The sequence below is a fragment of the Lepisma saccharinum genome, chromosome 4 (genome assembly GCF_977018435.1).
Source record: "Lepisma saccharinum chromosome 4, izLepSacc3.1, whole genome shotgun sequence".
In the NCBI taxonomy this organism is placed as follows: domain Eukaryota; kingdom Metazoa; phylum Arthropoda; class Insecta; order Zygentoma; family Lepismatidae; genus Lepisma; species Lepisma saccharinum.
In genome coordinates, this window is record NC_139232.1 from 15,801,683 (window position 1) to 16,090,040 (window position 288,358).

At 39.1% G+C, this 288,358-nt stretch overlaps 1 protein-coding gene across 1 annotated transcript; it reads left to right on the top strand.

Moving 5' to 3' along the window:
- Positions 1-57,700: 57,700 nt before the first annotated feature.
- On the top strand, positions 57,701-172,715 carry LOC145987102 (uncharacterized). The gene is made up of 13 exons (XM_083121577.1): positions 57,701-57,783; positions 61,947-62,084; positions 65,424-65,549; positions 72,876-73,115; positions 77,147-77,275; positions 93,991-94,120; positions 100,417-100,539; positions 102,122-102,277; positions 107,095-107,184; positions 110,390-110,513; positions 134,538-134,756; positions 163,058-163,149; positions 170,475-172,715. The coding sequence occupies exons 1-13, from the start codon at positions 57,731-57,733 to the stop codon at positions 170,649-170,651; spliced, it is 1,797 nt and encodes a 598-aa protein (XP_082977703.1). The 5' UTR covers positions 57,701-57,730; the 3' UTR covers positions 170,652-172,715.
- The last annotated feature ends 115,643 nt before the right edge of the window (positions 172,716-288,358 follow it).

A 288,358-nucleotide genomic window follows, 5' to 3' on the forward strand; every position in this document is an offset into this window, starting at 1 on the left:
ACCATCGGCATTTCCTTTACCGCAGAGTTAGCATAACTATCTCTTCGGGCCTGCCCTCAGCTTGAATGATATTCCGTTCATTACAAATGCGTTTCCTTACGCCTTCGCTCTTTCTTTTGGGCATCAATTATTCAATACGGAAATATCCACATATTCAAAGCTTTTTCTAAAAGGGGACTTGGGACAGCAACAGGGGTTGGCTTACACCAAATGCTACATTATTATATCCAGTCTAGCCACCAAAAGTGGACTAATCTTGAGGAGACGTTCCTCTTTCGTCGATCAATGGGGAAACACTGTTTTTTACTAAAGCCCACTGGCCTTTTTTATAGTCGGGGTAAACATCCGTGGACGTGGACCCCGTAGTGTTGGAAAATTTGACTGCCAACGGTCTTTTGTAAGACAGCTAGCTCCCCCAACTGGCGAGATAAAAAACATGGGAATCTAATATCCAGTAAAGCAAAATCCAATAAGCACATACACTTACATGCAATAATAACATAAAAGTACACTCATGGAAACATATTACTTAACCCTACACCTTGTAGCTGGCCAGCACAGCAATTAATTAATACAATATACAAAAACTAGTAATGGTCAATCCGACCATTGCAACCTAGATCCTGCAATGCTCGCTAGCCCGCATGGCGTTATGTGTGTTGCCTAACTCGACGGCATTGTGAGAAGGCCGTTACAAAGTGTTATTTTTACACTCAAGGCATAAACCTAATATGCAGTGTTTCAAACGTCACTAAATTCTAACTTTGATCGCTGCTAATTCCAAAGCCAAATATACTTACTCTTGAATTTTTACTTTTCTACGTATTCGTATTCTACGTACTCTTATTTACCAATTTGTGCCGAAACCCATAGAAATTAATTAATGGGGAGATTTAGGATAAATATTTGTCCCAAATGTCAATTTCGGGATAGAAAAATAAATTTACCATAGGATCAGAATTGGAAGTTTATGAGTGACGTGGAAAACATTATGGGTTTTGGGAATATCCATTTGATGAGCTAATTAGTCATATTAGGCGATATTGTAACTAATATGAATGTAATTTCGGCTTTTCTTTCATTAAAAAAATTAATAAATAGAAATGTACTTTGCTGAGATCTGCGAATTTATTCCACATTTTTGGTGTTCAGAGTCCTCCTTTGCAGTCGCGGCTCTGACATAGTCACTCCCGTTTACTTCCTTGTTCACGTTTCTGATCTTCATCACAACATACAAAGAACCGACCTCCATGATGACGCCACGAGTCCCGGGTTCGATTCCTGGAATGAGCATGGTTATTCTTTGTGAGTGTCCATTCACCAATTTCATTATATCATCACTCACCCTTATCGTCGCGATTAATCAAAAGTGGAAGAAAAGCGACGCTAAATAACAAAAATCAAATTGAATCATATGCAGTATTAGTTATAGGGCTCGTTTATGTTGGAACTATTTCCCACTCTACTAAGACCTGCCGGACCCTGTGGCCGAGTGGTTAGCACATCGCGCTGCGACGCCAAGGGTCCCGGGTTGGAATCCCGCCCGGGCTTGGTTGTTTGCCAATGTCCAATCATCAATTTCATCATATCATCAAGCATCCCAATCTTCGCAAATTAGCCAAAGGGGCACAAAACTCGAAGTAAAATAAAATAAATCAAATCAAATCTATTTAGACCTTTACCGACAAGAAAATTAGCACCCAGTCTCATTCTCATAATACTCATAATACCAGCTCTTTGAGATCCAGCCCTCATACATAAATATAAGTGGATAAATATACATGTATATTGATGTGTGTGTGAGAGAGAGATAGAACTTTGATCAAAACTAATGGGGACTTTGTTAATTTGTTGCTAAGTAAGAAATTCAAGCTATTTATGTGTTTTATTTAATACAATATTTGTTCTTGTTGAAAGGGTGCCCCGCTATGATGCCAGAGGTCACGGGTTCGAATCGCGGCCTGGGCATGGATGTTTCTAAGTGTCCATTCATCACATCATCACTCATCCTCATCTTCGCGATTAGCCACAAATGGCAGAAAAGCGAAGAAAAATAAACCCAATCAATCAATTATTGAAAAATATATATTTCTAACAAGTGAGGAAATTAGTGGTGTGGGGAGCTTCATATATTGTTGCAGTAAATTCTCAGTAAATAAGATATAATTAAATCAATAATTAAATACATAAGGGAAAAGTAAAGATTCACGAAAGTAACAGCAACAAAACACTGCATGTAGGCACTGGAACTCGCCACCACTTCCCCTCCCTTGTCCCTTTCCCCCTTCCCCCAAAAGTAAGCTTCTGCTCGGCTTTACAGGGTGTTGTGCTTCAAGTCAGTGCATGAGTCATGCTCTTCCACCATAACTTGCAAGGCCAACGCAGGTTCATTCAGCACCTGCCCGAGTTGTCTGCACATGATACATTTGTCGCTTGTCTTTTGCAATTGTGTTTTAGCTACAAAATACGTAAATCCATGAGCCAAGGTAAAAATAAGCTCCCATTTTTCAAGATTTTTTGATTAGGCACATGATTTACTACCCATAACGATTTTTTTTTCAGTCGTTTTAATTTTTTTTCTTCTGCCAATTCCTTGATGCCTGTGCTTTTCTGATACACTAAATACTAAATAACCCGAAATCAACGGCTTGTCCAGATGGAGGGTATATAGGGTTACCAGGCGTACTCTTTTATCAGACATATCTTCTTTTTCGGGTCCTAAAAATAGTCCGTGAGGGTTTTTAAGTAAATGGGGAAATGTCCTCTTTTCTGGGGTATGGACAACTACTTCAACTTATTCGTAACAATGTTTATATTTGTAAATAATAATTATTATTGTTTCCGTGTTCAACTTCAAAGTAATTTAATACAACACTCTCTGTTGCAAGCGCAAAGACAAGGAACTTTGCTTCCAGTATCTACAGCGACACGCGGTGAGCCCAAAGTTTCTAACAAGAATTCAGAAATATTATATATACGTAAGTTATATGTAGTATAGCACTTCTGTGAAATCTAAAAACGTCCTCATTTTTAAAGTTTGTCACCTGGTAACCCTAAGGATATATGCAGTCCAGAACTGATAAATTGGTTAGCACCGATCCTCACAATCCACTCTTATTTGAAGCTTGAGTAATTTCGAAAATATTGCAACATTAAAAAATCATCGATTTTTTACATTCACTTACTTTACTGTCATAGAGAAAGGAGCGGGCCAGTCGAAATATTTCATGTCTTGTTAAAGCACCAAAGCCACGCTAGCTCAGTGTCGGCCTCTGTGAGCAGTGGTTAGCTCAGCGCGCTACGACGTCAGGGGTGCCTTGTTCGAATCCAGGTTAGGATATGGATGTTTGTGTTTGTCGGGGGATACTACCGTATCCGTAGAGGTATTCGTTTAAAGAAAATCGTTAGGGCGTCTGACTACAATGCGAAAGACCCGGGTTCAATCCGAGATTTTCCCCACCTGTTCAAGCGGCTCCGACGTCCACCCAGCGTCGTATAAAGTGGGTACCTGGAAGAAACTATGGGGGGTAAAGGCGGGCAGGGGCGTGGTTCTGATCACATCACCCTCACCTTCGGCCGTGATCAAGAAAGTGTGAGACCCTAACTCTACACCCCCTATACGCCTTCATGGCGTTGTGCAAAGCACAGATGAACACTTTAATTTACTTTACTTTACTTGTTAAAGCACCATTTCACGCTGTAATTTCAGAAAACTTTGAATATTTACGTAGTTTGCTTGTACTTTCCAAAAATATATATTACCGGACAACTTGTTTCCTTTACTTGTCAGTGAACGTATCAGCAATACTAACTATAGTAATACGTAATTTTGTATAAAATCATATGCCTTCATTGCAATGTATCGTTTCACCAAATGTGTGTGTGTTCTTGGAAGTTGCATGTATCAACTCCAACAGCCAATGAAATCTTACGACCATTTCTTCAACCAACCACAAGCGCCATCCGAGTATACGATAAACCACTTGCATGCTAACCTCAGCCACTTGTGGGATATGCTTAACAATGGTAGTGATCTTCGGTTTGTACTTTCGTTGAAAGTAGTTGATTGATTTCACAAAATATGAATTATTTAGTTTACTTTGCTAAATGACAAATTTATAATGAAATTGTTTCTTCTCCATCTCGTTTCCAAAATGCAGAGTTAAATCTGGGAGCTAGAACATTGGCACTCTCAAATCAAACTAATTTTGCGTACAATTGTTCTATCTGAAATTTTGATAATGAATTATAGAATAAATACCTAACCAAAAACAACTTATTTTAGAGAGGCTTCAATTTATCTGCCTTTGCAATGATACAAACTTTCAGCACAATCGTGACAAAGGTCCTTCAATAAATATATCATGTCAAATTTTAAGCCTCCCCCTCCCCTAAAAAGGAAAAATTGGACATAGAACATTTACATTCTCAATGGACGATGTTATAACTAGAGGCCAGCATAGTGTGCCTTTTACCTACCCACTGCCCGCTTGCACGCGATAACAGGTTTACCTGCTCGCCTGCCCACGGCAACGAGTCGACTTGCGTCTCTACCCGGGTTCTTGGTCTTCAAGGCGCTCTGCGCTTACAAGGTACCTGGGCATTCATCAAGACCCGGGCGCCTGCAAAACCTGCTGGAAGGAAACAGCCCTCCGGCAACGTGTCGCTCCAGGTGTTTCATCACCACGTGGACGGCTGCAGCCAGTGTTGCCTACTTACGTAGCTACTAAATCCTACGAAGTCCTAGGAGGAGCTTCTTCTCCGAGGAGAATTTATATACTTAGCGATTTCAGTTCAGCGTAAGCAGTTTTTATCTTATTGCCAGGAAATGCACGCAATATTACAGTTTCATTTATCTAAATGAATGATCGAGCAAACAAAAATCTCCTCACTGAAAACTAATTGTTTTTCATTGCATGGTGCCTTAACCAGGCACGCAGTGGCGCAACCAGAGGGGGCAGGTTGCATTGCTCACAACCTTGGACAGAAATTGTCTAGCGGAGGGGTCAGGGTGGGGGTCAAACATTAAAGTACAAGTCTCATCAAGTTCAATGCCGTAGCAAAGGGGTAGCGGGAGTCGGCCCTGAGCGCCGAACGATCTAAGTGAGAAAAGTTTTAAAACAGAGAATGCTATGGCGGCCCGTGATATTATTTGCTATTAATGTTGGTTTGTTACGAGTTGGATGAATTAATTATGTAATACGTCGCTCCATGTGAAAAGAAAATATTGTACATGGAAATTTTACATGCCATATGTATGTACATTCGGAATGCATTTATCATGCACTTTCTTTCTTTCAAAAATAGTTTGTGTGCTTGTTTTCCATTATTAGCTAACGTGAAATTGACGTGTTGAAAAAAAAAATTTCTAATCCTCTGTTTCAACAAAAATGCGTGAGAACCGATTTCTACCACCTTTTTGCGTGATTTATGAGGATAATAATGTCTTTCATGCTACTTTATTACTATTATTGCGATTGTTGTTACGTTTATCCAAGTACTTGCCCCCCCCCCAAACGAGGGTAACGGCAATGCCCCTGGCTGGCTACGGCGCTGGTGTTCGCAGTAGAACAGTGTGTTGTTTGACTCGCGACTTCAGCGTCGAACGTGACATGTTTCAGTCCTGCCCTATATCACTATATATACGTATATTGGTTATTTACGACATATACTTATGGATCCTGTGCCACGGAAAACCTATTTCAATGTGTGTGTGTGGGGGGGGGGGGTAGCAACATTCGTAAATCTCATTTCATTGGTGATGTGGCTTACGAAGCTTCGAGTTCCCTTTTTTAAGTAGTGCAAATCTATTGCAGTTGGCAACACTGCAGAACGGTGTGGGCCCGGTGCAGTTTCTACTCGAAGCAACTACGTCATGCAGAGGGAGGGGTCTGCAGTTGATGGAAAGAACGAACTGAGACCTACTAGGTATCGTAAGACTGCGGGTACCCGGCGGGTCTAGAATGCCTGCCAGGAACGATCTGGGCAGGTGGCCAGACAAGCTGCTCAAGCGAGGGTGTTGCGCAGGTTGCATGGCATTTCAGGAGCGATGTCTCGCGAACGGGTCTGCTCCAGGTCTTGTGCAGGCCTCTGGTTATAACACTGTAGTATCCGAAAAGCATCTTTGAATGACGTAAACAATAACTTCTTAAACTGCGACGAGATATTGAGTAGAAGGTGACAGTGGTGGCGATTGGGTTCCAAAACTGAGGGGGGAGCAAGGAGCCAAAACTCGGGGAGGGGCGACAGTTTACTTTCGTTTGGTAGATAAGGTTTTGCTTAGTTCTGGGGCAAAAGTGGAAAAAAGTGTGTTGGGAAGGGGGGGCGATTGCCCCCTCTAATCGCCCCCACTGGAAGGTGATGTTAATCAGACCACGTTACAGTATTTCGTTTTCTATCTGTACTCTTCAAAAGCTTTCCTCACAGAATTTTATCTTAGTGAATGGAAGGAGCGTGCTTTGGCATATCTTTACGTTATTAAATTTCTTGGAAGAAGCTTTTTCTTCCTTACAGGATAAGGATAGGGAGCAAGAGAATATTTGATTTTTGTAGAAACTTGTTCGTAATGAAATCTTAAAAATCTTCTCTCTTGAAGAGCAACGCTTGTTTACTTGGAGAGCTAATAGTTGTTCATGGACTCTCAAAGTAATCAACTTGCTTTACGTGATTAAAATATGCGTCATTCAGTTACAGCTCTTTGAATTCTTGTTTACGTAAGGTTTTTTTTATTATTGCAATTCATTTTCATGAAAGTTTGATGGAAAATAATATTCACAAAATCACATTCACTTATTTCACAGCATTCATCATACTGTAGGTAAAATTTAACCATATTATTATTATTATTTGATTCTACATGCATATCAATGATGTTGTTGGATTCTCGTATGATATCTTTGTGTAAAAATTTAGGGTATTAGGGGAAAACTATGAGACTCGATTTGTATACGGTTATCATGACATGAGTTACGACTACGGTTACTTTACACTGAATATATAGTCCATACGTTACGCGAAGAATGAGCAGACATTTACACAATTTTAAAATTGAATTTCAAGTCTTCAACGCTCAACTAGTTTCCATAATATTATACATTTATGAATAACTTACGTTGCAAGAATTAAAATAGCACAATTTAACTACTTAACTTATTTAAGGTATTATTTCACTTTGAATAATCCGATACAAACGCTTTTGCAAATTTTTAACAGAATATATTTTAAATCAATCTTCCTATAACAAAATCGAATAGAAATCAACAACTTTAAAAATATTGACATTGATTAAGCGTTGATAATGTAAATGGCTCCCTGTTAGTTTTATAAATATTTGTACAATATAGTAAATACTGGTTTTTCGTGAATGTAGAAGACAGTCACAGAGTTTTCCTTTTGAATATACCTTCTTCGATGTCTTCTATTCATTATTCATCCTCATTGGTGTGATTAGCCTATAGACGTACAAAAGTGACATAAAATAAGAAAGTGCAAATAGAAACAAAAACGTTTGTAAAATTCGTTACCATTGTATGAAATAAGTTTTTCAAGATGTAGGGGTCAATTTTTTTCCTTCTTTCGGATGACTATTATTATTGAACAGATATGGTTTTCTCTTTAGAAAATGACCTTCCAACAAAAAATTACTCCGTCACTTTCGATTTCCATATAAACGTGCCATACTTTTTTTATTTCTTATTTTACAGTATACAATTGTTAACACTTTACCAACAAATCAGAACTTTCTCGTTTACTTCCTGCACGATGACACAGATGTCATTGATTTACAACTACTTGACGACTACTTTATATGTGCTGTATGTGTACTACTGTATACGAGTTTTAGTTTGCTTCTTACTTCCACTTATACCTGGGACCCTTTGATAACAAGGAAACGACGTTACCACTACTCCACCTAGAGGCGGTGTAATTTGTGAAAATATGCATCAATTTACTTGCAAAAAAAAATTGGTGAAACATTGATTTCTGCATGTTATAGGCCTATACGTATCTTTGCTGGTATGGGAACACAGACATGGTTGTACATAATTAATTGTGTTATATTTAAATTGTAGCGATTGAGTTCAAAACCTTAAGTTTCCCCAATATGATGCCCGCAGTGTGCAACCCTCTAACCCCTCCCTCCCCCTCACAGAAAAGACGAAATGGTACAATACCTCTAGGTATAACTCCTGAAACTTTCAATATGAGCTTTACGTATTTTGTTATTAATCCATTACATGTGCAAGGCTTAATCTGCAAGCATAGATACCTTTAGGGTTGCGCAAGTATAGTATATGTGATTACCAGAACTCGGAAGTTTGGCAAAATACTCTTTTTCCCCCAGAAGCATTTATTGATAAAATTGTTCTTGATATACATTTTTATGCTGTTGCTACGGTTTTAGAAACATTGTCATTTGGCCTACTTTGTATCTTAGTGCCTTTTTTTGTTCTTAATGACTTTTGATATTCCCAATGAAATCTTAGATATTTTTTTAAAATTGTATATAACATATTTTTCTTTCAAATATGATATTTATTAGCACTTATGGTGTTTCCAGAAATAATTACAAAGATGGAAAAAAGGGGTGAAGCTCTTCCAGCATTCATAAAAGTCTTGGTACAGTAGCTGATTAAAGTGCCAGGAGAAGAATGCTGTTGCAGAAAAGTGCAAACATGTAATGAGTGCAAATGAGAAATTGGAAAAATTGAAAACAATTTGTGATATTCTCAAAGGTTGAAATTCTTCTCTTGACGATATGAATCCGGTTTCTATAGCCTGTTTGTTCCATGTATGCTCCAATTACTTCTATCGAACTAGAATGATCATTTTCTGTTATGAAGAGGCATTCTTTCTGTCGAAAACATTTTTTAAAACTAGAAATTATAGATATAATTAACTCGCAATTTTGTGCCTTTTTTTTGCGTATTTGCACATTATAAATGCCTTTCTCCCGCCTATTTTAGCCAAGCTAAATACCTGAACGTCCGGGCTGTAGTGATTAGACCAGACACATCGTGGCCGTAGAACAAAGTGGGTCTCTTTTTGTTGGCCAAAAAAGAATGTATATTTTGTTCTATGAGATTTTATATGGATTAGTAAACAATGTAAAAAGTTAAGTGAACTTTGTTGGGTAATCAGTCCTTTGAAGGTCTCGTGGTGCATATTCCTCATATTTCATTCCGAACCTTCACTTATATCACCAGCTCGGTATTGTTAACAATGTTGCTACCCTGATCATGCGAGTTCAAACTATCAGGGAATATCTCGAAATATCGCAAGATATTTTCGCAAGAAAAATATATAAATGTGCACAAGGTGAGTAAAATTTGAATTGATTTAATCATCTGTCGGCTCAAACACATCTGAAATTTCAGGCAAAATTAGTGTTATTTTAGTAATAACATTTAGATATTGATAGTTGCTTTAGCTGGAAATATACAAGGAGTAAAATCTACAAACATTTGAGCTCGTTTTTGGCACAAAACAGCTGAAATTCAGGCAAAAGTGAGTGTTCTTTAGTAATTACATTCATAAAAGGTTTTTGGTTGTTTTCCACCGAAATACTTTATACGAGGGAGGTTCAAAAAATATTACACCTGGTGCCGCGTTGTGCCAGAATTTCACAATTGGTGTGGCGCATGCGCAGAAAAGAGTCCATATCCGTGGCTAGCTATTAAACCAGTTTCGTTGATGTAGTGCTACTAGTTTCGTCATAGCGACGGATGTCAGATATAAACTTATTCTGAGCTTAAAGAAAGAGGAATAGTACGATTTATGTGAGCGAAACGTCTCACTTGTTCATAGATTCACCGCGAAATAACGACGGTGCAGGGGTCGAAGGATTGGTCGAGATGGTCCAATTGCATGGTTCACTTGATCTGACATCCCTCGATTTTAACTTTTACTTTGGTGTTTTCTTCATTGATCTGGAAATCGGTTATTGAGGCTATCCCGAACTTCGGTGAGGTAGTGAGGTGGTGCGCCATCTTGTTGGATCTGGCCAAAACACACAGCGATCTCGCTTTTGTCCTGTGAAAGCAGCCGTTTTTAATGTAACTGTCGCTGGCGCTTGCGGTGGCAAAATTCCATACTGTTCCACAACGCTAGTCAAAGATGATGTATATCCCTACCAAATGACACCACAACCAGCTCTTTAATTTTACCGAACAATTTCTTATACGCGTAGAAAGTTGAAAAGTTCTCTTTGGACCAGCTTGTATTGTAGTATCATGAATACAACAATAAAAATTTGTTGACCTACAATAATCGGGTGTAATTTATTTTTTGAATCCCCCTCTACTACTGTTGCGGTAGTAATTTTCTCGTCACTCATTTCCAACTTTTTTCATTTCGCTCGCTCGTCGTCCTTTTGTCGCAGTGTATAATTATCATTTAACCTGGCGCTGTTCTCCATAGAATTTTGAACGACCCACGCTTTCAATAAAGAGAAACGAAGCTTTTTATCTAGCAGGTTTCGATCAGCGAAACCAATTTGGGTGCTCAGTACATCTTCTCAAGGAAACTTGCAAACTTTTCTCGTTCGTGATCGGAATCACTAATTAACATTCGAGAAAAGAAAATATTTCTCTACTTAGGCCTTGAGCAAGGCAAGTTGTAGGTACCACTCGGGAGGACGGATTCTAATATGATTTTTTGGTAAGGTTGGGTTGCCTAGAGATGGAAAATAGGTGATAGCATGTCATAACTCTTTGCCTTCTGTGTGTTTTCACTCCATTCCCAGATACCTTGATGTAAATAGAAATTTGTGATAATTTTTAATATTTTGACTTTTACTATTAGAAATGACAATTACAGTAATTCTGATCTAAATAAATAATGATGATGATAATAATTAAGATTATAATATAATTGACAAGATGGATGAGATTTAACACCATTACTAGATTCAATTGGCTATTTGCCCATCATTAATGCCGATATATCTGAATTGAAAACTGAAGTGCACAGCTGTGAGAATGACAGTAGCAGTCCTAGGACAGTGTAAGAGTTCATTGAAGAACGTTTGCAAGTTGTACAAGGCCTCTAAAGTACGATTTCCCTGAATCAATGGCATGGAGAGCCATAGGAGGGATGGAAGCTGGACAGACAGAGAGCTATCAGTAGCTCTTGGAGTGTCTCAAAGTGTCATTTCTCGCCTGTATATTCGGTTGCAAACAACTGGAAATGAGCGACGAATGTAAGGTCAAGTTCGTCCGCGAGCAACAACGGCAAGAGACAACTGGTACCTCTTGTAAATAACCGATTGGAACAGACGACAGAATGCAACGAAACTACAACATGCCATTCTCACAGCAATAAGGCGTAGGTGTCATCTCAAACTGTCTGCAAACGCCTTCTTAAAGATGGCCTCTATGCATATAGACTCATGGAGTGTGTTCCATCACCGTACAGCTTTCGGTCTGTAGAAACTTGGCTGAGGAACATCGCAATTGGGGCTACAACGAATGGGATTGAGCGCTGTACTCCGATGAGTTGCGGTTCATCCTCCAGCCTTACAATAGACGTACCTTATCTGGAGAGAATGGTGTGGGATGGAATCAAAATTGTGGGACGTAAGGACATCCACGTCATCGAAAATTGTAGTTTGACGGCCCTTATATATGAGGACGATAACCTCAGACCTCTTGCCATGTCGTGCACAGATGCAATAGGTGATCATTTCCTTTGCTCGTCCTCACAGCGTTCTGTTAGTGCACAACGTGCCCAAGGACGAGGGAATAGAGAGCATGGAGTGGCCAGCGTGATTACTGGACTTAAATCCCATAGAGAATGTCTGGGATGCACTTGGCAGACGCATTCTAGGCGGGATGTCACCTCCCTCAACTCTCCTAGAGCTGAAATTGCCCAAAGTGAAGAGTTTCGAGGAATCCTCCAAGCTCTTATCGAGCCCATGCCACACAGATGTGCATCGGTGTTGGCCGTTCGATATCACACACCATACTAGGGGTGACTTACTGCTGTGACCCTGTCCGTTTCTGAGCTGTTCTATTGATACACACATTGCTCTATAGTAACGCACCTATGTGAGCATTGGTTCAAGCGACTGTAGGGTCTTTCTGTTACCTGTAATAATCCATACTCTACTGTGTCTGTTCTCTGAATGTTCTTTCAGTTGCATAAACATGGTTTTCGTCTAGTTCTTCCTGTTCCTCTCTTGATTCAAGAAGGGAGTGGATAGTAATGGCAGTTCAATTATCAAACAAGGCTCTATTTGGACGAATTATTGTGACAGCACAGAATCGGAATCTTCAATCTTCAAATGGGCTTTCTCTTAGAACTATTATCATGGTCATTTGAGACATACTTGCAGAAAAATGTTATCCCCCTGAATTCAGCCACGGCGATTGATGGTATGGCTCTTATTCAGAGAGTAAAAGAAGAGGAGTCAAATTTTGGTGAGGTTTATCTGCCTTGTGCATTGCTTTGTGGAAGGAAATAGGAGTCCAAGAATCGATGTCTCTTTGATACGTACAATGAGACGTCTAAAAATTACACCGAAAGAACAAGCACTTGGAAAGAACTCGGGCATCAGTCACAAAGCATCTCATCTTTCCATATTGTCAGAAAGTGAAGGAAATTCCTATAAAACAACTCTAATTGCATTTCTTGTTAACGAATGTAGGAAACCAGAGCATTTTGTAAATCGTTTGAATAAAACACTTCGCCAACTGTGGATATAAATTATGCAAAATCACATTTGAAGCGAGCCCCAAAGTGCTCAATCTCAAATGAAAAAGATATGGTAATTTGTTGGTGAATACTGCAGCTGCTAATGAGAGGCTCAGATGACGCAGATGTGTGTATTACGTGTTTGAGATTCTATGAGAAAATCATTGTTAAATTTTTCTGAAATATAGTACCAAAACTCTAGGTCTTAGATTATGGCGGGTACTTTAGTTACAGGGGGATTGAGCATTATATTGAGGGGGCATCCAATTCCTGTGTATTGCTATTGTCTTAGACTGTTGCGGAACTTCTGGTGTGGAGACTGAGGATTAATTTTTTGGAGGAGGCAATATCTACTCTTCGATATCCACAGTAAGTCTAAAATTAATTGAGTATTAATTTTGAAGGGAGAAAGCTATTGATGAAGTGTTAAATCTTAGATTGTCAAGGGATTTCTGTAGAGGAGAGAGAGTTCAAACATTAAATTTCGGAGATTGTATTTAGCGATATGGGATCCACACGTTTTCGACCCCGAACGTGCCGAAGGAGAAGCTGGAACAGACTAAGAAAGTATTGACATCCTATTAAATGAATATTCTTGAAATCCCGCAAAGAAATGGATGGAAAAATTTTCTTTAGGATGCGTGTTTGGCGCTCTAATGAGGTGATTGTGGAGTTTTCGTACTATAGCTCCATTACAAGACAAGAGATATTCTCGATTATGGTGAACGATTTTAGGAGTGGTCTTGAAAACGTTTGGCTTTTTGCTCAGTCGTAAATGACACATTCTGCTATCAACATGCACCCTTCGCTTGCAGTTCAGGGGGAGAGAGAGAATGTTGGACACCCATTTTTCTATTACCCGGTGGCGACCTTGCCCTTGTTGGGATGCGTTTGCCACCTGTTTTGCTGTCAGCGTAAGTTTGACAAAGCAGAAGATCTTAAGAACTTCCCCTCCACATGGCGACTAGACCAGGCCGATTGGTTCAAGGGTTCATGTCACCCTCCCTGTTGACGCCTTTGGACGGAAAAGACAAAAATAAAATTTCAAGTATGTTATTTGGCCGGATGCGGAATAGTAATTAATTTGTCATTTTTTAGCACTTATGTGATTATTCCAACTATATATATTTTGTATTTATTTAGTTACAAGGAAACCCTTTACTTTAATTCTCTCTCGTATAGACTCATCACTATTCACTCCCATGATTACTCTCGGCCAATTTAAATTAATGAAAATGGCGATGGACCTTTGAATAATGAATATGTTATAGTGACGTATTATTCATGAAATTGGTTGTTTATACATAATCAATGGTTAATTGTAAATATGATGGTCATAGTTCGAATTGTAAATAAATTGAAGTAATTGTAAATTGTTGATTACATCATTAATTGTTATATTAATCTGAAAATAGTCTTATTTTAATACTTTATACGTAATATGTAATGAATAATTCCTTGAAATAATGGACTCTTGTCCTCTGTACGTTTCCATTAGCGCTCAGGCTTTGGTAGATCCTGTTTCTGTCTTGTGACAGATTTACAGTCGAATATTAAACGTGTATTTAGTCTGAAACTCCCGCACCGTGGCCGCGTGGTCTAAGTTGTCATGCTTTGTTGTTCGGCTACGAGACAGACGCGCGCTGGTTCTGGTCTCCTGGGGGAAGCGTAACAACTGTGTATGGGACCAGTGGCCACCCACCATCGTGAGGAAATTGGAGAGCTACGAATGAGTAGCGTAACCCGGGCATGGAACACCCACAACACCGACTTGGGGTTCGTCGTGCTGACCACACGTCACCCGTGACCGGTTGGATGATCTCCCATTTCTGGTGGGAGTGAGATCGGCGGTCGGTAAGTAAGCGCTGCCCGCAAGGTCTGTTGTGCTACCGGGCGGTTATTTATTTACTCTGAAAATTTGGCCTTTAGTCATAATTGTTAAAGGTTCAGTAACCCATAAATACTAATGAGTTCTATTGGGTTGCGTAACAGGACCGCAACATTTCTTCTTGCACAATTAAATTCGATCCAAGTTGCATATTATTTCGTTTCAATACGAAACTTCGAACCTATTTAAACTGACCCGGAAAAAAAATTCCTGGACCGTATTTTAAATTGCTGATTTTCTCTCCTGGTCCGGAATTGAATTTAAAATTCCTGTACTTTTAACCTTTAGACTGCCGAGCGGGTTTTCGAAAGTAACCTCTCTCTGGCCGCCGCCTTTGCGCGCGATTTTTAAATTTTACACTTATTTCAGAAAAAACGTTATATCTCGGAGACTATTTGAGCAATCTACTTCGGGTAACTTTTGTTTTTCAGCTAGAACATGAGGACATTCAACCGTGCAGAAATTAAAACGCCAAAGCTAATAAGAGGGGTTTAGTGGGCCGCGGCCCCCAACTTTCAATGAAAAAAATCATAAAAGTGAGGAGTTTTTTCACATATGTAATGCACCCAGGAACATGAAATGACTTTCATTCGGTTGAGAAAGGACCATTATTTGAAAATAAGGCTAAAGTTTACCTCCCCTTCCAAAAATAGCGGGGAAAGAGGGGCAAACTCCCCATTTGTATGAATTTTTCATTGAAAGTTGGGGCCGCGGCCCACCCAACCCCTCTTATTGGCTTTGGCGTTTTGATTCCTATATGGTTGCATGCCCTGATATTTTATCTGCAAAACAAAAGTTACCCGAAGTAGATTGGTCAAATAGTCTACGAGTTATAACACTTTTTCGGTTTCGCCGAGGCCTTTTGGCGCGAATTTTAAATTCGTACACTTATTTGACAAAAAATGTTATAACTCATTGGCCGAGTAAAGGTTAACAACCCTGCCTTGAATGTAGCAGAGTTCCACAATACGTTAACGTAATACGTATTATGTAAAGAATTTTAAATAACTTGAAAAATGATATAACACTTCCTACCGCGCAGACTCTAGTAGCAAGTATCATGTTTATGTTTGTTGTCCTTTCAGAAGCCACTGGATGTAATCCGAATCATGGTTGCGACGAGCGACAACCAGGACTCCCCTCACAGCCGACAATCCGTGAGCTCCGGCCAGGAGTCGATGGTGCCTGTGAAGGTGGGCTGCTTCCATGTGAACCCGATGTCCTCCACCGGGAAGCGAGCCCAGCTCTTCCACATGATCTTCCTGCCCTTCATTCCCATCGCCGCGCTCATCGTCCAGAACTGTATAACGCTCTCCAATGTCATGACTTACCAGAGAGAAGCCATGGACATCGAAGGACAGGTAAGAAGGTTTCGTTTCTGGTGAATAAAATGGACGCTTCTTCTTGCTTTATTTGTAAGCTCTCCCCCTTTCCTTATCCTCTCTCTGTCTCTCTCTCACTCTCTCTCTCTCTCTCTTAGTCCCTCTCCTTTTCTCTCTCTCTCTGTCCCTCTCCTTTTCTCTCTCTCTCTCTCTGTCCCTCTCCTTTTCTCTCTCCCCCCTCTCTCTCTCTCTCTCTCTGTGTGAGTGTGTGTGTCTCTGTCTCTCTCCTTTTATCTTTCTCCCTCTCTCTCTATCTCTCTCTGTCTGTCCCTTTCCTTTTCTCCCCCTCTCTCTCTCTCTCTCTCTCTCTCTCTCTCTCTCTGTGTGTGTGTATTTGTCTGTCTCCATTTATCTTTCTCCCTCTCGCTCTCTCTCTCTGTCCCTCTCCTTTTCTCTCTCTCTCTCTGTGTCCCTCTACTTTTCTCTGTCTCTCTCTCTCTCTCTCTCTCTCTCTTCTTATATCTATCTCCTCAGTTCCCTGCTTTGGGTGCAACGGGTGACTCTTTCCGAAGACACCAAATTGTCAACCTCCTTTCCACGTAGTACACCCTGTATGCATTTTGTAGGCTAGCGAGGCTCTGGCGTCTGTCAAATATGATCCTATGTGGGACTCGTGTTGTGTCGTCCCTATTTGTTAGTCATTGTCCCTTTATCCATCTCATACTATCAGCATTCATCCTGATAAAGGGTGTTCTGTATAGGATCCCGAATTTGAACCGAGTGCTATTGTTTTGTTTCAAGGTTGGCAGACCTGTTCTTAGCAATGTTCGCATCTGTTGTCATGCCGATTAATGTAGCCTCAATTGTTTTGACTCGTTTGTTGTGGTTTCCTTCCGAAAATCCTCGAATAATCCAGGAGCGTGAAATCCATCCATCCGCTGAGAACGACTGTGTGGTGTGGGTTTTGACAGGTGGAGTGTGATTTCTTCTTATGGGGCGTTGTGAAATCACAGTTGTACGCCAACAAAACACGAACCCTTTTGGAACTGAAGGCGGAAATCATACGGCTGATTGGAGGCATCGGGACAGACATCTGCGAGAGGATTATCAATAATGTTGTGGAGCGTATAAATGCATGCAGATCAGTAGGGGTTGACATATGCCTGACATTGTCTTTCATACGTAAATGTGAGATATTACTGCTTATATACAGCGTAAGTCAAAATGATGTTTCCGATTTTAGTGTCTATTCATTTCATTGTAATGATACGTAAATGACTGAGATTACACACACAGATAGAAAAACTCAATAAGTTTTTCCTGGCGTAATATAAATGTTCTATGTGCGATCCACGTGTTACACGACACACATATAGTCTATAATCAAGTTCCTGCCACACTCTTCCTAGCATATAAACCTTCCTGTTCGAAATGGCACAAAAGACATTCAATTTTGGAGAATCACGTTCATATTGCTAAACAGCATGTGACTTTTCTGTTCCATGCACTGTTGTAACTTTTCACAGAAAGACGCCCTCAATCCCAAGTCTTTCGGTTTCAGAGCTTGCACCAGCTGTAGACGATACGGCTTCATGTCAAGACGTTTCCGCGAGACTCGCCAGACAGTTTTCTGTTGAATACCGAGTTCTAGACTTGCCAGAAGGTGGTTCAACCCCAAATCTTGTTCGGAAATGCCACGGAACAAGCACGACAGACTTATTGGTATGAAAATCGAGAATACAGAACGCTTTCTGCTGTCCAGTGGTAGCCATTTTCCTCACTGTGACTAAACTGCCTCCACAGCGAAACTATGAGTTTGCAATAGGAAGAAAAAACTTTCTGAGATTATATTCGATAAAAAAATTACATATGCAAGAAAAGCTCAATACCTTTCATATAAGAAATGAACGAAATCGGGAACATCATTTTGACTTACTCTGTATATGTGAAATATAACTATTTCCATGATATTTTCCCTATTTTTATTTAATTTTCTAATTCGTCATCCTATACGGAACACCCTATATTATCACCATTCATCTTATTCTTCGCAAATAGCCAAATATGAAATAAAAGTGAAGTAAAGTAAAGTAATAAATCAATCTTGTCCTCGGTCTTCATTTCTCTGATATTCTCCCCTTCCATGCCTCTTTTCCTCTCTATCTTTCTTCATCTACGCATGTATCTGTCTCTCTTTCTGTCCATTTATCCATCTATATCTCTTTCTCCAAACCTCTCTTCTTCTCGCTCTTCCCTATTGCTTTTATATGTGTAACTTAGACCTCTTGTAGATACTGCATCCTGTGGAGACTGTGCAATGTTCCTTGTTTGGTTCTGTTGCATCATGGGAAGTCGTGAATCACATTTTAGAGTCGTTCGTTTATGAGGATCGTGCTTTTCGCATCCTTTCTGTGTTTTTTTTTATAATTTTGAAGAATATCTGCTTGCAGGTAATCCGAATTGTGTTAATACTATATATCTGACAATTGCAGGTGAAAAATCTCAACAGTTTTAGCTCTATAAATATGATAAATACATTAAACGTAAGTTATTACTGATTTTTAGTTTCCTCAGCCAAACAACAACACCAGGAGCAGAATGGGTGGGGCAGAACGGGGTAGGAAAGTAAGAATATGAAAAAGTGAAAGAAAAAACTTTCCACGATCCAAAATAAGGAACAATTGGAAAGAAGTTGATGAAGAAGAAGGCTCTATTAGAAGAGTTAGAGTCAAGTGAAGATGATGATCAATGAGATATGGCATGTCTTTACTGTAGAGATTGTACTCTACGGAAGGCGGGGTGTGGTGTGTTCTGTGCAAGAAGTGGTCACACAATTCGTGTGTTGGTCTGTACAGTGATTACGACGAAGCGGTACTAACTTGTGAATTGTTTGTTTCATGAAATTCAATTTTTACAGGGTACCTCGTGCTACCCCGTTCAAAAAGCAAAGATACAACTTGCACCGTTTGTTACATTTTAAAAAATAATAACATGTAGTTAATATTCATAACGTTTATCAATGTATTGTGGTTATTAAAGGTTTGTATCAGAAACAAGCACGTTTTTATAGTTTAAAATTTACTAGTGTAATATTAGGCGCGTCCAGAAAGTAAGTTTACCTGGGGTCGTGCACAAAAAGGAAACATTATTTCATTCAATGATTTATTGTCACAGATACAGAACTTGTCCAGTTACTTGTCAACATAATTCACGCCGGAATTCAGGCACTTGTCATAGCGTGGGACCAATTTCTGTGTGTACCTGCGTCGTAGAAGTCCGCCGCGTGGGCGCCGAACCACTGTGTGACAGCCGACTGAACCTCTTCGCCGCTGTGAAAATGTTGACCGGACAGGAACTTTTTCAGGTGCAAGACTGTACGATGGATGATCGAACACCTCCCAATCGAACCTATCCAGAAGGGCTGCAGTTTGCCTAGCCATATGCGGCTTCGCATTGTCGTGCAGCAAGATCACCCCGGCACTGAGCTTATCGCGTCGCGTATTCTGAATGGCTTGTCTCAATGTCCCCAGTGTTTCACAGTAACGGTTAGCGTTCACAGTCTCACCTCTGGGCAGAAACTCGATGAGCAGAATGCCTTGTCTGTCCTAGAACACCGCGCATATCACTTTTCGCGCCGACACAGTCTGTTTGAACTTCGTCCTGCATGGAGATCCACTGTGACGCCAATGCATGGACTGCTGCTTGCTTTCTGGGGTGCTGTATGCAACCATGTTTCATCCCCTGTGATGATCCGGTAGAGAAAATCGTCATCATCATGGTAACGCTGCAGAAATGTCAGCGCCGTGCACATGCGTTTTCCTTTGTGTTCGGTTGTCAGTTATTTTGGCACCCGCCGGGCACACAATTTCCAGAACAAGAGTCGTTAGGTGACAATGTCGTGCGACAACGACCGATAAATCTGTGGGAAATGGCTGCTGAGTTCCGTGATCGTGATGCAACGATCCTCCAATATGCGCTTCTTCACCTGCTCCACAAGCTCGTCCATAACGGCCGAATGCCGCCAACTGCGCTCGTTGTCATGCACATTTTGCCGGCCTTCAGTAAATATCCTGCACCAACGACGCACCATCTGCTTGCTCGTGACGTCTGGCCCATACACCTGGCACAGCTAACGATGAATTTTGGTCGGCTGTATGTTTTGTGCATTCAAGAACTAGATCACCGAACAAACCTCGCACGCGGCGGGAGATGGAATAAGAGCCGCCATGTTTCATCGCTGCCGCGACGCTACTGAGGACTTTCGGGAGGCGTTTTCTAGGGTATTCACTAGCCAGAGCATGTGGCTCTCACGCATGCACAAAACCGGTTTCAATACGCATGGCCTGCCACCTGTGGGCGAGTGGGAACTTACTTTCTGGATGCGTCTAATATTTATTTACATTCAAAGTTCAGTATTCGGTGTTCCCTTATATGTCTATCTCCCTCTCTCTCTCTCACCTCTTTCTTTCTCCCACTTTTTTCTATCTGCCCTTCTCTCTCTTCCACCATATTTCTCCTTCTCTCTCTCTATCCCTCTCTCTCTCCTGTGTTCCTACGGCTCTTCCTTCCTGTGTCTATCATTCTCACTCTTTGCTTCACATTCTTTCTCATAAATGTCTCTTCTCTGGGTGTACATAGGCCTACATATTTTATTATGGATATAGAAATATTGTTATTATCGTCATATAAATTACTCGTTATTGCACATTTTAACTACTAAGATCTTAATAGTCAATAATAAGTTTGCTTACTGAATGACGTTTAGTTTGTGTTTACTAAATTTTATCAGCACACAAATAATAATTATATGTTTTTAACTGAATTATATTGAAGTATCTTTTGATTTCCTTTTACCAAATCCATCAAAACTGAGTTTCAAGATTTTATTTATGAATCAATAATTACGGTTTTTCCAGTCGCTAATTGGCTTTACGCTTTCCTTGACGAAATGTTAACTTGAACTTACTTACACTGCCATCTATGGGCGATAGAGACAGTCAAAATATCCTTCATCTTAGCGAACTTTTCTTAAAATACTATTCAAATGCACTAGCGTTTAGATCTATTACAACAGAACTGCGTCAATGCTCCATAGAGTGATGCAATAACTAAATAAACCAAAACCCATGCGCTGTGCACGTGCTCTTATTCACTGTCCCATCACCTGCTGCTGAACAAATGTCCAGAATCAAATTGCGTGATTTGATTGTACCACTTACAAGGTAACATTTCGTTAAAAAAAGTGGTTATTGACATTTTCTTCGAGCCAGAGCTCTGTCATTAGGTTCATCTTTCGCAGCCTATTTCACCGTCAGACAGTGGTGGCGATTTTGTTCCAAAGCTGAGAGACAAGGACAGTTTACTTTCCATTGCTAGATAAGGTTTAGCATAGTGAGAGGGCAAAAGTTGCAAAAAGTGGGGGGCAACCGTCCCCACGCCCCTCTAATTGACGCCACTGCCGTCAGGTAAACCATTGCCATTACACACACACACACATCAGAAAGAAAGTGCAATTAAAAAAGAATATCCTTTAAAAAATGAAAAAGTTGCAAATGTGGGAGAAAGTGTGAACAGAACTCACTTGGTGCCTGTAAAAAAATATATTCTTTTTTGCCCCTTTTTTTATGGACGAAATTAAAATAAAGGACTCAGTGGGTGTGACCACCTTTGCATTAGTTACTTCATCCCTCCCACCAACTCTCCAAAGGGAAGCAAATGAGGAGAAAAATACTCATCCCTTTTCAATCCCCTGTGCCCTTCCCCCTATGCTGTCATGGGATACCGCCCCAGTGGGAAAATTGAAAAGAAAAAAAGAATATATAGGGTAAGAACGGGACAAACGGACACCACCATAAGCACAATTTCAAAATAACTCTGAAACATTTTATTGAAAAATGAAAATAACTGTTGGCAAAGAATGTGTGAATGTTCAGTTAACACATGATAGCACATGGTATGCAAAAAAAAAATAATAACATTTGTCTCAAAACGGTCTGATCAATCTCCTGATGCGGCAGTGTGCGTTTACCTCGCACGTTCGGGGCAGACGGACATTTGATCGGGGCAGATAGACACGTGATCATCACTCTCACAATAACAACACGCAAAATATGGGTCATTTCCGTTTCAACACAATTTACATGGAACCAGAGAGAACACTATAAGCACTTCACCCAATTTTGACCCTGCTCGTACACATCTTTGCATACACACTCTCATCAATTGTGATGCGTTTAAACTTCTTTGATTTTTTTGGTGCACCTTTCAGTTTTTTGTCCTTGAGACAAGCGATGAAGGAAGGATCCGTCAATACATGTGATTGCCCAGTTTTGCGTTTCCTGCTGCAGGTCCCAGAAGTTGACGGCAAAGGGTTTAGCTCCTCAAAACTTCCACGAGATGACATATCCTCTTCTCTTGCTGTAGGCTCTGATGATCGCTCATCTTGAACGTGGACAGTTGCAGGAACAAAGACATGCTCAGGCAGGCGTTGTGGATTAAGGGGATACACGATATTGCACAAGCATTGAACACATTTACAGCATTCCCAACAGTAGCTGCACGATTCCAGGCTTCAGCAAGAATGGCACCAAATACCACTTTCTTGATGCCTTTTCCCGCATTTCTTCGCACGTAACCTCTACAGGAATCATTGTGAAATGTTTATAGTGGGCCAAAGAAAGACACATCCAGAGGCTGAGGCTTGTGTGTGCTGTGTTGTGGTAAGCACAGAAGGTGAACATCGTTGGCTACTGCCTTCTCCAAGGTTGGAGGGTCTGAACAGTGTGATCCATGCCCATCGAGAATTAGAACTATAGGACCAGAGGGTTTCTTATCAATGAAATGGTCTATGAAGTGGGCAAATTGTTCACACTGCATATAACCACTGTCTGAAAGCACTATTTTAGTGCCAGGGGGAATGCCAATTTCATAGTTGTCATTGTACATTTTGTTCTTCATGACCTGTGGCAGATACACTGCAATTACACTCGCTGTTTCCCCTATTTCAAAATTTGTTTGGCTCTCAACATCTCTTTTGCCTCTCTCGGAACAACTCTTTTGGTTTGTACACCAGTTGCAAACCTGTCTCGTCGCAGTTGAATATGTTGGGAGGCTTGTCCCACAGATCGTGTTCGTCCAGTAGCTTTGATAAATTGATGTAAAAAATGTTAATATTTTCCCTGGACAATCCTTTAGCGCGAGCATACGACAGGGCCTCCGCAACACGCCATATGAAGATTATTGTCAAAGGTGTGTGGAATACCATTTGTATATGCATAACGTTATACAACGCAGCGGAGTTCTTTATAGTTCAAACCGTATCCTATTGAATCAAGTTTCAGAAGGTGTTCCACTAATTGTGCCTCCACTGTACTTGAGAATGTGGTGTGTTGCCCAAATTTTGGAATTTGCACATTACTACACACCCGTCTTCTTAAAGTATTCCGTGGTTTTGCAGTAATCCTTGGTCATATCTTCACATATTTCTGAGGTTGGTACTAATGATCTGATGGACCATTTAAATTGATGAACACATGGCTGAAGACTTGAGTAATAAGCAGTGATGATTTCAGGTCAACGATGATGTTATCCATCAAGCTAAATCCACGCTCACATTTCATAGTGGGACATGACGCTACTGGTAACATATTTTTAGGAATGTCCTTTGACTCAAGGATTGTCACGCAGACTTACCATCTAGACGAAAACGCATATATATTCTTCTGATTTTATTTTTACCATGGCTCAGGGTTATTGGTTATTGCTGAGTGAATTTGAGTCTGAACACAACCTGAACCACATTCTGTCTTCAATAGTTTCAATGAACTGGTGAGCATTGGTTATAACGACCTTGTATTCAAGAGTGACATTTTGAAACACACCATTGTTTACAGCATTCAAGGTCAATTGCGGGTTTCATCTTTGAAACATTCGATCACGCGTATGGTTCTTTTTATTAGGTGATCAGCTCTTTCCTCTAGCCTTATCCTCTCACTTTCTATGTTCATACCAGTACACTCACCCAGGTTGCTTAGCGCTAACGTCGTCGCTTTGTAATCAAGGGGTTCCGGGTTCGATATTCGGTGGAGGCCCGTAGTGGTTCGGATACCACTTTAATCTGTAGGTCCAGGCCCAATTAGCCTATCTGTGCATAATGTGGACTTAACAAAAACTCACACCATCCACATTAACTATAACAAAAACTCACACCATCCACATTAACTATATGCTCATCTTTGCCGGCTTTTTTTTCTTACGTTAATTACCTTCATTTCGAACACATACTTCTGATTTGTAAACAATGATTCTTATTTCCTTGTTGCTAAACACGTAGAAACTGAGTTATTAACGAGCAATAGCAAAATAAATTATTATAGACATACTCGTATGTTACACCCCAAAGCAAACTTTCACTTTCCACACAAAGCAGTTTTCCGACGTCCTTTGTAATCAGTAGTCTCTTGCAGTATTACTTTTCTGTATTTTATAAAAAGTGAAAAATGAGAAGAAAAGCAATAAATCTCTTTTTTCGTTCTCTCCATGTTTAAAACTGAAAACAAGAAGCCCATCAACTTTAATGATAGAAGTTCTTATAGTCCGCTGCCATTTCTTGCCTGAAGGAGAAGAAACAGGAACATTATTGGGACTTTCAAATATTCGATACCTAGAAATCTCAAGTCAAACTTCTACATTCGTTATAATACTATACTAAACCTTATCTACCAAGAAAAAGTAAACTGTCCTTGCCCCTCCCCCTCATTTTTGGAACCCAATCGCCGCCACTGCCATAGGGTATACCGCGTATACCTGGATACGGGAATGTGAGAGGGTGTTTGATGGAAGGTAGCGCTTGTGACCTTTATACAATCCAAGCAATCGCCAGAAGTGGCTGGGAGGGCATGGAGCGGCATAAAAATCCTCACTCAATTTGACCAGTTACGCTAACTAAACATGAAATCTTATTTATTTATTTATTTATGCTTTGCACTTCTACAGAAGATTGAACCTCCAATTACAGAAGGCGTACACTGTGTTTGATTAATACAATAGAAATTACATGGAAATATACAAACACATATTCATTCATTCACGTACAATACGTATAACATATAACATACAACATACGTAACGCATGAGATATATATATATATATATATATATATATACTTATCTACATACATTTAGGCAAGTAGGTTTATACATGATTCACAAATATTGCACACTGTAAATGGTAACATTTATTTTAAATAATCTACCTAGGTATATTCTTTCAGAGTTTCTATAGTACTGAATCTATTATTCTTTTATATCTGTCAAATGGAAGTGAAAAATCCACACATTGATTGTTTGCAACAAGGATATTGTAACTGTGACACATTCTATTTATGGTGAGTTTCTATATTTCTGAGTTTTTGAAATTTTAGAAGTTAGAATATTTCTATTACGCAGATTATTTTTTCTTATATTGAATTGTATTTGACCGAGAAAGGAGCTGTTGTCTAAGACACCATTAATTGTTTTATACAAGTACAACTGTTCTAATATTTTCCTCCTATTACTAAGACTCTTAAATCCAAATATGTCAAGCAGATTAATGTAATTCACGTTATTTTGTCGTGGGGACATATCATATTTTTTTGTAAAAGAGATACCTTAGGAACCTTTTCTGAATTCTTTCTATGCTATTTTCGTACGATCTATACATTGGAGACCAAATAACGGATGCATATTCAAGTCTACTTTTTACTATGCTATTATATAGAGTTGTAATACAATGTATTTTATTAAAATCTCTAGAATTCCTTATAACAAAACCTAATGATCTGTAGGCCTTATTTACCATATATGATATGTGTTCTTTGAAGGTCAAAGCAGAATCAATGAAAACACCAAGATCTTTGATTAGTTTTACCTCTGGAAGTAATTTACCACAAATTGAATATGTACACCTCAAATTATTTCTTTTATTCGTTAGTTGCATAAAGTAGCATTTATTTGTATTAAATGTGAGATCATTTAAGCAGCTCCAATCATATAGTTTCTCTATATCTTCTTTGAGATCTATTGTATCGTCTAGACCATTAATCACTTTGTACAATTTAATATCATCAGCATACAGAAGAATCTGTGAGTTCTTAACACAAGTTGGTAGATCGTTTACATACAAAATAAATAAGAGAGGTCCTAGATTAGATCCTTGTGAGACACCGGAGTTTACAGTATATTCACATGATTTTGATTCTTTGTAAGTTACATATTGTCTCCTACCTTGAAGATATGATTTCAATAAATTCAATATATTATTTGTCAAACCAAAGCCTGATAGTTTATGCAGAAGAATATCATGGTTGATTTTATCAAAAGCTTTTGCACAGTCAATATAGATTGTGTGTACAGCAGATCTACAATAGAATGCATTATATACATCTTGCACAAAATTTGTTAAATAGGTTGTAGTAGATCTACCTGGAAAAAACCCATGTTGGCAATCGCTTATGTAGTTTTTGACATGTTTGAATATTCTTGCATATAAAATTTGTTCTAACACTTTAGCAGTTGCACATATTACAGCAATTGGTCTATAATTTTCAATTCTTGTATATTCACCTGATTTAAAGATTGGGCAGACTTTAGTTAATTTCCAAATCTTGGGGAAACATTGTGTCTTCATTATTAAATTATAAATAAAACATAATGGTTTCTGAAGCACTTCGGCGCTAGCCTTAATTACATATGGAGGAATTCCATCTGGTCCACTGGATTTTTTCGGTTTTAATTTTTTACTGCATACCAATATTCCTTGTCAGTGATCTCATAATTAGTGAGTGAACTAGATACCTTTAATTCAACTTCATCGGTAATTTCGTATGTGCTAGGATATGAAGCAAGCTGTCAGCTATACTTTGATTTGTTTGTAAAGTTCTGCTGTCATGTATCATAGTTTGATTTGAATACGCGTTTCTACCCTTCTTATTATGTACATAGTTCCAAAAAGATTTTATATTATTGTTAATGGTTTCCTCGGTTTCTTTAATGTACATACGATATGCTTTATTTATAATTGCCTTTGCCTTTTCGCGAGTTTCTCTATATTTTGTTTTACTATCATCAGCGTATTTCATGCGTTTTCTATGATATTCCTTAAGTTTTAAAGTTTTAATAATTTCACCAGTAAACCACTGAGGGTATTTATATTTTCTGTGGACCTTCTTCTTAGGTACAGTGTTATGAAATACAGAGTTCACATTTTCATAAAAATAGTTTATAGTCTCTTCCACTTCACCCATGCTACTAATGGGAGCCCAGTTTATGTCTCGTAACAGTTCGTATAATGTTAAAAAGTTTGCCCTCTTAAAATCTAATATTTCGACTGGATTTGGTTTCAACACATTTGTTGATATTTTAAAATGCACATTTAATATTAAAGCCGGATGGTGAAAATCTTCCTTGACAAGAGGCATCTCATCCCTATTTACGATGATATTGTTATGTACATTTGTTAGAATTAAATCTAGGGTTCTACTATTGTGATTTTTAATATTGTTAATAGAATGTAAGTTATAAAGATTCAAGAAATTGTCCAAACTTCTGTAAGAAGTTCCACCTGTTTGCAGGTTATAGTTGGAATCTACAATTTTCGGCAGATTAAAATCACCAATTAAAATAATATTGTTTTGCAATTCTTCGTAGTCTTCAAACAGATCATAGAAAGATATATAATCATTCAGAGTTGAAGAAGGGGTGAAGTATACAGCAATTACATAATATATTCTATTATTTAAGTTTACTTTTACACATAAAATATCCCTATTATTGTCTAGAATAATATTATCAGATCTTATATTATGCTTAGTAGCAATTAATACGCCTCCTCCTCTCTTATTTTCTAACCTGTCATGTCGGAACACATTATAGTTATCATCAAACAATTCATTACTATATACACCACTATTTAACCAAGTTTCAGTAATAACAATTATATCGTAACTATTCACAATATTATTTACATAAAACTCTTGTGTTTTTGTATTTAAATCTCTAACATTTTGATAGTAAATGGAAATGTCATTTGGGGAAGCCATTTACAGTCATGCGAATTTAGTAATATATTTCAATTGTCTTTAAAACAAAAACATTCCTGTCGCCTTCTCTTTTTCTTAGTTTAATCGTTCCTGAACTGTCAACCCACAAGAATGCATAATTTTTCTCTCGTTTTATTTTTCTTGCTTGACCATATATGGTCTTACGAGGAGGTGTTAAGCTTTCGTTAATATATACACTGTCATTACCAGAAAATCCTACATGGGTACAATTAAGATTCCTTTTAACCTTTCGTTTTTGTACAATTTTCTCTTTATCTGCCCGCCTTACAAACTTGACAATAATACCTGCTGATTTTTGATAGGGAAGTTTCCTTAACCTATGGCAAGTGTCTATCATTTCATTTTCCACTTGCATATCTAGAGCCCGTCCTACGTTTTTCACAATTTTATAAGGATCTTCATTTGGGTTTTCGGGAATGCCGAAAATTTCCACTGTATTTCTTCTCCCGTATTGCTCAAGTTCATCAAGCTGCAACTGCGTCTCCTGAAGTTGTTTCTTGAGTTGAGTGTTCTCCTCTTGCAGCCGTTCTACCTGACCAAGACATGTGGCGATGGTCTCGGATTGCTTTTTTATTAAATCAACATTTTCATCCAGTTTTTGATGAGCATAATCCAATGATTTGCTTAATTCCCGCTCTGTCTCTTTATTTTGCTTCCTCAGTTCCTCCACTTTCTTTGATAGCGTTTGCAATAGTTTGTATACATCCATCATAGAGGGCTGACTCATTTCACTTGGTTCCGAAACACTTTCAAGAGATATACTACTGCGTCTATCCTTTACACAATTTTTACAGCGCCATACTTGTTTCGTAGAATTTATAAATTCTACATCTGCGTCTTTCAGCTGAACACATTTCGTATGAAACCAATTAACACAGTTGCTACACTGTATTTTTTATAAAAGTTCTTGCCTCGAAACAGGTTTCGAACACACTGCACACGCATTCATGCCGAACGATTGTGCTCCAATCGTGCTGTATAAACGATGTGACTACACTTGTCGTTGAAACTGCTGTTCTTTGTTTACATTGTGTTGAGCGACAAGAAATGATTAAATATATCACTTTACATTACTAGTTTCGATTGATTTATGTATGTATATAATCTACAGTACTTACTGCATTTGTTTTATAACAGGAATATCCAGTATAGACACAAAAACTGAGTAAATTAAACAAATTTGCGGAGCACAAACAAACGTTCGTTACTGCATCTTCTTCTTCTTCTTGGTTGGTTAATTGAATTTATTTAACTTCGTTTTTCTCCACTTTTGGTGAAGCTGAGAATCAATGGTGATAAGATGTACTGATGAAAGTAAAGGGTGTCTCAAAAATATTTTCGGTTTTTAAAACTATTAAAATAAATACTTAATTCTTTTGAATAAAGATAAATTTATTATCAAAAGAAAGCTTAAACATGAAATTTTTATTTGTGGAAAAGAGTATTGGACAAATGATGACCGTTCATGTATTCACATTCAATTATTCTTGAACTTGCTGCACGCAGTCTTAACGATTGGTAGGATCCTCACTAACAGACTGGCGCACACGGTCAACGTTTCTGTTCGATCTTGATGACTTTGGACGTCCCGGCGGTTTACTTGTCATAGTGCTTCCAAACTTTCTCACCCAATATTTAATTAAATTTGCGCTTGGGCTTGGGACGTCTCTCATTTCTGCCAGGTTATAATGATGCCGGTGCAAACGACGCACAACAACATAAGAATTATTATTTTTATAAAACGCACCAACACAAAAAGCACATTGCTGCCCCGTAAAGCGCTCCATGGCAACTAAATATTAACAATGTTGCCAAACGTTTGCGTTCTTTTCTCCGTAATGTGCGAATTGCCCCAGAGGGCGGATTCAAAAACTAAAATATTTCTGAGACACCCTTTACATTCACAAACACACGTGGACAGCACACAACACAAATCCCACAGAGTACAAACGCCAGAGCCTGTTTGGCCAACATTTCAATTACCTGGATGTACTACGTGGAGGGGAGGTTATATTTTTTGGTGTCTTCTGCCTTGCATCCCAAGAAATCTTATAAATGAGAGTTCCTCACCTAAACCATTCACCCAAACTCGATCGATCGGCAGCCGTTATGATACACAACCTGAACTACTTACTTAAATCTCAGGCAGGACTCAATTTCCGGAAAGTCATTAACACAAGCATCTAAGGCATCGATTCTCAACGGTCCCGAGGGGTCGTTTGTGGGTCGCGAAACCCGGCTGGAAAATATATTTACTGTATCTTAAATACCTATTACATTTAAATTACTAAGACTTTTAAATTGAATATTTACTTTTCTAAATGAAGTATGTGTAATTTGTTTAAGCAAGCCTAAAAGAGGGCTTCTTAAAGTACTCGATGTTAGCAAAAATATGATTATAAACTGGGTGCACAGCCCTGCAAGTAATTCTGCCGGCGTCCATGTCCTGTGAAGTGTAATATCATCTCATACCCTTAGGTATGGGGTATCATCATTCATCCTTGATGGTAAAGCACTCTCTGCTCGTGGTGAGCTTGGTGGTAAGGCGCTAGAGGTACTAAATTTACACACTTGAATGGCATCACATGCCACTTGAGTTTTACACCCCTAAAGACTGAATCAGCGTGGCTAATGTAAGGATATACCTGTCTCTGTACTCCAACTAAAGATCTGCTGGGAGAGGTTTTGCTTGTGACTGTACGTAGAGTCTAACTTTCGACTAGCGTTAACACGCTCTCCCTAGAACCTCCTCCTCTCTCTCTTTTCAATCGTAACTTCCTCCTCAATAACTGAATTAGAACTGCCCCGATCTCCCTGCCTTCCAGACATTTATTGCAATTCAATTTAATAAACATAAGCACAGTCAGGCCTGCAGCCTCTTCCTGGATTTCGTCTGTTTACATGTTTATACCGCTGATGACCAGGAAGAGCTTCAATGCTGTCTGACACTGCATTCCTGTGATGTTTCTCAATATTTCCTGATTGGAAAACAATGGTTGAAATGACTGAAAGTTGGAGTTCTTTGTCCATAATAATTAAAAGATACTACGGATCGATGCAATATCCTTCAAGATGGATCCCGGACTGAAAATGGTTGAGAACCACTGATTTAAGGTGGCCATCTTTGGTGATAGTGACAAGAGGGGAATTGCTTAAACCTTCAAGTTCTCCCCAAAATAAGCAAACAGCTATTAATATTGCATGTATGAGCACTGGCGTACGCAAGGGGGAGCTAATGGGGCTACAGCCGCTCCCGAAATTTTGATAAAATCAAGTTTAAAATGCAAATCAGTAGAGATCTAGAAAAGAAGAAAGGCGTAAATGCAAACCTCCTTAAAATAACTCCCGATTACCATTCTTGTCTTAGATTACAAATTCAATAGTGAAAAGCTCCAAATATACGAAATACTTTATATTGTATCCAGCCTCTGTCTAGAACGGATTCCAGACCCTCCAGAAAAAAAATCCTGCGTATTCCAGTTAGTATAGGATAACATTATTCCAAACCCCAAAAGTGAGACAACTTTCGCATAATGCTAAAATTTTACTATAAAACCATTAGATTATTAACAACAATAGTTTTGTTTCATCGTAATGCTAAAATTATATGAGCGATAGTACTCGGATTAAACTATCGTGATAAAAGTAGACTTACTGCAATTAATGTTGTAATTGTAATTGTATTGCGTAATATGTTTTCAGCAACAGTGAATATTTATTCTCCATCCACTGTAAGAATAAAGTCAATATAAACAAATCGACGCGACTTCCAAGAAATAAATCCTTCCTATTTGTTTCTTCCTGTGTTATCTTACTCATACTAGGGGTGACTGAAAAGTTTTGAGCCTAACACAGAATATAGGTAGCTAGGCAAACTAAATTATATTTTTGATAATGTACCAATCTTCATTAGCATCATGTTTCTAGCGATTTTAGTTTTTTGCTGCAGGGTCTTGAAGTGAAAAGGTTCAGTGAATTGTTGAAAATTGAGAAATTGGAGTACCGTGCTACAAAACTTTCACCAGATAAATCTTTTTTCATGTCTGCGTATCAGTGAAGCCTGAGGGGGGGCAGGTCCTGCGAATAGGGGGATGAGGAACAAGTCTGAATCCGCAGTCCTGGATTGTTGCCATGGTAACGCTGAGGTGTGTGCGGGAACATTGTCCTGGTTGAAGAGCTCTCCTCTGGTCAGCGTGCCTGGTCTCGTCTCACGGATTTGCACTCTGAGATCTTTCAGTGGGTCAGAGTAATACTGTCTGGTGATGGTGCGACCGCTTTCAAGCAATCAACACAACACTTTGGGAATCCCAAAAATCGATGCCAGCACCTTCCCGACTGACGGCATGACCTTGGCCTTCTTCGGTTTGAAAGAGTATGCATGCTTCCACTGCGTCGATTGTTCTTTACTTTCCTGCTGATAGTGGTGGACCCAGCATTCATCCATTGTAAAGAATCCAGCAAGAAAATTTTCCACATCTGCTTCAAATAGTTCCAAAATTTCGCTTCACATCTTGTGCCGTGGGCGCTTCTGCTCAGGGGTCAGAAGACGTGGACACAACGAGCAAAAACTTTTGGGAAGCCAGCTCTTTCTTCAAAGTGCAATCGCATCGCTCCTGTGAGATGCCCAATCTGCCTGCTACTTTACGTGTTGGCAATCGGCATTCTTGCTTTATCATGTCCAGAACAAGGCCAATGATTTCTTTGGTGGTGGCATTTGCTGGTCTCCTGTACCTCCGCTCATCTTCAACAGTCCGCCTACCCCGCTTGAACCCAGCGTTTGACTGTGGCACATGATGGGATTCTGATGGTGAGATTACTTTGAGATGAAGGAATTTGATCAACAAGGAGATACTCCAATTTTTCAATTTTCAACAATTCACTGAATGTTTTCACTTCAAGACCTTGCAACAAAATTACTAAAAACGTTAGAAACATGAACATAGGACATGATACTAATGAAGATTGGTATATTATTAAAAATATCATTTGGTTTGACTAGCTACCCATTTTCTGTGTTAGGCTCAAAATTTTTCGGTCATCCCTCGTATATACAGTATATTGGTCGCAATTGAGAATCTCATAATGAAAGGTCAAACACCCTCGCTATAGTAGCTACTCTGGGTGCTTTGGTTTATCATATGCTATATACTCCAGTCCGCAATATTCCTGCGCAGCTCTCATTGAAATAGCCAATTGGACTTCCCACAAACCGCGTGTGTTTGTTTACATCCACTTCATTCTTAAAACGGACAGAGAATAATTGTTCCTGATCGGATAAAATTCTTTGCAAAGTACAGTGGAATTCAAAAATAAGGCATCCATGAGGCCTTACCTCTTACAAAAAAAAACCAACAAAAAACTATATTCAATTGGAAACACTGTATGCAAGACAAGAAAGAGCTGCAAGCACAGCTGTTAAGGTCGACAGCGCTACGCAAGAGAACAATACTAGCCACTAATCCTCAATTAATTTGCATAGCATTTCGTTCCATGGTCATTTTGCCTCAGAAGAAATATTTGTTTTCCATTTTTAACCCGCAAGAAGTCAGGTTCTGAGCTGGCGATTTATTTCCTTCATTAATGAACATTGGATGTTTGTTTTTCGTTTTTTATTATTCTTTTTTTGTTATTGTGGTTATCATTAGCTCTGAAACAAATATAAAAAGAAAAGGAGCAAAGAAGGTCCTTGCTTTCGGCACAAGATGGTAACTTTGCAATTTTTATGATCATTTTCTAACCCTCTTGGTTAATCAACGAAAAGGACGAATGATGGAGTGACCAAATAAATAAACGAACATAATAAGCTCTTAAATATTACCCAAGATTCGAACATAGGTTCTTCGGTTTCATAGAGCAGTATGGAAAAAGCACTCGGTCATGGAGGCCCTCAAAATTGAATTAATAATTGCTACAGAAAACCTGATTTTAGAGTATTTTAACAGTTTAGGCAGATTGATAATTCATGTCAACCAACAACAATTTCACATGTATTGCGTGATATGTGGTTCTGCCCTAACGATTAAACGTGATCTTGTAGTTACACATTTCACTTTTGCAACACATAATCTCGACTCGGCTCGATATGTGCATTCCCTTGTCTCTGTTCTTCATTTTTTTCTATTTAGGATATATTACGTTGCCGCTTTGCCTCTTGGTTAATCCTTGGCGATGAGGATTAATGAGCAACTGATGATATGGATGTGATGGGGCAAACATAGATATACATCCACCCCTTATTCATGGTTCGAACTTAAGACCTCTGCCTTCGAAGCACGTTCATTCCGCCACGGTTGTCTTCTCATCTCTAGTCAACCTTAATTTCAAGAGGTAGAAAATGACGATACTCAATACTCAAGCAAATTTCATAAACAAACACGCAAAACATTTCTATGTCTAAGTAATATGAAAATTAGTAAAAGCCAGTTTTATTCGTACACTTTAACTTTTACAGTAAGACGTTATACGGAATGTGACATATAATATGGTTGTCTGCAAGAATGAAGTCAATAAATAATGCTCGTCATTCATAAATATTTTGTGTGAACTGAACAATGTTGTGATCTTGACACTGAAGTTCGCAGATTCTAATCCCGGGAAAGGATTCTGCATGAAGGGGAAGGGGTGTTCTTTATCAGCATCTCCTCATCAGTTGCATCTAATCATCACTCAACCTCATCGTCGTGACTAGCCAAAAGAACAACAGAAAACCAACGCTAAATAACAAAAATATAAATACAACACAGTGTTCAAAGTCACAATGTTCACATTTTGTATTTTTATTTATTACCTTCTACATTAAGTCACTTTTCTCCTAATTGCTTAATTGCAACCTCGAGGAAGATTTCATCCCGTTATTTAGTACGGTTCAGTAATGCAAATGAGTGAGAAAGGATTACAGCCCTTCCCTGGAAAGTGATGATTATGAGAATATTATGTATTTCATGAATGCATTTAATTGCAATGGAACTGCATTGAATTAATTATTATGACACACACACACGATCATAGAACAACACAAACACGGTTATTGTCACACTGTATTGACCCCCATAAAATGGAAAATAATATCCATCACCATAGACATGTGTTGCATTTAATGATTAGAGAATTCATACATACACTTCTAAATGTTACTAAACGTTACAAGTAAACATCGACCGGCTGAAGTCCGGGGGAACAAAACACTTCCTTGCACGAAACTCACAGTGTCCACAAAATTTAAGACTGAACGGATACTAAACTAATATAAATGTGCATCCACAATATCATTTATCGTTCTCTATTGGAAAATTTTGTGGACGCAGTATTTTTGTACTTTCGTGATTTTGCAGAACATTCTTCTACCTCTCAACGTTAATCGTGACTGCGAGGATAAGTGATGAATGGGTAAAATACATAAGCATGACGGAACAAACACAAAACGCCTACTACTTCGTAATTCGAACCTATGACCCCAAAGACAGCAACACCTGCCAACAAAGTAATTACTGTATTTTATATATGTTCTTATTTGGTTAGCCCTTCACTATTTTTTTAAAATATTTGAATTGGTTTATTTTCCTTCGCTTTGCTGTCACCATTGACTAATCGCGGTGATGAGAATGAAAGATGATATGATGAAATTGACGAAAGGACACTCACAATGAACACCCATGCCAAGGTCGAGATTCGTACCCGGGTCCCGTTGTGTTGTAGCGCGCTGTGCTAACCATTCCGCCAAGGAGGCCGGGATCTTTTTAATGTATACGAGAAATTTGTTCCTTGACATCTGACTATAACAGTTTGTATGCGTCGATTGCACTAAGAGCGGACAGTGCAGAGCATCTCTTAAGAGTCAGTATATACTCTAAGTAGTGATTAAGCACACGGTGACGTTGGAAAATAATTCATATGATGCATTATGTGTGGAATATTGTTTTTCGATCAGGAAGAGAAATAAAAGTGAAGAACGCAGTGACACACTGATTGATTGATTTGATTTACTTTACAACGCTTTTCTGCCACTTTTTGATAATCACAAATATTAGGATTAAAGGTGATGGAATTTGTGAAATCAGAATCACAAACAAATATGGATAGGACAGAGCGCAAGCCCCACTGCTTGAGCCCAGACGCCAGAGCCTCGTTAGTCTGCAAAATACAGTTAAGGGACACAACAACTTAATCATTCGTAGAATTTGCATACCATTATTTTTTCTCTCGGGAAATCGCGAGTGAAACTATTGCGCATTCTGTGACTTTATTTCCTCGTTACTTCTCAGAAATCACAACTAATGAACACGGCATCAACTAGTTTTATCCTTCAAAATTGTTAGGGTTAACCAGAGGCGTGGCGTGCATGTAGCCGTGTTACCGCAGGTAACAGAAAAATGTAAAGAACTAAAAAGGTTGTTTCAATAAAATGACAACATTGTTAAATACGTTAATGAACCTCGTTGCCGTCGAGTAGATATTGCCTGGGACACTTTTTCTGCAGCCGACAGAAGCGAAGAGGGAGGCCGTTCCGCTACCCTGAAGAGGCAACAAGCGAGAAGAGGGTACCAATGCAAGGAAAGAGCGGGGAAGGACTTTATGGGGTTAATTATATACCTGTTAAGGGGCCCTGTTGCCGTTCAGACCCACCGGAGCAGCCAGTGTTGTCACATCGGATTGGCAGAAAAGATCTAAATCCCGCCTAAATAGGAATACAATTTCTGTGAAGCAACTAGAGGTAGACTGCAGATCCAAGGTTGGATTGAACTACAACTCAGACCAGTTAGGTAATAGACGAAAATATAGTTCCTTGGTGTGATTCGTGATTTGGACAAACCTTGCTCCAAAATACTAAGTTGGCAACAGTAGTACGTACAGCTGGGTTTCCCTTCCACGAAGGAGCAGAGTTCTGTCGTCTGCTCAGTGCTCACCACACAAACGTCAAACTGACCCGAGAAAAGTGTGGTTCTTCTTCTTCCCCTTCGCAGCTCATTGCAAAGAAACGGAGACAGATTTAGAATTGAAAAGGGTCTACCACTATTCATTGGATTTTCGTGGTAACTGTCTCATGAGTGGTAGTTCTTTCTAGGAGTGTTTGTAGCTAAATCACTGTGCTGATTGCAAAACAAGAACGAAATGAACAAATATCTAGCTCGAAGAAATGTTTTCTTTACCGAAAGGGGGGGGGGGTGTAATAACGTCTAGCAGGCTTAAATGTCGTACTGATAGCCGGTAACACTTTTTAAAAAGTCACGCCACGCCACAGGGGTTAACAGATACTCCCAAGACAACATCCAAAGAATACTGCCACATACGCAGAATGTAAAACATATTTATTTTCTCTTCTCTTGGTAACGTCGTTGCCTTGTAAATAAGGGGTCCCGAGTTCGATACCCCGTGGAGGCACATTGTGGTTCGGATCTTACTTTAAATTGAATGTCCTGTCCCAATTAGCCTATTTGTGTAAGTGGACTTAAAACTCAAACTAAATAAGAAAAGTCAAGAGTAGAGAAGAAAATCATGCCAGTAATTTTGGATTTTTTTTAGCCTTACTTATTAAGTCATTGCTAACCTGGTTCATTCCCATGACAGCAATTAATCGATGCAATAAAAATACGTGAAGCTTAAGAAGAAAGATGTGTTGGTGCACACACACACACTCATAGACAGAGGAAGAAACACCTAAAATTCTTCCATAAACTACCAAGTTGATGTCTGATGACTCCAAGAGAAAACTTCCAGGAAATAAGTTTAAGAATACAGCCTACCTACACCTCAGGATCGGCGAATCACAGTACAGGTGGCCTTATCTGCAACGATCTTCCTCCCCTTCACTCTCTTATCAAGATACTGGAGTACTGAAGTGTTTCCAACTACCTTTCAATCTAACTAACAGGAGGGAGAGATTTTATTAATGATCCCCAGTAGTATAAAAGTATATAGGATGAGGACACACATAGCGTACAAATGAAGAGGTTATTTGATTAACAGCCCGATTTGGCTACACTTAAAATTATGCCAAAATGCCCATATGCCCCAATTCTTCAAGTGTGATATGCTCTTAATCCCAAGAATTCTGAATCCTAGTGTAGAAATGAAGAACCCTCAATAGACAGATTTGCCTACACTTAAAATTAAGCCAAGTACCCATATGATCTTATTGCTTATAGTGTGTTACTCTGTCAAAATCCCAAGAATCCTGAATTCTAGTGTACAAATGAAGAACCCCCCCTCAGATTGATTTGGCCTTGTGTGCAAAAGCTACATCTGTGAGATTGTTGTCCATAAGCTTGTCAAAAATATGCCCCCCCCTTGATATTATTATAGCTACACTTAAAACTAAGCCAAAAATGCTTATATCCTCATGCTCTAACAATTTATAGATCTAATTCAATATAGGATTACCTTGGACAAAGGCAGTTGCAAATTGAATTGTTACGTGCTTTTTTTCTAATCTTTGATCAGTTTATTGCCCGGGGTAAGCAATTACTTAGCTCAGAAATTCATCAATTTTCCCGATCAAAACTATCTGACAGACTAATGTATTGCTGAGCTAAGCAATTACTACCCCAGGCAATAAATTATGCACGCCTAGGAGCTTTCATCATTATTGCTAGCATGCATGGGATATAATCTACACAGCTAAAAGGGGGCATTATTGTTATTTCTGTGCCCTTTCAGGGAAAATTCCTTTTGCATGATAGCATGTATGGGCTATGCCATTGACTCCAATTCACTGGAAGAGCATAAAACTTCAATTAATATTTCTGTATAATAGAAGGAAATTCTTAGGAAAAGAACATTAGCCTCTTGCATGTTGTCATGTATGCCTGAATCCAATTCAGGTTTTGCCTTGCTCTGATAATATATACACGAGTGAGATATTGAGAATATTTATTGCACAGTTAAAATCCAATTTTGACTGTATTTAGCTGATATATAGCTTATAACTCCTGGGTTCTGATGCTCAGTAGAATGTGGACATAGTCCCATGGCTTATATGCTTTATAATCAAAGGCTTCTGGGTTTAAGGCCTCTCCATGGAGAAGTGCTAGTCTTGCTGCCTTGTAATCAAGAGGCTTCCAGGTCTGAAACCTGGTAAAATGTGTGGGCCTCCCTGATGGCAAAGTGTTGGTATTATTGCCTTGTAATCAAGAGGCTCCGGGTTTGAGCCCTGGTAAGATGTGTGAGATTGAAATACATGTGGCAGAATAATATCCCCACACGTGAGATTTTGAGAATATTCACTGCTAGCTGATATACAGTTGAGGTTTGAAACCTGGTAAAGTGTGTTATACAACAGCATAATAGAGCAAAATTATTCTATATTGGGGATCACCAGAGCCTAGTTTCTGCTGTTGTCTGGGTATAAAAGCACCAGTTCAGCCACTAATTGCTGTTATAATTGTTTTGGCATATTGTCCATAGTTCTGTTTTTTTGGACCAAGAAATTTTATATAAATAAACAATAAAAATGCCAGACTTGAAATATTGCAATCAATGCAATAAAAATATATCTAGTTCTAATTGGGCTAGGCACCGGCATATTTGTGACCCTAAGAAATGCAGAAAGGCTACTAAATTGTGCCCAAGATGCCATAAAATATTAAGCAAGGCATATTACAAAAGGCATAAGTGTACTTGTTATGTACAGTCATCAACATTGCCCTCACAGCCATCTACATCTGGTCTGAAAAGGAAGCATGAAGCACCTGTTAATGCTAGAGCAGCAAAGCAGCCACGCTATGCACCACCTATCCATAGCAGTTTTAATGGCCAACTTAGGGATCACTGTTTTAAATCAGAGCCAAGATGTGACATTAAGAATTTTTTGAACAGTATAAATCCTGATGTGCAGGCAATTCTAAATGCACAAAATGGCTCTTATAAGCTGTCCCTCAAATTGTTTACACAATATAAGAAGCCAAATGGCACAAAATTTACACAGCCCCACATAACAGAAACTGTACCTATATATTCAAATGCAAATTTAGACAAAATAATAAGCAGTTTGATAGAGCAATTGAATATTAAACACTCTGAATTTGCAGCAAAAGAGTCAGGATGGAGCCTATGCGAATCTCCACACAAGCTCTATGTTAGTATTTCTGAATTCAGCCCATTACAAGGATCTACATATCTGCCATTACCTGCCAATATCAAAAACAAAAAAGCCGTGGTTAACATAAAAAATAATGATGAGAAATGTTTTCTGTGGTGTATTTTAGCTGCTTTGTATCCAGTTTTAAGGCATCCTGAGAAAATAACTTATTATAAACAATATGAACACAATTTTGATGATGCTATGGAGGGCTTAGAATATCCAATGTCTGTTCAGAATATTGATAAATTTGAAAAAAAGGCCAGGGATATCAATGGTAAACAATTATCTATTAATGTTTTTATTTGTTCTACTGGCCGTGGCAATTGCTTGATAGCACCTCTCAGAATCAGTACACTTGATGATGATTCTGCTGTTCCGATTGATCTGCTCTTAATTGAAGAGGATGGCACACACCATTACACTCTGATACACAGTCTTGAAGCTTTAGTCAGAAAACAACTAGACAAATCTAATACAATATTCAAGTTGTGTAGAAGATGTTTGACTGTATTTGATGGTAAAAAAAATAATAAATGGGATTAGTGAAGTGAATGCAGAAATTGCTAAAAACAAGTTACTTGAGCATCTGAAATACTGCGGCAACCATAAACCTGTTCATATGGTGATGCCCAACCCAAATGAAAATGCCAAATTCAAAAAATTTGAAGCCTTGTTGGAACACCCAGCATATATAGTCTGTGATTTTGAATCAAACCTCAAACCCCTTGCATTCTGCAGCCCAGGACCTGATGAATCTTCAATTACATCATACCAGCTACATGAACCTTCTAGTTTTTATTATGTTGTTGTACAGGATGGTGTTGTTAGTAAAGAATATTTATACATGGGAGCAGATGCCATCAAAGAATTTGCACATAGAATAGAAAATGAGTGCCATAACATAGCATCTAATGTCTTATTAAAATCAAAACCTATGTTGCCTTTAACAGAGAAACAGATTGTAGATTTCAACAATGCAGAAAAATGCCCGGTATGTGATTCTAAATTTTCAGATACAAATATCAAGGTGAAACACCATTCTCATACAGATGGTAAATTCAAAATGGCCCTGTGTAATAGCTGTAATATTAAGATCCAGAGACCAAAATTTGTGTCTATATTTTGCCATGGTGCTTCTAATTATGATTTCCATCATCTGATCAGGTACGAGGGGTTTGACAAGCAGAATTTAAATATTTTAGCAGAAAATAATGAGAAATATATTGCTATTAGCAAAATAATTAAAGTTAATGGTGTTCCCATTCACTTAAGATTTCTTGATTCCTACAGAATTCTGTCTGCTAGCCTGGCTAGCCTGGCTACAGATTATCTGATGATCAATTCAAAATCACATGTGCTTTGTTTCCAAATCAGGACCTGAAATTAATTAGGCGGAAGGGTTTATATCCATATGACTATGTTACAGGTTTTTCTAAATTTGATGAGTGTTCTCTGCCACCACAACAAGAGTTCTACAGCAAAATCAGAGCATCTGGAATCACTGATGAAGAATATCACCATGCCCAGTTGATGTGGAACAATTTAAAATGCCAGACATTTGGTGATTATCACAAGGCATATTTAAAACTTGATGTGACCCTCTTAGCTGATATACTTCAGGCATTTAGAAAATCTTCTATGGAAAATTATAAGCTGGATCCAATGTATTTCTACAGTGCCCCAGGCCTAGCATGGTCTGCAATGTTTTTGAACACTAAAATGCAATTGGATCTGATCTAGGATCAGGACATGTATCTGTTTATGGAGCAATGTATAAGAGGGGGCATGGTGCAATGCTCTCAGAGATATGCCAGAGCAAATAACAAATATATTCTCAATTATGATCCAGCACAGCCATCAAATTATATACTGTATGTAGATGTCAATAGCCTCTATGGTTATGCTATGGTGGATAAACTGCCATATGCAGGGCTTGAGTGGGTTGAAGATTTCAATATTGAAGATCTTCAGGACTTTGATAGCAGTAACTATGGCCTGTTCTTAGAGGTTGATCTGACAATTCCTGATGATTTACACAACACATTTTCTGATCTGCCCCCAATTCCTGAGGTTGAGTGTTCACCTGGCTCTAAACAGAAGAAGCTCATGATGACTCTCGAGCCAAAACAGGATTATGTCATATATTACAAAAACCTCCAGTTCCTAATGAATCATGGTGTTCAAGTGACCAAAGTTGGCAAAGTTTTGAGGTTCAGGCACTCAAGATGGTTGAAGCCATATATTGATACAAACACAGAGCTTCGAACATCTGCAATGAGTCAATTTGATAAGACTTTGTTTAAATTGATGGTCAATTCAGTGTATGGCAAAACCATAGAAAATGTCAGAAAACATACTGATGTTAAAATAATTACTGACCCCAGCCGGAGCAAAAAATTGATAGCAAAGCCTAATTTCAACTACAGAAGAATTTATGATGAACATATGGCACTTTTTAATATGAAAAAAACAAAAATTAAGTTTGATAAGCCTATTAATGTAGGGGCTGTGATATTGGAATTGGCCAAATTACACATGTTAAAATTGTATTATGATGTGTTGAAGCCTTTTTATAAGAATCGTGTAAAATTGATGTACATGGACACAGATAGTTTTATTCTTGATATTCAAACAGAAGATGTTTATCAAGATATGTCCCAGCCTGCATTGCTTGAATATTTTGATACCAGTGAACATACAAAGATTCAACCCCACAACAAAAAAGTGCCTGGCAAGTTAAAAGATGAGACACTTGGTGATGTTATTGTGGCATTTGCTGGGTTAAGGGCCAAGATGTACAGCTTTGAAACATGTAGTGGTGTTGTTGCAAAAAAGCAAAGGGCATTGGCAGAGTAACTGTTGACAAAGAGCTTGAATTTGAAGATTATGAAGATTGTCTCAAAACCCAGAGTTCAATCAAAACATCAAAATGCAGAATTCAGAGTGTGGATCACTTGTTGACTACAAATGTTGTAAGAAAAGTGGCTCTGGACCCACATGATGATAAGAGATGCATTTTATCATGTGGCATACATACTCTACCATGGGGTCATTGTGGTTTGAAAAGTGGCAATCAATGCCCAATTACAGAGCATGATTTGAAATAAATAAACATGCCTATGAACTTATTTGGGTTCAAAAAACAGGCTATTATGGACCTGCCAACACCACAACCCTCTTCTGATATAATATCTAAACTAAGTGCTTTGTTAATTATTCATCTGAACAGCATACTTACAGATGTTGATGATGAAACAGGTAAAACATTGTACACATTTAACAATAATTTAAATCATTACCAATTACCTGTAGGTGGTCAATTACAATTTATTACAACCCCCGAGGGTAATGTCAAGATTTCAATAGGGATAAATATTTATAGAATTAAGAACTCAAACATGGTTTCTGGCACTGTATATACTGTTTCTGCTGGTGACTGCTTATATATTGAGGTCCCTGGATCCTATGACAAGCTTATACCTTTTTTTATAGAATTAAGAATTAGATATTCAATAATAAATAACCACTAAATCAAAATGCCTAATGATATATTTGGCCATACAAGGCATGAAGATCAGTGATGAGATTCTGATGCTTGATGTCAGAGTCAAAAAATTAAGAAGTGATTTACAAGCTTTACAGACCACACTCAATGCCAGTCTTCAACTAGAAATTACAAATTTACAATCACAATGCATGGACCCTCTTCTTAAAATTGATTCTGAACTCAAATTGCTGCTTCAAAAATGTACTGACTTGGCTACATTAGATAATTTTCAAAGTTTAGAGGAGGCTGTAGCAGCTCTTCAAGCCAAATTTAAGACCCAGGCCACCAACTCTGAGCAAGTGAAACAACAATTGGAAGAGCTGATAAATAATGTCCAGACACAGCTCCAAACAATTGTCAAAAGCATAAAATCACAAGAAGATTTTGATCTAGTGATTTCCACTCTAAAAGAACAGATTCAATCACTGGAGATTCCTAATCTGGGCCCTCTAAACAATGCCATAGCCGAGGTTAAAGAAAAAATTGAGACACTTGAAAATTTTATGAACAACTTGCCATCTTCTGATGCTTTGAGTACAATAACGCGGAGTGTTGCCAACATTAAGCTGCAACTTGAAACATATGAAGATTTTGGAAAAATTCAAAGTACCATAACCCATCTTGAGGGTACAATAGCAGCAGTGCAAAGTGATCTGACAAATGTACAAGAATCTCTAGAATCCCGCCTGCCTGGTATTGCAGACACCCTTGTCAGTGTCCAGCAACAGATCACAAAGCTTGAAAACCTCAACACTGAATCTGAGCTATCTCATTTTCATCACTTGATCGATGATATCCAAACAAAGCTTGAAATTTTACAACAATCAACACCCACTCAGGCAGACATAACCCTGCTTCAAGATGGTATGCAAAATGTGGCTGATGCTTCTGAATTAAATAAAGTGAAATTGGCACTTGAATCTTTGCAAAATACTGTATCAAATCTGCCTACATCACAGGAACTTAAAAATATTAAGAGAGCTGTGAATCGCATATTGAAATCAGAAGATATCAAGAATATCCAGACAGAGATCAAACAACTCACTCAGACAGTGGCCACTCTACCAACCAAACAACATATTAATGAACTGCATGCCCTGTTTGAGGATATCAGAAGACAAGTCCATGATCTTACTGCTCAAAATTCAAAATTGGCAGTTGTTGAAAATTTACAGCAAATTGTAGCCAACATCAAGCAACAGCTAGGGACCATGGAATCCAATCAAGCAAATGCTTTGTCTGTTTTTGCCACCCAGCTACAAGAAGTTGTGCAAAAATACGAAAAAACTTATTGTGGACATAAAGATCAAGCCAGGCCATGATGATGATGTTAGGACTATCAATGAGCACCTTGAATCTGTAAGAAATAGATTGCTTACAGCAGAAAAAGAAATAACTGGCATAATCGAGAATCCTAAACATACAGTAATTCTTGAATTGTACAGCATCCCCAACAAAGAATATGATTCACCATTTACACCAGGTGGCAAAATATATATGCTGTCCCCTGCACAATTTTATTACCAATTTTTTGTTGGGGCACACTTAGACCAATCAAGATCAAATATTGGCTACAACCACAGGCACACCACTACCCTACCTTATCAATAACAAATGCTGTTAACAAAGCAAAAATCACCAGTGTAGAGTTAGAAGATTTTACAGACCCCAATACATTAGAAACATCTTATGCTGAAGATGATGGCTCTCTGGAATTTTACATACAAATAGGAGACAAACTGTATTTAGAAAATCCTGTAGTATCAGCTGCTGAACACCCCATAGTTGCAATATTCTTGTTTACATATTATGTCTAGACAAATTATTGTTGATGAATTACACAGACAAGCCAGACATAATTATAAGAGACTGCCAGTGGTTACAAAAGGCATAGATGATTTATGGTAGTGTGACTTGGTTGAGATGGCAAGTGGACAGCTGAAAAACTTAGACAAGATCAACAAGGGCTTCAAGTATCTACTCACTGTCATAGATACATTTTCAAAATTTGCCTGGGCTGTGCCACTCAAATCCAATACTGGAAAATGTGTTACAGAAGCCTTCAGGACAATCATCAATTAGAGTGGAAGATCACCGCGCTATTTGCAAACAGATAATGGCAAAGAATTCTATAATTCTGTGTTCCAACAATTTATTAAAAGCCAGTCAATACAACATTACTCGAGTTACAGTGATCTCAAGGCCTCTATTGTAGAGAGATTCAACAAAACCCTAAAAAATCATATGTATAAACAATTTACACTTCAAGGTAATTATAAATGGCTTAATATTCTTCCAGAACTCCTACATAAATATAACAACTCGGTCCATTCCACAATCAACATGAAACCCTCTGAGGTAACTTCATCTGATGAGCAAAAATTGATCAGCACTGTTTATTATCCTAGATACCAGCCAACAACAAGAAAAGCCAAATACAAGGTTGGTGATCAAGTAAGAATCAGCAAATATAAGCACTTATTCAAAAGAGGCTTTACCAGAAACTGGAGCACTGAATTATTTACAGTGGTTCAAGTTAAACCTGGGACCCGATACACATATATAATAAAAGATCACCGAGGAGAAATTCTCAAAGGCAGGTTTTATGAAGAAGAACTCAGCAAAACTAAGCAGCCTGACACATATCTCATAGAAAAAATCATCCGCAGAAAAGGCAACAAGATACTTGTCAAATGGCTAGGACTCCCAGAACACAGCTGGATCGAGGCAGACAAAGTGATACTATGAACACCTGGGATGTTATAAAGAGGCTGCCAGAGCCTGAACAGCAGATTAAGAGAAATGGAATGCTGCTGCCTGATAATATTAGATGTCGTATTGTGAGGCCATCGGCTTGTGGTAAAACTACACTAATGATTGATAATTTTTTATTGGCACCCAACTGGTTAGACTGGAAAAACAGGCACTTGTATGTTTTCTCTAAGAGCTTGGAACAATTAAAATATCAGCAGCTGATGAAGCTATATGATGGACTGGATATAGCCACTTTTGAATCAGATGTTAAGCCACTCCATGACTGTCTCGATAATTCTGTTGTTGTGTTTGATGACATTATACTGGATAATCAAAACAAGGTTAGAAATTTCTTTACACAGGGCCGACACAAAAACATTGATTGCTTCTACCTGGCACAGACTTTTTCTAAAATTCCCAAGCAGCTGATCCGAGACAACAGCAATTTTATATGTGTGTTTCATCAAGATCATACCAACCTCAAACACATACATGATGAATATGTAGGTGGGGACTTGAGCTACAATGATTTTTCTAAGTTTTGCAGTAGGTGCTGGAACCAGGACAGTTATGGGTTTGTCACAATTGATATGACAAGGAAACCCAATAGTGGGAAATACAAAAATAAAATCAACAATTTTCTAGACATTGAAACATATATAAATAACCATGAAAAGGCCAATCATTGATGATCTTAAATTAAGAGATTATCTTGTAAAAAGATTTAAGGGATGAAAATCAGAGAACCGAGGAATCTATGAACAACACAAGCAAACAGAACAGCCTATTATTGATGCTATTAGTGATTTAGGTAAAAATATCAAAACTGTTACAGAGCAAAATCAAAATTTGATCACAGAGCTTGTACCTGTAGCTGCAAGGAACATATTAGATTATCCAATCACCCCACTTTCTATTATTCATACACCTAGTCGTGTTGCTCCTCGAAGAATTGAAGCTACTCAGGATCCTATTGAATTGGGTCTTCTTGCTCAAAAATATTTAAGCACACCTAAAGACAAGAAAGATGAGGTCTTTGGCTTATATGCTGACACAGAGCGTGATGGTAGCATCATACATAGAATTGGCAATTTTAGAGTAACATTTATGGGAGATGATATAATTGTATATTCAGAATCTCATCTTGGAGAAAGAGGTGTTTTTGTTAAGTATCCTGGCACACCTGGATTGTGGGAACTGATGACTAGGAAGAGACCTGGCAGCTATACAGATCAAGATTATGAGAATTACAAAGAAATATTAATAAAATCAGATGCTCTATACTAGAACAATGATCACACACAAAAAAGAGTCAAGTCTAGCAGTGGAGCAAAATACAACAACTTAATCAAGCCCATATGGTCTCAGATCAAGACTGGTAGTGGAATCAAACAATACAACACCCTGCCTAAAGAATTTGTGTGAGTTGATGATGTCAGGAAACTTGTAGATAGGTTGCTGGTGATAGCTGGGGAGGAAAATGCTGGCAACCACAATTTTTACAATGAAAAGGTTGGAATTATGGACATGATAAGCACAAAATTGTCTAATTTTATAGTGAATGACACTAAGGGGATTGGATATCTTATAAAAATTATTAATACTCTACCACCTAAATTTTGGAATATCTCTGAGGGTCGGGGGCTGGTTAATGACATCATAAACAAGCTGCCATTTGAACTACACATTCCAGGCTATCAGTATTGTGGTCCAGGCACAAAACTAGATCATAGATTAAACAGAGGTGATCCTGGTGTTAATCCCCTAGATGCTGCTTGTAGAGACCATGACATAGCATACAACACACATTCTGATCTTGACAAGAGACATGTTGCAGACAAAAAATTAGAAGAGGCTGCATTTGGTAGATTTGTAAGCAAAGATGCTTCTTTAAGTGAAAGAATAGCAGCATTGGGGACCACCATAGCTATGAACACCAAACAAAAACTGGGGTGGGGGTTGTGAATATGTATATAATAAACCTAGGATGAAGGCCAAGGGTGTTAATGTATCAGATACCTTACGCAGGTCTTAAATCTCTTAAAACTATGGATAGTCTTTTAACCAAAAAGCAGCGCAAGAAAAAAAGCTCTTGTCTTGCCAAGGGCCATGGTATGAAATTGTTACTTAGTACCCCCCAATTAAAAAAATTACAGCAATCTAGAAAAAAATCACATGTGGGTGGCTTCATATTTACTATCCCGGCCATCTTAGCAGCACTTGGTGCTGTTGGGAGCTTGGCTGGGGGATCAGCTGCTATAGCAAAAACAGTAATAGATGCCAAAAAAATAAGACAGAATTAGATGAATTGAAGCGCCATAATCTGGCCATTGAGAAACAAGGCAAAGGTGTTAAGAGAGCTATGAATAAGTTTAAAAAAAACAAGAGCCGCTTACAAACCAAGATATCGAAGCTTTAATCAAGCCACTGGGCATCAAAAATTTTAGAGGTGTGTACATGTCTGATTCTTTACCAGAACAACCACTCAACAAAGAGTGTGGAATAGTTAATTTGGATAAGTACAAAAATCAGGGCACTCACTGGATCTGTTATCTTAAATATTTAAAAGATGAGGCATTTGTGTTTGATTCATTTGGAGGTGTTCCACCTGAAAATTTAGTAAAATATCTAAAATCAGCTAATCTTTATTACAATAATGCCCGTGTTCAAAATTTCAAAGATGTTAATTGTGGACATCTGTGTTTATCTGTTCTTAGATATCTGTCTCAAATAAATAAACCATCAATTGAAAATTTTCAAAAAGCCCTGTGGTATCTGAAACATCATGGGGGTATTCCATCTCACCAGCCAAAATTCAATATTGAAACTTAGATTACATGATGATATAGTGTATCCCAAAACAATAGCTCTCAGAGCATTTTATGGCATGTACTTGATCCCTAATATTACACAACACAACAACACAATTGCAGTTGGTAATCAAAAAATTGTCATCACTCCAGGGCAATATAATCTATCTACTCTAAATGCTCAGTTACCCAGTTACCCAGAGGCTGTGGATCTGGGTACTATAGGAGAGATGTTTGGCTTTGAGAACAACACAAAACTTGAACCAGCCATCAAACACACTGCTATTAATATACCTAAATTCTTAGCCATAGAGACTCTAAATATTCACTGTAATGTGGCCGAGGGTATGATCACCAAATCAAATGGCATAGGCACTCACAAACAAACTGGCATCATTGCAACATTCAAGCCTAACTCTGAATTTATGGAGCCCATCATCTACACTCCATCACCAACATTATATTTTCCTGTGTGCCATAATAGAATAGATTACATTGAGTTGATGGTCACTAATGAAAAAGAAGAATTAGTTGATTTTGCTTGAGCCACAACAACTGCAATCATAGAGATTAATATTTAAATAAAAATACATACAAAAAAATGGAAAATATTGAGAGTTATGAGCTACAATCATTCCCCCCAAACAGGAGGACATTTGCAAATTTAAATCAACCCAACACAGAGATTGAGGTTGATCTTGATGTAGGGGATGGCTTTATACACCCTCACAGAGCAGATCTATACATCAAATTTGATGTTGTAAAGCTCGATGGTACAGATTATCCGGCAAATTCAAATATAAGATTGGTAGACAATTTTGTGCCACATCTGTTCTCTGAAATTGAGATCAGAAAACATGGTGTTGTTATAAACAGAGTAGATTACCCTGGCATTACCTCTACAGCTTTGGCCACATTAAAATTATCCAAAACCGAGGCTTCTTACTACAAAATAGGTGGATTTGAGTCTGGTGATAAAATAATATCTAAGAGTCACACAGTGCTGTTTCCTATGCGCCTGTTGCCAGGATTCTTCTCAGATTACAAAGATATTATGTGGAAGGGTGGTTTAAGAATTACATTTAGAAGAGATGCCAATGATAATAATGCTTTGATGAGGTACAGTACATTAAACTCTACAGGGGAAGCTCTGCCTAATACCCTACCTGATGAGGGCAAGCGCCTTATTCAGACTATGGAGCTAAGAATGCCAGTTGTTGAATATGAGGCCAGCTATGCTCTTAAATTCAAAGCAGATATCCTAAAAAATCCACAGGTACCTTTACAATTTTATACATATCAATGTGTACAGAAGCCTGCCACTGGTACCTATTATGAATTTGATGCTACAAACTCATTCTCCAGTATACAATATGATATGCCAGATTTTGTGGTGGTACTGTTTCAGACTGGAAGACACAATAATCAAGAAAAAAATTCAAGTAAGTTTGATAGCTGCAACATCAAGAACATATATCTTAAAAATGGCAGAAATGAGGTGTTCCCCAGAGAAAATTATAATTTAGACATGTCAAAGGATGATTTTCTTAAATTATATGAAGCATTTACAGCATACAAAAGGGTCACTACTGGCAATACTGACATGTATTACACACCAGATGAATTCAAAGCACAGAGACCCATGTTTGTCATCAACACTTCAAAAAGAAAACAAGTTGTGGTTAATGACAGGACAAACATTAAAATTATCTGTGAATTCCACGATACACTCCCTGATGACACCATATGTAGTGTTATTCTTATAGGTGAAAAATCATATATTTATGATGTAAGAAATGAGAGAGTCACAGAGCAATTCTAGAAGGCCTCTGCATATTACCGGACCGGAAGTAAATATAAGTGGGTGTGGGTGGGTGAGGGTGGCTTTTATGAGCATTTTTGGCTTAGTTTTAAGTGTAGCTATAATAATATCAAGGGGGCATATTTTTGACAAGCTTATGGACAACAATCTCACGGATGTAGCTTTTGCACACAAGGCCAAATCAATCTGAGGGGGGTTCTTCATTTGTACACTAGAATTCAGGATTCTTGGGATTTTGACAGAGTAACACACTATAAGCAATAAGATCATATGGGTACTTGGCTTAATTTTAAGTGTAGGCAAATCTGTCTATTGAGGGTTCTTCATTTCTACACTAGGATTCAGAATTCTTGGGATTAAGAGCATATCACACTTGAAGAATTGGGGCATATGGGCATCTTGGCATAATTTTAAGTGTAGCCAAATCGGGCTGTTTAATCAAATAACCTCTTCATTTGTACGCTATGTGTGTCCTCATCCTATATACTTTTATACTACTATCCCCAGTGTACGTAAGCAGTGGCGGCGTTTTAAAGGGGGAGCGTGCAGGAATCCACACACACTTTTTGCCACTTTTACCTCGCAATGCTAAACCTTATCTACAAAGGGAAAGTAAACTGTCAATGCCCCCTCCCCCACTTTTGGCACCTTGACCCCCCTTTTGAAAGCCAATCGCCGCCACTGTACGTAACTGACTAGAGCTACATCTTTAACGAAGAATTCTTTCTTCCAAAGACAGTTCGTCTCGTCTACTTAAGACGCGATAGTCAACATAACTACGCATGCCCAAACTGGACGAGTTCAGTGGTAAAGTGAGGCTGAGGGCTGCAAGTGGAACGCACATTGGTGAACGTTTAAATATCGGAATTGAAATTTGAAATGTACCGTTTAAACATAATGGAACAGATATGAAAGTCATATGAGCACTGAAAATTATTTTTTTCGGTATGAAAGAGACCACTGGAAAAATTAATCGTGCTTTGAATTTTTCCAATAAATATGTCACATGCAGAAGTACACACAGCACAGGATGATTATTGAAACGTTCAACCACTACGTGGGCTGCACATATTTGTTAGCAGAAACTATAATTTGAAAAGGATAATACTAATATTACACTCTGTTCCACACGAATGACTTTTGCAATTCGATTTCTCTCTTCGTTGTTCTTTTCCCTTTCAGATCCAGCTGACTGTTCAGATCGGGAAACTCCTAAAAGCTCTACAACACGAAAGAGCGGAAATTGCTTATTATATCTTCACTGACGGGAATAGGTAAGTGTGCTCTTTTTTTCAGTAATCATATAAATCGACTTAACTATTGAATGTATCATGTAAGATACGATACGATGATATGCATACATTCAGAGGCTGACCCCTCCTAGACGTCTAAAAACAGCAATAAATGGATATCATATTAGTGCTTGTTGTTTGTGAATGTTTATAAAAATGTCGCTATATGTCTTAGATGGTAAGTGAGCCGCCAAAGATTTCGTTCCTCGTAAATCTAGTTGAGAATTTTAATTTGGGTGGGAGACAGCTGAAAAATAAAAAGTTACTTGTAAAGTTAACCCTAGTTTACACGTGCCAAGAAACTTACCAGAGGTAGGGGGGGGGAGCTACACATATTCTTTATCACTAAAATTCAAGGAACCATTTTATTATTGAATCACTGATTCTTTTATTGTTTCTGTAGGTACAGTTATATAATTATTAGAATAGTTACAAAAAATACCAGCATTAATAAAAAACAAGAATTAATTATTATATTGCATTTTATCATTAACTAAACATAAAAAAAATATAGGCTATTTTTGTTACATCAATGTATTTCTTGTTTACACAGGTGCAGTTGTATAGTAATTACAATAATTACAAAAATGTCATCATTACTAACCAATTATGCATTGTCACTGCCATGAGCATCATGTCCGAACAAACATCCATGGGAGCGGAGGGGGTGCTGATAGGCCCACCACAATTTTTGCCAACTAATACGTTACGTGAATGACATTATGAACAAAAGTAACACGGAAACACATTTAGGGAACACTGTAATTTATTTTCAATTAAAAAAAATGTTCACAGTTGAAAAAACCGAAATAGAACAAGTGGTGGGGCTTGCAACCTGCTACGGGTAAGCTACGGTTGAAAAGGTGGCAATTCATTATTGTCGAGAGATTATACAGAGTGATGCTACAAACTACAACGAAGAAAAGCAAAAAGTCAGAGTTAACATTGGTCACCAAATTTACGAGAAAATGGCGGACGTACGAATGTATTGTCACCATCTGCCACTGACATGTTTGCTGATATCCATTCTCATCCTGCACTGGATTTACAGGATTATAATAATAATAATAATAATAACATTTGACACGTGCTCCGCTTTAATATGCCATCAGACCTTGAGGTCACAATATTCTCCCTTTTTCTCTTATTTTCCATTAAAAAGAAACTTCCTGGTTTGACGGCCAGCGCTGAAAATATAATGTTACAAATATCGGCTTCTATTTTTCCTGTCGGTATATTAGTGTATGTTGTTGCTTCCTTGTATGCTTGTTCTAGTTCTTGTGCCCAGGATTATGACCTTTAGTAACTTTCCCTTTCTCTTGGAGGAGTGTATTGACGTATTGATCTATTGATCTTTGCTCATTATCCTCATTCGTATTCTAGACATGATACCCATACTAGAAAAACGCCATTATCAACAAAGTAGTCATGTTTGGGAATGCATGGAGTAACCATGGTTTCCATCAGACCACCGTTCGGGGTATGCAACTCGAGCCACCGCACAGGAACTCGCTCTTCACTATTATACGGAACATAGACACATATCGGAAGTCAGCTGTGGTAAGAGGGCCATAATTCATTAATTCAATTTACTAAATAGGTTTTTCGTTGTGCAAAGTTTTACACAATGTTTCCTGTAATGGAAACTTTTCCTTAAAAATTCTTCAGGCGGGAAACGCAGTGGGAAGCAGGTCACCAACCTCGTGTGTGTGTTGGCGGGGGGGGGGGGGGTAGGGGGGTGATTCCACATCAAATCAAGCCGGTGTGGGCCTTTCACATCTCGGATATTCACCATTTTTGGTGAGCTGTTTTGGATCCTATTTTTATGAAACCCCCTACAAGTGTTTGGTTTTGATAGATTGATTGATTGAGTGTTTTAAGTCCACTTTATGCACAGTAAGGCTAATCGGGACTGGACCTACAGTTGAAAGTGGGATCCGAACCACTATGTGCCTCCACCGGGTATAGGACCCGGGATCCCTTGATTACAAGGCGACGACGCTACCACTGCGCTATCGGGGAGGCCGTACAAGTATTTATTATATACAAGTGTGACTCTGTTATTAACTTGGGGTTCGAGAGTCAATGGGATTTAGCAAATGACAAACGAGAGGTTTTATAGTTCATAATTACTATAAAAGGACCCGTCCCGGTCAATAAAGAGAAAGATGAATGAAATGCTCTCTCCACACTTATCATACCTGTCTGCTGTTCTAGATGAATGCTGTCCTAGACGAATCTGCAGGTCGTGTTGATAACTTGTCAGAGTTCGTACTTCGACTCTGACTGACGCTCCTCCGTTATCCCGCGCTGAGTGTATGGAATGAATTTGTAAGTCAACTGAGAGAGCTGTCCTTCCGGACGTCGTATTACTCCTCAAGTCCTCTACCGGTGAGGTGTACTTTCGTCACCTCCCGTATAACCTCAGCACAGAGGTATTGTAAAATGCAGCAACGCATACCTGGGATAACTAGAAGCAGTCGATGGAATCGTCAGCTTAATGAATAGTGTAAAGAGAGCATTAAACGAGCCTCTTCTCTACCTTCACTCATTATACCTCATCAATACAAATATCCCCCCTCCGTTTTCTAGCAATCTTATAGTAGGCTATTCTAATCGTTCTATGGCATCCCAATTCTTCTACGTCTTCTAAAATCACGTTGCTCATTTGTCAAGTTTCTCCTTCATTTTATATGTTAGTTTTTGTTCAGAATTCTCATTAATATTTAGCAGCATAAGGTATGAGATACCTCCTACGTGCTTGACATATTTTTTTTCTGTTTGGTTCCCATTTTAAACTGTAGGTCCAGTGCCAATTAGCCTATTTGATCATGAAGTTCACTTAATGAAATTGGTGTTCTTCGCACATTTTACTTTATTTCCATTTTTGGTGTCATTGTTGCATTTACAACATCGAGGAACACTTTTATCTACCATGCACACAGCTTCAGATATGTGTCTATCAGTTTTATCCTTGACATTTATTAATTTACTAATGATTTCCTTCCTTGATGTAAGATATTTTATTCAGCCATGGAGTCATCCCACGTCTATCGCATGATCAAACACAAAAAAAACTGTTGGTATTTTGTATTGAAACAGTGAGTAGGTCCCATAGACACACTTGACACAGTCCGTTTGCATTAGTTAGCCCCTTCATTATATTAGCTTACAGACACGGTAGCGCCACTGTCGCGTACACCGCATCTAATTGCCTAATTGCTTCTTTTCACTAGGAGGGTGGATGTCCAGAGAGAGAAATGTGAAAACATCCCTACATATAAGAGGGGAGGCTAATAGTTATCCGACTCTAATACCACTCTACCAAAGTGGAAGGAAAACTGAAATCGTGATTCTTCCATGAGTTTGTTAGTATGATAAAAGTATGCACCAGTGAAACAGAAAGTAAAATTCGTGTGGGTATTAATGTGACTGACAAATTTACAATTCCTGATGGGTTAAAACAAGGAGATGCATTATCTCCATTGATCTTTAATTTTGTCTTAGAATATGCTGTTAGGAAGGTAAAAGAAACTAACGAAGGATTAAATTAAATGGTGTGACTAAGTTGTTAGCATATGCAGATGATTAGACTTATTAGGGGATGATATAAATACAATTAAGAATAATGCTAAAATATTTTTCAAAACTGCTAAAGAGATAGGTTTGGAAGTTAACAAAGAGAAAACGAAATATATGCTTACATTCAGAAACCAAGTGTTAGGTAACATTCAAAATCTAATTATTGATAACAACTCGTTTGAACCAGTTTCCAAATTCAAATACTTAGGAGTAATATTAACAAATGAAAATTATATTAAAGAGGAAATAAAAAGTAGGCTTAATTCAGGAAATGCATGTTACTTCTCTCTTCATAAACTTTTGTCTTCTCGTTTAATATCTAAGAAACTAAAAGTTAAAATATACAAAATAGTAACTTTGCCTGTAGTATTATATGGGTGTGAAACTTGGTCCCATACATTGATTGAGGAACATAAATTAAGAGTATTTGAAAATAAGATCCTTAGGAAAATATTTGGACCTAAAAGGGATGAGGAGACAGGTGACTGGAAAAGGTTACATAATTTAGAACTACATAATTTGTATTCATGTCCAGATATTATTAGAATAATTAAATCAAGAAGACTTAGGTGGGCAGGCCATGTGCCACGAATGGGAGAAGAAAGAGGAGTTTACAGGATTCTTGTTTGGAAACCTGATGGTAAGAGACCTGTAGGAAGGCCAAGACGAAGATGAAGGGACAACGTTGAGATTGACCTAAAGGAAAGACGGAAAGAGTATATGGATCTTGCTCCAGATAGGGACAGATGGAAGGCCTGTGTGGCTGCAGCCATGAACCTTTGGGTTTAAGAAGCCTAGAGAGTTAGTTAGTTAGCGTGTTCTAACAGGTTGAATTCATCGGTTTTGTAACTTCCCAGATACGCCCAGGGGTGCATATCCTCCACCTCTTTTCGCCTTCGTGCTAAATTCCGTACGCAAATGATTTTGTAATTTAGTCTTGTAGCATGTACGTACATCGTAATGCACACCAAAACAAGATTCGTGGGTTGAAATCACAGAAGCTCCGCACGACTATAGAAGGACATAAGGAAATTATTCTCACTCCATGCCAACAAAACCCAATTGACTGTATATGAATTGCTGTTACAGTATTTTGTCTCGGAGGAAACTATTAAACTTTTAAGTGTACATCGATGTATTTATATTATTACTTGTAGATATATCAAGAGTAGTAGGACACTCAATTCATGTATTATGTAACATGTCTATGCAGTATTACAACTTCTTCCAGTTTTTACACAAGTTCGATATAACCAGAAATTAATTGTTTCTTATCCTCGAACTTTTTTAAAATTTTTATGTATTTTATGTACTTAACTAATTTTCGTGATAAATCTGGTTAATCTGTTGCTAGACTTATTTCAACAATAAAGTAATGGGATAGAGATTGTAATTTCGTCTAATTAGATGCTAGGTCATGTAATATACATCCATCATTTGACTGTACTTGTTCACATCCTTTATGTTTCAACCTATTCTCAGACAAAATTAACATTTGTTGTCTCTACAAATATTTTACATGGAACTTCTCAATCGTTAGGATCTTACTGTTAAATATTTGAAATTGAAAACAATCTCATTGTAAATTATATTTAGGAAGTTAACTGTGCTAGTGAGGAGAAAAAAGAATGTTCATTTGTTTAAGTTGAAGAGCGAGAAACACTGAAATTTTCTTTCTAAAGCTAGATACAAGAAAAACTAGTTACAGAAAATTCAATTTCGCTGACGCTTGCCAATATACTCCCGCCATTACAGCTTAGGTATTCCGTTAGTGGAACACATGGTGAGAAATCGAAGTTTGCATCTTCACAGAAATCACCCTTGCAGGAATCGATCTACGTCAATGTGCAATGACTCCAAACATGTAAAAGAAACAACGTCACAGTTTCTAGCCAGGTAAGTTGTTTTTCGAAGTGGATTTACTTTACTTCCTTGCTGTTATGCTTACATGACACTTTTCCATTTCTTCATGCCACAATAGTTTTTTAAAACTTTCTTTAATGCTTAAGTTACATGGATGGTCATATTGTTCTCAACCACCTACGGAAAGGTGTAGACGCTTATCTTAACTACAGTGTTCATTTTATGTGTGAAGCAGAATTATTATACTCTATCCAGGGAATCTGCGGAGTAAGGAAGCACATAACGGTAGAGAAAGGGGATAAGAGAGTGGGCGGAGCGAAACAGTACACGCTGCTGCAAATAGCTGGTAGCTGCAGTCGATTTTCCTCCCTCCACGCAATCCCATTCCCCCTCACGTGTTCATTGGTTGAACCGTCTCGAGTCACAACTTGCGCAGAGACTTGTTTTCGTTGGCTTGCTCCAGAGATTCCCGGGACAGAGTATAGAGGGTATGAATGTGAAAAAAGTAAAAGATTCTGGGAATGAACACCGATTTCAACATAGGCTATTGTGTTTCGATCATGTCCCGGTCATCCCATGATCATGTTGCGACTGCGTTGTGTCGTTTTCAATTTTTGCAGAACCTTCAACCTTCTCGCCGTCCCCCCACCCTACCCTCTCCTAGCAACGGCCTCTATCATATCCAAGTGCTTGTTTCCTTATCTTACGTCACTTCTCGAAATACTTGAACAGTGAGAAACTACATGTTGTCGCTCATAAACACCTTCCTGGCCAGAAGGTGACTTTTACTATGTCTCCAGTGCCCCATCACGAATTTCTCATACTACTGATCGAAGACAGTCGGACAGTAACAAGACAGCAACATGGTAGATGATGATGTTGAATTGAATTCATGTTTTAAGTCCATTTTATGCACAGTAAGGCTAATCGGGACTGGACCTACAGTTTAAAGTGAATTCCCAACCACTATGTGTCTCCACGGGGGGTATCGATTGATTACAAGACGAGGACTCTACCACTGCGCCATCGGGGAGGCCCGTGGTAGATGATGAAAACTATAAGCTGTTCTCTGGGTAAATTAATGGAATACACTCACCGGCTATTCCAAATCGCATGGGGACATGATTGCAACCCAATAGCATATGTTGATGGACCTTTATATCATTATTCTTGATCTAACGTGACCATAACTGTTAAGTTTGTTAAGCAAGATTTTATTTAAGGTTTCTAATCACAATTGCCAGAAGAATATGTAAGCTGAAATAATTTGTTCACATTTGTTTTATAGTAAAATTTCTAATTGTTTATTGTTCTCTGACTCCTTTTTAGTGGCTCTCAATGAATTTTTTTAGAATTAATTAAGTCTGGCTGCCATATATTCATTTTCGTTGTTGAGGCAGTTCATCACGATTAACCTCTTTGTCGACTTTACAAAAACTTTACCAAAACAGATGATGACATTTCATACGATGAAACAAAAAAAAGTGTCGTAGCTAGGATTCGAACAAGTTCTGGCTTCGTAGCATGGTACTGTAACCACTCCGCCATGGAGGCTAGCTTCTATGATCCATAATTCAAAAAATATCAAATTTGAGTTTTCTTTGTTTGCATAAGTCTATACTGTGCTCATGTGTCTCCATCTATCATGAGAGCTCTAGCTACACTCGGGGCGAGAATATAATTTGACGCCCGCTGTCAAGAATTCGACGCCTAGACGGCCCACCTCGGCTAAATGCCGAGGTAGATTCTTCTAGTTTACACAAGTATTTAATATTCACGCTCAAGCTTCAATTCTGTAAAGAATCCATAGCAAAAATTATGTGGATTTTCTATTCTCAATTTTCTGTTGTATTTCCAATTTTCTATATGTAGTGATTCTACATTCAGTACAGTTATACGAAAAAGAGAATCGTTATTGTAAATTGTATTTCGAATAGTTAATTAATTAATAAGAAGAAAGTGTTTTATGTTTCGAAAAGTAACTAAACATACTATTAATCACTATCCTGTACCTTTTACGTTATATTATCATGAAGAAATCGTATGCAATAACGGTTTTAGCAAAGGTGATCCAAAAAGACCGCCCCTTTTCAATTGGTGAGCATAACTTTATTTAGGCGAATAATTGCAACCTACAAGGACAGAAGTGTTGCACAGACATGGGAGTTTGATACAAGATATGTCAATCAGGTTGTGAATGTCACATCACATCACGTCTCACTTAAGTTTTGAATATAACATCACTCAGGTGAGCACCACCGTTGTTGGAGCACTCATGAAGCCGAGCCACGAAGCTACGCCGCAATGTATTCTCCAGCATAGCAACCGGAATAGCAGCGACTTCACGGCGGATGTTCGCCTCCAGTTCCTGGATCGTTCCTGGGCGGGTTTCGTAGACCCGGGACTTCAGATTTCCCCACAAGAAAAAGTAAGCTGCCGTCAGATCCGGCGAACGTGCCGGCCAAGCCACGTCGCCATATCGGGAGATGAGGTGGCCGGGAAAAAGGTCGCACAATTTGGCAATGGACACACGGGCTGCGTGTGCCGTTCCACCGTCCTGTTGGAACCATGTGATCAGAGGAAGGCGTTGGAGTGCCGGCACGAGAAAGTCTTGGAGCATGGTCACATAACACTCTGAATTGACAGTACACGTGGCACCAGTGGCATCGCGAAAAAAGTATGGTCCGATGATTCCTGATGTACTGATCCCACACCACACAGTTAACTTGGGACTGTGCAACTCACGCTGATGCAATCGCCGCGGGTTTTCTGTACCCCAGAAACGGCAATTCTGTTTGTTGACCGACTCCGATAGCAAAAAGTGTGCCTCGTCAGACATCAGAATGATGTCGACAATGCGTGCATCTTGTGCCCACATGTCGAGAAACGTGTCACAAAACTGATCACGTGCCACTTTGTCGGCTGCGGTCATTGCTTGCACTACTTGCACCTTATACGCTCGTGTATGTAATTCCAAGTGTAAAATGCGATGTAAACTGCCATACGTCATATGCAATGCTTGCGATCTGCGGCGCACTGATCTTCGTGGACTTCTTTGGATGTCATCCCGCACACGGTTGATGTGTTTCTGTGTCCTTACAGCTCGGGGTCGTCCAGGAGACGACCTGTGTCGTACTGAACCCTCCTCGTGCCATTTCGCTACCCAGCGCCGTATGGTGTGTTTGTCCGGTGCGTCTCTACGCTGGCCTAGTCGGCGGAAAGATCGTTGGGTTGCAACAATGGACTTGCTTTTTATAAACAGCTCTACCACGCGAACACGGTCTTGCACATTCCACTTCTCCATCGCATCTGATTCTCCCACTAATACGCTTCACTGCCACCAGCGCGCGCCGGCCAGTGTTGGCTTTGCAGTAGCCAATTGAAAAGGGGCGGCCTTTTTGGATCACCTTGTATAAACTTGGAATGTTTTAGATGAAAGATATATTGCGAGCGAATGAGAAGCCAAATTTTTAGATTTATTTCTCTGCAAACTGACTAAATATTAATTTGATAGGACACCAATACTTTTTTGGGCACCGTAACATATATTATTTTCCAATTTCTTCTTTCGCTCTTTTGCCTCTACGCCCGGGGCACCGCCCCCCCCCCCACATCGCCCCCTCACCTAGCTACGTTTCCATCCATCATATATCAATGCTTCGAATTATGTTCACAGTTTTCAAAGCAATTGTAAGTTAAAGTATACAATTGTGCCCCAATTCATTTGTTGAGCAATTCTAGAAAAATATCAGCCTTCATGGTTAAAATTTTATATCAGTGATATGTAATATGCTGTACACCGTTTTAAAGGAGAACATTGTTATATTGCACTATGCAATACATGTCTTCCAAAATTCTAAAATTTGGCTGTAACTTTGGTTAAGAAAATTCACATTCATAGATTGCTAGCCTCTTAGCTTCAAATAATTATTTTTTATATAGCTGGCAGATGAAGAAATTTAATTTTGCTATGCAAGAAGTAAGACCACTACTTGTAAATTTCCTGGGCTATATTTGTTCATGTTTTATGAATCATAAAATATATATATATATATATATATAAAAAACTGTGTCAGTCTGTTTCCTCTGGAATTGCTCTATTAACTTAGTATTAGAAATAAGTTTACTGATAGAACTTAAGGTTTATTTAACGACGTGTGCCAGCAAATAATATGAAAATTCTTGTCTTGTTGTAGGACTAGCCTAACGACACGTTTCCACTTAACAGACGAGGCAATAGCTGACCTGAATAGCACAATTAATCTTTCGTCTGATTCCTGGAGGAGCGTCCTGCAGGACGGTTTGAACTTCCTGAACCACCTAAAGCAATTCAGGTCTGAAAGAGATAATTAGCCATGTCGCTGTAATTACACCTAATTAAAAGTTATTGTCGCTTAAGAACACGCATGATATCTTAAGACCCAGTACGGTGTACACTAAGCAACACACTGTAAACATAATTTTACGTTAAGGTTTATCATCGCACAATGATATCTTACATATAGTACATACATGTAATAACTGTATATGTTGAATATCTATGAATTACGCAAAGCAAAGGTAAGTGCAGAGCAAATATTTTGTAAGTTGTTTAAAAAACATCCTGGTCAAACTTTATGGAATAATGTTAATTATTTTTACTTCAAATCAAACGATACTATGTTCATAATGACTTACATAATATACAAACAACAAATCAACGTTATTTCACCTCGTTATCTGAAATCTCCAAGGAATTGGAGGTTGAGGAAAGAAAAGGCAAATGAAATGTGCACTTTCTCCTGGAAAAAAGTTAATTTATGTTTTTCGTCTTTGTATTATTATAATAAAAATGCCTAAGTTTATAAAAGTAACTGGATATAAACATCAAATGAAACACATACTTTCTATAGTGTGTTGCATTATATGTAACGCTCATTACAGGCGCATCGGTTTGATGTGGGGTATCCTGTATTAGCTTATAAAATTTAAAGGTAAAGTAAAGAAGCAGTGTGAACGCCCTTAAAATAAAATAAGACTTGTCTGAATGTCTTGCAATAAAGCAAAAATTGAGCAACCAAGAACAAGTGAAGAAGGAAAGAGGATATGTTATTAATTAATGAATAATTTTAGATAAGTGATTAAATTTGAAGGGTGAAATTTCCATTGCTGTATCAAACGTATTTTTTTCTGAATATTACTGTTCATTCGAGATGATTCAGTTTCGTCTGTCATTAATTTCGATTCATTCTACCAATACTTCCAGCCGTAGATGCAACTGATCATTGACAATGGAACACATTTTCTATGGCCAAGGGTTTGTTGCGGAATGGTTGATCGTCGTAAAAAAGTGCTTCCCTGTGCTTAACACTACGCCATGAAGGCGTATAGGTGGTGTGCGGGTAACGCCCCACACTTTCTTGATCCGGTCGTGAGTGGGGGTGATGTGATCAGCATCACGCCCCTGACTGCCTTTACTCCCCAGGGTTTCCCCCAGGTACCCATGTCATTCGACACTGGGTGGGCGCCGGAGCCGCTTCCAACGTTAGCGTCGTAAATCCACCCAAAAATATTGTGGAACTCCTTTTAATAATTCCTTGTAAGCGTTTTGGAACTTGCCAATGGCAACGAAACTGGCAGGAAGGACATAACGAAACTTCAAGAGTTCTAATAATTATGTACGTTATTGTGCAGAAGACTGTGTCATGGCATGCGCTGAAACTTTCTGCGCATTGTTACATAGGAGCAGCCTCTCGGTAGACTCGCACCAGGACTGTATATGAGAGATACCCCCTGAAATGTTCCAAGAAATAAATTAGTTGCATTTGTCATGTTGCTGGACAACCTCATATAGATATAGTCGCCAATTTCGAGATAACACATCATGATATAATTATTCTTGTAGAAGTAATTACATCATAAATTTTGCAAGAAAGGGGAAATTTAAACCTCTATATTTTCAATATAGTTGCACCACCTTTTCTCCGACACATACACAGACATGCATTTTAAATGTCCATACTTTTTCGTTCTTGCTTTGTGTTGTTTTGTTAGCAATTGTAGACTTTTCAACAAATACAGTTCCAAAATCCATACGCCATTCACGTTCATATTCGTCTTAACACCTGTGTGCACTGCATGCAAAATATATATTATGCACCATGGTCAATGGAACTTTGTAGAAATTTTTTAAAACTACTTCAAAATGAACGAACACTAAATTATTAACTTTGAAGATTGATATACGTAGGAAGAAACTAAATTTTGCTGATGACCATTTGAATTTCAATGTATATATTTCAAGCATTGAGAACAATAAGCAAATAATTTTATTTTGCTTTACAGCGCAAAACGTGATGGAATCATAACAATGGCGTAAGTTTGAATAACGAGTCATGAAATGTGTACTACGTTAATACATTGAAGTATATAGTTTTTTTCGTAGATGCACATACACTCATTTCAGAAAATATTACTTTGTTTTGCAAATTTTGTGATATCGTCGAAATAGGTGTTTTTGGTTTCCCTTGTCCGTGTCCATTACAAGATTATCGTTCGTAGTGTGTATATTTTGTATTGATTTCAGGTTGCATATTTATTTACCGAAACTATTATTCGTAGTGTTTTTATTGCAACTTTTATTTTCACACAAAACAGAAACATGTTCTTACTTTGACAATCCATTTTTGTTAATATACTAAGATCGAAATAGCATTTTGTATAATAGTTACTGTTTCTTGATTTGAGTTATTTTTTATAAGTTCGTGTACGTTACAGATTACTAAGTGCATTGACACTAGAAATAATTTTGGGTTAGAAATCATTATTGCAGGTTAGATAATGCATTGTGTAAATTGAAAAAAGGATTACAAAGCGAACCTGATGGATACTGTTTGATACACTGTGAAAAATGTATATGTCATAAACATATTCACTGCTATTTCTGGTTTGCATTTTGTCTTTATCGTTTTTTTAATATGCGTTTCTTTCGTTTCTTAACCTATTTTATATTTTTTATTATTTATTACAATACCTGTTCACTTTCATTTTTCTTGTTTTGTTATTCACATGATCCATCAAAATTTTGTTGAGCATTAATATTTACAACTGAAATTAGCTGAAATTATAGATCCCTGTTTCAAGACAAGATAATATTTTCCAAATGCTAATCCCATCAAACATTTTGAAAATTAGGGAGAAATCGCAAAGAATAAAAGTTACAAACATTGGAGTGGATATATATTTTTCTCACCCAAAATGATTATCTTTATTTGTTTTTATTTCAACTTTCGAGATATATCTTTACATTATATTAAAGAGAAAAAACAACACAGAACGCAATTAAAAATTGGTTTACGTATTTCTGTCTATAATTTTTGTTGATAAAATATTGAGATCATATATGAGAATTTGCTTACATTTGTTTAAAGTATTCTACATTCAGACTGTACACTATCTCTTACTGATGGACATAATATCCACAATAGCAATTCGAACTTTCGCAAGAACGTTTGTGAACTCCAGTGATTTGTCGCTTCGTGGTTGTGAGGGCACATCATAGTTTGTAACCGAGCAAATACTAAAGTTATATTACGTTAATTGAATGAAATTTTAATACAAATAATGTTAATTATACGGTATTTACAGAACTTTGTTTCATCCTTCCAATGTTAAATATTGGGTGTATTTTTCAGGAGCAATGCAAAGAGGGCTGATGACACAGCTATTGAGGAAATGACGTGGTACAACTTAGCTAACAACTATATTCTAGATCAACTATCGAAGAGAATTCGAGATACCACAACAAGTGGTGTATGGAGGTATGTTAGACGAAACATCATCATATTTGAGGCATATCTAATGGCCTACTGTCGGATTAAAAATTATAGACACTCGAGTTTGGACTCAAATTAAAAATTAACCAGTAGACCTAATTAAAGAAAATTTAGTTTATTTAATTCTGCACTAATCTATGCTAAATTATTTTTTTTGGAGAATATCGTCTATTTTTATCGTCGTGAGAACAAAAAAAAGACGATTTCTTTTAGTTTTGCAAACGATCTCCCTCTTTGAAATTATATAAATTAAAAACGGGTTGTTCAATTGTGATGAAATTTCAGTAGGGTGCAGACAGAAAGGTTATAAACACAATTCTGAATTTATAGATTTTCAATTTTTTTTTAAAAAAAAGCCGTACTTTTGAATTTTTAGAAATAACGTTCTCTTAGTATTCGTTAGTCCTACAAATACAATATTGGTCTTCTTTTGAAGCTCTTTGGATCTGTTTTGAAAATCGATTATAATTGTCAATTCATATTGGGAAACCGAATTTAAACAGATTTTTATTCATCGGAATAAAGATGGACGTTAAACGTGGCAACACTGCAAGCAGTGACTCGCAGTGCCAGCCTGCCGTTTCCACGGTTCAACAGACATCGCTGTGTAACTCTTCTTTACGTAGATCTACTGGTTCATTTTTAATTGCAGTCTAAACTTGAGTATCTATAATTTTTAATCCGGCGATAGTGGGCTAGGGTCCGTGAAAACGTTTTCTTTCTCCGGTGTTGATGTATTTGTGTCTAGGACGCAATTTCAAGTTACTTGGTCGCTTTCTCTAATTGGAAATGTAATTATATATCCAGGAGCACGATTTGAGCCGATTTGCTTACTTATGCATGATAGAGAATTACGTTGTTGGAACATCTCATTAGCACAAACTATATATAATATGTTTATTTGAATAATCCCTTAATGAAAGAGCAACAACACGCACTGGTCCACTCAAATGCAATCACCAATTCCCCCCACTCCTTCAATATTGCATTACGCTGTTAATTATTAACATATGTAATGAGGAAACATGAGCTATGTTGTGTTTACTGGCAGGAAAAAATATATACCTAATTTAATGTAATAAAATACTCAGACGCTGACCAAGGCAAAATTTATTGTATAAAAAATACACTTTAAACGTTACATTTCCACTCTCTAACAGGGTCTTCTTCAGACAAAGATTCACGATAAAACTTTGTCTGAAGAAGACCCTGTTATAAAGACCCTTTGTCACAATGAAACAGAATTTATTGTGAATATTTGTCTGAAGAAGACCCTGTTAGAGGGTGGAAACGTTATGTTTATACTGTATTTTTTATACAATAAATTTTGTCTTGGTCAGCGTTTGAGTGTTTATTAAACATGGAAACAAGGCTTAACCCTTAACTGGTATCATCTCATAATGTAACGTAACTGGTTTCATGGGGTCTGACAGATACCTAATATATTTCATTATGTATAACTTTATTCTCGTTGATTTTATTTACTTTATTTGTTTCATGTCCTTGTTACGTATATTTTGAAGTACTTGTGAGAAAAAACAATTCAAGAGAAACGAGGACAAGAATATCTATATTAATAATTCGAAGACACCTCATATAAAATGCAGCATTTTTAAAAAATATATATAATCCTGTTTATTATATATTTTTTAAGTATTAGTTTTATTAATAACTTTCATAACATACCCAATTTAAAATAAAAATGAAAATTTCGAACGAATATGAATTTATGAACTAATATTTTGGAGATCAAATGCTTTTGTTGTTTGGAGTCCACAGTTTTTCCTATTTGGAAGTAATATTAACATGGGCGTCCGGATGGGGGGGGGGCCTGGCCCCCCTGGAAAATGAAAGTCAACCAAAAATTATGTATTTCACACATATAATTTCATTTTAGCTACAATAATATGTGTTAATTATTGCGTGAACACCATAAATCAAATTTAAGTAATGTTTTTTTTAGGAAACAACACACTTTTGGGGGAAAATGTGACTTGTTTGCTCCCCCTGGAAAAGATAATACCTTCTTTGCCCCTCCCTGGAAAAAATCCTGCGGACGTAAATTCAAGGTCAGATAACAATACAGGCGACAGATTTTCACTGCACGTAGACAACTATGCAACTCAAAGGTACAGGGAGGGAGAAGCAATGCCACGTCAGGGGTGAGAGGGGTCGGTGTGAGAAAAAAAGTGACGTCTCTCAGACGTATGATACCAGTAGAGGATTGCAGTGACGTTCTCGGACACTTTGCTTATTGTTTATTGTTTTGCTTTATTTTACTTCGCTTTTTGTGCCGCTTTTGGCTAATTTGCGAAGATGGGTATGAGTGATGATATGATGAAATTGATGAATGGACACTCACAAATATCCATGCCCAGGCTGGGATTCGAACCCTGGACACTTGGTGTCGTAGTGCGATGTTCTAACCACTCAGCCACGGAAGCCGGCTTGGTCACTTTGCGGTTGATAAGTGTCCATAGTGCTTCGTAAAATACTTAGTTTCCATGTCAACGTACGTAACGTAACAATTACAACTTAATTTTTCTAGAACACAATCAATTCGTAATACTTGGATATTCAATAAAGAAAATTACCGCCCTCGTCTGGCATCTAGCGTGCGTGGCAATTACACATGCACGCCCTGCACACTCTCAGATACTTACACACACGTAAATTTGATGAAGAAGAGTACAAACCTATGATAGTAGTGTGTTCCAAACTTTTTCAGTAATAAATAAGACTGACGAAAATTAAGGAAAATCCACTACCGTATATCTCTTAAGCAAGTGAACAAAAACGAGTATCTGCGTCTGCGCAAGTAGTGACGCGAGACGGCTCCACCAATGAACACGTGAGAGGGAATGGGATTGCGTGGAGGTGGGAAGCGTTCAAGTTGCCAAGGTGTAACTTTCGACGGTGCTTATTATCATTCATTTTGCCACAGTCTTGTTCATCGGATTAATCTCTCTACAGGTTCGGAGCAAGTTGACACGGTCGAGTGAGTGACGTCTCCTGTCAGACTGAGCATGGAAAAACGTAGTGATTTTTTAAATACACTTAAGCTCCATACTACAAGGCGGTTCTGGGAAGAACCTTGTTGTTTTGTTTTCCGAGCAAACAGCACGTCGTACATGTAGTTTCATACGTCCGTATATCGTCAATCAACTATGTACGTACAATCAAAATCTCATTACTCCAACTTTTGTACATAGCTCAAGCTTCTGAGACATTTTTTAAAGATCTCCGTCATTTTCTAGCTTTTCAAGGATAAATTGCAATCGTTCGTCAAGGTGGATGTAGGTTGATTTTCTACGCTTCTGTGGAATACACTCCAAGTCCTGTCTCCTAAAAGCGTGAAAACTAGAAGAGGCATCTGCATTGAGTACACTTACAAGCTGCAAGGCGTGTGGTGTACTCTGGATGTGGTTCAACTTGATATGCCAACCCTCCACTGGGTTGTTTGTTCGGTTCTTTGGCCATTGCAATTCTAAATTTCCGTTAGAATGTTTGGATTATCCAGCCATTATTCTATGAAATAATCGTTGAACTTTCTGATTTTCTGCCCAGATGGGCAGTCCTCCATGACGAGGAGCAACCTTCATCAATACGGCTTCTGGGTACTAATGTTGGTACACTAAGGGCCGGATTAAGGTGGGTGCTATTGATGCTGCAGCATTAGGCCAATTCCTGAAATAGGCCCAGATGAAAACAGGCGGGAATTTTCCGAAAGCTGAACAGTTTTCTCTTGCTATATTAACCTGAAAATAAATCTTAGAATGAAATTTGGAGCCCCAATTTCGGACGCCTAGACACAGCGTTACTTAATATACAGTTACTATTATTCTTTGCGCTGTGACGTAACTATAACGTCGTTGTGTTTATTGTTCACCAAAGATTTCAAGCATCAGGCCAAATTTCGTCTTAATCCGGCCCTGAGTACGCTACATATCCTAACATGACGGCGTACATCTTCATTGTGAAGGTATTCTTCTGCGAGGCCAATATTCTCAAACTTCCGCCAGATGCTCTGGTTGAAATGGTAATTACAGCCAGAAATCTGAGAATCGGGGAAAGTCGCACGTAATTCATTGATTGCTGCAAGTTCAAGTTCAAGATATATATGCCGAGGGCTTTCCTTGTAACACCATTTAAACATCTTTCCTCTGACGATATGATGGAATCGAGGTTACTAGATCCAGACCTTGGTTAATTGGAGAAGCCATTTCTTCTTTGAAGATAGCAGACACTGGTGTAAGGATCTCTTCCCGTGCTCTCTTCTTGCAGTTTTCTAGTCGCTTCCTTATCTCGCAAACTGACACGCCAGTTGCGCACTGGTCATCTCTTTCCACAATTGCCATTTCACCTTCGGTGAAGATGTTTGCCTTTGCTAGTTGCACGCAATCACTGCGGTTATCAGCGTTCGTAGAAGCGTGTACTGCTACGCTCTGCCAACTCGATTTCCCCCTTCTCTGCCGCTATGCGCGACCTTACTCCACAGATTACGTGGATAGAGTATAGAGATCCTCATGGTGGATTCATGCATCGATCTTGATGCGTAGAACACACATATAAATATGTCTTCAGCACATCATGTAACCATCTTGTAAATCCTGCCTCCTAGCGGCCAAATGCTTAATTGCAGTACACTCTCAATTACAAAAGAAAACTTTGAAGTTGGCGTGGTTATAAATGCCATATGTTTCCTGACCTGCTCAGAAAGAAATATCGTATTGAAAATCGACAATCATTTTGAATAACCCTGTATGTGTGAGCAAAGATGACCGATAAGATAGATAATACATATATTTAAACTATAGCTATATTGATTTGATTATTTAGAACACAATAAATGCAACTAAACATATCATTTTGTGGAATAAGTTCGGATTAAAATGTTAATTAATGATAAAATAAATTATTCTTATTAGCAAATTGGTTAATTATATCAATAACCTGTAAACCAAGGAATATGCTAATGTTCTGATTAATTACTGTTATGGTTAGTCATGTTACAAAGTGAATGCAATTCCAACTTGTTTCAAAACTCTGTCGAGTATATAAACTGCTCACAAAAAGTTTTGCATCACCAACAAAAACTGTACTCCTGGGAAGAAAATAAACATACCATTGCTCAATCAGTACAAGAAAGAAGAAAACGTGGAAAACATGGGAATGGCATGAAAAAGAACGTTCACACTAATCCCAAAAAAAAAGAAAAAATGACACACTGCTGAAGTAGCAAAGGGAAACAAATGGCACAACAATGCTATCTGCCTATTTGTTATGTCAGACAGGATGTTTACCACATGGTATGTCCCCCTCGAGCTGCAATGAGGTCTTCAACACGCCGGGGCATGCTCGCAATGAGATGATCAAGGTCATCCTGTGGTAAACGATCCCATTCCTCCTGTGCTGCCAAAAGAAGCTCACGTGGAGAGTCTGGGAGCACAGGACGGTGTGCCATTGCATTCCTCAACATGGCCCAAGCATGCTCGATACAATTCATGTCTGGGCTTCCTGGCGGCCAGGGCATTCTGTTAATTTGGGCCTGCTGCAGAAAATCTTGCACCACCCCTGCACGATGTGGCCGGGCATTATCATTCATGAACACAAGAGTTGGACCAATGTTCCGACGGTACGGTTCCACAGTTGTTTGTAGGATGTCTCTGATGTAACGCGGTCTTGTCAGTGTCCCTTGAATTGCAATTAGGGGCGTTCGGCGGCCGTGCATAATCCCTGCCCAAACCATAATGCCACCTCCTTGGAATGGATGAACAGGTTGCACATGACGAAGTCTCTCCCGCGGTCCTACGCCTCTCCACACTCTCACACGTCTCGAATCAGGCCTCAGGCAAAGCCTACATTCATCTGTAAAGAGTACACACGACCAATCTGCAGGTCCCCAATGCACACGTTCGCGTGCCCACACCAAACGATCACGCTGTTGGTTTGCACTTAGAGGTTGCCGACGCATGGGTCTTCGGCAACGTAAAGTTCTTGCTCGCAGTCTATTGCGATCAGTCTGGGTCGATACACGTACGCCTGAGGCTTGTTGGAGGTCATTTCGCAACTCATTTGCGGTCCTGGTATTGTGCCGCAGGGCTGTGATTCCTAGCAAACGGTCCTGGGCTGGTGTTGTTACCCGTGGTCGACCTGAACGGTGGCGATCTGCTACTGTCCCACTGTCTGTGTACCTTCTCCATGTTCTGCTGACATCGCTCTGTGCGATACACATCGTCGCGGCTACCGCCCGTTGTGACATCCCACTCTGCACGAAGGCGATAACCCTTGCCCGATCGAACTGCGATATTGTACGCCTGGGCATGTCTACCTTCACTACTTGACTCTCTCTACGTAAGTGAGAGATATAACCTTGACCATTACCACCCACAATACTGAGATGTTCGAACACAGAAATATGCTCAGCTGGTCGTGGCTGTCGTCTGAAGAGCGAGTTATGCGGGGTTGAATGGGTATCTTGCACAGCACAGTGTGCTTTCTCACAGCTGGATCAGTGGGACATGTTGTGATTGTTCTTTCTATCATTTCTTGGGTGATGCACAACTTTTTGTGAGCAGTTTATTTTAGGAGCATGATGCTTAGCCATGAATTTTTATAAAATATACTGTTAGCTTGGTACAGGCTTGGTCCAAGTCCAACTTCTTCGTGAAGTCTTTGTTGTAAATTATAAAATGAAGATTAAAACTTATTAGCATAATTTTCAACCGATATTTATGATTATAAAAATACTTTATTTGTTTTGTAATATATACCGATATATTACTTACAGATACATTCTATTAATCTTGAATAAAGCACAAATCAGTGTAATTTTAATATAAAACCTAGTATAAGAGTTACTAATCTATCTTTTTTCTCATTTAATGTTCTAACATATCATTCATGCTTGATATACTCTGTCTTCATTATTTATATTGTTTCTTTCTTTTCATTACTTTCACCAATATACTGAAAACATTGTTCTGGATATCCGAACAAAATATTAATATTGAAAGACCAGAAGCTTCCAAATTATATGTAATATAGCAACAAATAGGAACAACTTGTAACGTAACCATACAATCCTATAAAATGGACACAATGAATGAAAGTGACTAATATGTAATGTAATGTAATCAAATAAAATACAAATTAAGTGCTCAGCACACAAAAATGGGGTGGGTAGGATATACGTCCTGGTTTATTTATAGGTATCAGGACAATAAGTGCATACCTCTGAATGTATGGGGTGGGCTTCTTTAGGGGGTTCCCCCATTTCTTTATGATTATAAAAAATGTTCGTACTTTTAGGTTGCTGATCGCGTACAAGAACATCATCAGAGCGATAGAGAACTTCAGCATCTCAGTGGTGTATGGTCTGTACTACTTCGGCAAGGGGCACCTCAGCGTGAAGAGTTTCGCTGGCTTCGTTCGATACGATTCCCTCGCACATGATTACCTGAACGCCACTCAGCACTTCTCCGAGGCCGTCATGAACGAGTTCCAGCTCTTCAGGGGAAAGTTGCCAGCGTACAACAACATGATGATTTGGTAAGTGCAGTCGGGCTGCAGTTGCAGATGTTATCAAGAGATGCCTACGGCATGCAATGAAACTTAATTCGTAGTTTTCTTTCTTTGGTTATTCTATCGTCACGTTATAGTAGAGGAAATTTTCCTCACAAATTTTACATAATTCGAAATATGATTGTTACCTTCTGAAACGAAAAGCAGGAAACATAAAAAAGTAGTACATCCATGGATGCGTTGTGGGGGTGGGGGGAAGGGTTGCAGCTCTAACTAAAAGAGTACAGGGTCAAGTGCACTGCACCTCATGTCATGCTGCTTACATTTCTCCTGAAATATTACACAATTCTCTTTAGTCCGTTTTCTTCTAGATTTGATTTGATTTGAATTTTTTATTTAACGTCACCTTTCTGTCACTTTTGGCTAATTACAACAATGAATATGAGTGATGATATGAATAAATTCATGAATTGACTCACAAATTACATCCATGCCCAGGTTGGGATTCGATCCCAGGACCCCTGGCGTCCTAGCGTTCAACCACTCCTCCACGAAGGTCTTCTTTTCTCATATGCTTCCTTCTTGATTTCTCTCTTTTTCGTTCCTCCTTTTGCTTATGTTTTTAATTTTACAGATTAATCTTCCTATCTCTCTCGTTCTTATTGTTTTTTTTGTGTGTTTCCTTACTTCCTTACCATAAAACATCCATATATTGTGAAATAACATTAATATATTAATCAATACTGAGAATATATTTATCTCTTGTCGCAGCTGTAGTATCGTTTCATCAATGCATCAAACATGCTAATACCCAGAATTTGGTTATACTAGGTGTATCAAAAAGTTGTGATCATCACCATGAAATAACTACCTGAGAAACTTGATGTTATGTTGTGGTAATTAAGACTTCTCTATGTAGTCACCTTCCGAATTCACACATTTCTCTCAGCGTTTCTGAACCCTCTGTAGGCCTTCATTGTAGAAGTCCGCAGATTGCATGGAAAACCACTGTTCGACCTCGTGAATGACGTCATCTGTCATCAAATCGCCAACCTCGCAGTGGCTTTTTCATTTCTGGAAACATAAAAAATTCACTTGTGAGATCTGGAGAATAGAATGGGTGTGGCAATAATTGAAAGCCACAGTGCTCTGCTTCCACAACAGCGGCAGATGAGTGAGCGGGTGCATTATCAGCGAAGAGATGGGCGTCGTTGAAGAGCATACCACAGCGTTTTTTCCTTCAGAGCATCTTGCAATTTCTTCAGAAGTGAGCAGTAATTTGAGCTGTTAATAGACTGGGCTTTGTCAGGATGGCTCCCCGACAATCCCTGAATACCGACAACACGACCTTACCTGCAGACTTTTGCACCTTGGCCTTTTTGGGAGGGGGGGATATGAGTGCTTCCACTCTTTGCTCATCTCTTTGGTCTCCGGATCATAGAGATAGATCCAACATTCGTCCATAGTTACCAAACCACTAAAAGAATCCTATTCGTCGAGCTGCAACAGAGTTAGCATCTGCCTTGACTGATCGCATTATGTGTGCCTCTTGAGTGGAGTTAGCAGGGTACCCAGCTTGCAGATACCTTATACAATACACGACATATTAACACGGTATTTGTATTATGATGTACATAGACTTTAATGATTATACTGGCAAAAAATCATTCACGTACATTCAATAATTTTACCTAATGATCAGTACTTTTTGATACCCCTCGTACTTTTAGTCATCACTCGGTACCTTCCTTATCATATCATGAACAGGCAGCAAGCAATATCTGATTCTAAGCAATAAATACAAGCTTTACTATAAGAATAAGGTCGCAAGCGTGACCATTTTTAGAACTACAAGTATTCTGTAGCAAACTAACGAGTAATTTAAAAGGCACTAACAGTTTCACAGAAGTAGACAATTCGTCTGGATGTATTGCAGGACATTTTGCAGGACGCTGTGGAAAATAGGACATATTTGTTTTTTTGGAGTGTCATTGCAGACCGCAGGACATGACAATAAAAAAAGGACTGTCCTGTGAAAATCCGAACTTCTGGTCATCCTACCTTAAATGTTCTTACGTTCGATTTCTTAAATTACAAAATGAACTGAAAAAATAAATGAAGGACAGCTAATCGTCACTAAACCGACAAAATAGCATATTTCGTTTTGAAGCTTGCCAAATTCCTTAAATATTAATAAATATTTTATTAATAGCCCTCTGTGAGCCATGAAAAGAGCTGTAATATGAATTTAAGTCAATGCAAAATATTAACTTTGTACTTCAGAAGTATATTTTATGGCACTTCTCTATTGGCATTCAATGTTAATTGGACTTTGTACAGTATCTAGGGTTTCTACTTTCAACTACATTCTGTCTCGGGAATATGTGGAACAAGGCAGTGCATAACGGTAGGGAAGGGAAGAAAGCGAATGGGCGGAGCAAAGCAGTGCGCACTGTTGCGAACGACTGGCACCCGCGTTTTCCCCTCCATACACTCACTTCCCCTTTCAGGTTTTCATTGACCATGCCCTCTCGAGTAACTACTTGGCCAAAGATTTGTTTTCGTCCGCTTTTTCCAGAGATTCCAGGGAGAGAGAGTGTATTTAATGAAGCATTCTACACATCCCCCATCCCTCACCTCCAACTCCGTGTACGCATCCCCCCCAAAGCCGTTCATCGAAATCCCCCCAAAAGAATTGTTCATCACAACCCCTTCCATACACAAATAGTTTGGATATGTAGTTTGGATAAGCACACAGTAATTGATTTTTGTTTGAATGTCGATATATTTTTTCTTTTAAATTAAATTTTCAAAATTCGTAAGGTTTACACAACAAAAACTGACAGTATTTTACAATTATACAGTCAGTCGTAGCACAGGAACACATACAAGCGAAACTCATCGTGCCTGAAATCATCCAACACTGAAACTGAAGTCCGCATGTCGGAAGTTCCGAGCCGACTCGGAACTACCACAATATAAAACACCAACAATATTTACAACTGGCCGAGATGCCAACAATCGAAAGGCACATGACATTCGAAACCTCATTATAGTTGAAATTAAAAGACTAAAGAAAGAAAAAGCACGGCTCACTTTCATGTTTGCTACAGGCAATAATGTTCTGGTGGATGTTAAATCATTAAGTAGATGCTGAACATCCAATAACCATAACTAAAAATAAGGAACAAGTCAATCAATTGTGTTCTTGTGGATGTTAAATCATTAAGTAGATGCTAAACATCCAATAACCATAACTAAAAATAAGGAACAAGTCAATCAATAGTGTTCTTGTGGATGTTAAATCATTAAGTAGATGCTGAACATCCAATAACCATAATTAAAAATAAGGAACAAGTCAATCAATAGTGTTCTTGTGGATGTTAAACCATTAAGTAGATGCTGAACAACCAATAACCATAACTAAAAATAAAGAACAAGTCAATCAATAGTGTTCTTGTGGATGTCAAATCATTAAGTAGATGCTGAACATGTAATAACCATAACTAAAAATAAGTAACAAGTCAGTCAAACGAAACTATCGCCCCATTTTAGTGTGACTGAAAATATTGTAGCTGAACTATAAAATTATGTCCTCCCAAAAAATTCCCATGGCGCGTCATGAATCCCCCCTACCCCCGTGGACAACCCTGATTAACATTGCATGTCAAATACTGTAAGGATAATTGATCTAGCTACTGGGTGGTCATTTAGATTCAATTCCACATAATGCTGTATACTTCTTCCATAATTTTCTTGCTTAAGTGATTCTGGCACTCATCCAACCCACTCTCTGATGAATATCTGCGAATAAAGGCGGTGGGTGAAACATGGTGTTTTTCAAAATGCTTCCATCTAAGGTCGTTCCATTGTTACTTGCACTGAAAGAATAGGACACGCGGCGCCCTGTGAAAGTATTCGCACTCGATCAAAGTCCAAAGTCATATTGAAATTCGTGAAATCTCTAGCTACGGCTCTGACTAAAAAGCAGATTATAAATTTAAATAAGCTATATCTTTACATAGCCCAAAGTTATTCTAAGATTCCATCTTTTTCAGGCGAGATGAGATTTACTCCAATGAGGAAAGAAAACCAGATTTCATAACGGCAGAGGATTACTACACTACGATGTCTATGTACTTGAACGAGCTTCGAAGATACCAGTCCATAATACGAATTTTGATTAGGTAAGGTGAACTTTCGTACATGTTATAATTATTTGTTTTAGGAAACCATACTTAGAAATTGGATTTTCTATTGCTAATTAATGGATTTGACTTCTTGTGCTAGTATAATGAGAATGCACTTATTCATAGATATTTTTCTCGAAATTTTTGTTAGAAGGTCAATGCCAATGATGATACAAATGATGATTGTAAACATACTATTCAAATAGGCATATCTCTCTCTCTCCTTCTCTCTTTAACATATTCTCTCGGTACCCACCCTTCTGTCACCCTCCCTCTCCATCCTTTTCTCTCTCTCTCTCTCCTTTTATCGTTCTCTTTCCTACTTTTGTCTTTCTCTTCCTCACTATCACTCTTTCTCCTTACCCTCTTCCCTTCTCTCTCTCTCTCTCTCTCATTATGTCTCTCTATATTTCTTTCTCCCTCCCCTTCTCTCTTTAGTCTTTTCTCTCTCCTTCCACCTCTCTCTTTAGCCTTCTCCATCTCCTCACTTTCTCGTTGTCATCCCCTCTCTCTATCTCTCTCTCTCTATCTCTTTCTCTCTGGGTGTTCTTTCGCGTTGTTTCTCTCTCTCTTTTTCTCTGTGGGTGTTTTATTTTTACTTTGTTTCTCTCTTTCTCCCTCACACTTTACTTCTGCCTTGGTTTTCGCTTTTCCTCTTCTCTGTCTCTCTCTCTCTCTCTCTCTCTTTCTCTCTCTCTCAAAAGGCCTCCCCGAGGCCTTGGTTTTCGCTTTCCCTCTTCTCTGTCTCTCTCTCTCTCTCTCTCTCTCTCTCTCTCTCTCTCTCAAAGGGCCTCCCCGAGGTCTATGCCCGTTTCGCCTTTTCCCGTTTCACCTTAAAACCGGAAACAATACACAGAGATGACTTACCAATTAATTAAACACCAAGTAGAATCGAATGTAAATATAATAAAGTCCTACTTATCAAATCACTTATACACTTACACTAAACATTTGGTAACTTACACGAAAATGCAAATATAAAACATAAAAACAATCAATTAGAACAAGTTACACATCTCCCAGATGAACACAATAGGACATTGCATCCAAGTAATCCAATCAGGATATCACTACATTAGGCCTATATTATATAAATATAATGCAGGCCTACTTATCAAATCACTTACACTAAGTATTTGTAACTAACACAGTCTGCCTTTCTCTGTAGTATTGTCTTCTCAAATCGCTTGGGGGTCTCCCCGATGGCGCAGTGGTAGCGTTGTAGCGTTGTAATCAAGGGGTCCCGGGTTCGATACCCCGTGGAGGCACATAGTGGTTCGGATCACACTTTAAACTGAAGGTCCAGTCTCAATTAGCCTATCTGTGCATAAAGTAGACTTAAAACACCAACTCAATCAATCCAATCGCTTGTCTAGCTGCTCCACCAATAGAAATGCACAGGTGTGTACGTACAGGTGAAAGAAAGGAAAGATAAATTTATTACACAAAACTTCTCTGCACCACTATACTTATAAAAAAAACAGTTCACAGGTGTGTGCGCACAGATGGATGAATATGTTTAGAAACTAAAATAGCTATCCGTGAATTACTTCCCTCTCTCCAGTATTAAAGCGAGATGGGAATAGCGGAAAGGAGACTTCCATTTCGCCTTAAATTGGCCATTGTAAATCAATCGGTTTTTATGTGCTGATGAGGCATAATGCGTAAGGGAGAAACGCGAAACGGGAAAACACGCTCCCCAATGAAATTGCAGGTAACGTCGTTGCCTAGCAATCAACGGATCCCTAAACCAGGGATCAGTGGTTTGGATCCCACTTTTAACTGTAGATACAGTCCCGATTAGCCTATCTCTGCACAAAGTGGACTTAAAACAACAATTCAGAGAATCAATTCTTTCTCTCAATACGAGTTGTATTCCCATCCCACTCCATTTGTGATCCTCAGAGAAGAATATGATCGATTCACTGATACCCAGTTAAATTGTTTGGTGGGGGTTGTTTTGTGGTCCGCAAGGTTTTTGTTAAAATATGATTTCAGGGTTCACTTGGAATTGACTAATAATAACCGCTCTTAACCTTTAATCCCTTAAGTGTGGAAGTGGAAGGCCTTGTGTTTGCATTGACTAGATTCAACTGCAGGTGGACCCAGACATTGAGAACATAACAATCAAATTAGGTGAAATTATGCTAACTGTAGTGAAAATAAAAACAGCAGAAGAGGAAGAAGACAAGACGAAAAAGAAGAAGCAGAGGAATAGGAAGGAGATGAAAAAGAAGAAGAAGAGGAAGAAGATGAAAATGAAGAAGAAGAGGGCGAGGGAAAGATGAAAGAGAAGAACAGGAATAAGATGAAAGAGAAGAAGAAGATGAAAAAGAAGAAGAGGAGGAGGAGGAGGAAGATGAAAAAGAAGAAGATAAAAAAGAAGAAGAGGAGAAGGAAGAAGATGAAAAGGAAGAAGAAGGATGAGGAGAATATAAGTTAGATATAAGTAAAGTTGTCTGCTCTCGTGTGGTATGGTTCGTGCATAATTGAAAACCGAAATATGGCTCCAAAAAAGATGTTACTGTGATGCGGACATTCAGTTGCACTTGTTTCAAAGACTTTCACACCAGAAAGATTTATTCGGCATGAAACTGAAGTACATACAGGCCGACATAACTAACTAACTAGCCTTCTTAAACCCGAAGGTTTATTGCTGCAGTAACACAAGTCTTCCATCTCTCCCCTATCCTGAGCAAGATCAATCCAATCTTTCCCATCCTTACCGATTTTCTTTGGATCCTTCCAAATTTTATCCCTCCACCTTCATGTTGGCCTTCCTACAGATCTGTTACCATCAGGTTTCCAACAAGAATCCTGCAAACTTTTTTTCCTCTCCAATTCACGTCGACATGCTATGTATTATTGTATTTTTTGATACTGTATAATTGTATTTGCGTGTTATTGTATTATTTACATTTGTCGTGGAATATGAACGTAATTCTTTAAAAAATACTGCATAAATGAAGAAGTTGGCCGCGGTGGCTCATGGGCGGCCCCTGTGGCGGAGTGGTTAGCACATCGCGCTAAGACGCCAGGGGTCCCGGGTTCGATTCCCGGCTCGGCCATGGATGTTTGTGATTGTCTGTCCTGAAAAGTCTTGAAATTGAAATATGAATGAAATGATATGAGTGAATGAAGTGTGATGGGGGAAGCTTCCGCATAGGGGCTTTCCTTTAAAAAAAAAAAAAAAAGTCGTTAACGCGTCTGACTACCATGCTAAAGGTCCCGGGTTCGATCCCCGGCCGGTTCAAATCCGGGAACTTTTCTAACGGTGGAAGCGGCCCCGGCGCCCACCCAGCGTCGAATAAAATGGGTACCTGGGGGAAACCCTGGGGGGTAAAGGCGGTCAGGGGCGTGATGCTGATCACATCACCCCCACTCACGACCGGATCAAGAAAGTGTGGGGCGTTACCCCCACACCCCCTATACGCCTTCATGGCGTGGTGCTATGCACAGGGGAAGACTTTACCTTTTTTTTTTTTTAAATGAAGAAGGAAGACAAATACTGTTGTTATACGAGAGCAAATCGAAAAGTCTTTGCTCCTATTTTTTTTCAGCCGAAATATTAATGTGATTTAGAAAGCGAGATATAGCTATATTTAATGCAATAGGTTTTTCTTGGAACGGCCCCGCCTTAACTCTCGGCTCCTCCGTGGCACGGCGCTGCTGTCAGTTTGCAAAGATTGCTGTAGTACTTAACACGTCCACGTCGTATAAGCAGCGAAGTGTTATTCGTTTTCTATGGAGCAAGGGACGAACACGCGTCGAGATCCATAAGGAAATGCAGCAGACGTATGGGGACAAGTGTCTCGCTTTGAGAAGTGTGCGGTAGTGGTGTTGTGGGTTCGAAAATGGTCGAGAAGACCTTCATGACAGTGAGCGGTCCTTGTTCCTCGCTCACAACGGAAAACCTTTCCCGAGTGGATGCAATGGTGAATGCGGATCGGCGTGTGCATCTTTAGGACATTTCCAAGGAGCTTGCAATTTATTATGGCTGTGTTCACGAACCGTTCACGAATCCAGGTGATGTCACAAGGTTCCATGTCGATGGGTGCCTAAGCTTTTGGATGACCTGACCAAGGGCACGAAAATGATAGCTTCACTGAAACATTTGCAGCGTTACTCCGAGGAGGGTGAAAGTTTCCTGGATCTCATTGTCACTGGAGATGAATCGTGGGTATTGCATTTCACTCCAGAATCAAAGCAGCAGAGCATGGTGTGGAAACATCCACATTCGCCTGTCGCGAAGGAATTCCGCAGAACGCCTCAGTTGGAAGTTAATGCTCACGGTTTTCTGGCATCGCTGAAGATCACTCCTGCTGGATTTCATGCCACGAGGTGACATCATCAGCGCTGACAGCTATTGTGGCTCACGTCTGCGAGCTGCCATCAGGAAAAAGCGCCAAGGCATACTCGATGAGGACAATGTGGTTATCGTCCACGATAACGCCAGGCCTCATGTGGCAAACAGGGCGATCGACAGACTTCAGTCATTCGAATGGGAGATTCTGCAGCATGCACCGTAGAGTCCAGACTTCGCCACCAATGATTTCCACGTGTTCGATTCACTGAAGAAGTTCCTGTCAGGACAAAGGTTCATTTGCGACGACGAAGCGAAGACCGCTGTCCGGCGCTGGTTCCACGATCAACCGACCGAATTCCACAACAGCGACATCTCCAAATTTAGTGGTACGATGGGACACATTCCTCTACCGCTGTGGTGACTATGTGGAAAAATAGTGCAAGGTACATAGAACAATTCCTATATTTTGATTTCCCCTGCATGTTACTTATTTCGGCTGAAAAAAAATTGGGCAAAGACATTTCGATTTGCCCTCGTATTTCAGTAAATTTTGTGCACCGGAATTCTAAGAGATAATACATTTTACAGTAGCGACTTGTTCAGAAAATTCCACATTTAAGAGGTTAATATCTGAAGGTCGTTCGTGAAAATCGATCTCGGAGATGCTCTTGGGGGGTTCTTATGAGTTCCTCAGATTGAGCACATTCGAGATGACATCTCATGAATATCGCTTTTCTTATCCCTTCCAGGAAATCACATTTCAATCTCCCAACATATTCCGTAGGGATTTCTTGATTCTGTTCTATTCTGCTCTCAAGGTAATTTCGCAACCAGCGATAAGTCTTACTCAATATCCGTCTATCTCTCTATCTCTCTCTCTCTCTCTCTCTCATTCTTCCTCTCTCTCTCCATCCTTTCCCTCTCTTTTCTGTTTGAAGAATGCAATTTTACAACTCGTGATCTCGTGCCTGTAATTTTAGAAATTTCTGTCATTCAGAAAAAAATCCTCCCCAAAAAAGAAATCCTCCCTTTTGACAAATATTTTATTACATTCATTTTTATCATTGAAACTTAATTTTAATTGTACTATAGCCATATTAAATCCTTATGAAAAACAAAGGGGATTATAGAATGCAAAGTCATGAAATTGTCAGTAGCTTTTTAACAAATATAGAGAAAATAACACACTAAGTTGGTATTTTTTCTGTAATTTTAATTTTAATGTAAGTTTATTAATCCAAAATACTTATCTATATAAATGTAGAGATTGGCATTTCTGAAAATCCTTCATCTCTCTCTCTCTCTCTCTCTCTCTCTCTCTCTCTCTCTCTATGCCTGTCTCCCTCTCTATCTGTTTCCCCCTAGCCTTCCCGATGGCGTTGTTGTAACGCTGCTGTCTTCTAATCAAGGGGTCCTGGTTTCAAGTCGCAGTGGAGGCACATTGAAAAGTGGCAGTAGCCTTACTTAAATTCTAGATTCAGTTCCGTCAGTCGATGAGAGCAAAAGTTGGACTTAACCTTTGACTTTGTTTCCCATCTCTCTCTCTGTCTTCCTCTCACGCTCTCTCTCTCTCTCCCCCTACTCTCTTTCTCTCTCTCTACCTCTTTCTTTCCCTCATTCTCTCCATATAATTACCACCTCTCTTTCTCTCTATCCCGTTCTCTCTCTCTTACGTCTACTTACTTACATGTGTCTCATTTTTTGTCTAGAAAGGAGAAGGAGGTATGAATTTAACAGAAGACTTACCGTTTCGTTATCCACTCATTAGATGGATGCACAAGAAAAATGAATTGTTAACTCTTTTCGGAAGTTTATATATAGTCTGCTGGACTAAATATTCAATTACTTTACCCATACTTCCACAATGTTAAATTGTTTCTGCATTAATAATGTTTTCAGCATTCAATAATAAGATGCATATTAAAAATTCGGTATGGCAAATACTCAGGAAAAAAGAATAGTGCGAGAAAAGTAATGATTAATTATGAAGTTCTTTGATATCTTAATCTAATCATCGTTAGTATATGTACTAATAAAAATAATAATAATAAGAGTGTGCACCTATGTGCCAAAAACAAACCGTTTGATTCGTCCTCTACTATTATCATGAAAATATACGAGGATCATTTAAAACAAAGTGATTACTGAACAATATGTTCACGGTTTGTCCCTGGTAGCAAAAAAATAATCATGGATTCAGGCAATGGTTTTTTCCAGCCTCTAGATGTGACATGTCATAGTTCTACAGATTGGCGTGTTGCGGCAGCACTTTGCTCACTGTAGCCATATTGAGTTGTGCGCTCTAAAACAATATTCTCACGAAAATAACAAATTGCGTTCATCAAAATTCAAGTCGCAGGTGAAAGAAATGCTGTTAAGTGTGACAGACTTGTGCAAGCTTGTGGTAACAAGGCACTTCAATATTCAACAGTGGTAAGTGGTTTGCCAAGACTGTGAAGCACCCAGTAATATTAAAGTGATGCTTGTTGTTGCCCACGACTAGGAAGCCGTTTTCCTTTGCCACACAGTTCCGAAGGAAGATGCCGTGAACAGTGATTATTACAGTAACTTTCTGGACAATCACCTTCGTCCAGCGATTCGTTGGAAATGACCAATGCTTCTGCCGAAACATCTGATTGTGCTGCACCACAACACAAGGTATCATGTTGAAAATTCAGTGGAGCAACTGCTTCAGCAGATCGTTGGGGTGTGATAAGGCACTCCTCTCTATAGTCTGGATATGAGTTCTTGCGACTATGTCTTGTTTCGGAAGCTACAAGATCCTCTACTAGGACGTTGCTTCAAGACATCGATGGCATATGTAGGCCTTAGGGCTGTCCCTAGGTGGCAGCGGCGGCCCCAGTATTAACCATCTAGGGGTGCTGATGGGGTGCGATGTTGTAAATAAAGGAAACATGCAAGTATACTTTAACCAGTACATCAAGTACCAATCAACGTTTTGTAGATTTCAATGTAAATATGCCAATAATTTGATTAATTTTTGCTGTCTTGCTATGACCACAATTTGTACAGTTACGGATAGTTTTGGGTTATAACGATCCCATTGATTTCAATGGTATCATTACAACCCAGATCTGTCCGTGACTGTACAAAAGTAAATGTGGTGTCTCTCTCAGATTAGACACTGTAACACAGAAAAAAATAAAAAGATTTCGTTGAATCAACAAAACACGTGTGGTTAAGTAAGCTCTTTGGTAACTGCAAAATAAAAGAAAAGAAGCGTTTACTAAATTTGGTGATTTTCAACAAATTTTTTGGTAACTAAAATAACATAGTATGCACGATTACTAAAGAGCATTTAGTATTTGGTGAATAATAATTTGCTTGTCGCCTGTTTAAATAGTAAATGTTTGGTTGCCAGAAACTATATTTGGTTATTCCAAACTTTTTTTCTCTGAAAAGTTAACAGTATTTTAGGCTGAAAATAGATTTTGGAAAGGGGGTGCTGAAGGGGGTGCGGAAGAAAGTTAAGGAGTAAGCAAGCAACTCTTTGCACCCCACTAGGTGCCACCCTACTGGGTGATATACGGGAAAACGATCCTGCTGACGGCGTGAGGAAATTGCGAAAAATTTGGCAACATGTGCTATGCTTGACCGGAGACTATTACGAAGAAATACACAATTATATAAGTACGCAGTTATGAGCATGTAATGACTTTTCTTTTTTGATGATCCTCGTACTTTTAAGATTTGACTTTCTGTTTCGAAGCATTATTCGATTCTCTCTCTGTCTGTCGCCTTCCCTCTGCTCCCTTGAATTCACATCATGTTTTGCAACTGTAATTCCGGCGGGAATGGGAAGATGCTGCACACAAAATGTTCATATGAATTCAATTCCACAACAGCAACCCTCGGGAGACCGTCACGCCACAGGCAGAGTTGGCCTCCGCTAAGCTCTCAAAGTGGAAAGGGGTTTTACGTACCCCCCAAGAAAGATGGAGGGATTTCAGTTCAAATTGAAAAGCTCCATTCCCTATTTCTGACATCTCAGATCTTCGTCTACTTGTGGCGTTCTTGGAAGAAGAGGTGGTATCTCATTATTTTTCAGGCATTAGTGTTCGTAGACTCATCTCAATTATTACTGACAATGGCTCCCTCAAGGGGGGAGCCAGAGGAGGTACTTGCCCCTCTGAGATATGTGGAAAAGTTAATGTAATTTGAATGGTGAAGGTATAGCGTTATTTTAATAGAAATAATATTATTTTCTGTGGTTTACAGGCTGTAAGTTACAGCAATTAACTATCATGTCCAACAAAATAACGAGAGAACGTTTTTACAAGAGACATTAGAATCATGTTGACTACCGCAACCAGGGGTATGCTGGACGGAGAATTTTCGGGCGGGAAATTTGCGAAATTTCGCGGAACGGTGAAAATCTCGAATTCAACTTCTCCCTCTAGTTTTGCACTTCTGGAATAAAAACTATTAATTTCACGACATTTCAGACAATTATAGTGTAGAAAACACAAAGAATTAACCAATTTTATACATGATCCTTTGGAATTTCTCGACTGTTCGGGATCTCGAAAAGTCGAGAAAACGTTTCCGAAGTCGGGATTTGACATTGACAATTCAGGCGCTATCATTTTGAATTACATTTTTTACAGTACCTTTGGACGCATATAAACTTGTATCATATGCACCGTGAAGGAGAGTAGATTAAATGGTCTCTGTTTTATATATGTGCAACGCACAAAAGCACAAAAAGACAAAGAACTGTTCATAAATTATGTATAGATGTTCGTGGAAATGAAGCAAGGCGAATCCAGTTTCTATTTAAATAGTGAACTTGTCATAAACGCCAAAATATTTTCAATTCAATTTCAATTTTATAATTTGTAAAATATAACAATAATAATAATAATAATAATAATAAAAGTTTCTATGACTGGAGGGTAAGATGTGAAATCTTACTCCGCCCTCTCCCCCCACCCGAAAAAAAGAGCGCCCTTGATTACTGGTACAGATAATGAGATTCTGCACTCTAGTCCATACCTGGTGTTCCTTTGTGTGACCCTCGATAAATCATTCACCACGTATACAATTACATATAAACGTGTCATTTCATATGAAATCAACACAGCCCACAATCTGACCATCTCAGATTTTCATGAAATTCATGAAATGCAACTCAGTAACTGTGAAAAGTTTTAATCTCGTTCGTCTCGTAATTGCCAAATTATTCAAGGTCAAAATTCGCAGAAATTGCTCTCTCAGAGTCCGTTCAGCTACGCTAAATGTGCTGCAACTCCGCCCCTATCTGGTATAGGAAGCTCAAATGAAGCTTATTGTACAGGGAATTGAACAAGCTATACAATGATATATAACAAGCCTATCTTTGGATAAAAGTAATATATTGTCACGTGATCTTGACCTTTGACCTTGAATATCTCAAAACATGTCATCGTCAAAAACGGTGAAGAAAATGATCACCCATGCCATACTCTATAAAACATACAAAAAACTGCGACTGCAATGGCATCAGAAGATACAAAATAATATGTGTAACTATGTGACTGGTAAAAGCCTCATTGCATTGGTGAGTCAAGAAAATATATAAATAAGCTGACCAAGGCAGTAATTTATTTTATTAAAAACATAAACTAAACGTAACGTTTCAACCTTCTAGCAACGTCTTCATCAGTCTCTGTATCAAGTACAATACAGAGTCTGATAAAGACCTTGCTAGAAGGTTTAAACGTTACGTTTAGTTTATGTTTTTAATAAAATAAATTACTGCCTTGGTCAGCATATTTATATTTTTTCATAATCATGGAAACAAGGCTTAATGGTGTTATAATTGGTGAGTCAAATGTCCCTTAACACCCCCCCACAAAATGTAAAAGAGTTTTCCTGGGTATAATTGGTCATGACAGAAACAGGTTAGGCATAGTTGTGTGTAGGACCTCCCCGATGGCAAAATGGTAGAGTCGCCGCCTTGTAATCCAGGGGTCTCGGGTTCGATACCCGGTGGAGCCACACAGTGATTTGGATCCCACTTTAAACTGTAGGTCCAGTCCCGATTAGCCTTACTGTGCATAAAGTGGACTTAAAATACCAACTCAATCAATCAATCATAGTTGTGTGTGTCGAGCGGAGGTCCGGCATATTGTTGGGCGCCATATTGAATTCAACTCAGAAATATTTTCAAAGGAAATGGGTTGATGTGAAATATCAAATCTGGCTAGAATTTCACGAGAAATAACTAACTAACTAATTCCCTAGCATTCTTAAACCCGAAGGTTCATGGCTGCAGCAACACAGGCCTTCCATCTGTCCCTATCTTGAGCAAGTTCTATATACTCTTTTCCATCTCTACCGATTTCCCTTAGGTCCATCTCAACGTTGTCCCTCCATCTTCGTCTTGGCAATCCTACAGGTCTCTTACCATCAGGTTTCCCAACAAGAATCCTGTAAACTCCCCTTTCCTCTCCCATTCGTGCCACATGGCCTGCCCACCTAAGTCTTCTTGATTTCATTATTCTAATAATATCTGGACATGAATACAAATTATGTAGTTCTAAATTATGTAACCTTCTCCACTCACCTGTCTCCTCATCCCTTTTAGGTCCAAAGATTTTCCTAAGGATCTTATTTTCAAATACTCTCAATTTATGTTCCTCTTTCAATGTAAGGGACCAAGTTTCACATCCATATAATACTACAGGCAAAATTACTGTTTTGTATATTTTAACTTTTAGTTTCTTAGATATTAAACGAGAAGACAAAAGTTTATGAAGAGAGAAGTAACATGCATTTCCTGAATTAAGCCTACTTTTTATTTCCTCTTTAATATAATTTTCATTTGTTAATATTACTCCTAAGTATTTGAATTTGGAAACTGGTTCAAACGAGTTGTTATCAATAATTAGATTTTGATTATTACCTAACACTTGGTTTCGGCCTGTAAGCATATATTTAGTTTTCTCTTCGTTAACTTCCAAACCTATCTCTTTAGCAGTTTTGAAAAATATTTTAGCATTATTCTTAATTGTATTCACATCATCTCCCAGTAAGTCTACATCATCTGCATATGCTAACAACTGAGTCGCACCATTTAATTTTAGTCCTTCTTTAGTTTCTTTTACCTTCCTAACAGCATATTTTAAGGCAAAATTAAAGAGCAATGGAGATAATGCATCTCCTTGTTTTAACCCATCATGAATTGTAAATTTGTCAGACATATTAATACCCACACGAATTTTACTTTCTGTTTCACTGGTGCATATTTTTATCATACTAACAAGCTTCTTAGGTATTCCAAACTCTACTAATATATTATATAATTTATCTCTTTTGACCGAATCATATGCTTTTTTGAAATCAATAAATAGCTGATGGACATTTTGATTATATTCCCACTTTTTTTCAAGTGTCTGTCTGATGTGAAAAATTTGATCTGTAGTTGATCTGTTACGTTTAAATCCACATTGATAATCACCTATAATTTCATTAGCATATGGGGTTAGTCTTGTTAAAAGAATGTTAATGTTGTTGAGAGTAGAGAAATTCCACGGTAATTATTGCAGTTCATTTTATCACCTTTTTTAAACACAGGGACAATTATGGATTCTTTCCACTGTTGAGGGATTTCTTCCTTATTCCATATTAAACAAATTAATTTATGAATTTGACATATTAATGAATTTCCACCATATTTAATTAACTCAGCTGGTATTAAATCAATGCCAGGTGCTTTGTTATTCTTTAGCCATTTAATAGCATCTTTAACTTCAGTCAAGTTAGGTTCTGGAACTAAAGGTTCTGCTGTGTGGACTTCATTTACTTCTGATTTATCTCCTACATGGACATTTAAAAGGTCATTAAAGTAGTTCTTCCATCTATTTAGAATATCGCTTGGGTCAGCTAGAAAATCACCGTCTTTATCTTTTATCAAGTTTACTTTAGGTTGCCACCCCTTTCGAAACTCATTTACACCTTTATATAAATCTCGGATATTTTTATTTTTGCTGTTTGTTTCAATTTCGTTAATTTTGCTTTTCAAGTAATCTCTTTTTTTACTTCTAAACGTGCGGTTAACTTCTCGCTTTATTCTATTATAATTGTTTAGATTTGTATCATCAGAGTTATTTAACCACCTAAGTCTAGCCTGATTTCTTATTTCTATTAAATTATGACATTCATTATCAAACCATGGCTTACTTTTTCTCGGTTTAAGGTATCCTATACTTTCCTTAGCTGCTGATTCTATTGCATTACGTATGTGCTCCCAATTCTTATTTACGTCTGTTTCATTTATATTTTCATCATCATTTAAATCCTGCAAAACATCAAATCTATTTGACAGTTTAATTTGGTAATCTTTCTTAATTCTTTCATCAGTAAACTTTCTTGTATCAAATTTTAGAACTTTTAGATTTTGTTGCTTATGATTTATCACTGAGAGTCTTTCTCTTAATTTAGCAATTACTAAATAATGGTCACTGGCACAGTCAGCACCTCTATGTGTACGAACGTCAATTATACTAGTATGCCTTCTCTTATCAATGAGAACATGATCTATCTGATTATGAGTTTTACCATCTGGAGAAGACCAGGTATATTTATGGATATCTTTATGTTTAAAAGTGGTACTTTTCACAATTAAATTCTTTGAGGTTGCAAAAGTAATCAATCTTATACCATTATCATTACTTAATTCATGAAGACTTTCTTTACCAATCGTGGGTTTAAATGTCTCTTCTTTGCCAATCTGTGCATTACAGTCACCTAACAGAATTTTCATATCATACTGAGAAAATTTATCAAAGACCCGTTCTAACTCTGTATAAAAATCATCTTTAGTATTATCATCTTTATCTTCCGTTGGTGCATGTATGTTTATTAAAATAATTTTACACCACCTACCCTGTAAAACTGCATATGATATCCTATCATTAATAAATTCTACTGTTTTAAGAGCCGAGATAATTCTATTATTTATGAAAAAACCTGTTCCAAAATTATGATTTTCAGTACCACCATAGAAAAAAGTATAATTTTTAGTTTTACTATTCCCTTCTCCTGTCCACCTAACTTCCTGGACAGCTACTACATCTAATTTATATTTAACTATCTCATTAACTGTACACTGAAATGCCCCAGGCCGGTAAAGGCTCAGAACATTCCAGGTGCCTAATTTAATATCCTTATTCCTAATGTAGATCTTATCCTTAGTCCAGGGAAATAAGAGAAATAAAGAGGCTTTTATCAGTCACATAGTTACACATATTATTTTATATCTTCTGATGCCATTGCAGTCGCAGTTTGATTTTTTTATATGTTTTAGAGTATGGCATGAGGGACTAAATATATTTTCTTCACGATTTTTGACGATGACATGTTTTGATATTTTCAAGGTCAAGGTCACGTGACAATATATTATTTTTATCCAAAGGTAGGCTTGTTATATATCATTGTATAGCTTGTTCAATTCCCTGTACAATAAGCTTTATTTGAGCTTCCTATGCCACATAAGGGCGGAGTTACAGCACATTTAGTGTAGCTGAACGGGCTCAGAAAGAGTAATTTCTGCGAACTTTGTTTGACCTTGAATAATTTGACATTTACGAGAGGAACGAGACTAAAGCTTTTCACAGTTACTAAGTTCCATGCATAGTTTCAATTCGCCAAATTTCATGAAAATCTGAGATGGTCAGGATGAAAATTGCACATATCTGTGTTTATTTGGTATGGAATGACTCTTACATAAGGCAATACAGGTGATAGGTACAGGGTGTCCGAGAAGTCTGGAACACATGGTAAGAAAGTTATCGGCAGAGAGAAGGCGAAGAGAGAATGTAATTAGAACGACTAGCGTCTAGTGTTGATCGACTGGAAGTTTAACCTTAGGGATTCAGGAGGTCACTTGTATGGTTTAAAATTGTTATCATCTTCAAAACAGAATTGCATTTGGCAATTGAATTGAACATTTTTGTGCGGGGACGTCATTAATTGGGGCCTTGGGGACAACCTGGTATCCTTCAAGATATTCTGTTGCTTAGAGAAAATTTTACATTAAAATGAGAATAAGACATTTTTTTAAACCTTGCATGTACAGCTACTTCAATAAAAATGGTACAATTAGGTCTTGAAATACTTACTTCCCTGCAAGGCGTCATGTGTGTTGCCTAACTCTACGGCGGTGGCAGAACTTGTAATTGAAAATTTACAATTAAAATCTACTCATCGCCCTAGATTTAGACAACAAACATAATACCTTGCAGGGAAGTGAGTATTTTAAGATCTAGATGTCCCATTATTATTGCCGGTGACTGTACATAACAATCAGTTTCATCTTATTACTTATTGTACTTATTGGGATATAGACTAAGTTAAATATAATAATAATATATTTATTAAAAACTAATACTATAAATTAATGAAAACCTAATATGGCATAGAAATTGTGTATGTGTGTGGTTAATATATGATGTAATGAATATTATTAATGCAGCATATAGAAAACAATATATATTCTCTAAGCTGAATTAAGTTTTATATATATTCAAATTTGTACATAATTATGTACATCAATTTTATGAATCTCCTTCTGAAAAATGTTTAATGTGTGACAGAGTGTTTTACTTCTTTTTCCTTTCTTATGTGTGTCTTCTTTATTTTCTTTCGTTTTTCTTCTTTTTCTGTGACTTTCCTCTTTGGTTTATGTATGGGTTAGGCTGAAACTCTCCCCTTAATAACGAAAGTTTGAATTTGAATTTGAATTAGCTACATTCTTTAAATGTACATAATCCTCTTACTTACTTACTTATTCCGATCCTCTTCTACCGATTGGTGTCGAGGTTTTGTAGAGAGCTCGCCATCTGACACGATCTTCTGCCAACTTCCTTCCTTCACTCCACGAGATGTTCCTCCTGCTCAGGATATCCTTCATTCCCTCATTCCATGTCCTACGTGGTCTTCCTTTCGGTCTCTTTGCATCCAATCCTCCCATTCTTGCTTCCCATACCTGTTTAGGTATTCGATGTTCAGGCATTCTGCTGAGGTGTCCAAACCATCTGAGTTGTGCTTGCTCAACATCCTGATATATTGGTTTTGTGTTTAATGTTATTCTGATTGTTTGATTTCTGATTTTGTCCCTTCTGGTCTTTCCCACTGTTCTCCTCAAATATTTCATTTCTACTGTTTGTAAGTTTTGTTTTTGTTTTTCATTAATTATCCAGGATTCACTGCCATATATCAATGTTGGTACATAAGTTGATTTGTACACAATCATATTTTTTTTTGGCTTATGTCCTTTTTCCCTAAAAATCCTTTGTTTATGGCATAATATAATCTGTTTGTATTCTTTATTCGAGTGTTTAATTCTTCATCTATTTTTCCATTACTATTGATTGTAACACCTAGATACTTAAAACTTTGTACTTGTTTTAGCTCTGAATCTTCAAGGCTTATTATGCAGGGTTTTTCTATTCTCCCTATCCTTAACACAGTTATTTTATCTGTTTATTTTCATATATTTCTTTGACATATTACCATTTATTATTTCTAAATTTCTTTGTACGTTTGCTTGTGAATTTGCAAACAATACAATATCATCTGCATATAAAAGTTCAGATACAGTTACAGTTTTCAGTTTCCAATTTCCTACTTTGAATTTTCTCATCTTTGGTTTTATTTCTTTCAGAACATCATCCGTTAGAATGATAAACAAGTATGGGGATAAAATATCACCTTGTCTTACTCCTGTTGATGTTTTGAATTCCTCTGATCTGTTATTGCCAGTTCTGACATAGCATCTATTTGTTCTGTAGAAACTTTGTATTGCTTCTACTAATTGTTTGTTTACATTGTTTTTCTTTAGGGTTTTCCATAGCTCTTGCCATGACACCCTATCGAAAGCCTTTTCCAAATCTATAAAGCATAGGTATAATTCTCTATTGTATTCTATAACTTTCTCTATTATTTGCCTTATTGTAAATATGTGCTCTTGGACACCTCTACCTGGTCTGAATTCAGTTTGTGTCTCCTCTAATTTATCCTCGATTTCTTGTCTTAGTCTAGTTTCCAAAATTCTTGAATAGACTTTGCCAGGCACATTGAGTAGTGAAATACCTCTGTGATTTCCGCATTCCCTGTTATCTCCTTTCTTATATATTGGTATTAGTATCCTCAAAACCACAAAAAGGTCACAAATAAAACAAAATATACTTATCCGTTTATAATAGCCCTTAACACATATCCTTGCATATTATGTAATACGTCAATTATTGTGTGTTGTAGGTTGCTTGCCTCGCAAGATTGATTTCAATTCAAAGCTCGCTCCCAATCCAATTTAGGTTTGGACTGTACTATTACTTGATTAACTTGTGCTTTTCATTTGATCTTGCTGTAACCTGACCTTACACAAGTTGCTCTATTTCAGCGAGAAGGTGGCAGAAGACATATCATATGCTGACAAGCAGCAAGGGGTAGCGATCGCGCTTCTGGTAATGGTGTTGATAATTTCGCCCATCATCATAATGCTTGTTCGCAGCGCTACGCAGACAATTCAGGTTAGTAATACAGTATTAAGTTTCCATAACAGTTTAGCAACTCAACTTCTATGTGTTTGACATATAACTAACTAACTCTCTAGCCTCCATAAACCCGAAGGTTTATGGTTGGATCAACAAAAGTTTTCCATTTGTCCCTATCCTGGGCAAGATCAATCGAATCTTTTCTATCCTTACCTATTTCCTTTATGTCAATCTCAACGTTATCCCTCCATCCTCGTCTTGGTCTTCCTACTGGCCTCTTACCATCAGGTTTTCCAACAAGAATCCTGTAAACTCTTCTTTTCTCTCTAATTCGTACCACATGGCATATACTCTAACTCTTTTGCTTCAATTATATCGTGAGAAGTTTTAATTGTTTTGACCTGAGAAGGAACTATTATGATCAAATATAAAGGTCAAGTTCCCCGTGCATATATCACCGTGCCATGAAGGCAAATTCATGGGATGTGGGGGTAGGGCCCCACATATTCTCGATCTCGGCCATTTTGGAGGTGATGTGATCAGCACCACGCTCGGGCCGCCTATACCCCCAGGGTTGCACCTATTGATTTGAGGCTGAGTGAACCCCAGAGTAGTTTTATGCAAGGATAAGGCCCTCACGAATCGAATCCGGGTCTCACATGTGGCAGTCAGACGCCCTATCGTCAAGTCCACCGCGACTCTATTACAATATTTTCTAATTCAAAATTTATTTTTCGAAAGTTAAGTAAAATTTATTGTGCGTGTCTTTTGCTAAGTAACCATGAATATTAGACGAAATGCTAATTATTGGGAATTGTGTCTCGACTATATTGTATGTACATGATAAACATGCAAAACTGTTATGTTATGCTATGTGAAAAGGACTAATCGTGTTTATATCTTTACTAACAAATTGCTTAGAAAACACAATTTTCTAATTCAAACTGATATCATTAGGTCACTGTAATTTGTATAAGAACAGCTGTCCTACCAAAGAAATTAATGTCAAAAATTTCTAATGGATTACTTCTTGAACACCAAAAAGGTTCTTACGTTCAGCTGATGAAAAATATTGTCCCTGATCATTATTTTTGTGCATAGAAACGTTGTGCTAGAAACACCACTAGTAACTAGAGATTGGCCAAGGCCGCCATAAATCAAATTTATTTTTTTGTTAGGCGGGAGTTTATATTCTGAAGTAGCTTTGGCTAACTGATGCTTGCAAAAATATACAAGGTGATATTTTAGCTCAATCTTACAGATGTTCAATATTATTTGAAAGTAAACTATTGAACGGTACAGAAAGACTTCCAACGTTCAGATGATTTATACTATAGTCAGGCATTTGACTTGCATAGTATGATGTTCATGCATAAAGTAATAGGTATACTCGAACAGGCCTGTACTTTGGACAATGTTAAAAAAATTGTCAAGAAAACTCTAGAGGATTTATACCTATTTTTATCGAAGCCACTGTCTTTTATAAATCATCCATTAAATGATTCACTAAAATTATAAATTAATCATCATATGGTTAAAATTCAAGTATTGGTGACTTAAACCAATGTATAGTACATAAAAAACTATTCTTAATGAAAGAATTACAACTAGGTTGAATTGAATTATATTATTATCAAGTTTAAATTCACTTTTATACATGTATAATTAATTATTACGTATATACTTACAAAGTGGAAAATAATACAAAAAAAAAACAAAGTTTAAAATCAATCCAAAAGTGGAAATGATAACATCATAATTTTCTTGATTTTACCCAACTTTAATCATTATAAATTCATCACTAAACAGAAATAGTGTCTTACTAGAGATAATATTCTCTCATTCCTTTTTGCTTATATTAATACAATCACGAACATCTTTCATCTATAATTACACACAAGCTTTTTAGAGAATTCAAAACCTTTCTAGAATAAAAAGAAGCACCCCATTCCCCTCTTGGAGATAGTTTTTACAACTTTATTCCTGAAATAGTAACTTAAATCTAAAATCTCTGTGTATGTCTTTACTGTCCATGTGTATGAGTGTAGTGTTCATGGGCGTCCACAGAAAAAAATCTTAAGGAGAAAAATAAATAAGGAAGGGAAAAATAAATAAGGAAGAGAAAAAGAAATAAGGAAGGGAAAAATAAATAAGGAAGAGAGAAATAAATAACGAAGAGAAATAGAAATAAGGAAGGGATACAGAAATAAGGAAGGGATAAAGAAATAAGGAAGGGAAAGAGACATATGGAAGAGAAAAAGAAATAAGGAAGAGAAAAATAAATAAGGAAGGGAAAAGAAATACGGAAGAGAAAGAGAAATAAGGAAGAGAAATATAAATAATAGAGGGATAAAGAAATAAGGAAGAGAAAAGAAATAAGGAAGTGAGAGAGAAATAAGGAAGAGAAAAAGCAATAAGGAAGAGAAAAAGAAATAAGGAAGGGAAAAAGAAGTAAGGAAGATAGAAAGAAGTACGGATGATAGAAAAAATTAAGGAAGTGAAATAGAAATAATAAAGAGAGAGAGAGCAATGAAGCGATGATACTTTGAAGAGAAAAGAAAGTAACAGAAATAAATTAGAAAGATAGAAGTAAGCAAGAAATATAGAACCAAGATGGATGAATAGCGAGAAACGAAATAGATATCTAGCAAGAAGTGGAAGAAATAGACAACAATGACAGGGAAGAGGATGAAAAATTAAATAAGGGAAAATGAAGTAAACAATATTTCCTTATTACATGGAGACAATTGCACCCTGTGAGAACCAAGGCGTGTTAATAAGAGACAGAACCATTACTTGGTAGCATTCATTGTATCCACGTTCTGTCCCTTTAGAACAAAGCTAGTTCGTTGGATTCTTGCAAAAATTGAAGACATGAAGCATGATAGCACCGGAACAAGAATCCTTCACAGAAATTAAAACAATTTCTTACGGTTTGAGAGCAAGAAGCAATTGCACTGTGAATATGCGCATCGTTGAAAATGTCCTCAGCAGACATGATGAAGTCTAATTTTTGTTGATAATGTAGGGTGTTTGTTGGAAGCTCACTTCCACGCTTCGCTGCCCTTGTTGACAGCCATCTTGATAAACCATGTTTGTCAGTTGCTATCTTTCTCGACTATCTTTACATTTCGCTCTCCATATTTCCTCAGAATTTCTCCCTTTCTTCATTTTTATCATGTAACGATCACTCCCAACTTGAGTCCCTTATTTTAAATTTTAATTAACGAGTGCTCATAGCATTCTCTTCATCAAACACATACTCTTTAATGTTATTTTACTTAGAGATGAAAAGGGATATTTCTTTATTGGTGATGTATTGTGTTTCCATCATTGCAAATATCATTTTGAGAAGCAACATTAATTACAAACTTACTGTCTGCTATCCCTTATTTAGGCAATGTATTACTACGAGGGTGATTAAATGAAAATTATTTTGTATGAGGCAAATGAGGAAATACAAAAAATTATACATACATCATTTTTCAACGTAGTCCCCATAACGTGCAATGCACGTATTCCAGCGCTTCGGAAGTGCATGGATATCTCGTGAAAATAATTATTTTGGTTGTGACTGTAGCCACTCGTGCACCGTGGTTTTCACCTCTTTATTGCTTCGGAAATGCTTGCCTCCCATCGCCTCTTTGAACCGTCCGAACACACGAAAGTCACTGGGGACGAGGTCTGGTGAATAAGGTGGGTGTGTGAGGCATTCAAATGTCATATGCTGTCGCAACCGTTGAACGGACAGTATGCGGTCGAACATTATCATGCAGTAACAATACACCTGAAGTCAGAAGTCCTCGTCGTTTACTCCTGATTGCAGGGCGATAGTAATTTTGGAGCAGATCTGCATAAGAAAGAAGTACTGGTCACTTTTACTCCATTTTCCATGTAATATTAAAAAAATACCCCATTTGCATCCCAGAAGAGAGTTAGCATGACTTTTCCTTCTGATGGTTGAGAGCGGAATTTTTTGGGTTTTGGCGATGAGTTATGGCGCCATTCTTTGCTCGATATTTTTGTTTCAGGTTGGTGATAGTGCACCCAGGTTTCATCTACTGTAACAATTCTTTCCAGAAATCCATCACCTTCGACCTGGAAACAACGCAAAAGTTCCTCGCAGGCATTGACGCGACGGTATCTCATTCAGCAGTCAACTGACGTGGCACTCATCTCGCCGCCATTTTATTTAATCGCAGCACATCATGGACAATGTGCTGAACCAACACTAATATCATAAGTGGCGGCTATTTACATCACAGCAATACGCATGTTTTCCTTCACAAGCTCTTCCAGATAGTGTTATATAGCTCTACTAATAAAAATTACAAAATTAAATTTTAAATGTAGACCCAACTATATCATTATTAACGTCAACGAATACAGCAAATGGAAATCCAGAATAAAAAAATGACCAATTAAAGACCTCTGTTAAAACCAGTCCATCCAATTCAAGATCCAAGCAAGCCCATCAAAGGCCCTCCCCTGAGTCCCTGCACTAAGGCAGTTCTGAAAAAGTTCGATAAAACGTCGGTCCAAGAACATCTGTATGAGTCACGTTTACTAGAACAGCATCAATTTCTAGAAATTGCAACCCCATGGCTTAATTTCCGGCTACAATACTTAATTTATTTGCTGCTGTTAATATATAGTTTATCATTATTGAAATTGTGTTGAGGAATATTTATCATGTACGTCAGAAAGAAAATATTTTTTTCATTACAATGACGCAAATTTCATCAAATTCAGACTGTGAGTTCCTAAGATACAAAACCGCTTTTCAAGCTAATTGTTTAATAACAGTGCCTCTGAATTTTGCACAAAAGACTGAAATAACAATGATCAACAACAGGGTGGATAAAAATCATGATGTTTATTTATAAAATCATTTTTGATGTTTTTTTTTATTTAAATTGAATTTTTAAAATTTAAATCGATTTTTTAAAGAAAAACACCCTTAAAATTGCTTCTATGGTTTTTGGCACCATGCACATTTATATATGCTTTTTATAGAAAGGCTTATTCTGGTAAACGGCTCTGTGAAATATTTCAACAATTTCATTAAAGCAAATAAAAAATATGTGTTAATATAAATTTTTCTGTTTCTGATATTGTATCTGTGAATTTACAATGGAAATGTTTGTTGAGTGTGTTAATGAAACTATACCTACAGTAATAATTTCAGTAACTTTTCTTCTAGTGAAAAAATAACATTCTGTATGTCACGTATAATTGTGACTTATTTTTTAGTCTTTGTAGCTGAATTTTTACTTTTTTTTTTAATGATAGTTTACAAAATATCAGTTGTTGTTTATTTACAGTTTAATGATAAAAACACTATTTACTGTTTAACATGATTAGCATTTTGTATATTATTCTACAATTTTACCTATAAGAATTATTGAATTTTATATCAAGATAAATTTAAGTATGTTTACAGTTTACATATTACATACCCTTTCGTATATATATGTACATATATATGTATATATATCAGTACATATATCTCGTCTCCTTTCTCTCCTTTCTTCGAGCCTAATAAACATCATTAAATTATTAAAAACAAAATGTCAAAGGAACCGTGAGAAATTTTAATAGATATGTATATAACCATAAAATATTAATTTCCTAACCAAATTTTTATTTCTATTCATCATTTTCAAAATTATCCACTAATTATTGCAATACTAATACTTGGGTTACCAAACAGAACAAATACCTCTGTGTGATGCAAAAATCCTGTAAAAACTTAAAACAATATATAAAAGCCTAAAAAAAGGTTTGATTTAGACGAAAGAACCTAAAATAGGTTCTAACAAGCAAAATAGGTTATTTCGGCACAATAAAACTTCATCACGTGTTTCGTTTTTGATGAAACTCTCACGTAACTTATCATTTCTTATTTACCTGCAAAGGAAAAAATAGGTTAAAAACCTAAAAATCCGACGTCTACTCATAACTCTAAATCATGGTCAGTTCGGAAAAGTTCCCATGACGTGGTAATGCTTTCTCTTAGGAAAAGTCACAAAATAAGTGACAAAATAAGTCACAAAAAGTTATAGTAAATAATAGTTGTTGTCTTAAGTCCACTTTATGCACAGTAAGGCTAATCAGGACTGGACCTACAGTTTACAGTGGGATCCGAACCACTATGTGCCTCCACCGGCTATCGAACACGGGGCACCTTAATTACAAGGACGGTACCACTGCGCCATCTGGGAGGCTTATGGTAAATAATGATATAACCATTTTTATTTTGTACACTGTATTTCATTCTTACTTGTGTTCTGAAAAGCTCAACTAAAAACTGATTTTCTTTTAATTTCTAGACCTTTGCAGGAACACTAGTGAGCAGAACAATGGAGCTGAAATGCGAGAAGAGGAAAAGCGACAGGCTCCTGTGTCAAATGCTGCCTTCGGCCGTTGCTAAGCAACTCAAGCAACAGAGACAGGTAAAAAGCATTCGTAACAAGCATGTAATACACCTGTCTTCTCTGTGTCTTTTTCTCTGGCGAACATTGTCGTAATCCTCTTCTGCATTAGGTCTATCTTCACCCATCGTTCCGGTGGCGAACGCAGCGTATTTAATGAATCCAATGTCTAATTGCCACGCTGTTCATTAGCGTAATTACGTGTGGATTAGTCTTTCAGCGTAATTTGGTAGGTGTTGATTTAGTGCCCCTCCCGCCCCCTCTCTACTTGATGATTATCTTTTTAAAAAAATCGTTCTGTGAGTGAAATGACTCACGAGCAATAATGTCCAAATAGAGGTAGGGAAGGAACTTAAATTCAAAACATGAAATCTACTAGGGCCTAATTGCGATATTGATTCGGGTATGCCAATTGTCCGGTTTTCGGTAAATGCTGTGAATTAACGGGGGATGCCGGGGATTCGCCCCCCACAAAAGAATTTATCCCCAGCAAAAGTAAGTATTTTTTGTATTTCTGCCAGGGATGTTTTTAAATCCCTAAACAAACATGGAATTGGAAGCATATACATGACCATTCCTTAACTATGAAACAAACACAATTGAAAAATCATTCGTGTCCATTAATAGTTCAATCATCAAAGATTTCCCTGCCGAAAAGTATGCAGCATTGTGGATTATAAGGGCACCATTCTGCAACTGACCAAACCTTATCAAGTCGAAACAACAGCAGGCTGCGATTTCATGGCATAGTGCTGATATTTTACAAATGTATTAAAGTATTCACAAGAAACTTATAGCTAGGTTAGATGGACGTTAAGTTTTAACTTGGCAATAAAAATTCTGGCAAGTTTTTAGTGTTACAATTCGATAGCAGCTTTTTTTGTGTATGACTTTGTGTGTTCTTAGAGTGTAAATATAGTAACTGTTTCTAAATTACGTGTAAATGTTATCATAAAATTTAATGATCTGAGTTAGAAGCAATATTTTAAGGTACTTAGGACCGTAAGGCAATAGTTTAGTTAATTGACTGGTAACGTACAAATTTGCATACGCAAAAAAATCAACCACCGAAATGAATCATAAATACGCCACTGAGCCCCCCCAAAAAAACATAAAGCTTAATTCGCACAGTGGGTAAATGTACAAATGACCCTTCTCTCCCTTAGCCGTGAACAATGAGACTTAAACGACTTACAATGAGACGTGTGGTAAACTATAGAGTACCATAAGTATCCATGCTACAGTATCTATACTCTCTTCCGGGAATCTCTGTAGCGAGCAAACGAAAGCAAGTGTCTGCGCAGGTAGTGACTCGAAAAGGCTCGACCAATGAGCACCTGCGAGGAAACGGGATTGCGTGGGGGAGGAGGAGCCACTTCGGCTATCAGCTGTTTGCATCAGCGTGTACTTCGCTCCGCCCACTTGCTTTCTCCCCTTCTCTGCTGTTATGCCCGGCCTTGCTCCTGAGATTCCCGTGATAGGGTACATATACTTTCTCTCATTGAACCCAAAAGCTCTTCTGTTAATGTTTGTTTTCTAGAACTCACATTTTAAAAGAAACTCATAATTATTTACATACTGAACACTCTCTCTTCAATTACAGGTGTCAAAATTGCACAAACTAAATAAAACTTTCTACCAGATTACACGCAGTACGTATGCGCAGTCGTCTGTGGATGCATTACGTCATCTGGGAGGAATTGGGTATGGTGCGGGGCACATTCAGATGCTAACATGTCGCGAGAATCGGAAGAAGCAGGTTGTTCATTTTGTAGCGTTCGATTTATTGTTATTGTATTTTTGTACTTGTATACTACAATCATGTCTAATTCTGCTGTAGCAAGCTATGAAACCTATAACCAGAAAACTGAGAACTTACAGCTGATAACTGCGTAAGTAAACAGTGGATTCTTGCTTGTAGACGAAATGTAAAAATTGCAAGTGTCCAGTACCAATTATTGTGAAGAAGAATATATGCGAGATCTAAAAGCAGAACTACTGTATTTTCCACCAAAGAACATGCTTAAGCCAAATGCAGTGCCATCGCTAAAGTTACACTTAATTACTTTAGTACCAAATAATCGAGAAAATGGTGTAGTTCTCCTAAACACTTATCTTCACAATATGGTTCGTTTGTAGGACGTGCTGATTAGGTTTGCAGAGATGTACGCTACGAAAGACATGTAATAAGGAAACGTGCCCTAAACATGCTAAAGACTATGCTGCCAAAAGAGAGAAAAATATATAGACGTAGGCATATACACAAACTGCAAGCAATGTTTCGTTGTTGGAAAACATATTCGATCATTTACAACGAGAAACACACGTCTGTATAACGAAGCAAATAAATGAACGATTACAAACAAGCTCTTTCAACCTGCTATAACCAAACAAAATAGTTCAAAATCTAGAACGTAACCTAACCGACAGTACTACAAGAAAAGTCACCAATATCTTGAAAATGTGTTCAACTAGGGCGAAGTACGTAGTGAACCTAACTAATATGTTATGTAGATTTCATGTATGTCGAGTTTGTAATTACTGACAAATTTATTTATTTAACACAAATCGATGTTGATTGTGATTTGTATGGTCACATTATTCTGACAAACGTTGTTGGAAATGTACAGTTCGAAGTGTAAAGATCGTATATTGACTTTAACGCTATTGGAAATGAAATTCACTTACATCTTCAATTCCGTTGTCTGCACGGTGGGAAATATTACACCCCAGTGAAATGTTTGTAACTTTGTTCAATTTTGGTATTTCACAAATACTTTGTGGATAATTTTGTACCCTTCTACTCAATATAAACCAATGGATGCTACATTATTTCTTTGTAGTATATTTCTGTCAAAAAGAGAAAGATCTATGATTAGTGCAATGCAAGTCACTTCGTTAATGAACTACAATCTTGGTGTAAACAACTCAGACGCACATGGAAATGTAAAAGAAAAATCTGAGGACAAAGTCTTTTAACAAATAATGATTCGTACATTTGCACGGTCAATCATTGTGAGTTCATGTAACTTTTCTCCTTTATTGTTTAATTAACCTAAGAACTAAGATATTTTCATCGATATTCTCAAAGCGTTTCATATTTCGTGTGATCGTAAATCTGTTTCTATAGAGTTGAATTAGTAGGTTAAGACATTTAAATTTGATGTTCCTAGCACCCATCAAGTATTTCGAATAGGTTAAGTTAGTTAAATTAGTACTTGTACACTTTGCCTCGTCTTCTGCAAGCGTGTGTATGCAAAGTTCTTATACAGGGTGTCATTTTAATGGCGGCCACGGACCACGGAAACGTACAGAGGACATCAAAACAAACAACTTTACTCAGTAACATTTTTCTCGTGGTGCGTAGTTTCGTTTCTTCAGTCGTCCAATAAAGCCCGTTTAGCCGCCTGAATGCTGGCAAACACACATAACATTTGATCGTATCACTGACATAATTTCCTGCGTCGAAACAGTGCACGGCAGTGTTGCAATGAACACATTTTTTTTTTTGGAAAAATAACAGAGTACCAACCACATTATGATCTATAGGACGAAGATAGGATCGCGTTCAGTAAACCGAACATCTAGGGAAATACAGCCTACCAGTCAGAAGACCAGCAGTCATCCCAAGGGAGGGGGAAAGTGAATCAACAATACGAAAAATGGTATAAAAACAACGTATTCAAAATTGAGTGGCAATATCGGATTTTGTATCTTAGCCTACATATCAAATATAATCATCATCAACTATAAATTTTATTAGACTTACAGTTTACATCTGGCTGTTTACGCCCAGCTACATGTCAAATATTTGCAACTCCATTCTCGTTGCAAGGTTGGTATCTACAGACTTGTACTGGGTGAGTCTGTTAAAGGAGGACCCGTGGAAAATGTGCTCCTTGAATATAGGCAACCCTGTTACACCGAAGAGAAGAGCGGGGTAGAGAACATTCCAGGATATCGATGCCAAGCAGTTTCTACAACATGACACAGAGGGGGATTTAAAGGAAGTGTCCAGTAGTGACCTTGAGGCAGGCAGCGTGCAGATCAGTTGATCGGCAAGGAAAGTTGTGAGTGTGGTTTGGTGGGTCAGCATGGTGTTAACGGTGCAGCAGCGTATCTTTGTTGTCGAGACGTATGCACGCCTCGGTTCTTGGAAACAGTGTGCAGATTTGTTTACGACGGAGTTCGCGGTGAATGGAGTTCCAGCAAAGGCACAAACCAAATCAGTAATGCAAAAACTGATTGCAAAATGGCGGGAAACCAGATCCGTGCTGAATAGGCCAAAAGTGCTTCCAAAGACTGTCCGCACTAAGGCAAAGGTGGGCGACGCAGCGCAGCTACTGATACGCAGTCCACGAAAATCATCTTGGCGTTTGGCACAACAGTTGCAGGTGTCCCAGTCAACCGCTATGCGGATCCTGAAGCAAGATTTGAACTTGCACGCATATAAAGTTACCGTGATGCATCAGGTGCGGGATGTGGACAAGGTAGCTCGCGTGCAGTTTTGTGAGTGGTTACTGTCCAATATTGCTCCGGAGTTGATGCAGGATGGTTACTTGTTCATTTCCGATGAAGAATGGTTCCATCTGTCAGGCTACATAAACTCCAAGAACACGCGATACTCGTCAGGTGACAATCCACAAGTGTTCATGGAAGTTCCACTGCACACCCAGAAACTCGGTGTCTAGTGTGCGGTGTCGTCACGCCGCATCATCATCCCCATGTTCTTCCATGAGACTGTGAACTCGGTTCGTTACATCAGTAACATTTTCAACGTGTTTGTTGAACAACTGACTGAGGATGAGCGAAGGAACGCTTACTTTCAGCAGGATGGAGCCACGGCACATACAGCATGTGCAACGATCACGCGCATTGAGTCGGTGTTCCCGCCTGATCACGTCATCAGCCGTGGCACGAACCAAACCTGGCCACCTCGTTCTCCAGATTTATCACCCTGTGATTTCTTCTTGTGGGGAGCTCTAAAGGGGACAGATGTATAACAACAACTCTCACACACTCGAAGAACTCTAGAACAACATTATCACAGCTATCAAGGCCATCCCGCAGGATGTCCTCGCCCGTGCTCGAGGTCAACGGAGGACATTTCCAGCACCTCCTCTAGGTAGGTTGTTGTCACACTGTACTGTATTTACAGAAGAGATGTTTCATTCATTTACGTTTATGTCAAGTTGTCTAAACTGCTTGACTCCGATATCCTGGACTCTTCTCTACCCCGCTATTCTCTTCGGTGTACCAGGGTTGCCTACATGCAAAGAGCACATTTTCCACGGGGCATCTTTTAACAGACCACCCAATCCATGCGTTGTGGTATTGTTGTGCTTATAGTGCACGTATCCGAGGTTCATGATGTTACATTATGGCTAAAACACGCACAAGCATGGGTTGTTAGATTGTGAATCAGCAGGCAATATACTTTCATATTCACAGTAATGTTGCAAACTATTACATGTGTATCCGGTGCGTAGATAAACACAGTCATCAGACAGCTTGTTTTTCTACTACTTATATCACTTTATGTTCAACCACTTTTGCCCCTTGCCTCATAATGCCCTGAATATACATTACATTATGTGTTACTTACCTTTGGAATTTTGAGTTTTTTCACTTTTATTTTGTCAGCTGTTCAGTGTGTCACAGACAACGAGTATGAGAAGGACGAAGTGGATAGACAAAATTGTAGATGCCAACTTGGCAACGAGATTTTAAAATATTTGACATGTAAGCTGAGAAAAAAAATCGATATTACCACTTCCATTTCAATTCCTTTATTTCTACCATTTTCCGCATAGTTTGTTCACTTACTGTTGTGTTACAGAACATTTTCTCGCTTTGTTTTATGGTATATAATAGGGCTGATTGTGGCTATGTCATTTCTCACAGAATATGTTGGTTTCTGGCAACCCTGTAACGCATCGCTTCACGACAGGAAATGACGTCTCAAATGCAACTAAATATTTGTGTGGTTGCCAGCATTCAGGCGGCAAACCGGGCTTTTTTGAACGACTGTAGAGCCGAAACTACGCACCAACGAGAAAAATGTTACTGAGAAAAGTTGTTTGTTTTGATGTTCTCTATACGTTTCTGTAGTCCGTGGCGCCATTAAAATGACACCACAAATTAATGTCCAAATAACATTCTCTTAGCAACCAAAAATGTACAGGTTAGTCCATAAACACTTTGTAAAATACCACAATTGATGTCATAACATAAGAATAGTATTATCTTTCAATACTGGCATTTTCAATGTCAAATTACTCAATTATGTGCAGGCATAATACGATTTAGCTATTTAAATTTTAGCAGTTGTGTAACGAAACCGATTTTCAAAATCGGTAAATACCGACATTTAAAAACAGTTTCTGTTTTTCTTAATTTCTTAATTTCAATATTCTGAGCATATACTACATATGACGACAGTTTGACACATTTCATGCATTATAGTGTTGCAGTTTAAGGGAAAACGTGATAATTGTGTTTTTCGAAGGTGAATCACAATGATTTCAAATATCACAACTTGATTTTAACTTTTTTGTACTTCTTTTTGGTAAACAGGTGCCTGCGGAGAATTTTGAGTCAGCGACGATCTACTTTAGCGACATCGTTGGATTTACACGAATATCCGCCATAAGCTCTGCAATGGAGGTAAATTAATCTTCTTATAATGTGAATGTTCTTCTTCTTGTATGTACTGCACTATTGCTTACTTTGTAGAATATTTTTTTCTAATTTAAGGTAATCAATCAAGTAAGCACGTTTTTTTGTTGTTTTTTGGAAGAACTTACATTCTCTTCTTCAGACATTTATTTGCATTATGATTGATGCTAATATAGTAATAACTGTATAAATGTTTACTAAACAAAAGAAAAAAATAGTTATAGAATGTATCCAACCTGAAGGTACACCATCAACTAAATAAATTAACATCCATAGTATATTTTAATCCAAACTTGTGTTAATTTAAAAAAATGTTATAAAATCATATTGCAAAATGTGTAGCTTCATGTTAGTTGGATGCATGGCTTTCTTAAACTGCATTTTTACCACTGACGTCAGCGTTGACGTCAATAGTAGCTGCTATTAGTGGTTTCAGTATAAAATAGATCCCGTGCTGTGTTTGAGTGAAACTTGTCAATATAAAGAATATGTAAATAAAACCGAAATTTCAGCAAATTTTAAATGCATAATTTTCGTGAATAAATTATCATTAATTAAGATTCATAATTCTACCTATATACAATGCATGTGGGCCTTCCTGATGGTGTAAAAAAACGTCGTCGTCTTGTAAGCAAGGTGTCCCGGATTCGATACCCGGTGGTGTGTGTTAAGATATAATCCACTATTGTTACAATTGAACTCATTTATACAATAATATGTAACAATACTGGAATGTTAACCTCATCGACGTATGTGGTAAGTGTAGTTCCGGGCCAACAAAGATACTCGGACCTTACTTTCTTCACACCTGTAGTGCTGCCTCCTAGAGGAAGAAGAAGCAAGCTACTGTTGCTAGACAAGAGTCTGTGCAAACAAGAACCTGGAATGGGGAACGTAGTTTCGTTATAATGTAAAATGTTACCGTTGTTTTCTTAGTTCCTTAATAAATTCAGTTAATCTTGTTAATATATATGTTTTCCATCGCACAACAACACCTTGTCAAGATTGTGAGGCAAATGAGTGACGAGTTTCTTTAAGTTTGTCCGGAAGTATAACTTTTTCAAACAGAAATCTCAATTGCCATGGATAGAGAGAGAGATAAGTACGGCTAGGATGTTTATGACCTAAAAATTACCAAAATATGCAAAAAACAATTTTAATTTTTTTTATAATTTTAAAAATATGCCCTTTCAACTGTACTGTTTCAAACTAATATTTACCATATGCTGATATATTTTCACATACTACTTTTAGTTCACTGGATTGGATTGATTTGTTGTTTTAAGTCCACTTTATGTACAGTAAGGCTAATCGGGACTGGACCTACAGTTTAAAGTTGGATCCGAACAACTATGTGCCTCCACCGGGAATCGAACCCGGGACCCCTTGATTACAAGGCGACGAAGCTACCACTGCGCCATCGGGGAGGCCTTTTAGTTCACTTAATGAGCCTTTTTTCAGTACATGGCTCTGCTGGCAGACAATAGGCAATGATTTTTATTTGAAAATTTACAGAAAGTATTCATTGTATATTGCAATTCAAGGCCATTTTAGTTCACTTAATGAGCCTTGAATTGCAATATACAATGAATACTTTCTGTAAATTTTCAAATAAAAATCATTGCCTATTGTCTGCCAGCAAAGCCATGTACTGAAAAAAGCATATTTCTACTTCGGCTGACACAAGAGGAGCACATTTAAAGTAAACAATGTCGTTCGGCTCAAGTTCTGTAGTATCGAGAGAAAATTCGCCGAATAGTTTTTTTGCAATACAGCACAATGTATGATACCCTTTACTTTTTCCATTTTCGTTGACACTTGTTGTCTCTGGGTGTAAGGGGTGCTCCTTCACGTAGTGCACCCAATAGTCAACCTCACTTCCACGTAGTACACCTTGGACTGCAGACTAACGAGGCTCTGGCGACTGGCCCCATGGCCAGTATAATTTTGTTTGTGTTGTCCTGTGTTTTGTCCTTATTCGTGCTGAGTGCTCCTTTACAGCCTCAGCTTTTAACGAAAGTCAGAAGATTTTAATATTTTATGATTTTAGTTATGCAACGTTAGAGTTGCTATGTGTAACGATAAGGGGCTGGACCCCGTATAATGTGACGGGTGCTAAATAGCCTTAGTGCTGACGCACCCAAAATTTTAAATTCAAATTCAAATTCAAACTTGTTGTCCCCCTTTACCACAAGCACCATGTTAGTTATTGACAGTTTTATTCAAAACTTACATCTAGTCCACTAGTGGTACTCTTGATTGTTCCAAAGAAGGAAGAAATCCAAAATTGTCTGATGTATACGAAAGCTTACTTGAAATTTCGTTTTGGAACAGCATTAGAAAAGGAGACTGTTTTTTTAGGAAATAAACTTAGACATAATTGTAAAAAATCAACAGCTTGAGTGAAAATGGGATTAAGAACGAATCCACTTCGAAAATGGCTGAGTATTCCTTGAAATAGCGAAAATATGCTGAGTATGTCTGAAAATCTATATAAATAGCCACTGGCCAAATATGGCTAAATATATCATTAAAAAGCACCTTAATTTAATTAGTTTCTTCATAACATGAATTCCTATGTATTTAGGGAACACATCTCCCTTACCGAAGAATATATGATAAGTCGTGACAATCCTAGCACCAGTAATAATTGTGGAAGCTTTGTCTCTATGCGTATCATGTTAGCAATCGTTTATGTCTCTATGCGTATCATGTTAGCAATCTTTTATGTCTCTATGCGTATCATGTTAGCAATCTTTTATGTCTCTATGCGTATCATGTTAGCAATCATTTATGTCTCTATGCGTATCATGTTAGCAATCTTTTATGTCTCTATGCGTATCATGTTAGCAATCTTTTATGTCTCTATGCGTATCATGTTAGCAATCTTTTATGTCTCTATGCGTATCATGTTAGCAATCTTTTATGTCTCTATGCGTATCATGTTAGCAATCTTTTATGTCTCTATGCGTATCATGTTAGCAATCATTGATGTCTCTATGCGTATCATGTTAGCAATCTTTTATGTCTCTATGCGTATCATGTTAGCAATCTTTTGTCTCTATGCGTATCATGTTAGCAATCATTTATGTCTCTATGCGTATCATGTTAGCAATCTCTTGTTTCTGTGCGTATCATGTTAGCAATCTTTTATGTCTCTATGTGTATCATGTTAGCAATATTCTACTTTTAGGTGGTGATGATGTTGAATAGCCTGTATCGTCTATTCGATTCCAGAATAGAGAAGTACGACGTCTACAAAGTGGAAACCATAGGAGACGCCTACATGGTGGTCTCAGGTCTCCCGCAGAGAAATGGTAAGCATGCAAACATCATTTAAAAAAGTGTTCAAATTACAAACAAAATGTACGTTTTTAGAATCAGGAGTACAGCCATATTGGTCACACAAGGAAAAGTTTCGGAGAAAAACTTACACATCTGCTTGTATTCTTATGGGCCTTTTTTACTAGGGAAATAACATTTTTACAATTGCATACTGTAAAATTACACATGTTAAACAATTGGACCTAGAAAATTAATTTCCAGAAAAGAATGCGTAATGTTTTAATCTCACGTAATTTGCTTTCTCTGTATATATGTGTATGAGTGCGAGCGCGCGTATGTGTGTGCGGTCCACGTATATAAGCTGTATGTTTTTATTTTTAATTTTTGCTCTTCAGTTATCTTATTCGTTGAATTTAGTAACAAAATAATGACCACCGTAATTAATGGTTAATCAATGGCATGAGTCCATGTATACAAACTGCATTACTTATATTTCTTTAAATTTTATTTTCATTACTACTTTATATCTCATATATATTTTCCATTTTTAATTGTTTTAATTAATTTTGAAGAAAAACTATGATCATATTAATTAATGGTTAAGTGGAAGAGAAGGCATTAGTAGTGTGTCGGTGGGTGGGTGTATGTATGTGTGTACGAATGAGTGTGTGTGAGTGTGTGTGTGTGTGTGGCTGCTTGCGTTTATGTGTGTGTGTGTGTGTGCTGTTTTACCTCAATTTAAAATTGCGATGGGCTCCCTGGCGGAATGGCATGGTGCTCTATAGGTTAAGAGCATGAACCCTAGTCAAGTTTTGGATATATCATTGTGTTTCAGCCGGTTCTTGACCTAACGCATTAAATATCCGACTTTCGGACTTGCCATAGAAGTTCCCAGGTTCGAATTCCGGCATGGGCATGCGTGTTATTGGTGAGTGAGTGTCTTTCCACCAATTTCATCTAATCGTCACTCATCCTCGTCGTCGCGATGAGCCAAAAGTGGCAGAAAAGCGACGCTAAATAATAAATAAATTATGTTTTTTTATTGTAAATTTTTGGCATCCTCTGTGGCGCAATGGTTAGCACAGAGCTACGACGCTAAGGGTCAAGGGTTCGAATCCCAGACTGGGCAGCGTGAGTACCCTTTGTGAGCGTCCCTTCATCAACTTCATCATATCATCACTTATCCTTATCTTCGCGATTAGCCAAAAGTGGCAGAAAAGTGAAGTAAAATAAATCAAATCAACAAATCGTCACTCATTTTTATCAGTTACTTATTCATCCTCGTCGTCGCGATTAACCAATGGAGAGAAAATTAAATTTTCAAATAAAACCTTTTCATCATACACATTATTCTGCTTTCAATTTTGGATGAAAGTGCTTCTAGGATGTTCGGAAAAAATACGATTATCTCTTGCTTTCATTAATGTTACACTGAATCAAATAAAGAAAATGTTAGAAGTATAATTTAATACTGGGCCTGTATAAAGATTTTTAACGTTGATATATCTGTAGTGTTTCTTATTAAAATAATTAACATAAATAAGTGCCTGCTGTGCTTTTTCTTAAGCGCTTTTTCCCGAACACCCTAGAATTTCCCTCATACATTGATTGAATTATATATTCAAAGAAGATTCCCTCCTTATGATACAGGGTGGCGCAAAAAGAACGCATGTTTTAGGAATGAGTGTTGCGTCGTTGATTTTCAAGATAGAAACGTTATACTAACACCAAAACCATCGGTAAGAATGCAGTTTGGATAGGACAGTGATGATTTAAGTATGGAAGATGATGTCGGAAAAATGACATCATTGTTGCTGTCTCCGCCGTAATTTCACGTTTCAGCGATGTATCTTGGCCCCCACGCTCCCCAGTTTTGTCTGTCTGCGACTTCTTCTTGTGGGGTTACCTCAAGTCCGAAATCACATTTGTGAAGGAATTACAGCTGTGCCAGACGAGAGGTTGGCAAGGGCAATGCGGAACTTTGAGTAGAAGTTCTGAATGTGTGCAGCAACAATGACGTCGTCATCTCATACTTAAATCATCACTGTACGCGTATACCAATCCAAACTGCATTTCATAACAATGGTTTTGGTGTTAAGAAAACGTTTGTATCTTGAAAATCAATGACGATACACTTATCCAAAAACATACGTTATTCTTGCGACACCCTGTATTTCTTTAATTAATTTCTTTAGTATTCTCGCAGAATGATATTCCAATCATAGGCAAACAGCCAGTTAGAGCTATTTTTCGCAGTTAAACGGAAGTTTTTTTCACCGTGTCCCTGCATCATCGTATATTTTGCTTCTGTATCACGTACGTCGTAACAATCCCGCCCAGCGTCTCTCCTTCCGTAGTTAATTGTGGGCTGGCGCTGTGATGAGGACACCCCGATGGGGCTTTAGCCGTAATTCACGGCCCTGGGTTGGGGTGAAGACGTGCCTACAGAGGCATCAGCACCCACGCAGCATTTCTGTGGCCTCGCTTCTCGGAGTCGTGAATTCATGGGAGGAAATGAACTCGCCTTCGTCGTCACTTCCGCCGGAACAACCTTCTAGATAACGTTGGTATTGTAATGTGACACAAGCATCCCGATAAGCAAACATGAATGGCGGTCGGCGTGATTTGTATCCTTTTAACATTGTGTAAGGGCTATGCAAAGGAGGTGGCTATTTCCTAACTGAAACAAGATATTCCAAAGTGTTCGACAGTTATGGCCACTAGACTGAAAATAATTTAAAATTTCCGTAAATGTGCCCTAAAATACAACATGATTGCAATACAAACTTAAAAAAAATAATTACTGAAAAATTGCAATGAATTTGTTTGCATTTTATATTAATGGGCATTGCATTGTCAAGGGTGGGACAGGCGGACTAATTTTTATATTAAAGTAACTATTCCATTGATAGTTAAGCAACATTTTTCTTACAGTTTCTGTGCAATGAAATATGAAACTTAACACTGTTAATTAAATATAACTACCCTACAATACTACATTAACAGATTTGTAGCTATAAGTGAACACGGTGGGACAGAAGAAACACTGTCTCTTCACATAATAACAAATGTATTTTAATTGAATTGTCAAATGATAGAAAATAAATTAAAGAAAAGCAGAGAAGGTAATGGACCTTTTAATATTCTAGTAGAGTTGAGGGGAAAATGTAACAGTTATAGGAGAAATTAATTGTTTTTTCGTGTCACGGATGGGCCACAATACAAGACACAAGGAAATCAAAAAGTTAAAATAAACAAACAATATTCAAAATACCTTCTACCTTCTAACTTAATAATGTATAATACTTGAATTTTTATGCAAGTTACAGCACAGCATTTAATTTTAAAATTGCACATGGCAAAGTGGTTCGGATCCCACTTTAAACTGAAGGTCTAGTCCCGATTAGCCTTCCTGTGTATAAAGTGGACTTAAAACAACAAATCAATCAATCAATTTTAAAGTTGAGGTTCAGGGGTACTTTTACATAGAATGTCCCACATATACATATATACCGCGTGAGGCACCTAAAAGTACCACCTGAAATACCGAAGAAACCAGAAACAGTAGCGATGTGAGGTTTGCGGGAAACAATAATATCAAATGGGGCTCGTAAATCGGAGGTATGGGGTGGGTCGAAAAATATCGACAAATGGGGCATCTGGAGCAAAGTCATATTTTTTTTAATGGAACGATATACAATAACATGCATAATATAAAAGAGCACACGCAGAGAAACACAACGCCGTTGGTCTCATGCATCTACTGCACATAGGAACGAAGATATGGCCATGTGAAAATATGTAAACAAACTAACAAGTGGTCCACTTGACCGTCAGTACCACGGCATGTACAAGTATGAGATGTCGGAAGCCATTGGACAAGATGAAGACAGAACGTGTTAAAGGAAGAAAAAATACAGTAGACATCGTCAGCACCATGTATTTGACAGTGTTACAGCATAATGAAAATGACCATGACAGTATGTTGAAGAACCACTGCGTAAGAAGCGAAAACCTGTCAAAGTGTGTGTTCAAAGTGGTGGCCGTCAGCTGCGATACAGGCAACGAGGCGCCCACGCAAAGATCGTTGCACAGAATGTAACATCTCGTAGGGAATGTCCCTACAGGCCGCAGTAATGCTGTGTTGCATATCCTCTGGAGTTGTTGGCACATCCCAGTAGACAATGTCCTTCAGCTTTCCCCACAGGAAAACGTGTAACGGCGTCAAATCTGTGGAACGAGCCGGCCATTTGACAGGCCCTCCACGTCCAATCCAACGATTTGGAAATGTATTTTCCACACATGCTGTAGCGCGTCTTGCACTGTGAGCTGGGCACCCCTCATGTTGGTACCACATTTCCCTCCTTGTCTGAAGTGGTATGTCCTCCGATAGTACAGGCAGTTCATGTTGTAAAAACTGTATGTATCGGTCAGCATTCAGTGTCCCTTGTATAAAAAAAGGGCCAATGAGATGTTCACCCACTATACCACACCACACGTTCACACTCCATGCGCTCTGGCGTTCCACTTGGCGAAACCAATGTGGATTTGTCACCGACCAATAGTGCATGTTCCTTAGGTTGACATTTCCATGATTGGTAAAAGTTGCCTCGTCAGTGAAGAGGATACGTGACAAATCGGGTGTGTTGTGTCGTAACATCCATGTGCAAAACCGAACACGGTCCACAAAATCATTCCCGTGAAGTTCCTGATGGAGGGAGATTTGATATGGGAGAAACTTGTGTGTGTGCAGAATGCGCAATACACTTCGCTGACTCATCCCAGCATCCCTGGCAATTTCATGGGAGCTAACGTGCGGATTCACAGCAACAGCGGCGAGAATATTTGTTGCACCTGCCTCACCTGTAGTTGGCTTGTTCCGCACACGTGCTCGTGGTGTTACACTTCTGGTGTCTCTTAATTTAATAAATAACTTACCAAACAGACTTCGAGATGGCTGTCGTCTGTCCGGATATCTCTCTGCGTACACACGGTAGGCTTCTGAGGCATTCTTTCGGCATTCCCCATAAATCAGGATCATGTCCGCTTTTTCTATGTTTGTAAAACCATAATCTTCGCTCTTACCACTACGACTGCTTGCTATGAACTAACACGATCTCGTGGACCTGCTATCAAAACTTGCTCTGCGTAAAGGCAGTTCTGTCAGGCACCTGAGAAGTCTTACATGCCGTGGTACTGACGGTCAAGTGGGCCACTTGTTAGTTTGTTTACATATCTTTACATGACCATATCTTCGTTCCTATGTGCAGTAGATGCATGAGACCAACGGCGTTGTGTTTCTCTGCGTGTGCTCTTTTATATTATGCATGTTATTGTATATCGTTCCATTAAAAAAAAATATGACTTTGCTCCAGATGCCCCACTTGTCGATATTTTTCGACCCACCCCATACCTCCGATTTACGAGCTCCATTTGATATTATTGTTTCCCGCAAACCTCACATCGCTACTGTTTCTGGTTTCTTCGCTATTTCAGGTGGTACTTTTAGGTGCCTCACGCGGTGTATATATAATATTATATGTATTAAATAGGGCTGAGCCAGCCGATACCGATGTATCGGCATCGGTATCAGAAAGTATCTGTTCGGATTCATCTACCGATACTATTCCGGCATTTTGGTATTTTACGAGGTCCGCAAAAAAGCTGCGCCACACTTTCGGAGAGTCTAATTATCCTGGAAGTAATGCAAAATTCGAACTTTCTTTTTATTTTGCACGGAAAAGTATATTAGATAATATCTATTTTAATATTCTGATGTAATTGTTGAATATTCTAAAACAAATTTCTAGGCAAATTGAGGCATATTTCGAGATAATCACGCCAATAGTGATCAATATTTTGAACCAATTTTAATTATTGCAAATTTCAAGTATCAATATCGGTGGGAATCGGTAAGAGTATCGGCATCGATATCGGTTCAAAGTGGTATTGTCTCAACCCTAGTAATAAGAAATATATTAATACATAAGGTTTATCTATAAATACATAAATATATATTTCCATAACAGTACGACATATGAAAAATGTAATAAATATGTCCAATAAATAACATTTCCAATTAATAAAGTTTTCTTTATTTGTGAGGTGTAAGATTTATGTAAGCAATAAAAGGCAAAGTTACCCCGTGCTCATTGCACCATGCAATGAAGGTACATAGGCTCCTGTGGAGATTATATGATCAGCAGCACGCTTCGGCCGCCTTTACCACGTTCACACATTTCCCCACCCCCCCTCCCCCGTTAATCATTTATTAGGGGCTGGAGGAACTCCAAGCTGCCTTATGCAGGAACTATGTTCAAAAAATACCAAACCTTTGATCATGAGTAAACCTCGGATTTTTAGGATCTAAAAAGTGTACTTTTAGGTTCCTAAAATAGCCTCTAAAAATCCGAAAATAGGTTCTAAAAACCTTAAATTAGGCTCGAAAAATCCTGAAATCGGTTGCAAAAAGACTTAATTTGGTACAAAATTCCTGAAAAATACTGATTAAATACAATAGTTAAAAACAAAATTTCACAAGAACCGTATTAACCAAATATTAATTTTCTAAACAAATTTTCATTTCTTTATATCATTTTCAAAACTATCTACAAATTATTATAATACTGCACTTGTGCTGTTAGAAAAAGTTACTTGTTGATATGAAAAATGAATTACATATGCATAATTTGCTGCACAATATCAGGGTGGCTACTCACTTGGAATTCCTTGAATTCCGGGAATTACACGTGAATTATTGGCTCCGGAAATTATGCGTGAATCATTGGCTCTGGAAATTATTCATGAATTTTGGCAAATCAAGGAGGTGTTTTCTCTATTCCAATTTTTTCTCCGTAGACGTGAAAAATTGCAACTTTTATTAATCCAAATCCTATTAAATTTATATATGTTTATAAATGCCCTGAGGCAAGTTTCTCTCAGTTTAGCTTTTATTTTCTTGGGAAGAAAAAGAAAGATACATGGAAAATAAAACAACATTTTCACAATCCGTTTAATTTGTTAGTCTTTTGCAGAACAATCTATCTGACAGACGGAAGATTATTACAAAATAATATATCTTAAAGTTGATTAGGTAACTTCTTTGGTACATTGGAATCATACAAACTCTTTACATTGTTAATATTTTTGTGTGTAGATGAGAGGGTGAGAGTCGGTAATAGGTAAGGTTGGAATAGAGAAAACATCTACTTGGATCCTTGAATTCTTGGAAAGTTCGCCTTGAAAACCAGGAATTACACTTGAATTTTATCATTGCCCTAGAGTGGCCACCTTGAATCTTTTTGTGTTATCCACACTCAAACTCCACCTCTTGTCTGTGTAGATCATTTCATGTGATGAAAATTATCTTTCAACAGCAACATAGTCAGTAGTGCAAATTTGAATACTGAAACTTTACTTCCGAAGGCGTGAATGCCAAAAATGACAGTAGAGAGGCAGCACTTCATTCCTACGCGTCAGCAAAAATTCGATGCCACTGGTGTTATGTTACATCCGGTCGTAGCGGTGTACGAGCGATTTTATTGTTGAGTCAGCAGAACGTGTCTGATCACGTTGAAGACATCGGAAGCGGTGGGGGAGGGGGGTCAATGGATTTGTCACGTTGTTTCTTGATGTATGCTAACCTAACACGTGCGTATGTTTGTGTGTGTGTGTGTGTGTGTGTGTCTTTGGAGGAAATGCGCGCGCAACCATTGCGTATGATGCAAACACATGAAGAAATGATTTAAAGATGGCGCCGAAGGTGTTGTACCCCGAAAGCTTAGCGGCTAAGGTTATTGCTCTGTAAAACAAGAGGCGTCGAGGGTTCGATTCCTGGTAGAGTCAATATTGATTGATTGATAGATTGAGTTAGTTTTTTTAAGTCCACTTTATGCACGGCAAGACTAATCAGGAGTGGACCCACAGTTGAAAAGTGGTGATTCGGACCACTATGTGCCTCCACCGAGTATCGAACCTGGGACCCCTTGATTACAAGTCAACGATGTCAATATTGAATGATTTCGATTAGCCTGTGTGTAAATAAAGCCAACAAAATGGTTGAGTTCGAAAATCGAGTTGGGTTAGTGGTTAATGTTGTCACCTGGCAATGAAGAGGTTGCGGGTTCGATTCTCTAGGTAGTTAAATTAGGCCAATTGTTTAATCCCGCCATTATAGGTTCCGATTAGTCCATCTGTGCATAAATAGTGATTGAATAAAATCAATATGGCGGCCTTGGGGTAGTGGTTAATGTTGTCGCCTGGTAATGAAGAGGTCGCGGGTTCGATTCTCTAGGTAGTTAAATGAGGCCAATTGTTTTGTCCCGCCATTATAGGTCCCGATTAGTCCATCTGTGCATAAATAGTATTTGAATAAAATCAATATGGCGGCCGCGTTTTGTGTTTAGCGGCGGCGGCGGCGGCGGAGGCGGCGACCGGGGCGCGGCGCGGGCGCGGGGGGTGTTTTTTATTCCGCGAGATGTTTCAACCAAGTGGTTGAGGGTTCGATTCCCAATGTTGGTGAAAATTGGATATTCAATTGTATTTGTTTAAAAGTTCCGATTAGCTTTTTGTGCACAAAGAGAAAATGAACTAATTGGAAATAGGATGTTTATGCTGTAATGAAAAGGTCCCGGGTTCGATTCACAATGTCAAATTGGCTGATAATGATGTTTTTTTAAAAAAAAAGAAGTGTGTTGAGTCCCCATTAGTATTTAGGCAGGAACAGATATTAAAAATCAAAACAAAATGCCTTTTGATTACAACGCAAAGACTTTACCGCTAATGTATAAAGATAAATTAGAATCTGTTGTTTTGCCGTGTGGGGCCCCAGTACCGATTAGCTTAAATGCATAAAGAGTAGGTAAAATTAGCAAGATGGCCGTCACTATTGTTTTGTGATCAAAAAGGAGTCACAGGTTCGATTCAATCAAAGGAGGCAAGATTCTATGTTTCAATTCCATGTAAAAGTCTAAAGTTATGTTTCGATTAACCTCAATGCATAAAGAGGAATTAAACAAAAACAAGCAAAATGGCGACAGATGTGATAAAAGAAAAATTGAAATAGTTTTTTATAGTGACAAGAAAAAATAGCGAATCATTGTTAGAAATAGAATGAAAATAAAGATACTTGCCTTTGCGTGTCCAGCGCTGTGCAGAAAAGCTCTCATGCTTTATCTCCGACAAGTCCACAATACACATTTTTTTTATTGTATAGTTAATTATTAATGTTGTTATTAACACAGATTCTTACCAGTGTGAAGAAAAGCTCTCATGCTTTATCTCCGACAAGTCCACAATACACACTTTTTCATTATATAGTTAATTATTAATTTGTTATTAACACCGAGTTTTACCAGTGTGAAGAAAAGGTCTCATGCTTTATCTTCGACAAGTCCACAATACACACTTTTTCATTATATAGTTAATTATTGATGTTGTTATTAACGATTGTTACCAGTAAAAATATAAACCATGAGGATTTTTAAAGGGGTGATAAGTGAAAAAAGCCAAGACATATATTTTATCCCTGTTTATTAACAATATTTACAAAATTCAAAAGAGCCGCACACACACACACACACACAAACATACATATGTAAAATGTTTATATTGTGTCACCAGTTTATCAGCATGTTATTTAACAAGTTTTTATTCTTCAAGTTTGTTCACTCACCCACATAAGGAATTGTGTCACTATCATATCCATTTTCTGCTGCAACCACTGAATTAAAATGTTTCACTATTTTTTCCACAAGCATGTTCTCGCAAAAAACAAACACTTCTTTGGAAAGTCTTTTTCCGTCGATGTTTTGTATAGACAAAGGCTCAGGTTTTGTACATCCATGTAGATGGGAAAGCACAAACTTCTCCTTATGACATGCATGGACAGGGGAAATATCTGTGCAACCGAAACATTGTTCGCGAAGGTCGAGAATGCAAGATTCCACACAGTTTCCAAAATATGATTTCAGATACGGCGATACTGTTTCACACATAACTTTCGCATGCTCGATGCACACAAATATCTTCATAAAGTTCCGCCACGAACTTTCTGCGATGAACACTATCTCCAGGGAACCGTAAGCTGGTTTCTTCCTTATAATGATCTGACGGCGATTGTACAGTGTGGTTATCAGCAATTCATGTTGCTCACTTAGTGGGTAGGAAACACGAGGCTGCTCACCTGGAATAGCGATGTAATTGTCGATTACTGGAAACAATTCCTGAAGAGCGTGCCACTCCTGCAACTGTAGTTCAACACCGGCCGCCCCGCTTCTGTGTAGCCTGACCACAGGTTGGAAATCCAGATGAGAGGAAAGTCCGATTGAGATAACTTTTGTTTTCGAAGCATTCAAATAGTAGACGTGATCAAATAATATCGACTGGCGTATAAGACTAGTTACTTGTTTTTGTTCTTCAGGTAAATGCTGATCGCTCTCTTTCTGAAGAACCCCCTTGAAATTAGTGTACGGTTGAAATCTTTTTTTCAGCGGCATCGAAATAGAGGATTCCATGACTAAGAACTGCGAGATACTGCATGTCGCAGCGTGCAGGTATACATTTGAAGAAATGCGTGGGTGTGTTTTTGAGACGCACGCGCGCGTAGCAAACCAAGCATGTGCTGGACAAAAAAGGTGGAGGGGGCGGGGCATTACAAAGATCAATGGTGAGAGAAAAATCAGCAGAATATCATAAACGTCATATTGAGGAAATATTAGATAACAAATATTAATTAATTTAATTAAAGCATCAACCGCATTGTCGATCTGAATTTAGGTTTATAGACAGGGGGCAAAATGGAAAATATCGACGATGTTCTAGTATTGCATTGTTTCTGTATTTCCATCGGTATAATCCTCCACCACATTTGAAGCATACTGTTTTATCCTCTTTTTGAATGTAAAATAATCCTGCTTCGGACAGAGCTTCTACAAACGGGAATTCTTTTGATTGCCAGTTTCTGAAAGAGGACAATCTAGCATTGAAAGATCCCATCTCTGGATATTGCGTCATTGTTCTGTAAAGACACAAAACAAGATATATATTATAAGTAAGCTGTTGTAAACTGTAACGCTACAAAATTATTAATATACTATTAGGACTATATGTAACTTGTATAAAATTTCAAACAGTATTTACTGTCAATATTTTCTAGTATACGTACCGAGTATTATAAATTTAATTTACGAGTCAGCAAATAAGTTGTTATAATATTGTCGTTTTTTATCGGTACTGGGAATAAAATTTGAAATTTATGCATGGGTTTACCAGAGGCTCTATGGAATAAATACAGAAAACAGTAATGCCCACAGTACACAGACCCGTAACTTTGTATCTGATGAGTGTTGTACGTATAGAATTTAGAGTTATTTTCCAAAAATCGCAAATGGTTATGCACATGTGGAGGTTTTCCGTAACTATCAAAAAATTCCCCCCGGGAGTTACTGTCTATGTAAATTGCTACCCAGTGCTTCCCGGGGCTATCTTTGGGATCTGTATTTACAATCAACGCTGCTGGTAGTTCCACATGTACAGGTAATTCATTAGCTGCGAAAACCCCAACATGATGATTGTCAAAGGCTCTATTTGATATTAACCCGTGAAGCAAATTTAAAGTCGACAGCATTGCTGGACACTAAATAGTAATATTGTGCAACTCACCTTTTTATACTTCAAAGTAGACGGTACACGTCACAGTAGATTTCAGAACCAATTTGATCTGGGCCACCAAGCTGTTTATCGTTGTTGAAACAATGGAGAGCTATCTAACACAACGCTGATGCTCGGAATATGTAGGCGGGGTTTACAAACGCGCATGCGTACAATGCTATCTGGCATTTGTTGTGCTGTTGTAAAATGAATTTTGTACTATAAGAAAATTGTCTGTATGTGTGTGTGTATATATATATATATATATATATATATATATATATATATATATATATTACAGACACACACGCATATTTATTTATTGATGAAGTGTGTGTGTATATATATATATATATAATACAATACAATATAATATATATATATATATATATGTAATTTGAAGATACAACATATCAGTAAAATCTAACAACTAGAAAAATATTCATAACATTCGACTTTTATATTATATGTAATTTAAAACATTCTTCACAGTTTGAGAAATGGAGTGCTTGTGGAAACACCCGTTCTCTGCAATATTGGCTGGTCCATCAGGATGTGGAAAGACATATTTTGTGAAGCATTTTCTCCAGTGTTTACCCCAAATGGTAAATGTAAAATTCAACAATATTTTGGTGTGCTACGGGGAATGGCAATCTGCATACAATGATTTCCCTGGTTTTGTACAATTTCGGGAAGGAATGCCTAATATTGACCAATTTGTGCCAAATTCTGGACCTCATCTTATTATTATCGATGATCAGATGAGGGAATGCTATCAAAGAGTCACAGATTTATTTACAAAAGGGTGTCATCATCGTGATATTAGTCTTTTCTTTATCACTCAAAATCTATTCCATCAAGGAAAAGGGAATAGGGATATATCTTTAAATAGTCATTATATTGTATGCTTCAAAAATCCAAGAGACAGAGCCCAAATTAATTATTTATCTAGACAAGTATACCCGGAGAATCCAAATTTTATAAAAGATGCATATTACAATGCCACCGCTGAACCCCGTGGATATTTGCTGTTTGATCTGAAGCAGAACACTCCGGAAGAAGTACGTTTTCGGTCGCGGATATTTCCCGACGATGATATCAATTATGTATATATTCCTACAAAAAAAGCAAGCATAATCACTAGTCGTTTATTCTGTCATCATGGCTCCAAGAGTGAAACACGCTAAAGTGCTCCAAGTTTTGTCGGATGCTAAACCAGCTCTTCGCACAGCGATATTACAAGCTGCTGATTCTTCCTTAGTTAATTCAATCTGTGAGTGTTGTTACAATGTTCTAAAAGGGAATGTTCCTCTTTCAACACCTCAGAAAACAAGATTGAGCCGGTACAAGAAGGTGATACGTAATCTCTCTGCCAAAGGACACTCTACAAAGCAGAAGAAACAGATACTAGTGCAACACGGAGGATTTCTACCTGCGTTATTAGCCCCTTTAATAGGAGGTGTGTTATCAAGTTTATTTAAGTAAAAAAAATCTGAACATGGAGCATGCCAAAAAAATGGTTATAATACCTCAAGAATTTATGGATAACATGAGACATCCTGTTATGTCTGCACCGTCTACATCCTTATCGCAATTGGATCAGGATATGCAAGTAATTTTGAATCTCAAAGGTCTTTCGGATGATGAAAAATGGAATCGTTACAGTATTGTGCTCCAAAAATTTCTGTCTATTACACGAAAACAAAGAGAACCTGTGTCGCTACCGATTACAGAATCTACTGAGAAGTTGACTGATATGAAAGAAGAAATTCTAGCTGCTACACCTAGCATGTATCGTAGAAAAGCCGAACTGTTGTATGAACGTCTTTTACATAATAGTAATATTGATTGGGATAAATATGGGGCAGTTTTTATTAACAATAATAAAATTGAAGGCTCAAATATTGTCGATCTAGTATCGGATATAATTCGACCACGAAAAACAAGCAATCCTGTTGGGTGGCAACTATTCAATAGAGCTCTGGCGTTATCTAATATTCCTCAAGAATATATTGGAAACCCCCGGATACAGGAGTTTCTTCAACAGATTGTTTTTGGCAACCCCGGACGCCATGTTCCGCTGTCCGGAGCTCACCAAGAAGAGGCACAAGAATTAACAGAAGCAGAAGAAGAAGAAGAAGAAGAAAAGGAACCAATTTCTTTTGTATCATCATTTCCAGGGCACAAACGTAAACGTACTGTTCCAGTTTGGTCAAGATACAAACCATGAGCGAAAAAATATTAGAGAATATCTGGTACAATCCATCTCATCCAGCATCCTATTCTACAGCTTCAACACTATGGAAAGCTGTAAAAAATCCATACCATTGTCAACAATCAAACATTGGTTGACAAAGCAAACTGCATACACTTTGCATAGACCTTTAAAGCGTCGATTTCCGAGAAACTTTTATTTTGTGCATAATATCGATGACCAATGGCAGGCTGACTTGAATGACATGCAGAGTTTGCGGAATCACAACAAAGGGTACAGATATATACTCACAGTTATCGATATTTTTAGCAGGCATGCTTGGGCTGTCCCTGTAAAAAATAAAACTGGTGTATGTATAAAAAAGGCTTTCCAGCAAATTTTCAAACAAAGCAAAAGAAAACCTTTGAAATTACAAACTGACAAAGGCCGTGAGTTTACCAACAGTATTGTGCAGGAATATCTCAAAAAACAAAATGTAATTTATTTTATAACAAAGAATCCTGATATTAAAGCTAGTATTGTTGAAAGATTCAACAGAACTTTAAAGGAACGCATGTGGAAGTATTTTACTAAACAAAGAACCAGCTGTTATGTTAATGTACTCCCAAAGCTTTTGAAAGCTTATAATCATAAAATTCACTCGAGTATTAAAATGGCACCAGTAGATGTTACTTCTGAGAAGGTTTTGAAAGTATGGCACAATATGTATGACAAAAAACTCAAATCTGATTCATCTCCACTATTGTCATTGAAGATGCCATTCAAAATAGGAGATACAGTGAGAATAACAGAACCAAAAAACGCTTTGACAAAGGTTACATGGAAAATTGGACAAGAGAAATATTTGTTGTGGAACGTATTTTGAAAAGAAATCCTCAAGTGTATGAATTAAAAGATCTACAAGGACATAAAATCGATGGAACATTTTATACGAAAGAGTTGCAATTGGTCCGCTTACCGGATATGCATGAAATTGATAAAATTCTTGCGACCAAAGGTAAAGGAGCCAGTAAAAAGTTGTTAGTTCATTGGAAAGGTTACTCCAGATTATTTGACAGTTGGATTAGCGCATCGTTTTTGGAGTCAAAAAAAGAGAGAGAGAGGCATAAATTTTTGTATTTATTCTCATCAGTGGTACAAATAACCTTCATAACACATCATGAGAAAAGCAAACGCTTTCTACCTTACTTTGCCTAGTAACAGTTCCATGAAATATTTCCCAAGTAATACTCTAACTAATTACACCACAAAGCTTCAGAACCGTGTGGAGTTGGACACCAACAAATGGGAGATGGCATTGGTAGAAGTGCATTATCCTTATTCAATACTAAACATTACAAGATTTAACAACTATATTCAATATAAATCTATGGATGATGTCAAATGGAACGAACTTCGAATATCCGAAGGCTATTACGCATCTATAAACAGCATTGTTGCAGAAATTAATAAATATTCTGAAACATTAAATTTTAGTCTCCGAAATCATCCTGCGTACAAACATGTGACTGTTGATATATCTACCAAGCAGAGAAACATAAATGTACGATTGTCACCTCAACTGGCACGGATATTAGGTTTTAAACCGACCGATGATCTATCAGAAGTAAAAATTGGACGCTCGCCTCCAAATGTTGTGAGAGAAATTCCTTCCCAGATGTATATTTACACAGATATTGCGGAATCACATATGGTGGGAGATGCTGTCGCCCCTCTATTACGTATTATAAACATTAATCCTATGGAACATACTTTTGGAAGTGATGGTGTGCAAATTTTCGATTCACCACATTACATCCCAGTGCAGAAACATAATTTCGAACAAATAGAAATTGACTTAAGGGATAGCACTGGTGCACACATCCCATTCTCCTTCGGACTAGTGTGTTTGAAACTTCATTTTAGACGTTGTGGTGAAAAGCTCTGATTATGAATGACCCATATTTTCAATACTACCATCAACAAGCTGGATCTGGTGTGGGTAACATATATTACGGTGCTGCCTATCAAAAAGGACATGGCATTGGAAGTTTTCTTGGAGGACTTTTTCGGTCAGCTTTGCCTCTTATCAAAAAAGGAGCGAAAGCTGTAGGGAAAGAAATGTTAAAAACAGGGGTAAATGTGTTAGGTGATGTTGTAGAGCTAAAGGAAATGATTGGTTCAGGTTATCAGGGGCATAAACATTTCAAAAGGAATCACTCTGCTTCGGGACAGCGAACTGGAAGGATCGCTCAGAGAAAGAAGAGATCCAGTGCCAATACAAACACCAAGAAAACAACCAAACGCAACCGTAAGAAAATTCAAATAACATCAGATATTTTTGATTAGATATGGCGCTAATTACGGAGAAATCATGTGAGTGTTTTAAAAGTGAATTGGATATTTTCTCGGTAAAACCTACTCAGACAAGCATCTTAGAACACCACACCATCGGATACAAACCTGTTAGTTCTCTGGCAGATAATGCCCCCACCGAGTTTGTAATACCTGGACATGGTGATGATTATATGGATTTAGCACACACAATGTTGAATATAGATGCCAGAATTGTAAAAGCGAATGGTCAGTTATTGCTACCCACAGATAAAACAATTGGACCTGTCAATGATTTTCTCAATGCAATGTTCAGCGAAGTACAAATCTACTTAAATAACAAACTCATCTCGTTTCCATCTCACATGCACCCATACAGGTCTTATTTTGAAAAAGCACTGAACTATGACATATCTGCAAAATCATCTCATCTCCAAAGTGCATTGTGGTACAAAGATACAGCAGGCGCTTTTGATAACGTTTCGGAAGACAACAAAGGCTTTACAAAACGTAACCAACTAACAAAACAGAGTAAAACATTTGATATGTTTGGTTACTTGCATTCTGATATTTTCAATCAAGAGAAATTTTTGATCAATGGAGTGGAAATGCGAATAAAACCGATTCCTTCGAAAAACACTTTCTGCTTGATGGGATTAGATGACAGTGAAGGCAAAGTGGAAATTCTGGATGCTACACTATATGTGAGAAAAGTATCGGTCAGTTCATCCATCAAACTTAGTCACAATCACATATTGCAAAAACATACAGCAAAATACCCTCTAACAAGAGTACAACTTAAAGCTGTAACTATTCCAAAAGATATTGTTTCAAAAACAATTGACAATGTGATACTTGGACGTCTTCCGAAACGATTAGTTGTGGGGTTTGTTACCAACGATGCATTCAACGGCACTCTGTCTACAAACCCATTCAATTTTCAACATTTCAATTACAACTTCTTTACTTTATATGTTGATGGAGTCCAAATTCCCGGCAAACCACTTCAACCAGACTTTGAAAACAACAAGTACATAACAGCATATCACACATTATTCTCTGGAACAGGGATACACTATATGGATGAAGGAAACAATATATCGCGTGAGGAATACCCCCAGGGATACGCATTACTTGTTTTCGATATAACACCAGACGCAGCTGCAAGTGCCATATCCCACTGCAGTCTTCAACGGCAAGGGGCTGTTAGCTTGGAAGTCCACTTCAAATCGGCTTTGGAATCTACTGTGACTTGTGTTATCTACTCTGAATTTGACGCTCTCATGGAAATTAATAATCAAAGAGATATTCATCTGGATTAATTGTATAACAAGGTGAGTTTCACAATATTACTATTTAGTGTCCAGCAATGCTGTCGACTTTAAATTTGCTTCACGGGTTAATATCAAATAGAGCCTTTGACAATCATCATGTTGGGGTTTTCGCAGCTAATGAATTACCTGTACATGTGGAACTACCAGCAGCGTTGATTGTAAATACAGATCCCAAAGATAGCCCCGGGAAGCACTGGGTAGCAATTTACATAGACAGTAACTCCCGGGGGGAATTTTTTGATAGTTACGGAAAACCTCCACATGTGCATAACCATTTGCGATTTTTGGAAAATAACTCTAAATTCTATACGTACAACACTCATCAGATACAAAGTTATGGGTCTGTGTACTGTGGGCATTACTGTTTTCTGTATTTATTCCATAGAGCCTCTGGTAAACCCATGCATAAATTTCAAATTTTATTCCCAGTACCGATAAAAAACGACAATATTATAACAACTTATTTGCTGACTCGTAAATTAAATTTATAATACTCGGTACGTATACTAGAAAATATTGACAGTAAATACTGTTTGAAATTTTATACAAGTTACATATAGTCCTAATAGTATATTAATAATTTTGTAGCGTTACAGTTTACAACAGCTTACTTATAATATATATCTTGTTTTGTGTCTTTACAGAACAATGACGCAATATCCAGAGATGGGATCTTTCAATGCTAGATTGTCCTCTTTCAGAAACTGGCAATCAAAAGAATTCCCGTTTGTAGAAGCTCTGTCCGAAGCAGGATTATTTTACATTCAAAAAGAGGATAAAACAGTATGCTTCAAATGTGGTGGAGGATTATACCGATGGAAATACAGAAACAATCTAATACTAGAACATCGTCGATATTTTCCATTTTGCTCCCTGTCTATAAACCTAATTTCAGATCGACAATGCGGTTGATGCTTTAATTAAATTAATTAATATTTGTTATCCAATATTTCCTCAATATGACGTTTATGATATTCTGCTGATTCTGCCGGTCGCCGCCGCCGCCGCCGCTAAACACAAAACGCGGCCGCCATATTGATTTTATTCAAATACTATTTATGCACAGATGGACTAATCGGGACCTATAATGGCGGGACAAAACAATTGGCCTCATTTAACTACCTAGAGAATCGAACCCGCGACCTCTTCATTACCAGGCGACAACATTAACCACTACCCCAAGGCCGCCATATTGATTTTATTCAATCACTATTTATGCACAGATGGACTAATCGGAACCTATAATGGCGGGATTAAACAATTGGCCTAATTTAACTACCTAGAGAATCGAACCCGCAACCTCTTCATTGCCAGGTGACAACATTAACCACTAACCCAACTCGATTTTCGAACTCATCCATTTTGTTGGCTTTATTTACACACAGGCTAATCGAAATCATTCAATATTGACATCGTCGACTTGTAATCAAGGGGTCCCAGGTTCGATACTCGGTGGAGGCACATAGTGGTCCGAATCACCACTTTTCAACTGTAGGTCCACTCCTGATTAGTCTTGCCGTACATAAAGTGGACTTAAAAAAAACTAACTCAATCTATCAATCAATCAATATTGACTCTACCAGGAATCGAACCCTCGACGCCTCTTGTTTTACAGAGCAATAACCTTAGCCGCTAAGCTTTCGGGGTACAACACCTTCGGCGCCATCTTTAAATCATTTCTTCATGTGTTTGCATCATACGCAATGGTTGCGCGCGCATTTCCTCCAAAGACACACACACACACACACACACAAACATACGCACGTGTTAGGTTAGCATACATCAAGAAACAACGTGACAAATCCATTGACCCCCCTCCCCCACCGCTTCCGATGTCTTCAACGTGATCAGACACGTTCTGCTGACTCAACAATAAAATCGCTCGTACACCGCTACGACCGGATGTAACATAACACCAGTGGCATCGAATTTTTGCTGACGCGTAGGAATGAAGTGCTGCCTCTCTACTATGACCAAACTGACACGAGAGTGAGCAAGGATACACAGTTTGCACTTGGGACTGTGCAGGCAGTAGAGACGATTGGGTGCCAAAACTGAGGATGGGGTGAGGGGGCCAAGGACAGTTTACTTTATTTTAGTAGGCAAGGCTTAGCATTAAGGGTCTATAGTGCAGGGATAAGAAGGAGGGGGGAACTGTCCCCTTTCGCCGCCACTGTCTGCAGGTAACAGTGACGTCAGACACTTTTTGCTTTTTTTAATGCTTTGGTAAACATCATATACTTGGACGGAGGGAAATCGACAGAAAACATGTTTCAAACACTCCAGTCATTGAAATATTTCGCCACCAAACCTAGTAAATACCTCTGCGAGATATAAAAATTCTGTAAAACCTAAAAGATGTAAAAACCTAGAAAAAGTTTAATTTAGGCACATAAACCTAAAATAGGTTTTAACAAGCAAAATAGGTTATTTTAGGCACTATAAAACTTGGTCAGTTGTTTCGTTTTTTAATGAAACGCTGATATAACTTCTTATTTCTTATTTACCTGAAATGGAAAAAAGTAGGTTAAAAACTAAAATGCGAGGTCTAATCATAAGTTTAAGAAAATTAGAGACACAAGGAAGAAAATGTTGCATTTGAAAGTATGTGGAACTGTATTGTTTTTCCCCAATACCATATGATGGGAGTTTCAAATACGTCTTGTTGGCTCCCTTCAGAGCCTTGAGTTGCAGTGTACAATGACTATTTTGTGCAAAGTTTCAAATGTAAATGACAGGTCATTATCATTCTATTACCTAGAAAATTTCTTTCCAATTCGACTGACAGACGAGAATAAAATTTAATCCGATAAATAGCTAAATATAAAAGATATTCCTTTTTACATATTGAAAAAGCGAAAATATGCTGAGTTTGGTTAAAATGTATCAAGTAAGCAATGAACAAATATGCACACATGAAGAACCTTACTTGCATAAGTTTTTCAATGATTTCTATATTTTTCAGAAAAGTACCGATTTTAATAAACAAAAATATGCAAAGGTATGGAAGTCTTAGCCATATTTTCTGTCCAATATGGGAATGAAGTATATGTAAACAAAATCATATTACTTGTGAGGAGTTTCTTGCCTATTGGTGAATATTTAATTGTGCTCGTATGTTGTTTGTGTTTACTTACTTATGTATATAATACATATAATGTATTTATGTATGTCGGTACATACTCGTAATAGTTAAAAGTAGTAGCTTAGTTAAATAATTAAACAATATGTCTTTTCATGTACGTAAAATTATCCTTGAAACAGCGGATATGAAAATTAACCAATCGGATTTGTTACAAGCCACGTGTATTTGTTTGTTTATTTATTTGTTTATATGTGGATAGAGTCCAACAGGCTTGAATTACATAATATTATTACAAAAGATTGTAAGATCCCCCTGGATCGTACTTGGTTGATGGGTCTATTGAGCCTCGGCTTCACACTCAGTATCCCTTCGGGGCTTGAAATTCCTCGTCCCAAGTTTCGGGTAATCCGGCTGCTTCAGTTCTAGATGGAAGGTCCGTCGTGATCCTGGGTCAAAGGTTCTCAATCCACTTATAGATCTTGACCAAGATCCTACAAGTAGTCGACAATCCTTCTTCCCACTAGGTTCCGTCGATATCCGGTTAAGTAACAACTCCCTTTTCTCTCCCAGCCTCTGACCAGAGAGCTGATGATTCTTCCGTGACCACGGAATAAGAAAAGATGTACCCTCACCAGGGTTACAAACGTTGTCTACCAACAGTCTATCGGCCGATCCCAAATTCCGGCATATTTCAGGACAATCACAACTCTCTCAATTGTATCTCCTGACCAGGAGCATAGAATAGAAAGAATATACGCCTTCTGACCAGAAGAGCTAAGTAACTGTCCTAAGGTAATCCCAGAATAAGCTAATTTCTAAGATCGAAATGAATACGAAGGCAGAAGTTCTAGCGTTGAAAGAAAAGACGGTTATACGAGTTCCGCATTTATCAGAGGTTCGAATACAAAGGCCACCGAGCCACCGAGCTCCGCTGCTTATATCGGATTTCTCGGTGCCGTGATGGATTTACAAACTTTTATCTTTGCACAAATATTACCTCACAATAAAATACAAATCAATAAGGTATCAATGAGAAACATAATTAGCTATACGTATAAATTATCGCTTTTACCCTTTTGTGATTAATAAACATACAATGGAATATTAAGCGTTATACACAGTATTTAATTTGACCAAGGAGTATGGCTCTTTCAACTCCCCTCTTCACCCCGCAACGGCCATGCGATATGCTAACAAAGAAAGAAAAAAATATACAACGTGAAAAATGTTAAATAAAAGAAATTTTACAGGTTTTGTTTCGTGCGGGCATAACTTTCTTTTGCGTCCACGTAGCTAAATTCTGAAAATGCTGTCTTGCAGCTAAAGAATCAGGGATTATTATTATATAAGTCTAATTACTGTCCGCCAAGGTACACGACAGATATAGAGTGGGAAATACAGCCTAATATTTCGTCTTTTTCCCTGTGACAATGTTTTCATAAGATCGTGTCTGCTTGGCTTTTATACAATAGCGATAGCTTTCCTGCATTGTTGTCACGGATAACAACTTCCAGCTCATCTTGCTGGCAGAAAGAAAACAAAACCTCTTGAAACTAATAACTAACACCAGGATGTATAGTTTATATACGAGGTGTGTTCCACATCACTGGGTAATCAACCATTAACATATAGAAGTATAGATATATAAGAAAAATATTAAGTTTATATAATTTTGTAACGTGGACACTGCTACACGTTACAAGATTCACTGCAATTTTTAAGTAAGGCTTATTTTAATCTTGTAAAACTCATTCCGAAAATATCAATGATGTTATTTTCACTTACAATCGTGTTGAAAGACTTGCGCGCTCTTCACATCTGAGAGGTTGAAAGAACTGAAGGTTTTGCTTTCTGGCAATGAAAGATATTGTGTTTGGAACGTGTTTTAAAAATGGTAACATTAAATGTAACGGCTGATAAAATGTTGGAATCGTCTAATTTAAGACGATAAGTGTCGTGTCACGAACTTGACTTTGTTCTTGTGATGGACATAGAGTAGTTATCACCTTGACGTGGTGAAAAACAAGAGGGCAGAATCTACACACAGAACCCGAAACGTGTCAATGGCACAAATATGTTGACTCCAATAACACATTAACATGCATTAACATCGACACAGCTAAATGCATAATGTTGTTATCTTTGAAATGCTGATCTTTCCAATTGATGCATTTTTAGTTAATAACTAGGGTGATCATACGTATCGTTTTGACCGGAACAGTCCCGTTACAGAGGTATGTCCCGCCCGTGCCTTCGATAGTATTAAAAGTTCATTATTTATCCCGTTTTATAAAACTCTAGGAGTAAACTTGAAATATAGTGTATATTTTGAGAGTTTCAAGCAAATAATAATAATAAATGTTGGAATTTTTAAACTAGCATAATGGCAATGCGCTGTGGGAAAACAGCTTGACTGCTTTTCAAATACTTAATAACAATCAAAATGTTGCATTGTTGTGTGTGTGTTTCATTATTTGTAGAACAGTGGATAAGCATGGCCAAGAAGCGTATATGTAGTTCCAATACAGACCTGCAACAAGAATTTAAATTTCTGCATCTCGACACACACTCAAAAGACAAATCTCACGTTGTGCATCAATTACATGGAGTAAGTTTTGGGGAGGATATAACAGTTCTCAAGAAGACTGGTTCTTCTAATAAATACTTCTGGCATTCTTCAACTTCAGCGTAGGTTATTTGATCTATGCGTAGGACTAACATAAAAGAAACCAGAAACACTATGTAAGTCATACCGAGATTATAATAATTAATAATTTTTCACAACGGGAGATTATATTTAATTTATTATTTATAATGTATTTTTATGTGAATAAAAATAATAATAATCACAAGAATTTTTTAATTAGACAGCTGATTTTTCAAGGGGGAGATAAATTGATCTCTTTGGGATGTCTCGTTTTGGGGGCAAAAAATTATGGTCACCCTATGCATAACTCGAAACATCAGCTGATAAAAGTGCCCTTTTACGCGTGTCTGCGTGTATTTTGACACACCAAAAAGTGCATAATTCGCAGTTTATGCACGTTAATGTGTTATTGGAGTCAACATATTTGTGCCAATTGACACGTTTCGGGTTAGGTGTGTGGAAATCAATAGCAGATAGTGTACACACACACACACACACACACGCACGCACGCAAACACTGAGAATCGTTCCTCGGTAAATGAACACCAGAATTTCAAATTCAAGATATCCTAGCGAGTACCATCATTTTGGAAAAATACCTCGCTTGCACCTCCCCGGGGAATTTTTTTGTACATGGGTTTCTTTGTCGATGTCAGAGTTCAATAATACACATAACCAAATATAGAAATTTGCTGGAATCCGACCCATTGTTAATTTTCCGAGGGCAGATTGGTAATAATATCTGCTGAATGCCCAACTAGATATTCCAGGTTTCATTAATATATTTTTTCCTTTCTCTTTTACGTTTCCTAGGCAACAGGCACGCGGGAGAGATAGCAACGATGTCATTGGATCTCCTGGCGGGCCTTCGCTGCTACATCATTCCCCATTTGCCCCACGAGAAGCTGCACATCAGGGTGGGTCTCAACACGGGGCCCTGCGTTGCTGGCGTTGTGGGGACCAAAATGCCGAGGTACTGCTTGTTCGGGGACACGATCAACACTGCGTCGAGGATGGAATCAACAGGGGAACGTAAGTTCCATAAAACAATAAGCTATGCAAACCGAAACAATTAATATTCCATTGCTGAACATTTGTTTTCAGTTTTTACTCTTTCCTCCATATTTTCCCGCCTGAATTAAATTTTATTCTTCATTCTTTCTTCAGTTTTCATTACCCCGTCTAATTCGCTGCACTTTTTGACATGTATGTTCACGTGTAACCCGATGTCAGGCTGGTGCAAGGAAAATGACGTTCAACCAAGTAGACGAATAGCGGTGCTCAAGTTCGGAAGATTCAGCAAATGCCTGTCTGCTGCTTTAAACGTTCATTTGATTAGCTAGCACGCACCACGTGACCATACATACACATCACATCGCTGCAGAACTTAGTGCAAACGGTGCATACTAGTGACGGCGCCAGCCTTAAATAAGTGGGGGGAGGGTAAATATTTCTGTGTCAAATTCTCTGGGGGGGGGGCTAACTTATACCGGGTAAAAGGTATTTACGTAATACTTTACTACGGTATAATTTTACCAGTGACATATTTTACAGTCAGATCCAAAGAAAATCACTGCATTTTGTTCCGTCATATACAAATGTACACACTTTTAGGCACGAATCTTTCAGTCAAATAAACTGCAATGATTATATCGTTCTTTCTTCCTAAGCCATTATCGAGTGGAATAATATCACAGATTTATTATTCATATGGACAGTACAAAATACGCCATAAAAAACGAAAAATATCAACTCGCTAGATACACGTACTATAAAGACTACACGTAACACTATTTCTAGGTAAAGAGTTTGTGTACTTTTTTTCTAAAATTAGAAAATGAACCACACCAAAAAAAAAAAAAACTATGATGAGACACGTCTGCTTTCATGAGCAGCTACAACCGTGTTTAAATCCAAGCAAGCTCTTTCTCAAAGGACAGAATAGATGGAGCACTCAAACTCTCGTTTTCAATTCGATTACGAAGGTAACACTTGATTTGCCGCGATGGGGGTATGCACATTTCAACAGCACAAAGCTTATAAAGTTCGTAAAAGGCAATTATAAATGTTGCAACCATTGCAAGGAGGTGCTGAAGAGTCTTTACTTTTAGTTTATTTCTGCATCATAGTATAGCTTTGTAAGATTGTAGCTTTTCGTGCTTCAGAAAAGCGTAACTAACTTCATAAAATAGGTCTCAAATACAAAAATACCACCCTTGTATCATTAAATAATGATACTATTTTCTTTGCATGATGAAATATCTTACGTTTCCTTGTTCAACGACTGGAATTCAGAACTTGGGGTTAAAAATGGGGAGGATGCGAGAATAGTTTAGATGTGTTTCAAAGATTGATTCTCCTGCACGGAAACTACTGTGACGGTATTGCAGCCTCAAAAATGATAATTAATTAACATGAGGGACTACCACTGCGAGCAATAACATTGCCCAAGCATGCAGATTTCCGCACCATATTTCAATGACTAGTTGTTACAATTTATATTAAGACCCACTATATGAACAGAGGCTAATCGGAACAAGAGTTACATTTTCTAGTGAATCCAAACCACTTAATAAATGTTACCTCCACCGGGGATCGACCCCGGGACTTTTTGATATCAAGCCAGCACTTTTATCGGTGGGGGCCCAATCTTAATCTTTACAATTCCTAGAATTTTAGAATTAAGTAGTGTGTGTACCCTTTGATTCTTTAACATCGTACTTTCCCTCTCTAATATTTGGTACATTATGGATAGATATAACGATGAAACCAACGACATCGCTACACTCATGCAATTTTCGGTACTTGAGGAACTAACAAACAGAAAAGAAACATAGCACTTTATATTTTCAACGTCGCCCGACTTATTCATATAAAATTCGTTTGTCACACCTGTTAGACATTTTCTGAAATATAGTGATACGATGTATAGAGACTAATAATAATTGTACACATTTAGCTCCATATGCCAACAATCAAAGAACAATTTCACATCACAGCCACTCAATACGTCCACCCGACAGGCAGCACATTTCGTAGCAAGTTTGACGATTCGTGATTGGCCAATTACTTAGTATCAAATGATCAGTGGTTATTGTTATCCAGGCGTATCTGCAGCTGCCATCCTTTTGATTTTAGAACACATCGTAAGGCGTGCGCAGGGAGGGTGCAAGGGGGGCAATTGCCTCCCTTAATCAAGGCGTCCGCAGATTTTTTCCACGGGCGACAAGCAAGGTAATTTTCTATGTAGGCATATTACCCCGATAATAGTGTTGCCCCCTCAAAATTCACTACTTGAATTTGAAGCTATCGCATTAATGTATGTAAATTACTGTGACAGAAATCAAATTTTACGTGTGAAATATATACTTTTTAGGTTGACATTCGATTTCTACGGGGTAGGTGTGACCATCCTTGCACCCCCTTCCAGACGTCCATGTTTCTGCATTATTATACTTTCACCTAGAAATTTAGTGTAGAGGAATCTTATCGCCGTTATTAAATGATATACTCTTAAAGAAAATTAAGTATTTTCATGCCGGTTAAATTTTAAAGCAACAACGGGGGGAAGGGTTGCAGTGGCGCAACTTCAAGGGGGCAATGGGCATTGCCCCTCCACAACCTTGGATGAAAATCAATTCTAGAGGTGCAAGGTGGGGGCAAACATTGAGTTAAAAGTACGCAAGACTAGTAGAATCTAAGAGTAGCAGGACAAAAGGATACTCAAGATGGAATTAGTTTTCACGTTCTTTTTGCATTATTTCTTCCAGGCGGCCAAGAGAAACTGCAAGGGGACAATTGTCCCCATCGATATCAAATCTTATACAAATAAAAATACATTTCGTGAAATTTTCTGCTTTTCTTGCAGTCTTGTCAAGTTCAGAGCCGTAGCTAGGGGGCGGCGGGAGTTGGGCCTGGGCGTCGAACGATCTAGATTAAAAAAATTGAAAAAAGAATACCGTGGCGCACCATGATATTTGTTGTGCCATGTTAAATCAATATTGTTTTCAGTTTGCAAAAATTTGGATTTTTTTTTTTTTTTTTTTGCTAGCTTCGCTCGCAATTTTGTTGTTTTCTAAAGTGCATTGTAAATTACCAAAGAGGGAAGTATACTTCAGACTCTTGCTACTAAACAGTTTTGTGTTAAATGCATGAACACAATTGTTTGGAAGAAAATGAGCGCGGCACATTTCAGGGATAAGTCCTCCATCCCGGACATTCTTGTAGACGGAAAACCCATTTCACTATCACTTTCAGTCAAAGACCTGGGAATTGTTGTGGACGAAAACCTCACCTGGAGTGACCATGTGAAGGCCATATGCAAAAATTCTTACGCAGCATTACACTCACTGTGTCGCCTAAAAAACATCTTACCACAAGAGGAAAAGAAAACACTTGTGGAATCGCTAGTTTTGTCGCAAATAGACTACTGCGACTTGACGTACGTTGACCTCAACGGTGAACTAGCAAGACGTCTACAGCGAATACAAAATGCATGCGCACGTTTTATTTATAACATCAAACATTTTGACCACCTTACCCCGGCTTTCAAAGACCTAGGCTGGTTCGACCTTTCAACACGCCGTCGCTTCCATGCTCTTACAGCGCTCTACAAAATAGTGCATTCAAGAGAACCCCCTTACCTATTTTCACGATTTCAACACATACACACCTTTGCTACCCGTTCGCAAAACAACTCCCTGCTCACCATCCCCTCCCACAAGACAGCGTTTTACGGAAATTCCTTCACTGTCACTGCCACCAGAGCGTGGAACGACCTCCCCAATGGCATAAGAAACTCTTCTTCTCTCGACAATTTCAAATCAAAATTAAGAAAGCATCTTCTGGAGGCAACTTACCAGTACTGAAAACAAGCAAAGAAAATAAAATGAAACCTCTTTTGATCTAAATTTGTAGGATAAACACCGACCGACTTTTCTGTATTTTAAGTGTTTTGTTGTGTGTGTGTTCATGCTGTACGTGCATTTTTTACGTTTCTTACAGCATGTATGTGTATTTGTGTTTTTTTCTTTTTTGTGTTTTTTCTTCTTTGTGTTTGTATGTTTTTCTCTTTGTGTTTTATATTTTCTTTGGTATTTTAATGTTTTATATTTCGCAAACTGTTAGATATTTCAACTAAATTTGTTAAATGTGAAGTAGAGATGGTGAAGTGTAAGAAAAGGCTTGTGCCTTAACTTCGCCATCCAAAAGAAGATGTTACGGTGCGCCTATGTTGCTGCATATATATATATATATATATACATATATATATATATATATATATATATATATATACAGGGTGATTCAAAAGTCGCGCGACATAGGACAACTCCGTTATTTGTGCAGATACCGAAAAGAACGATAGAGGGCATAGGTGTAGGAAATACATTGTTGGAAATCATGAGCGTAATTGCTGCGACAGCAGATGGACCATTTATTAGTCTGCTTGAAATCACAAACAAAACAAAACAAAATGACTGTCAAAATGGCAAACGGAAAGAAACCCAAACAAATCAATGTCATAGCCGTACTCCATTTACGACCGAACAACAAAATTGACAATCGCAATAGCAATAGCAACCGCACGGAGTGGCAAACTTATACAAAGGAACGACCTGAACTGACATGTCCAGCAGCTGCACCGCTGGGACACTGCCGGAGGAATTGTTCAAATTGATTGCCATCCTGTTGACGGCACATCCGAATATGGTTCACAGAACTCTTGCTCACATTACGTAACACCATATGTGTTATTGCGAAATGCGGCGTTGCTCCATCTTGATGAAAGAAAACCCCCGTCGTTTTGCTAGGGGTAGATTATCCAAATAGGGCAGGAGTGTCATCTCGAGATGCTCTCTGTACAGTTCAGCAAGTTAAGAAATACGGGACCGATGAGAACATCCCGTGTATGCCACACCACACATTTAACCTTGGGTCAGTCTGATGATGAGCATCTACAGCAATGTATGGGTTCTCGGTTGCCCAATACACAGCGTTATGTCTATTCACTGTTCTGTTCAGATGGAAACAGGCTTCATCGCTGAAAAGAATATCAGCTTCAAGGTGTGGCTGCTGCGTTCGTCTTTCAGTAAACCACTCACAGAACTGCACCCGTCTATCTGTGTCATCTCCACGCAGTTCCTGGACAAAATGCACACGATATGGATGGAAATGATTTCTGGATAGTATCCTGGACACGGATGCTTGACTGATGCCACATTCTTGAGTCACTTTTCGTGTTGACCGTGTTGTACTGACTGTCAGCTTAGCTAGCACGCTAGCTGAGGTTGCATGATCTGTTGCTGTACGTGGCCGCCCAGACCGTCGTTTGTCATGGATACTGCCTGTTGCCTTGAACAGCTCCAGTAAACGACCAATGGTTGCATGATGTGGCGGTGGTTGATCTGGATGCCGTCTGTGATATTCCTCCGCAGCTTCCCGTAGACTCATCCCTGCAACATGGATAAGAACCATTTCCACCCTTTCCTGAATTGTGTACTGGGACATTGTTGTTGATTACTGGAAAAACAGAAAAATTCAACATTACGGTCATGATTTAAAACGTATTTTCCAACAATTTTGTTCTTGTTTCCTGCACACAATGAAAATAATACAAATGCAACATCACGGTCATGATTTCAAACATATGTCCAACAATTTTGCCCTCTATCGTTTTTTTCGGTATGTGCACAAATAACGGAGTTGTCCTATGTCTCGCGACTTTTGAATCACCCTGTATATATATATATATATATATATATATATATATATATATATATCAATGCAATGAAACTATTAACAGTGAGATAAAGTTAGTTTTTTTTTCCGACTGAACTTTTATCAAGGCTTGTGCCCCCCCCCCCCTCCCAATTAGATGGTCTGCGCACGCCTATGATCGTAATAAAGTAACCTTCCGATCTAACCAAACTAGGAAATGCACTTGGAACATTGTACTTTCCCCAATGGAAGTTTTATAATGAAAAATGTACATTTCTACTTACAGTTTTCGATCGAAATGTATCCAGAGTATTACAAAAATCTAGGGGGCCTGCAAGGGGCTGAGACCTGTTTTGGGGTCTTCAGCCACCCATAGCCCCCCCCCCCCCCCCCCCGTTGCACCGTCCCTGGTGCATACACCAAATACACTACTTGACATCAAATCAACGAAGTAGACGAGTTGGAATTGCACCGTGTAACCAACTATAGAGTGTCTCAACCTTAAAAGTCAGTATGGAAGTAAATGGAAGTAATGAAGTACACACAGCAGAACCTTTAGTTCCAGAACCTAACTTGACTGAAGTTAAAGATGCTATTAAAAGGCTAAAGAATAACAAAGCACCTGGCATTGATATATACCAGCTGAGTTAATTAAATATGGTGGAAATTCATTAATATGTAAAATTCATAAATTAATTTGTTTAATATGGAATAAAGAAGAAATCCCTCAACAGTGGAAAGAATCCATAATTGTTCCTGTGTTTAAAAAAGGTGATAAAATGAACTGCAATAATTACCGTGGAATTTCTCTACTCTCAACAACATATAAAATATTGTCTAACATTCTTTTAACAAGACTAACCCCATATGCTAATGAAATTATAGGTGATTATCAATGTGGATTTAAACGTAACAGATCAACTACAGATCAAATTTTTCACATCAGACAGACAGTTGAAAAAAAGTGGGAATATAATCAAAATGTCCATCAGCTATTCATTGATTTCAAAAAAGCATATGATTCGGTCAAAAGAGATAAATTATATAATATATTAGTAGAGTTTGGAATACCTAAGAAGCTTGTTAGTATGATAAAAATATGCACCAGTGGAACAGAAAGTAAAATTCGTGTGGGTAATAATATGTCTGACAAATTTACAATTCATGATGGGTTAAAACAAGGAGATGCATTATCTCCATTGCTCTTTAATTTTGCCTTAGAATATGCTGTTAGGAAGGTAAACGAAACTAAAGAAGGACTAAAATTAAATGGTGTGACTCAGTTGTTAGCATATGCAGATGATGTAGACTTACTAGGGGATGATGTGAATACAATTAAGAATAATGCTAAAATATTTTTCAAAACTGCTAAAGAGATAGGTTTGGAAGTTAACAAAGAGAAAACTAAATATATGCTTACAGGCCGAAACCAAGTGTTAGGTAATAATCAAAATCTAATTATTGATAACAACTCGTTTGAACCAGTTTCCAAATTCAAATACTTAGGAGTAATATTAACAAATTAAAATTATATTAAAGAGAAAATAAAAAGTAGGCTTAATTCAGGAAATGCATGTTACTTCTCTCTTCATAAACTTTTGTCTTCTCGTTTAATATCTAAGAAACTAAAAGTTAAAATATACAAAATAGTAATTTTGCCTGTAGTATTATATGGATGTGAAACTTGGTCCGTTACATTGAAAGAAGAACATAAATTGAGAGTATTTGAAAATAAGATCCTTAGGAAAATATTTCGACCTAAACGGGATGAGGAGACAGGTGAGTGGAGAAGGTTACATAATTTAGAACTACATAATTTGTATTCATGTCCAGATATTATTAGAATAATTAAATCAAGAAGACTTAGGTGGGCAGGCCATGTGGCACGAATGGGAGAGTAAGGAGGAGTTCACAGGATTCTTGTTGGGAAACCTGATGGTAAGAGACCTGTAGGAAGGCCAAGACGAAGATGGAGGGACAACGTTGAGATGGACCTAAAGGAAATTGGTAGGGATGGAAAAGAGTATATAGATCTTGCTCAAGATAGGGAAAGATGGAAGGCCTGTGTTGCTGCAGCCATGAACCTTCGGGTTTAAGAATGCTAGAGAGTTAGTTAGTTAGTTTGGAAGTAAATGGAGTACTTCCCTCTCTCTCTAATACATGAGTTTTGCCAATAGCTCTGTCCTTATCTACCACCACTGCGTTGCGAGATGTTACAAAATTTACGAAATGTAAAAGTCAAAAATTTCAAAAAGTGAAATTATTATCCAGTAGAGTTTTTTATGCTCTATTTACTGACGGCATTATATAACCTGTCATAAATTCATGTGATCTGAATTTTTCATAATTATGCAATTTTGCGAAACGCTTAATTTTTTTCTAGTAAATACTTCAAAACCCATAAATATCAAACCGCTTTAACAACTTCGCCAGTCATTTTCTACGGGATCTATGAGGTTTGTAGATATGATATTCTTCGCCTGAGTGAATTAATTTGCTTACGAGGAGAGTTATATATATATGCATTGGATATTTTGTATAAATCATCAGACCGTAACACGAAAAAGTTGGTTAGCGAGAAACTTTTCAGTTTGTTGCGATAAACGTGCAGACCAAGCGAGAAAAGTGTTGACCATTGTTTGAAGTTATTTTTAGAATGCATTGTTACTCCACAGCACCGTTATTTATTCCGCAATCGTAATTTGTTTATGCGGGCTGTCTCGCGAATCAAATTCATTGCGCGCCACCGAGGTCACAATTCAGTTGCAGGCAGGTGCCCCGGTTAGTAGGAAGTGCAGTGTGCTTTATTTTCCGTAAAAATGTATCTTAATGTTTGTTTTTGCATTTATTTAATTCTGTGAATGTAAAGGATACAACATTCAACGAAAGAAGTAACAATAGTTGCGTCGTGTATTACACTATAATGCAAATGTAAAACGGTAAATACAGATTACATCGAAAAATAAACATTTACAAGCAAATCTTGAGGTAACTATTGTTTGTTTTTCAAAATGCATCAAATACATAGATTTTGATGATTTCCTATACGATATTAAGGAAGTAAATTTGTCGCAATCATTAGCGATTAACAGCGACTCGATGCGACTCCGGTTGTTGATCTGGCAACTCCGCGCTCCATTTAACCCATACTGACTTTTAAGGTTGAGACGCTCTATAAACGAGTGAGTGCAGAGAGAATTAAAAAGTGCAGGGAACTAGAAGGGGCTATTTTTGATAGTTCCTATTGTTTCTCCCTTCCTCAATATCTATTTATCTATCTCTCCTTTGTTTTACACTTGGTATTGACGTAGGGTGATTGCTATTTCAAGTAGTCATTCGTACATATTAACTTACACACAATCAACATATCGTAATCTTTAAGCGAGCCTTGTACACACTGAAAAGTGAATGCACAAGTTGAAGCATAATAATGCGTACAGGCCAAAGATAAAACCAAACGTTTAAATGCATCATCGAGAAAGATGCAGGAAGGTTAATCAAAAACCACACCAATTGATGCATCAAAGTATTACAACTCGACATAGAAGAAAATACTCATTGGCATCATATGATGTATTTGACGCCACCTTTACAAACGATATGCAGAAATGCATCACATTGTAAACCTGATTTCGGCAAAAGCAAGCAAACAAACTTTAGTGCATCAATTCATGCGTTTCTGGTGCATCAAATAGATTTGATGCATTTGGTTCTCTCTTGGAGTCAGATTCTTCTTGTTACGATTATCGTTTTGTAAACACTTATAAATGCATAGTCTGCATTATTTTTCGATAATGTGGCATGTATTAATTTAATTATTGTTCGAAGAATTTAAAGACATCTTGGATAGCTTATTTTTAAGGTTCGCCCATAAAGAAACCGAACTTTTTTTTAGGAAAGGAAACAAGTAATTAACCTTAAAATGTCTTTATCTCGTTCAAAATAGTCAACAGAGGAAGCAATACACTTTGACCAGCGTTTGTACAGGTCTTGGAAACACTGGTGACAGTCATTGACAGTAAGTGTTCGCAAAATACGCGTAACTTTTAATTTAATGTCCGCGACGTCGTCAAATCTTCGCTCTTTCATAGCCATCTTAAGCTTGGGATAAAGGAAAAATCGGCAGGCCATAAGTCCGGAGAATATGGAGGGTGATTTATCACTGTCACTGAATGCTTAGCAAGGTATTGTTGTACAGACAATGCGGTATGAGGCCGAGCATTATCGTGCAACAGAAACCATTGGCCATAATCACAGAGGTCCTTCCTAACCCGCTTCATCCTGTTTCTGAGTCGACCAAGCAGTTCCTTGTAATACCACTGATTGATTGTTTGGTTTCCACGAACAAATTCATGGTGGATCAGTCCTTGGGAACTTTCTCCACATTGTCATCATTCCTTGACGTTGAAGGGCGTTCTGATCTTGGTTCATCCTCGACACTTTCATGTCCACCTCTGAAACTATTGTACGTACAGTGGGATCCATGAGTATTACCTTGCAAATTGTCCATGACTATTTTCATTAATTTTTCTCTTACATTCTGTGTGTTCTTAAGCAATGCATTTTTATGTATGCTGGTGCAGAAGTTGTCAACAGCTTGTTTTGAGTTTTGTTTTAATTATTGAAGCTCTTATTGGGTCAAATAAAATGCACGAACATGGTGATGCACAATTTGCACGGTAATACTCATGGATCTCACTGTACCACTTATACACCTGTGTTCTTGATAATTCTGCTTCACCATACACTGCCCATATCATCATCTGACGTTTCGGTAAACGATTTACCCAATTTGTAACACGTTGTTCCATCTTGGTACGCGTATATCGTACTTCGCCTGTACACGACCTGTATCTGACCGACGCTTGCCCCGATACGGACTGCCTGTAACAGGTTGAAACATGCACTGACGGGAAGTTTATATATAGCTCTTTGCAGTGTTGCCAGAATACGGCACTTTTTTTAACAGTTCGATTTCTTTATGGGCGTACCTTGTACATATCTTTAAGATTGGGTGTCAAGCCCATTAATATAGCCCTACGATAATCAAATTAATAATAACGATAATAATACGAGTAATAATAATATCCAACATGCTTTCAGCGTAACAAAATTTAAAATGTGGGAACTCATTTCTATCTCCCTGCTACTATACACTATCCCGGGAATCTCAGGAGCAAACCTGCGCATACCGGGAAGAAGCGAGTGGGCGGAGCGAAGCAGTAGCTACACGCCGCTGTAAAGGCTGGCAACTGCAGTCGCATCTTCCCCCTCCACACAATCCCGTTCGTCGCACTTGTTCATTGGATGAGCCCCCTCGAGTTACTACCTGCGTAGAGACTTCTTTTCGTTCGCTCGCTACAAAGATTGCCGTAACAGAGTATATCTCAGTTGCGGTTTCTAGTTAGCCACCATCGCTTCTGATATTTTTCAAATACATTTCTGTCTGCCACAAACTCTACGGTATACAGTAAAACCTCGTTATGCATTAAGACTCCGTTTATAGCATCAAAACACGTTTATTATGGTGTATTTAAAGGGCATAGACCTAAATACACTATACAGTACAGTAAAATGTAAAGCAATACTGTACATGCAATGCAGTACAAGGGTATTCCTGTGTCAATGCGGCTTCTTCCGAAAGCATGCTGCTTTTTTTCGCCTTTTGCCTGTCCAGATTAAGCGAAGTCCGGCTTATCGGGGTCCGTATTAACGAGGTTTTACTGTATTTCATGTTAAGCCCAAACAGAAGATATCTGGATTTATCTTTCCCTAAATGTTACCATAAAACAAATCAAAGAAGTGGCTATAATATTCCGCACATTAAAAATGTTATCACAATTATCATGCAGTGCATCAATTAACTATTATCCATCCACTGTAAGAACAAAGGTAGTGTAAACAAAACCACGTAACTAAATAATGCCTTTTCTATGTGTTAGGTCTAGTGTAATCCCCCCCCGTTGGCTCTAGTTGCACAGCTCATACTTACAAGGTCCCAAAACTTCAATACAACAGCCACGTTGAGTAGTATGGTTATATTACATGCACTTTATTCTTACAGCTGCCATTGGAATGACCAATAGAATTTATCACAATCCACGTGTATTTGTTTACAGTCACTTCATTCTTACAACGAACAAGAAATAATTATTCAAGAAATGGTAAAGAAAAATAGCAATACTACTAACAATGGTAACATAGTATAAATTATAGAATTTATTTCAAGACTGAATGAAAAATATAATATACCTATCATATCACTTAAAAATAATTGTGCGTTACATTTCCTCGTACACTGACTCTTTAACATGATAAAAGTATCCATTCAGTACAGGTACAGCCTACCACAGCGCTGTTGGTGCTTAGAATGTTTCGCAAGGAATAAGCTAAGCATCATAAAAGTGTTACAAACGTGTGTTTTTAGTAAGTTACTACTTGAGTGAGCGCCAGTGATATCGTCGTTCGACTAGGCTCGAGGGTGGACGAAATATATTCTGAGTTCTGGTTCGGTGGCCATGTGCAAAGATTCGCTTGCTCACTCTCTTAATTTTTCTTCTCTTTTCCATTCTTTCTAACTATCTCTTTTTATTCCCTCTTTCTCCCTATCTTTCCAATGAGTACATTGCGTCACCTGTCTTCTCTCTCTGTCTTTCTCTCTATGCTGTTATTCTCCTTAACTTTCCCCTGTACTCTGTTTCCCCCTCCTTTTCTGTCTTTTTCATTCTCTCCCTCTTTTTTATTCTCTTTCTCTGCATATCTTTTCAGTGTACACTGTTTCTTCTCCCCTTTCTCTCTCTCTCCCTCTTTATTGGTCTGTTCCTCTCACCATATTTCTTCCTCTATTTATATTTTTCTTTATTCTATTTTTCCATGTTTTATCTTCCTCTTCTCTATTTCTTTACCTTTCTTCACTACTCCTTCATTTTTATTTCTCTCATTTTCATTCTATCTATTTCTGCCTCTGTTCTTCTGTGTCTGTGTGTCTGTGTTTCTAGCTCTATAAAGCGGCCCAAATACCTTGCAAAATACGCAACGTAAATCCGCAAGTAAGTCACGCCAGATTGCCGACACACACACTGTGCATTTTCATCCCTTGGAGCCCAGTACTTCAAAGCACAAGCTCAGGTAGTCCCGTACAACCTTTTATCTACAAAGGGTGTCCCCAGGGACCGACCTTTCAGGGGTGGTACCTCACGGATTATCGTTGTTCACAATAGTTCAGTCTTGGCCGAGGGAAGAGCAGGACAATTATCTCCGCTGGTTTCTTCCAATCCCAACCTGCCCTTGCATCCCCAACCGCCGTTACGCACGTGTACACGCAGAAAAGTTAAGGCCTCCTAAACTTTTGGGCCGTATGAAAATTACGGGGGTGCGTAGGAAAATTACGGTGCGTAACATCCGCAGTTCCACAAATACTGTCGGATTTCTACGTCAATTGCAAAATGTAGGTAATAACTTCGAAGTATTTTAGGCAGGTGTATGGGCCGCTTTATAAATTAGCTTGGGCTGGAGCACACTCTCGTCCTACTATTGATGACACCCGAAATTACATTTGGATTCCAATCAGTATTGACAACATTGGACCGAGTATGTCATGTTCTAAATGTTAGTAGAGGCCGGGATTAGCACCCCATAGATAATAATAACACACCACAAGCGCAACTCGTGGAAATCCAGAGGGTTCTGCGTTCGAATCCTGGCCAAGGTATAGATATTTCTTTGTTTTTACTATGACGAATTCCCTATGATAGGCTTGTCCAACACTCATCCATTCATCCCTATTTATCTTCCCGACCTTTTCCTAACTTCCAACAATATATCAAACCTACAAACCTGTCTTCATTCGCCTAACCTGTAGCATAGGTAGCAATGGTAAGTGCCACGGTCGAATCTTCTCCTGAAATTTAATTAGTTTTACCAAAAATTACTCCGAACCGCTCTCATTACTTGATGATGACTCGCATAGATTTTTCGTTACCTTAAATGACCAGTGCGAACTAGAATCCCCCCCTCCTGGAAGGGAAGACAGTCATTAGTACACAACATACACAATATACACTGGGAAAAACCTTTAGGTGAAATACCACACCGCGATTCAAAAATACCCGTTTATTGACAAAGAAGAGTATTAATCACTTTTAGACACAAAGACGTTGACCCCCAAAGTTACTGACTTTCCGTCACTGTTCATGTAAATGTTCCACATAAGCAACTGCTCAATAACTTACGGATTTTCAGAAGGCACACCTGCACCTTTATATATAACAAGCATATCTGAATAATCACTCAAATCAAGTTGGCATGTTTCATACATATGCCACCCAACATGGACTTCCTTACAAAAAGAAAATCAGACAGATTTCAAATTTAACTATTACACGAAAACATGCTATCAAACAACTTGTTTTACATTTCAAAGCTGTCCTTAGCTATGAGAGGTTCCATGCCTCTACTAGTACTTGCACAAACGCTCGAGAAAAGTCACATGACCTAGAGCGAAATTCACCATTTTCATTTTAACATACAGATATAGGAAATGCTAACTTCTTCACTACATAAGTCCAGATTTTACTCCTTTCCAGTGATTTAAAGTTCATCCAATTCTCGAATTCGCAGCATTTCAAAATAACAGCGCAATGCCCTTTGTTATGTTTCAGGATTTTACGCGGAAAGTACACGAAATATGGCCATAGTCGCACCAAACATATGCCGGCATGTGTAGAACACCAGGACGTGACTTTTTCAAAGTTCCAAATACAACCCTCCAATTGACATTCAGATAAAAGCAGTATTTGTACTCACATTTCTGCAACCAATACAAACCATGTGACTACTGTCGCCCGTTGAAAATTCCGTTCATCTTCCGATCTGTTGGACGTTCGCCTTAATATAAGTACATGTACTTGATTCTCAAAGTATAGTGCTTAAAAGGCGATAGGCTTAAGAATTGGCACTATCTTTGCAATCCCGATAACGTTCGATTCCTGTACCATCATCTTCTTTGACAGCCTTTCCCTTCTGTTTACTTTTTTCCGGAAGTCCCTCCCTTCAGTTCCGGTTCCCGTCTATCCTTTTTCTTCTTCTTCTATTTTCAAGAGATTTTATGCTCACTCCTTCTCCCTCATGTCAATCACTTTTCTTTCCAATTTAAGTTCACAAAAACGACGTAAATCCTTAAATTTATCACATAACTATTGCCGCAGCAATCATCACACAAACCATCAAAAAATGTTGTAATAATTCGTTTAAATACCACTACCTGCTCTCTATGCACGCAGACATAGCAAGAGCCATCTATTGAGTAAAATCACATTATTTGTGACAGTGCCACAATCTGCTGCCACCTAGCGAGTAAATTCTGAACTCCTTCAATATACCCGTTTACAGTTTACATCAAGATCCGTGTTTTTAACCTACTCCTTTTTAACCTGGATTTTTAAATAAAAATAAAACACATCATAAAAATAAATTCAGCACACAATTAAAGGTATTTACAACAGTATTCGTTATAATTGGCGCCCAACATGGGCAGAACCCATTCAAATTACCTCACACCATCACACTACATCATTTGTACCCAGGTCTCTAATACCAGACCAGACTATTTACCAAACATAAAGATTAAATTACTTTACATATATCCAAATTATTCATTATACTGACCATTTTTGGAGATCTCCCTCGAGAGTTGGGATTCTCAGTTCGTACCGGTCATTACTTGCTTGAGCATCTCTACAAGCATTAATTCAGGAATGGAATATCCAGTCACGTACCGCTCCTCCGCAAGGTGATGTCCACTTGACTAATAGTCCGCCGCGGGCACTATCTAGCTTGAAACTCGCAACTGCGTTACCCCCTTCACAAAGAATTTTTAGCCAATTTTGCCCCTTAAGCTTCAAGGACCTTGAGTACCTGAGTATGCTTTCCCTAATTTTCGAAACAGAGGAAGAAGATCCGAGGCCTTCATTGAACCCATTGCAACCATACATCGACAGTGCACTACACCTCTCATTTCAAATTTAAGATTTATTCAATACATCGCTTCACAGTTTAATCATTTTACAACAATACTTAGCTCCAAACTCTATCATATTCATAACATTTACTCTCTCAATTGTACAAAATCTTGCATTCCCTCAGGTGCAAGAACTTCAAGTGCTCATATGACTTATGAATATTGAAGCACTGGAATAACTGAGAGGAAAGGAGCTAGACCACCGATCTCTGTGCTAGCCCGCCGCATTATCTTCCCTACTTGGTTACTAACCCGCCGCAGGTAAGATTTTACTTGGCCCACCAGAGTCAGTTAACCCACTCCCATCCTTGTCTCCTAGACCTTACTCCGAATCATTTCTCACGTGATCCTTTGACTTGGCAAAGTCAGTTACCACGCGATCGAACTGATTTTCATCTATGAAACCCGAATTCAACATTTTGTCAATCCATTTAAGTCGTTTGTCCTGAGAACATTTCCATAGTTTACTATTTTCTATGGATTGGTTCGTGATCCGCTCACCTGTGTTACAATCCACCAATTCCAAAGTAGAATTGTGATTGTTTACTATGCATAGGTAAGGACCAAGGAACAACTCGCAATATTTTTTAATTACCTTTTCACCCAAGTTCCCAAGAGCATGACTTTTGATAAAAACTAGATCGCCTTCCCTAATGACTGAATGATTTACCTTTTCCTGGTTGAGTTTTTGGAGTCTTTTCTTCCGTTTACCAGAACTAGTAAGATTTGCCATCAATAATTTAGCGTTCCAGGTACCATTGTCTGGTACATGATCTACTATTGGCGAATCGAGAATCCCCCTAGTCACGTTCAATCGCAACTCTTCCGGAGAATATCCCGTTTGGGAAGAAATTGAACTATTCAATAGATGCAAAGCTTGAGCCACCCTTTCTGGCCATTTTGCATGATTGCTTGAGCATAGCACTCTCATAAGTCTGTTCAGCTCTGAGTGGTATCGCTCGACCATATTAGTACTAGGGTGATAAACCGGTATGTATAAAACATTCACCCCCCAAGCTTTCATTGATTCTTGAAAGTAGTTTGATCGAAATTGTGGACCATTATCAGCAATAATTCTTTTCGGTACTCCCAAATGCACAAAATAAACATTTACCAATTTATTGACAACGGTCTTAGCATTACTGTTAACTATTGGGTAAGCAACGAGATACCTAGAGGCCGAGTCCAAAATCGTGAATAGAAATCTCTCTCTCTTTGGACCAGAAGCAAAGGGTCCCTGTAAATCTAAGAACAGGTCTTGACCGGGCTTGTCAGTGACATGTGTTCGGGCTTGGAACTTAGCTGGGTGCTTATTTGGCTTGGTGCGCAAACATGTTTCGCAGTCTCTAACGTATGATTTTACGTCTGATCTCATCCCTTTCCAGAAGAAAGACTGATAAATGCGAGCCAAAGTTTTTGCGGCACCAAAATGCCCTTGCTCGTCATGGTAGTGAATCAGTATTTTACCAATCATCTTCACAGGAACACAAACTCGAACCTTAGACATATTATGAAAATCTTTGATGCATAATATCTCATCCTTCAAGCAATATGTTTGATTCCATGTTCTCGAACGAGTGTCCCTTTTGTCCTCATCTCCTCTCAAATATTTGATTATTTCATTAAGTGTGATATCTTCCGACTGGGCTTCGATTAGAAATTTTGATGGGAAAATATCTTGTTCTACTCTTGTGAAGGCAGCAATGTTAACCAAATAATGAAAGTCATCAGCATCTGGTAAATTTCGACTGAGTAAATCCGCTAGCACGTTCTCTGAACCTTTACAATACACCACTTGAAATGAATACTGCTGAATTTGCAGAAACCATCGAGTCAATCTGGCATTCCAGGTGTGAGCGGATTCCAGCCATGTCAGAGATTTATGATCAGTGACAATTATGAATCTTCTGCCCTTTAGATATGTAGCGAATTTGCTGATAGTATACAGAATAGCCAGTACCTCAATTTCGGTAGAAGTGTACGCCTTTTCATAAGACTTAAGCAATCGGCTTACAAATCCTAGTGGTCTCATATCACCCCCCTTGACTTGATAACAATATCCGCCAATGCCTATTAATGATGCATCAGTTTGAATGTAAAACGTCTGCTCAAAATCCGGGTAATTCAATACAACTTCCTGGGCCACTAAAGCTTTTAGTTTCTCAAAGGACCTTTCGGCTTCATCTGTCCATTTCCACTTTGTCTTCTGCCTGAGTAAGTCATAAAGAGGACATGCCACTGAAGCAAAGTTCCGAACATATTTGGAAAGCCAATTAAAGGAACCTAATACTCTTTGCAATTGTTTCAAATTACTCGGTCTCACCAAATTGAGAATACTTTCAACATAACTCGGGTCCTTTTTATAACCTTCCGTGCTAATCAAGTGTCCCAGGAACTTCAATTCACTTACAACGAACCTACATTTACTCAACTTCAAAGTGAAACCAGCCTTTCTCAACCTGGAAAGGACCATGCTAACATGTTTTACGTGTGACTCAAAATCTTGAGACTTGATGATAATATCATCGACATAAATTACCACAAAGTCTGAATAAGAACCTAATACTCTATTCATGACGTCGACAAAAACTGCCGTTCCATTCACCGATCCGAATACCACCCGTCGAAATTGATATAACACTCCTTCAAACGAAAAGGCCGTATATTTTCGGCTATCTGGGTGTAACGAAACTTGCCAGTACGCGTTTCCAAGATCAAGTGAAGTCAAATACTTACAATTTTGAAAAGAGGACAACAATTCCTCAATTTTTAATGGTGCTAATTGTTTCAACCGTACATGTTGGTTCAATTTTTTCAAGTCGACACATAATCTTATGTCTCCATTTGGTTTTGGGACTACTAGGAGGGGAGAATGATATGTGGATTCTGACAATTCAATGATATCCCAAGAGAGCATCAGTTGTATTTGATTCCTGACCTTCTCCCGATAAGCTAGAGGTATTGGATAATTTCTAGTCACGACCGGTTGGTCAGTGTCCAACTCCATTTTATGCTCGTATTCCGTACAAAGACCTGGCTTTTCTGAAAATATGGATCCGAAAGATTTTAACATATCCAGAAAAATTTGACGTTGTTGTTCCTTTAAGCAATGGTCGCGTTCTATCTTAGACTCGAAATCCACCACCTCCTCTCCATGGGACAGCGATTCTAGAGAAACTTCTCTTACCCCTAACCCTTGATCCATGTTACAAAGTTCCTGGAGTGGAACGAAGCGTTGAAAAATTCTTCCATTGGGTGTATTATAGAAGAAAGCATTCCGATCAAAGTTCAATTCTCCCTGAACCCCATATATCACATCCAATCCTAAAATTATATCTACATTCAATTTCTTTACCACCACAAACTGTACATAAAGGTTACACCCCCCTAGGTTAATCAACATTTGAGCAAGACCCTCTGTCATCTTAGATTTGGAACCGGAGTAGTCGACTAGTTTTATGCCTTTTGCGGACTCCAATCTGGGCCTTGAAATTAAAGATGATAATCTCTTCCAAACATTGAACGACATAATTGAGACCTCAGCTCCACTATCGCATAAAGCTACAAATTGCTGATCAAGTATGGTGATCTTTACCAAGGCAGAAGCCCTTTTACAAAATTTTACATTTATCGGTGCAAGAATCTCATTTGAACTGACTTCATCATTTTCACTACTATCATCATCCATATGTACAAAAAATATAGCAGGGTTGTTCAATTCCCTCTCACCCCCTGCTTGTTGGTGAGAGTACCCGAGTAGTTTCCCGAACCGTCGCGGTTTTCGACCCTGTTCGAGCTATAAACACTTGAGTCTACTTTGCCATTATTCCTGGTCTGAAAATTATAATTCGATTCATTTTTACCGACTGCCTTAAAGACTTCCTGTCCTCTCAACTGACTTAACACCTGGATCATACCTTTGCGATTCCAGTGAATCCTATCTATTTTTTGATTAGCTGGATTGCCTAAAAATTCCTCAAATAAATCTATCCTGATATTCCCTTTGTAATCAAAGAACACCTGAGATATATCATAGACCTTCACCGTTTCCCCATTATGAAACGAAAGAATGTGTTTATTTACCTCCTCCCATCTCTCCCTACCATACGTCGACTTATCTAACATAGTTCTAGGTATTGGAGGTAGCGTGAGCCAATGTATTTCTTTGGTTCTAGCAGACAGCAAACTTAATGTCTCAGTCAGGTTGCGTTTAATTTTGTCTATTGACACGAATTTCATGACATCATTAGTACCTATCAACACTACAACGGAATCAGCTACCTTTGAACACGATCGAAGTCTTTGATTCAAATGCTCGCTCGTTTGTCCACTTACAGCCATACCAATCCTTCTCACTCCTCCTTCATACTTCGCCGAGTACCCTCCAAATTTTTCAGCCAATCTGATCATCATACTGTCCCCAATCAGCTGCTTATCTTCTAAAAGTGGCTGATGTGTACCATCCCCATTACCACAATCCTCAGGTCTCTTCTTGCCACCCACTGAAACGCTACTCACAGGAGGATTACCACGAAGACAACTCACGCCACCCCCTTCGGCATGAGTCGCATTTCGTTTCCCGAAGAAAAACCCTCTGAATTGCTAACTCTGCTTTGCGAAGTTCTAGATCGTTTGGGACTCACGCGTGAATTATCACAACCACTACTTAACTGACTATTCATATCAGTTTTCTCCTGAGTCAACGACTTATTCATTACAGCTGGAGAGACGGAGATTTTACTAATTCCCCCTTTAAATGTTTTGGACTTGGGATTGAGCGTTGGATCATTCTTAACTATTACTTCTCTCAAGGATTCATAATTTTCTATTACATGTATCGCATCTGAAAAAGTACTAACGTCCATCATAACGAAATGCTCTTTCAACTTATATGGCAACAGTGTGCCAAGTTGGGCTATGATGTGAGACTCTTCAGCCTTTGGTTGTATTGACCGTAAAAGTTTGAAGTTTTTTGAAAAGAAATTTAATACAGACTCATTCGACGATTTTACATATTGTGTGTTGAGTATTTTAGCCAAACATGAACTTCTCCATCGGGAGCTTTCATAATGCGCTAAAAACTCCTTTTTGAAGTCTGAATATGAAGTCAGATTCAACTTTTGTTCATTATACCACAATTTGGCACTATCAGTCAACAACTTAGGTACATATTTTATATACAACTGTTCCGATATCCCATATAAATCAAGAAGTTCCTCTACTTTCTCCATGAACTCTGTCGGCGTTACATCTGTAATTAAACCGTTAAATTTAGGGAATTTTAGTAAATCTTGAGGCTTAATACTATGAGACTGAGTGGCTGTGGCCAAATGCCCTTTCTCACCCCCCAGATGCAAGTTCACCCCATCCACCTCTTTGCTTTGATCTAAATTTTTCCCTTCTGAGTACTTCAATTTAGTTTTTCGATGCCTAGTTTTTAGAAAGCTTCTTTTGCCCCGTACAGTTCCATCTTCACTAGAGGATTCTATGCTGCTCACACCGATCTCATTCGATCCCAAATTCCTACTACTATCTAAAATAATATCCGGACCTGAACCATCAGTGGAAGTAACTTTCTCCACTTTGTATTCCTTACCCCACTTCACCTGATTTTGCAGGTACTTAGTGTTTCGTTCCTTCATCCTTTCCTTACTTTGCAATGGTTCATTGATTCTACCTAACCTATCCTCCAAACTAGCTATTGCTCCCGCAAAGGTGGTCATAGAGGCCTCCAAAGTCTTAAGAGTTAATAAGACCTTAGAGTCGACGACATCTTCCTCTGAAGTTCCTACTTTACTTTTCGCTTGAGACAAACCCACGTTTTTGTTCATATCTGATGAAGAATTTTCTTTCTTTAACTTACACGACTCATTCCCCATTACTTTGGAAGAGGTACATGATTCTATTGCAATTGGTACCCCAGCATCCCAATTGGCATTCAAACACTCTTTTATTTTTCCCGGCAACCGTTCCTCCCAATCTATCAACTGCTCCCTATGATTCCTCTTTAAATCTTCCATTGCCATTTGAACTCCCTGTATTTCACTATCCACTTTCTCAGACAACAATTCACATCTTTTTTCCATCGCTTCTGCTCTTGACATACACTCAACTCTATACTGTGATAAGCTTAACCGAAGATCCTCCCCCCTTTGCCTAAGTTCAGACATATCTGATTTCAACTCCAGTTTGAGATCTTGGCAATTTTTTTCTTGCCTCTCACCATACATTTGAAGTTCAACCCTTACTGATTCATTAGTTTTTTCTAAGCTGTCCTTAAGTTCTGTCCTAAGTGACTCATTACTTTTTCCTAAGCTAATTTTCAGCTGTTCGTTCCCATCTTTTATAAACATTAGAAGTGACTCCAGGGTCACAGGATCCCCTTCTGTACCCATCTTTACCCACAACTAGATTTTTTTTTTTTTTTTTTTTTTTTTTTTTAAAGAGAGACCCGCAACCACTTAGCCACTAAGTCTCATAATCTTCTATATGACGAATTCCCTATGATAGGCTTGTCCAACACTCATCCATTCATCCCTATTTATCTTCCCGACCTTTTCCTAACTTCCAACAATATATCAAACCTACAAACCTGTCTTCATTCGCCTAACCTGTAGCATAGGTAGCAATGGTAAGTGCCACGGTCGAATCTTCTCCTGAAATTTAATTAGTTTTACCAAAAATTACTCCGAACCGCTCTCATTACTTGATGATGACTCGCATAGATTTTTCGTTACCTTAAATGACCAGTGCGAACTAGAATCCCCCCCTCCTGGAAGGGAAGACAGTCATTAGTACACAACATACACAATATACACTGGGAAAAACCTTTAGGTGAAATACCACACCGCGATTCAAAAATACCCGTTTATTGACAAAGAAGAGTATTAATCACTTTTAGACACAAAGACGTTGACCCCCAAAGTTACTGACTTTCCGTCACTGTTCATGTAAATGTTCCACATAAGCAACTGCTCAATAACTTACGGATTTTCAGAAGGCACACCTGCACCTTTATATATAACAAGCATATCTGAATAATCACTCAAATCAAGTTGGCATGTTTCATACATATGCCACCCAACATGGACTTCCTTACAAAAAGAAAATCAGACAGATTTCAAATTTAACTATTACACGAAAACATGCTATCAAACAACTTGTTTTACATTTCAAAGCTGTCCTTAGCTATGAGAGGTTCCATGCCTCTACTAGTACTTGCACAAACGCTCGAGAAAAGTCACATGACCTAGAGCGAAATTCACCATTTTCATTTTAACATACAGATATAGGAAATGCTAACTTCTTCACTACATAAGTCCAGATTTTACTCCTTTCCAGTGATTTAAAGTTCATCCAATTCTCGAATTCGCAGCATTTCAAAATAACAGCGCAATGCCCTTTGTTATGTTTCAGGATTTTACGCGGAAAGTACACGAAATATGGCCATAGTCGCACCAAACATATGCCGGCATGTGTAGAACACCAGGACGTGACTTTTTCAAAGTTCCAAATACAACCCTCCAATTGACATTCAGATAAAAGCAGTATTTGTACTCACATTTCTGCAACCAATACAAACCATGTGACTACTGTCGCCCGTTGAAAATTCCGTTCATCTTCCGATCTGTTGGACGTTCGCCTTAATATAAGTACATGTACTTGATTCTCAAAGTATAGTGCTTAAAAGGCGATAGGCTTAAGAATTGGCACTATCTTTGCAATCCCGATAACGTTCGATTCCTGTACCATCATCTTCTTTGACAGCCTTTCCCTTCTGTTTACTTTTTTCCGGAAGTCCCTCCCTTCAGTTCCGGTTCCCGTCTATCCTTTTTCTTCTTCTTCTATTTTCAAGAGATTTTATGCTCACTCCTTCTCCCTCATGTCAATCACTTTTCTTTCCAATTTAAGTTCACAAAAATGACGTAAATCCTTAAATTTATCACATAACTATTGCCGCAGCAATCATCACACAAACCATCAAAAAATGTTGTAATAATTCGTTTAAATACCACTACCTGCTCTCTATGCACGCAGACATAGCAAGAGCCATCTATTGAGTAAAATCACATTATTTGTGACAGTGCCACAATCTGCTGCCACCTAGCGAGTAAATTCTGAACTCCTTCAATATACCCGTTTACAGTTTACATCAAGATCCGTGTTTTTAACCTACTCCTTTTTAACCTGGATTTTTAAATAAAAATAAAACACATCATAAAAATAAATTCAGCACACAATTAAAGGTATTTACAACAGTATTCGTTATATTACTGTAATTAATAAGGGGTGTTTTTTATAGAACATGAACATGAAACAAAACACCTGAAACTCGTGGTACTGGCCATGGTATTGGCTTTATTGGAAAGAGAATTGTATGCCATTATTGTTTAAAGATGATTTCGGGCATATGGGCGCCGCGGCTGGCGCGAATAAAGCGCAATCTGGAAGTCCAATTATCAACCACCTTTTCGAGCAGCTGGGGCCGGATATCGGCAATAACGCTGCTAATGTTGGCTTCCAAGTCGTCCATCGTCTCAGGTTTATCGACGTAGACGAGCGACTTCACATATCCCCACAGAAAATAATCTAAAGGTGTTAAGTCACACGATCTTGGAGGCCAATTCACAGGTCCATGACGCGAAATTATGCGCTCATCGAATGTGTCCTTCAATAAAGTGATTGTGGCGCCCGCTGTGTGGCATGTTGCGCCGTCCTGTTGAAACCACAGCTCTTCCACATTGATGGCAGTCAACAGGGGAACGAAAAAGTCCTGAAGCATGGATCGACATCGCTCTCCATTGACTGTCACGTTCTGGCCGGGAGCATTTTTGAGGAAATAAGGACCAATGATTCCACCAGCCCATAAAGCACACCAGACAGTCACTTTTTGTGGATGTAACGGCGTCTCAAGAATGGCTTGTGGTTTTTTGACTCTCCAAATGCGGCAATTTTGCTTGTTGGCGTAGCCATTCAACCAAAAATGGGCCTCATCACTGAATAAAATTTTGTGATGAAACTGAGGATCACGGACAATCTCGGTTTCGGCCCAGGCACCGAACTCACGATGCATACGGTGGTCAGGCGGCTTCAATTCTTGCACGAGTTGGATCTTGTACGCTCGTAAACCAAGATCTTCCCGCAAAATATTCCATACAGTGGATGGACACAGCTCCAATTGCTGTGCACGATGGCGAATAGACTCATTCGGGTCCTCCTGAACACTAAGCTCCACAGCAGCAACAACTTCTTCGGTGCGCACTGTACGCCGTCTCTGCGGATGCGTCGTATCAATTAGAGTATGCGTGGTGCGAAAACGTTCCATGGTTCGTCGAATAACTTGCTCGAATGGACGCTTATGTCGACCATAGATTGGACATAGCGCACGGTACGTTGCGCGCACTGAATCATGATGTTCGTAATACAGTTGCACAATTTGCAGGCGTTGTTCTGGCGTAAGTCTATTCATGGTGAAATGGCACACCACACTGAGCATAACGCCGCTGTCAGCTGTTCACTTGGCTGTCGTGGGCAACAGTGTTGCCACGTCGAAAAACGAACCTATAAAAAAAACATATACTGCTACATCCCGGTTCAATTCAAGAAGTAGAAATGCAACTTCAGACAACAAAAATAAAATAATACAACCCAATTTTCAATTTAAAGCAAAGTCTTCAAAAGTAACAAAACTAAACAAAAATTTAAAATTTAAATCCTGCAGATTGTCCATCTAAGTAACATTCATAATAGAACTTAAGAAACTGTATTTTTCCTTTTAGTGACTGAACGTTTGCAATATTCAACGTATCGACATGCGTCTTTTTCAATAGTTACATAAAAAAATTAAACACAATGTGAATTACAACAAGCAGTTGCATTTACAAGCTGGCAATTAACAATAAATGTTCGAAAAATTGGATATGAATTCACCTGTATTGAATTATTGAAAACTAAATCGGTACATTAGACAATCATATTCCACAATTGTGCAGAACGGAATTATTACATAAAATCATAAATGGAAGATCAAGATGTAACATCCCACTACTTGAATTTTTCATTCTGAGTACTTGGACGAAGAAGAAGCAACAGGAAACGTTACACAAGAACCCCAAGGTTTTCAATAACCCGGTGTAGTTCGCTGCACTTTTTGACACTAGCTGTTGTGCAGGTGAATCCCAGTGCCGAGCTGGTGCAAGGAAATGACGTTGAACCAAGCAGACGAATAAAGGTGTTCAAGTTCAGAGGATTCAACAAATGTCTTGTCTGCTGCTTTAAATATTCGTTTGATTACTTAGCACGCACCACATTAACATACACCGCACACTACAACGCTCCAAAACGTAATTAAAACTGTACAGATACCAAATCAACGATCCTGCACCTTGTAACCAACTAGACTCGTGAGTGCAGAACCGGCCCCCGTGGCGGAGTGGTTAGCACATCGCGCTACGACGCTAGGGGTCCCGGGATAGATTCCTGGCCTGCGCATGGATGTTTGTGAGTGTCCATTCATCAATTTAATCATTTCATCCCTCATTCCAATCTTCGTAAATTAGCCAAAAGTGGAACAAAAAGCGAAGTAAAATAAAACAAATCAAATCAAATCAAATCGTGAGTGCATAGAGAGTCAAAAAGTGCAGGGAACTAGCCGGGGCAAATGATACAGTGATCAATGTTCCACAGATTAACATAAACATTTCAATGAGATCTCAATCCAAATATATATTTTCAACTCCTACTCGACTTTTCTGTCAAACGTGCACAGATTTCTATACACTCACCGGCAAAAAAAATGAGACACATAGATCCTGAAATGCTCGCGTCCCTGCAAGTTGTTATGTGTGTTGCATAACTCTACGGCGATGAGTAAATCTTAATAGCAAACTTTCCATGGAAACTTCTACCACGGTCGAGTAGTTAGGCAACACACATTACACCTTGCAGGGAAGGGAGTACCACAGGTGTCCCATTATTATTGCCGGTGACTGTACATAAATAATGTATTTATACGCTTCAGATTTGCATCATCTTGCTTTTGTTATTGGTTTGGTTTATTTGTAAATGGCATTTAACGTAATTGTTTCTATCCAGTTTAAAATGGTTCCTACTCGAAGAATTTAAAGTACAGTAAAACCTCCTTAATGCGGACTAATGGGGGGGATAAGTTGACCTGTTTATCGAAAGTCCGGATTAACTGAAGTAACCTAAAAGAACAGTAGAAAGTGCATTAAAACTCCCTTTATAGCAACAAAACACGTTTATTATGGTGTATTTAAAGGGCATAGGCCTAAATACACTATACAGTATAGTACAAAGTGTGCGGGAAACAGAATTGACTGCCTTTTCTTGGGAAGTTCTCGTGTTGACTTCTAGCCACATTTAAAATCTTCCATTCTGCTTTTTTTGCCTTTTGTCTGTCCAGATTAAGCGAAGTCCGGCTTTTCGGGGTGCCGATTAACGAGGTTTTACTGTAAATAAATATACGAGGGCTATTTTTTTTTAATCAAGGTCCGATCGGTCGCGAAATAAAAACAACATTAAAAATCCGATGAAGCTGTGCGCGGATGTGTTGCGCAGTGTCTCTAGTATGCCCGTTGATCGAGTCACGTCGCACGTGTCAGTTCGAAGCGCGCAGTGTGCACGGAAACATGCCTAGTACATTGGAGTCGCACGCCAAGTGTGAAGTGCGTTCAGCCAATCGATTTCTTCATGCTGAGGGATGCAATTCATCGACGAATGAAAGGATCTTTTGAACAAATTTGTCACAGGAGACGAGACATGGGCCCATTTCGAAAATGAAGAAACAAAAAGAGCAATCCAAACAGTGGATGCATTTCCATTCCCCGAGTAAACCAAAGAAGTGCAAGCGAACCTTCTCCATCAGAAAGTATATGGCTACTGTGTTCTGGGACAGAAAAGGAGTGTTGATGGTGGAATTCATGGAACGTGGCACGACCATCACTCAGCCTCATACAGCGTGATGCTTCAACGTCTACGAAGGGCAATTCAGAACAAGCGAAGAGGAATGTTGTCATCAGGCCGCGCACTGCAGCTGCAACACAGACACTCCTGCAGCGTTTTCGATGGGAGGTGTTTGATCACCCACCTTACAGTCCAGACTTGGCTCCCTCAGAGTTTCATCTCTTTACACAATGAAACGCTGGCTAGGAGGACAGCATTTTGGCACAGACAACGAGCTGCAGACCAGCGTAGAGAATTGGCTGAAAGCACAGGCGGCTGCCTTCTGTGACGAGGGTATTGGAAAGTTGGTACTATGTAGAGAAGTAGCTGGAAGGTGTAGGTAGCTAAATGTTGCAAATAAAAACATTTTCGATTTCACGGTAGTTTTTATTTCGCGACCGATCGGACCTTGAAAAAAATAGCCCTCGTATTAACGTTTAACATTTTAGTTTCATTTCTTTTGTGAAATGAAAGTCGGGAAATATCTTACAAATTTTGGCAAGTATCTACAATACAGTTTATGTAATCATACTTAGGAATTATGCTCGTAGATCTTTTTACATAATTAATGGTTTGATTACTTAGCGATGCTCAATTACACATCATATCCTAATTTGATTACATTATTTTTCAGCAATGAAAATCCACATTACGCATATGACAAAATTATCACTAGATAGTTTGGGAGGCTACATCACGGAGCACAGAGGGAAGATGGAAGTTAAGGTAAGAAACTCCGAGATGACAACTTTTTACTAACAAATGAAATCTGACCATGTCTTTATTTATTGCTTCGCAATATCCGTAAGTAGGTTCTTCATCGCACTCTTTGAATTACTGTGGAATAATCTCATTGTAGTTTCTTTCATTGTGGAAATGATTTCTACGTACCTTCGTAAACAGTGAAAAGGCTGGTGTTGCATTCTGACTTCTAATTCTACGGTTTGTATATTTGTTTAAGATGAAGGAGAACAGGAAACTATTTTTTAAAAAATAATGTGTCTCTTTTTAGTTGCTTTTCTTTGCTTTAAATCCACTTTATGTACAGGTAGGGTAGTCGCGACAATATCTACAATTTAAAGCGAGATTTGAGCCACTATGTGCCTCCACCTGGGACCCCTTGATAACAAGGGGACGACGATACCACTAGACCATCAGGGACGGATATGTGTGTTTTATATGTTGGCTTTAGCTTTTACTGTGACATGCATTTCCTTAGTAAAATGGATCATAATAAATGTCTGGGAGGGGAGAGGTCATTAGCAAGTTTTAGAGCGAACACTGAGAGGGGCAGGACTACGACGGAGCGAGGAAACGTTGGGTCCAGTAAGTCAAACTCTCAATGTACCGTACAGTCACGATCATAATTGCTCACCGTGGAAGTCCATCTCCAGGGGGAGACAGGTATACTTTTCCATTTACCTGTTGATCCAATCTTAGGGTGTATAAAATTCAAGTGTTGTGTTTTGCCATTTAAGTGTATATTTATCACCTCTCGCACGTTACCATTAAGCTGTCGATGAGCAGCGAGTTTGAATGATGAATGAGCTACACTGCCCTATTTCGATCCCACATATCGAAAGGTATGTTACGTTGTAATATAAACAGCCTCTAGTATTAATGAAAACGTTCGAAATGCCTCTATCAACTCCTGAATCATATTAAATTTGTAAATGGGTTATTTATAATATGATGTACAGTCTTAGAAAAAAATACCTGGGCCACGGGACGTAGAATTTCGTAACGTCTTAAGCCTGTTGTTTATGCAACCCAAATAACAAAATATTCGCTTAAGTTTGCCTGGTGATTCTGAGTTCTCGGGAAGGATTGAGCTTTGATAGCATGAGTCACATGACTCGTGCCCCAGCCACAACAAACAGCTGGGTGCTACGATGCCTCCAGAAGAAAATTTCAGGAACTGGTTTCTTGACGAAGCTACTCGTAAGGAAATACTATTCTTTCAAGTGATATTAGAGTCATTGTCAAGAAGGTTCGCTGAAATGATGGTTCTCATCACAGACCACATGCCACACGTTAATTATTTAAGTCCAGTTCATGTACTGGACCTACAGATTAAAATGGGATCCGAACCAAATCCTCTCTATTTGGTATTGAATTCGGAAGCCTTTCATTACATGGCGAAGACGTTACCACTACGACATCAGAGAGGCAATGGAACCCCTTGAGAAAGAGATAAGCGAAAATTGCTACGTGACAACCCATATTTGCCCGTAAATTTTTAAAATAAGACAATATTTTGTACTGACAGTTTCGAACCGTGGGAGAGGCATATATTTTTTTGTACCATCGTCCATTTCACGAGTTTATAATTCTTCCTCACCGACACGAGTAACGCGAGTGGTGGAAGAAAAGCGAAGTAAAATAACTGAAATAGAAATAAAAGGAAAAAGCGAAATAAATTTTATTCATAATATTCTGCAGTCACTTGAGTTGTATTCACGGGATGCTATCTTTAAAGAAAGCCGTGGTCTCTTCCTTGTCTTTTTCGCTTCCTTTGTGCTCTTGCTTCCCCCGTCACGATTGGTCTAAAACTAATTAATGCGACGTTAATTAAACAATCCAAACAACGAAACAATGCACAATCAACTGCACAAAACAACATTCCAAATGTTTTCGAATCGGAAAACAATTGAGATGCTGTAAAATGACTTAAGATGCAGTAATAAAGTGGGAATTCGGTACCGTATAGAATTAAATCGGTAGAGATCATCGATTTGATTGGATGTTTGTTATTTAGATTTGCTATTCTTTCACTTTTGGCAAATAGCGACGATGAAGATGAGTGATGCTGTGATGAAATTGATGAAGGGACACTTACCAAGGACACCCACGCCCAAGTCGAGATTCTAACCAGGGACCCATGGCATCGTAGCGCGCTGTGCTAACCACTCCTCCATGGAGTGGACATTATAGCCTATGTTGTGTGCTCAATTGGGATCAATCAATGGAATGAATAGGCATATTATATGATTAATAAATTCATATCATAATACCACGTCATATTATTCGGCACGAAGTAACATCAGAGACATTCAATCTTGCATTTTTGCCTTTCAACTAATTCTTTGAATTCAGGTTAATCACAACAATAAGATAAATTATGAAGCAAATGATAGCTATTACGAATTACCTGACAGAAACAACATTAAGCAGGCTCGGTGGTCAAGCTCATTAAGTGATTGACATTCGATATTGTCGCCAAAGTTCCCGGGTTTGAGTACCGTTCTTGTCGGGGGTGTTTGACTATTTCGTCATCAATTTCATGTAATGGTCACTCGTCCTTATCGTCGCGATCATCGAACAGGGAATAAAAATTATAAAAATAAATACGATGGAAGAGTACTTACTTCATCTCGCACGAAATCTCCTACAAAACCGGAATATATAAAATACATGTATATTCATTCACATACATTTTCGATTTCTATATTTAACTAATCGAGACCGAGAACGGGAGATCAATTTTCAATTCGACAAACCGAGAGACGGAGAAACTGTCAAGTCTCGTTTCTTCTTGGCACCTCCGTAATCGAGTTGTTCTGTTTGTCATTGGCTTTGTATTGGCAATTATTGTCATTATTCTTTCCCTGCAGGTAAACCATAACGATGAATTATGATGAAATGAAGCAGATAAAAGGGCAAGAACAAGAAAGTCATGCCTGTTCGGGACTCCAACCCAGAGCCTTACGTAACGAGATTTGAAATTCTGGAGAAGGCGTCCGTGTTTCGCTTGGTTTTCTCTTTCCTCTACTTCCCTTATATTATCATACATGTATAATAAAAATGGATCTGATACGATATGTTGCGATTCATAATTGTGCTGGTTAGATGCTACAGATGTGAACTCCAACCTGCAATATATTATTCCCTTTTGTTTCGTATCTGGTTGAACATGAAATTTTCTTACACTGTGACAATTTCTTTCTTAGTTTTGGTTTGGTGCACAGATATGCTAATCTGGACTCGACCTTCAGTTTAAAGTGGGATACTAACCACTACGTGCATCCACCGTGTATCAAACCCGGGATCCACTGATTACAAGGCGACGACGTTATCACTACGCCATCGAGGAGGCCCCATGACAAAATGTTATTCACTCGATCTCTACCATAATTTATTTCAGCATTTACATTTTCGTTTTCTTCTTCTTTTTTCCTTTTGTTAACTACTCTTATACAACTCTTTTTGCGTCTTCGAATTTCTTCTTGTTTCAGGAAAAAATAATACATGCAGGCTGTATAAAAATCCCCCGTTCAAATAGATAAAACGTTCACTCTCGAGAACTAATTTACATGTTTATCACTAACGTAACCATTAGGAAACTATTGAAATGTTAACTGATATAACTGCAGATGAAACAATACTTACAGCCACTAACGAAATATCTATTCTTGTGTAGCCTCACAGACAACAAGTATCTGGTGAGTCATTCACTCTTGCTGACTACGGGCGAAGGTCACTGAACTAAAGGGTGGTGGCAAGCAAGCAGGCTTCTGCTCTACCAAAGACGAGGTCACGTGTTCCAGTTATCAATGGCGTACGAAATAAGGAGGAACACAGCTATCTGACGTATGATTTGGTCCCGTCCTTGCACGTAGAACACTTTATCGTCGTGGCCTTGAAGTTCCCTCAGGGCTATTGAAAGAAAAGCAATGGGAACCTGCCAGTTTTTCTACTGCAGACAGGAAACCATAAACATGGAAGAGAAGCTTATATTCTATGAAACCTGACGCTATGTGCTCGAATACTGGCTAAATATAATCCATAGAGGCATAGCAACGTTAAACAACCTCTTATATGATACATATAGGTTTAAAAAGGTCGAAATAGAAAGATTGTGTGCGCCTCACTGATGGCGTAGTGGTAAGGCCTTGTAATCAAGGGGTCTCGGGTACGATACCAGGTGATCGCACATAGTGGTTCGGATCCCACTTTAAACTGTATGCATTTCAAATTAGTCTATCTGTGCCGGTGACTCAGTCGGTAACGCGTCTGACTACCATGCTATAGGCCCCGGGTTCGATCCCCGGCCGGTTCAAGCCCGGGAACTTTTCTAACGTTGGAAGCGGCCCCAGCGCCCACCCAGCGTCGAATGACATGGGTACCTGGGGGAAACCCTGGGGGTAAAGGCGGTCAGGGGCGTGATGCTGATCACATCACCCACACTCACGAACGAATCAAGAAAGTGTGGGGTGGCGTGATGCTGATCACATCACCCCCACTCACGAACGAATCAAGAAAGTGTGGGGCGTTACCCCCACACCCCCTATACGACTTCATGGCGTAGCGCTAAGCACAGGTGAGAACTTTACCTCTTTTTTTTTTGCATAAAGTGGACTTACAACAAAATTTAAACTTGCGATAAAGATTATGATAAGGTATTAAAGAATTGGGTCTAACACATTTTTTTATTGTTTACCAATGACATTGTTAACTAATATTCTTAATTTCAGTTTCAAGATGAAATCGGCTACGAAATAAAAGGAGTGGGTTCATATTTCTGTTACGAAATTCCACTTTTGTAGTAGACCTGTGCCACACTAAGATGTGACATAATAAACAAATCTGAGACACTTTCAAAGTATTAAATTGCTATCTGCGTATTTGGGAACAATCTTTCAATATAATACTTTTTTTGGACGCGTCAAGTCATAGTATTTAATTCCTGTTTTAGCAGCTTTAAGAAACCTGATTTTGGGGGGGGGGGGTTACAAATGCCCTTTCTGCGCCCGTCAAGTTACGCCTATGACAAACAGGAATTCAAAGTAAAAGACTGTCCCGACTAAATAGGGAGACACGTCTGATAGATTTACAATTGGGAAAATCATAATTAAGCGTGTAGTTGAAAACAACCTATTTTCATATATTGCATGCAGCTCTACTTTTTCTGCAATGTGGATCAAGAACTGGGGACGTGGAGAAGCACAACACTCCACGTAACCAATAGTCACGTGACCCTCTTTGCTTTCCTGCCATGTTGACCTTCGCGTGGAACACATTTCTCGGTGTTAAGACAGGCAAAATCACCCGATCATCGAAGGGTGCAATATGTGTTGCCTACCCTCCTGCATTACTTGCTCCTATTAAAGCCTTATGGGGAAGAACTTTTTTCCATGACTGTACACTCGAATCTTAACGATCAGTATAAAACTCATACCTTTTCTTAACTCTTGTCAGACCTTCAGAAAGGGTATGTTGGCACTTGAGTGTCCGCGGACCACAGACTAACAACCACTGTCTAGACCTTTCAGATTTGATCAGTAGTCTTGTTAATTTCAATCCATGTGCACATTTCATCCCGAGATACGGTCTCCAACATGAATACATCGTGTCAAATAGCATAGGAGGCTACATAGGTCTGAAAACATATGGGTTTTGTTCAAGAAAAGTCTTACCATGTAGGAAAACTACACACATGGTACATCTTCTTACACTCAGTTTTACTTGAGATATTCCTTAAATTTTTCACAGAGGGCTAATTTATCAATATTTTGATGTTGAACTCACCTTTACACCCTTCTTGTTGATGTTGAGTTTGTTTTTAAGTCTGCTTTATGCACAGAAAGGATAATCGGGACTGCTTACAGTTTAAAGTGGGATCCGAACCACAATGTCCCTCCTCCAAGGAACCGAACCCGCGACCCCTTCAGTACAAGGTGACGACGTTCACACTACGCCATCGGGGAGGCTACATCCTTCTAAAAATATCCTAATACCCCTTACCGGCACCCATTAGCGGATTTTAAGAGAGAGGCACATGGACACCTGCCCCTCCCCAAATGGATGACCAAATATCAGAAGTGATGATACCGTTATGTGCCTACAAACAAGAAGGGATCGAGCAACACAAGATAGACCCTTCAGCTTCCTTTTCCAGACAGTCAAATAATAAAAAAAAAGTTTGCACAAATAAGACAATAGAATTGGATTTACTGAACACCGAAGTGTGTGTCATCGGAAATCGAATTCACGACTTCTTGATTACAAATCTCTTACTCGATTGCGGGGACCCTCAAAGAAAATCTAAATTTGCAACTAACGGGGTCAAAGCAGAAATATCCGGATGTTTGTGACAGTTTCGCCCCAATAAATTATTTCGTTATTTTTCCAAATCAGTTATTGTATAACCTGGTCTCTATTTCACAACGCTACAGCCTTGAAATCTAGTGATCTTAGGCTGGATTTCCAGTGGAGGTATATTGCACGTTGGAGTATGTTCTATTTTAAACTGTAGGTCCGGTCCCGAATACCTTATCTGACCACAAATTGAACCTAAAATAAATATTATCTATGTTTGTTTGTTTTTTTTCGCAAGAAAAATTTCTGTACGTAAGTAATAGTTGATATCTACATTTAACATGTATAAAACCTATACATTATGCAGCGTGTCCCAAAATGATTATCGGGGTTTCATAGTCGTTTAATTTCCCTTATATGTGGGGTACAATGACACAGCTTACATGGGAGTAAACAACAACTCAATAAGTTAACATAGTGTATCTTATAAATGTTCAATGTGAGCACCTTTCGTGACACGCACAAATCCATCCGATCCAATGCTTCTCGAGCTTTCCTTCCGACACACTTGGAGTTCCAGAATTCTTCCCTTTGCAGACACATGCAGTTGTTTAAAGCTTATTAAACTATCGACGAATGTTGTTATCGGACGGAGGATCACTTCCAAAGCTCGCTGAACTGAAACAGCAGGACAGCGCATTGCAAATTCAATGACACAAAAAGACTTCTGCTCGGGAGTCGCCATCTTGTTATACACCTACGCTACACCGCTGTGACTGGTGGGAAACAAATGATAGGGTAGCAAACTTCCACAGCCGGTCTTATCGTACATGTACGATATAAACATTCAACTGTTTTAAACTCCGATAATCATTTTGGGACACGTTGTATTTCCAATGCTGTATCCAAAGATAATATACGTATATTTATGCATATTCTGTTTGAATGCTCCATCATAAAACACGCGTAGAATCTCTTTTGTGTGTATAATCTTCCATATGGTTGTTTTTTAGGGCAAAGGAATCATGGATACGTACTGGTTAGAAGGAAAAGAAGGAGGCATCCCTCTGCAGAACGAGATAGACTTCCAGGACTTTCAATACGACGCTGTTCCAGAGTTCTTCCAGATATTCAACGGGCTGGAACACACTCCTATTGGCTTGAACCTTCAAGTTCCGAAAGTTTTCTGACATTGGAAATCCGACGTGGACTTTCTCATGAGTGAAGTGTGAGATCGAATAAATCCTGAAGGGGAAGTTCCTACTCAGGAAGTGATATTTGGGGACCAATTACGTGTTAAAACTGTAACATCTGACTTCTTTATTTTATGCTGACTCTGAATTCTATACATTGTTGCTGAAACTGTTATACATATTAAATCAAGAACGCGACACCATGCCTACGAGTATCCAAATTTTCAGAAAGGTGTTATTTTCTACATTACAGGCCAGATAAAGAGTGCGCTACATGGTATGATAATGGATTAGTTTAATTGTGGGTCAAACAGATAACAAAGCACTAAGGTAAGGTTTGGATTTTAACCACAAAACTTTTCTTGGTAAGTTTTATAGCTTTCCTGGCAAAGAATTATGAAAAGATTCTCTCGGGCTATCAACCAGATGAGTTGTGAGAAGGATTCCAAACTTTCGAGACCTAACGTTACTCTCAACTTAAGGGTAGGAAATGAGACCGACGCGTCGTTAGCTCTCGAAAGCTCGGAATCTTTTCCACAACTCACCTGGTCGATAGCCAGAGAATTTCTTACTTTTTCTTGGTAAGTAAAAAAATCTAAACGTGTGTGTTCTTAAACGGATGTACTTCTGTAAACTGATTTGAAAATATGTTTTTTTTAGTCATCTAGTACGATAACATCACTTTCCACATCGATCAAGGAAATTATGGTTCATATTGTAAAAATTGACAACGTCAGATCTTCCATTGCGACGTTCAGTGTCCTATTCTGTAAATACCGACAGAAAGCAACATTCATGTTTGGATTTATGGATAAGGTTTCACTTCATTTAATGCCTAACGTTTCCATTACAAGGTCAAAACAGAAATCTCCTATAGCACGGGTTCACAAACTTTTTCGTTTCACTTAGGGAGAATTCACACCGAGGAAACACGCAACGCGCGGCACGCTGCAAGAGATACGTGTCGCTTGCAAGCGAACACTCAGTAATCGATTGAACCTTTCGAACCGAAGCGACACGACAAGCTGCACGTGTCTCATGTCGCTTGCGTGTCACTCGTACTGTGCCGTTTTCTCAATACCGTATATCGTGTCGCCTCAGTTTGTTGTTCGCGTATGCGCAGTGAATGCTTCATTCCAACGAGCTATATTTAAACTCTAAAAGTGAGCCCAACCGGAGGCCTTACAGCATGTTTAAAGCTCGGATTTGTTGATATAGTAAAGTATCGATATGTACAATGTTTTAATATTTAAACAGAACGTTCTTTACGCTATATCAAGTTTTTTTATGCAGTTATCTGCCGTAATTTTCTTTCAACATTGTGTAAAGAGGCCGTGTTTGGTGTATTTAGGATGTGATTGCTATTATTTTAAAAAGCCAGCTCATAGAGGCACTTAAGTACAAAATAGATTAGTCAACGTGGTAAGTGGTAAAATACTCTGGTGCATTGTTTCTCAACCGCCGGGCCCTCGTATCAACTATACTGAGCTGCCAAAGGTTCTGCTGAAAGTGGTTGTCAAATAACACAATCAAATATCATATTTGAGTTGTGATTTTTCGTTTCTTAAGTCTATTTTATGCACAAATAGACTAATCAGAACTGGATCTGCCCTGTGCCTCCAACGGGTATCGAACCCGGGACGTTACAACGTCATCCATATTTTTATATTTGTCAACAAAACCCTACACGTAAACAAACCATTATTACTCTTTACGATTATGCTAGAATTTATTTTTCAAAATTTAATTTCATTGGTATATGTTAATTCATGCATAAAATCTTAATTATTGAAAAGATATTTACGAGGAAATTTCTTGGGCTAAGGGCATTGACTTAAAAAAAAAATACCGGGAAAGGTTTAAAGAAGGTTGAGAATCATTTCTCTAGTGTTTAGGTCTTCGCTTTATCCAGACTGGAAAGTCTAGCGTATACAGTTTGAGCTCAGTGCATATCATTTCTCCGTTTCTCATGCACAACATGCCTCTCCCGAGTTTCAATACCTTGCACAAATTTACAGTCTCTAGTTAACGTTTTTTTCGGGTGTGATTAATGTAATTATATCGGTATCATCATGCGAACTGAGCAAGAAACAAGTGTCGCTTGCCGCATGTCGCATGTCGCGTGCAGCTTGTCTCTTTGGTGTGAAACTCTCGTGTCGCTTGTCGCGTGTCGCGTGTCGCGTGTGAATTCTCCCTTAGTGTTTCAAGATTTTTCCGGGGCACCCGAGTCAGAATGTAGGCCTATTTAACACTTGCAACCAGGTGCCTGCAGTCTCGTATCACTCCTTGCTTTCGTTTTGAAACCAGTGGGCGGAGCTTAAGTTTGTCGGCGTAAGATGGCCGCATCTACTGCAAGCGCACGCGGCTGGAAGGAGCATGTAAGGAGGCTCCAACTACTCGAGGTTTACTTTACACTTAAATACTACAAAACAAACTATAACTAGCTGTATTTGCTTATGGAATATTATTCCTTCAGGTTTCCTGTCGCTTCTGTTAGTACAGCCGTGTGTTGAGCACGCACCATTGCTTCCTAAATCTCAGTGGCGTCTCGTGGCCTCAAATTTGGCCGGGGCTTATTTTTTAAAGAATTTAAAATATAATGACAATTCACATGATTACAAAGGAAACAGGTTTTGTTGTGAAACATACCTTTCTATGAACGTTGACTCCTGTTCTTCTGCTCAGCAAATTTTGTTATTACTTTTTCGTTGAAGCCCTCTAAGTTTGAAATGTATTCTATCTCTATTGTAAGCAAGTGCCAAGGCATCTGGTCTGTCTTGTCCCATTGCATTTCTTAAGCAGGTTTTAATACGCTTCAATGTGCTGAAAAATCTTTCAGATTCAGCTGTTGCCACTGGAGTTATTAAAACTATGTTTGTCATTTTTACTGATTCTGAAAAGGTATCCTCTAAATAATTTTAAATAAAAAATGAATGCAATCTACTGATAGAGTTTATTTTTTTCAACTCTTCACTACAATAAAGAACACGAAGTTCCCTCTTTAGTTTTCCATCTTCTATGAAGGGATAATAAATCTGGGAAGATGCCTCTGTTTAAAGATTGTTCTCTTTCATTATGTCCTCGTAGAGCAAGTTCATGTCGACCACAGAATTTTAAGCAATCGATAATTCTATTTAATTTATGCCTATTTTTCCGGACAAATTCATTGTGTCTTGTAATCGACAGCCTATGTCCTTCATCAATTTGTGTTCGAACATCAACCCTGCCAAACTCACTCAAACATAGCGAATGAAAGCCACCAAAACAATACAGAACAACACGCGAGATCGAACACGACGCAACGGAACTAGCCCCGAATCAGCACTCAAATCCATTGCACTCTTCCCTCCTCTCTCTGCTAGCATGTGACCTTCACTGTAGCGTATAGATGGGTGTAGGCCACGCCTTCCTTTGCGACGTGCCCCGGAAAACGATAATTGACATCAATGCCGCTAGGAGCGCTGTCGTATCCATTGCAACAGACGATGAATTTACGTGGGTAAAAATCGCCTGTTAAAAGACTGTGTGATTGTTATGCGTTATGGTGACTGATAATTACGTGAATACGTCCTTTTTTCTTTAGGGGCTAAGCCCCGGAAGCCCCAAGGGACGAGACGCCACTGCTAAATCTTATTCAATAGTACACAAAATTACATGCTTTCTTACAGCGTCTTCCAATGTTTTGGTCTGACTTCTTCGGTTCTGTCACGTGACCCGGCTTCAGAAACAGCGCGCAGGGCTTACTCCTTCCTTTCTTACCTCCATGGTTGCAACGCTCAGTTAGTATGGTTAGGTTGCTTGCCTTAAGTTAAAACATAAACACGTATTTTAAATTCAGAAACATTTCATTTGTAGAAAGTATACTAAATAAGCACATATTGGAACAATCATATCTACAACTATGTAGACTAACAACTAAGTGTTATTTCAGTGAAAGTATTGGAAAACTTTATCCAAATGTTGAAAGCTGGTAGGGAAAGAAGTACATTCTACTCTTTCGGATATTTTCAGATAAAAAAAGAACAAATCACTTTGCATAGCGGGAGCTGGACTAACTACGAATCCAAATTATACATCAGTCAAGAGATCATTGAATTTCATAGCGTGCATATTCAAATATGTTTTGCCCATAGTCGTATTCGAGAGGATAAACTCAATAATGATTACCTCTACATTATGCACACTCATTTCTTATTGTTAGGGAAGAGAACTTTCTGAAAATTTGGATGCTTAATTGTTCTCGACTTGAGCATTTTTACAAAGTGTGATTGTTGAACAAGTTTTGTTGAAGCATAAAAGATAAAGTCGGCATACCTTAAACTCAACATAACAATCTGGCAGTTATTTGCTTCCGAGAACACATTTTACTCAGTACATTTAACCCTAGACTCTTTCAAAATAGTACATAAAACATCCGTTTGTTCGAATCATTACCTTAACATTAACATTTCAACTATGCTTGTCATTAATGCTCAGAATGACAGTACTGAATGCACAATAGTTCAAGAATATTGCTGCACCCTAAGTTGTTCCAGCATGTTGTTTCTGTACTTATCAACACAACAAAACAGGAAGTGGTGCCTTGTTGTTCAAATACGTTGTGTTTAATAAATCACGTTTAAAGTAGTAATATTTGATAAAAAAAAAAACAAGAGTAGTGCATGTTTTTATATCATGTTTCAAAACATTCCTGCACTGAATTGTCTTTCTTCAATGAAAATGTTGTGCTGTTAATGATGCTATTGACACTGTAAATCAATATTTTCTAATGTTACGATGAGTGAGTGTACATTTTTGCCAGTCAATATATATTTTGCAAACTTCTGGAAGAATGAAGGTGTAATAAACATATTTGATAAGCCATATGTGAATTGTTTATTTCCTTGAGACCTGCAGGTGTAATTATTTGTCTGTAACTTGTGAGCAGGTTCTCCTTGCAAGAAATTGATACCAGATGGGTCTTTCAGAACAGAATTAACAGAATATTAAATTGTGTGAAACGTTTATTATTATACGTGGTTTATAATCCCAGTGAAAATATCTGATATTCTGAAAAGGCTTCAATTAAAAACATATATGATGTTTAGAAGAAATAAATTCATATATACGAGAAGGAGAAACGCTTCAAATGAAAAGGGGAAATCAACCAGAAGAGTCATTTTTTAACCTCACATATTTTGATTTACTTGAAATTTGGCATACCGAAGAACCACTTGAGATAGGAAAATATGCAAGGTTGCAGATCCATATCTTTTGTATTTCCGAAATTATAGTGTTGAAAACTCCGATTTTGATAATTTTTCCCAATATCTTCTTAACTTTAAATTGCAATATTTGGGCAATCAGGGCACGTAGAGAAGTAATTCGGACGGCGTTGGAAAGGTCTAGAAGTGCCCTATCACAACTAGATATAGCATGCCTATGCCAGGGTAAAAAAACAATTGAAAGTGGCGTTAAGAAAACTTTGGTAGCCAAAACGGACCTTTCAATTTTTTTCGAAAAATTAAATTTCAGACATATACTATTACTCAATAAGTATACAAAATTTTAAAATAGGACAATAGGATAGTGAGTTATATTAAATTTGGATTACGTTAGGTAGGGTGTGGTAGGTTAGGTAATGGATGATAACAGATTTTGATAGACAAATTCATAATATTCAAAAGTAAAAGTATAACAGATATGAAATACAATATCTCTTGAATTAACAGAAAAAAATGGTCTATGGGTGCCCTGATTACCGAAATATTGGAATTTAAAGTTAACAAGATGTTAGAAAGACATTGTGAAAATCGCACAGTTTGCAACACTGTAATATCGGAAATGCAAAATATATGGATATGCAACCTTGGATATTCTACTACCTAAGGTGGCCTTCTTGATTTGACTTGGAATGACCCAATGGGTAAATAAGAGTAGAATTTCGTCTGAAGAATAATGAAAAACTAAATATGATGACCAAGGCAGTAATTTATTTTATTAAAAACATAAACTAAACGTAACGTTTCAACCTTCTAGCAAGGTCTTCTTCAGACTCTGTACAGAGTCTTGATACAGAGTCTGAAGAAGGCCTTGCTAGAAGGTTGAAACGTTACGTTTAGTTTATGTTTTTAATAAAATAAATTACTGCCTTGGTCAGCATATTTAGTTTTTCATAATCATGGAAACAAGGCTTAATGATGTTATGAAGAATAATGACACAATAAAATTCATTCTGATCTTGGCACATCCCCTTGACTTGTTTTCATAGTAACAGTCAAATAACTTACAGGGGCGGCTTTAGGGCGGGGGTGCAACCCTGGGGAATGGGTGGCGCCAAACCGGGGTGTCACACTTTATTAAAACCAAAAGCTTATTTCCGTTCGTTTGAGTTTATTTTATTAAGTCTACTTTATGGACAGAAATGCTAATCGAGACTGGACATATAGTTTAAAGTGTGATCCGGACAACTATGTGCCTCCGCCAGGCAATGATCCACGGGAAGGACGATATGGCAATTCGCCCCTTTAAACTGACAGGTTTTTGGATATATTATTATGCCAGAATGTTTGAAGGCTCACATGTTATGTTTTTAATCAGCAAGTTTAGCAAGCCCGAGAATATTTTAACAGCCCGATTTAAGGGGATTTGTCCCCAACATGCAAATTCGCGAAATACTGGACCAAGAAACGTTGTACGAGTACATGCAACGCGAAAGGATAAAGTTTTGGGCGAAACTGCCGCATCATTCAACCCAACCATCAACAATATCGGTCAAAGGGCTTCCTAGAAGGCGGATTTATAAAATGCCGAGACTACATTAACTTAAAATGAACAAATTCTACAAAGCAGAAAGTCACATAAGATAATACATACTGCAACCGGCTTAATGTAACATAAATCACCCAGCGTCTTAGCTGGACAGCATTCGGACAGGTGACCATCGCAATATCAGGTTCAATACAACAAATAAATTGAATAAACCATTTAGGACAAGGGCAGAAGAAATACAAAAGGAAATATATGTAATAGAAAGAACTGATCAGGTCTAGCTACTTATCCTAATTCTAGTAGAACTCCTGCAATGTAATACAATGTTAAATGCCCTATTAGCACGAGTGCGAAAGGGGAAAATACAAAAAAAGCAAACTAAGACAGGAGAAAGAAGTTAAACCGCCATGATAACTCCTGTCCTATCCTGTCCTGTCGAACCCTAGACTCCCACAGATAATAGGTTTTCGTTTCTCTTTGTTTATTGACCTTTCTCCTCGTATCTGATCGTTCAGTTAACCATGGCAATGAGGATAAGTATGATAAAGACGTACACATTAGCGGCGATTGGGTTACAAAACTCGGGGGGCAAGGTGCCAAAAGTGGGGGAGGGGCAGAGACAGTATATTTTCCTTTGTAGATAAAGTTTAGCAAAGTGCGGGGGGCAAAAGTGGCGAAAAGTGGGGGGCAATTGCCTCTCCTCACTCCACCCCCTAATCGCAGACCCTGGACGTTCAATAATAACAATCTGTTCCAGCTCTCACCTCTATTTTCGTGAAACAATACTCTGGTCTCTAAAGCATGGAATCTTTTAAAGGAAACACTTAAAGTATTTTAAAAATAAAGCTATTACTTTTCGTCTTCGTCAGTAAAACCATAAATATATAACATGTTTTTTTATTGGAAGAAAGTGGAAAGTAGGAGGACCAGAGTAGAATACTGGGAGGGGCGCAGGGTGAAAAGTAGATGGCGCCCAAATCTATCTCGCCCGAGTGAAAATTGTTATCTTGAGCCACCCCTCGTAACAGAGTTATTAACTTTTTATTTTCGAATGTTGCAGGGAACATTAGAAAACTGTGGACGATGTATGGATTAATGTAAGGGTTATTGTGTTATGCAACGTAGGCCATGTATCGAATATTATTATACTACGTAAGGGATAAAGGAATAACCCGTATGGTACGTGGACCATGCAAGACATACACTGAAGAGCCAAAAGTCATGGGATAGCGGGAGTTGATGGCGCTGTAACATCGCGGCAAACCAGTCGAACTTCGCGAAGCAGTTGCAGTGTTGTCAGGTAGACTTCTGTGAGTGCAGTGAAACGTCGTGTACCATGGTGGTGGTGGCAACCCGCGGGAATTATCGGCATTTGAGCGCGGGATGATAGTTGGTGCTAGACGAATGGGGCATGTGATTTCGGAAGTCGTCTTGAGTCTGAACTTTTCTCGCTCCACAGTGTCAAGGGTGGACCGTGAGTACCGTATTGGAGTCATTACGACCCATCAGGGACAACGCAGTGGCCGCCCACGAGTGATGAATGACCGCGACCGGCAGACTCGTCCGGGCAAACAGACAAACAACAGTGCGTGATCTGACAGCAGGAATCAATGCAGGACGTCCCAGGAACGTGTCTCAGAGGTCAGTGCAACGCAATTTGGTCTCCATGGGGTATCGCAGTCGAAGACTGACACGTGTGCCGCTACTAAACGCTGTCCATCAGCGATGCACATTTGCTCTTGAACACGTGCAATTTGTAGCGTGGTCAGATGAGTCACGTTTCCAATTGGTACGCGTGGATGGTAGGGTCCGGGTGTGACGCAGATCCCATGAAGCCATGGACCCAAGCTGTCAACAAGGCACTGTGCAAGCTGGTGGTGGCTCCGTCATGGTGTGGAGCATGTTTACTTGGCATGGTTTGGGTCCTCTGGTCCTAGTGAACCAGACAATGAACGCTCATTGCTATGTTCAGCTGCTTGGTGACCATCTCCAACCCTTTCTGGACTTCATGTACCCTGCCAACAATGGGATTTCCAGGATGACAATGCGCCATCTCACCAGGCCGCAATGGTGCGCGACTGGTTTGGGGAACATTCTGGTAACTTCCAACGCATGAATTGGCCTCCTAGAATGCTGGACATGAACCCTATCGAGCACATGTGGGATGTCATCGAACGGACTATTCGTGCCCAGGATCCTCCACCTGCAACAATGACCGAATTGTGGACGGCAATCGAAATGCATGGCTGCATAACCCTCCAGCAGAATACCAGCGACTTGTTGCGTCCTTGCCACGTCGAATTGCTGCACTTTGCCGTGCTCGAGGGGGTCCCAATCGTTAATAGGTAGGCATCCCATGACTTTTGGCACTTCAGTGTACTAAGATATTAGATGATAAGCAACAGTTTAGAACATTTGGCGCAAGTAATGCAATATAAATGGGTAAGACTTCATGTCTATATAACTAAGATTACTAGAGCCCAAGAATTTTCTTTCTGCAGGTTATGGGTGGATCAAATTACAAATTTTGTGGAAGTCTTTCATGTACCGGGGTGTTCAAAAAAAAGTATACACATTTAAAAGCATGTCATACATGCGATACGCTTCAATTCGCGTTGGCTACGGGTTCAACGTCGTTCAGAAACGGCAACAGATAGCGTTACTGTTCAGCTACACGATGCGCTGCGCAATGCGATGCGATGCAATAAGTGGAGAAGTGCAGCGATGGCGCAAACACGGCTGTCATTCGACGCACGAAAAAACACTCTGAAGTAGTATGGGAAGTTCGCCTGATTTGCCTCCCTACATTTTTAATTGTGGGGACCGTCAAGGACGTAGTATACAGTAAGAAGCCACTGTCACTATACTTTTTTCAATTCGAATATGCGGTTCAAGGACTTCCGCGCTTCCCTCTTCCTCACTCCCACTTAGTGTTGCCCACGAGACGAGAATTGGCCTGTCTCGTCTCGTGGAAATGCTGTCTCGTCTCGAAAATATTCATTTGTCTCATGACACATGGTCAATCTCGTCTCGTCTCGAATTTTTAAAAGCCTGTCCCTTCTCGTCCCGTGGGCAACACTACTTCCACTCCTACGCATTCCCCGTGCAGCACACAATCAGCAAGGAAGAAGGCGTGTGTTGGTTGTGTTTGGAGGGGAACAGGCGACTGCGTGGGAAGACGATGCCGTGACCTTGAAACGCAGTTTGGAAATGAAAGAAATATGGTGGATCTACGCCATGAAATAGAAATGGCTTGTGAAGCAATCCCTGTGTCTACTCTGGAAGATGTGATCAGGAATCTACAGCATCGTGTGCAAAGGTGTTTGCATGCTCGTGGTTTGCAGTTTGAGCACTTACTGTAATTGCACGCACAAACTGTCTCTGTTGTAACTTTTCCCTTGGTATTGTTGTAATACTCACAACAATATAGCAGCTATTCTATTTTAAAGTGTGTATACATTTTTTGTACTCTTTTTTAACCTTGCTAAGGTTTTCGGGTCTTTTTTGACTAACTAACTAACTCTCTAGCCTTCTTAAACCCGAAGGTTCATGGCTGCAGCAACACAGACCTTCAATCTGTCCCTATCTTGAGTAAGATCTATATACTCTTTTCCATCCCTACCGATTTCCTTTAGGTCCATCTCAACGTTGTCCATCCATCAGATTTCCCAACAAGAATCTTGTAAAATCCTCTTTCCTCTCCCATTCGTGCCACATGGCCTGCCCATCTAAGTCTTCTTGCTTTAATCATTCTAATAATATTTGGACATGAATACAAATTACGTAGTTCCAAATTATGTAACCTTCTCCACTCACCTGACTCCTCATCCCTTTTAGGTCCAAATATTTTCCTAAGGATCTTATTTTCAAATACTCTCAATTTATGTTCCTCTTTCAATGTAAGGGACCAAGCCTCACATCCATATAATACTACAGGAAAAATTACTATTTTGTATATTTTAACTTTTAGTTTCTTAGATATTAAACGAGAAGACAAAAGTTTATGAAGAGAGAAGTAACATGCATTTCCTGAATTAAGCCTACTTTTTATTTCCTCTTTAATATAATTTTCATTTCTTAATATTACTCCTAAGTATTTGAATTTGGAAACTGGTTCAAACGAGTTGTTATCAATAATTAGATTTTGATTATTACCTAACACTTGGTTTCTGAATGTAAGCATATATTTAGTTTTCTCTTTGTTAACTTCCAAACCTATCTCTTTAGCAGTTTTGAAAAATATTTTAGCATTATTCTTAATTGTATTTATATCATCCCCTAATAAGTCTAATCATCTGCATATGCTAACAACTTAGTCACACCATTTAATTTAATCCTTCGTTAGTTTCTTTTACCTTCCTAACAGCATATTCTAAGGCAAAATTAAAGAGCAATGGAGATAATGCATCTTCTTGTTTTAACCCATCATGTATTGTAAATTTGTCAGACACATTAATACCCACACGAATTTTACTTTCTGTTTCACTGGTGCATACTTATATCATACTAACAAGCTTCTTAGATATTCCAAACTCTACTAATATATTATATAATTTATCTCTTTTGACCGAACCATATGCTTTTTTGAAATCAATGAATAGCTGATGGACATTTTGATTATATTCCCAAATTTTTTAAAGTGTCTGTCTGATGTGAAAAATTTGATCTGTAGTTGATCTGTTACGTTTAAATCCTCTTTGATAATCACCTATAATTTCATTAGCATATGGGGTTAGTCTTGTTAAAAGAATGTTAGATAATATTTTATATGTTGTTGAGAGTAGAGAAATTCCACGGTAATTATTGCAGTTCATTTTATCACCTTTTTTAAACACAGGAACAATAATGGATTCTTTCCACTGTTGAGGGATTTCTTCTTTATTCCATATTAAACAAATTAATTTATGAATTTGACATATTAACACATTTCCACCATATTTAATTAACTCAGCTGGTATTAAATCAATGCCAGGTGCTTTGTTATTCTTTAGCCTTTTAATAGCATCTTTAACTTCAGTCAAGTTAGGTTCTGGAACTAAAGGTTCTGCTGTGTGGACTTCATTTACTTCTGATTTATCTCCTACATGAACATTTAAAAGGCCATTAAAGTAGTTCTTCCATGTATTTAGAATATCGCTTGGGTCAGCTAGAAAATCACCGTCTTTATATTTTATCAAGTTTACTTAAGGTTGCCACCCCTTTCTAAATTCATTTACACCTTTATATAAATCTCTGATATTTTTGTTTTTGCTGTTTGTTTCAATTTTTGTTAATTTTGCTTTTCAAGTAATCTCTTTTTTTACTTCTAAACGTGCGGTTAACTTCTCGCTTTACTCTTTTATAATTGCTTAGATTTGTATAATCAGAGTTATTTAACCACCTAAGTCTAGCCTGATTTCTTATTTCTATTAGATTATGACATTCATTATCAAACCATGGCTTAATTTTTCTCGGTTTATGGTATCCTATACTTTCTTTAGCTCCTGATTATATTGCATTACGTATGTGCTCCCAATTCTTATTTACATCTGTTTCATTTATATTTTCATCATCATTTAAATCCTGCAAAACATCAAATCTATTTGGCAGTTTAATTTGGTAATATTTCTTAATTCTTTCATCAGCAAATTTTCCTGTATTAAATTTTAGAACTTTTAGATTTTGTTGCTTATGATTTATCACTGCGATCTTTCTCTTAATTTAGCAATTACTAAATAATGGTCACTGGCACAGTCAGCACCTCTATGAGTACGAACGTCAATTATACTGGTATGCCTTCTCTTGTCAATGAGAATATGATCTATCTGATTATGAGTTTTACCATCTGGAGAAGACCAGGTATATTTATGGATATCTTTATGTTTAAAAGTGGTACTTTTCACAATTAAATTCTTTGAGGTTGCGAAAGTAATCAATCTTATACCATTATCATTACTTAATTCATGAAGACTTTCTTTACCAATCGTGGGTTTAAATGTCTCTTCTTTGCCAATCTGTGCATTACAGTCACCTAACAGAATTTTCATATCATACTGAGAAAATTTATCAAAGACGTGTTCTAACTCTGCATAAAAATCATCTTTAGTATTATCATCTTTATCTTCCGTTGGTGCATGTATGTTTATTAAAATAATTTTACACCACCTACCCTGTAAAACTGCATATGATATCCTACCATTAATAAATTCTACTGTTTTAAGAGCCGAGATAATTCTATTATTTATGAAAAAGCCTGTTCCAAAATTATGATTTTCAGTACTACCATAGAAAAAAGTATAATTTTTAGTTTTACAATTCCCTTCTCCTGGCCACCTAACTTCCTGGACAGCAACTACATCTAATTTATACTTAACTATCTCATTAACTGTACACTGAAATTCCCCAGGCCGGTAAAGGCTCAGAACATTCCTGGTGCCTAATTTAATATCCTTATTCCTAATGTAGATCTTATCCTTAATCCAGGGATCTCCCAAAGTATCCCGGAGATCCGAACGGGGGACTATTTTACCTCCGGAATATTTTACCTTGGGAACATCCATGGCCTCATATTGCTGTTTCTTGACATGTCGTTGGTCAGCGGATCCTTTGGATCTAGCTGGGAGGTTCACATTGTAGTCCACCAACCATACCCCACTTCTGCTGATTGTGGGTCTGGGTCTTTTTTGACCCGTGTGAAATTCAATTTTATCAGAAATCTGTTAATAATTGGTATTTTTCACTGTGTCTTCTTGACTTTGTTTTTATGACCCTAAGGTGCATTTATGGTAAGTTATGTTTCGTTGGATTTCACATGTTAGGTTTCTTTCAGTAAAAATAGTACCACATAAGTTGTTCGGGTCATTTTTGACCCATATGGCATTTCCTATATATTTTAATGCACATTCCTCCCTCCCTCGCTGTTAATGGACGAGTACGGCTGTTTTTCTCAGCGATTGTTGACAACATTCTCTCACTTCCACCTGTGTGTGTGTGCTAGTGTTGGGACCAGTATTGCTAATCAGTACCGCACAAAGAGTTTTGCTTGCCTCTTCTTTCTCCAGCTGTAGGATATGGATATGGCGGAATTTCTCGTGAAGAAATCGACAAGCTTTTAGAAGACGAATTGTCCGACTTGGAAGAAAATATTTCTGAAACAGATGATCACGTGTCGGAGGAAGATCTGATCATCTGATGATGAAGATGCTAAAGACGATCTGGAGGTGGGTTCGACTCTTTTGTCAAAAGACAAAAACATCAATTGGAAGCCGAAACCAGAAGCTCCACAAGGCAGACGCTCGACAGCAAACGTTATCAACATGACTCCTGGTCCAACAAGATATGCCACGTCTAGAATTGATGATGTATACTGTGCGTTTATGCTTTTTCTTCCTCCACCGGTCATGAATATCATAATAACAAATTCTAACAAAGAAGGAAGACCTGTTTTTGGTGAGTAATTTAATGATTTGAATAGCATTGACATAGAAGCATTGCTGCTGTCTGGAGTATATAAATCGCACAATGAATCCACGGACAGTCTCTGGGATGCTTCCACTGGACGGAATATCTTCAGAGCAACCATGTCTCTGGAGAAATTCAAGTTGATATCCAGAGTTCTTAGATTTGATGAGCGACAAACGTGAGCAAGAAGGCGGGAAACAGACAAATTTGCAGCCATAAGGAAATTATGGGACAGATGCATGGAAATTTTGCCCAAATTGTACAATTCGGACATGTTCGTCACTGTGGATGAGCAACTGGTAGCATTCCGTGGAAGGTGTCCTTTCCGACAATATATGCCAAGCAAACCGGCGAAGTACGGTATAAAATTCTGGGTATTTTGCGAAAATGCTACCAGTTACGCCTGGAACATACAGCCATATCTTGGAAGGCAACCTGGGTGTGCACAGGAAAAGCACCAAGGTCTAAGGGTCGTCGTTGATCTCATTCAGGGCTTGAAAGGACATAATGTCACATGCGACAATTTCTTCAAGTATCACGAACTTGGGCAGGTTCTTCTAAAAATGAACCTTACAATGATTGGAACGATTAGAAAAAACAAGGCAACTATTCCTCCACAGCAGCTTGTAACTAAAGGGGTCCCAACATACACATCGAACATTTGCGTTCACAAAGGATACAACACTCGTGTCTTACGATCCAAAAAAAAGGCAAGTGTGTGATCCTTCAAAGCACTCTTCATCATGACAGAGAGGTGTCTGAAGGGGACACAAAGAAACCAAAAACCATTCTGGATTACAACAGAACCAAGGGTGGAGTTGACACACTGGACAAGCTAGTCTCGAACTACACCTGAAAGAGAAAGGCCAACAGATGGCCTATAGTAGTTTTCTCCAACATTCTGGATATTTCTGCTTGCAATACATACGTGCTCTTTCTGAAGATCAATCTTGAATGGAAGAACAACTCTTGCCACAAAAGAAGGATCTCCTCGAGCAACTTGGTGTGGCAATGGTGAAGCCAACCGTTGAAGCCAGAGATCATCAACCAAGAGCAGAAGCTGCCAGACAAGTAGCTGAGAGGATCTGTCACTCAGGACCTAATTTGACTTCTGCTGGATGCGTGCGTGCGTGCGTGCGGAAACCAGTTGGCAAGAGGGGAAGATGCCCCACCTGTGTCCAAAAACTGATAACAAACGTTCTGCGAAATGCAGCAAATGTGAAAGGTTCACTTGCAAGAGACATATAATTCAAGTGTGCAAAAATTGTGTGTTGTAGGCAGAAAATTGGTGATACAGAAATGCAGCCTCGTAATATTGTTTGCATGTACATCTAAATATGTTATTTCTTGTTACTATTATTCTCAATTATTCATGATTGTAAATTACGAATTTGTTCTCCACTTTTTGTATTTCTCAATAAAAACGTAAATGTGCAATTAAATTAATAATTAACCTTAAGAATAAAAATGAACAGCAAACATAAGTATATTGTCACACAGTGCTGCAGCATACACGTACGAAATAACGAAATGGATGTATCTCTCCCAAACTCTCTCTCTCTCTCTCTCTCTCTCTCTCTCTCTCTCTCTTACATACACACACACATACAGACACAGACACGCACGCATAAATACCTGTTTTGTAAATATGTATGGGTCATTTTTGACCCGAACAACTTATGTTTTGCTAGATATGAACACCTTAGTAGGGCACCCTGGTTCGTATTTTTTCCGTGGTAATCAGTACTCTGTTTCACTATCTTTTCCTGTACCCGATGTTCTGTTTTTTTTGTTTTTTTTAAGGAAATCGTACACCATACTCTCGTTTAATAAATCATCAATTATTTATATTACTACTTGCGATTGTAATTCTGCTATCTGAAGAATTGCGACTATGGACAATTAAAGGGCTCTGGGGTAAAACATGGTAAGTGACATTTTGGTCATTATTGAGCTACAAAATGAGACAACCTTCAATTTTCATGTATAAGTACCATGTCATGCAATTTGCATTGGGCTCAATTGAATCCTTCTGAAATTGGTAAACACAATACGAAAACAATTTATGTACAGTGTAGCTGCTAATAACCTTTCTTCTTAAGAAACCCAATAATAACCAGAATGTCACTTATCACGCTTTATTCCCGAGCCCTTGAATTGTAATCGTGGATAATTGCGACCAAGTCAGTTTAAACCGAAAGGTAGCAAGGATATTTTCGAACAGATTAAGAAGATCAAATCGGAACCCCAGAAATATTTACCCATGTGGAATATCAATTTAGTTCAGATTCATTACTTAGTTCAGATAAAAGAAATAAAAACAATATGTCTTTCTGTATAATGTTTGTCCTGTTGAAAAATAAGTGTCTTCCACGTTACTGGACGAGCTCTGATTCAGGTTAATAAAATAGCCCATGATACTGTAATTCAAGACGATAGACACAAATTCATATACAGGGTGTGTCATAAGTTATGGCCCAAACTGACGCAGTTGAAAGTACACGATATAAGAAGCAAAAAAGTCTCAGTAAACATGGGTCTGCAAACGAGCCGTTTTCGAGATAATTGCGAATGTTTAGTTACAAGCCGATTTCATTGTTTGTAAACGTCGTCCTAGTTGGTAAAATGCTAGTAATGTGTGCGAACGTGTGGTTAGAAGATTGCATTTTATAAACACCGAGTGCTTTACTAATTGCGCGGTCCGAGGTTTGCTTTTTGTTGACAAAACAGAACATTTCCGAGAGGTGGCGTTGTAATCAAACAGGATGTATCCTCGTACAATCAGTACAGAGAATTGTACGTACATGGTTGTGACCAATTCCGAAATGAACCGGGGGTGTTAGAAAGAATTCGAAACTCAATGCGGAATCGCGTACAGTTTTGCATCCAGATGCAAGGACGACACTTTGAACACCTCCTTTAACAGGTACGAGTGTACAGTAATTGTAACATGCAGTGGCGTAGCGGCCGCCTCCGCAACCCCCGCAATGCGGGGAGTCCCCGGGGTGTATGGACCCCACAATGTGCTCCTGAAATATTATATAAACGCAGAAAATCCACAGATAGTGTCGCTTATAAAACAATCGATTTACGAAAGGAAACAGAAATTTGGTTCCCAGTAACATCATATGACGACGTCTGCAATAGTAAGCAGTGGCGTATTGTCTCAGCCAGAGGGGCCCGGGTTACTTGTAATGTGTGTCCCCTCTGAAATGTAGAATTAACTTACTTGTCTTATTACTACACAATAAACATCAAACTTGGTAATGCATGACTTTTTACCGCTAATATTAGTTTTATACGTGATATTTAAAACGTAACTTCGCATAAATATTTTCAAGGGGCCCCAAGCCTTTTCATATTGAAATATAAGCTGCAATGAATTTCCTACATTATCTACACCTGTTACGTTTACTTCAAAGGGGCCCACAAACTTTATCCAACAATTATCCCCTTGCCCTAAGGGCCATTCCCAGTCCGCCACGCAGGGTAGACCGTATGAGTTAAAGGTGGCCATTATTTTGAGTAATTTTTGTAAGTTCATTTTTCTTACATATTGAAATTTTGTGGACTAGATAACTATTGTACGAGTACGTTCGTCCCACTCTGGCATCATAATTTTTTTGTCACTAATATTTTACTTGCAGGGGGCCCCTCAGAGAACTGCGCTACGCCACTGGTAACATTTAACATAGTAACGTTTGTTGAAGTAAGTAGAATGTTCAATTGAGATCTCCAATGACTTTTCTTACTGTATTATTAGCATTTTACCAACTAGGACGACGTTTAAAAACAAGGAAGTCATTGGCGGCTTGTAACCACACATTCGCAATTATCTCGAAAACGGCTCGTTTGCAGACCCATGTTTACTGAGACTTTTTTTGCTTCTATTATATTGTACTTTTAACTGTGTCAGTTTGCGCCATTACTTATTATACACCCTGTATAGTCAATAGTAATATTAACATAGCTATTATTCGTGATAGAACTCTTCCACGTAAATGGAAAATATTCAGATTGGATATCATTAAATAATTTATCCAACCTGAAAGTTCTTAATTGCAGATGGGATTGCAACACTTCTTGAATAGTTTCGAATGTAACTTTTAAAAGCTCCTTTTTCGTCTAGTGACAGCATTGGCCTTGATCGCAATTGTGATAGATTCGTAATCACACCTTTGAATTTCTATTACTCTTAGAAACAGCACATCATTCATCATAATTTCAAGATTGCAAGAGTAATTTCTTGTATGATAACTGTGAATTCGTTCAGGTTTTAATTATTTTTAATCTAAACAAAAGTGGCAAGTAGGGCCTAGAAGATAATTCGACCTACCATTCGAGAAACGTGCATTTGTTTCAACAAAGGAAAACGTCTTTAACCATCAATCAATCAATCACTTCAAAACGCCCTTTTAAGAAACAAGAAACCAACATGACTGGAACACGAATCCTTCAAAGCAGATAAACTCCCTATTCAACAGCGCCTCAACTGTCATGTGCCCAATTTTACCATCATGTCTTAAACAACTGAAGCAACATTTCGTGACGTCTTAACAAATTATAAATATGCGGAAAGGAGCAGACGCCAGAAACCTGCTGAAGTGACAACTTAAACAAGCCCTTTGAGACACCGTTTCTTCGGTCTTCAGATTGTCAAAGGACGAGACTTGTCATGAAGAACGTATGAGGCCAATTACGCTCACAAGCGCCCTTCATACTTCAAGGACCTCGCGAACATTTGGTAAGTATCTTTCTGTATTTACTCAATTACGAATCTGGACAGAAAACTGATACCTTCACGTGTGGTGAGTGTCAAAAACATAATCGGCGCCAGGGGGATGAAATGGGTGCTTGTTGGGTCCGCCCCCCCCATTTTCAACCCAAAGAAATAACAAACATAGTAATGAATATTATTACATTATACATTTTCGGCGACGATAGACATGTCCAAAGTGTAATCCAGTACTGATTAGCCTCTGTCTAATGTAACTATTTTTATATAATTATTAATATAACTACATAACTATTATTGAACTACCATTCATAAGCAATTAATTTCAATGCGGAGTGGTTAGCACAGCGCACTACGACACCAGGAATCCAGGGTTCGAATCCCGGCCCGGGCATGGGTGTTCGTCAATTTTATCACATCATCAATCATCGCGATCGTCGAGATTAGCTAAAAGTGGCAATAACAAAAATCAAATCAAATAAATTAATTTCAATTTTCTTTCTGTTTAGTATTCATAACTTAGGTGCGAAATTACTATTATTATGCTCTTACTATCTCCATCATTATCTGAGCCTCCCAATGGAGCCTTGTAATCGAGGGGTCCCGGGTTCGATACCCGGTGGAGGTGGTTCGGATCCCACTTTATACCGTAGGTCCAGTCCCGATTAGCCTTAATGTGCATAAAGTGGACTTAAAACACCAACTAAAACCAATCCATCATTATCTTTATTTTGTTCAGCCTATAGAGCTAGAAATGAGATGTGTACTAACGAAACACCTTTAATATATCTAAGACTCTACACATAAAAGTTGCAAAATTAGTGATGAAAGCATAAGTATAATCCTGCTACAAACAAGTAACTATAATAATAATAAGAAGAAGAGGTTAAGAATATAAACACACATAAATCGCAATGTCTTTTTCTTACGATATAAATACCGTATTCCTGAAAATACGCTTCGTATTTCCGTAAGCATCATTTTATTTCATTCCAGCCCCGCCTATGATCAAGAAAATGCAAATAAACATTCTAGGCAGGGTGGATATAAATCATGGTTTTTATCTAAAAAATCATTTTATGATGATTTATTTTATTTAAATCGGATTTTTTTAAATCTATTTTTATGATTTTCTTTCATTTTTTTTAGAAACCACGCTTAAAATTGCTTGTATGTCTTTTTGGCGCCATATATACAGAGTGAACCAAAAGTAGGTGAACAGTAAATGATAACGTTCAGCATGATCTCACTAAATTGCCGCCTGTCTGGGTCATCCTCCAATATGCCATGAATTAGCCGTGGACGATAAGCTTTCAACCCAATAGATTTCAGAATTCGTATAATAGGAGGTTTGTGAAATGCTTAATTCTGCTGAGGCTCTTCTTGTAGACTTAATTTGAATTCGAATTAAAAATTTTGGGTGCGTCAGCACTTAGGCTATTTTGCACCCGTCACATTATACAGGGTCCAGCCCCTTACCATAACTAAAATAGCATAATTGCTGTGTCGTGTTACTAAAATATTAAAATGCTCTGACTTTTATTAAAAGCTGAGGCTATAAACTGGCACTAAGCACATACAAGGAAAAAAACAGAACAACACACATAAATATTACTTGCCATAGTGTCAGTCGCCAGAGCCTCGTTCGTCTGCAAAATGCACTCCAGCGTGTACTATGTGGAAGTGAGGTTGACAATTGGGTGTACTACGTGGAAGGTCACACCTCTTGTAGACTTACTGTCCACCTACCTTTGGTTCACTCTGTATAGATATATGCTTCTTTTTATACAAAGGCTTTTTCTAGTAAACGGCCCTGTAAAATATTTGAACAGTTTGATTAAAGCAAATAAAAAATTACATGCAAATATACATTTTTCTGTTTCTGATAGTGTATATATGAACTACTATGAAAATGTTTGTTCAGTTAGGTAATAAAACTATACTACAATACTACAGTAACTTTTCTTCCAGTGAAAATAAAACATTCTAGGTGTTCTTTATAATTGTAACTTAAAATATTTTTACAGTCTTTGTAGCTGAACTTTGGCATTAAAATTTTGTATTATTCTACACAAAATGCTTGCTGTTTTTACCCATAAAAATTATTGAATTTTGAATCAAGAGAAATTTGCCTGTATTTACAGTTTACATATTAAATTTCCTTTCCTATGAACTTCACCCCATCAGTACATATATTTTGTTTCCTTTCTTTTTCTTTCTTGGAGCATAATAAACACCATTAAATGATTACGAGATTAATGTACTTTCACAAAAAGTGATTCTGATATCTACAGAATCCTTATGTACATTATTCTGTAAATTATTTATTTAAGGTGATTTAAAGCAGTGATTTAAAAAAAATCACCTGATTTAAATCTAGATTTAAATCACGATTTAAATGAATCCACCTTGATAAACAAAGGTAAACAAAATTTCAAATAGCAATAAAATTATATAGTCTGTACTGTAACAATGGTAAAAACTGTGCTATTATTGGAAACTGTAAATCTAATCTTGTGTTTTCGGCTTATTTAATATTTCTGAATCAGATATTCTCAACATGTAACGAACAATATTTGAAACGCTGTGTGTGAAATTTCTGTACTTTACAAGGTGTCTGAGGTGTCATTTCAGTAAATACTCTACTATCGGATTAAAAATTATAGATACGGGTGTTTGGACTCCAATTAAAAATTAACCAGTAGATCTACATAAAAACGTGTTACATAAATATTTAGCTTATTCAATTCTGCGTTAATCTATGCTAACCAAGTTGTTTTCGAGGATGCTTTATATTTTTTATCGCCGTGAGAACAAAATAGGGTCTGTTTTTTGGAGTTTTGCAAACGATCGCTGCCTTTGAAATTCTGTAAATCAAAAACGGGTCGTCCGATCCTTATGAAATTTTAGTAGGGTGCAGAGAGAAAGGTTTTAAATACAATTATTAATTTTCAGGTTTTCAAAATTTCTCAAAAAACACTTTCAATATTTCCAAACAACTTCTTGGTATTGGTATTATATTTGTAGGATTATCCAATACCAAGAAGAAGTTGTTTAGAAATATTGAAAATAACGTTTTTTTGAGAAATTTTGAAAACCTGAAAATTAATAATTGTATTTAAAACCTTTCTCTCTGCACCCTACTAAAATTTCATAAGGATCGGACGACCCGTTTTTGATTTACAGAATTTCAAAGGCAGCGATCGTTTGCAAAACTCCAAAAAACAGACCCTATTTTGTTCTCACGGCGATAAAAAATATAAAGCATCCTCGAAAACAACTTGGTTAGCATAGATTAACGCAGAATTGAATAAGCTAAATATTTATGTAACACGTTTTTATGTAGATCTACTGGTTAATTTTTAATTGGAGTCCAAACACCCGTATCTATAATTTTTAATCCGATAGTAGAGTATTTACTGAAATGACACCTCAGACACCGTGTAAAGTACAGAAATTTCACACACAGCGTTTCAAATATTGTTCGTTACATGTTGAGAATATCTGATTCAGAAATATTAAATAAGCCGAAAACACAAGATTAGATTTACAGTTTCCAGTAATAGCACAGTTTTTACCATTGTTACAGTACAGCTAGAATTTGCTACTCCAAGGACTGGTGGGGGGGGAGATTCCATATCTTGCTCTTCAGCAATATTAACACATATTTTACCTTATTATTATTATTACTATTATTATTATTTATAATTATTTAAAATACCTTGGCATTCTTCTCACGTTCAGATTTGAGTCCACTATTTAAATAGAACCTGGATTTCACTTGCTTCCTTTACATGAACATATATCACTTTGTTGATGAACAGTTCTTTGTCTTTTTGTACTTGGGCCTCCCCGATGGCGCAGCGGTAGCGTCGTCGCCTTGTAATCAAGGGTCCCGGGTTCGATACCCGGTGGAGGCACATAGTGGTTCGGATCCCACTTTAAACTGTAGGTCCAGTCCCGAGTAGCCTTACTGTGCATAAAGTGGACTTTAAACATCAACTCAATCAATCAAAAAGTCGTTTCGTAGTTTTTCACGATGCACAGAGACCACTTATTCTGTTGTCTTTCATGACACCCCTCATCCATGTTTTACTGCTACGATTTCACTATTCGCATTATATGAAATTTGTTCCGATATCTCAGGGGATAAATGCCCCCTCTGCGGACGCCATTGAAAAGAAGTGTTTAAAAATGCATTTAACTATATTATTTTCCACATGTATGAAGGTACTCGTTTCGTAATATTATGTATTTAACTATATGTTTAGGAATTTTCGTGTGCATGCGTTGCATATTGCTGTTACATTAGCCCCATCTAGTGCGCTGCACTTTCTGACACTAGGTGTAGTGCAGGTGTATTCCTGTGTCAGGCTGGTGCAAGGAAATTACGTTCAACCAAGTAGACGGACAGCGGTGTTCAAGTTCATAAGATTCAGCAGATGCCTGTCTGATGCTTTAAACGTTTATTTGATTAGTTAGCACGCACTACATGATCATATACGTCACACATTACACCGCACCAGAACGTCGTGTAAACGGTGCAGACACCAAATACATTACTTGACACGAAATCAACGAAGTAGAGAGTCGGTGTTGCACCGTGTAACCAACTAGACGCTTCGGTGCAAAGAGAGTCAAGAAGTGCAGGGAACTATATCCTGTCTCGGTTATCTCTGGAGCAATGCCGTGCATAGCGGCAGAGAAGGGGAGAAATCGAGTGGGCAGAGCGAAGAAGTATTAGCCGCTAAGAAGGCTGGTAACTTCTCGCTTTCCCCCTCCACGCAATCCCATTCCCTCTCACGTGCTCATTGGTACAGCCGTCTCGCGTCACTACTTGCGCAGAGACTACTTTTCGTTCGATAGCTCCAAAGATACGCGGGACATAGTATAGACGAGGCTATTGAGTCTAACAGGATTTCTATTAAATTTTTAAATTACTTGTCTGAATAAAATGGGCCTAACCTGAGTGAGAATGGAATCAAACACGGATTCCAAATGGAACTTTTACGCGCATTAAATATGAAAGATTATCCGAAGAAGGAAAATTCTCATCAACTGCATTGTTTCTTCCTACATAACGGACATTATCTTACGTTTTTACAGGCATGAAAGGAAAATGGATGCAAAACGAAGAAGCAGAGAATCCAGGACACCGAACTGACCTCCGACCGTGTGTCTTGCTGAAGAGCTACTGCTCAAGCACTTCCATTCATGGACTCAAGTACATCGGAAACGAGGACTTGCATTGGTCAGAGAGGTATAGTTTTGTGTGTAGTTATCTTAAAATTTGTTTGTAGTACTATTTTCAGTCAAAGTTCATGATGTAAAAATGTTGAAACTACCTGAATGTAGCCTACTAAAATCATGCAAAATGTGCCTGTAAATATACTATTAGAAATATTACCAAGCGACTATAAAAATACCACAAGTTAAGATGGAATTTTATTTAAGAGGGGCGAGTACCCCTCTATAAAATTCTATAAATGGGATATTCTTGCTCTTCAGTATTGCCTACTGTAATTTTGAAAACATAGGGTTGCGCGCGCGCACACACACACACACGCGCACATACATGTAGTATATACACACGTTTTGATGTCCTCTATACGTTTCCGTGGTCCGTGGGCGCCATTAAAATGACACCCTGTGTGTATATATATTTCCATTATCTTCATGGTCCTCTCTGCCCGACCCTGTGGCCGAGTTGTCGACCTCCGTGGCGGAGTGGTTAGCAGAGTGCGCTGCAACGCCAGGGGTTCCGGGTTCGAGTCCCGGGTAAGGCATGGGTATTTGTGTTTGTCCAAAAACGTGAAAAACTGAGAATACTGTAAAAATTGAAAAGTGTAAAAGTTGAAAAAGTGTGAATGACGGGGGATACCACCGCGTAGGGGTATTCCTTTATAAAAAAAAAAAAAAAAAAAAAAAAAAAAAAGTGGTTAGTACATCGCGCTGCGACGCCAAGGGTCCCGGGTTCGAATCCCGGTCGGGCTTGGATGTTTTTGAATGTCCATTCTTCAATTTCATCATTTCATCACTCATCCCCATCTTCGCAAATTAGCCAAGAGGCACAAAACGCGAAGTAAAATAAACTAAATCAATCAATCAATGAATTCATGGTCCTCCCCGATGGCGCTGTGGTAGCGTCGTCGCCTTGTAATCAAGGAGTCTCGATATCCTGGGCGGCACATAGTGGTTCCGATCCCACATTAAACTGTAGGTCCAGTCCCAATTAGCCTTTCTGTACATAAAGTGGACTTAAAACACCAACTCAAACAATCATCTTGACCAACCAAAATATTTTTTCGAAGTTGGCGCTACTGTTTGTAAATATGTAATTCCTAACGCAAGACCGTTACAATATATTTTCATTGGTGCAAAGTGCCCATATCTGGTCTTCTCAAAGTATATTACAACTGGTTGTGTGTTTGTTCAATTGTTTGTTATATAACATTATAATCAATAATCAATATGCATGGTAAACTTTGTGGCTTTAGCTACCTCTGAGTAAATACACCACATAACATTGTTTGCGGTCTGGAAAATGACCCAAGACCGTGAGAGGTCTAGTAACTTCGTTTTCGAAGTTTCTGGTTCCCGAGTTCTGGTTAACGTGGATTTTTTAAAAAAATTTAGTCACTAATCCTTATCGTCAGGAGTAATAGCCCAGTCAATGAAGGACAAAGGCCAATATCGGGAATAATTCCGTAAAAGCTGAATTTTGGTCAGTTGTTAGAACACTACTACAGTAGCATTGCAAAATCCCATCCTCGCGGTGCATCCCCACCAGCGCCCATCCCCCGAAACATCAATTTCGCAGATTCTCAGTTATTGACCTATATCTCATTAACCAATGGTCGTAGGCAGGAAATATTATTTACGTATTAATCCTCATTGGATGGGCTACAAAAAAATCCTCTTTAAAGTTTCGATAATGCCGGTGGATTTGACGTAATTTAAAATATAATCTTCAAAAAGTGAATTTTTCCTAGTACTTTCTGAAGCCTTTGCCTTGTAACTTTTGAACAAATTAAATGACATTTTTTTTAATAAAAGTTGTAGCCTAATTTATAAGCTTTACAACGATATCAGTTTTCATATATTTTAATGAAAGATGCGCCATAAAATGTGTCTCCAAACGGAGGACAGCACCAAAAAGAAAAGTCTGTGGGCCAGCCAAGATGTTGGTATAACTTGGGGGTACTAATTTTCCTTTATACCAAAGTTAGATGGTTATGAATGGATGCCAAAAAACCATGATTTCCATCTCAAAGTGGTAGCTAATAGAAATGGCGATCAATCCAAGATGGCGGATGTTGACATTTTAAAAAAATACTATATCTCTGAAACCAGCGGTCCGATCTCAACGAACTTTTTTTTAAAATAAAAGCTTAATATATGTTCTATACTTAATATTATCTTTAGTTTTACGATTGGATTAACCGTTAAGTAGTTAATCACGGATTAGTAAAAAAACATTCGTATTTTTTAATATTCATTTCATATTTATTATTAATTTAATCATAATCTAGGCATCTGAGAAGAAAACGTTACAAACAAACATTGTAGCGTAAACGCTTATCTTTAATTTGACATATTACACTTGTTAGTTTTCACCTTAACATTCCTATAAAACAAATTAATTATGTAGTGTGTGCATCGAATTCTTCTAGCAGCATGTGTCCTTAGTCCTATTTAATTACATGTATTCTAACTATTATTGACTATTGAATAGTATATTATTGTTACATACATACAATCACATTTAATAATAATATATAATAATTAATATTTGTATTGTTATTATTTATATTATTACAAATAATAATAATAATAATAATAATAGTTGTTTTTGTTGTTGTAGTATTAACTAGCCATTAATTTTGTTTAATTGTTACCGATGCTCATGGAAGAATGTTATTGATTGATTGAAGTTAAAATTTTGTATGCGTCAGCACTTAGCCTTTTTTCACCCGTCATATTATATGAGGCCAAGCCCCTTGCAATGTATAAACAATCACCATGCGTGTCTCTAAAATCTCCTTACCCAAGCTAAAAACTGAGGCGGTACTGGAGCACTCACCACATAAATTCCTATGAGCAATACACAGGAGTCCATACATACAACCATACCAAGGTAGCCTCTCCGATGGCTTACTGTAACGTCGTCTCCTTGTGATCAAGGGGACCCGGGTTCGATATCCTGTGGAAGCATAAAGTGGTTCGGATCCCACTTTAAACTGTAGATCCACTCCGGATTTTTCTATCTGTGCATAAAGTGTACTTAAAAAGAAAATCTCAAATCAAACAACACTACAAAGAATTGTGCTGGCCGTAGGTTCAGACGCCAGAGCCTCGTTGGTCTCCAAGACTGCAGTTGCTGAGGTGAAATAAGTGGAAATGAGGTTAACATTTGGGAGTGTTCAGAAGAACATCTTAACATACGTGTATACTCCTTATTAGTTATTACAGTCAAAATGTCTGCTTTCAAGACGACGCACCAGAGAAGTTATATTATATGTGGGGAAAATGCATTCACCAAAATACAAACAGTTTTGTACACTGCTGCCGTGAGCAGAAATTTTGATTGAGAATAAAGATGCATGATGTATCGACTCAAAAATGTCATCGCATGTGTCGAGCCAATTTTACTAATATCAAGTCCTTAAGAAAACTAGAAGCAGATGCTTCATCCTCCCATTTGTTCTCTGAAAGTTCTTGCTCATCAAAGCATGAGGAGAAACCCTTGGAACGGACACTCACAGATGGGCACATCGCATATATCAAGAATTGTGTTTCGTGTGACAAAGAAAGGAAATACAATAGAATATTAAGATCAAGGGAAACACTTACGCAAGTTCCTGAGCTTCGAAGTGATAAGAAATTGCGTAGGACTGTAATTGAGAGGAGAGAGGAAAAATCATCGCAATCAAATCACGGGAGATCTTAGCTGCAGATACATGTTATCATGAATCTTATTACTTTGCCTACACCAAATTCATATCAGATAAACCTGGAAATATTAGTGAAAGTAGTTAAGCAAGAAAATCGGCATGTAAAACCTATGGTATATATTTTATCCGAGAAATTCGAGGGTTGCACCTCAAAGTTACTTCCTATCAAAATAATTAAGGATGATGATGATGATCAAATATAAGAGTCTGCCGAGAAACGTTTCCGTTATAGCTTGTACCAAGAATTTGCTTCTTCCTTATCTATTCCAGCATTGACGGTACGTTAGGTAATCTGACTTAGGATTTGCTACTTGTAAACTATCTGAGGACGTAAATCATATTAGAAGCAGCTCTTGAAGGGAAAATGTTAGCTGAGGGGATGTTTGGTCGAGACTTTGAGTTAGCTGAGGGGATGCTTCTATAGAATGAGGTAACTGGGGAGATGATTTGCGAAAATTTCGCTAGCTTTGGGGATACCATTCCCAAGCATCCCCCTTAACTTTCAGCACTGATTAGAAAAGCAAATTTTGGCTAAGGTAGGAGGGAACCCTATTCATGGAGCTGCTGAACACATAAAGGAAGATGCGAAAAGTGTAGAAAAACCCCATCATCATCTCACGAGTTTTACATGAATTACGTAGTCATACATTCTAGCAAGATTGCCTCGAACCTTTTAGATAGTTGCAATTTTAAATCACCTAAGCTAGAAATGTAAGTACACTAAAGTTTCAGAAATAGACACAGCATTGTGTATAGAACAATTGCCCACAATTTTTTTCAAATTATGCAATCTTGCATACACGAAAGTAATATTGCAATATTTTCTTGCTTTCTACGGATAACTGTAGTACTAGACCTTTGTGGCAAGTAGACGACATTTTTTGGCAATAATTATATTGACACGATAGCCAGCCTCACTTAATGTTTTATCTGTACATTGTCAGAGACATGAATGCTGCTTGTTTGTCACACGAAACACAATTCTTGATGTACGCTATATATAAGTCACAGGACACCCAAGTGAATGTGGCGGTAGTGTCATGGTCTGGGATGTTTTTCCTTGTTTTGGGCTCGGGTCATTAGTTTTGGTCAATGGCAGCATGAACAGTGGTGTTTATGAGGACATTTGAGACAATAGCATGCTGCCCACACTGTGGCAACAGTTTGGAATGGGCCCTTTTCTCTATCGGCACGATAATGCTCCTGTCCATAAAGCAGGGTCCGTGGCAGACGTTGAGGACAATCAGTTGATGTGCGTAGCTGGCCCGCTCAAAGCCTCGACTGGAACCCCATAGAACATCTTTGGGATGAACTGAAGAGTCGGTTGCTTGCCAGACCCACTTGACCGAAAATCACCCATGAACTATTCACGAGGTTAAAGGACGAATCGATAAAAAAAAATGCACCAGCAATATACCAGACCTTAGTGGAAATTCTTCCCCGAAGAGTAAATGCTGTAATAATAGCGACGGGAGGTCCCACATCCCATTAGTTACCTGGTTGGTGTCTTTGAATGAACAGCACTGGGTGTCCGGTTACATTTCGCTATATAGTGTATGTATAGGATGTGTTCATCTGTGAGTGTCCGTTTCAAGTGTTTCTCCTCATGCTTTGATGAGCAAGGACTTTAAGAAAACAAATGGGAGGATGAAGTATCAGCTTGTAGTCTTCTTAAGGACTTGATATTAGTAAAATTGGCTCGACACATGCGATGACATTTTTCAGTCGATACATCATGCATCTTTATTCTCAATCAAAATTTCTGCTCATGGCAGCACTGTCTACAACTGTCTATGTCTTTTGGTGAATGCATTTCCCCCACATATAATATAACTTCTCTGGTCCCTCTTCTGTTTTTACAGATTCTTCCTTTCTCGAAAGCAGACATTTTGACTGTAATAACTAATAAGGAGTATACAATTATGTTATGATGTTCTTCTGAACACTCCCAAATGTTAACCTCATTTCCACTTATTTCACCTCAGCAACTGCAGTCTTGGAGACCAACGAGGCTCTGGCGTCTGAACCTACGGCCAGCACAATTCTTTGTAGTGTTGTTTGATTTGAGATTTTCTTTTTAAGTACACTTTATGCACAGATAGGAAAATCCGGAGTGGGCCTACAGTTTAAAGTGGGATCCGAACCACTTTATGCTTCCACAGGGTATCGAACCCGGGTCCCCTTGATTACAAGGCGACGACGTTACATTAAGCCATCGGAGAGGATACCTTGGTATGGTTGTATGTATGGTCTCCTGTGTATTGCTCATAGGAATTCATGTGGTGAGTGCTCCAGTACCGCCTCGGTTTTTAGCTTGGGTAAGGAGATTTTAGAGATACGCATGGTGATTTTTTATACATTGCAAGGGGCTTGACCTCATATAATATGACGGGTGAAAATAGGTTAAGTGCTGACGCATACAAAATTTTAATTTCAATCAATCAATAACATTCTTCCATGAACATCGGTAACAATTAAACAAAATTAATGGCTAGTTAATACTACAACAACAAAAACAACTATTATTATTATTATTATTATTATTATTTGTAATAATATAAATAATAACAATACTAATATTAATTATTATATATTATTATTAAATGTGATTGTATGTATGTAACAATAATATACTATTCAATAGTCAATGCCAGTTACAATACATGTAATTAAATAGGACTAAGGACACATGCTGCTAGAAGAATTCGATGCACACACTACATAATTAATTTGTTTTATAGGAATGTTAAGGTGAAAACCAACAAGTGTAATATGTCAAATTAAAGATAAGCGTTTACGCTACAATGTTTGTTTGGAACATTTTCTTCTCAGATGCCTAGATTACTAATAAATTAATGTTAAATATAAAATGAATACTAAAAAATACGAATGTTTTTTTACTAATCCGTGATTAACTACTTAACGGTTAATCTAATGGAAAAACTAAAGATAACATTAAGTATAGAACATATATTAAGCTTTTATTTTTTAAAAAAAGTTCGTTGAGATCGGGCCGCTGGTTTCAGAGATATAGTATTTTTTTCAAATGTCAACATCCGCCATTTCTATTAGCAACCACTTTGAGATGGCAATCATGTTTTTTTGGCATCCATTCATAACCATGTAACTGTGGTATAAAGGAAAATTAGTACCCCCAAATTATACCGAATTCTTGATTTGGGCCAATTGGATGATTGATTGATTGATTTGGTGTTTTAAGTCCACTTTATGCACAGTAAGGCTAATCGGGACTGGACCTACAGTTTAAAGTTGGATCCGAACCACTATGTTTCTCCACCGGGTATCGAACCCTGGACCCCTTGATTACAAGGCGACGACGCTAGCTCTGCGCCATCGGGATGGCCCTTTGGCCACTTGGCCCATAGACTTAAGTGTATCTTTATCACAGTCCGGTGGTTAAGTCCGGAATCATTGACTTTTTGATAAAAGCATTGAGACTTGGTAGAATCAATTGTTATACCACTTAAGACATGTTCAGTCGAGTAGCTAATCGCCCTCTGCGTGCTGATGGCCGCCATCTTGGAAAAAGTCTGCCATATTTGATATTTTTGATTTGACATATCTCGGGAACGGTGGCACCTGTCAACTTCACAATTTTTTTTTTTCAGAAATGCTCCAAATAGTGTAAACTTTCATAATATATCAATAGCCTAGATCTATTTTTGAAAACCAAAAAAAAAGTTGTTTTGTAGAAGAACTCACTATAACACTTTATGTGAGTAACTCCGAGTTAATAGTCTTAATAATTCTCGAACCATACAATAGTATTGTATATTTGGTAACGTTACGAAATGTTTGTTAGAAGACTTTAGACGAACTCAGGCCTTAAAATACTATTTTTTTTGTATTTATAAATTTACCTTAAATAACATTTTTAAGAGAAATAGAAGATATAGCTATATAATCCAATTTGATTTCTAAAAATATGAATGAAAGAAAAACATATTTTCTTTGTAACTGATGATACGAGAATATTTTGCTATACATTTTTCATAGGTTCGTTTCCCTTTTTTGATCAGATCTCAAAATCACATCCTTCACATTCGCATAATGTAGTGGAGGTAAGATTATCCATTCAACATTTGGAACGTCTAGTTCACTGTTAACTTGGCGCGTATTTTATGATTTCTCTCTAGTTATCACCAGCAAGTACTTACATACATTGTCAGCCATTGACGCATCCAAGTGCCTCTGTCGCTCTATACTCCTCCATCAGAAATCAGCAGAGCTGGGTTGACAACAAAGTCACTTACAAAGATACCAACCCTATGGCTATAAGTGCTGCAGGTTCTTTCATGACGCAGAAATGTTATTATTCTAACATCCTCATGTTCACAAAAGTGGATCACAATATCCCATTCTAACCATGTCAAAACGAGTAAAAACGATTGGGATGTTTTCCAATAACTACACATTTCTGGATGGCCTTAAGCTCAAAACACATTTATCTTCATAAACTTTATCCTCTCATATAATATCTATGAAACAAACTTAAAATTAACAAAAAAAAGACTAATTTTGCCTGTAGCATTGTATGGATGTGAAACTTGGTCCAATACATTAAAACAGGGACATAAATGAAGAGTATTTGAACATAAAATCCTTAGAAAAATATTTGGGCCTAAAAGGGATGAAGAGACAGATGAGTGGAGAAGGTTACATAATTTAGAATTGTATAATTTGTATTCATGTCCAGATACCTTATATTAGAATAATTAAATCAAGAAGACTTAGGTGGGCAGTTCACATGGCACGAATTGGAGAGTAAAGAAGAGCTTACAGGATTTTTGTTGGGAAACCTGATGGTAAGAGACCCGTAGGAAGGCCAAGACGAAGATGGAGGGATAACGTTGATATGGACCTAAGGAAATCAGTCAGAATGGAAAACATTGGATTGATTTTGCCCAGGATAGGGACAGATGGAAGGCTTATGTTGTTGCAGCCATAAACCTTCGGGTTTAGAAATGCTAGAAAGTGAGTGAGTTACTTAAGCTTAGTACATTTCAAACCCTTGAATTCCCAGTGTCCCCTGCAGGGGACTCTATTTTGAGACTTAATATTTCATTTTCAACTTAACTTTTAATTATTTTTTTAGGATTCTTTCTAATTTTAGTATATTTCTGAAGGCAGCCAATACAGATATAACTGTTGACTCACCTGGTGGCGCTTCCAGGAAATAGTAATTCAAAATGGCCTGGTAGTTGATGGACGGTATCGCCATGTCTTCCTCTTCAAAAACACGTGCAACAGACAAAAGGTAAGATCTGTGTATGTTTGTTAATTTATAATATAGGTAATAGGCTAACGTTAAATAATAAATAAAAATCAAGATCAAACACTAAATATAAATACGAGTTATTTATTGAGAAATAATGGTTGTCCCCTGGAGGGGACACTGGGCGTTACATGATGTGAATCACATCTCACTCATCCAATGTTTGATTTTCGTAAGAAAAAATTCTGTTATAATAATTATTGTGTAGAATATTTGTAAGAAACCGTAACATTCTAACAATTTTCTTTGTCTTTTCAGTCTACAACTACACGAGATTGCTGAACTTCTAATGCAGAACGACAATGACGTGGAGGAAGTTGTCCTTTTTCCTCCAGATGATGGAAGTATTACAGATGAGGAGAGTAGAGATGAAGCGGAAGTAGACATCAATCACCTTCCAGGTCGTGTGTTGAGATCAAGAGTGGATGTAAAATTAACTTCTCAAAATATTTCTGAAGCTTCAGAAATAGCGAAAGGTGATAACAAGGTGACATCAAAAATAAAGAAGAGAAAGCTTTTACCAACTCCTGTGAAAGTATGGACAGATAAAATTGAACGTTTTTCACCTTCTTGTGGCAGGGGTGATCGAGACGAAACAACCAGTTCCGTGCTTTGAACTTATGTTCAGTGATGAAATTATCAATCTTATAGTTGAAATGAGTAATCAATATGGTTTACAAAACAATCGTGTTTTCAATGTAACAATTAGTGCAATGAAAGTATTTTTAGCTATTTTGTTACTTACTGGATATATCCGACCAAAATACATGAGAATGTTTTGGGAAACAAAAGACGACACTCACAACAAACTTGTATCTGACAGTATGCGTAGAAACAATATTTTTGAAATTCAGCAGAATTTGCATTTATGTGATAATCTCAATTTACCTACAAATGATAAATTTTCAAAGGTTCGCCAATATTTCAGTCTGCTAAATATGAATTTCATTGAGCACTTTAGTAAAGTCGCCACCAGTCATGTGTCAATAGATGAGACTATGGTACCACTCTTCAAAGCAGCATATTCATGGGAAACCTTTCAAATTTGGATATAAAATATGGTCTGCAGCCACTCGTCTAGGATATCTCATTTCATTCGAAACTTACCAAGGTGCTGCAGCTTCAAAACTCCCATACCATACCAAGATGAATTTGGTTTCGGAGCAGCTGTGATACTTGAAATGGAGACACGTATTCCCAAGAAATTTGGACTCTACAACTTCTATTTTGATAATCTTTTTACTAGTTTCAGACTGCTTTCAACACTCAGTGAACACGGAAGTGGAGGAACTGGCACTATTAGAGAAAACAGACTTGAGAAATGTCCACTTGATAATTCATCTGATCTGAGAAAGCAGCCACGGGGTACAATGTCCTTCACGGCGACTGAAAATTTGATGGTTGCTCATCCAATTTCTAAGATTGACTGAGTTGGAGTTGTTGGCGGAAGGAGGAAGAAGATACAAGTTGACTGTCCCTCTGTCGTTCAAATGTATAACAGATACATGGGTGGAGTTGATAGGTTCGACGAAAATATCGATTCACTTCGTGTTGGCCTTAGAGGTAGAGAGTGGTGGTATTCCCTACTTTCATTTGGCCTTGATGCCGCATGCCAAAATGCTTGGTATTTGTTCAGAAAATGTAAAGACAAGAGTTACACATATTGCGATTTTCGCAGAAACATTGTGCGTATTCATTGTGAAGCCCATGGCACATGCCGTCAGAGACATTATACATGTGCTTCCCCAGCCGACAGTAGAGTGACTGATGAAGTACGAAACGACGGAGATATCAGTGAACACATTCGACAGGAGTGTTCACAAAAGAGATGTGCCAAGTGTCACAAATACACGAGAGTCATGTGTAAGAAGTTCAACTTCAATGTTAGTATGAGTTCCATATAAAAAAGTGAGAGTAAAAGTGGAATGCTAATTCAGAACTACAATTATTTTACTATGTTTCAAAGTGTATAAAAGGTTTATCAATGATTTGTATTCTTGTATCAGTATATTGTTGAATAATACATAAGTGTTCAAATGGAAACACTTTTTTTCATTAATGTTCATCTACTTCCCAGTGTCCCCTACAGGGGACGCCCCTGTAAAAGTATGTAGCGTTGTAAGTAGATAGTAATTGTATGTTCCAGCACAACCCTGATTTTTTGACCTCTAAGAAAATCGCACCAAAACCTCAAAAACTCACTTTCTCTCCACGTTCCGCGCCTCATTTATTGCGCTGACGATGTTTCACAGCGCAGAAAAGCCGGTACGAGAAAATACACTTTCTCATCCTTGAAGTACGAATGCCCCTTATCGCAATTTTCCAAGTCCGGGGACCATGTTTATATATCGTGACCTTTGTAAACCTCTCGGGAACGATGTGCCACACACGCACACACACGCGCCTCTTATTATTTCTGTATTGTGACGCAAGCAAACAAACAAAATAATAATAATTGTTTTTTTTAGGATTCCTGGCCCCTATAACCCCGCCAGGGTGCGTGGTGGCGAAATCGTCACTAGTTTGGATTTGTATTGCGAATGTTGCCAGAAATTTAATCAACGTTGTTCGTTCTCGATGCTGGAATCTTACGTAGATTATTCCATGAAGAACAAGCTGATAATCCTGTACGAAGCGCCCAAAGCATTCGCGCAATTTTTTATGTTTGCGTGGATACCGACGCTTGGTCGAACGAATCTTTCAACCCCTATAGAGAAATTGTGTTCCATCGCTCAACGCAACGTCTTCATCACGGACCAAACGTTTTCGAACGATCCAAATTTTCTGCAAAACTTTCGAGAACGAATTCCAAAATATCGAATGTCGTTCGAGAGTGGGAGAGAAAAATTGAAATCGATTTTCGATTCGATGAGAGCATCACCCCAAACATTAACCATTCCGGAGCTTGCACAGCAAGAACCCGACAGTTCGTCCACAATGGAATTGTTTTCGCACAACGTGCGAAGTATCTTGCAAGCGTTTCCGAAACTATCGTCGTTGAACGACGCAATTTTGGAGGCGATATGTGGGGGTGATGCGGAAATCGAACGTTCGTGGCTCCGAACCTGCATATTGGAACGATTCGCAATTTCGCTCGCAAGCTTTGTCTTTCTTGCAAGCGTGTGTGCTCGATTGGGAAACAATGTTATTTTTTCGAGGGCGCAAGAAATAATTGCCGTACTGTCCATGCTACCCGCTTCGACAACCCCCCCCCGTCGCCGCCGCAACAACGGCAACTCCTCCCCGAACCCATTCAGCTTGCATCCTTTTCCACCCGAAGAGATTCTATTTTTTCTGCTTCCACGGTCATGAACGAAGAATCCACCACATCCCCGATAACGATCCAATCAGAGGAGGATGCGGTAGAAGCGAGCCCAACAACATCCGCTTTGGAAGATTACCTATCCACATTATGCTCGACCAAAAAAGCTGCATTGTTGCACGTGGAATTTTTCAACCTTTTCGCGTATTATTTTTATGGAATCACAAGCACGAAACAAGTGGATGATTTGTTTCAGGCATGGTTGAGTTTCGTGCTGGTTCTCGCAGAGCGGAGCCACCCGTTTCTCACGCAATTAGAGTTTGGCCAAACCCCTTTGGGATCGAAACAAAAAAAAACGCTCGTCAACTTGCTGTTTTGGAATTTTAAACCACATCACCCCTGACGGGCGTGGAAGAGGCCGAGGAAATGATCGACAACATGCATGGGTGGAACTGTCAACGCCTGTTCATTGCCATTTGTCCCCCCAGGATATTGTGTGCATCAAAAAAAAAGTCTTTTGTTGAAAAAAAAGTATAGCATTGTCTGTTGTACCAGGGTAACACACACAGAGACACACACACACACACACACACACACACACACACACACACACACACACACATGCATGAGTGAATCGGTCACACAAGGGTTTATTGACTATAGCGCTCATTGTATTTTAACCAATAGGGATCGCGTGGGTGGGGTTCCTATATAACGTACCAGTTTCTCCTTTTGTACATCATTATCATAGTGAACGTCAATCGTGGCAGTTCAGTATTCTTAATTGTTTGTCTGACAGTATACATATATATCATCGTGGAAGTTTTAGTGAGCTACAAGTTTTTTTGAAGTCTCTCTATCTCTCTTGAAAGGTAAGTTCTTTTTTTTTTCAAGAGTGTTTTATTTTGTTTTCACGATATATATTTCTTTTGTTTTGCGTCTGACACACACACATATTCAGAGGAGTCATAAAAATTGACACACACCTCCTACAACAGTGCACACACTGTTCGCGTCTAATATATATATGCACTTGTGGAAGGAAAAATGTCTAGCATTTTCTTTGATCTATTTTTTTTCCTTCTGTTTCAGTGCGCTTTCCCCTACCACCACCACAGCCCCAAAAAATTTCTCTGTATATATAAATAACAGAGAAAAATGGAACCGCAACCAGGCCCCTCCGGTCTTTGCGGTAAAATGACGGCATGTCGCAACTGTGGAAAATTAATTTCGAAATCGAACATCTCAAAGCATTTGAAAAAATGTCGTCTACCGGAACATGATGTCGTCCTCCCGGCAAAGAAATCTCGCATTGATGCGCATGAAGGCGGTGCTTTGAATAAAAGTGCACGCATCATGGCGTATAAATCTGGAAGTGACGAAAAGTGTGACTCGAGCACCTTCCTCGACAATGTGAAATCTCTGGTAGTTGATAAATTACGGGATTGCCTCATTAATGTTGCAGTTAAAATTCATCTCGTCTTGACCCTGTTGTATGAGAAAGTTGTCTCGTCCGAGACAAGCACTTTCAGCTTTTACGTAGGGTGCGAAGGCTTACATTAGGGCAATCACGACGATCTTGACGAAATTGTGACACGGCTTTTTGAGCATCTGAGAGAAAAACAAGAAGCGTTTGAAGGACGCGGAAGTGGATGGAGTCTTTGCGGTCGCAGCCACATGTTACAGCTTCGAGTATGCAACTTCAACCCCTTACGCAGCGCTAAAAAAAAAAAAAAAAATGTTGCACCAGACATTAAAAAAATGCAGTGTTAAACATAGAAAGTAATGATGCGAAGAGTTTGTTATGGTCTGTCATCCCCGCATTACACCCAGCTAATAATAACCCCCAACGCCTGTCCAATTACAGACGATACGAGAGGAAATACAAGAATGTAATGCAAGGAATTTCCTATCCTGTGGAGCTGAACAACATAGATCATTTTATAAAACAATATCGAGAAATAAAAGGAGAAAATATTGATATTTCTGTATTCGGGGTTGACGATTGCGGCGACATTTGTGTGTTAAGACCTGCGAGAAGCCAGAATAATGTAATTCGACTCTTGCTTGTAGATGGCCGTTACAGTTTGATACGGAATTTTTCTCGATTACTCGGAAGACAGATGAGCAAGGATTGCAATAAGATTGAAATTTGCGATCGATGTTTGAGAATTTTTCGCGAGGGAAAGAAGATGAAAGAACAGCACAAGTGTTTTGGCTCCGTGAATGCAGAACCCGAAGATGTCATGCCGGAACCCGGAACCAAGATGAAATTTCAGAAACACCAGGCTCTTCTCCACCATCCCGTCGTCCTTTATGCCGACTTTGAAAGCTTCCAAGTTCCCATGACGTATTGCAACTCTGATCCCTCTACTTCAAGCACAATACAAATTTTTCACCACGAGCCTTGCAGTTTCTCCATCTACGGAGAAAAATTAAGTGATGTCATCTTGTATTGTGGACCTGATGCGGCAAAAAATTTTGTTAAGAAGATAGCGGAATGCGCAAGAGAACTTGCACCCAGCCTGAAAGGCTCTTACGTTTCTCCACCTGCTCTGACAACGGAACAACAACGGAGACATGACACGGCGACAAGATGCGCGGAGTGTAACCAGGCTTTCACCCCCGAAAATCACAAGGTCCTACACCATGACCATCAGAATGGATTATTCCTGAACACCATCTGTAATTCGTGCAATCTTAAAATTAAGGAGTCGCATTTTGTTGCCGTGTTTCTCCATTACACGGAAAAATATGATACGCATCTGTTCATCAAAGAGTTGTACAATATCACGACTCGAATCAGCATCATCCCTAGAACGAGCGAGAAGTATATTGCAGTAAGAGTGTGGATCCCTCTCGAAGAAGGAGGAAGTGTGGAAGTTAGAATCCTGGACTCTTACAATTTCCTGTCCTCCAGCCTCGCCACCCTTGCATCTCAACTTGGCGACGAAGATCTTGTGGCCACCAAGCAAATGTTTTCGGGAAATGAGAATTTGAATCTGTTGCGTCGCAAGGGCGTCTACCCCTACGAGTACGTCAACGATTTCGACAAATTTGACGAGACGGAACTTCCACCCCGGGAGTCATTTTATTCTCATCTCACGGAGGACGTCTGTTCCGAAGAGGACTACGAACACGCTCGTAGTGTGTGGACGGCTTTCATTGCCAAACTTTTCGCGACTATCACGATCTCTATCTTAAATTAGACGTGACACTTCTCATGGACATTTTCGAGTCGTTTCGCAAGAGATGCATCTCGATCTACAAGTTGGATCCTGCATATTTCTTCACGACGCCGGGATTGACTTGGGAATCTATGATGAAATACACCAACGTGGAACTGGGTCTCATCGCAGAGAAAGAACAGTATGCTTTCATGGAGAGTGCGATACGCGGTGGCATCGTCCAATGTCCCCGACGCCATGCTCAGGCAAACAATCCTCATACGCCTGGTTACGATGCATCGAAGCCCAACACCTACATTGTCTACTGGGATGTCAACAACTTGTATGGGCACTCCATGTCCCAGTGTCTTCCCATCAGCGACTACGTGTGGATGACCGAAGAGGAACTCTCCTGCGAGGATTTTCTCAACTGGAGCGAAAATAACGAATGGGGCTGTTTCTTGGAAGTGGATCTCGATTATCCCGAAACGCTTCACGAGAAACATCACGGATTGGCCCTGGCCCCCACCAAAGAGAAGCCACCTGGAGGAGGATCGGAGCCAAAACTGATACTAAGCATGGAGAACAAGCAGAATTACGTTCTGCACTACCGACTCCTCCAATTTTACGTGAGTCACGGCTTGCAGCTGAAGAAAGTACATAGAGGATTGAAGTTCCGACAGAGCAAGTGGCTCGAACCGTACATAGCCGAGAACACGCAACGCAGAGCGCAATCAACATCGCCTGCAGACAAGGATCTGTACAAACTATTTAACAACACCATCTACGGCAAGACGATGGAGAACGTGCGCAATTACATCGACGCAACGTTGGTCACGGACGAAAAGAAATTCGAGAAGATCGTCGCGTCCCCCTACTTCAAAAACTTCACCATTTTCGACGAGAATCTGATATTCGTCGAGAAGAACAAGAAGCAAGTGATGCTCAACAAGCCGATTGCCATAGGTGCCACCGTCCTTGAACTCTCTAAATTGCACATGTACCAATCGTACTACGATCAGTTTCAACCCTTTTATGGAGATAACATTGAAATATGTTACATTGACACGGATAGCTTCGTTTTTCTAATCCAAACACCAAGCCTCGAACATGATCTGAGTTCGATGAAGCATCTTTTTGATTTTAGCAACTTACCATCAGGACTTCACTTGCATTCGACAGAAAATAAAATGACCATAGGAAAGTTCAAAGACGAAGCGGCTGGTAATTACATCAGCGAATTTGCGGGGCTTCGTGCCAAAATGTACTGCGTCAAGATTGCAAACGAAAAAGAGATCAAGAAAGCGAAAGGGGTGGGAAGAATAAGTACCAGTAAATTTAGCATGAAAGACTACAAAGAATGCCTGTTTCAAGGTAAAAGAAAACTTAGCACCGATCATCGCATTGCGAATAAATTACACGAACTATATACGACGCGCGTAACCAAGGTAGCACTGGATGCCAGAGACAACAAGTTACGTGTTCTTGATTGTCAAATCCACACGAGAGAGTGGTGCCACTGCAATGGAAGCGACCAATGTGACGTGTGTTAACTGTAACCCCATAGCCATGAAGTCCGCTGTCTTTTGCCATTCTCCAAAAACATACGGAGGAAAAGAGGAAGGGGCCTCAGGCGATGAAAAGTTGGAAGTCGTTATTATGTCGTTAAGCTCGCTCTAAACGAGGCCTCATTAAATTCAACTCTTACTTTTTTTTCCTTCATCGTGATCTAATGACATAATTACATGTTCAAGTCTTTTGAATTGCATCGCCGCAGATAAAATCTTCTCTTTTCTTTATTCGATCTACAAAGGGGCACACCATGTAGAAATTTTATTTAAAATAACTACCAAGGGACAATGAATCTTTTTGGCTTCCGAAAACAGATCAACATGGAGACTGTACACCGCACAACAGATCTACCTTCCATGTTAACTAAACTCAACGGTCTACTGATCGTTCACCTTAACAGCATTTGGACGAAATTAGATGAGGACGTGGGTAAAACCTTTTATGTCTTCAATAACAATTTACATTTTTATGAAATTCCGATCGACGGGAAACTTCGGATCACCGTGAATCCGGAGAACGAAGGGCGAAAAATCAAAATTTCTAGCGGCAAGAACATTTTTCGAATGAAGCACGACAAGGTACTTTCTAACATGGCGTACGATGTTTCTGCAGGCGATTTTCTTTTCGTGGAACTCCTAGGAGATTACGACAAACTCATTCCTCTCTTCGTAGAATTACGAATCGTCTATCCTATAATAAATAACCGTTAACAAAAATGCCTAACGACATTTTCGGCCACACCAAGCGTGTAGACCACGCAGAAGAGATTCTCATGCTGGATATTCGAGTTAAAAAGTTGAGGAGCGATTTGATCGCTTTGCAGGAGACCTTAAACAAAAGTTTAGAGTCGGAAATCGCCACGCTCCAAACGCAATGTCTCGATCCTATTCTGAAAATCGATTCCGAACTGAAAACACTCATAAAAAATTATGTTGACGTACCTTCTTACGGCAACGTTCAAAATATACAGTTGAGCGTGGATTCGCTTCAAAATGATTTGCTCAAATTACAGCAATTTCAATCGAAAAATGAAGATTTGGAAAAATTGAAACTCGAAATCGAAGAACGAACTTCCGCAATTGAAAAGAATTTCTCTGAACTTCAAACCGTCGTGAACGATATCGATGTAGAACGCTTGCATGTCGTCGTTTCTAAATTACAAGAAGAATTCACCAGCACGTTGGAAGAAATTAAATCCAAGTTACAGACTTTGGAAGATACCATGACGAACCTACCATCGTCAGACGAACTGCAGGTCATCGGTAAAAGCGTTGCGAACATAAAAATTCAATTGGAGGCTTATCAAGATTTCGAACACATTCAAACCACCATCGCTACGCTTCAGGCGTCTTTGGAGTTGATGAACGAAGAAATTAAAAATATTCATGTTCAAGCAAGCACGTTGACGAGTATTCAAGATACGTTAAGCACGGTTCAGCAGAAGATCGAATATTTAGAAAATCTGAACGTCGAATCGAACCTTGCTCATTTTCATCACGTACTCGACAACATACAGGGTGACTTGGAATCGTTACAGACGAGCGTGCCTTCGAAGGAAGATTTGGAAAAATTGAAAACGGCGGTGACGGCATTATCCGATTCGAGCGACATCAAAAGTTCATTGAGCGATCTCGAAAGTACGGTGGCCAATCACCCCACCTCCAAAGAATTACACGCTTTGAAAAGGAACATATCTCGAATACTGAAACGACTAAAAACGGAAACGGCAAACGTGGAACAGATTCGAGATGAAATTAATTCGCTGGTGTCGACGCTGCCCACTTCGCAGAGCGTCGCGGATCTTCACACGCAGTTTACCGAGATGCGAAGCATCGTGAACGATCTTACCGAGAAAAGTTCGAAATTGAATCAAGTTGAAAACCTTCAGATCATTGTCGTCAACATCAGAGATCAAGTTGGAGTGCTGGAATCCACGCAGGAATCGACGCTGGCCTCTTTCGGTGCCAAGTTTCAAGAACTGAACGAAAACTACAAGCAGTTGAACGTGGAAGTGAAAATCAAACCGTCATTTTCTGCCGTAACGGATACCATAGTCAAGCATTTGTTGCCCATTGAAAATAAACTTGGACACGTTCACAGTAATCTGCTCAGCGTCGACACTAAAATCGCCAAATTGTTCACCTTGCAAGCCATCGAAATCAACAGCGTTCCCAATCAACAGAGAATCTCCACGTTCGTCGAAGGTAACAAACTGTACATGTTACATCCTTATCATCCGTATTACAAGTTTCTCCTCGATGGCACGATTCAGATAAACGAATTTTCGTACTGGTCTCACGACAGAAAAGCTAGCGTTCCCACCATGACCTTGATATCGAATCGTGGTGTCCAGAAAGCAGGAAACATTTCTCTGGCACGTTGGAACGAAACGCGCAACATATATGAAATACACGAAGACGAAGATCTTACCGTTTTCGACGTGAGTGCCGGCGATAAGCTGATCATTCAAAACACGAGCGAGGTGCCACCCTCTTTGAATCCCATCACGCTCGTGCTTCTCTTCAAACGTAATCTCTAAAAAAAATGTCTAGGCAAGCCATCGTCGAAGAATTGCATAAACCTGCACGCCGCAACTACGAACGTTTAGCTGTGGTAACCAAGGGCATCGATGATCTCTGGCAAAGTGACCTCGTGGAGATGAGTAGCGGCAAGTTAAAAAAGTACATAAATTGAACAAGGGCAACAAGTACCTCCTCACCGTCATAGACACATTTTCGAAATTCGCATGGGCTCTACCTTTAAAGGCGAAAACAGGAACATGCATCACGGAAGCATTCAAATTAATTTTTCGCGAAAGCGGCAGACGACCTCGGTTTCTGCACACGGACAAGGGGAAGGAATTCTACAATGCCGTATTCCAAAAGTTTATTCGTAAACATGACGTTCAACATTAGTCGACCTTCAGTGACGTCAAAGCCAGCATCGTGGAAAGATTTAATCGCACTCTGAAATCGCGCATGTGGTCACGCTTCACGCTTCAGGGAAGCTACAAGTGGGTCACCATTCTTCCGGAACTCGTTAACGACTATAATCACACACGGCACAGAACGATAGGCATGAAGCCAGCTGACGTTACCAAGTCCGACGAGCAGCGCTTAATTTCTACCGTTTACTGTCCAAAGTACACACCCACGACAAAAAGACCTAAATACAAAATTGGAGACCAGGTGAGGGTCAGTAAATTGAAGCGAACGTTCGACAGGGGTTTCACACGAAACTGCAGCACGGAACTTTTTACCGTAGTTCGAGTTTTACCCGGGAACCGTCACACGTATATAATAAAGGACAGTGGCGGTGAAATTTTATTGAGGCGCTTCTACGAGGAGGAACTCTCTAAAACTAAATACCCCGACACGTACCTTATCGAAAAAGTTTTGCGTAAGAGAGGTGACAAACTTTTGGTGAAATGGCTGGGACTTCCGGGAACGAGTTGGATCGATTCAAACGAAGTGATTCTATGAGTACGTGGAATGTTGTGAAACGTTTACCTGATTCGGAGAGTCAAACGAAAAAAGGAACGGCGAATTGCTCCCCGATAGCATACGATGTCTGATCGTAGGACCTTCGGGGTGCGGAAAGACGACACTGCTCATTGATAATTTTATCCTCGCACCCAATTGGTTAGACTGGGAAAACAGACACCTCTACGTATTTTCGAAAAGTCTCGAACAACCGAAATACCAGCAACTTATGAAACTGTACGAGGGACTGGGCATTGCAACTTTCGCATCTGAAATCATTCCACTGGACGATTGTCTCGAGAATTCCGTTGTGGTGTTCGACGACATGATCTTGGAAAATCAAAACGACATTCGTAATTTTTTCACTCGAGGTCGTCACAAAGAATTAGATTGTTTCTACCTGGCACAAACTTTGTCCAAGGTTCCGAAACAACTGCTACGCGATAATGCTAATTTTATTTGCTTGTTTCGACAAGACCACACCAATTTAAAACACGCACATGATGATTACGTAGGGGCTGAAATGAATTACAATCTATTTTCTAAATTCTGCTCCCACTGTTGGAACCAAGGTGATTTCGGATTCGTGACCATTGACATGACTCGAAAAGCAAACCATGGAAAATATAGGAATAAAATAAACGTTTATCTAGACGTCTCAAAGGCTAACAAGACGACAATTTCAGATTTGCAACAAGAAGAAAAAAATCCAAAAAAAAAATCAAAGATCGAGAATCTAAAAAATAAAATTTGAAAAAACGTTCTTTTTTTCAAACGTCTGACAAGCATATATAAAATAACCATTACAAACAAAAAGTGAGTGTTAGAAAAGTGGATAGTCTCAAGCGGGTGACGGCAAGAAAACTACGAGAACCGAACGTATAGGCTGAGAATTCAACGTTTCAGAAACGTTCCAACGTATATAGAAAAATGTCAAAACGTCAATTTCAACAAGACGAAAATCTCAAGTTGCGGGAATACCTCGTGAAGCGCTTCAAAGGTTGGAAATCCGAGAATCGCGGATCCTACGAAGAGAAGAAACGTCAGGATCAACCTGTGATCGATGCCATCAGCGGTCTAGGTAAAGAAATTAAAAGTGTCACGGAACAAAATAAAAATTTGATCAACGAACTCGTACCACTTGCAGCTAAAAGTTACGCTGTACCCACCCCCATTTCGAGCATTCCTTCGACGCCGTTCGAACTGAAGGACGTACCGGCACGACGTCAAGCCATAAGCAGCACCTCTTCGTCTTCTGATAAAATCGAGTTGGGACCTTTGGCACGAGACTACCTGAGCACGGGGAAATTCGACAAGGATGAAGTGTTCGGATTGTATCCGAGCATGGAAACCAACGAGGGTGTCGTGTGGAAGATTGGGAAATCGAAAGTCACCTTCGAAGGCAACGACATTAAAGTTAATTTAGGCGAGAAGAATAGTTGGACCAGGTATCCGGGTACGGTGGGACTGTGGGAACTCGTTGCCAAAAAGCAGCCGAAAGATTACACCGACGAGGATTATCAGAGTTACAGGGAAATTCTAATCATGACGGATGTCATGTACCAGAACAACGATGCCTCGCAGAATAGGGTGAAATCGAGCAGCGGCGAGAAGTACAGGAATCTCATCAAACCGATTTGGAACGAGGTGAAGAGTAGAAGCGGCGTCAAACGCTACAACACGTTACCCAAATAATTCGTTTGGGTGGACGACGTGAGGAAGCTCGTGGACCGATTGTTGGTGATAGCCGGCGAAGAGAATGCAGACAATCGTAATTTCTATAACGAGAAGGTTGGCATCGTGGACATGATCAGCACCAAACTTTCCAACTTCATCGTGAACGACGACAAAGGCATAGGTTACCTGATCAAAATCATCAACACGCTGCCTCCGAGATTCTGGAACGTGGCCGAAGGAAAGGGACTCGTGAACGACATCATCAACAAGTTACCTTTCGAGATGCATTTACCTGGCTACCAGTACTGCGGACCGGGTACCAAACTCGAGAAAAGATTGGAGAGAGGAGACAAGGGTGTGAATCCGTTGGACGCTGCATGCAAAGATCACGACATCGCTTACAACAACACTCGCACCGATCTGGATGCACGTCACGAAGCAGACAAGAAATTGGAACATGCCGCTTTCGAAAGATTCGTCAGCAGAGATGCATCGTTGGGTGAAAGTGTTGCAGCACTGGGCACCACCATCGCCATGAACAAGTAGTATGATTTGTGATATTACTGGGTCGATAAATGATGAGCCCCCCTCAGGCAGATTTGGCTACACTTAAAACAAGCTCAACATGCCTATATGAGCTTTTTGCTCAAGTGTGGAACCCTGTCTAATCCAAGATTTTTGTAAAAATGCCCTCGGGAATTTCCCGTGAAATGATGACACCCTCAGATTTATTTGGCTACACTTACAAAAGGCACTTCTGTGAGATTGTTGTCCATAAATTTGTTAAAAATATGCCCCTCTTGATATTTTTCGATACACTTAAAACTAAGCCAAGATACACACACACACACACACACCTACACACCCACCCACACCCACCCACCCACACACACACACACACACACACCCACACACACACACACACACACACACACACCCCCACCCACACCCACACACACACACCCACACCCACACACACACACACACACACCCACTTAGATGTTTTCAATGCGGTCCGTGCCTAGGCTATATAAAGAGCTTTTGCATCACATATCAGTTAGTATTGTGAGAGTTGTTGAAGAGTAAGGGTGTGTTGTTGCATTGCTCCTCATACAGGTCTGATATTTGACACTTCTTCCTTGTTTGTTGTAATCCACTCATATTTGGAGTCAGGTTTATATCTGCCCCAGTTTGTTATACATGACACATGGTATTAGGTCATTGTTTTTTCTAGGACATGCCTGTGTAGACATGCATTTGTGCTAGGGCAGTGATTCTGTACTTATTTTGCCTTTGTGCATGTAGGCTATCAGCTTTACAACCTGTCTTAGGTTTATTAAGTATAGAGTTTTGATTTGAACCCCAAGAAATTTTATATAAATACCAAAGCCAAAAATATTAACACACATACACACATACACATATACACACACAAAATATACAAAGCACACTGCTGAACCCAACTGATATTTTTTATTAAGCATAGAATTTTGATTTGAATCCCAACAAATATATATAATAAACCAACAACAAAAATGCCAAATCAAAAATATTGTAATCAATGCAATAAGAATATATCCAGCCCCAATTGGGCTAAGCATCAAAAGAATTGTAATCCAGACAAATGCAGAACTCCCACAAAAATATGCCCAAAATGCCTTAGAAAATATTGTCTGGAATATTTCACATATAAACACAAAGGTACTTGTTCTGCACAGTCATCAACATTGCCCCCACAACCATCTACATCTGGTCTGAAAAGGAAGCATGAAACACCTGTTAATGCTGGAGCGGCAAAGCAGCCACGCTATGCACCACCTATCCATAACAGTTTTAATGGCCAACTTAGGGATCACCGGTTTGTATCAGAGCAAAAATGTGGTATTAAGAATTTTTTGAACAGTATAAATCCTGATGTGCAGGCAATTCTAAATGCACAAAATGGCTCTTATAAGCTGTCCCTCAAATTGTTTACACAATATAAGAAACCAAATGGCACAAAATTTACACAGCCCCACATAACAGAAACTGTAGCTGTATATTCAAATACAAATTCAGACAAAATAATAAGCAGTTTGATAGATCAATTGAATATTAAACACTCTGAATTTGCTGCAAAAGAATCAGGATGGAGCCTATGCGGAACTCCACACAAGCTCTATGTTAATATTTCTGAATTCAGCCCATTACAAGGATCTACATATCTGCCATTACCTGCCAATATTAAAAACAAAAGAGCCTTGGTTAACATAGAAAATAATGATGAGAAATGCTTTTTGTGGTGTATTTTAGCTGCTTTGTATCCAGTTTTAAGGCATCCTGAGAGAATAACTTATTATACCCAATATGAACACAATTTTGATGATGCAATGGAGGGCTTAAAATATCCAATGTCAGTTCAGAATATTGATAAATTTGAAAAAAAGGCCAGGGATATCAATGGTAAACAATTATTTATTAATGTATTTATTTGTTCTACTGGCCGTGGCAATTGCTTCATAGATCCTCTCAGAATCAGTACACTTGATGATGATTCTGCTGTTCCGATTGATCTGCTTTTAATTGAAGGGGATGACACACACCATTACACTCTGATACATAATCTTGAAGGTTTAATTAGAACACAACTAGACAAATCTAAGACAATATTCAAGTTGTGTAGAAGATGTTTAACTGTATTTGATGGTAGAAAAATGGTGAATGGGGTTCGGGAAGTGAATACAGAAATTGCTAAAAACAAGTTAATTGAGCATCTGAAATACTGTGGCAATCATAAACCTGTTCATATGCTTATGCCTAATCCAAGTGAAAATGCCAAATTCAAAAAATTTGAAGCCTTGTTGGAACACCCAGCATATATAGTCTGTGATTTTGAATCAAACCTCAAACCCCTTGCATTTTGCAGCCCAGATCCTGATGAATCTTCAAGTACATGATACCAGCTACATGAACCTTCTAGTTTTTATTATGTGATTGTACAGGATGGGGTTGTTAGTAAAGAATATTTATACATGGGAGCAGATGCCATCAAAGAATTTGCACATAGAATAGAAAATGAGTGCCATGACATAGCATCTAATGTCTTATTAAAATCAAAACCCATGTTGCCTTTAACAGAGGAACAGATTGAAGATTTCAACAATGCAGAAAAATGCCCGGTATGTGATTCTGAATTTTCAGATACAAATATCAAGGTGAAACACCATTCCCATACAAATGGTAAATTCTAAATGGCCCTTTGTAATAACTGTAATATTAAGATCCAGAGACCAAAATTTGTCCCCATATTTTGCCATGGTGCATCCAATTATGATTTCCATCATTTGATCAGGTACTAGGGGTTTGACAAGCAGAATTTAAATATTTTAGCTGAAAATAATGAGAAATATATAACTATTAGCAAAATAATTAAAGTTAATGGTGTTCCTATTCACTTAAGATTTCTTGATTCATACAGAATTCTGTCTGCTAGCCTGGCTACACTGGCCACTCAATTATCTGATGATCAACTCAAAATCACATGTGCATTGTTTCCAAATCAGGACCTGAAATTAATTAAGCGGAAGGGTGTATATCCATATGATTATGTTACAGATTTTTCTAAATTTGATGAGTGTTCTCTGCCACCACATCAAGAGTTTTACAGCAAAATCAGAGGATCTGGAATTACTGATGATAATTATCACCATGCCCAGTTGATGTGGAACAATTTAAAATGCCAGACATTTGGTGATTATCACAAGGCTTATTTAAAACTTGATGTGACCCTCTTAGCTGATATACTTCAGGCATTTAGAAAATCTTCCATGCAAAATTATAAGCTGGATCCAATGTATTTTTACAGTGCTCCGGGCCTAGCATGGTCTGCAATGTTTTTAAACACTAAAATGCAATTGGATCTGATCCAGGATCAAGATATGTATCTGTTTATGGAACAATGTATAAGAGGAGGCATGGTGTAATGTTCTCAGAGATATGCCAGAGCAAATAACAAATATATTCCTGATTATGATCCAGCACTGCCATCAAATTATATGCTGTATGTAGATGCCAATAGCCTCTATGGTTATGCTATGATAAAAAACTGCCATATGCAGGGCTTGAGTGGGTTGAAGATTTCAATATTGAAGATCTTAAGGATTTTGATGACAGTAACTATGGCCTGTTCTTAGAGGTTGATCTGACAATTCCTGATGATTTACACAACACATTTTCTGATCTGCCCCCAATTCCTGAGGTTAAGTCTTCACCTGGCTCTAAACAGAAGAAATTGATGATGACTCTAGAGCCGAAACAGGGTTATGTCTTATATTACAAAAACCTCCAATTCCTAATAAATCATGGTGTCCAAGTGACCAAAGTTGGCAAAATCTTAAGGTTCAGGCACTCAAGATGGTTGAAGCCATATATTGATACAAACACAGAGCTTCGAACATCTGCAATGAGCCAATTTGATAAGACCTTGTTTAAATTGATGGTCAATTCTGTGTATGGCAAAACAATAGAAAATGTCAGAAAATATACTGATGTTAAATTAATTACTGATCCCAGCCGGAGCAAAAAATTGATAGCAAAGCCCAACTTCAATTACAGAAGAATTTATGATGAAAATATGGCACTTTTCAACATGAAAAAAACAAAGATTAAGTTTGATAAGCCTATTTATGTAGGGGCTGTGATATTGGAATTGGCCAAATTACACATGTTAAAATTGTTTTATAATGTGTTGAAGCCTTTTTATAAGGATCGTGTAAAACTGATGTACATGGACACAGATAGTTTTGTTCTTGATATTCAAACAGAAGATGTTTATCAAGATATAGCACAGCCTGAATTGTTTAAATATTTTGATACCACTGAACATTCAAAAATTAAACACCACAACAAAAAAGTGCCTGGCAAGTTAAAAGATGAGACACTTGGTGATGTTATTGTGGCATTTGCTGGGTTAAGGGCCAAGATGTACAGTTTTGAAACATGTAGTGGCGCTGTTGCCAAAAAGGCCAAGGGCATTGGCAGAGTGACTATAGACAAAGAGCTTGAATTTGAAGATTACAAATATTGCCTCAAATTATGTAGCACAATCAGAACATCAGAATCCAGAATTCAGAGTGTGGATCACTTGTTGACTACAAATATTGTAAGAAAAGTGGCTCTGGATCCACTTGATGATAAGAGATGCATTTTATCATGTGGCTTACATACTCTACCATGGGGTCATTGTGATTTGAAAAGTGGTAATCAATGCCCAATTACAGAGCATGATTTGAAATAAATAAACATGCCTATGAACTTATTTGGGTTCAAAAAACAGGCTATTATGGACCTGCCAACACCACAACCCTCTTCTGATATGATATCTAAACTAAGTGCTTTGTTAATTATTCATCTGAACAGCATACTTACAGATGTTGATGATGAAACAGGTAAAACATTGTACATATTTAACAATAATTTAAATCATTACCAATTACCTGTAGGTGGTCAATTGCAATTTATTACAACCCCTGAGGGTAATGTCAAGGTTTCAATAGGGAGAAATATTTATAGAAAAAAGCACTCAAACATGATTTCTGGCACTGTATATACTGTTTCTGCTGGTGACTGCTTATATATTGAGGTCCCTGGATCCTATGACAAGCTTATACCTTTTTTATAGAATTTAGAATTAGATATTCAATAATAAATAACCACTAAAACAAAAATGCCTAATGATATATTTGGCCATACAAGGCATGAAGATCACAGTGATGAGATTCTGATGCTTGATGTCAGAGTCAAAAAATTAAGAAGTGATTTGCAAGCTTTACAAACCACACTGAATGCCAGTCTTCAACTAGAAATTACAAATTTGCAATCACAATGCATGGACCCTCTTCTTAAAATTGATTCTGAACTCAAATTGCTGCTTCAAAAATATACTGACTTGGCCACATTGGATAATTTTCAAAGTTTAGAAGAAGCTGTAGCAGCTCTTCAAACCAAATTTAAGACCCAGGCCACCAACTCTGAGCAATTAAAAGAGCAATTGGAAGAGCAGATAAATAATGTCCAGACACAGCTCCAAACAATTGTCAAAAGCATAAAATCACAAGAAGATTTTGATCTAGTGATTTCCACTCTAAAGGAACAGATTCAATCACTCCAGATACCTAATCTGGACCCCTTGAACAATGCCATAGCCGAGGTTAAAGAAAAAATTGAGACACTTGAAAATTTTATGAACAACTTGCCATCTTCTGATGCTTTGAGTGCAATAACTCGGAGTGTTGCCAACATTAAGCTGCAACTTGAAACATATGAAGATTTTGGAAAAATTCAAAGTACCATAACCCATCTTGAGGGTACAATAGCAGCAGTGCAAAGTGATTTGACAAATGTACAAGAATCTCTAGAATCTCGCCTGCCTGGTATTGTAGACACCCTTGCCAGTGTCCAGCAACAGATCACAAAGCTTGAAAACCTCAACACTGAATCTGAGCTATCTCATTTTCATCACTTGATCGATGATATCCAAACAAAGCTTGAAATTTTACAACAATCAACACCCACTCAGGCAGATATAGCCCTGCTCCAAAATGCTATGCAAAATGTGACTGATGCTTCTGAATTAAATAATGTGAAATTGGCACTTGAATCTTTGCAAAATACTGTAACAAATCTGCCTACATCACAGGAACTTAAAAATATTAAGAGAGCTGTGAATCGCATATTGAAATCAGAAGATATCAAGAATATCCAGACAGCGATCAAACAACTTACTCAGACAGTGGCCACTCTACCAACTAATCAACATATTAATGAACTGCATGCCCTGTTTGAGGATATCAGAAGACAGGTCCATGATCTTACTGCTCAAAATTCAAAATTGGCAGTTATTGAAAATTTGCAACAAATTGTAGCTAATATCAAGCAACAGCTAGGGACCATGGAATCCAATCAAGCAAATGCTCTGTCTGTTTTTGCCACCCAGCTTCAAGAGATTGTGCAACAATACAAGAAACTTGTTGTGGACATAAAAATCAAGCCAGGCCCTGATGATGTTGTTAGGACCATCAATGAGCACCTTGAATCTGTAACAAGCAGATTGCTTACAGCAGAAAAAGAAATAACAGGCATAATCGAGAATCCTAAACATACAGTAATTCTTGAATTGTACAGCATCCCCAACAAAAAATATGATTCACCATTTACACCAGGTGGCAAAATATATATGCTGTCCCCTGCACAATTTTATTACCAGTTTTTTGTTGGGGGCACACTGAGACCAATCAAGATCAAACATTGGCTTCAACCACAGGCACACCACTACCCCACCTTATCAATAACAAATGCTGACAACAAACCAAAAATCACCAGTGTAGAGTTAGAGGATTTGACAGATCCAAATACATTAGAAACATCTTATGCTCAAGATGATGGCTCTCTGGAATTTCATATAGAAATAGGAGACAAATTATATTTAGAAAATCCTGTAGTATCAGCTGCTGAACACCCCATAGTTGCAATATTCTTGTTTTCATATTATGTCTAGACAAATTATTGTTGATGAATTACAAAGACAAGCCAGACATAATTATAAGAGACTGCCAGTAGTCACAAAAGGCATCGATGATTTATGGCATTGCGACTTGATTGAGATGGCAAGTGGACAGCTGAAAAACTTAGACAAAATCAACAAGGGCTACAAGTATCTAGTCACTGTCATAGATACATTTTCAAAATTTGCCTGGGCTGTGCCTCTCAAATCCAAGACTGGAAAATGTGTTACAGAAGCCTTCAGGACAATCATCAATCAGAGTGGAAGATCACCGCGCTATTTGCAAACAACTTGTATGTCTTCTCTAAGAGCTTGGAACAATTAAAATATCAGCAGCTGATGAAGTTATATGATGGATTGGATATAGCCACTTTTGAACCAGATGTTAAGCCACTCCATGAATGTCTTGATAACTCTGTTGTTGTGTTTGATGACATTATACTGGATAATCAAAACAAGGTTAGAAATTTTTTACACAGGGGCGACACAAAAACAATGATTGCTTCTACCTGGCACAGACTTTTTCTAAAATTCCGAAGCAGCTGATCCGAGACAACAGCAATTTTATATGTGTGTTTCATCAAGATCATACCAACCTCAAACACATACATGATGAATATGTAGATGGGGACTTGAGCTACAATGATTTTTCTAAGTTTTGCAGTAGGTGCTGGAACCAGGACAGTTATGGCTTTGTCACAATTGATATGACAAGAAAACCCAATAGTGGGAAATACAGAAATAAAACTAACAATTTTCTAGACATTGAAACATATATAAATAACCATGAAAAGGCCAATCATTGATGATCTTAAATTAAGAGATTATCTTGTAAAAAGATTTAAGGGATGGAAATCAGAGAACCGAGGAATTTATGAACAACACAAACAAACAGAACAGCCTATTATTGATGCTATTAGTGAATTAGGTAAAAATATCAAAACTGTTACAGATCAAAATCAAAATGTGATCACAGAGCTTGTACCTGTAGCTGCAAGGAACATATTAGATTATCCATTCACCCCACGTTCCAGTATTCATACACCTAGTGCTGTTGCTCCTCGAAGAATTGAAGCTACTCAGGATCCTATTGAATTGGGTCTTCTTGCTCAAAAATATTTAAGCACACCTAAAGACAACAAAGATGAGGTTTTTGGCTTATATGCCGACACAGAGCGTGATGGTAGCATCATACATAGAATTGGCAATTTCAGAGTAACATTTATGGGAGATGATCTGATTGTATATTCAGAATCTCATCTTGGAGAAAAAGGTGGTTTTGTTAAATATCCTGTCACACCTGAATTGTGGGAACTGATGACTCGGAAAAGGCCTGGCAGCTATACAGATCAAGATTATGAGCATTACAAAGAAATATTAATAAAATCAGATGCTCTATACCAGAACAATGATCCCACCCAAAAAAGGGTTAAGTCTAGCAGTGGAGCAAAATACAACAATTTAATCAAGCCCATATGGTCACAGATCAAGACTGGCAGTGGAATCAAACAATACAACACCCTGCCTAAAGAATTTGTGTGGGTTGATGATGTCAGGAAACTTGTAGATAGGTTATTGGTGATAGCTGGGGAGGAAAATGCTGGCAACCTCAATTTTTACAATGAAAAGGTTGGAATTATGGACATGATAAGCACAAAATTGTCTAAGTTTATAGTGAATGACACTAAGGGGATTGGATATCTTATAAAAATTATTAATACTCTACCACCTAAATTTTGGAATATTTCTGAGGGTCGGGGGTTGGTTAATGACATTATAAACAAGCTGCCATTTGAACTACACATTCCAGGCTATCAGTATTGTGGTCCAGGCACAAAATTGGAGCATAGATTAAACATAGGTGATCCTGGTGTTAATCCCCTAGATGCTGCTTGCAGAGACCATGACATAGCATACAACACACATACTGATCTTGACAAGAGACATGTTGCAGACAAGAAATTAGAAGAGGCTGCATTTGGTAGATTTGTAAGCAAAGATGCTTCTTTAAGTGAAAGGATAGCAGCATTGGGAACCACCATAGCTATGAACACCAAACAAAAACTGGGGTGGGGCTGTGAATATGTATATAATAAACCTACAATGAAGGCCAAGGGTGTTATGTATAAAATACCTTATGCAGGTCTTAAATCTTTTAAAACTATTGATAGTCTTTTAACCAAAAAGCAGCGCAAGAAAAAAAGCTCTTGTATTGCCAAGGGCCATGGTATGAAATTGTTGCTTAGTACCCCCCAATTAAAAAAATTACAGCAATCCAGGAAAAGATCACATGTGGGTGGATTTATATTTACTATTCCGGCCATCTTAGCAGCACTTGGGGCTGTTGGGAGCTTGGCTGGGGGATCAGCTGCCATAGCAAAAACAGTAATAGATGCCAAGAAAAATAGGGCAGAATTAGATGAATTGAAGCGCCATAACCTGGCCATGGAGAAACAAGGCAAAGGTGTTAAGAGAGCCATGATTAAGTTTAAAAAAACAAGCGCCGCTTACAAAACAAGATATTGAAGCTTTAATCAAGCCACTGGGCATGAAAAATTTTAGAGGTGTGTACATGTCTGATTCTTTACCAGAACAACCACTCAACAAAGAGTGTGGCATTGTTCATTTGGATAAGTACAAAAATCAGGGCACTCACTGGATTTGTTATCTTAAATATTTAAACAATGAGGCATTTGTGTTTGATTCATTTGGAGGTATTCCACCTGAAAATTTAATAAAATATCTAAAATCAGCTAATCTTTATTACAATAATGCCCGTGTTCAAAATTTGAAAGATGTTAATTGTGGACATTTGTGTTTATCTGTTCTTAGATATCTGTCTCAAATAAATAAACCATCAATTGAAGATTTTCAAAAAGCCTTGTGGTATTTAAAACATCATAGGGGTATTCCATCTCATCAGCCAAAATTCAATATTGAAACTTAGATTACATGATGATATAGTATATCCCAAAAGAATAGCTCTCAGAGCATTTAATGGCATGTACTTGATCCCTAATATTACACACCACAACAACAAAATTGCAGTTGGTGATCAAAAAATTGTCATCACTCCAGGGCAGTATAATCTGTCCACTCTAAATGCTCAATTACCCAGAGGTATAGTATTAACTCAAAATTCTGTCACTCACAGAGTAGAGATTGTATCTGCTACATAAGCAGTGGATCTGGGTACTAAGGGAGAGCTGTTAGGCTTTGAGAACAACACAAAACTTGAACCAGCCATCAAACACACTGCTATTAATATACCTAAATTCTTAGCCATAGAGACTCTGAATATTCACTGTAATGTGGCGGAGGGTATGATCACCAAATCAAATGGCATAGGCACTCACAAACAAACTGGCATCATTGCAACATTCAAACCTAACTCTGAATTTATGGAGCCAATCATCTACACTCCATCCCCAACATTATATTTTCCTGTGTGCCATAACAGAATAGATTACATTGAGTTGATGGTCACTAATGAAAAAGAAGAATTAGTTGATTTTGCTGGATCCAAAACAACTGCAATCATAGAGATTAATATTTAAATAAAAATACATACAAAAAAATGGAAAATATTGAGAGTTATGAGCTACAATCATTCCCCCCAAACAGGAGGACATTTGCAAATTTAAATCAACCCAACACAGAGATTGAGGTTGATCTTGATGTAGGGGATGGCTTTATACACCCCCACAGAGCAAATTTCATGTTGTAAAGCTCGATGGTAAAGATTATCCGGCAAATTCAAATATAAGATTGGTAGACAATTTTGTGCCACATCTGTTCTCTGAAATTGAGATCAGAAAACATGGTGTTGTTATAAACAGAGTAGATTACCCTGGCATTACCTCCACAGTTTTGGCTACACTAAAATTATCCAAAACCGAGGCTTCTTACTACAAAATAAGTGGATTTGAGGCTGGTGATAAAATTATATCTAAGAGCCACACAGTGCTGTTTCCAATGCGCCGGTTGCCAGGATTCTTCTCAGATTACAAAGATTTTATGTGGAAGGGTGGTTTAAGAATCACATTTAGAAGAGCTGCCAATGATAATAATGCTTTGATGAGGTACAGCACATTAAACTCTACAGGGGAAGCTCTGCCCAATACCCTACCTGATGAAGGCAAATGCATTATTCAGACTATGGAGCTAAGAATCCCAGTTGTTGAATATGAAGCCAGTTATGCTCTTAAATACAAAGCAGATATAATAAAAAATCCACAAGTACCTTTACAATTTTATACATATCAATGTGTACAGAATCCTGCCACTGGTACTTATTATGAGGTTGATGCTACAAATTCATTCTCCAGTATACAATATGACATGACGGATTTTGTGGTGGTATTGTTTCAGACTGGAAGACACAATAATCAGGAAAAAAATTCAAGTAAATTTGATAACTGCAACATCAAAAACATATATCTTAAAAATGGCAGAAATGAGGTATTTCCTAGAGAAAATTATAATTTAGACATGTCCAAGGATGATTTCCTCAAATTATATGAAGCATTTACAGCATACAAAAGGGTCACTACTGGCAATACAGACATGTATTACACACCAGATGAATTCAAAGCACAGAGACACATGTTTGTTATCAACACTTCAAAAAGGAAACAAGTTGTGGTTAATGACAGGACAAACATTAAAATTATCTGTGAATTCCACGATACACTCCCTGATGACACTATATGTAGTGTTATTCTTATAGGGGAAAAATCATATATTTATGATGTAAGAAATGAGAGAGTCACAGAGTAATTCTAGAGGGCCTCTCCATATTTCACAAGTTGAGCCTGGTGCCCAATTGAACTTAAACCGGAAGTAAATATGTGTGTGTGTGTGTGGGGGGGGGGGTGTGAGGGGGACTTAGTTTTAAGTGTATCCAAAAAAATATCAAGAGGGGCATATTTTTAACAAATTCATGGACAACAATCTCACAGAAGTGCCTTTTGTAAGTGTAGCCAAATCAATCTGAGGGGGGTCATCATTTCACGGGAAATTCCCGAGGGCATTTTTACAAAAATCTTGGATTAGACAGGGTTCCACACTTGAGCAAAAAGCTCATATAGGCATGTTGAGCTTGTTTTAAGTGTAGCCAAATCTGCCTGAGGGGGCTCATCATTTATCGACCTAGTAATATCACAAATCATACTACTTGAGCACGAAACAAAAATTTGGATGGGGTGTGTACAAATGAAAAAAATTCTCGAACCGTGAAAAAAAATTTCTTCGGTATATAAATAACACTACGTGAAAAAAAACTCCAGTTGTGTTTGTCATCTTATAATAAAAATAAAATGAGTAAACAATCACTAGACGCCCAAGCATTAAAACAAATGCTAAATTCATCAGTCGAATATGTAAAAATTCAGGAATTGGAAGTGGACAAACCTTACACGATAACTTCCGGTTCAATTGTTTCTACCCAGTATGGTCCCAAGGTGCGTCTGTTGCTCAACGGACAATACAGTCTATTTTTACCAGATCGATACGCTATCATGTTATCCGACGAGAAGCTAGCTATTTTAATCGAGAACAAAACTCAAATCGTTTACAAGGGGACAAAGGAACTTCTTGGCAAGAAAACGAAGCACGTAATAGAATTTGTTTAATCACAGACACCCACCCCCGGAATATATATATAAATAACATACCATAAAAAAAATGACAACTTGTATAACTCAACTTCCTCCCGAAGTGTTGCACAAAATATTTACGTTCACGTTCGACGGGGATGTAACTAAACTCATAGACTTGTGTAAAGTAACGCCAGAATTTCGTTCACCGTGCAAAATGATTTTAATGGATCACCTCCGAGAAATAAGCGGAATGAAAAAAATGTTCCGATCCCCAGAGACTCTATTTCGAGCCGCAAACAAAAAAATTGACGATAGGTTAGACGTGCTGCACGAGTGGAGGCAGGGGAGAAGAAGATTTACCGAAGACTGGTACGCGTCGAACATTGAAACTGTTGATCTTGTAAACCACATGATAGCATTAGGCGAAGCAAAAACTTTTTTTCTTTCCCAGAATACATATATATAAATAACACATCGCCACCTATTCTGAGTGAGACGATATAAATAACACACATCGTAAACCTAACGGAAAAAAAGTTGTTCTCTTTCCCAGATAACATATAGCATCAAAAAAAATGAAGCCCAAGGGTGTCGTGTACCAGATACCATACTCCAATCTTAAAAATCTAGGTGCCCTCGATGGGTTACTCACCAAGAAACAAGGCGAGAAGAAACGTTCTTGCTTGACGAAAGGTCACGGAATGAAATTACTGCTCAGCACACCTCAATTGAGACGGTTGCAGCGTTCGCGAAAACAGCAAAAGATCGGAGGTTTCATATTCAGCATCCCGGCCATCCTGGCAGCATTGGGGGCCGTTGGAAGTTTGGCCGGCGGAAGCGCCGCCATCGCGAAAACCGTCATCGACTCGAAGAAGAACAAGGCGGAATTGGAAGAACATAAACGTCACAACCTGGCCATGGAGAAGAAAGGGGGGAAGGGCGTGATGAGGAAGTTTAAAAAAAAGAAACAGAAGCACTCACCAACCGAGACACTGAATCTCTGATCAAACCAGTACAAATCAAACACTTCAGAGGCGTTTTCAAGTCCGACTCGTTACCTTCAACCGTTAAAAGAAGAGAATGCGGCGTAGTCAACTTGGACAGTCAAGAAAATCCAAGCACGCATTGGATATGTTACCACAAAAATGACAAAGCATTCGTTTTCGATTCTTTCGGAGGTGTTCCACCTACAAATTTAGTCCATTATCTGAAAACGAACAATCCCATATACTACAACGACGAACGCATTCAAAATTTCGGAGACGTGAACTGCGGTCATCTCTGCCTCTCCATGCTCGCGTTTCTCTCTAAAATAAATAACCCTACGATCGAAGATTTCCAGAAAGCATTGTGGAACCTGAAACAGCATCACGATGGGCGTGTTCCATCTCACGAGCGAATCTTCGATCTTGAAACTCGCGCTGCACGACGACATCGTCTATCCTAAATCCATAGCTCTGCGTGCATTCTACAGCATGTACCTCATACCTAACGTCACGCAGCACAACAACAAAATTAGCGTCGGAAGCGAACATATCGTCGTCACGCCAGGTCAATACAATCTTTCTACTTTGCAAGCTCAATTACCCAAAGGCACGTACCTTTCTCAAAATTCGGTCACGCACAGAGTGGAAATCCTATCGGCGACGGAGACGGTGGACCTGGGCACCATAGGAGAACTTTTAGGTTTCGAGAACGATCACCCAAAACTCGAAGCTGGCATCAAGCACGTAGCAACCAACATTCCTAAATTCTTGGCCATCGAAACTTTGAACGTACACTGTAACGTGGCGGAAGGCATGATCACGAAATCCTCGGACGGATTGCTGGGAAGTCACAAGCAGACGGGAATCATCGCCACGTTCAAACCCAGTTTCGAATTCATGGAACCGATCATCTACACACCCTCTTCGCCGATCTATTTTCCAGTATGTCGCAACCGCATAGACAACATAGAGTTGGTGGTGACGAACGAGAAAGGAGACGTGGTGGATTTCGCAGGTGCAATGACCACGGCCGTCCTGGAGATCAACGTATAATAAATAACACACATAGTGAAAAAAAAATGGAGCAAATCGAAAGTTACGAATTGCAATCTTTCCCTCCCAACCGTCGCACGTTCGCCAATTTGAACGAAGCGAACCGGGAGATCGAATACGACGTGGACGTAGGCGACGGGTTCGTTCATCCTCACAGAGCGGACCTTTACCTTCAATTCGACGTGGTGAAGAAGGAAAGCGGAGAAGCGTTCCCCGCAGCAGCAAATTTGATACTCGTGGACAACTTCGTGCCTCACCTGTTCTCGCAGGTGGAGGTGAGGAAACACAACACCGTCATCGACAGAATCGATTATCCAGGCATCACGTCGACGGCAGTGGGAACATTGAAATTATCCAAAACGGACGCAGCATACTATCAAGCGGGAGGATTCGAAGCGGGAACGAAAATATCGACGAGAAGTCACACGGTGCTGTTTCCCATGCGTCTGCTTCCGGGATTCTTCTCGGACTACAAGGAGATCATGTGGAAGGGAGGACTGAGAATCACATTTCGAAGAGCGGCCAACGATAACAACGCACTGATGCGATACGCTACTTTGGATCCGGACGGCACCACGCCACTGCCCAACACATTACCCGAAGCAGCCAAGTGCGTCATCCGGAGCATGGAGTTGAGAATGCCAGTGGTGGAATACGAGACGAACTACGCCCTCAAGTACAAAGCGGAGATCTTGAAAAGTCCACAGGTGGCGATTCACTTTCACGGTTACCAGTGTGTGCAAAAATTAGCGTCGGGAAGTCACATGGAATTCGACGTGACGACGCAGTTCAACAACATACAGTTCGACATGCCAGATTTCGTCGTAGTGCTCTTTCAGACCGGGAGGGACAAGAATCAGGAAAAAGATTCCAGCAAGTTCGACGACTGCAAGATCAAGAACGTTTATCTGAAGAATGGTAGGAACGAAGTGTTCCCGCGCGAGAATTACAACCTCGACATGACCAAAGATGATTACCTCAAACTTTACGAAGCGTTCTCTGCTTACAAGCGCGTGACCGAGGGAAGCGTGGACATGTACTACACGCCCAGCGAATTCAAAACCCACAGACCCATGACCGTCATCAACACGACGAAGAGGAAGCAGGTGGTGGTCAATGATCGCACCAACATCAAGGTCGTCTGCGAGTTCCACGATGCCTTTGCCCGAGGACACCGTGTGCAGCGTCATCCTGATTGCAAAGAAGTCTTTCGCCTACGACGTGAAGAACGAGAGGGTCACGGGGCAGTTTTAACAGATTTAACATTTTTTCTTGCACAATCAGTTACAATAAGAATTTGTACTAGCACAATGATAATACGAATTTCACCAGTTATCAGTTACAATATCTTTTTCATCGTATCAGTTACAATATCTTTTTTTTCATCAGTTTTTGCACTATAGCACGAGACAATCAGAATTTGCACAAAAAATTTTGTTGTTTTTACATGAGAAAATTAACAATGAAATTCTTTTTTTTACTTTATCGTTTCAGATGCTGTCGAACATCAAAACACATACACATACACACACTAGAAAAAAAGCATGCAACTTTATTTGTAACACACACATATTCTCCATCTTCATCAAGAAAATATTATAATAAACATAATATTTATCTATCTCAAAATAAACTTTATATCAAAAAATACAACATCAAATAACACTAGAGTCGTTAGTACACGTTGCATGCATTACGGAGGTCCTCTGTAGAGTTTCATGGAGAAAAAAAAAACACGTGAAACTCTACAGAGGTGTGGTTATCTAACCGCAGCCGTTAGAACCTTTTTTTTTGGTTGGGCACCACGCACACCCTGACGGGGTTATAGGGGCCAGGAATCCTAAAAAACAATTATTATTATTTTGTTTGTTTGCTTGCGTCACAATACAGAAATAATGAGAGGCGCGTGTGTGTGCGTGTGTGGCACATCGTTCCCGAGAGGTTTACAAAGGTCACGATATATAAACATGGTCCCCGGACTTGGAAAATTGCGATAAGGCGCATTCGTACTTCAAGGATGAGAAAGTGTATTTTCTCGTACCGGCTTTTCTGCGCTGTGAAACATCGTCAGCGCAATAAATGAGGCGCGGAACGTGGAGAGAAAGTGAGTTTTTGAGGTTTTGGTGCGATTTTCTTAGAGGTCAAAAAATCAGGGTTGTGCTGGAACATACAATTATTATCTACTGTTGTAAAAGTTAATAAAGTGAGAAATAAATTCATTGAGATATATCAATTACATCCCAAAAATGTGAAAAGTATAAATTTTCTATCACACATGTACCTTCGGGAACTGGAGGGTTAAAAAAGTAAAACCACACCCCCTATACGCCTTCATGGCGTGGTGCTATTCACAGGGGAGCACTTTACTTTTTTTATATACGTACCGTACATATACAGTACATGTATTCAAAATATCGAACTGGGTTCAGTGGTTCCCAGCTCGCCACAACTACATGAAGACGATAAGAGAGTCATCATGTTGGGATGCTCCACCTTGAAATGACTGCCTTAAAAAGCATGGCGGTGTTCTTACTGGAGGAGCCTAGATATAAACTCTGGAGCAAACCAAAATTCCTTCGTATTTGGTACAAGGGATTCATTTAGTAAAGCTTGAGATGTTAGGAAAACAGCACATGCCCATCAGACTACAACGTATGTACTACAAACTGCATAAGGATGTATACCTTGTCAATTGTAACACAGAACCTGACTCACGATATCTCAATTTGGAACACTAGTGTATGCAAGGATCTAAAAAAGCCCAAAACACTCAGTGTAACAACTTAAATTGAGAGAGAACTTCACATTGTTCACCTGGAAAAGAGCCTTCATGAAATAAACTTCTTTTTATACATCAAAACTTTGTGCAATCTGCAGTGGGATTTTCACGCTCAAGACCATTACAACCAACCACAGAGTACTGTACTCTGTCCCGGGAATCTATGGAGGAAGAGAACGAAAGTAAGTCTCTGCCCAAGATGGGCTCGAACAATGACATTTTGCGAGGAAACGGGATTGCGTGGAGGGGCAAAAGAGACTGCAGTTACCAGCTGTTTGTATCAGCGTGTACTGCTTTGCTCCACTTGTTCCCAGGATAGAGTACAGGTGTTTGGTGTTGAATTGCCTGTATTATATTATCCAAATGTGAAGGATTTGAATTGAAAACCTGATCGAAAAGGGAACCGATGTAATGAGAAATACATTACAAAATATTTTGTAAAACAAATGTCAGTATTTTCGTACCATCAATTACAATGAATGCTTCCTTCTTTCAAATAATAAAACAATTTAATAGAATTTCAATTACTCCTACTTTCAGAAATCAAATTGTGTTTTACATAAATTTAATTTCTCTTCAAAATGTTATTTAAGGCAAATTTATAAATACAAAAATAGTATTTTAAGGGTTCAGTTCATCTAATGTCTTCTAAAAACATTTCGTAACGTTACCAAATAATACTATTGTATGGTTCAATAATTAATAAGACTTTTTCAATTTCAATTTCAATTTTCCTTTATTAAAGGGCGAGGTTCAGCCTGTGGCTGTTCTACCACCTAACTCAGAGTTATTCACATAAAGTATTATAGTGAGTTTTTCTACAATACTACTTTTCATTTATTTTTCAAGAATTGATGTATTGATATATTATGAAAGTTTACACTATTTGGAGCATTTCTGAAAAATCCTGAAGTTGACAGGTGCCACCGTTCCCGAGATATATCAAATCAAAAATATCCAATATGGCGGACTCTTTTCAAGATGGCGGCAGCCATCAGCACGCAGATGGAGATTGGCTACTCGACTGAACATGTCTTGATTCTACCAAGTCTCAATGCTTTTATCGAAAAGTCAATGATTCCGGACTTAACCGCCGGACTGTGATAAAGACACACTTTTTTGGTACTGTCCTCCATTTGGAGACACATTTCATGGCGCATCTTTCATTAAAATATATTAAAACTGATATCGTTTTGAATCTTATAAATTAGGCTACAACTTTTATTCGAAACAATTTTTTGTCATTTAATTTGTTCAAAAGGTACAAAGCAAAGACTTCAGAAAGTAGGTACTAGGAAAAATTCACTCTTTGAATATTATTTTTTTAAATTACGGCAAAACCACCAATTTTATCGAAAAATTAAATATAATCTTTTTTGTAGTCCGTCTAATGAGGATTAAGACTAAATACAAATTAGCTGCCTACGACCATTGGTTACAGATATATAGGTCAATAACTGAGAATCTGCAAAATTGATGTTTGGGGGGCGCTGGGGGGGGGGGCGCACCGCGACGAGGGGCGGGGACTTTTGGTATTTTTCACTACTAGTAGTGTTCTAACAACTGACCAAAATTCAGCTTTATCGGAATTATTCCCGACTTTTTGGCAGGGCTATAACATAAAACAGTAGAAAAGCGGCATTCCCTAAATACAAATGATTGACATTACGATTGTAAATGCGACAATTGAACGATGATTATAATATTAATGCAAAATCAATTTTTGTAGGAGATAAATCAATTGTTACATTTAACATAGTTTCAATTATTACATCATAGTATTAAAATTTTAATGTTAAAGTAATTCAATGAATGTTTAAATATCTATTCATTGAGAACTTGTGTTGTGTCGGTGAAAAAGTTTGAAAACATCTTTTCTATAAAGCTCATAATACTGCCATCTAGTATTTTCTCATAGAAAGTAATGGGCTCGCCCTAAAACGCACGATTCTTTTCTGTGGGGTGGAGAATGTTATCTGTGAGCAATTACATCATACGTACGAGGGGTGGCTGAAAAGTTTTGAGCCTAGCACAGAAAATGGATAGCTAGGCAAACCAAATGATATTTTTAATAATCTTCATTAGTATCATGTCCCATGTTCATGTTTCTAAAGTTTCTCGGTTTTTTGTTGTATGGTCTTGAAGTGTAGAAGGTTCAGGGAATTGTTGAAAATTGAGAAATTGGAGTATCGCTCTGTGATATTCATCTCAAAGTAATGTCACCATCAGAAATCCACCAACATATTCTCAATACTTTACAAGGCAATGCCCCTTCATGTGCCACAATCAAACGCTGGATACAAGAATTCAAGCTGGGTGGGGAGATTGTTGAAGATGAGCGGAGGCCCGGGAGACCAGCAACTGCCCCCACCTAAGAAACATTGGCCTTATTCTGGACATGATCATGCAAGAACGCCGATTGTCAACGCATCAGATTGGGCATCTCATAGGAGCGAGCCGATTGCATTTTGAAGAAAGAGCTGGCTTCCCAAAAGTTTCTGGTCGATGGGTCCCATGTCTTCTGACTCTTGAGCGCACTTGACACAAGATGTCAAGGAAAAATTTGGAAGACGGTGTTCTTGCTTGTAATGATCCTGAGAGATCATTCTCATTAGTAACGCTAATGTTTATTTACTCGGTGTATATGTAACCATGTTATTATGTTCAAAGTTATTTTATTTACTTGTTCAATGTTACATGTGTTAATACCTGCTTTGATAATTGTGTTTATCAGTAGTAATTTATTATTCTTCTGTTAATAAGACCCTGCGTGATCGCAAAGAATATGTAGTAGCACACGTTTAATATTAAAATATGTATTTATCGTTTGTGCCTTGAGCACGTAGTTCAATCGTCTGCCGTAGAGATGGCCTTGCCTGCTCTAGCACGGTTCCACGTAGTTCGCGTGAACGGCGCTAGAGGCGCTACCTGAACCGAGGCTATATAACCAGCCGTGGAGCAGATTTTCTTCAGTTGGCTTTCAGGTCGGCTCACGATAAGATGTCTCTTACCAACTGACCCGGAAGAAAGGAGCACTCCGCTCTTGCGAGAGGCAAGCTTCTTAAGGAAGGAAGGTGCACTCCGCTCTAGCGAGAGACCAAGCTCCCTAGAGAAGTTGCCCTCCGCCTACGGGAAAGAGAACCCACTCCGCTTATTGGCGAGAGAGAACAACTCCACTTTAGAGTGAGAGGACCCGCTCCTCTTGCTGAGATAGGTTTCCTCCCCCCATCAACCTGCGGCACCCCGCCAGGGTAGTGTGGCGTTGGGTTTCCAGGCAACCGCTCAGAAGGTAAAATTACAGGTCAGGGGAAATACTACGGTTATCGTGAGGGTGACCCTAATAAATGCCCCTTTGTTCCCCGAAAGCCAACAAACAGTTCCCTGCAGCTACAGAAGTCGGCGCTAGTAAAGGACTGCACTTCCTGAAGTTTGTTGGAGCTAAGGATACGACCCCAGAGGGCAGCAGCAGTGTATCTGTTCCCAGTTTACGGCCGTTTGCAGAAGCCATTCTCCCCCCATTGTGTGGCAATATATTGGACAAGTGAATGTAATATCCTACACGGGCGTGTGCTAAACTTACAACGTTTATAGTTGTAAAAGTGTATCCAGCTACAGTGAGTGTAAAAAGTGTTTGGACACTGATGTAGTTACGTTAATAATGGATCTTCTTGGCGTTGTGGATGATGGTAGGTAAGCGGGATAAAAGTGCAATGGTTCTACCTCAAATTCTTTCTTTCTTCGCACAACAACGAAATAAAAATATCAAAACATAAACAATTCATGAACAATTATAACAAAAATGCCTCAAATTTTGGGCACAGAAAGTCTTTGGACAGTTAGTAAAAAACATTAAAAAGGACCTCTGTGAAACACGATCAATAAACCTGGACTGCCATACACTTACCACTGACCCATTCAACCTCTGGGCTGACAGCAGTCAGTTCGGAAGTGTCAGTACTGGCAGTAGCTCCGCCTCATTGAACACGATAGTGCAACATGGGTTACGGAAGAAGAGAGTTCACCATTTGTGAACATCGGCAGGTTATCCGTCTACAGAACCAAACAATGCAAATCGTTAAGGGAAATATCACGCTTGTCCGGAATTCCTAAATCAACAGTGCACGTGATCATATATCGCTTTGGCGAAAGAAAAACAGTAGAAAATAAGCCTAGGTGTTGACGACCAAGAGTGCCTTCTGCGCAAGACGAACGGTTTATTTTGCGAACTATCAAAAAGAACCCCAAAACTAGTGCTCCGACGTTGGCTGCAAGCCTTCAAGACCGAGGTAAGCAAGTTTCCTCCAGTACAATTCGTAATGTATGCCGACGAAATGCCTACCATGGACGAGTGGCAAGGAAGAAATTTTGGGTTAGTGCAATAAACAGAAAGAAACGCCTCGAATTTGCCCTATATCACCGCAATTATGATGCAGACTTCTGGAACAAGGTCATTTTTTCGGATGAAAGCAAATTCAATTCAACTTATTTGGGTCAGATGGTAGGCATATGGTATGGCGGCAAAGAAATACAGAGTTGGAGTCTCGAAACTTAATCCCAACTGTCAAACGCGGTGGCGGTTCACTCTTAGTATGGGGTTGTATGAGTGCTGCCGGGGTCGGCAAGTTGCATTTCATAGAGGAGACTATGGATCAGTACATGTACATTGATATATTGAAGAATAATTTGAGCGCTAGTGCGGATCAAATGAACTTGGGTAGTGATTACTTATTTCAACAGGACAACGATCCTAAGCATACCGCCCTTAATATAAAATTGTGGCTGTTATATAACACCCCAAAACAACTTCACATCCCCCTCAATCCCCAGATCTGAACCCCATAGAAAATTTATGTAGTGTATTAGAGAAACAGATAAGAAAAAGAAACATATCCAACAAATCCGACCTAACATTAGTATTGCAGGAAGAATGGAACGCCATTTCACCTCAGATTACTGCAGATCTGGTAAAATCTGTACCAGACAGGCTCCAGGCAGTGATTCGTGCCAAAGGAAATCCAACAAAATATTAAATGCTTGTGTTTTTTGCAGAAAATATGGACAAGAATGGCAAGTGTCCAAAGACTTTTTGTGTTCAAAATATGTGATATTTTTGTTATTATTGTTTATAGATGGTCTCTTTTTTATATTTTGTATTTTCCTGTTGTATCAGATAAACAAGTATATGAGGTAGAATAATGTGGTTTTCATTCCACTCGCCTACCTGCACCTACAACCCTGAGCGGATCCCCTGTTTACGTACCATCAATGGTGTCCAAACACTTTTTACACTCACTGTACATTCATTAAACTTTCTCTAACGTTGGACAGTGTACTTATTCCCGAACCCTGAGTGAAATAGAGTATCATACCACCGCTGGAGAAAAGGTTAGCATAACGGGTAAAACTTTGCAGAGCGTATGGTGCTACTGATTGGTCGTGGCCAAGTTAGTAGACTTGCATCCAGCTGACGTGCTCGTGTAGGTGTAGTAGGCACTTTTCTCGAGCAGGGCGTTGAATGCTCGATTCATCACTATGTATTAGTTCTGGGACCACCACTATCAGCCGGAAAGAAAAGACCAAAGGAAGGAAGGGAACCATGCGTCATACGCCACACTGAAGAAGGCCAAGGTCATGCCGTTAGCCGTGAAGGTGGTGGTATCAGTTGCTTTGGGACTCCCGAGGTGTTGCGCTGATTGATTACCTTGAAAGGGGTCACACCGTCACCAGAGAGTATTACTCTGACCTACTGAATGATCTCTGAGTGGAAATCCGAGAGAAAAGATCAGGCATGCTGTTAGGAAGATAAAAGAAACTAACCAAGGACTAAAATTAAACGGTGTGACTGAGCTGTTAGCATATGCAGATGATGTAGACTTACCAGGGGATGCTATAAATACAATTAAGAACAATGCTAAAATATAAAAGCATCCCAAGAAATAGGTTTGGAAGTTAGTAAAGAGAAAACTAAATATATGATTACAGATCGAAACCAAGTGTTAGGTAATATTCAAAATGTAATTATTGATAACAACTCGTTTGAATCAGTTTCCAAATTCAAGTAATACTAACAAATGAAAATGATCGAGAAGAGGAAATAAAAATCAGACTTACAAGGGAGGTTATCTAAGTGTCCCCCTCCGATTTCCATGAAACTTGGCAAGTATATAGAGGGGCCCAAAGGAAGAAACACGTGTTTTTTTTTTTTTTTTGTTTCGGCCGAAAAATAGTTTTAGAGGACACAATCTCCCCTCTAATGTCAAGATGAGGACAAATTGAAGTGGGGTTCTGACCCCTGTCTCCCCCTCCGATTTTCATGAAACTTGGAAGGTGTATAGAGGGGCCCAAAGGAAGAAATACGTATTTTTTGTTTCGGCTAAAAAACTGTTTTAGGGGGCAAAACCCTCCCTCAAATGTCAAAATGAAGTGGGGATCTGACCCCGGTGTCCAACTCCGATTTCCATGAAACTTAGCAGATGTATAGAGGGGCCAGGAGGAAGAAATATGTGTTTTTTTGTTTCGGCTAAAAAACTGTTTTAGGGGCAACCCCCCCCCCCTCAAATGTCAAGATGAGGACAAAGTGAAGTGGGGATCTGACGCCGAAACCACGTATATCTGGTATAGGAACAACACGCTCGTATAATTATAATTGGAACACACACAGCACAGAACTGTAGGATTGTCGGTACCAAACGCAGTGCAATTGTAGAGATATGCCGAATTCATAGACACCGTTGTTCCCGGATAGCCATGGGCATAACAATCGACGGATTAAAGCAGGGTAACGGAGCATCAAAATATCAAAATAGCTGTACACGGGAACCATAACCCTATCAAGCATTACCTAGATATCATATAGGTGATATTCATAGCCAAGGACACAAGAGGATAGTTCCATAGATGAATACACAGCATGTATAAAACATTTATTACCACCAGGAAGTAACACGAAACAACGTTATGGTAACCGATCTGCCAACACAAAGTAAAGACAAGCACCCATGCATCACATTGGAAACCGCCCCCATTGTTGCTTCCACGGTGTCAATGTACATACTCGTTACAGTAATGGTACTCCTCAAAAAAATATTTAAACATAATGTTCGGTTACACCATGCACATCTGATTACTGCCACTGCACCACAAACATCACATATCGGATTACTGTCACCACCAAAACAGAATGCCACCGGATTCTCAAATGGAGGTGGCCTTTCGGGAAGATACCCACTCTTATACCGTGCATATTGGAAGACGTGTCGAAACCTGGGTGAGGACAACTGGTTATATGTGAGTGATTGTAGTTTGATAATGTTATTTCGTAGGTGGAGATTAATGTCACTGTGTAGTAACAGGACAAGATCGGAAAACCGTCGCACGAATTTTTTCCAAATCCTAAATTCATACACATCTAATGGTTGGCGAGTGCGAGTCAATCCTTTAGGTATTGTAAACAAAAAGGTAAAGTGTTCCCCTGTGCATAGCACCACGCCATGAAGGCGTATAGGGGGTGTGGGGGTAACGCCCCACACTTTCTTGATCCGGTCGTGAGTGGGGGTGATGTGATCAGCATCACGCCCCTAACCGCCTTTACCCCCCAGGGTTTCCCCCAGGTACCCATGTTATTCGACGCTGGGTGGGCGCCGGGGCCGCTTTCACCGTTAGAAAAGTTCCCGGATTTGAACCGGCCGGGGATCGAACCCGGGACCTTGAGCATGGTAGTCAGACGCGTTACCGACTGAGCCACCTCGGCCACTAGGTATTGTAAACAGAGTAATGTTTTTGTCCCGTGGTGTCACCTCTCGCATAACAATATCACTATGTCCACTCCAATCCAATAGCAGAGCATGCAAACCTGAGGGGGACGCACGGGTCAGATCCGCATTTCAATCTATCCTCATATTGACATTTGAGGGGGGTTTTGCCCCCTAAAACAGTTTTTTAGCCGAAACAAAAAATGTATTTCTTCCTATGGGCCCCTCTATACATCTGCCACGTTTCATGAAAACACTGGTCAACAGCCAAAATGCAACATGAGTGATATATACAATTTCTAGTCGACATTGGTCCCCTAAATGCGAAACTGTCGTTAAAAATCGTAATTGACTAATTATAATTGAGTTACAGGGCATTGTTGATTTGGTGAATTTCCTATATATATGGTATTGCATAGCTGTTAAATGTTGAGTTTTTCTTATCTTATCTTCGTTTATTTGTTGTAAGGAACGGGAGAACTGTTCAAGACCAGCCACAAAATATCTTTATTCATTGTTTTGTGAGGTGTCCATTTGTGCAGACATGATTGTGGCTTTATAAAACTAGGTTGTGTGTGTGTGTGCATTTATCGAAGATTGTGTTTGAGTATTACGTGGTTCGTTTATGGCAAGGTTGCCATTTAAGTATATTTCTGAGTGATTTGGTAAAAAATGCCACGTAAATGCATTAAGAATGCTAACAATTTTTGTTATGTTTGTGGTCAAATTGTGTTTTCTGGACAGCGGAGAAATATTACCCCTGCTGTAAGAACAGCCTACAATCTGTATTTCGGTAAATACTGCAAATTCGGAGATGAAGATAAGACTTGGGCTCCACATTTCTGTTGTAAGACCTGCTACATGAATCTGCTGGACTTGTTGAATCACAGAAGACCATCGATGCCATTTGCTATTCCCATGATTTGGTTGGAGCTCACTAATTATACAGACGATTGTTTTTTTTTTTTTTTTTGTATGGTCCCACCAATACAACGTATGTCCAATACTAAAAAGAAGACAATTGTATTTCCAAATATTCGTTCTGCTACTCGTCCTGTGGCACATAGTAATGAACTACCTGTTCAAACACCCCCTGAATCCTATTCCGTAGACTCACAAGACGAACCGTACAATTCACAAACTTCCACATCTACAGATCCAGACTTTGCAGGTGATGTTAAACTTACAGAACAGCACAAGGTTAGCCAGAGTGAAATGAATGATTTAGTGAGAGATCTTGAACTTTTAAAAGCCAAGGCAGAGCTATTAGCCTCCAGACTTCAACAATGGATTTTTCTGGCTAGTAATGTGAAGGTGTCATTTTATCGTGACCGTCGGAAAAAGTTGGAAGAATACTTTTCTACCGAATTAGATCTGATATACTGCAGTGATATTAATGGTTTATCGTGGGCAATGGGTGAGGAGTGGCGGTTGTTCATAGATACATCGGTATTAAGTCTAAAAGCTGTACTGCTTCATAACAGCAATCAATTGCCGTCAATCCCTATTGGTTACTCTGTGCAAGAGAAAGAATCGTATGATAGCCTAAAATTCCTCCTTCAATCAATTAAATTTGGTTTCATCCTATCAAAAAATGGGTTGCAATATGTTCCTTAAATTGCATTTTCTACACTCTCATTTCAATTTCTTCCCGAAAAGTTGTGGGGAGGTAAGTGATGAACACGGTGAGCGTTTTCACCAACAAATATCTGTAATGGAGAAAAGATTCCAAGGAAAATGGAGTAGAGGAATGCTTGCTGGACAGTAACCAGGGATGATCCTGAACTTCACTATAAGAGGGAAGCAAAGAGGAAGCGGATTTAATCCCACGTAAGTAGTAAAGAACACACCATACAGTAGTATAGTAGAAAATATTTATTTTGTGTTTAATGTAAAAACTATTATTCATGAATTTACTTGGGAAGGCAAATGGAAATGTACCCACGTTTTGTACTGTTCGTATAATACAGTTAAAGCGTAAAAGTCACATGCACACCAAGAATACGTCATTCCACTACGTTACAACATTGGGAAACACGTCTTTTCGAAAATACCTCGTATAATTCTTAAACCGGAAGTCGAGTGGCATTTTCATTGTCAGTTTCGTATTCAGCATCATGAACTGATAAAGAAAAGTGAATTTTCATCCATGTCGCAAAAAAAAATTTAAAAAAAATTGTTGACCAGTGAAATCGGAGGCGGACATAGGGGTCAGATCCACACTTCAATTTGTCCTCATTTTGACATTTGAGGGGAGGTTTTGCCCCCTAAAACAGTTTTTTAGCCGAAACAAAAAACACGTATTTCTTCCTATGGGCCCCTCTATACATCTGCTACGTTTCATGGAAATCGGAGGGGGACATAGGGGTCAGATCCCCACTTCAATTTGTCCTCATCTTGACATTTGAGGGGAGGTTTTGCCCCCTAAAACCGTTTTTTAGCCGAAACAAAAAAAACACGTATTTCTTCCTTTGGGCCCCTCTATACACCTGCCAAGTTTCATGGAAATCGGAGGGGGACACTTAGATAACCTCCCTTGTTAGTTCACGAAATGCGTGGTGTTACTTTCTCTTCATAAAGTTTTATCATCTCGTATAGCCTAATATCTAAGAAACTAAAAGTTAAAATATACAAAATAGTAATTTTGCCTCTAGTATTAAATGGGTGTGAAACTTGGACCCTTACATTAAAAGAGAAACATAAATTAAGAGTATTTGAAAACAAAATCCTTAGAAAAATATTTGGACCTGAAAGAGATGAAGAGGCAGATGAGTGGAGAAGGTTACATAATGTACAGAATTGCACAATTTGTATTCATGTCCAGATATTATTAGCAAAATTAAATCAAGAAGACTTATGTATTCAGGCCGTGTAGCACGAATGAGAGAGGAAAGAAGAGTTTACAAAATTCTTGTTGGAAAACCTGATGGTAAGAGACCTATAGGAAGGCCAAGACGAAGATCTAGGGATAACGTTGAGATGAACCTAAAGGAAATCGGTAAGGATGGAAAATATTGGATTGATCTTGCCCGGGATAGGGACAGATGGAACGCTTGTGTTGCTGCAGTTATAAAACCTTCGGGTTTTTGAAGACTAGAGAGTTAGTTAGGTTAAAAATGGTAATTTTCAAGTACATTATTGTGTGCTAATTATTATTATTATACATTATTGTGAGACATCGCGGTATGTAATATGAAAGAATGAGTTAACACATGATTATATGTTCCATCAAATTAATCAGAATACGCCTTTCGTTCAGGTACTTATGGCTTCTGCTGTGTTTTCTTGGGTTCTGTGGATCCGTGTTACTCATCATGCCTATTTGGAACAAGTACCGCAGCACCCCTACCATTACCAGCATCGAGACCACATCCTACCCCATATGGAACGTTCCGTTTCCGGCTGTTACAGTGTGCAACCTCAACGCAATACAGATCGCAGGGATGGATTCCATGTAAGTATATCTTGATTTGATTTGGTTTAGTTTATTTCGCTTTTCTGCTACTGTTGGTTAATCGCGACCTTGAGAATGAATGGTTATGAGATGAAATGATGAAAGGGGAATCACAAACATGCATTAACGATACACCACAAGCCTCACAGATGGTTATCCTTGCTGTGGGTCCAGGAGCCAGAGCCTCGTTAGCCTGCAAAATGCAGTCCAAAGTGTACTACGTGGAAGAGAGGCTGTCAATTCTAAGTACAGGGTTAGCCTAAAAGAAATAGACACTTTCAAAGTTTTACAGAAAGAAGAGTTTTAATAATAGGGCTGAAATACTTACATGGTTTGAAGAGTACGTCCTGAAGTTTACATTGGCAAGTTACAAGTGTTCTATGTGTGGCCCTTTTGTAACGCGACAGATATCAATGCGATAGTCCGGTTCTCCTCTCCCAGAACTTTTCCCCTTGCACAGAAAACCAGTTTCCTTAAATGTCTTGCTCCAATCGTAGATTGACTGCCTTGTGGGTGGTTGCTTACCATACCGTGTTCTAAAGCGACGCTGCACGATAGTAACAGAAATTGTTTTTACAAATTCAATCACGCAGAAAGCCATCTCCACCTGGCTAGCGACCATATTGCTCGACTTACGTCAAGGGTGCTCACGTGATGTGGACGTCACGAATTCAAACGAAAGCGGAAGTCGTAAACTTGAAGACTTTCTCTACACAACAGTACTAAATGCTTTCTGATGTAACAAACCATTTTCAATTCATAAAGCGTTTAAACTGAATATTTCTTTTAGGCTAACCCTGTACATTTTGCTCTGGTATTTAATAAATTTGGTATTTGTCAGTGTACAAACGAAAATATCGGTTAGTACTGAGAAAAGTTTAAAAATGGTATATAAAGGAAAAGTGAGTCTTGAAAGGTTGAATTTGTTCTCCTGTAAAAACAGAAAAACGTGACTTGTCATATTTTACTTCTGGACTCTTCAAATGGTAAGCTTATTAAACAGTTGTTTCTGAATTTTGTGTTGTTTTTAATGGGTCCAATCTCATTACCTTGCGTCAGCAAAGTCTCCGATAATTTCCTTCATTTGGAAAAAAGGAGTACGTAATTCCAAATTCTGTAAAATTCGTATCAGTTTAGTAGTCTTTTAGAGCATTGAAGTGGTTCGTTTTCGCTGCTTTGTACATATCTGTGATAGAATACAGGCTTATGACATGGGCGTCTCCACGAGGTAGACAAGGGTAGGCTATAGCCCCCTGAAATAGAATTTACGCATCATTGATTGGTTGATTACTCTGGTTTCGCTTTTCTGCCAGTTTTAGCTAATCGCGAAGATGAGGATTAATGATGATATGATGAAACTGATGAAGGGACACTCACAAAGATCATCCATGCCGAGGCCAGGGTTAGAACCGGGTACCCCTGACGTCGTAGCGTGCTACTTTCAATAAACAAATCATATTATGTCCCCCAACTCTTTATATTGGAATTCCCCCCAATAAAAAATATCCCTTTTGGTGAAATTCCATTAATACTCCTATTAATATTTCTTTAGTATAAAATTACATTATCTTTTCGTGGTAAAGGGGAGTTAAATAACTCAAGAAATGTTTACCTGGCACATTTACCTATCAAAGAGCCTACATGAGCTGTAATCAGAATCATTTCTGAAAGAGGAATTATCGTACGCATGCCGAGGGACAAAATAGATAGAATAAGATATGATTTAAGATAGAGGGGAATTGATACAAACTTTGGAGAAGGAGGGGGAGATAGCAAGACACAGAGAAAGACGGAGGAGCGGGAAGAGAGAAAGATATAGATAAACAGAGAACGTTGAAGGAATGGAACGAAAAATAGGGAGAAAGAACGGTAGGAAGAAAGAGAACATAGAAAAAGAGAAATATAAAAGGAAAGAGGAAAACTCGTAGGAAAAGAGGAAAACCTCCTGTCTATACAAGAAGCCACCACGGAAGGAAAGTTTCCGCAGCAGCCATTGGCTTCGAACAAAGGACCTTCCGCAGTAGAGCAGCCTACTACCTCAGGGACACCTCATCAAAACTACAGCCCGAAGGGACGTATGCAGGCAACACATTATGCCAAGCCACAGGGAACCACCATTTCGGAACAAGAACAAGACTCGAACATGGACCTACAACTTCAGTGGACCACAGACAGCAAAGCATTGATCACATTCCACATGGGAACTAACCACAATTCCTCCCCACATACATTGCATCTGACACAACAACTCCCAATTTCCACAAATATTCAGCGTTTTTGGTCTCAAGAACATTATATCATAAACTCAATGAATTTTTGTGATTATGATACATGAAAAATTACATAATATCTTCTATTTGAAAAGCAAATAAATTCATATTCATTCTCTTTCTACAAACCAAGTTCACACACTCAATTTTATGGTTTTATATCAAATTACTAGTTGTGTTGTTTAATTTTAATAGGGTTTTAGGTGATAGAAAATGTTGATAAGGGCAAAAGAAAATAATATTCAGCTGTATCCATTAATTTACTCTCTTCGTTGTCATATTTATGTGTTTCCTTTTATAAATAAACCAACCGCAGAATTTGAATCATCATGAGCTTTTCAAAATAAATAAATTTTCAAAGTGGATTTTTTTTCCCAGCCGGAAGAACGTAACGAAGCGTGAGCCTGTACATTTTCAAAGAAGCTTTAACCTGACCAAGGGTCATTCACTTATTCTACCAGCCAGTTGCTCCTCTTAGGTATGTCAAATATGCAAAGTCAAGTGTAAACAGACTTCCTGGAGTACTAGTGTAGCAAGCAGCTCACAGGCAAACAGGCAGTAATTTTGCTAAGAGAATACTAAGTCATAAAATTGACGAATCGGCATGGAGCAGGTCTCGACTGCTCCAGGGACAGAGGAGGGTGACACTCCTTGGATTGATTTGAAATAGTAAACAGCTCTGTTCGGTTTTCTCTTCGACCAAAGTCAGTCTTCCTGACTTAGCTTGAGAAGCTAACTTCAGCTCACTTAACTAAATTTTGTGTCACTGGCTTACGGTGACACAAAACTATTTCAGACATCCAGGTAACAGCGCAAGGAAACTGCACGAAATTATTCGATTCCCGGTGGAGGCACATAGTGGTTCGGATCCCACTTTAAACTGTAGGTCCAGTCCCGATTAGCCATACTGTACATAAAGTGGACTTAAAACACCAAATCAATCCAACCCAATCAAAAGGAGAGAAATATTTGAAAAGGTCTTTGCTGCCTTACGCAAAAATCAAGCAAGAACTTAAATTTAGAGTCAGGTAATTTTAGGAATCCTATTCTAATTTAATGTAGGTATTTCTCATCACATAAAATTACTAAACTTTCTTAAAATATAGTGTTGTTCTCCATATGACATTAAATGCATCATGATTTACATACAAGTTCTTTGAAATTCTGAGTAGAATCAATGAAAGAACTTGCAAAAATATTATAAAAATCAGTAATCAACATTTTGGTTTACTCTAGCCTACCTAAATCAAACTTCCACAATTCGATCACTCAGAACAAAATAATAGTAGACCCGGGTTCGATTCCCGGAGCAGGTGGTTTCAAGTCGGATATTTTCCAACAACGTCCCTCCAGGGAGCTGCTCTGAGTACCTAGGGTTAACCCTCGCTGGTAGAGACGACCGAAGCATGGTATTGATCACATCACCATCACATCCACACTCCTCGAGTGTGCCTTCACTACATGTTGCAATATGCATGGGGTAGTAACGAACAAACAGCAAAATAAACAAAGAAATAGACTGGTTCATTCATTGTATCCATAGTACTTTTTTATGTAGAGCAAATGGTCAAGTTTATAATTTGTAAATTTATTTGTTCAGAAATTGGACAGGAGTGATCAAGAACTACACGGACTTGTACGATCTGGAAATGAGCCTGTACTCGTTGGTCTCCATGGGAAATCCTGGAGAAGTTCCAGACACCGAGCTTCATTACGACAGGCTGGACTTGCTGCTGAAGGAGGCTGGTTTAGATATAGCGGATTTCATGAGAAACGTAAATATCAGGCTCTTCTACTTCTGTCCGTTTGTGCGTGTGAGATAGTGTGTGTGTGAGAGTGAGAGAGTGTGTGTCCATGTATAGGGGAGAGATGTATAATGGTACACAGCGGGAAATGGTAAGCAGGTCCGATTTACGCTAATGGACACCACGCAGCTTTAGCCAACTTTCCTGACGGAGTGGTTAGCACAGCGCGTCCAAGGTTCGAATCGTGGACTGGACAAGGGTGTTCTGATTGTTTCTTCATGAATTTCATCATATCATCACTCATCTTCATCGTAGCGATTAGCCAAACGTTGGTGAAGAGCAACGTTAAATAACATAATATGAGTAAATGAAATCAACTACCCCACTTTGCTATGTAACATCAATTTAGCCGCTAATGAACCTTCCTCCCAACTGTGCAGTGCTCTTAGTTTTGATACTTTCCTTGAAGACTACTTCTAATATGTTTATAGCTAGTTGAAATTAACTTCATATAGCACCAAAACGTCTCACACTATCCACTACACTGGCTTTTTAGGCACAGTGCATTATTTTTCACAAGTTACATAGAACGTCAATGGCATGTAGATGGGTAACAAAATGCAGTGCACGTCTGGGGGTAGCATGCTTCAAAACTATTTTCGAAATAGATCGCATTGCTATGTCTTGAACCAAGGTTTAGAAAATAGAGGGTAGTCCATAAAGTCAGTTGAAGCTAGTAGTTTTCCACCTCTTTATTGAGTGCGTCCCTCATTAAGCAGTGCTAGCTAGCGTCGTAGCCTTGTAATCAACTGGTTCCTGGTTCGATATCAGGCGGAGGTACATAATGGTTTGGATGATTGGATCCCATTTTAAACTGTACTAACATAGTAGCTTCATCTAGATACTGCTTTCGTCAAGTGGCTACTATGCTAATCAACAAAAACATCTTCTGTGACAAAAGTACGTGGTTACTTTATCTGAAATTGTGAAATATTTTCATTAAAATAATTAAAATTAATCAATGCGCCGAGTTGAAGGTTTACATACATGTAGCAAAGCACTTTGTATTAATTAATCAATATTAATATATTGATGAAGGACCAGGCTCCAAGAAAGATCCGAGCCTCTAACATCGAGAGTCTCTCACTCTTCGGGACATTACCCCGAACAGTCACCCCAGACCAGGAAAAGGAATAGCAACGAATTCCGTTATTTCAGCTGAATAACGTCGCAAAGCTGGGTGCAATCATCCGGAAGAAGCAGCAAGTAGAGATTGACGCAAGGCAATGTCAGCAACTTCCGGCAACAAATCAAGATCAATAAAATCCCAATTCAGGAGACAAACGAGAGAAAACTAAGAGATCACCACCCGAGACAACACACCGAGCAGGAGGTTCCCACCTGAGCTGACCAATGTGCCGTTAAGTAGATGCCACAGTCGCCAGTAAGCTGAAGAAAAGCCCTTCGGCGCATCCGAGAATCCGGCCAGCCCCTTGGGACCAGCCTGCACTACGTCCGTCCACGATCATCGACGAACTTCAGACACTACCGTCGCTTCTCTCTCTCTCTCCGTCTCACGCCGATCGGGTGTTTGCAGGTTGCTGCCAGCCTTGCTGTGACGCTGTCTTCCAGTCGCCAGACCGCGACGATCCAAGCAACTGCCACGGCCACCGCCCATCGCCGGCCGACCACCAGGGTGACTGTCCAGGGACCACATAGGTGAATGACCATCCTCCAATCAACTCTGTAACCTCTCAATTATCCTTGATAGCCAAGCAAGTGGATCGAAGCCTCCTATTTTATTCCGAGCTACGCTCCTCGTGACTCCGATCCCCGAACTACCCGAGTCACGTCTCAATATACTGACCATACCCAATACATATATACAGGGTGTCATTTTAATGGCGCCCACGGACCACAGATTCGTATAGAGGACATCAAGACAAACAACTTTTCTCAGTAACATTTTTCTCGTTGATGAGTAGTTTCGGCGCTACAGTCCCTCAAAAAAGACCGTTTTGCCGCCTGGATCCTGGCAACCCAACACAACATTTGATCGTATCTGTGACGTCATTTCCTGCGACGAAACAGCGCACGGCAGGGTTGGAAGGAACACACAAATTTTGTGAAAAATGACAAACTACCAACCACATTATTAGCTGTAGAACGAATAGAGAGACGCGTCCAGTAGACCGAAGATCATTGTCTACCAGCCAGATGATCAGCAATCATCTCAGGGGAAGGGGGAAATGAACCAACGATATGAGAAAACGTAAAAACGTATTCAAAATGAAGTGTCAGTATCGGAGTTTATCTCAGTCTACATGTAAAATATCAACAATAATTAATTTTATTGGACTTACAGCTTACATGTGGCTGTTTACGCCCAGCTACATGTCAAATATTTGCAAATCTCGTTCCAAGGTTGATATCTACAGGTTTGTGTCCAGATGCCTTGTAATACTTTATGATGATAACTGAAGTATCCGAGGTTCACGTTGTTACATTACGGCTAAAACACGTACAGTGGGATCCACTAGTTTTGCTCGGCAAATTGTCCATGACTATTTTTATTAATTATTCTCAGATACCCTATGCGTTTTTAAGCGATGGATTTTATGTATGCTGATGCAGAAGTTGTCGACACCTTGTTTAGAGTTTTATTTCTAATTATTGAAGCTTTTATTGGGTCAAATAAAGTGCACGAACATGGTGATGGACAATTTGCACGGTAATACTCATGGATCCCACTGTACAACCACAGTAACAGTCTAATGATGTATCAGTAGCGAATATACTGCCCTGCTCACAGTTGCAAAGTATTAAATGTGTATCCGGTGCGTAGATAAACACAGTTGTCGGAGAGTTTGTTTTACTGCTACTTATATCCCTGTATTTTCAACCATTTTGTCACTTGCCTCATAATGCCCTGAATATACATTATATTATGTGTTGCTTACCTTTGGAATTTTGAGTTCTTTCATTTCTATTTTGTCATCTGTTCAGTGTGTCACAGACAACTAGTATCAGAAGGACGAAGTGGATAGACTAAATTGTAGATGCCAACTTGGTAACTAGATTTGCAAATATTTGACATGAAAGCTGAGATAAAATTCGATATGACCACTTACATTTGAATTCTACTTTCTTTCTACCATTTTTCGTATCGTTTGCTTACTTCCTGTTAGGTTACAGAACTTGTTTTCTCGTTTTGTTTTACGGTACATAATGTGGCTGATTGTAGCTATGTCATTTTTCACAGAATATGTGTGTTCCTGGCATCCCTGGAACGCACCGCTTCACGACGGGATATGACGTCACAAATGCAATCAAATGTTGTGTGTGGTTGCCAGCATTCAGGCGGCAAAACTGGCCTTTTTGAACGACTGTAGCGCCGAAATTAGGCACCAGCGAGAAAAATGTTACTGAGAAAAGTGGTTTGTCTTGATGTCCTCTGCACGTTTCCGTGGTCCGTGGGCGCCATTAAAATGACACCCTGTGTATATATAGCCCCAATCCCACCACTCACTCACTGACTGACTCACTGACATAAATGTTCTCCATGAAGGAAGTCCCGGAGGCGAAAAAGCCCCATTACGACCCCCCATGAAATCGTCCCAAAAGACAGAGAAAATTAAAAAATCGCCCAATCGGCCCTTCCTTAACGGTGAAAATACCCTTTTTTTCACGTCCTTAGCAACCATTTCCACGGGCATTTTGTTTCCTTCAATTCTTAATTGTCTAGCTACTTTATATTTCTCACAGATCACACGCAGATGAATGATCTCCTGGTTTTGAAAAGGTGCCTCAAACAAGGGTGACATCTACATAAGAAGAAGATTCAGTCCAGACACAATTACGTATATACTGGTATACGCAATGCGAAAATATCTACATCGTGCTTGTTTTAACTACATGTTTAAAAGCATGACAAACAATTCTTTATTTAGAGATTGCCATGCTTGTTTATACGATAATTGAGATGTACTAGGCTTTTCGTATTTCAAAATATTAGCGTCACTATTTATAACAGAGGCAAAAGAAAATCAATTATCTTTCAATTACGTTTACAAATGTGAAAATGGCAAAAGACGTAAATATTGCTTTTCCAACTTAGTGTACCTATTGAATTCGTTTACATGAAACATACAACTGACTATCTTGAAGCTTATTATTCAGAAAGGCTAGAATGTACAATATAAAGAAAGTCTCTAATTCACTTCATACTTCTTATACTTACTTCTTATGCACTCCTAGAGAGGTATCTCGAGTTACGAGACGGGGGTCGCGTGTTAAAATTGTATATTTATTTGTAGAAGTTGTAAAATAACATTGTTAATTACCGCGATAATTATCCATAAAGAAACACGGGCACCATCTTCCATGTCAGAACAAATGACGTTCGAAATTCCTTGCGCCGTCTACAGCGTTGCCACACTGTTCAGAGCATTGGTCGTTGAAAGTGATAATTTAGGGGGGAGAGAAAATTACTAACGTGACATAGCCCCACGAACCATCACGGGGACGAGGTATGCCTACTAGGTTAGGTTAGGCCTGTTAGGTTAGGTTCCATTAGCACTCCTTTCGTTCAATTTAGCATATACGGACAACTACAGGTAAGTTTGGCAACAGTGCTTTAACGTTGATTTCAGGAAAGTATGGCGTCTTCTGTATTGATGAAACGTTGTTGGTCAGTCACGTGCTACAAAACTATAAATTTCTAATTGAAAGTGATCATTGGTTCACAAATCATTCACGGATAACCATTTCAGGTAATGTTAGGTTAGCTTTAGATGTGTTAGGCAAGCATAGTTATAATATTTCGTTTGTAAAAATACGCAAATACTCCACCGCTGATTTTAGGAAAAATGGCGTGTTTTGTGAAACATTGTTCGTCATTTACGTGCTCCAAACTACGAATTCCGTATTCAAAGTGATTATTCGCCCAAAAACCATTCACGGAAGGTTCGGTTAGGTTAAGTTAGGTTAGGCAAGCATAGTTATAACATTTTGTTTGTAAAACTTATAAAATTTCGTTCGTAAAACTACGGATATAAACCTTCATAAAATTTTTAAAAAAATTTTTTTTTTTCAAATTTCCGACTTCGCCGCCGATTTTTAATAACACATTCGTGATTAGGAGGCCAAAATTAGTTAGTAAACCGAAAATTAAAAAAAATGGAGACTTTCTCTATATTGTAAATTCGCTCCTTAAGAAAATAGACAACAATATTTTGAATATTTGCCCGTACACACATAACATTACGTTCACAACTTTCCAAATAAGGAACCACGTCGGCCAGAGGTTTTTTTAAGAGTAAATATGCTCTTCTTATACGTCCCTATCAACGTCCGTTTCCAGGGGCTAGAAATCCGACATTTTTCACTCAAGGCTTTAACAACATCAACATAAAATAATTAAATTTGAAAATGACATACCTTCTTTCAATATTTTTCGAATGCCAAACGAATTCTCAAAATAATTAATTTTCATATCTTAAATAACAAGAAATCTCTTCCACATGCTTCGATTTTTGTGAATGGCACTGATTAATGTACGAGCAGATGTTGCAATGCCGGATTACAAAAGTAAACGGTAAGATTCGACTGGGGCGACATAAACATTTGTATACAACTTACTTCATTTGTATTCTAAATTCGAAAATAGCTCTACCATGGCTGTTTTTATGAAATGTTTATAGTGTTTGCAATGTGTGGCTGAATATGCCAATTGAAAGTTACATATATATCCTGCTTTTTCATTTCTTCTTAAAGTCTGTTGACAAAACAAATGAATAGAAAATGTCAATTGTACATGAATATCAGTTGGATTACAATATTACAGTTTTTTGGTATGACGGTTTGTGCTGCTTCGATGGATAAAGTTTTGAAAGTTAGACTAGAGTATAAAAAGCTCCACTGTAAGTTACGATTTATGTTTTATACAGTATTTTTTGTTAGTGTGTTGTTTTTTAAATGGCTACATCAGATGTCTTTACATGCGTTGCAAACGTCACAACACATCAAGGAGATTTGAGAATCTTCACAGAGGGAAGAAACACCCACTGCGTGGCAAACTCTGTATGTGCTATTGCCTGGTATGTTATTTCGAACAATTCATTTTCTACTTACAATATAGACGCCTTACTACATGCAGGTCATAACTTATATTGTCAAATTGTGGGTGATGATATCTTCCTGGAACCAGAGCAGCTGCAGGCAGAAATTGTTGTTCTGTCTCAAAAGATAAACTTGGGACCAGTGGAACCTGTGTTGGACGGGCGATTTCCTCTGAGAGAGTTTAATATACCAGATAGCATACAGGAGTTGGCTGCAAACTTGATGACCGTGTGTGAAAATTCTCCAAACAATTGTGGTTATCTGTTTACAGGACAAACATACACTGTCTCATTTTGGTTTTTTGATGGGTGTTTTTATGTATACAATCCGCATGCAGTGAATGAAAGGGGTGTGCATGATATTCATTTTGAATATCACAATCTTTCGCGACTTTTTAAATGTCAAAATACTGAGTGCTTAGCGCGGGTTTTGCTAATAAATTCTACTGTCGATGGCCTATTACGATGTTATGTTGTGCATCGAGTACTCGTTGAACTCCAACTTGGTGTTCGTTCGGAGGCGCGGATAGGAAATGATTCCGACGTAAGGACAACAGAGCCAATGGAGGTTGCAGAACAGTCAGAACTGTCAATTGGAAATACCGGTCGCAGTAGAAAGTCAGACGTTTATGTTGGAAAAGCCGGGCGCCCTCCAAAGTTAAAGAGAGGACGGCCAAAATCTTCATCCAATACTACAGTGGAACAACATCGCGAAGCAGTCAAACGGTACGCTACATCCCATCCAGACATAAACAGAACTGATGTTCAGCGTTAAACGCAGAAACACCCAGAGGTACACCAGGCGGCTGTTCAGCTTTACAAGCAGAAACGCCCAGAGGTATACCAGGCAGCTGTTCAGAGGTATGCTGCAGAGAACAAGGACAGAAATAGACAGGCATCTCAGTCCTACGAGAAGCGAACAGTGAGGGATCTCCCTAATTGTCTAAGGCATTGCGAACGTATTGCTTTTTACTCAAAAGGGCAGTTTCATGTAATTCAGCCTTACCGCCTAAAAAATCCATTATTACTCTCTCAAAATTGTTACAAGTGTAGCTATTGTAGTGCTCCATTGTTTGAGGAGGAGAGAAGGAAAATCCAATGGTGTTGTGGTCAGGAAAGGTACAACGTTGTTAAATTTCAGCAACTTTCACGTAATTTCTATGAACATACTGATTTCATCAAAAGGTCTCGGATGTACAATGATATGTTCGCCTTCAGTGCTATGGTTATTCCACAAGGTTGGCACCATCCCAAGAATGGGCTTTCCTTTGTGGAAATATTAGGCAGGACTTACCATCGGGTCTTTGACCTTTCCTACAGAGGTCCGTACCCAAACCATAGCTCAATGTATGTAGACAACGGCGAGGAGAGGATTTGTTGGGCAACAAGGGAATTCCTTAATTCAAACGAGGTGAATGCAATATCTGAATATTTGCATGCTCGTAATCGTTTTATAAATATGTTGAAACGGCTGAGTGATGAACCATCGGATGAGGCTCATCTTGTTTTTGAAACGACCACTAGAAAAACTCACGGTCCAGTACTTGGTGACAGACCACAGAGCATGGAAATAGCAGCTGTAATTAGAACAGAGTCTCAGGTGTTTAATCCTCGTACGATATGCATTTGGAAAATGGGAGAAGCCAAGCCTCACACAATAGATTCCAACCACTCACTGTGTGAGTCCTTCCAGTACCCATTGCAGTATCCAGAAGGAACTCCTGGATGGTACATAAACCGATTGGATAATAAAGGTTGCAAACTATCACAGCTTAAATATGTTCGCAGCCTACTAATGTCGAAAAAGCGTTTCACACAATATGGTAGATTGTCAGAGACTTGGCTCGTCGATATGTACGTAAGGATAGAGGAAGAGAGGTTACGCTTTCTTAATTACTCACAAAGGAATACTTCGAGCTCTAGTCTCAGAAGTGCCCCATTAGATGAGGTGGAATCAAGTGTTGTTACAGCCACCAGGAACCAAATGTTGGACTTAGAGATAGGGACATCTGATCAAAGAAAGCATGTAGTGAATACTATCTGCAGAGATGAAACCGTTCTAGTAGAGGGTGGTCGAATTTACATCCCTAACACATTCACTGGTGGACCTAGATACATGAAGGTGCGTTATCTATATGCAATGACATTAGTAGGACGACTTGGTGGCCCTACATATTTTCTGACATTTACAATTTACGTTCAGTGGCCCGAAATCAGGCTATCGACTCACAGAACATGCAAGAGTGAGCCTCAAGTGTGCTGTAGGGTGTTCCATATAAAACTGGAGGAGATACTACGTGATCTTAGGAGTGGTGCTTTTCTTGGGAAAGTAGGATACATTGTGTGGTTGCTAGAGTTTAAAAAAAAGGAAATTGCCGCATGCGCACATATGTTTCAGAATCGAAGGGGGCGGTCCTAGGCAGTCTACTGATATTGACAGAGTGATATGGGCTGACATTCCAGGATCTGAGGAAGCGGGTGGTAGACTGAGAGAGCTTGGTATTCGTAACATGATTCATGGTCCGTGCGGCCCGCCAAATCACACGAATGTGCCATGTTGGGATGCTGCGAAACAGCAATGCACAAAATGGTTCCCAAAGCCCCATACACAGGTCACATACGTAGACGATAGAGGATTTGTTCATTACCGTAGGAAAACTGAAAATACTGCCTTGCTTCAGCAAGGTGGCCGACAGGTAGAAACTATCGATTCGTGAGTGGTGCCATACAACTCTTCCTTGCTGCTGAAATATGAATGCCACATAAATCTTGAAATTGCTTCTGCACAAAAAGTTGTGAAGTATCTTTTCAAATACATAACCAAAGGAAGTTCTTTGAGGCGTGTCGCTGTGGTGCCCGAAGATAAAGTTAATGAGGTTGAGCAGTACGTTACAAAGAGGTATATCGGAGCAAGTGACGCACCCTGGCGGGTACTGGAGTTTAATATTACGGGCAGGGAACCTACAGTAGAAGTATTACCTGTAAATCTAGAAGGAAAGCAGTTGCTGATATTCCGACCAGGGGAGGAGGCTGAGGCTGTTCAGCGGTCTTCATCTAAGCTTACCATATATTTAAATCGACCATCTTTGCCAGAGTTCGACAACCTGACGTACATTGATTTTCATGAAAAATATAATGTTCCTACTTGGCGATCCAAAACTACAGCAGTCCCCATACACATGCATCCTGATGGGAAACATTTTATAACATTCAGACAACGGGGTACTGTGGTTGCTCGTCTTTTCTGTCTTGCTCCTAACAGAGGAGAATTGTATTATCTCCACATATTGCTTTCTAGATTCGCATGCCGTAGTTTTAGAGACCTGATTAGACGAGGAGGAGAGTGTTTCTCCACCTTTCAAGAAGTAGCCCGAACACTGGGTCTTACCAATAACGAGGAGGAATATAGAGACGCAATGGCTGAAGCATCAGTATTTATGACTGTACACAACTTGCGCTCTTTTTTCGTTTTGCTCTGCAATATTGGTTCTCCAGCTTCAGATATGTGGAACGAGTTTCAACACTGTCTCTCTGAAGATTTCCTCGAAAGCATTCGTAATAATCCCCTCCATGCATACAATTTGGCACTCATCGAAATTGAACGTGGCCTGCGCCGCCACGGGACTTGTTTGAGAGATCATGGTCTTCCAGACGTTGAAGACAATTCTACTGAGCTCGGAAGGAAGAGATTAATGTAGCATTCATCTTCGCTAAGGACATTTGTAGAATATTGGAATGCTAAATAATCGGAAGAACAATGCTGCGTGTTTAATTATGTGGACCATATGGCAAGTCAGACTAGTTCATCATCAAACTACAGTCGTTCACTTTTTATTGATGGCCCAGGAGGTTGCGGAAAAACGCTATTGCTACAGGTTATAGCCAGTGGCGTCTCCTGACCCTGAAATTAAGGCGTTAGCAAAGAAGGAATGTTAACCCCTCCCCCTCTCATTTCTGTGAACCAATATTACAAATTTTCTCCGTACCTTTTTGGTGTAAATTTATAAATATTTAGAAAAACATTAAATTACATAAATTATTTTAAATGAAGTAAATATTTCATTTAAAATTTAATATATTTGAAGGGTAAGGAGAAGCAAGGACTGTTTAAACGAGAAAATGAATGTTCAATACTTCGCCATACAATTAATTTTTAAAGCACGAGTTTGCAACCAGAGGGATTGGTGGAACTCCCATCACCCCTACAAAAAACACCGTGGACATAAGAATGACCCGTTCATTGAAAAATCGCTAAAATGCATATGCACATTCCCGGTTTTTTCCCTTACCCTTCGTTTATTCTTCCAAAAAGTAAATTTTGAAAAATCAACTGCTCATTTCTTACAGTTACTTGAATTCCAGCTCTATTCTTCTTTCTTTAGAGAGAAATGCGCTGATAACCGCCTCATAAAATTTGGATTTATCCCCTTCTCGCAGCTTAGAAAGTAATTCTTTCTCGATGGAAATAAGACTTAAATTCGTCATCGGTTTTTGAGTTTGAGTAGATCGGCAGAATGTGTGGATCCTCTTCAGTGACGAGAACGATCTCTCGACAGATGACGTCGTGGAAGGAATTGTTGCGATCAACACTGCTAATTTATATATTTCCGTAAACCCACCCACTAGATTCGTGTCCAGTAGATAATTTACAATCTCAATTGGTGTTTTCTCTGATCCTTTACCGGAAGCATACCAAACACAAAGTTCATTCTGCAGTTTGGATAAATTAAACAGACTGCCATAAATTTCTTGCAATTTATGTACGAGATGGTGAGGAAAGTTCTCTTTTATTCAAGTAGCCCCGTTTTGTGGGATTTAGTAAATCAAAATATTGCAATTTTTCAAATGATGCGAATCTAATTGTTATCTGGTTGCTGATATTATCAATGATTTCAAAGTAAAGCCTCCGGCAGTGGTCTTTCTGTGATTCGTTTTTCAGTCGCCTCCTTTTCATTTAAACAACCTCTTCCTCTTCTACTGCACCAGTTATAGAATTCCATAGTGTTTCAAAATTCTCACTTTCCTTTTTCAGCTGTTGTTGAAATTCAGTTTATTTTATTACTGCAATACAAAATATCAACATTTTTAGACTGCAATATACTGAATAATAGTCTGAAAAGGCAAGCTAAAAGGTAAAGGTAAAGCGTTCTCCTGTGCTTAGCACCACGCCATGAAGGCGTATAGGGGGTGTGAGGGTAACGCCCCACATTTTCTGGATTCGGTCGTGAGTGAGGGTGATGTGATCACAACAGCTTGAAAAGGCAAGCAAGTTGGATAAAGCCTTTTTTTTTTAAATATATTTTCGAAATCCTTCAGGAAGCTAGAAAATCTTCTTGAAGTCATTGCAGTCAAATGATCGAAGTCTCCACTTTCACTAACATGTTCAAAAAACATAAGCAGTGCTTTTCTGTTGTCATTGACTGTCCACACTAGCCTAGAGGTAAAATTCCATCTGGTAGGAACTAATGACGGGAGCTTTCTGGACATGAAAGCAGAAAGTTCGTGTAACCTCTTTGGAGAATGAGAGAAAAACGTAGATAGTGATTTAAGACCACAAAAGAACACCTTAAGCTCTTTGTTACATTCTAACGATTGTTGCAGCACCAAGTTCATGACATGAACATAACAATGCGTAAAAATAGCTTTCGGATAATTTTCCAAAACTTTACTTTGAAGGCCATTCAAATGACCACTCATTACAGAATATCCATCGGATGTCTGGGCAATCAATTTATCCATTATTTCAGTCACGTGACTAAAAAGAGCTCCTGCAGTTTTATCGGCGCTCATGTCATGAAATCCAAGAAATCTTTCAATGACTTTTTTCTGTGAGACCGAAAAAAAAGTAACACTGTTGACACCTGAGATTTTTTGCTAATGTCTGATGTTTCATCGACCATGATAGCCACAAAGTCTGTGTTTTGAATTTCATTTTAGATTTCATCTCTCAGAACATCCGAAACTGAATTTATTAAATCATTTTGAATGCCTGCCGAAGTACCGCGAGAAACTGTAGAATTTAATAAATGTTCTTTTAATGAGTGATCAAATTCGGCACTTGCAATAAGGAATTCCATGAGATTGCCCTTATTTAGAGATGCTGCATTTTCCTCATGGCCTCGGAATGGCAGTTCTTGCTTTGCTAAATAGCAGACGGCGGTAATCAATCTCTTTAATATTTCCCTGTTCTTTCTTACTTTTTCATTGTGTAGCTCTATTTCAGCTTTTCGTTGAGTATCCAAAAGAACGTCAATTCTAGTAGGGGTGGCAACAAAACGACTAAATTTAAAGAAGCTATAAAGATGCAATTCAGACTGCAGTATTGAGATGATTCAAATCCGCATACCCTTGATAATTTCCAACACTTTTTTAGTCTAGAATAATAAACATGTCCAACAGTAAAATTTATTCACACATCACACCCGCAAAGCCTGTCTGAAATTTCATAGAGTTCTTTTCGAAAATGTCTCGCAAAACCTTTTCCAGCACCACTTTTTCCTTTAACATATGTTGACATCGTGAGATTCGGACATGGTCGACCATTGTCAATTACTTGTTTCTTTTCTGAATACGAAAGCAAAGCAAATGAATTATTTAAACACTTTTGCACAACACTTTCACTATTCTCCATCTTAAAATAATCACATCACATCACTTCACACCACACGTTTAAAAAATAATTCACAACAATCACGAGCAAAACAACGCGGAACGCGGGGCGAATGAAAGCCAAATCGTTGGGAACAAATACAACGCCTTGAGAAGGTAACCATGCTGGTGGGTGGCAAGGTGCGCATGCGCGGTCATCCTATGTTTTGGCAGTGGTAAGACGTTGTATTTCCTCTACAACGTCCTGGCAGTGCGGGACCGATCTGCCTGCCTGACAAGCACTGCGCGCTGCGCCGCGTTCGAAAACTACCGGGTGCTCGAGACTGACAATTGAAGGAAAACGCTCAAAATCGTAATTTATAAAAGTACAGATACTTTCTTCTTTATTTCATTTTCCTTTGGCCGTTAACACACGACTTACACACCCAGAGAAATCGCCACTGGTTATAGCAGCACATATAAGATCACAACATGGCATTGTTCTCTGTGTGGCTAGCTCTGGCATTGCAACATTGCAGGGAGGTATCACCGCTCACAGCATGTTTCGAATACCTTTAGACCTAGGTGATGGAACGGGTTTTTTGGGTCTCACCAATGGTTCTCAACGTGCAGAGCTTATTCGGGAGTCTACAGTAATCATTTACGAAGAATCTAGAAACCTCATCTCTATGGTTTGTTTTGTTCCTGGAATCTTAACTTTCTTACTTATAGAGATGTAACGTTCTTCATTTTGAGCGAGAATATCTATTTTTTCTGTATCATATCCAAGATTCCTAATTAAAGAATGGAAGTTGTAATTGGATCCATTATGAAAGAATATTGAGACAAACATCGGTCTTTGGATTTTAAGGTTGCACGTGTTACAGATTCCACTGATGAAACGACCGTCTGCATGCGAATGGTGAAATACTTTCCAGTTCTCATCTGTGAAGTATTGATCACACACCGGACATACATCAGTGTTATTATAATTTCGAAGGTCGTTAGGAGATAACGGAAGCATCGATTTCGATATTTGCAAGAAGCTGCCAATTTTCCCAACCTCTTCGATCATCTTTTCCAGGAAACGTTCGACAGCATCTACTCCGCGCTATACGTAAGGCTCATTTATTCTATCCCGCCACACGACAACGTAACCGAAACTATTTGCTTCATGTAATTGGTAAGGTGTGGTGGAGGAAATTTCGGGATCCGGTTCGCAATAGGAGAAAGGTTTGAGGAAAGTTTCGAAATTCGTTATGATGATAGCCGGATGTTCAAGCAAGGCCCTGTGCATCCTGAATTCTTCGACCTCTTTCGCTTTTGGCATCAACATTCGCACGGGTTTATTCTCGCCGCAATATTATTTGTGTTCGGCAAGTTTTTGAGCAGCAATTTGACGTCCGGTGTATTTTCGGTAGTTGAGTTGTTTTTTATCGTCGAACGTGGTTAAGCACCTTGGACAAACTTTGATGTGGTTTGCATACTTGGTTATTTGACTTCTGACCAAACTGGAAAGTGAACGAATGAGGCAGTAGTGATGACTGCTCGTTGGAAACGAGAAGGAGATTTATTACGCGAGCATTGTCATCATCAACATTGCTTATCCAGACGGGATGTACGACATGCTTAATTGATGTGTAAGAATACACATTAATGATTAACCGATTGCCTTCCCCGTCTCGTGCTCGGGTTTCGAACTTCGCTATATCAGAAATAACAACCGGGTATTTGATACTAGACATTGCACTTTCAAACTCATTTGCATATTGCTTGTAATGTCCAACCCGCTCCGGATGATCTGACCAATGAATCGAATGCAGATCCGCCACGACGCACCAGAGAAAGCATTTATCGACATTGTTTTGAATATTCAACACGGCTTTCTTATTTTGAATGTCCGGTGGAAGGGAAATGTAACTAGATGCCCAAAGGTGATCGAATTGATTCAATTTCGTCCGTAATTCGTGAGGGTTCTCGAAAGAGGCGTGAATTTGTTTAAATGAGCGATTAATGTGTGAGGACTACCGCACAATTTCGAACCTGGCCCCCTACACTCGAAATCGTCGTGTTTCTTAACCAGTTCGTTGGAAAGATTAGAATAGAAGTCGTCCAAATTATTGATGTCCGCCACATGAAGAACCTGGTTTTTCGTTCTGTGATAAAAAATATCCGTTGTTCCATCGAGTTTCTCAACAAATACTTTAATGGAATTGTTTGTTAATTTATCTTTCAGAATATTTATTATAGGTGTTTTCGTTTCGCTCAAGAAACTAGGAATGTCATAGCCTGGTTCCGACGTAAAAGAGAAATCCTTGAGCTGGCCGTTAAATGCAGACCTAAATGGTTTACGTTCATTGGATAACTTAATTTGTTTTGAAGTAGAAGCTTCAGTTCCTGGATTATCAATTTTCCTTTTCGGTAGAGATCCAGTCGATAATTTGCAAATTTTCAGATGCCTATTTAGATTAGGAATGCTAATTTTCTTTCCGCATTGAGGACAGGGCTTCGAAGGTAACAAACAATTTATTCTCGAACCTGTTTCGCTACATCTTGCCCTATGTACTGATAAATTGTTTCTTGAGATTAGCTTCCCACAAGTAACGCATTCCGTTTTATCATTTTTACAAGTGAACCTGGTGGATGCCATTTTTTTTAATACGATTTCACACAAATCAAAAGTTAAGTAAAAAAAAACGATAGAATTTTTAAGAATGTTATTTATAGGGAATTTCTTGGGGACAACACGTAACGCTTGATCAAGTCAAAATTCAATCTGGTCAAAATTCAATCTGGTCGAAATCACTAGGAAACACCTTTAAACTTGAAAAACAAGTTAAAGGACTATGGTCGCAAATACAATAGAATTTGCAGGTATGTTATTTATATAGAATTTCTTGGGGACAGCAAGTAAAATCTGACCATATAAAAAATTCAATGTGATCGAAAAAACTAGGAAACACCTTCGAAAAGACTCTTTAAACTTGAAATAATTGTTCGAATGTAGCTTTAAAATAAGTTAAAGGACTATGGTCACAATTCTCGGGGACAGCAAGTAACATTCCAATCAAGTCAAAAATTTAATGTGTTTATATTTTTTTAAAAAATGCAAAATTTCAATCCAACCCTTCCCTAGATTGGAGAAACCTATTGTCATTTTTTCCGAACTTTCTATCGCCACCTCCATTATTATCTTGACTCAATTTTCAAATTGGCAATTACCAAATTTACCACAAGGAGACATGGCAGTAGTGCAGGTGGCCCGGTTCTGGAACCGAAAGTGGGGCTCGGTGGGGCTCGCCTTAATGGTTTGCTCTTGTAAGGCATAAGCCCCATTTTCTCGCAGTGTTGCCAACACCTTACTCGAAAAAATCACCAAGGTTTTTTTTTTGGTCTAACCTAACCTAAAGCAAGGAGCTGGCAACCTTGCTTGAGGCTTGCCTTACAGTGCATAAAGCAATTTTTGCCAACCTACTGGTACTTTTGCCATAGCCTTTTACAAAAAAAGAGAGAGGAGAGAGAGAGAGAGGGGGAAGAGTTAAACAACCGACAGCGCTGCCAACACCTACCTACAGCTTTTTTTTTCTTGGTCTAACCTAACCTAAAGCAAGGAGCTGGTAACCTTGCTTGAGGCTTGCCTTACAGTGCATAAAGCAATTTTTTGCCAACCTACTGGTACTTTTGCCATAGCCTTTTACAAAAAAGAGAGAGGAGAGAGAGAGAGGGGGAATTAAACAACCGACAGTGCTGCCAACACCTACCTACAGCTTTTTTTTTCTTCTTCCTACTTAGCAAAAGCTACTACCTTTTTTTGAGGCTTAGCCAATTTATATACTGGCGTAACATACACACACTGGGCAAGGAGAGCCGGCAACAAACACGCACTGCCGTAAAAGAGAGAGAGATGGGTGGATGGCAACACAGTATGTGTGTGCGTGTGTGTGTATAATATGTAGCATTATTAACTAGAGTGTGTTGGCAACCCACTTACAACTAAAAAAAAAAATAGAGATGCCAACGTTGCTGTAAGATGAAGAGAGAGAGAGATTTATAGCTGGCAACAGTGGTGAGCGAATGCACCTTATTGTAAATTTTTTCCAAGTCCCAAAAAAAAGAAAAAAAAAGAGAGAGGCCAATGTTTATATATATCGTGACCTTTGTAAACCTCTCTCGGGGGAACGATGTGCCACACACACGCACGCGCGTGCCTTTTATTATTTCCGTATTGTGACGCAAACAAACAAATATAATTGTTGTTTTTTAGGATTCCTGGCCCCTATAACCTCGCCAGGGTGCGTGGTGCCCAACCAAAAAAAGTAAAAGGTTTTCTAACGGCTGCGGTTCTAGATAACCACACCTCTGTAGAGTTTCACGTGTTTTTTTTTTTTCTCAAACTTCCATGAAACTCTACGGAGGACCTCCGTAATGCATGCAACGTGTACTAACGACTCTAGTGTTATTTTGATGTTGTGATATTTTTGGATATAGAGTTTTATTGTGAGATATAGATAAAAATAATTATGTTTATTATAATATTTTCTTGATGAAGATGGAGAATGTATGTGTGTGTGTTACAAATAAGGTTGCATGCTTTTTTTTCTAGTGTGTGTGTATGTGTTTTTGATGTTTCGAGAGCATCTGAAACGATAAAAAAAGAAAGAATTTTATTGTTAATTTTCTTGTGTAAAAACAACAACAAATTTTTTTTGCAAATTTTCTGATTTGTCTCTCGTGCTATAGTGCAAAAAAAAGATATTGTAACTGATAACTAATGAAATTGACATTTGTAACTGATCTGAACTAGTGAAATTCGTATTGTGCCATTGTAACTGATTGTGCTAGTACAAAAAATTTCTTATTTGTGCAAGAAAAGATGTTAAACATGTTAAAACTGTTCCGTCACCCTCTCGTTCTTCACGTCGTGGACGAAGGACTTCTCTGCAATCAGGATGACGCTGCATAGAGTATCGGCAGGCAGCGCGTCGTGGAACTCGCAGACGACCTTGATGTTGGTGCGATCGTTGACCACAACCTTCTTCCTTTTTGTGGCGTTGATGACGAACATCGGCCTGTGGATTTTGAATTCGCTGGGCGTGTAGTACATGTCCACGCTTCCCTCGGTCACGCGTTTGAAAGAGGTGTAAGCTTCGTAAAGTTTGAGGTAATCGTCTTTTGTCATGTCGAGGTTGTAATTCTCGCGCGGGAACACTTCGTTGCGTCCGTTCTTGAGATAAACGTTCTTGATTTTGCAGTCGTCGAATTTGCTGGAATCTTTTTCCTGATTCTTATCGCGCCCGGTCTGAAAGAGCACTACGACGAAATCTGGCATGTCGAACTGTATGTTGTTGAACTGCGTCGTCACGTCGAATTCCATGTGACTTCCCGACGCCACCTTCTGCACGCACTGGTAACCGTGAAAGTGAATCGCCACCTGCGGACTTTTCAAGATCTCCGCTTTGTACTTGAGGGCGTAGTTCGTTTCGTATTCCACCACAGGCATTCTCAACTCCATGCTCCGGATGACGCATTTCGCCGCTTCGGGTAAAGTGTTGGCTATCGGCGTGCCGTCGGCGTTCAAGTTGGTGTATCGCATCAGTGCGTCGTTGTCGTTGGCCGCTCTTCGAAACGTGACCCTCAGTCCTCCCTTCCACATGATCTCCTTGTAGTCGGAGAAGAAACCAGGCAGCAGACGCATGGGAAAGAGCGCCGTGTGACTTCTCATCGATATTTTGGTCCCCGCTTCGAATCCCCCCGCTTGATAGTATGCTGCGTCCGTTTTGGATAATTTCAATGTTCCCACTGCCGTCGACGTGATGCCTGGATAGTCTATTCTGTCTATGACGGTGTTGTGTTTCCTCACCTCCACCTGCGAGAACAGGTGAGGCACGAAGTTGTCCACGAGTATCAAGTTTGCTGCTGCGGGAAACGCGTCTCCGCTTTCCTTCTTCACCACGTCGAATTGAAGGTAGAGGTCCGCTCTGTGAGGATGAACAAACCCGTCGCCTACGTCCACGTCGTATTCGATCTCCCTGTTCGCTTCGTTCAGATTGGCGAACGTGCGACGGTTTGGAGGGAAAGATTGCAATTCGTAACTTTCGATTTGCTCCATTTTCACTATGCGTGTTATTTATTATACGTTGATCTCCACGATGGCCGTCGTCGTTGCACCTGCGAAATCCACCACCTCTCCTTTCTCGTTCGTCACCACCAACTCTATGTTGTCTATGCGGTTGCGACATACTGGAAAATAGATCGGCGAAGAGGGCGTGTAGATGATCGGTTCCATGAACTCGGAACTTGGTTTGAAAGTGGCTATGATTCCCGTCTGCTTGTGACTTCCTAATCCGTCCGAAGATTTCGTGATCATGCCTTCGGCCACGTTGCAGTGTACGTTCAGAGTCTCGATGGCCAAGAATTTAGGAATGTTGGTTGCTACGTGCTTGATGCCAGCTTCGAGTTTGGTGTCGTTCTCGAAACCTAAAAGTTCTCCCATGGTGCCCAGGTCCACGGTCTCCGTCGCCGACACGATTTCCACTCTGTGAGTGACCGAATTTTGAGAAAGGTACGTGCCTTTGGGTAACTGAGCTTGCAAAGTGGAAAGATTGTATTGGCCTGGCGTGACGACGATGTGTTCGCTTCCGACGCTAATTTTGTTGTTGTGATGCGTGACGTTAGGTATGAGGTACATGCTGTAGAATGCACGCAGAGCCACGGATTTAGGATAGACGATGTCGTCGTGCAGCGTGAGTTTCAAGATCGAAGATTCGCTCGTGAGATGGAACACGCCCATTGTCGTGATGCTGTTTCAGGTTCCACAATGCTTTCTGGAAATCCTCGATCGTAGGGTTATTTATTTTAGAGAGAAACGCGAGCACGGAGAGGCAGAGATGACCGCAGTTCACGTCTCCGAAATTTTGAATGCGTTCGTCGTTGTAGTATATAGAGGTTTTGTTCGTTTTCAGATAATGAATTAAATTTGTAGGTGGAACACCTCCGAAAGAATCGAAAACGAATGCTTTATCATTATTTTTGTGGTAACATATCCAATGCGTGCCTGGATTTTCTTGACCGTCCAAGTTGACAACTCCGCATTCTCTTCTTTTAACGCTTGAAGGTAACGAGTCGGACATGAAAACGCCTCTGAAGTGTTTGATTTGTAATGGTTTGATCAGAGATTCAATGTCTCGGTTGGTGAGTGCTGTTGTTTCTTTTTTTTAAACTTTTTCATCACGCCCTTGCCCCCTTTCTTCTCCATGGCCAGGTTGTGACGTTTCTGTTCTTCCAATTCCGCTTTGTTCTTCTTCGAGTCGATGACGGTTTTCGCGATGGCGGCACTTCCGCCAGCCAAACTTCCAACGGCCCCCAATGCTGCCAGGATGGCCGGGATGCTGAATATGAAACCTCCGATCTTTTGCTGTTTCCGCGAACGCTGCAAGCGTCTCAATTGAGGTGTGCTGAGCAGCAATTTCATTCCGTGTCCTTTCGACAAGCAAGAACGTTTCTTCTCGCGTTGTTTCTTGGTGAGTAACCCATCGAGGGCACCTAGATTTTTTAGATTCGAATATGGTATCTGGTACACGACACCCTTGGGCTTCATGTTGATGCTCTATGTGTTATTTTTTTCACGGTATGTTATTTATATATAAATGTTCTGAGATTTTTTTTCAATGGATGTTATTTTATATATACTCCGCGTAGCCCCGTTACACAAATTCTATTACATGCTTTGTTTTCTTACCAAGAAGTTCCTTTGTCCCCTTGTACACGATTCGAGTTTTGTTCTCGATTAAGATAGCTAGCTTCTCGTCGGATAACATGATAGCGTATCGATCTGGTAAAAATAGACTGTATTGTCCGTTGAGCAACAGACGCACCTTGGGACCATACTGGGTAGAAACGATTGAACCGGAAGTTATCGTGTAAGGTTTGTCGACTTCCAATTCCTGAATTTTTACATACTCGACTGATAAATTTAGCATTTGTTTTAATGCTTGGAGGTCACTCATTTTTTCACTCGTGATATCAAAGAAAAATTTTCAGGGTGTTAGAGAGAAATTTAATTTTTATTCACGATGTGTGTTATTTATATATATATTTTTTCACGAGATTTTTTTTTTTTGTATCGAATATTTTTTAACAGAGGAAGAAAGTTCGTGCTTCCGAAAACGCGATGATGTGCGTGATGATTTCTTCCGTCTCCTGCTTAGATTTTCTCCAATCATCGGTGTCCCGTCTTCTCCCCTGCCTCGCCTCGTGCAGTTCGTCCAACCTCTCGTTCAATTTCTTCCCCGCGGCCGACAGAAGAGTGTCGAGATCACCGCACCTCATTCCACTGATCTCCCGAAGACGGTCCTTGAGAACTATTTCGCATCCCATGTGAAATGCCGGCGTCGTTTTAGCTATGATCACAAGTTTATTAACATCTCCGTTAACTACCTTTTTGAATATTTTAGATAGTAGTTCGTGCGGCAAATCAGTTATGCAAGCCATGTTGTTTTTTTTTACTGGATGTTATTTATATACCCCACCCCAATTTTTGTTTTGTGTTCATGGCGATGGTGGTACCCAGTGCGGCGACCCGTTCACCCAACGATGCGTCTCTGCTCACGAACCTTTCGAAAGCTGCATGTTCCAATTTTTTGTCTGCTTCGTGACGTGCGTCCAGATCCGTCTGCGTGGTGTTGTAAGCGATGTCGTGATCTTTGCATGCCGCGTCCAACGGATTCACACCCTTGTATCCTCTCTCCAATCTTTTCTCGAGTTTGGTACCCGGTCCGCAGTACTGGTAGCCAGGTAGATGCATCTCGAAAGGTAACTTGTTGATGATGTCGTTCACGAGTCCCTTTCCTTCGGCCACGTTCCAAAATTTCGGAGGCAGCGTGTTGATGATTTTGATCAGGTAACCTATGCCCTTGTCGTCGTTCACGATGAAGTTGGAAAGTTTTGTGCTGATCATGTCCACGATGCCAACCTTCTCGTTGTAGAAATTACGATTGCCTGCATTCTCTTCGCCGGCTATCACCAACAATCGGTCCACGATTTTCCTAACGTCGTCCACCCAAACGAATTCTTTGGGTAACGTGTTGTAGCGTTTGACGCCGCTGCCTGTTTTGACCTGGTTCCAAATCGGTTTGATGAGATTCCTGTACTTCTCGCCGCTGCTCGATTTCACCCTATTCTGCGAGGCGTCGTTGTTCTGGTACAAGGCATCCGTCATGATCAGAATTTCCTTGTAACTTTGGTAATCTTAGTCGGTGTAATCTTTCGGCTGCTTTTTGGCAACGAGTTCCCACAGTCCCACCGTACCCGGATACCTGTTCCAACTATCCTTGTCGCCTAAATTGACTTTAATGTCGTTGCCTTCGAAGGTCACCTTCGATTTCCCAATCTTCCACACCACACCGCCGCCTTCGTTGCTTTCCATGCTCGGATACAATCCGAACACTTCATCCTTGTCGAACTTCCGCGTGCTCAGGTAGTCTCGTGCCAAAGGTCCCAACTGGATCTTATCCGAAGACGTGCTGCCTATGGCTCGACGTCGTGTCGGTACGTCCTTCAGTTCGAACGGCGTCGAAGGAATGCTCGAAATGGGCGTGGGTACAGCGTAACTTTTAGCTGCGAGTGGTACGAGTTCGTTGATCAAATTTTTATTTTGTTCCGTGACACTTTTAGTTTCTTTACCTAGACCGCTGATGGCATCGATCACGGGTTGATCCTGACGTTTCTTCTCTTCGTAGAATCCGCGATTCTCGGATTTCCAACCTTTGAAGCGTTTCGCGAGGTAATCGCGAAGCTTGAGATTTTCGTCTTCGATTTTTCGTTTCGTCATGACGTTATTTATACACGTCGTTTCTCACAACGTTGCAACGTTTAGAAAGTCGTTGATTTTGTTTCTGTATTTTCCGTCGATGGGTTTCCTCGTCATGTCGATCGTAGCGAATCCGAAATAGTAGACCTAAATAGAGAATTGACAAACACCAATTGGAGCTCGGTGGAGCTCGCCTTAATGGTTTGCTCTTGTAAGGCATGAGCTCCATTTTCTCGCAGTGTTGCCAACTCCTCACCCGAAAAAAATCACCAAGGTTTTTTTTGGTCTAACCTAACCTAAAGCAAGGAGCTGGCAACCTTGCTTGAGGCTTGCCTTACAGTGCATAAAGCAATTTTTGCCAACCTACACACACTGGGCAAGGAGAGCCGGCAACAAACACGCACTGCCGTAAAAGAGAGAGAGATGGATGGATGGCAACACTGCACGGGTTCAACGTCAGAAAGTGGAGCTCGGTGGAGCTCGCCTTAATGGTTTTCTCTTGTAAGGCATAAGCCCCATTTTCTCGCAGTGTTGCCAACTCCTACCTACACCCTTTTTTTTTACTTGGCAAGGGCTAGAGAGAGAGAGAGACCTATAGCTGGCAACAGTGGTGAGCGAATGCACCTTATCGTAATTTTCCAACTCTGGCAATGTTCGTAGATCGTGACCTTTGTAAACCTACCTCTCGGGAACGATGTGCCACACACACACACACACACACACACACACACACACATGCGTGTATTGTGACGCAAACAAACAAACAAATAATAATAATTGTTGTTTTTTTTTAGGATTCCTGGCCCCTATAACCTCGCCAGGAGTGCGTGGTGCCCAACCAAAAAAGTAAAAGGTTCTCTAACGGCCTTCGAACGTAAAATTGATTGACGTGGGGGCGAATCTCTTCGGGGATGTCCTTCCATTCGTACATTTGCCCGTACATGCTATTCATCATTAATTTAGCCGTGTTCTGTTTGGCGTCTATTTCGAGCAGTTTGCCCGGCGGTAAAGTTTTATCGTTTTTAAATTCTTTGATTTTTTTATGCAAGGCCATAATCTTGCAGATACACGTAGCGTTTAGCGTGTCCTGTGAAAAATACACGTGAATATCTACTTCCATGCAGCCGGTGTGGGATTCGTGACGCCGCGATAAACATCAACTTCCGTGCCAGGCGGGACGTCTGTTCCGGCGTGGAATTCGCGCCACTCCCAAAGTTCACGCTGAAAGGGGAGAGGCCAGATGACTTTCGTTTCTGTGGTGTGGATGTAGGTCAAATCAAACACAGTAGTGTGAAAGCTTCTGGACAGAACAGTGAAGTTTTTGCGACTGTACGCGATTATACTACCATTTGTGAGTGTTAAATTGCTAGCAGCCTTTTGTAGGTAAGTTTTGTTTCTTGTTATTTCTCTTGCATGTGTGTGTGTGTTAATAATAATAATTTCGAGTGGCGTTAGTGAACAGGAAGTGTTGTTTTGATTAAACATCGAAATTTACGATAAACAAAACAAAAATATGAGCATACATAACGTGCGCTTGAAAAAACTATTCTTCATCGCGAATAACATAAAAGCGAGGAAACAATCGGAGGGAGGGGAGGGACGATAATTATGATCATGTTAGTTTACTCATGGTGGATGGTATTGACGCGTGTACTCTGGATTGGATTTGCTGTTTTAAGTCTACTTTATGCACAGTAAGACTAATCGAAACTGGACCTACAGTGGGATCCGAACCACCTCCGCCGGGTATCGAACTTGGAGATTAAAATTATACAAGTGTACAGGAGAAACTTTATCTTTTTGAATGTGTTGATACTCTGGGCTGGATTTGTTGTTTTATGCACAGTAAGGCTAATCGAAACTGGACCTACAGTGGGATTCGAATTATACATGTACACAGGGGGAAATTTTATATTTTTGTCTGTGAAGGTTCTAAGGTTTTGTGAATATGTTGGAAAAGCACTAGTATATACATAGAGCAAAGTTACAAGGTTTTACGCCCCATAGGAGTCCTATTGGAAACATAATGATTAGTGCTTAAACAAGAACATTTTCATAGTTTCACACCTCTACTAGATTGGTAGAAAAATATACTAGTAGGCAATAAAATCTGAAGAAGTTTCGTGTCTAGCAAAAATAAGTTAAATAGAATTACACATGCATACAATATTTATTGTGTTTTTTCTATCTACAATCATATTTTTCTTATATATATTTTTTATTTTTTTTATAGGGCTGATTAAAGCACATATTTGAGGAAAACAACACCTCCCATATATAAATAAACCCTCAAACTAACACTAATTAGAATTAGCTTACAAAATTTTCCTCATAAGGCATTTTTGTCTTGTAAACACTCTACCACCAACAGATCACATATAAATAAACATACCCCGAAAAAAAGGAAAAAAATGCGCTCCATGAAAAGTTGCCCTGTGTGCAAGAGAACTATGTCAAGCCAACATTTTGCAAGACATTGTCGCACCTGCGTGCCAGGCAAGCATTTGGCTGCCACCGAACCATGTCCCAGGTGCGACAAACATATTACTATTGGTCATCTGAAAAGGCATATCACAACATGCAAAGTCGTCGTCGGAGCACCTGTTCCACAACCGTCGACCAGCTCGACCAAGAGGAAAGCGGTAGCCGACTCGCCACCACCCGCCAAACGCGTCAAGCCTGCGATGAAAGCAGACCGGTCTGCTTTCGGAGGAATATTAGAAGATTATGTCCGATTGTCGGATGGCTCTTGCGATGTTCGTAGCTTTTTAGAGGAGAAGCGAGCAGAGATAGTTTCTATTCTTAGTAATGCACTGGCTACGCACTCCTCCACTAAATTCTACGGTACGCTATGTTGCACATACAAGAAGCCGACCGATGAAAGATACACTTTCTTTCATGCAACGAAAGCAAAAACGCTGCATCTGGCGGATGGTGACAGCATTGGGGAAATTTACGACAAGTTTACCGAAGAGCTGCTTGTTAAACAGGAGGAGCACGAGGCCACAGGCTCGGGCGGTTCGCTGTGCGGAGAACCCCATAAATTGTGTGTTACTTTTAGTCAGTTTGCACCAATGTCCGGGTCTAGTTACGTCGCTCTACCACCAGATGTTGCAGCAAAGAAGGCTGTTCTGAATATTCAGAACAGGGATAACAAGTGCTTCGTCTGGTCGGTGCTGGCAGCGTTGCACCCCGTCGACTGGAAAAAACAACCGCGTCGCGTTACCCACTACATGCAGTACAAGTCGGAGTTGGAGGATGCAATGGTGGGAATAGATTGCCCCGTGGCGCTTTCGGATGTTGGCAAGTTTGAGGCACGTGCTCGCAACTTACAATTAGCCATAAACATTTACGGTCTCACCGAGAACAAAAATGAGGTCTACCCCATCCGGGTGAGCAACGTGAGCAACAACAACGAGGCACGAGAAGTCAACCTCCTGCTCATGAAGAATGAGACACAACACCACTACGCCCTCATTCGCTCGCTCTCCCGGTTGGTGTCGAGTCAAAAAAGCAAGCATCATGGTAGCATAGAAGTTTGTCGAAGGTGTCTGATCACTTTTGACAACCAACAACAAAAACACCAGAGCTTACAAGGAGAAAACATCGCTGCCGAGAAGCTCGCTCGCCACATGCTATACTGCAGTACCAACAAACCTGCACGAACTATTCTACCCAATCCTGATGCGACAGAAAAATTTAGCATGCATAGCGCCATGGCAAAGCATCCTGCCATCATTGTAGCAGACTTCGAAGCCTTCCTCGAACCCCTCTCCACCTGCTATCCCGATCCCGAAGTTTCTTCCACCACCCCTTACCAACTCCACGAGGCCTCGAGTTACGCCTACGTTGTGGTGTGGCGAGACCGACGTGTTGCCCCCGAGCCGTATGTCTATCGCGGTCCCGACCCGGTCAAGCACTTCTTGCAGAGGATGGTAGAGGAGGCCCAAAAAATAGGAAAAGTGTTGCTGTCCCCCAAGCGCATGCGACGACTTTCTCCTAAGAATAAGCGTAGGCACGAGGAGGCAACCAACTGCCCTGTTTGCAACTTGGTCTTCACCGACGATAACAGTAAAGTGCACCACCACGACCATTATGGTACTGGTAGCTACATCGGTCCGTGGTGCAACACGTGCAACTTAAAAGCTAGGGACCCGCGCTTTATTCCCATCTTCTTTCACAACGGCTCGGGATACGATTTTCATCACTTTGTACCCCATCTCGGCTACGATGATAGTCGTATCAGGGTCTTAGCACAGAACGAGGAGCGCTACATTAGCGTGAGTAAGTGGTTGTCTATCCCCGAATTGGAAGCAACTATCGAGCTTCGGTTTCTTGACTCGCTGCGTTTCCTCCATGCAAGCCTTGATGCTCTTGCAGGCAAGCTTAGGGACGAGCAGCTGACTATCACTGCAGCTAGTTTTCCAAACTTGGATGTTGGGCTCATCAGACGTAAGGGGGTCTACCCCTACGAGTACGTAACGGACCCCGACAAGTTCAAGGAAACATCGCTCCCTCCACAGGATAAATTCTACAGTCGGCTGAGAGGCTCTAACATAACAGATGAGGAATACCAGCACGCCCAGTCCATGTGGAAAGAGTTAGGTTGTCGAAATTTTGGGGATTATCACGACGCATATTTAAAGCTTGACGTGACGCTCCTCGCGGACGTTTTGCAGGCGTTTCGCGCGACAGCAATAAACATCTACCACCTAGACCCTGCCTACTTCTACAGCCTCCCCGGACTGGCATGGTCGGCCATGCTGCTCACGACCAGGATTAAACTCCAGCTTCTTAATGATGTGGAAAAGTTACTTTTTTTGGAACGAGGCATCCGAGGCGGTATGGTCCAGGTGACGCAACGCTATGCACGTGCTAACAATCAATACATGGCCACCGGTTACGATCCCTCTAAAACAACAAGCTACATCCTCCACACAGATGTAAACAACCTGTATGGATTTTCCATGATGCAGAAACTTCCGTACAAGGGATTCGAGTGGGTTAATCCTTCGGATTTCGACATGAAAAATTTCGAAGATTGTACATACGGATATTTTGCCGAGGTGGACATCAAATTCTCTGAGAACCTCCATGATGTATTCAGCGAGTTACCACCTGCTCCAGAATTTAAGCGTTTACCTAACTCGAATCAACCCAAGCTTATCATGGATGTTGAGCCCAAAGAGAGGTATGTGCTACATTACCTGAATCTTGCTTGGTTGATGAGGCAAGGTGTTACAATTGGTAAAATTCATCGCATCCTCAGGTTCGAGCACAGTAACTGGTTAGTACCCTACATCAAAGCCAATACCGAACACCGCATCGCTGCAACCTCGGAGCGTGACAAAAACTTCTTCAAGCTGATGAATAATGCTGTGTTCGGTAAAACGATGGAGAACGTGAGAAATCGCGTGGACGTTAGGCTGGTTACCAATGCGAAGCGATGTCGTAAGCTGGTTGCAAGCCCGTTCTTTAAATCAAGGACTATTTATAATAAGCAGTTGGCTCTGGTCCACATGGATAAACCGGTGGTGCGCCTGACAAAGCCAATTTATGTTGGTGCTACTATTCTGGACTTGAGCAAGTTGCATATGTTTGAGACACATTATGGTACAATGTGCAAACATTATGATCGTGGCATTTCTCTTTTATATACAGATACGGACAGCTTGGTCTACCATGTTCGCACAGTTGATGCATATAAGGATATAGCGTCGATTCCACCTTTCATCGAGCTTTTCGACACATCAGGCTATCCCCAGCCGAACCAGTACGGCATCCTGCCCCGAAACAAAAAAGTGCCCGGTAAACTCAAGGACGAGAAGGACGGGGATGTTATTCTTGAGTTTGCTGGACTTCGGGCCAAAGCCTATGCAATTCGGGCCGGGGGGTCTGTCACCAAGAAGGCCAAGGGTGTAGGTAGGCAGGTTGTACAAAAGCATCTCGCATTCGAGGATTATGTTGAATGCCTGAAAACTCGCTCACCTGTTCTACGAAAAGAGTATCGAATCCAGAGCGTCAACCATAAATTGACAACCAACATTGTCAGGAAGATTGCTTTGGATGCGCACGATGATAAAAGGTGCATCCTGAAGTGCGGAATTCACACACTGCCGTGGGGGCACTATCGCTTAGCAGAAAGCAAAACCTGCAACATATGCCCATCTTCAACAGAAAATTCATAAAAACAAAACAAAACAAAAAAAAATCATTTTGTTACTCAGTAAAAAAAAAAAACACTTTGACTGTCATTACAAAATAAAACTTTGACCGTATCCTTAAATAACCAGCATGCCTATGAACTTGTTCGGTTTCAAAAAACAGATCATCATGGAAACTGCACCGTCCATACCAGATCATGAAGTCTTACCTTCTGTGTTATCTAAACTCAACGGTCTGTTGATCATTCACCTCAACAGCATTTGGACGAAATTGGATGAAGACGTCGGCAAAACTTTTTACATTTTCAACAACAATTTACATTTTTACGAAATTCCGATCGGTGGGAAACTTCAAATCACCGTGAATCCGGAGAACGCAGGCGAAATCAAAATTTCTACCGGCAAGAACATTTTTCGAATCAAGCACGACAAGATGCTTTCTAACATTACGTACGATGTTTCCGCTGGAGATTACCTGTACGTGGAACTCCTCGGAGATTACGACAAACTCATTCCTCTCTTCGTAGAATTACGAATCGTCTATCCTATTATAAATAACCGTTAACCAAAAATGCCTAACGACATTTTCGGCAACACCAAGCGTGTAGACCATGCAGAAGAGATTCTCATGTTGGACGTTCGTGTTAAGAAGTTGAGGACCGATTTGATCGCTTTAAAGGAGACCTTAAACAAAAGTTTAGAGTCGGAAATCGCTACGCTCCAAACGCAATGTCTCGACCCCATTCTGAAAATCGATTCCGAACTGAAAACGCTCATAAAAAATTATGTCGACGTACCTTCTTACGACAGCGTTCAAAATATACAGTTGAGCGTGGATTCGCTTCAAAATGATTTGGCCAAATTACAGCAATTTCAATCGAAAAATGAAGATTTGGAAAAATTGAAATTCGAAATCGAAGAACGAACTTCCGCAATCGAAAAGAATTTCTCCGAACTTCAAACCGTGGTGAACGATATTGATGTAGAACGCTTGCACGTCGTCGTTTCCAAATTACAAGAAGAATTCACCGGCACGTTGGAAGAAATTAAATCCAAGTTACAGACTTTGGAAGATACCATGACGAACCTACCATCGTCGGACGAACTGCAGGTCATCGGTAAAAGCGTTGCGAACATAAAAATTCAATTGGAGGCCTATCAAGATTTCGAACACATTCAAACCACCATCCCTACGCTTCAGGCGTCCTTGGAAGTGATCAACGAAGAAATTAAAAATATTCACGCCGAAGCGAGAGCGTTGACGAGCATTCAAGACACGTTGAGCACGGTTCAGCATAAAATCGAATATTTAGAAAATTTGAACGTCGAAACGAATCTCGCTCATTTTCATCACGTACTAGACAACATACAGGGTGACTTGGAATCGTTACGGACGAGCGTGCCTTCGAGCGAAGATTTGGAAAAATTGAAAACGGCGGTGACGGCACTATCCGATTCGAACGACATCAAAAGTTCGTTGAGCGATCTCGAGAGTAAAGTGGCCAATCTCCCCACCTCCAAAGAATTGCACGTTTTGAAAAGAAACATATCTCGAATGCTGAAACGACTGGAAACGGAAACGGCGAACGTGGAACAGATTCGAGACGAAATTAGTTCGCTGGTGTCGACGCTGCCCACTTCCCAGAGCGTCGCCGACCTTCACACGCAGTTTACAGAGATGCGAAGCATCGTGAACGATCTTACCGAGAAGAGCTCGAAATTGAATCAAGTCGAGAACCTTCAGAACATCGTCGTCAACATCAGAGATCAAGTTGGAGTGCTGGAATCCACGCAGGAATCGACGCTGGCTTCTTTCGGTGCCAAGTTGCAAGAACTCAACGAAAACTACAAGCAGTTGAACGTGGAAGTGAAAATCAAACCGTCGTTTTCTGCCGTAACGGATACCATAGTCGAGCATTTGCTGCCCATCGAAAATAAACTCGGACAAGTTCACAGTAATCTGCTCGGCGTCGACACTAAATTCGCTAAACTGCATTCTCTGCAAGCCATCGAAATCAACAGCGTACCCAATCAACAGAGAATCTCCACGTTCGTCGAAGGTAACAAACTGTACATGTTGCATCCTTATCATCCGTACTACAAGTTTCTCCTCGATGGCACGATTCAGATAAACGAATTTTCGTACTGGTCTCACGGTAGAAAAGCTAGCGTTCCCACCATGACTTTGATATCGAATCGTGGTGTCCAGAAAGCAGGAAACATTCCTCTGGCACGTTGGAACGAAACGCACAACATATATGAAATACACGAAGACGAAGATCTCACCGTTTTCGACGTGAGCGCCGGCGATAAGCTGATCATTCAAAACACGAGCGAGGTGCCACCTTCTTTGAATCCCATCACGCTGGTGCTTCTCTTGAAACGTAATCTCTAAAATAATAAAATGTCTAGGCAAGCCATCGTCGAAGAATTGCATAAACCTGCACGCCGCAACTACGAACGTTTGGCTGTGGTAACCAAGGGCATCGACGACCTCTGGCAAAGTGACCTCGTGGAGATGAGCAGCGGCAATTTGAAAAACGTACATAAATTGAACAAGGGCAACAAGTACCTCCTCACCGTCATAGACACGTTTTCGAAATTCGCATGGGCTCTACCTTTGAAGGCGAAAACGGGAACATGCGTCACGGAAGCATTCAAATTAATTTTTCGCGAAAGCGGCGGCAGACAACCACGGTTTCTGCAAACGGACAACGGTAAAGAATTTTACAACGCCGTATTCCAAAAGTTTATTCAAAAACACAAGATTCGACATTATTCGACCTTCAGTCACATCAAAGCCAGCATCGTGGAAAGATTCAATCGAACCTTGAAAACACACATGTGGAAACGATTCACGCTTCGGGGGAATTACAAATGGGTCGACATCCTGCCGGAACTCGTCGACACCTATAATGATACGGTACACAGAACGATAGGCATGAAGCCAGCCGACGTTACCAAGTCCGACGAGCAGCGTTTAATTTCTACCGTTTACTGCCCAAAGTACACGCCCACGACAAAAAAGGCTAAATACAAAATTGGAGACCGGGTGAGGATCAGCAAATTCAAACGCACCTTCGAGAAGGGATTCACAAAAAATTGGAGCACGGAACTTTTTACCGTGGTTCGAGTTTTACCTGGAAACCGACACACGTATATAATAAAAGATAGTAGCGGCGAGATTTTGAAAGGAAGATTTTACGAAGAGGAACTCTCTAAAACGAAACACCCCGACACGTACCTCATCGAGAAAGTATTGCGTAGGAAAGGTGACAAACTGTTTGTCAAATGGCTGGGACTTCCGGAAAAGAGTTGGATCGACGCGAACGAAGTGATCTTGTGAGTACGTGGAACGTGGTGAAGCGTCTACCGGATCCGGAAAGTCAAACGAAGAAAAAGAACGGCAAGTTGCTTCCCGACAGCATTCGCTGTCTGATCGTAGGTCCTTCGGGGTGTGGGAAAACGACACTGCTCGTGGACAATTTTCTCCTCGCACCGAATTGGTTAGATTGGAAGAACAGGCACCTGTACGTGTTCTCGAAAAGTTTGGAGCAATCCAAATACCAGCAACTGATGAAACTGTACGATGGTCTGGACATTGCAACGTTCGCCTCGGAAATAAAACCACTCGACGATTGTCGTGAGAATTCAGTCGTTGTGTTCGACGACGCCATCCTGGAAAATCAAAATGAAATTCGCAATTTTTTCACGCAAGGTCGTCACAAAGGAATGGATTGTTTCTACCTAGCTCAAACGTTTTCCAAAATTCCAAAACAGTTAGTGCGCGACAACGCTAATTTCATATGTTTGTTTCGTCAAGATCACACCAACCTCAAGCACGCGTACGATGACTACGTAGGCGGAGACATGAACTACAATCAATTTTCGGAACGCTGCTGCTCTACTTGCTGGAACGGTGACGATTTCGGATTCGCGACGATCGACATGACGAGGAAACCCAACGATGGAAAATACAGAAACAAAATCAACGACTTTCTAAACGTTGCAACGTTGTGAGAAACGACGTGTATAAATAACGTCATGACGAAACGAAAAATCGAAGACGAAAATCTCAAGCTTCGCGATTACCTCGCGAAACGCTTCAAAGGTTGGAAATCCGAGAATCGCGGATTCTACGAAGAGAAGAAACGTCAGGATCAACCCGTGATCGATGCCATCAGCGGTCTAGGTAAAGAAATTAAAAGTGTCACGGAACAAAATAAAAATTTGATTAATGAACTCGTACCGCTCGCAGCTAAAAGTTACGCCGTACCCACGCCCATTTCGAGCATTCCTTCGACACCGTTCGAACTGAAGGATGCACCGGCACGACGTCGAGCCATTGGTAGCACGTCGTCTTCGGATAAAATCGAGTTGGGACCTTTGGCACGAGACTACCTGAGCACGGGGAAATTCGACAAGGATGAAGTGTTCGGATTGTATCCCAGCATGGAAACCAGCGAAGGCGGCGGTGTGGTGTGGAAGATTGGGAAATCGAAGGTGACCTTCGAAGGCAACGACATTAAAGTCAATTTAGGCGACAAGGATAGTTGGAACAGGTATCCGGGTACGGTGGGACTGTGGGAACTCGTCGCCAAAAAGCAGCCGAAAGATTACACCGACGAAGATTACCAGAGTTACAAGGAAATTCTGATCATGACGGATGCCTTGTACCAGAACAACGACGCCTCGCAGAATAGGGTGAAATCGAGCAGCGGCGAGAAGTACAGGAATCTCATCAAACCGATTTGGAACCAGGTCAAAACAGGCAGCGGCGTCAAACGCTACAACACGTTACCCAAAGAATTCGTTTGGGTGGACGACGTTAGGAAACTCGTGGACCGATTGTTGGTGATAGCCGGCGAAGAGAATGCAGGCAACCGTAATTTCTACAACGAGAAGGTTGGCATCGTGGACATGATCAGCACGAAACTTTCCAACTTCATCGTGAACGACGACAAGGGCATAGGTTACCTGATCAAAATCATCAACACGCTGCCTCCGAAATTTTGGAACGTGGCCGAAGGAAAGGGACTCGTGAACGACATCATCAACAAGTTACCTTTCGAGATGCATCTACCTGGCTACCAGTACTGCGGACCGGGTACCAAACTCGAGAAAAGATTGGAGAGAGGAGACAAGGGTGTGAATCCGTTGGACGCCGCATGCAAAGATCACGACATCGCCTACAACACCACGCAGACGGATCTGGATGCACGTCACGAAGCAGACAGAAAGTTAGAGCACGCAGCTTTCGAAAGGTTCGTGAGCAGAGACGCATCGTTGGGTGAACGGGTCGCCGCACTGGGTACCACCATCGCCATGAACACGAAACAAAAATTGGGGTGGGGTATATAAATAACATACAGTAAAAAAAAAACAACAACATGGCTTGCATAACCGATTTGCCACCCGAGCTACTATCTAAAATATTTAAAAAAGTAGTAAACGGAGATGTTAATAAACTTGTAATCATAGCAAGAACAATGCCGGAATTTCGCATCCCTTGTGAAATGGTTCTCAAGGACCATCTTCGGGAGATCAGCGGCCTGAGGTGCGGTGATCTCAACATTCTGCTTTCGGCTGCAGGGGAGAAATTAAACGATAGGTTAGATGAATTGCATGAGGCGATGCAGGGAAGAAGACGGTACACAGTAGATTGGTACAAGTCTGAGCAGGAGAAGAAAAATATCATTACGCACATCATCGCGTTCTCCGAAGCACGGACTTTCTTCCTCTGTTAAAAAAATAATAATATATATACGATACAAATCGCAAAAAAAAAAAAACTTGATATATAAATAACACACATCGTGAAAAAAAATAATCTTCGGTATATATAAATAACACACATCGTGAAAAAAAAAACAATTAAATTTCTCTCTAACACTTTGAAATTTTTTTTGATATGACGACCGAAAAAATAAGTGATCTCCAAGCATTAAAACAAATGCTAAATTTGTCAGTCGAGTATGTAAAAATTCAGGAATTGGAAGTCGACAAACCTTACACGATAACTTCCGGTTCAATCGTTTCTACCCAGTATGGTCCCAAGGTACGTCTGTTGCTCAACGCACAATACAGTCTATTTTTACCAGATCGATACGCTAACATGTTATCCGATGAGAAGCTATCTATTTTAATCGAGAACAAAACTCGAATCGTGTACAAGGGGACAAAGGAACTTCTTGGCAAGAAAACGAAGCACGTAATAGAATTTGTGTAGCGACCGTGGGGCCGTGAAAAAAAAATCTCAGAATATTTATATATAAATAACATACCGTAAAAAAACTACACAAGAAAAAAATATCAGAATATATATATAAATAACATACCGTGAAAATAACACATAGAGCATCAGCATGAAGCCCAAGGGTGTCGTGTACCAGATACCATACTCCAATCTGAAAAATCTAGGTGCCCTCGATGGGTTACTCACCAAGAAACAACGTGAGAAGAAACGTTCTTGCTTGTCGAAAGGACATGGAATGAAATTACTTCTCAGCACACCTCAATTGAGACGCTTGCAGCGTTCGCGGAAACAGCAAAAGGTCGGAGGTTTCATATTCAGCATCCCGGCCATCCTGGCAGCATTGGGGGCCGTTGGAAGTTTGGCCGGCGGAAGTGCCGCCATCGCGAAAACCGTCATCGACTCGAAGAAGAACAAAGCGGAATTGGAAGAACAGAAACGTCACAACCTGGCTATGGAGAAGAAAAGTGGGAAGGGCGTAATGAGAAAGTTTAAAAAAAAGAAACAGAAGCACTCACCAACCGAGACATTGAATCTCTGATCGAACCGTTACGAATCAAATACTTCAGAGGAGTTTTCATGTCCGACTCGTTACCTTCAAGCGTTAAAAGAAGAGAATGCGGACTAGTCAACTTGGACGGTCAAGAAAATCCAGGCACGCATTGGATATGTTACCACAAAAACGATGATAAAGCATTCGTTTTCGATTCTTTCGGAGGTGTTCCACCTACAAATTTAATTCATTATCTGAAAACAAACAAAACCTCCATATACTACAACGACGAACGCATTCAAAATTTCGGAGACGTGAACTGCGGTCATCTCTGCCTCTCCGTGCTCGCGTTTCTCTCTAAAATAAATAACCCTACGATCGAGGATTTCCAGAAAGTATTGTGGAACCTCAAACAGCATCACTAGGATGGGCGTGTTCCATCTCACAAGTGAATCTTCGATCTTGAAACTCACGCTGCACGACGACATCGTCTATCCTAAATCCGTGGCTCTGCGTGCATTCTACAGCATGTACCTCATACCTAATGTTACGCAGCACAACAACAAAATTAGCGTCGGAAGCGAACACATCGTCGTCACGCCAGGCCAATACAATCTTTCCACTTTGCAAGCTCAGTTACCCAAAGGCACATGCCTTTCTCAAAATTCGGTCACGCACAGAGTGGAAATCCTATCCGCGACGGAGACCGTGGACCTGGGCACCATGGGAGAACTTTTAGGTTTCGAGAACGACACCAAACTCGAAGCTGGCATCAAGCACACGGCAACAAATATTCCTAAATTTTTGGCCATAGAGACTCTGAACGTACACTGCAACGTGGCGGAAGGTATGATCACGAAATCTTCGAACGGATTGGTGGGAAGTCACAAGCAGACGGGAATCATAGCCACTTTCAAACCAAGTTCCGAGTTCATGGAACCGATCATCTACACGCCCTCTTCGCCGATCTATTTCCCAGTATGCCGCAACCGCATAGACGACATAGAGTTGGTGGTGACGAACGAGAAAGGAGACGTGGTAGATTTCGCAGGTGCCACTACGACGGCCATCGTGGAGATCAACATATAATAAATAACATACATAGTGAAATGGAGCAAATCGAAAGTTACGAATTGCAATCTTTCCCTCCCAACCGTCGCACGTTCGCCAATCTGAACGAGGCGAACAGGGAGATCGAATACGACGTGGACGTAGGCGATGGGTTCGTTCATCCTCACAGAGCGGACCTCTACCTTCAATTCGACGTGGTGAAGAAAGAAAGCGGAGACGCGTTTCCCGCAGCAGCAAACTTGATACTCGTGGACAACTTCGTGCCTCACCTGTTCTCGCAGGTGGAGGTGAGGAAACACAACACCGTCATCGACAGAATAGATTATCCAGGCATCACGTCGACGGCAGTGGGAACATTGAAATTATCCAAAACGGACGCAGCGTACTACCAGGCCGGGGGATTCGAAGCAGGGACCAAAATATCGACGAGAAGTCACACGGTGCTTTTTCCCATGCGTCTGCTGCCTGGTTTCTTCTCCGACTACAAGGAGATCATGTGGAAGGGAGGACTGAGGGTCACGTTTCGAAGAGCGGCCAACGACAACGACGCACTGATGCGATACGCTACTTTGGGTCCGGACGGCACCACGCCGATAGCCAACACTTTACCCGAAGCAGCCAAGTGCGTCATCCAAAGCATGGAATTGAGAATGCCGGTGGTGGAATACGAAACGAACTACGCCCTCAAGTACAAAGCGGAGATCTTGAAAAGTCCGCAGGTGCCGATTCACTTTCACGGTTACCAGTGCGTGCAGAAGATGGCGTCGGGAAGTCACATGGAATTCGACGTGACGACGCAGTTCAACAACATACAGTTCGACATGCCAGATTTCGTCGTAGTGCTTTTTCAGACCGGGAGGGACAAGAATCAGGAAAAAGATTCCAGCAAGTTCGACGACTGCAAGATCAAGAACGTTTATCTGAAGAACGGACGCAACGAAGTGTTCCCGCGCGAGAATTACAACCTCGACGTGACCAAAAACGATTACCTCAAACTTTACGAAGCGTTCTCGGCTTACAAACGCGTGACCGAGGGAAGCGTGGACATGTACTACACGCCCAGCGAGTTCAAAGCACGGAGACCCATGACCGTCATCAACACATCTAAGAGAAAGAAGGTTGTGGTCAACGATCGAACCAACTTCAAGATCGTCTGCGAGTTCCACGATGCCTTGCCCGAGGATACCCTATGCAGTGTCATCCTGACTGCAGAGAAGTCCTTCGCCTACGACGTGAAGAACGAGAGGGTCACAGAGCAGTTTTAACAAGTTTTTTAACATCTTTTCTTGCACAAATAAGAAATTTTTTGTACTTGCACAATCAGTTACAATAGCACAATACGAATTTCACTAGTTCAGATCAGTTACAAATATCAATTTTATTAGTTATCAGTTACAATATCTTTTTTGCACTATAGCACGAGACAATCAGAAAATTTGCACAAAAAAATTTGTTGTTGTTTTTACACGTGAAAATTAACAATAAAATTTCTTTTTTTATCGTTTCAGATGCTGTCGAAACATCAAAAACACATACACACACACTAGAAAAAAAGCATGCAACTTTATTTGTAACACACACATATTCTCCATCTTCATCAAGAAAATATTATAATAAACATAATTATTTTTATCTATATCTCACAATAAAACTCTATATCCAAAAATATCACAACATCAAAACAACACTAGAGTC

Bases quoted from the DNA above. Each gene is read 5' to 3' on its own strand.
- LOC145987102 (XM_083121577.1), top strand. From the start codon at position 57,731: ATGTGCAATGACTCCAAACATGTAAAAGAAACAACGTCACAGTTTCTA. The intron at 73,116-77,146 runs GTAAGTGCAGTC...CATCTTTTTCAG, and splicing joins TACAACAACATGATGATTTG to GCGAGATGAGATTTACTCCA. The intron at 134,757-163,057 runs GTAAGTTCCATA...ATTATTTTTCAG, and splicing joins GATGGAATCAACAGGGGAAC to CAATGAAAATCCACATTACG.